This window comes from Hippocampus zosterae, chromosome 17, assembly GCF_025434085.1.
Source record: "Hippocampus zosterae strain Florida chromosome 17, ASM2543408v3, whole genome shotgun sequence".
NCBI lineage: Eukaryota > Metazoa > Chordata > Actinopteri > Syngnathiformes > Syngnathidae > Hippocampus > Hippocampus zosterae.
Genome location: NC_067467.1, coordinates 8,182,783 through 8,394,095, shown reverse-complemented (window position 1 = coordinate 8,394,095; position 211,313 = coordinate 8,182,783). Strand labels below are relative to the sequence as shown.

General features: G+C 42.6%; 12 protein-coding genes, 2 long non-coding RNA genes and 1 other non-coding gene across 35 annotated transcripts; 8 read left to right on the top strand and 7 right to left on the bottom strand.

Moving 5' to 3' along the window:
• Window positions 1–16,824: 16,824 nt before the first annotated feature.
• Window positions 16,825–19,026, top strand: LOC127589768 (uncharacterized). 2 transcript variants are annotated; one of them, XR_007959504.1, is made up of 3 exons: window positions 16,825–17,098; window positions 17,177–17,244; window positions 18,979–19,026. It is a non-coding gene; the product is annotated as an uncharacterized LOC127589768 (long non-coding RNA). The 2 variants fall into 2 exon arrangements; XR_007959503.1 differs by having other exon boundaries at window positions 16,825–17,244.
• Window positions 19,027–19,114: 88 nt separating this feature from the next.
• On the top strand, window positions 19,115–19,412 carry LOC127589767 (uncharacterized). The gene is made up of 2 exons (XR_007959502.1): window positions 19,115–19,245; window positions 19,326–19,412. It is a non-coding gene; the product is annotated as an uncharacterized LOC127589767 (long non-coding RNA).
• Window positions 19,413–21,472: 2,060 nt separating this feature from the next.
• On the top strand, window positions 21,473–32,918 carry kdm8 (lysine (K)-specific demethylase 8). 2 transcript variants are annotated; one of them, XM_052049010.1, is made up of 9 exons: window positions 21,473–21,658; window positions 27,256–27,741; window positions 27,844–28,016; window positions 29,002–29,134; window positions 29,219–29,287; window positions 29,371–29,520; window positions 29,656–29,748; window positions 29,955–30,148; window positions 32,219–32,918. In XM_052049010.1, the coding sequence occupies exons 2-8, from the start codon at window positions 27,268–27,270 to the stop codon at window positions 30,117–30,119; spliced, it is 1,257 nt and encodes a 418-aa protein (XP_051904970.1). In that variant the 5' UTR covers window positions 21,473–21,658; window positions 27,256–27,267; the 3' UTR covers window positions 30,120–30,148; window positions 32,219–32,918. The 2 variants fall into 2 exon arrangements, with proteins under 2 accessions (XP_051904970.1, XP_051904969.1); XM_052049009.1 differs by lacking the exon at window positions 21,473–21,658 and adding an exon at window positions 26,265–26,681.
• On the bottom strand, window positions 31,749–39,639 carry LOC127589737 (UNC93-like protein MFSD11). The gene is made up of 13 exons (XM_052049007.1): window positions 39,275–39,639; window positions 37,854–37,909; window positions 37,673–37,780; window positions 37,509–37,588; window positions 36,152–36,248; window positions 35,272–35,330; window positions 35,034–35,181; window positions 34,505–34,554; window positions 33,972–34,037; window positions 33,769–33,894; window positions 33,458–33,632; window positions 33,140–33,275; window positions 31,749–32,377 (listed from the first exon to the last, which is right to left on the bottom strand). The coding sequence occupies exons 1-13, from the start codon at window positions 39,362–39,364 to the stop codon at window positions 32,219–32,221; spliced, it is 1,350 nt and encodes a 449-aa protein (XP_051904967.1). The 5' UTR covers window positions 39,365–39,639; the 3' UTR covers window positions 31,749–32,218.
• Window positions 39,640–39,698: 59 nt separating this feature from the next.
• Window positions 39,699–45,414, top strand: ubfd1 (ubiquitin family domain containing 1). Of its 2 annotated transcripts, none has more exons than XM_052049019.1 (7): window positions 39,699–39,732; window positions 41,941–42,216; window positions 43,232–43,440; window positions 43,959–44,024; window positions 44,117–44,222; window positions 44,313–44,395; window positions 44,959–45,414. In XM_052049019.1, the coding sequence occupies exons 1-7, from the start codon at window positions 39,714–39,716 to the stop codon at window positions 45,067–45,069; spliced, it is 870 nt and encodes a 289-aa protein (XP_051904979.1). In that variant the 5' UTR covers window positions 39,699–39,713; the 3' UTR covers window positions 45,070–45,414. The 2 variants fall into 2 exon arrangements, with proteins under 2 accessions (XP_051904979.1, XP_051904980.1); XM_052049020.1 differs by lacking the exon at window positions 39,699–39,732 and adding an exon at window positions 40,866–41,000.
• A 144-nt stretch (window positions 45,415–45,558) lies between these two features.
• On the top strand, window positions 45,559–46,932 carry rmi2 (RecQ mediated genome instability 2). Its single transcript, XM_052049037.1, has 2 exons — window positions 45,559–46,052; window positions 46,551–46,932. Exons 1-2 carry the CDS (start codon window positions 45,758–45,760, stop codon window positions 46,730–46,732), a joined length of 477 nt encoding a protein of 158 aa, XP_051904997.1. The 5' UTR covers window positions 45,559–45,757; the 3' UTR covers window positions 46,733–46,932.
• Window positions 46,823–57,319, bottom strand: zc3h7a (zinc finger CCCH-type containing 7A). Of its 2 annotated transcripts, XM_052048985.1 has the most exons (23): window positions 57,146–57,319; window positions 56,114–56,222; window positions 55,583–55,622; window positions 55,299–55,502; window positions 54,226–54,384; window positions 54,069–54,149; window positions 53,888–53,941; window positions 53,332–53,371; window positions 52,940–53,241; window positions 52,588–52,837; window positions 51,077–51,105; window positions 50,848–50,986; window positions 50,611–50,769; window positions 50,282–50,487; window positions 50,021–50,121; window positions 49,753–49,934; window positions 49,482–49,555; window positions 49,277–49,407; window positions 49,098–49,203; window positions 48,894–49,002; window positions 48,681–48,814; window positions 47,974–48,137; window positions 46,823–47,372 (listed from the first exon to the last, which is right to left on the bottom strand). In XM_052048985.1, the coding sequence occupies exons 2-23, from the start codon at window positions 56,182–56,184 to the stop codon at window positions 47,183–47,185; spliced, it is 2,925 nt and encodes a 974-aa protein (XP_051904945.1). In that variant the 5' UTR covers window positions 56,185–56,222; window positions 57,146–57,319; the 3' UTR covers window positions 46,823–47,182. The 2 variants fall into 2 exon arrangements, with proteins under 2 accessions (XP_051904945.1, XP_051904946.1); XM_052048986.1 differs by lacking the exon at window positions 53,888–53,941.
• A 2,268-nt stretch (window positions 57,320–59,587) lies between these two features.
• On the top strand, window positions 59,588–62,831 carry pla2g10 (phospholipase A2 group X). Its single transcript, XM_052049035.1, has 4 exons — window positions 59,588–59,755; window positions 61,017–61,212; window positions 61,628–61,734; window positions 62,301–62,831. Exons 1-4 carry the CDS (start codon window positions 59,719–59,721, stop codon window positions 62,447–62,449), a joined length of 489 nt encoding a protein of 162 aa, XP_051904995.1. The 5' UTR covers window positions 59,588–59,718; the 3' UTR covers window positions 62,450–62,831.
• A 146-nt stretch (window positions 62,832–62,977) lies between these two features.
• Window positions 62,978–82,170, top strand: axin1 (axin 1). Of its 3 annotated transcripts, XM_052048992.1 has the most exons (12): window positions 62,978–65,692; window positions 67,264–67,422; window positions 72,089–73,036; window positions 75,408–75,548; window positions 75,670–75,766; window positions 76,278–76,403; window positions 77,841–78,199; window positions 78,273–78,422; window positions 78,728–78,925; window positions 79,170–79,277; window positions 79,707–79,856; window positions 79,993–82,170. In XM_052048992.1, the coding sequence occupies exons 3-12, from the start codon at window positions 72,180–72,182 to the stop codon at window positions 80,117–80,119; spliced, it is 2,313 nt and encodes a 770-aa protein (XP_051904952.1). In that variant the 5' UTR covers window positions 62,978–65,692; window positions 67,264–67,422; window positions 72,089–72,179; the 3' UTR covers window positions 80,120–82,170. The 3 variants fall into 3 exon arrangements, with proteins under 3 accessions (XP_051904952.1, XP_051904954.1, XP_051904953.1); XM_052048994.1 differs by lacking the exon at window positions 79,170–79,277; XM_052048993.1 differs by lacking the exons at window positions 62,978–65,692; window positions 67,264–67,422 and adding an exon at window positions 69,635–70,001.
• On the bottom strand, window positions 63,613–63,684 carry trnat-cgu (transfer RNA threonine (anticodon CGU)). The gene has a single exon. It is a non-coding gene; the product is annotated as a tRNA-Thr (tRNA).
• Window positions 82,171–84,665: 2,495 nt separating the features above from the next.
• galr2b (galanin receptor 2b) lies at window positions 84,666–102,116 on the bottom strand. 2 transcript variants are annotated; one of them, XM_052049013.1, is made up of 3 exons: window positions 101,801–102,116; window positions 88,506–88,888; window positions 84,666–86,260 (listed from the first exon to the last, which is right to left on the bottom strand). In XM_052049013.1, exons 2-3 carry the CDS (start codon window positions 88,877–88,879, stop codon window positions 85,498–85,500), a joined length of 1,137 nt encoding a protein of 378 aa, XP_051904973.1. In that variant the 5' UTR covers window positions 88,880–88,888; window positions 101,801–102,116; the 3' UTR covers window positions 84,666–85,497. The 2 variants fall into 2 exon arrangements, with proteins under 2 accessions (XP_051904973.1, XP_051904972.1); XM_052049012.1 differs by lacking the exon at window positions 101,801–102,116 and adding an exon at window positions 98,836–98,922.
• Window positions 102,117–102,254: 138 nt separating this feature from the next.
• zfand2a (zinc finger, AN1-type domain 2A) lies at window positions 102,255–107,474 on the bottom strand. Of its 3 annotated transcripts, XM_052049021.1 has the most exons (10): window positions 107,278–107,459; window positions 106,500–106,576; window positions 106,324–106,418; window positions 105,866–105,997; window positions 105,389–105,540; window positions 105,198–105,314; window positions 104,853–104,928; window positions 103,087–103,163; window positions 102,774–102,858; window positions 102,255–102,598 (listed from the first exon to the last, which is right to left on the bottom strand). In XM_052049021.1, exons 2-10 carry the CDS (start codon window positions 106,552–106,554, stop codon window positions 102,560–102,562), a joined length of 828 nt encoding a protein of 275 aa, XP_051904981.1. In that variant the 5' UTR covers window positions 106,555–106,576; window positions 107,278–107,459; the 3' UTR covers window positions 102,255–102,559. The 3 variants fall into 3 exon arrangements, with proteins under 3 accessions (XP_051904981.1, XP_051904982.1, XP_051904983.1); XM_052049022.1 differs by lacking the exons at window positions 106,324–106,418; window positions 107,278–107,459 and having other exon boundaries at window positions 106,500–106,582; XM_052049023.1 differs by lacking the exons at window positions 102,255–102,598; window positions 102,774–102,858; window positions 103,087–103,163; window positions 104,853–104,928; window positions 105,198–105,314 and having other exon boundaries at window positions 105,385–105,540; window positions 107,278–107,474.
• Window positions 107,475–112,460: 4,986 nt separating this feature from the next.
• Window positions 112,461–114,942, top strand: uncx (UNC homeobox). Its single transcript, XM_052049008.1, has 3 exons — window positions 112,461–112,940; window positions 113,200–113,375; window positions 114,082–114,942. The coding sequence occupies exons 1-3, from the start codon at window positions 112,667–112,669 to the stop codon at window positions 114,940–114,942; spliced, it is 1,311 nt and encodes a 436-aa protein (XP_051904968.1). The 5' UTR covers window positions 112,461–112,666.
• Window positions 114,943–115,046: 104 nt separating this feature from the next.
• micall2a (mical-like 2a) lies at window positions 115,047–204,481 on the bottom strand. Of its 12 annotated transcripts, XR_007959488.1 has the most exons (22): window positions 204,168–204,480; window positions 203,711–203,759; window positions 202,882–203,023; window positions 202,475–202,635; window positions 202,287–202,405; window positions 201,518–201,916; window positions 201,302–201,429; window positions 200,381–200,426; window positions 199,963–200,123; window positions 199,672–199,770; window positions 199,467–199,531; window positions 199,200–199,352; window positions 198,612–198,775; window positions 198,407–198,480; window positions 198,224–198,338; window positions 197,981–198,027; window positions 182,606–182,758; window positions 140,958–141,047; window positions 139,262–139,324; window positions 125,898–125,979; window positions 119,330–119,417; window positions 115,047–115,250 (listed from the first exon to the last, which is right to left on the bottom strand). XR_007959488.1 is itself a non-coding variant. In XM_052048995.1 (17 exons), exons 1-17 carry the CDS (start codon window positions 204,308–204,310, stop codon window positions 197,788–197,790), a joined length of 2,145 nt encoding a protein of 714 aa, XP_051904955.1. In that variant the 5' UTR covers window positions 204,311–204,480; the 3' UTR covers window positions 195,058–197,787. The 12 variants fall into 12 exon arrangements, 2 of the variants coding, with proteins under 2 accessions (XP_051904955.1, XP_051904956.1); XR_007959490.1 differs by lacking the exon at window positions 115,047–115,250 and having other exon boundaries at window positions 119,285–119,417; window positions 199,963–200,120; window positions 204,168–204,481; XR_007959491.1 differs by lacking the exon at window positions 115,047–115,250 and having other exon boundaries at window positions 119,294–119,417; window positions 198,612–198,714; window positions 199,200–199,323; window positions 204,168–204,479.
• A 768-nt stretch (window positions 204,482–205,249) lies between these two features.
• si:dkey-43p13.5 (paired mesoderm homeobox protein 2) lies at window positions 205,250–211,025 on the bottom strand. The gene is made up of 3 exons (XM_052049024.1): window positions 209,693–211,025; window positions 208,558–208,715; window positions 205,250–207,028 (listed from the first exon to the last, which is right to left on the bottom strand). The coding sequence occupies exons 1-3, from the start codon at window positions 209,913–209,915 to the stop codon at window positions 206,657–206,659; spliced, it is 753 nt and encodes a 250-aa protein (XP_051904984.1). The 5' UTR covers window positions 209,916–211,025; the 3' UTR covers window positions 205,250–206,656.
• Between the last annotated feature and the right edge of the window lie 288 nt (window positions 211,026–211,313).

Below are 211,313 nucleotides of genomic sequence, written 5' to 3'. Positions count from 1 at the left end.
GTTAAGCACACTGAAAATATTACTTACAATGTAGAATTCTGCCTCATTATGCCTGTTTGAACTATCAGCCCTTTGTCATCTTGCCGAAAGTGGAGGATGACTTCAGCATTTGTTCGGCTGTACTCGGCTGACTTCATCATCAATATCCATTACTGGTGATGAAATAGCAAATAAACTCTCCTCACTTCCTTCTCAATTCTATCTTTTTGGAGAGTCTATATATTATATATATATATATCCATCCATCCATTTTCCGAACCGCTAGAGCCTATCCCAGCCGTCTTCGGGCAGTATGCGGGGGACACCCTCAATCAGTTGCCAGCCAATCGCAGGGCACACAGAGACGAACAACCATCCATGCCCACCCTCACACCTAGGGACAATTTAGAGCGTCCAATCAGCCTGCCATGCATGTTTTTGGAATGTGGAAGGAAACCGGAGCACCCGGAGAAAACCCACGCAGGCCCGGGGAGAACATGCAAACTCCACACAGGGAGGCCGGAGCTGGAATCGAACCCGGTACCTCTGCACTGTGAAGCCGACGTGCTAACAACCGGACTACTACATATATATATATATATATATATATATATATATATATATATATATATATATATATATATATACCTATATATATATATATATATATATATACCTATATATATATATAGGCGGCCCGGTAGTCCGGTTGTTAGCATATATATATATATATATATATATATATATATATATATATAAATAACATTTTAACGTATTTTTTTTCCATTTAAATTAGTCAATTTGTGACTGAGATGTTGTGGATTGTTCGTTCGCCCTTGTGGAGGTTTGTGCTCTACTGCGCAGTTGTAAATTTGTTATGTGATCTGTTAAACACACACACACACACACGCACGCACATACACACACACACACACACACACACACTACACTTCACAAATTATAACAGAAATGGAAAAGTTTCTTGAAAGGATTCTCCAAATAAATTGTGACAAAGCTTATTGATTGGTGTACGCCTTCCATAGCAGATGTCTGCTCCCACCCCCACGCCCCCGGAACCATCAATATTCATTCCGAGTCCTGTTTTGACCACACTCCCATTGCATTTGAGCCATCCTATCCTCTCAAGCCATTTTCTGATGATATTCATCTCTTGTTTTGTGGCAGACAACAACAAAAAATCACTGTCTGGTTTATAGCAGTTTTTATGCGCGTGAGTGCAGTGAGTGAGCCAACACTTTAAAAATGGCAGGGTCTAAAAGCAAAAACAATAACATGAAAAGCATTAAAAACATTGGATAGAGCCTGAACTAATTCTCCATGGTTTCCTGAGCAGGTGGAACATCATCCACGTGACACGTAGTCATTTGATTGTTCACTTAATAATAAGAAAAAAAAAGAAAACACCTTGTGCAAATGAAACATTGCAAAGTCTACTGGGACAGGAAACGATGAAAACAAGTACTCCGATTTTCATATAAGCCAACAAAAGTGCAGAGTCGTATCTTTTTTAGGATTAAAATGCTTCTCTTTTGGGGGTGATGCCATCAAAAGATACTGCCATCTTGGAAATGAGACAGCTAGGACTCTGGAATCCTATCGTTAGTCTATTTGGGTACAGTCATGTGGATTTCACTGTTACATTTTAAACAGCACTCTTGGAAAAACACATTATTGCACAATCGTGAGTCTTGCCACTGGGGTGTTGTTCGTACCCGAGATTCTGCCTGCCATTTGGCTTACGACGTGGGAGCATGTGTGTACCTTTTCGGCTCAGGGAGTCTAATACCGCAACCGTGCTGATTGGGTACATTAATGTTGATTGATTATCACTGCAATGTGAGCTTGCAAGGTTCTGCTTTTGTACCCTCGACGTGTACAGCTTGGGCTCACACCTGCTCGTTCATTTCCATGACAGGAAACAGTAGAAACGGTTATTGTGGAGTCCATTAATTAGCCTACGAAAGCTTGGACACATACTGGTACATATGTGTCCCTGCACCGTGTGCAATCATTTTCGTTATAGTACAATAATTAGGCCTCCTCGGTATATGGTTATGAATTATGGCTGAAAGTACATATTCAGTTCTTACGAGTACATACTGGAAATATATACTGTATATATTAAAAATGACAGCCATTATGATACTTTACATACATGACATGCTGGCTTTAGACACATGATTTGTACAGCTCCTTTTTTGGTGCTGGAAATAATATAAACAGTTATCTTGGTGTCTAAAACTTGACTAGATTAGTTCACAAAGGACAGCTTAAGTTTGCGTAGATTTGGGATCAATTCCCAGAAAAAAAAGAAAGTGTTTCATCCTACCTTTTGGCTTTTGACTGGCGAGGGACCATCGAAGGTGTCTCCTTGATATTTGATTCTTAAAGCTTGGAAACATACCTGGAAAAAGTAACCAGAAATTAACTTGGGAGTCCAAAAAGTGTGAGTACTGGTTAGTTTGTTGGCCAGACGAGAAAGCACGTTACATAATTTGCATGTGTGATACTTAAAAAGTAGTGAGCGCCGAAGCAGAAAGCTCGCCTAAGAGAATAGTTAGTGTGCATCTCAGGCTTCCCACACAGGAGCAGAAGCCGAGAAACAATAGATGGCCGAGTCGAGACTTCCCGCGGTGCCATAAAAACCACATGAGCAGAAATGAACACTGACAATAAAGAAATAAAAATGGAATTGATGCGAGTGCGTTAACATTTCCTATCCCATTGACAGATTATTTCCACCAAAAAAAAAAAACAGGTCAACAAAGGGAAGCGCCCCTGCTTGGCTTTTGGACTGATTGGATTGAAAGTCAAGCCAGTTTAAGCGTTTTTCAGGAGCGGAATTAAACGGCTCGTGTCACTGTCCGACATCCTGCAGATGCCCGGAAAGAGACCGGCTCCACGTGCGGATTTCTATAATCTAAGTCATTATGAGACGTAAATGAAAAGAAAGTGCAACCACCTCAAACGAACAGTGATTTCACAGATCAGTGATGCCCTTTTCTGGAGATGGCAAATTAATGACAGTGGCATCATTTTAATATATATATATTTTTTTCCTCCCTCAAGTCCTAGTGAGCGCAATTGCACAGAGCATAAGGGCTTCGCCATCAACAAGGTGAAATCGTTTTCCTGCCTTTGGATGGGAAGTAAAGTGGATGGGGGAATTGATAATGGGATTCAGTTAATTGTAAATTAACAGAACCTTGTTAATAGGATTCTGTTAATTAATCAATAAGGAAATAAATCTTAAATTAACTCCCCTTTTCTCCACACCCCCACATCCGCCAACCCCTTTTGCAGCGCCTGTCGAACGATGTCGCGGGATAATTACCAGCCGGCATTAATTGCTAAGAATTTAATCTGTAGCTCATCATTAATCAAAATGACCATCATGGAGGCAGATTGGCTTCACGCTCACGTCTTCACCGGCAGATAGACTTACTAAAATAGAAGCAAATAAACAAAGGAGCCGAGATGAGAATGACAAAGCGACCATGCAATATAATAATGGTGTTTTCTATTTATCTAGTGCTGCCTTTTATTTCAAACATGGAAACATTTTGGAAAGTAATTACCGGTAAGTGAGGACAGGCGGGGGGAAATTAGCTTAATTCATGTCAATACATCTCCCATAGTCACCAAATTAAATGATTTTTTAAAATAATCAAGTGAAATAGTTAGCAAACGTATAAAACCTGCCCTTATAAGTGCAGCTCTGTTTTGTAACCTGAATCGCGGGCCATGATTACATATGTATTTTGTTGCTTTTGGAGTAAATACATATGTAATGCTATTTGTTCTCCCTCTACTGATTTAAATATAAATGAGAGCTGGTGCCTGAGGGACACAATTGAGTTGTGAGTCAAAATGGCTGTCGTCATACGAGGAAAAGTTCCCATTTATCTCTTCCCTGCTTTGCCATTCTTTGTCAGATTTCTTTTTTCACAGTAAATAATAAATTTTTAAAAAAGCTAGGCCCTAGGATATTATCGTAAGTGGATGCTAGCATATAATGAGTTTGGTTGCTAGCTAACTAGCTAACTATCAAATACAGATATACAGACGTAAAATATATATAAGCTACTTGAACGATAGATCAATGACCAAATATACAACAGGCTTAATACAATTAAAAACCTTTGTGTCTCGTTCAATATCTTTTGCGCCTCCTGAAGCACTGCACAAGACAAAAAGTAGTTAGACCCAAGCAAATTAGCATAGCCATATATACGTAGCCTATTAGACGCCTGCGTTGACTGAAGAATAATATTTAGTGAACTCTCGCTTGCTAACCCAGTACGCAAGGGTAATAGAAGAGCTATATCTCAACTACACATCTAAATTGATTCTGCACCCCCCAAAAAAGCTTTAAACCTGCTTGAGTATGAAAACATTTTTACTTGTCTGACCATCACCAAGGGTACTGCATGGTATGTCTTTAATGAGTCATTTTGTTGTTGTTGTTGTACTTCTCTTGAAGTCATTATGCGAGGAATACTGTGTATAATGTACTAGGCATCACCCCCCAGTTTCCAATCCAGTGGACCTTAAAAGTGGATTGTAAAAATGACTGCGAGCTTTGAGTGTCGTTTGGATTACTTTGCTCCGTCAATACACGAGAGCTAATTCCTGAAGACAAGCCTTTAGGATGTTATTGAAGAGGCAATCGGAATCCACATGAATTCCTGCAAGTGATGCACTATCCATTATTCCGCGGCTCGGGCTAACTCTGTGAATCTGCATCAATACAGTCGAACGTCGCTTTGCAACATTTGCAAGGCGTGAAATTTAAACAGCGTTCTCATCTCACCGCGACGGCCCGAGCCCTGGGTACTCTCGCTTCTGTTGCCAGGCTGCCAGTTTGAATGAGCCTTTTATTTTACACCAGCACAGACAATACGGAGGTGTGAGGAGTGGACGTTTGGCCCCTTGTGTCATATTAGCTGAAACTATAAAAGAATAAACGTGTCATCACAATATACAAAAATTCAATTTATATTGGAAGCTGTCAAACAGGTATTGATTTCAAGGGGACATATGATGTCAAATTGATTTTTTAATGGCTTTTGTACAAATACTTGGCTGCCTGAAGTGTCTACACGCCCATTAAAAGTGTGAAATTGAACAAAGACACACACAACTCTAATGAAGACAAGCACCATACTGTTAAAGTTGTGATGGATAAATTGAGGAGTGCATTTTCAGTATGCTTTTCATAGGCCCCAAACCTGTCCCACCACTGTAGAAAGTGTTTTGCCAGTCACCTATAGGGTTGACTGTGTGTGTGTGTGTGTGTGTGTGCGTGTGCGTGTGCGCGCGTGTGTGTGTTTTGCCCCAAAAGTTTTGTCTAACAAGAGTTCCGATGACAGCTGGGCCTCCTGCGGGAATTCCACTTGGAAGCCGCAGGCTTATTGAAAGTCCTCCCGGGAGAGGGAGACGAGGAGGGCACACACTGTCGCCCAATTCAATGTGGAAAAATTGGCTTTTTTTAATGTAATGTAAAGCAGTTTTCTGCTGAAATTTAATGGCTGTTTCCTCACCTTCGTGCATGCTGGGTTTGACTCTGGTGCATGATAAATTGATTTGTGAGCATTTTGTTTTGGTTACTTCATTCAGTTACAGTACCAGATATATAGTTCATTTAGTTAAGTTTTAATTACAGTAAAAAAAGATGGTGCTGTTCCAAGGCAGATCATATGTGTCATATACAGTATAATAATATCAATAATAATTTAAAAAGGGGGCCATGGCGGTGGACTGGTTAGCACACCGGCCTCGCAGTGCAGAGGTGCACGTTTTAAGAGAGGGGATGGACAGTTTTTCATTCACATTAATGTCTGTAATAAACAAGTTAGCATATTAAAAGGTGAGTGGTATCTTCTGATGTGAAAGTTAGTTAAATTAATGGTTTCAGTCTGAGTGTAAATGTACACATAAACATTCACTCAAAACGTCACTCACCTTCACGTTGGACTGTAAAGTCAATACGATTTGACATGTTAGATGCAATGAGATAATAATTGAGGTATCATAAGTCAGGCACCCGTAACCCAAAATGAATGTCTCTGTGAAGAATCCATGTAATTCTAATAAGAAACAGGTCAGCCCCTAGAAACATGTTTTTTATGTTTGCGCAAGCCGTAGCGTGATTAAAACTGTCAAAAATTTCAAGGCTAATATACAGTACTTGTTAGCACAGCTTGAATACTGCATGTACACAGATGTACATAACAGGTTTGTGGGTCAACACTGTACGCAAATGATAAAGAATAACGGCTTTTTCAAAAATATCCATAAAGTAGTAACTACAGTTCGTTAATTCATCAATAGGTTAATTAATTTGTTTAGAGTAATCGGTGGTCAGAAATAATTAACTAGTCAATTAGTGTTGGTTTTAGAAATGGTTGGCTTTGTTAATGGTACTTAGTAAGCAGTAGTAACCAGCCGCCTTCATTTTCAGTAGTAAATTAGCAATATGTTCATTGATACAAGTTAGTTCTTTTTTAGCAGGAATTTGTAGTACAGTAGTTAATAGTCACTGTAAGTTTGTTAGCTAGCATTGTTTATTCATTCGTAGCACTCATTGGTAGTTAGTTTGTAAGTTAGCCTAATTGGTAATAGTGTGGTTAATTTGGTATATACTAGCTTTGTCAATAGTAGTTAAAAAATTAGCTTTGTTAGTAGTGCGGGTAGATCAACAGTTACCTCTGTTAGTTTATAGTGGGCAGGTGTAGAACCAGTTAGATAGTTTCATTTGTAGTACTCTGTAAGATAGCTTTGTTAGTTTCATTTGTCGTACTGAACTGTACTTTAGAATATTCTGTGGTAATTAGCTTATGCTTAGCCAGCTACTGTAGCTATTTTCATAGTCAGTAATATCCACAGTTAGCTTTCTTAGTCAGAGGTAGTAGTCAGCAATAGTTTGTTAGAATGTATCAATGTACCAATCAATGTATGAAAACCACCTGCGAAGACAAACCGCCTTTGACACATCACCCATTCACTACCCATTTTGAAAGTCTGTCTCACGTTGACGACAACAGTCGGCTGGCAAAATCAGCACGCATGGGGTGTTTTTCACCGCAGCGTGAGATGGCAGACCTGCTGTATAATATACTTACTGGTTGTGAGCAAGAGAGAGCGAAGATGTTGTGATTGTACTCATATCAAAGGAGATGATACACACACGCTGCCTTCTTTGTGCTCATATCAGTATCAATATCAAGAAGCCCATTAAAAGTGTCAAGATTCGAGGCAGTTTCACACCTGCAGAAGCAATTATTAAATCCAGTGCTCCTCGTCTCTATTGTGTGTCATTGTTTGTGTCCCTCAATACATGATTGTCTTCAATATCACAGATTTTTACCTTTGTACCGGTCTTGGCTCTGGAATATATCTCCAGTGATAAACGTTTTCACTCCATGTAATTTGAATTCAATTTTTTAAACTCACTAGGTAGTTATCAAAAAACAAACAAAACGAACAAAAAAAAAACAGGTCCCGACACCCAACACGGATTTATCAACACAAATGTGGGTGAATCTGTCTTACTATATCAGGACGCGAGAAAATGTCTCAGTGACATATTCCCTGCAATTGAACAGGAAGTCAGCCATTTTCAGAAAATCCTAAGGCATATGTTTTATTGGACTTCAAGTAGAGAGTGAGTCCCAATCAGAAGCAGTTGTACTAGGCAGGGATTAATAATATTAATTCGACATGCTTTTTAAAAATGATCCGAGTCTAATGACATCCAGTGGCAGCGAGTGGAAGCAAGTTGAGGCCGTCAAACAGTTTCAGGCGTTGTGTCTCTGCGAATGAATACAGATTGAATTATTAAAAGAACACATTTAAATGTAGATATCAGCCTACCTTTTTATTGATATTGCAGCCTTAATAAGGCCAACAAAAAGCACGATGCCAAATTGTAATTACCATTTAATGAGTAGAGAAGCCAAGCAGAGAGGCAGACAATTATGGGAAATAGCCACCGGGCAAGAATCAAGCGTTCAACTTCTTGCTACACACCTTCGCTCTTTGTACAATCTACATGTGCCAAGACAAAGTGTTATGAGACAAGGCGAGGAGGCACTTCCCTCAAGCGTTTGTCCATAAAGTCGTCGCTCCCCACACAGTCAGAAGAAGAAGAATAAAATATCAACAACACCATCTCAGGCACATAAATAATGCATTGTTTGGCGCTCGAGAAACCGGCGTGACATCACAGAAACACTGCAGTTTGTTTCTTCTCTTGCACTACACCAAGACTGTTTTCGCACTTCTGTCAAGAGTTCACATGGAAAATGTACAAATATATATATATATAAGTACTACAAGGTGAGCTGTATACAGTATCTGCACAGTAAAAAAATTAAAATTAAAAACTCCAAATTTCAAGGCAATGAACTGAGAATACATTTCAAGTTGGGCAACTCAATTAAACGTTTTGATGTTGTGAAAAACTGGTTTTCCTGCATTTTACAACAAAGAATTAACGGTTACAGAACCCCAAATTTAAAGATAGATTTAATAACAACGTGCTTACTTTGTTGCTCTAACTCACTTTACGACAATAAATGTTTTTTCCAACTTAAAGGATAATAACCTAATAGTAGTTGTGTTTTTCACAGTGTAGATTAAAAAAATAAAAATGATTACTAATTGTATTATCAACAATTTCTCAGAGAAGCAACTTGCCCCTTTCAGAGGTGACCTCTCGAATATGTTTGGCACCGTTTTTGACAAGCGATGTTACCCACTGAGCCATCCAGCCGCTACCAACTTTGTGTCAGAATGTTAAATTCAAATGACTTCAATGTCACTGAAAAATGATAACCATCGTCAGCTCCTTAGTTTCTTCAACCCAAAATGCTGCGACAAAATAATGAACCGAACCTTGTAACGCAAATCCATAGCTACCCAGGAAGTAGCTTAGGAAAAAAAGCCGGTGTTTTTTTTTTTAAATGTCTAAGTGGAAGACCTTTGACCTCCTCTTGCCTGTTAAAATGGATAATTCTGTTTGACTATTGTAAACAAAAGCCTGTATGCCCTGTCAACCGTTGTGGAGAAAAAGTAGAGACCTGCATGCGTTTGTGAACCAAGCACTTTGTCTCAGGAGTTGCACAGGAGGATATAATGGATGCCGTTTCACCCGCATGCCATAAAGATGACATTCACTCACTTTGACTGCAGCCGGCGAGAAAGCAGGCAAGCGTTCTCCAGGGGTAGAGGGGACCATAACGTGGAAGCTCTCGCCTCTCGAGCTGCTTGGTGACCCTCTTCGTGACATTAATGTTCATTACCGGCTAATGTGAGCCAAAGTCGCCCAGATGGCGCCGCTTGTTATTTGTCACCGCAGGCTTCGCGACCTGTAAATAAGACCCCGTTGTCAAAAAGCTGTGTTGGCACCCGTTCTCTTTTGCGCATTTTTTTTTTTAAAGGCTGCTGAGAAATAAATGTAATGAGTTTTAAACGGGGTAAACACCACGACACCAGCGGGCCCAACAAGGCGGCGTGAAGTGGACCCTTAGAAGTGGCGCAATAAGCTCGATTAAGCCGGTAATGATGACACAATGGCTGCTTAAAATGACAGCAGAGGATCTGTTAGAATTAGACTTCTGGCGCCAGTAAAAGTTTGTGGCCCCATCATTTCTGATCACACTCACTTTGACACTTCACTGCAGGCAAAAAAGACACACACTCGGAGTTGACTCACCGAGGTCCATTAAAGGGCTCGGGTTCAAGCCGCAAGTGTGACATTCTCGAGATGTGACAAAAGCATTCAGAAATGAGGATTCATCATAAAAGCACGCTCGGCTATTTGTCGGATTGATTTATTCGTGCAAAGGGAAATGGTCCACTTCAACTGCCTCAATGAGCTACCGGCATATGAAGTAATGGCATAATATTCACTTGAACTATGAACATAAACTGAGGCGAAATAAATGCAACAAAGATTGTTTTTGAGTGCGTGTAGTAATACATTTATTTTATTCGTAACGCCACACTCTTTTCTCGTAAGACTTTTTTTTTTTATCCCAACAGCAACATTACTACAACAGTTCGCACCGTATTGACCACCCAGCCCCTTCTGACTTCAATTTTATGACTCTTGTCACTAAACCACAACTTCTGACTTGACTTCCCAGAACATGACAACTTATTTTCTTGTAATTCTTAGCCACAATATGCCTTCATTGGCGACATCCCAAGCATGCATTGTCTAGATCTGTTTTGTTTGTTTTGTTTGTTGTTTGTATCATTCCACTTCCACACTCACCTTAATATATAAATTCTGCACCGGCACAGGATGCTCCTGGTAGGAAAATCCTTGTGGAGACAGGTGGGCTTTTATTTACACGGTCCTAGTATTGCATAATGCGCCTTGACAGGGGAGGGCGAAACGACGACACACACACAACCCGCAGCCACGACAAGACAACCTGAAGAGATGGGAAAAGAAAGCACAAGGCACACAAGTCAGCCAGCAAACATCGAAACACGTGTGACAGGAAGGCGACACGACAGCAGTCGCGCATGATGAACCGCAGCGGGGAGCTGAAACATTTAGTTGAAAATACAAGTACAAAAAAAACAAATAAGAAACACTTGCTGTCTGTGTGCCAAACTCAGTCTTGTAATGAAATGGACTCAAGTATTTTGTTTCTATACTTTAATAGAATTCTTAGAGATCTGCACTTTCCTTCTTTATCCAGATTCGTAAAGGTTTAACGGTATAATACTCATCCTGACACAAACGAAGATGAGTTTCCCAACCAAGTGACTCGCAAACCCGTACTAATATTGGTCAAATTCCACAGACGATACAGAATATATACTAGTGAGGATTGTTAGTGAGGATTGTTATATTGTCTGTCTACATGTGTGTTGCACCGTTGGTGTTCAGTTTTTTTTTTATTTTCTTTTCTTTTATTTGTTATATATTTTTATTTTATTATTTCATTTTCGTAATTGCCTGGTATTGGACAGCCACCAGTGCAAAGATTGTTCTACAAGATCACATAATGATTACATTAAATTTCTTCTTTTATTACAGCACAATGTCTTTTTCATCATTTGAAAAGTTGTGATTGATATTCAAAGTCGTGGAATTACAAGAGAAAGAGCAGTGTATTTAGTATGAAATGAAACACTCTGCTTTTCTTTTCCCATAACTTTAAAACACTTTGGTGGTCTGTTCTGTCTCCGGCAAATGCAGTGTCCAGCTTTCACGACCATGCCAAACAAAAGGTGAAGTGGAGGGACGTTGTGACAAAGCTCGTCGGTCTTGCCATCTGTGTTGCAAATTTTCCAACATCTCTAGCGACTATTTTTCACACACAAAAAAAAGTGACCAGCAACAAATCAAGCAATGTTATGGTTGTTATTAGAGACTTCTAGAGACTTTGTGACTGTGATTGTTGCTGAAAAACATCCAGCAGAGCGTTGGCAATTGTGCTCTTTCTGCACCAGTTATCGTTTCTTCAAGAGTAAAAACTCGGTGACCTTTATGCTGTGCACCGCTTTGTTGTTGTTGTCAGTAAGAATAAAATCCAGTCGTTTTCACTTTGGTCTTCGCAGTAAGAAAGGAAAAGGGAAAATAACTACATGTGGCAATGTCTGGTAGCGGGGGTCGGGATGCTTTTTGGTGTCTCGGCCTTGGCGGAGGTTTGCAGTCTGATTAAATGTCACTCTGCTGGCACTTGAACGACGTTGTTGGGAGGATGAGACGTTTTCAGCGGGTGAAGTCTGGGCTTGAAGCTTTGAGATATTACAACAGCTTCAAAGCCATTTGAACGGCTTGTTAGGAAAGAAACTAGCATCTCTGACGTAACCGCAAACAGTCCGGCTGAAAAACTAAGACCTCTGACTATGTCCCAGAGTAGTTTGGGGATTTTAGAGTTAACTAAATTGCTGAAATAAGTGTTTCACCTTCTGTACCGATGTCCAGAAATACAGAAATAATAAATAGTACATTAAAAATGAACTCCAAAGGCTCTGCAATGACAACAGACATACTGTAGAGCAGGGGTGTCAAACTCATTTTTGTCGCGGGGCCACTTTGGAGTTACGTCTTCCCTCGGAGGGCCGAATTCATGTCTAATCATCACATAGTATTGTTATTTTAACCCAACGAATTGATGGATTACTAGTTTTGAAATAAGTCCACTATATGTTTGTTGTTTGTTCACTTATTGTTCAAGTCAGTGTAAACAGGATCAGAAAGTTATCGCAAAATCTCAATATTTATTACCCCTGACAATTTGACATTTCGGTACAAATTTTAAAAATGATCACGGAAGTTGACACACATGATCTGCTTTCGTGGGCCACATAAAATGATGTGGCGGGCCAGATCTGGCCCGCCACATCATCCGGGCCTTGAGTTTGAGACAGTTGGCATAGTTGAAAACAAAGGAAAATGTCGCTCTCTTTATGGCTAGTTTTCGATTTTTTATTTTGTAAATATAAATATTTGTACCACTTTGGTTGCAGGTACAAAGAAAACAACATTGAATCTTGAATTTATATCCGTCTGAGACGCTCACACGAGTGCACGCTAGGTAAACGACGAGCACAAAACAATCAACTCTGCATTAATTACGCTGCGACTACATTTCCTGTGACAACACCTTCACTGCTCTCGGGTCCTTTCTGGAAAACCACAGGAGGCCCACGATCACCCCCGCTGGCTGGCCACTTAAAGGTGAGCTCGCCCGTTAATCCAGACAGCGTCCTGCTGAGCCTCATGTCAACTCATGTGAGTGCGGGAACACGCCGGAGCTAATCCTGCTATCAGTTTCGCAGCACGACGGCAATAGCCAGGTACTTTGATGCAATTACCCAACTTAAATGGGTAAAGTTGAGTCATTCTGATAAAAGACCCCGGTTAATGCTAGGACAAACATCTTCGCAGGTTCTCTGCGGGAAGCCCTAGTCAGGGCAAGCGATGTGAAATGACACCCAAGCATTTGCGTTTCAGCGTGCCAATTGTTTCGAGACGGCCTTCCATCAAAGCATGACTAATCTGAAGAAAAGAGGCGAGAGAAAGGCTCCCAACGAGCCAGGAAATGTGATGCATCTGGCCGCTGCAGCGCTGCCAGTCTCTCCAGCACGGCCACGTATTGCGGCGGGGGTTGCGACTGTGCAGGAAGCGGCCGAGCGCTGTCGTGATCCTCCCCTCATGTTGCGAGGGGGCAGCCTAATGGAGGGTTTGTTTGCTTAATTCAATTAAAACCGGCTGCATCACTGCGAATAAACTAATTACCGAGCGCCCATTTGTCGACACGGGAACGGCATCTTGGCCTGTTTTCATATTAGTGCCATTTAGTCCCTTTTAATTGAACTTCAACTCCTTTTCACCCTTCGATTGGCCAAGTCTGAGTACGGTTGTCCAACTTGGGTGTGGGTGAAATGTAGAGGTGGGAAGTGACAATATAAAAAAAAAAAACCTCTGTGGTGTCCGTCCCTCATTCAGCTCGGGTCCTCTACCAGAGGCCAGGAAGCTTGAGGGTTCTGCGCAGTATCCTTGCTGTTCCCAGCACTGCACATTTCTGGACTGAGATGTCCGACGTTGTTCCAGGGATCTGTTGCAACCACTTATCTAGTTTGGGGGTCACTGCCCCGAGTGCTCCGACCACCACAGGCACGACTGTCACCTTTACCTTCCAGGCTCTCTCCAGCTCCTCTCTGAGCCCTTGGTATTTCTCGAGTTTCTCATGTTCCTTCTTCCTGATGTTTCCATCACTTGGGACCGCTACATCCACTACAACGGCTTTCCTCTGCCCTTTATCTATGATCACGATATCTGGTTGGTTCGCCATTACCATCTTGTCAGTCTGGATCTGGAAGTCCCACAGGATCTTCGCTCTGTCATTCTCCACCACCTTCGGAGGTGTTTCCCATTTTGACCTTGGGGTTTCCAGTCCATACTCCGCACAGATGTTTCGGTAGACTATGCCAGCCACCTGGTTATGGCGTTCCATGTAGGCTTTCCCTGCCAGCATCTTACACCCTGCAGTTATGTGTTGGATCGTCTCAGGTGCCTCTTTGCACAACCTACACCTTGGGTCTTGTCTGGTGTGGTATATCAAGGTGCTCTGGTTCCCCAGCACCTGACGCAGACCTTGTTTGGCCGGGCGACGTCTGAGCCGGCATGCCATTCGTTTTATTGTCTCTCATCATTGTATGAGGTAGGCATTAGCGTGAAGGATCTTGCCCAAGGACCCACACTGGATGGTGTTATGTGCTCATATTTGCCCCAAGCGGGATTCGAACCACCGTCTCCCGTATGCCAATCCGATGCCTTACCAACTGAGCTACCCAGCCGCTATATATATATATATATATAATTTTTTTTAATTTAGAATTCATTCATTCATTTTCCGATCCGCTTTCCCCTCACAAGGGTCGCGGGGTGGGTGCTGGACCCTATCACAGCCATCTTCAGGCAGTCGGCAGGGGACACCCTGAACTGGTTGCCAGCCGATCGCAGGGTACACAGAGACAAACAACCACTCGAGCTCATACTAACACCTAGGGACAATTTGGAGTGTTCCATTAACCTGCCATGCATGCTTTTGGAATGTGGGAGGAAAACGGAATACCCAGAGAAAACCCACACAGGCACAGGGGAGAACATGCAAACCACACAGGAAGGCCGGAGCTGGAATCAAACCCAGTACCTCTGCACTGTGAGGTCGACGCGCTAACCACTGGACCACCGGGCCGCTCTTAGAGAGAGATCGAGAGAGATTTTTTTAGCTTTTTTTTTTTTTAGTTCATTGCATTGAACTGTAACATTACGCTCACAAAATCCAAGTGGGATTTTTTTTTTCAATTCACTCCAAAGGCAAATTGTGAGCCGATCGAGAAAGAAACAAGAAAGCATCACGTTGGCTTGACCACTTGTGCCTCAAATTTATCAAGAAGTGCTCCGTGTTCATCTTAAGAGGACGCGCGCGGATTGTCTAAAATGCTCGGAGTTTAAAAGTCAATCCGCAGACACCTCGTTATTATTTCCCCTGTCAGTTAAGGTGCGATTGGCTTTGAAAGATTCATGAGTAAAGTTTGCATGTTTAATAATTCAGATACGAACCTTTGAGAACGCTGCACCTCGGGCTTAGTGCGCTCAGAAAAGACTGCCTTTCTGCCATGCGTCTTCCATATCCACATTTCATAATTCCATTTCTGCACGATCGCAAGTACGTCTTTTGACTTTTTTATTCATTGCATTTGGGCCTTCAGTGTACACGCAAATTGTATCGGGAATGTTATTCTCTTACTGACATCTCCTTCATTTGATTTACCCTTCTGGATGTTTTTAATAGTAAGGGTATTCCATCATTAATGCTCACGAGATCATGTATAATAAAAATAGTGTCTTAGTAATTGTTCCAACCACTCGGGACACATTGTACTTATTTTATTTATTTTTCATAATTGACAACCGTTTCCGGATGTCTTAATAACATGTCTGATTCAGGATCGTGACTCATGTAAAACATCCTATTTAACCTTATTTTTTTCATTTTTCGCTTAGCTCCTGAGGAGAAAAAAAAAGCACATTAATTGCAGCTCATCGCAAGATTTGGCCAAACATTGCAAGATTTGTTTTTATCTGCGTTTATTTCCTTTTGTTGCATCTCTGTTAGGTTTATTATCAAGTGTGATATTAAAGATTAACGAACTTTGATTCGTCTCCATGTTTTAGGCCAGCAACTGAACTAGATAATTACGGTTGATTGATTCAGTTGATTTTAGCCATAATTGCTCAATTTTTATTTTTTTAAACAAAACCAAACTCTATTTGCTGTTTAAAAAAATGTAAAAAATAAAAAACACTCAGCGAAAACCACCACCATTCCCCCTCGGGAAGCTTGGGTGGGCCGAGCAGGCGTCTGGCGGCTTGCAGCGGTGAAAAATGTCAGAGGTCGTCGCGGTGCGGCGGAGAACATTCGTGAGCTTTTCGAAGGGGAAACTGAGGACATCTAGGCAGCCTTCCAACGGCCTTTGCGGCCCCGGGGGCGAAGGGAACGGATTGCTCCAATTACAGCCAACCTAAAGCGCCGCAGTCGCCCAACTGACACTTACAACGCTCTATTGGAGAGGACTTCGGAGTCCGACAGACTTCTTTACTAGCACATTAGGTTCGGATCGGGCGTGCCCAAGCGCCACAATGGAGGTGAAATCATTTTCCGATCCGCTTGATCCTCACAAGAGTCGCAGGGGGTGCTGGAGCCTATCCCATCTGTCTTCGGGCCGTAGGCGGGGGACACCCTGAACCGGTTGCCAGCCAATCGCAGGGCACACAGAGACAAACAACCATCCACACCACACTCACAGGGACAGGGACACAGGGACAATTTGGAGTGTTCAATCAGCCTGCCATGCATGTTTTTGGAATGTGGGAGGAAACTGGAGTACCCGGAGAAAACCCACACAGGCCTGGGGAGACCATTGCAAACGCCACACAAGGAGGCCTGAGCTGGAATTGAACCTCTGCACTGTGAGGTCGACGGTCTAACCACTGGGCCACCGGACCGCCTTGATCATGGTCATTTTTCCTAAACCTAGACGATTCTGCCACGAGTGCAGTTGGTCCTGACTGTTGGTTCTTGACAGACATAGCGGCGGCAATTAAGGGGGTTTTAGTGGAAGGTCATCTGGTGACCAAATCGATCTCTAGCGGTTGTTTTTGAGGCGCTATCTTCAGGGTTGGCGCCCATGAATCACCAAGTAACATCACTCATCTGTCTCGGACGGACACCTGCTTCTGACTTGATGTTCAATTTCAAGACTTGTGATCTTGAGACCTTTTTTTTTTGTGTTTGTCCTGTTACCATAGACATGCTCACCCAGTTTTGTATTCATGATAAAACTGGTGTCCACCACTGATTTCTATCTCTGGAGTTATCCATCTTCCTTGTAGCGGTGCTGCTTTTGAATCTTTCCTTTAGCTTGTTTTGCATTGTTTCTTTGCGGACGGGTTTCCCCGAACCACCTCCCCCCACCCCCCAAACCTGGTTGATATATCTCCGTGGGACTGCAGCCAGAGTTGACCGTTGGCTCCGAAAGCTTGACGGACAGAGTGGAGGTAACTAAAAGGGTTTAGGGAAAGGTCATCCGCAACCAAAATCAATCTCAGCCAATTGTTTCTAACTCGTATTTTCAGCGCCTGCCTATGAATCTCCAGAGCGCCGAGAGTTATGCTTGGACTGGGGCCTAAATTGGCAAAGACAAGTATGGCGTACCGAGTCGGGAGCATCGGGAATCACCTTGTTAATTGAGAGGCGCACTTGAGAGATTGACTAATTGATCAAGGCCTTAGCTGAGGTGGATTATTCATGGCTGCAACAGCGCGGCGGGAGGAGCCTTGTCAGCGATGATTCATGTGTCTCCTCAAGAGTAGATCTCTGCGGTGTCTTTTGTTCAAAGATGGTGAGGGCCTGGGAGCGGCGGGGGGTGCGTATCATCAGCACCCCACACCCCTGTGCCTCTCTTTCTAAATCAGACTCCAAAAAATGTAAGGATGCTGTTGATAGCTTGCCACAAATGATGCAGGGTGCGGGTTTGGGTGACCCCCCCCCCTTCCTCTTGGAACGGCCACCCAGGTCCTCCGAGCATCATCGGGGCCCGGACGCCGGCGAGATGTATTGCAGTGCCGTAATGGAGGCAGGCAGGGACGATGAGTCGGAGCGGGAAATGTCTCCATCACACAGATCACGCCCCAGTGTGTCATTGTCTGGGAGAAACGAAATGTGTTGGTGTTGTGCCGAGGATTATAAATGAAGGCAAAGGCTGAAATATGTCGGTCGGGGAGGCAGGATGACGCGTTTGGGATGACTGAAGCGCTGGGTATAGATTGGGGAAGATGATGGAGGAGGAAAAGTAGTTGGACAGCAAACTAGTTGAGGCTCAATTAGTCGCACCAAATAGCATAGTCAGGCTCCGCTTTCATATCCTCCTAAATGTTCAGTAACGTTCTTCAAAGCCCAAATTAAACTCATAATGCATTCAATTGGTTGAAACAAGACTGCAGTTTCCAAGGTTACGATGAATGGCTTTTTTTTCTTTTTCATGATTTAAAAAAAAAAAAAAAGACAGTGTTACTCTAAATTGCCCCAAGACGTGAGTGTGGGCAAAAACGGTTGTATGTCTATGTGTGCCCTGCAATTGGCTGGCAATAGCTTCAGGGTGTCCCCCGCCTACTGCCCGAAGACCGCTGTGATGGGCTCCGGCATGCCCCGCGAACCTTGTGAGGATAAAGCAGATCCAAAAAATGGATGAATGGATGGACAAGCTACAGTCCACTAACTGACTCGGTTCTGTGAAATCCTATTGATATCTCATGCGGATTAGATGAACACGCTTCTCTCTCATCTTTATTTGGGGCCAAATTCATGAAACTACACCCCCCCGCCTCCCAAAAAAAAGGTTAATTTGTATGCTTAATACATCCAAATTGTAGATGTGAGAAGAAACATGAAAAATGAACAAAATCCAACTAAATTCCCATGAGACTTAAATGAGCGGAATTCACTTCAAAGCCACACAATGTGGGACATTTCTGAAAATTCAACAAACCCCCAAATGGTTTGTTTGTTGTTGTTGTTTTTTTTTGGTAACATACAAATATCAGTTACCTTATTATGATCTCAGGTTTTTGCAAAGCAACTGTAGTTGTTATATGTTGTAGCGGTTGCCACCGTGCGAATGTTGCTCACCATGGTCCAAGGAAGACGACGGGCGTTTGTGAATGTTCAGATGCATGGAAAATTAGAGGGAACCTTGCTCAAACTGTCCTTAAAGTACCTAGCTTTGTTTTGATTTGGTCTTTTTTTTTTCGGAGCGGCGAGGCGCGACACAGGGTGCTGACGGCGAGCAGAAGCAAAGATAAAAGTGCCGCGTGCATAAGTCCTTCCGCGTAGGAGGAAAAGGAAACCAAGGAATGTCTTTGTCCTGTCTGCGTTTAAGACTCCATTCCAGGTGACTAAGCATGTGCGCTTCTTGGGCTTTGAAGAATGATTGCGTCTGGTTGACGGAGATGACGGAGACTTCCTTCCTGCACGGAGCGTCAATGTGACACGTTGCAGGATGGAGTGGAGGAGCCAATGAGAAGGCAACTCATTACCGCACGTCAGCCAGGAGGGCGACATCATCACTCAGCTCCTCAGCTTTCCAGATCAATACCATGTCATTACCTGTTGGCGCGCCTCTGCATACCCGGAAAGACAGGGAAGGGTGCAGGGGAGGGGGGCGGGGGATCATAGGCCCCTCTCTCCTGCCTTATTTTTGGTCCATTTGTTTGTGTCGGGTCACAGGTGCTGCCAAAAATGAACCGGCTTTCAACCTCAATCGAATCTGCACCGTGCGTCCCGGGGGACGCATTTGACGCCCCCCCCCCCCCCCCCGGCCCCCCCCAAAGCGAGCGTTTTGAATTCAAGTTTACGCTCAAAGGAAGCCAATGCCGACCCACTTCGAAGTGTGCCAAGGTCAGACTCACAAACAACAAATAACAGCGCGGTGAAAACATTCCCCGGCTCAGTCACTAAGCAACTTCTTCTTGGCCACTTTACATCTGAATATTACTAAGCAACACGTTGAGAGACTGCAATGCATTCATCTTGATGAGATACAATTATCGGATCATTCGGATTTAGGGATGCAGTTAGGCTTGGCGTTAAGAGTTCGTGAAGCGACTCCCGAGCCTCCGGAGAAAGGGGGCTCGGGGAGGGGAGGTAGGGGGGGGGGGGGTCGCTGGGTCAAGGGATGGGGGTCTCATGCATATTCTGGACCCCCAAAATTCCTGGGTATGTGCTTCCAGTTTTTTTTACCTGCCGTCTTGGATTCCGAGGGTCGGATTTGGAATGTTGAAAGGAAACCCCAGAACAACCCTCCTAACGTTTGGAGTAGGATTATCGTTTGGGGTTAGGTAGGATTATATGTTAGGTTGTCGGTTTAGCTAAAGAGTATTTGCATGCGTTTCCTGACAATATCAATCAGTGTACAACTGTCACTGTTGTTTGCACCCTCATAGCCATTGTCATACCCAAACCGAAAGATTTGTAATACAAGTTAAATTCAACTCAACTGAGGAACTTAAGGCAAAACAGTATATAATCATGAAATGAACTTAGATTTTTGAAAAAAATATGTGTCAAATCAATATCGCAGGTCATTTTTGTGGGAGCAAAATGCCAATAATGCAGACGGCAGCACCGTCTGCAATAAATAAGGCCCTTATGTTTTACAGGCTGGCGCTGTACTCCCACAGACCCCCCCCCCCCACCCCCAACCACCTCACACGCACACACACACAATTTCATGACTGACAGTTGCAGTGCAAACCACAAGCGCAATAATCAACATATGGTTGATTTCAATACCTCTCGACAGTGTCAATCAAGCCTGTGGAAAGGCTGATTGTTTGATAGATACACTTCTCGGATTGACCGACAATCGACTTACCAGGGAGGAGCGCTTGGCTGCCACAACACTGCACTCTGCTGGTAAACAAACTTCTCCCGCCACACACAACACATTGACATGACATCAACGTGAAGTGAAATATTTGCATGCGGATCGGGTGGCGTCAATCACCTCCTTTCCCGCCCGCGTGTGCCTTTAGAAGAGAAGAGCACAGGGGAGAAGAATCAGAAAAATTGCTCCATCTTGCGTGACACCCCTGCGTGATGCTCAACTGTTTGGAGAATTGACAAAGCAAAGGGTGCTTATTAGATATTATCACACATTTTTGCAAACTATAGTACTTGAAAAATTTCTTAACAGGAGTGCAGTAATGACATTCACTTTAACTGCAGTTGATTTGAGAATTGATTTAGATTATCAGGTCATATGGAACATTTTCTTTAAAAAAAACATCTTTCTAAATTCTCTTGACAATTATACGACTGCGCTTCAGTTCAAAGCCAAATAAACTTGTGATTCATTTAACTTAAGCGCCGATCCCACTTGGGCGGCGACGTTTTGGCAAAGGCAGCAAAATGCGCATTCACGTCAGGGTTCTTGCCAACGGTTTTCATTGTTACTGCTTTTTTCTGAAGAAAAAAAAACCCTTCGATTCTTATGAGAACTGCATGAACGCGATTTACTTTGAAGCGAACCTAACTTTTAACGCCTTTAATCTAGGTTTGGTGAAAACATCGTAGCTGGATTCCCAGGACAACAAACATGCACACTTTATCAAAAATCAACTCTGCTATATTTGATATCGTTCATTCACAACAGCCACAACTGTAAAAAAAGAAAAATAATCATAACATGGCATAAAGTGGTTCCGCTAGAGCATATTAAATTATATTTGCATGCAGATCAAGAAATCTTTTGTTTCGCTTGCATGGGGGCAAAATTTTGAAAAATCTTCTGTCTGGTCCCGGAAGTCAGTTCACAGGGTGAAACTTACGCGCCATCCTCTACCTATTAGCAGCGGTGACGCACTGCGTTTCAGAACTTGGTGTAGATTCTCACGAACCAGTGAGCTCTTACCCCTTCAAGGAAGACGATCTCCCTGTGGAGCGAGCGCCTGCTTGAGATATACCCTGAATCGTGTTTTGAGATGGGTGCACCCTTTTTTTTTTTTACACAGGATCAAAGTTATCCTAAATCGCCTTGAGGCTCGCAGCTCAGCAAAGTGGTGACCTTTCATCTGCTCACCTTGTTTGGCCTTGTGCCTTCTTCTTCTTGCAGACGGAAAGTCAAAATGGAGGTGGACCGGGTGTGAGTCCAGTTACTCGCCAAATGTAGGGGGGCTTTCTTGTTTGTTTGTTTATTTTAACTGGCCAAGTATTGATGCATGCATTACCGCCAAGCCGTGTGCTCCAAATCAAACGTGACTGCTATCAAGTGGAGAGCGTGGCCCCGCCGACTCACCGGCAGCGGCATCCTGGTTGAAACAGCTGTTTCGGCACAAATTAAAGGGGAAGTAGCAGGTGTCACCTGGGTGCCCACCGTGGGGATGCGGGGGGGCACACCTGCTTGCGTTCATTTGATCCGAAATGCTTCGGACAGATTACGGCGCTGAAGTGAGCCAAGCTGGCGAGCACGCCATCACCACCGCCATCTCAAACATCTGAAAGTGAGCGGACCTGGAGTGTGTACGTGTTCCGGGAAGATAATTGTGTGCGGTGAAAGCCTCCTGAGGCCGTAAAGGCAGCTTGTTTCAAGATGGGATGATTTCACAGGACGTTTAACTTTACACCTCTCATTTGTTACCTCTTCGGGGTATTACCAAAATGTCTATTAAGGGGGATTCCGAGGAAATGTGGCAAACCCTTCACCTCCGCCTCGCTTTAACGGGAGTGTCAATTGGCCCCGGGGTAGAAATGGCAAGCGGATTATGGGGGTGCGAAGGTATTAACGTGGACGTTCTACGGTGCTGGTTAACTTCCAAGTTGTTCTAACGGAAAATATAATTTTCTCAAATGGAGGAAATGGAAAGAGAAAATATCGCCATCGTCAATCCTTTTTAAAGGGAAGTTTGCAATTTTCAAGAAAGCGTTTTTGTCCCTCCATCCATCCATTTTCTGATCCGCTTAATCCTCACAAGGCTCGCGGTGGGTACTGGAGCCTATCCCAGCTGTCTTCGGGCAGTAGGCGGGGGACACCCTGAACCGGTTGCCAGCCTATCGCAGGGCACACAGAGACGAAGAACCATTCACGCTCACACTCACACTTGGGGATAATTTAGAGTGTTCCATTAACCTGCCATGCCTGTTTTTGGAATGTGGGAGGAAACCGGAGTACCCGGAGAAAACCCACACAGGCACGGGGAGAACATGCAAACTCCACACAGGAAGGCTGGAGCTCGAATCGAACCCGGTACCTCTGCACTGTGAGGCCGATGCGCTAACCACTCGAGCACCGAGCTGCCAATGTTTTTGGTCATCTTTGTTAAATCTCTCAGTATGATCTGACCGTAGCATCGGAGTATTTTTTGTTGTTGAGGAAATTAAAACCATTACATGTAGTTTTTGCCATCACTATTATCAAACATTATGAAAAGGTTGCTATAAAACATAAACAAACAAAAATATTTCCCCTATGCCCCGTTTACAAATTGGAAGTGCACAAAAAACTAAAACAGACTTTCGTGATTCTTAGTGCTTCCCACCGCCTGGGCGAAATTACGCGGCTGCACCCCCGTTGCAATGTTGGCTTTGTGCGGCGACAATGCATTCATTTCATGAGTCAACAGGCAAAGGCCGGGCAGTTTGCGCGCAGCTAAACAGTGCTTAATTGGATTCTAATCCATGGCAACACCGCAGCAGGCTTGTTTCCATCTTTTATTTCAGCAGCACCTGGAGCGTAATGGTGCTGATTACATCCCACCCGCGGTTTGGCGCCCAACGTTCCCCGCCTCCCTCCCAGGGGGCACTGTCACGGTCCACGCTGCCCTGAACAGCTGCAGAGTGGTTTTTTCTTGTTGTTGTTGAGGGTCAAAGAGAAAAATGTTCTTATGAACCTAATTAATTGTTTACTGCACAAAGCAGTCCAAATAGGCTCCAGGAAAGATTCTCATTCGTTAAGCTGAACATTAACGATTAAAAGTAAATGAAAAACATAGAGAAGGGGGGGGGGGGGGGGCTATAGGGTGAACTTGGCCCAAAGGAATGAAAAAACACTGCATCTCATTTAAGGCTGGAAATAATGTGGAAACTTTTTTTTTCTTTTTTTTTTTAACTTTCCCTCATACAGTTTGTGGCATCAGTTTGTTTCAATATATAAATACACGCCTCTACTTTCCATATCCTCCAAGTGAGTTGTTTGCTCCAAAATCAATTTGCCGAGTTGTTTTGACTTGCAGCACAGGTGTCAAACTCAAGGCACAGAGGGCCAGACCTGGCCCGCCGCATCATTTTATGTGATCCACGAAAGCACATCATGGCGCATCAACTTCCATGATCCTTGCTAAAATGATGACCAAAAAGCGTCATGTGGATGTAACAAATAATGACTTTGAAATGTTGACATTTTTTGCTACCCATTTTAACAGTAACGTTGTCCATTTCAAGGTAGAAAAACTTCAAACAAGTGTTGAGGGTTGCCATTTGACGGCGACAACATGTAGAGCGCCTGAGGAGAGCGTGGGCCTCCTCCCATGTCAACATAGACAAAAGGTCGCAAGCAAACAGCGGCAGCCCCTCTGACCCCCACGGCATCTTACAAGCGCAAACGCGTGTGAACAGAACATCCACAAGCCATCCCACCCCTACAACCCCAACCCCCCGTGCATCCCCCGCTAGCACATACACGAGCAGGGCCACATAAACACAAAGCATCCGCATGGCTGCGAGTGAGGTTTATTTTCCCAGCATCACGTCGAGAAACAAATGGAGCGTGGTGGGCCAGCTGAGACCAGCTCACTGCAGTCTTATCTTGAAATACTGACTTCTGTTATCAAGTGGCTGCAAGTCCTTTTAGAGCCTGAGCTGCTGTTTTTATCGTGATTCTTACAACAAATTCTATTTGGGGGGGGCCTCAGCACGCCCGATAAATCTTCAATTTTTGGAAGCATGTGCATGCTTGGATAAAATGTATGTCCAGTGGTACATTGACTTACAATTGTTTTGTTTAGGAGAGGTTTTTTGGAGAGTAATTTTGTTTGGTTTTGTTTCGTGTTACAAGCAACGTTTTGAAGCTTCACCACATCCAATCACCATCAGTTCACATGATTACCTCGCAGTGAAAGTGTTGTGTGTGCGCATTTTCCAATTTTTTGGAGCAGGTCTTTTGCCAAATATATTTTTTCTAACTATGGGTCCTATGAAAGACAGCAGATGCTGTCCTTGAAGCTAAAGCGTGACAACATTTACACTCACCTCATTTTGCTCCTCCAAGTCCCCTTCAAAAGAGTGATGATGTCAAATCCAGAATATAAAATAGAAACTATAAAAAAAAAACAGATCTCATCATGAACATTTCATTTACTTTAAAGACACTGAAAAGTCAATTCAGATATTTCTTTTGAAATATGTGCCTTATGCATGTTTGAAAATGTTTAAATGTGCGAGACGGAGAAGTTGTAATTATATATATATATATATATATATATATTATATATATATATATATATATGTATATCTGCAGCCGCAATATTTGAATTTCATTGCGTTTGACATATGATAACGGCGGCGTGCGGCTTTCGATTCCGAAGGGTCCCTATCATGTTTGCTCAGACTTTTAACCCTGCTAGAAAATACAAAAAAAAAATCAATAGCATACAAAAGAAGAGCTCAACTAACATGGCGGTATCATGAAGACAAATCCAATTATTGTTTTAGCTTTGCATGAGAAGACACTGTACATATCAATCCACCTTCTGGGAATTCCCGCTATTTACATAAAAGCTTGTGCCAACACGGGGAAATAAGGAAAACTAAATGTCACTGTAACAACCATGAGTCCGTTACTTCTGAGCATGCGTGGGGAAATGAGGCGATGAAAGGAACCTGTGCATTTTTTTTTGTTTTATGTTTGATCCATTAGCCTTGTGCAGCTATAGAAATGACAAAGAATATCAATTATAATTTATTATCCACTACATTCAGATTTACAAGCCTGCGTCAATGTGGCCAAATTATATAGTGACCATTCACGCTCACACACACTCCTAGGGACAATTTAGAGTGTTCAATCAGCCTGACATGCACGATTTTGGAAAGTGGGAAGAAACCGGAGTACCCAGTGAAAACCCACGTAGGCCCGGGGAGAACATGCAAACCCTACACAGGGAGGCCGGAGCTGGAATTAAACTTCTGCACTGTGAGGTCGACGCGCTAACCACTGGCCTGCCAGGCCACATGATTAAATAATGAATGTAGTTATTTATCTTTAATTACATTAATGTATTTGTTAAATATGTTTCGTTTAATTACTTTTTTTGTTATTTTTTTCCACTATGTGGTGAATGTTTTAATTTTCGTGCAACACATTACTTTAATTATTTGTTCAACTTCTTTTATTTGACGATCAAAAACTGTCAATTTGGCCAAATCCTATCTAGACAGCAATGTACAGGGGCTAGAACAGTAGTAATTGTAAAAATTTTATTTAAAAGTTTGTGTTGAAATTATGTTAAACATGTCGCCCATTTTTAAAACTCGTCTTAAAATACGTTTTTATTCTATGGATTTTGACTCAGAATAAAATTGTGCATTGTTTTAGTGTTTCATGGCGTTTGTTTTGTTTTAATACGAAAGTGTCACGTTTTCGCATGATAAGTTTCTTGTTTTTTTCTCCTGATGTGGCAGCAATTCGCATCCGTAATTTAAAGAAATGACCTTGTTGTAAATAAATTATTTGCGGAACGTTTTTCATTTAATTCAATTTAACGTTAAGAGTTGTGTTTTAGTGTTTTCAATGTTGATTTTTAGTGTGCGCGCGTATTCTTGATCAAGTGTGGAAAACTGTGGTCTCGGGTCGTCGTTTCCTTCCGGTTTGTTTATGTCGACACACCGCATCGGCGTCGTTAATATGGAAGCCTCGCGTATATTTCTCCGATTTGTTCCAAATATTATCTGGCTGCCGTCATCTCACTGCTAATTTATGATTCCTCAAATGAACCTTTTGCATTTTATTTTATTTATTTATTTATTGCGTACACGCATAGTGTCGTAACTTGAGGACTTCGCCTGGCATTGCTGTACGGTTTTTGAAAGGTAAACATACATTTGTAATCACATTTTAGAGACAGCAGAGAGTCAGAAGTTTGGAGTCACAATACGTTTTAAGTTTAATGGTTAAATAACTGCTGGGCCGCCAAATCATCAATGTTGCAGCTGTAACGCAGTGCTTTACAGAACGTTTAACATAGAATAACAATACTACAACAGAACACACACACACTCTCTCTCTCTCTCTCGCTCTAAGGCAAACGCGTTTTTAAAAATAAGATCGTTTTAAAAAGTGTAATTACTCTATGTTGCGACAAGCCGGAAGTCGCAACAACAAAAGTAGTACCGTAGTTAAAGTCTGGTTGGCTCCAGCGTGGGTGGTTTGTCTGCGTGAAAGTTTCTGTGTGTAGGTTTTGACCTACTTTAATTACTTGTGTTTTCATTTTGTATTTTGGTGTTTGATCATTTGTCCCGTTCAATTAACAGCTGAAATTGCATCCGTGACTGTTGCTTTCCTTTTATTTTTCCACTTCACTTTAGCAGTGGCATATCCGAGTGTGTATGTCAGTAGTCATGATACTTTAACATGGACTTCTCACCTTGACATTCTGCTCCTCAGACCTCCTCGTCAATGACAATGTCTCTGTGGCCCAAGATCTCCGCTGTTCTTCCACCAGACGAAGACCACTTCCCACTGCACTTCAACGACAAGGTGGAGGCGAGCGTGATGGAAATGCTGAGAAGATCCAGACACCAGCTATACACCGGCGCCCCGGCCACAGGCCGCCTGCTGGACGCTCAGATCGTTCTGGACGTGTCGTGGGAGAAGCTCAACACGGGAACGTGGCGCCACGTGGACAAGGAGTGGCGCCGGGTCTACTCATACGGGTGCCTCTTCAAAGTATGCGCCCTGTGCGGAGCGGAACCTTCGGAGGATAATCTTCTGCAGGCCATGCGCACCTGTGACATGGGTTTGCTCATGGGCGCCGCCATCATGGACGATCGACTACAAGTTCTGGTTGGGATTCTGCAGAAAAAAATCAAGAAAGACAACAGAAATGAAGGCGGGAGAAAGCATACGGAGCGAGAGCATACACAGGCCAAGGTCAGTGTGCTCTGGTATGAAAGCTGGGACTTTTTTTTCTAACTATAACACCAAAATACTGGGTGGCATGGTGAACAAGTGGTTGTGATGTGATTTCAACAGAGGCTGAAGTTGGTACTGCCAGATGTTCCGCTGATCGGAGAAGATCAGGCAATTCCCAGAGTAAAATGCCCGTCTCTGGAGAGCTTCAAGAAGAACTACCTGCTCCCTTCCAAAGCGGTCCTCTTGGAGGGGACCATCGATCACTGGCCTGCCCTCAACCAGCACCCCTGGAGGTTTGGATTACTATTTAATCTGATGGGATTTAACAGATACATGGAGTTTTCCCATGTGAAATGAAAATGAACAATGGGAACAAATCCAGATTCAACCTGGTATGACGTTTCAGATTCAGGCATCGTTTTCTATCGCAAATGCCATTAAGATTTGATATATTCTGCCAGAGTTGCAATTTTTACTTTGTTTTAGCATGTTTTTAATTTTTATTATAATTATTACTTCATTTTGCTAGGACTTTTTTGCCAATTTTAGTTTTTTTTTATATACCTCAGATTTTATTATATATTTAATTATATTTACTCATTTACTAGTTACTATGTTTGCCATTAGTCATTTAGAATTTTAATATATGGTTATTTCATTAATTTCATATTCATGTTTATTTTTTTATATTTTTAGCTTAAATTTTTTTCTTTTAGCATTTTTTTCCTTTTATTTTGAAGTGTTGCTATCAATGTTCTATTCAATTTCTATAGTTTTTCTGATTCTTTTCTTTCAGTTTTTATTATAGTATTTACTTTTTTTTTTGTTTTTGCGAAGGATTATTTAAGGTCTTTTATTCTGTTCTTATTATTATGATTCTCTAGTTTCTAGCGCACGTGAAAAGACACTTCCAAATCTCTTATGCGTTAAAAGGGTAACATACAACCATCCCCCGATCCCCCAAAAATGCCCCAGTGATGAAAAGTGACCCTCCTTGATTGAAGTAAGCGCAACAAGTGCAAGCGCAGCCGTCTGCCTCTGCGTGCAACAGTTATTGGTCCTCCAGCGCTGTTAAACAGTCATGCAATCAGTCTGATTTTCACTTGTCAAGCAGCTAAGTGCACTTATCCAAGCGAGTGACGAGAAAAGCTGCAGAGTCTGGATGTGAAGGACATGGAACAGACAATTTCCATCCCGAGAGTTTTCCTTTTCGCTGTGCTCAAGTGTAAACTGGTCTGAGCAAATGTAATAACCCTTCTTGTCCACCCCGTTCCAAAGCTTAGAATATTTAAGGTCGGTGGCGGGGTGTCGCACCGTCCCCGTGGAGGTGGGCTCCAGGTACACGGACGAGGAGTGGTCCCAGACGCTGATGACGATCGACGAATTCATCGACCGCTATATTTTAAAACAGGTGAGTTCTTTACACCTCAGAAAGCTTAAACCGTATGCTTTGGAAGATTTACTGATTTTGGTATGTCGTGTGTATGTGTTATAGCGCGAGACCCGGCAGGAGGGGGCAACACCTATATGCGGCTATCTGGCTCAGCATCAGCTCTTCGAGCAGGTGGAGCAGCAAAATAAAATAATGAATGACAATGTACTGTATATTTTTTAGTTGGATGTGGAATAATTCAGCCGTTACCATAGATACCAGAGTTGAAGGACGACATCCGAATTCCTGATTACTGCTGCCTGTGTGACGGCGACGAGGACGACGTGACCGTCAATGCCTGGTTCGGGCCCGCCGGGACCGTGTCGCCCCTCCACCAGGACCCCCAGCACAACTTACTGGCGCAAGTAAGCGTGGAGATGGCACCTTAAATGTCGCCGCTTCTAGTTTGGAATGAGGCCACTTGTAAAGCAAACGAGTTCCTGGAATGAAGAAAATGATAATTTAATAAATGAACATTAAACTCCGTTTGTCTTTGTCAGGTAGTGGGAAGCAAATACGTCCGCTTGTACTCGCCCGAAGACTCGGACAAGCTCTACCCACACTCGTCTCAGCTCCTCCACAACACAAGCCAGGTGTGATTGGTATCATGCCCGCTTGTAAAAAAAGCCTTTTTTTTCTCAAATGAAAATTATTCTATATTTTTTAAAGTGTTTTATTTTTTTCAACCACACACTAACTAATGTTCATTCAACACTTTTCAATTTGTACAACTTGTAACAGTTCTCATAGCAAAAAATTGTGGTTTCAGTGATTGATTACCTTTCTTCCCCTGGCCTAGGTGGACGTGGAGAATCCGGACACAGAACGCTTCCCGGAGTTCTCCAAGGCTCCGTACCGGGAGTGCGTGCTGCAGCCCGGAGACGTGCTCTTCATCCCGGTGCAACACTGGCACTACGTGCGCTCGCTGGAGCAAAGCTTCTCCGTCAGCTTCTGGTGGTCCTGATTTGGGCAAACGACAGAAAATGAAATGAGGTGATTCATATGTACAGTACTTCTGGTTTCAACATTTTTTTTGTACAGCTTGTGCCGTTTAATCGCTCTCAACCTTTTAATCTGACAAATATCCTCAGGTGGTCGTATTTGCATAACGTATGCAAATGAGGTAGCGGCAGCTAAACATACTACTGGGTAAAGCATGTCACAGCTGAGGGTGAATAAATGAAGCATCCCCGCGGGGTGCACACAGGCGCACACATACGTGTGCTATTTTGCATCTTAGCATTTGATCAATTCTCATTAGAAATATAAAGTGAACACAACGCGAAATGTGAAATCAAGTTCTGAATTCTGATTGTAATTTCCCCATTGTGGGACAAATAAAGGATATCTTAAGTTGCCATCTTGCTATGATAGCATGTTAACATTTCAATTACACTTTACAGTGAAGGGGTCGGTCCTTGAAGCAAAACAGAAACTGATCTTCCGATTGTTTGAACGTAGAAATATTACCTACAAAATGAGCCAACTTTAAAAATAAAGGCCAACAGATTTAGCATAACTCTAATAAAACTTTATCGAGATAAACACGGAGTCCTCTTATCGATGGTAGACATGCAGCCACTCGGATAAGGCCTACGTTCCTGTGCCGTAGTTATCCTGTCTTTGTTTTATTTTGAATGTCTTCTAAACACTGCAAACTGGACCGCCTTATCGTCGCTCAGTAAAGTGGCAATATTGACTTCAGATCTCACAAATCTGCTTACTCTCATTCTGAAGTGATCAATACTCAATTATAAGTGAAGTAATGCAAGCTGCCCCATCCCTCCATCGTGCCTCCTTTTTTTTTTGTCAACTGCTTTTTGATTAACGACCTACATGCTTTTGGGCAACTCGCAGCCAAATCCATTAAATTGTTCCCGTTTGGTGATAATTGAGCTTTTTTTCCCCTTTCATTTGATGTGGAATAAAGTGAAAATTCAAACTGCAGTGATTTTAAAGCAGCATCAACTCACCTTTAGAAGTCCTCCAGTTGTCATTATCATAAGTATATTCGCAAGGTGTAATGAGATTTGTCTTGAGCCCGCGCCCCTTTTGAGGATAAGCTGATTTGAAAATGGATGGACTTGTCTTTCCAAAATATTATTCTGCTCAATTTACATGACATTATCAGCACGGTTGTTGTGATTGTACTTGATATGCACAGATGTAGCTAAATAGCATATTTTCACACAAGCGTTTAAAATACAGCTGAGAACTGCTTTACATCTGTGTTGCATGGATCCCACCAAATTCTGCCCCTCATGGACTGAGGATTGGGAGTGGGATTGAAGAATGTAGTCTGATATTCCAGGACTGCAGTAGCAGTTTGATTCCAAAACAGATGTGAAGCAGCGGTCAAACTACCAGAATAGTTCAGAGGTTCACTGAAAATATCACTCTTAAAACATAGGACAAAATATTACTTAAGTGATTCACAGAAGTGCAAAATCAATTATAGGGAGGAGAAAAAAAATTCAAGCATTTTTCTGTTTATAAACAATTGAGCTTCTGAAGAAATAAAGAACGATGTAAAGCAGTTCTTCATGTTTACTTTGCGTTACATAGTTAAATAAAGCTGACATTGGAAACGTCATCAAATTACACTCAGACTACAAGAGTGCTTTTATTAGTGTCAAAAATGAATAGGGAAATGCAGGCTAAACAAATTGCTTTATTTTGAAATGTCGGTTTGATTGCAGTGGCTTTAAACAAACAATCTACAGTCGAGTGCGTCTATTAAAAAGTTAAGACTTCACGGCGCTAGAAATGAATTGCGACCACAGAGAAGAGATTGCTGCACCTCAAAGTTAAAAAAAAGATGATCAATGAAAGCAATGAAGTAGCAGTTTTCCTAAAAGTGTTTCACCAGCATAGGAGGCCATGCGCAGCAAACAAAACGATTACGCTTATAAAGAGGATTGCACGAGTATTACCGAACGGTCGTCATCGCGGTGTAGTCTTAAGGCCTTGAGCACAATGATTTAAACCAAGAGAAGCTTCGGTGCCTTAAAGCTGCTTGCCTTTCATAGTGTCCTTTTATGTAGTTTTATTTTTTTCCTCTAGTTATTCCAATACCACCATGGAGGAGGCGTCCACGTCGTGCATGCGCTCGGCCACGAAGAAGCAGAGCGTGCCGCTGAAGCCCAGCACCACCATGAGGAGGAGCTGCCACATTAGCAGCGTGTTGCCGCTGTAGAAGAACGCCAATGCTGCGAAAACCGACTGAACAACACAAGAGCCAAGGAAAAAAAAAAACAGTTGATATAAAAAAAGTTTAAATAAAGAAACAATTGTTGATTCAATAAGAAAGAGAAATGAACGCTGTTCTTTCATATAGCGCTTGTAAAACCAAGTATTACTTCACAGCAACACAAAACCTTCAAGCATTTTTAGTTTATGCAGTAGAAAAAAAACCCAATCCAATAACAAATAGAATCTGAATTAAACTTTGTTTATCTTGACTTAATGCTGGTGGGAGAAGGACGAAGAACAGTAATTCTTCTGCTACTCTGACTCACTATGATTAATAATAGTCACTCTGTGGAGGATAAAGAATATATGCCAGTGAGGGTTAAGTTGTCTACAATCTGCTGCTGTTCAAATGTGTCTTGCTCAAAGGTTTCAACGCTAACCCTTATCATGTCAATAGCATTTGACATTAACATTAGGTTAGTGGGCTATTCTTAACGTTGTTTTAAACACACAACGTACATAAAATCCTCTTTGTGTGTTTGGCAGTAAATAAACAGCATGGCATTAAACAGCTTGAAGCCTCTGTTCAATCCTAGATTTAGAAAACTTGATTACTTTAGCGAGTCGAGGAAAGCAAAATCAAGAATTTTTCAGTTTGGAAAGAAAATGTTTGACTTCTTTCTGAGAAAAATGCAATACAGGTGTGAAGCAGATCTCCCAAATATGAAATGCTTCTCGTCTCGGAAAGCAAAATCTTCATATTTTTATACGCGTGCATGTGTGTTTAGTCACCTGTATACATTTGAAGATGGCAAATGCGGGTGTGCTTTGCTCGGCATAGACGCAGCCCAGGATGCTGTAGAGCTGCGTGTTAAAGCAGCTGTCTCCCAGGCCCAGCAGGAAGCTGCACAGCAGGGCGATGGACATGCTGCAAGGGCATGGCAAGCATTAGCATGACGAGCCTGCTGATGTGGACTTACTCCTCGCGCCGGTAGTGCACTGAGAAGCAAGAGCCCCCGCTTCCTGTTCTATGGTTAACAGCACGTTAATCTACTGTATGTATCATCCATCAAATTTAATCTGTGCATCTATTTCTAACCATCTACACACCTTGGAGTGAGAAAGGGGCTCTTGGTGGTGGCGGTGCTGAAGACCACCGGGGCGTCATCGGGAATGTTGAGGAAGATGAGATAGAAGGCCACGAAGTGTACCACCATTCCCAGGAAGACCACCGAGGTGCGTCTGAATCGATTGTTCTTGCACACCAAGCCGAACAAGCCTCCGCCTGGCAAGCACAAGGAAAGAATACACAAAGTCCATCTCCGTGACAGTTTGGGCCAAGCGTTGGCCATTCAGCGTCATTGCGAGTTGGATTCTTCAAAACATTGTTTTGTGTGAATGTATTTCATGGCCGAACCCACCTATGATTTCGCCCACGCCCAGCACCATGCCAGAGACCCCAATAAGGCCTTTAGCAGCCTGGCCGAACTGAGCCGTGGCTCCCAGGCACGTCCCATAAACGCCGCTGTAGAAGGACAGCTCCAGGCCTGCGCCAGGGGACGAAAGCTCAAAAAGAGCGCTGAGGGGGGGGGCGCCCGCTCAGCACACCGATGGGATCACTCACCGCTGTAGGCCATGCAGGGACTCAGGAGCAGGATGGTTCTGGTCTTGAGGAGTTGGAGCATAGTCTCTAGGGACGGAACACATTCCTATTAATGGACACTTTATTAGGTACACCCAACATCCATCATGCCATTTTTTTTGATTGACAGCGCCATTCAACAATATTTTGTCATCTATACAGTATATTCTCGCCTGGGGTTTTTCCAGATCGTCGAATTCGTCCATAGGTATGAATGTGAGTGTAAATGGTTGCCTATATGTTGCCCTGTGATTGCCTTGTGACTAATCCAGGGTGTACCCCACCACTTGCCCTAAATTAGCTGCAGCTAACCTCAGATTTGAACGATTTCTCTAATCGAGGAACAATTTTTGGAAGGTTATTCCCAGGAACCTGAAGCAAAGGTTTAATAAAACAACAGAAATATGACAATAGTAAGTCATCACTCAGTGACATAACCAAGTTCCTTTCGAAAGATGACTCTGGCAACATTACCGGTACATACAGGCAATGTTAATTTATCAGATGAGACTTACTGAAATCCGCCTTTACGTCCTGAACGGCCGTGTTGACGCTGTGCTTGTACCTAAAAACAACAAAGATGCAGTGTGTTCATTTCAGTTATTTATTTATTTGTTTTTGCAGCAAGTTTGTTAGTTTTAGTGTTGTATTTATTAGTTTTAGGATTGTTTTAGTTTTTTTTTTAAATGGAATATATTTCAAGTGCTAGATTTTTAAAAAATAAATAAAATTGTGAAGTTATACTCGACTTCTCAAACGACTGTCTGACTTTCCTTCTGTACGGGCGTACAGCAATAATGAAATACTTTCAAAATAAACCCCAAAAGTATGATATTTATTGACAAAGACTAACATGGATATTTTCACTATAATTATAGTTAGTCTAGGCATTTATAAACGTAAGATACAAGTTCAGTAGTTGTTTTTTTAAGAATTTTCATATTAATTTCATTTCCAAAAATGTTTTTCAATTTGAGTTTATTTAAATTGTATTTAGTACAATAAAAGCCTTGCATGGAAAGAAAAAAGAAACACTCCACTTACACCACGTGAGCCGAAAGCAGCGCTTGTCCTTCCTCCTCTGAGAGCATCTCCTCCTCTGGCAGGTGAGTCTTCCTCAGCACCAGGAAGCACAGCGTCCCCACGATGGAGACCACCAACAGCGAGAGGAAGATATTCTTCCTGCTGCTCTCTGACCACATAATAATGCAAGCCCAGAGACATTTAACAATCCATCGGGCTTGATTATCATGCTCCTTTATTCCAAGCATGATCGTACTACCTGGTATTTCTGCTCTTCCGTTCCAGTCCAGATAAATACACAGATTGCCGAACAACATGCTGCAAATAAAGGAAATGGTCTTTTATGGATGGAAAACGTCGATTTCGTCTTTGGCCTGTCAATATAGGACATACTTGAGCAAACAGAATGTAGTAAACCAATTACAATTAAGGGAAGATATATCTTCATATTTGGTGAAAAAAGGGGGAAAAAAAATCAAAAAGTTGATTATGCCATGCAATTTTTCATCAATGCTATTCCACATTGGACCACACGCTTCCAAACTAGATGTATGACAAAAATACTATTGCATATGCTATATGGACAAAATAATTGGCACATACAGTATTGTTTTTTTTCCTCCAGTGCAAAGGGCTTAGTTGCACATAAATTAGCATTTAAGGATAGCACAAAACTACAAAACCAAACAAACCAACACATGAAATGCTATAATTAATTTTGTACACTTTTAAAAATGAAAAAATAACTCACTCAAAACTTTTATTTTGTTGAGGTACTGTTTGTCCACAAAGAAAAATATTAAGCCTACTCATGTTGTAGTACAGTATATGACTATATACAGTATATGCACTGGTGTAAGTGCAACTGAGACATGCCTGCCATCTAGTGGTCATCTGTGATGTTACTACTTAAAACTCCAGTCTAACCCTGCATATTAGGCACCAGCGGATTTGCATATTCGGACTTGTTTACTGTATTCCCCCAATAGTTTTTCAGATTTTTGGATTGTTCCCAGTTTTTCCGGCATTTTATTTTATTTAATTATTTTTCGGAATGAGGGTTCAGAATGTGGTCGCACATTCCTGTACTTACTTTTTGTTTTAAACGAATAAACCTTTCTCGTGATGATTGTCGGTACCTGCACTGCAGCAGAGCCCAGAACAAGCCCGTATTCCTGTTGATAGTTGAAGCCTCCGAATTCTCCACCAGAAATTGCCCTTGAGCCGTCCACAGCACTGCAATGGGAAACAAGAAGTTAAAAAAATTTAAATAGGATGCCATGTGGGTCATGTGAGTGGAGAAATGACTGAAGGCGGGGGAAGGGGAGAGAGCAGTTAAATTGGCTGCATCAAGTGTGACATTATCTTTTATGTGCTGTTAAGTAACACATGTACTCTCAGCACACAGCCCGAGGGCATCGTCAACTATTTTTTCCCTCTCCTAAGATTCCTAGCAGTTTTGAGTTTGGTGCTCTGCAACAATTTTACCATCTTTTGGGGGGGGGGGGGGGGGGGGGGATTTCACATTTATTTAAATCCTTTGCTTCAAATTTTGACATGTGCAGAGGAGGTCTCGAATTAATCCATATCTTCCCGCACAAATGTTATTCATGACTGGATATGTCAAACCTTAGAATCTCACCTTGTTTTTTTCCCCTCTTAATGTCCCCTTCTTTTTTTTCCTTTTTACCTAATTCTGTCTGTTTTTTTCTGTTTGCTTAGATGCAACTTGCTGGTTGCAGCATTTGATGCAATAACCTGGATTTTTTTAAATAGACTACACAAATACAAACTGACATGCATTTAAAATTAGTTACTAAATAAATTGAATGTATAATCACAAAGGCGTGTGTAATTATTAAAATAAATTACAAATTAAAAAAACTATTTCATGGATGGACCTGGATTATTTTAACTACATTTTTAATTTAAAAAATTGAAGATATACTCAAGCGGATTTATTAAAATAATGGCAAACGTAATAAGATATTTTTACATAATGTATCAATTTAAAATATTTATAATACAGTGACAAAATTACCCGACCTGGTTATTTTTACAATGATTTCTCTCTCTCTCAAAATAACATGTACCTGGATTTATAATTAATTACAATTGAAAAAAAAACTTTACGATTTATTGGAACCACATATCTACAGATTAATAAACGATTTTTTTTGTATGACTAAAAAATAATTAAATAAAAATACAATTGAATAAAACACCTGATGTTTTATGCTTAAAAGGGAATTGGCCAGTTTATTTGTAGATAAATGAGAAAAAGAATTCAAAAATAGCGTACAGTGTATCATTAAAGAGACCTGTATTTTTATTTTCATATTCATAAGATTACAAAAACGTTTTTTTAATATATTACAAATGTAAAAAAAAATAACTGGGGAAAAATACACACCTAATTATTGATAAATTTTCCATGAGTGGCTCAACTGTACTTTTAAAGATATATTAAGTATGAATATGGTGGGAAGGGCTTACTGGCGGCCCCAATGCCGAGCAGCACGGACATCAAGTAGAAGGACCACGTGGACGGCTCGATGAAGACGCTGATGTAGCCACTAGATGCACAAGACGACACGGTGATGAGCCGTAGATCGATGTGGTCCCACTGTGTGTGAATTCCCGCCAGCGTGAGCTCTTACCTGTATATCAGCCCGCTCAAAAACATGGTCATCTTTGGTTCTAGCACGGCCACCACGGCGGGCGCCACCAAATTGGACAACGAGAAGACTCCATAGATGATTCCCAGACTGAAAAAAGGACAGACTGTGATCATTGCGGTAACCTTTGTTTAAAAAATGTGTATTTCAATATTTGCGCCACCTGTGGTATCCACTTCCTGTGAAGGTGTCATTCTGCAGACTTTTCACCACCGTTTGCTAAAAAGAAGAACAGAAGTAAGGATGCCCATTTTATTATGTCGTGAGATTCTTCATGGCAGAGCAGAACTCATTGGACTTGTGAGCAAAATTGGAAACACGAGATGCACATGACACTGATTTTTCACTGTCTTTTCTGCTTGATGGGTGAGTACCGATACCAGGTCACGGTATCAAGCTGGTACCATCCTTATTTCAAAGTACAGTGTTGGGTATTCTTGAAAGATGCCAGGACCAGCCACCGATACCGAAGGCATAAACAATCCGAAACCCTTATCAGTAGTTGGTGCTACACTAAGGCCGTTTGACAAATCAGTAAACCATAAAGTGAGGTACAAAGACAGAAAGTTCTTTATTCACAATTATCTTTTGTTGTATTAAGTGACATTTTAGGTATCAAGAGTACTACTGGGATCATTCCTACTGGTGCCTGTCAGAAAAAAAGGCTATCAAACATCCCTAAAATTAATAATACCATCTTTTGAGTGAGAGAAACAAACATAGAATGAAGCCTGTTGTATACCACATTTTTCCAGACAGATACTAAAAGAAGTGTTCACTCTGATACTGAGAACCACCAATACCACTTGTATTTATCTGACACATAAAATTTCATTTTACATAATGACCATAAAATTGTGTAGAAACATCTTACTGCATAAGTGTCAAACTCAGGTCCTGGAGGGCCGCTGTCCTACATGTTTTCCAAGTCTCCCCGTATGCAACACACCTGATTCAAATGAACAGGTTCAATGTCAGGCTTCCGCAGAGCTTGCTTGATCTGATCATTTCAATCAGGTGTGTTGGAACAGGGAGACTTGGAAAACATGCAGGTCAGCTGCCCTCCAGGACCTGAGTTTGACATCTATGTCTGTACTCCCCCGTCGTGATATATCTTACGACCACAAAATGCTAAGGATAAAAGTAAACAACACAAGCCTTGGAGAAAGTAGCCCAAAAATATTTTTTATAAATCTAATATGATTTTGAATGAGAGAAAGCCCCAAAAAAGAGTGAATTTTTATATTTCAAAATATAAATAAGAACATGCGGCTAAAAGTAAAGGCCTGCTTTGGACAAATTATATTTATATATATATATATATATATATATATATATATATATATATATAATATAAATTTAACGACATGAATAAACCCATGTTTACAGTGAGGGAAATTCCACACAAAACAACAATTACAACCTAGGATTTTTTAAAAAATTAAAACATTTTTTAAAATGTAAATAATTGGAATATCTTGTTTTGGAAATGGCAATTCCAGCTCAATTAAAATATAAAAATAAAATAATAATTAGAGAACGTCGAGGCAAATGTATGAAAAAAGGCAAACGTTGAAAACTTACTTCAACGTTACCACAGGTGGTGAAGGCGGAGAAGATAAACAAGAATCCCACGCCCAAAATCACCACATTAAAAGTCCTCCAGTCTGCCATGGTGCTTCTTTTTCTTGTTTCTTTTCCTCGTCGCCCTCGCTGCTACATTTCACGGACTTCGCCCCTCCAAACTCACCGGAACAAACTTTTGAAAACCTCCCAATTGTCAGGTACATTTAATAAAATGCCAATGTAGTAGGGGGCGGTAGTGGCAACATCGTGAGGTTCTTTTAAGGCTGCCACACAACGCGTGCATGACAACTTGTGACTTCGATTAACGGAGGGTTTTTTCTTTCCCTCCCCACTTCTGCTTTTTTTTTGGGGGGGGGGTGACTTTTTCACTCTACTGTAGCCGACAGCTGTTCTTCTTCTTTTAACTGGACAGTGGAGCATTCCTTGGGTCATCACGATGCGACTGTCACCTGGTGGTAAAAAGTGAAAGCTACACAACATTTTTTTAAACGTAAAATCTTATTTTCCGGTTTTCTGAATATATTTTTGATGAGCTTTTAAAATGTTTTTTATTTGTGTTCTTCAAATTCATATGTATTTGTTTTTTATTGAATTTTTTTCAGTTTTTCGGAATATTCTTGTTCTGTATTTCGGAATATTTTGTTTATGTTTTTCTTTTGGGGGTTTTTCCCCCGATTTTTCAGAGGAAATTTCACCTGAAATTGGAGAGCAAATAACAATACACACATGCATTCCTTTATTTAGAGCTCGTAAGCAAACATGACTGTCTTATTTAGTGTCATCAAGTTTTAGTTTACATACTTTTTTTCAGTTTATTTGAATAGGTTTTTTCTGTTTTTCTGAATTTTGGGGACTTTTTTGTTCTGCTTTTACTGAATATTTCTTTCAAGTTAAATTTTTTTTTCTGTTTTTCATATCTATTTTTATATTTTTTATATTAATTGAGCGAGCGAGAGCGAGAGATGCCGTAAAACTAAAAATAATAAAAAAATATTTTTAGAAACATGGATTATCCCAAAAGAAATACTCAGATAAACATGAGTTATTTTTCAAGTGAACGCAATGCGCTTTCATAGCAATTTTTTACATATTGCCAAAAAATAAAAACATAAATTAAAAGAATAATTCGAATTGAAAACTATGATGAGTTGTAGTCGACATTTCGCCCAAGAGCTGGCAATAAACGTCCTTGTAAGGCCTGAACGTGTTTAAATGTACACGAAGAAGAAACATTGATGAACCAATCGCAATCCAGGAAAGTGCCACCTCTTGGAGTGTACCTTCTCGGCCAAAACAACCAAGACGATCGACGCAACGAGAGCATTCCCCGCCATCCATCTCCGTCGTGGCGACATTCGCGAAAGGCAAATTCTGCGCGCACGTATTTGTGACAAAAAAAAAATGAATTAAATTTGAACTCCACTGTGATAATATTTTTTGTAATTTCTGCAGCTAAATGTCGCACAAACCAACTTCCTGAAACTAATTTCCATGTACGCAGCGAAATAAATATTTACACTTGCACTGAGAGCTAAAGCGTCAATCCTCGGAGTTAACATGAAATTATTAACTATTTACATCGTAACAAAACGAAAAGTAGCTCATTTGTACCTGTATCCGACATTAACATTGTAAATAAGGGGACGCTCTTGCTGTCTGTAAAATCTTTGGCTGGATGAAGATTTCCACTGATTGTACACAATCATCATGGCGACCCAGGATGGTGAGTATTGAGCAGAATATAGCAACATTTACTTCGTAACGCCACGGCAATTTTCGTGCTGGACAATGAATTTGTGCACACCGCTAATAGACACGTAGACGCCGGTCGCTGTTAAGGTTGTCTTTTTCAATATTCACGTCTTCTCGTTCGGGTTTATCTTGACATGTTTCACCAGTTTCGTAGCTTAGCTAACGTCAATGACTGCTAACTAGTGCAAAAGAAGCCGTGCAGAATTTGAGTTTCACTTTGCAAAACAGAGGGCCCAACTAAAGCCGACTCAAATGACAATCTCCAAGTGGTCACAGTCGATATGTTATCCCGTTTGACAAAGAGGCTGGCTCATGGAAAGTGCAAGATGCTGTGTCATATCAGCGCTTCGACTCTAAAAGCGTGTTTTTTGTTAGCCGCTCGTAAAAGTCAAATGTGTCACAACCATTAAAAGCAAGATACATCCAAAGCCAGAAGAAAACAATTTCTTAAAGCGACAATAATGACACCTTGTTAATTAAAATACATTGTGTGTGTTTAGTCTATTTACTGCAAGTGGCCAAAGTATGTTTTGAATGAATTCTGAAACTCAAATAATTACCTCGTGCTGCTGTTCTGTCCCAATTAGAAAATGTGCGCTGTTCAGGGATTTAGGGCCTGAATCTCGTGCGCCCCTCTCTGTGTGGCCTTTACAGGAATATAAACTCTAAGTGTGACTGTCGATGTTTGAATGTCAAATCAGATCCTCCGACTTTCTCATGTGTACCAAACTGGCATGTTAAGTTCATTGAAGACTCAAAGTCAGGTGTGTCCAGATACGGTCCTCGATTGCCATAATCTCGCATGTTTTTGATGTCACTGTAGAAAACAGATGGCTGAGTGGGTGGCTCTTTAAAACCAGACACCTAAAATGATCTCAATTTGAAAATGAGTTTTTCTCTATTTATGGCAGGAAATCAAGTTACAATGCAAACGGATGAAAAGCCAAAGGAAGGGGAGGAAGACGCACATCTGGGGGAAACTACGATGGGCGACTCGGAACCGGCCTCCGACGCAGGAAACGCCACCACTCAGGACTCTTCCAGCATCAGCAACGGGGATGACAATGCCGAGGACGGGGGCGAGATGGTGGACTTGAAGATAATCTGGAACAAGATCAAATATGACTTGAGGATCCCTCTGGGTAGTACCGGCGCTAAATTGAAGGAGAAGATCCATTCGCTCACTGGTGAGAGCAATATACAAATGGATTTTTCAACAACCACAAGGAATTAATTAATCTTTATTGCCCCCACCCAAAAAAAAAATCTCAGATAGATGCTACATTATAGGATACGAAGATAAAGGCAGGAAAGTTTATTATTTTTTTCTGCCTTTAGTATCATTTGGCTGTTTCCGACACCCTCAACGAGTACCTTTGATACAATACCTAGTATCATTACTCGCCCATCCCGAATATTCATTCATCTTCCGAGCCGCTTGATCCTCACGAGGGTCGCGGGGGGTGCTGGAGCCTATCCCAGCTGTCTTCGGGCAGTAGGCAAGGGACACCCTGAAAAGGTTGCCAGCCAATCGCAGGGCACACAGAAACGAACAACCATTCGCACTCACACTCACACCTAGGGACAATTTAGAGTGTTCAATCAGCCTGCCACGCATGTTTTTGGAATGTGGGAGGAAACCGGAGCACCCGGAGAAAACCCACGCAGGCCCGGGGAGAACATGCAAACTCCACACAGGGAGGCCGGAGCTGGAATCGAACCCTGTACCTCTGCACTGTGAAGCTGACGTGCTAACCACTGGTCTACCGGGCCGCCCCATCCCGAATATTTTGATTCATTTTGGGAAATATTTCATTGATTTTAAAAGCATTTAGATACCCTTTAAAGAGTATTTTGTACATTTAAGAGTATTTTGGTAAATCTTGGAGAGTATTTACTGTATATGGCTAGGACTACTTAGGGAACTTTAAGAGAGAATTTCATACATTTGACAGTATTTGGGTAACTTTTAGGCAGCAATTCAGTAGACTTGAGAGTATTTAAGTTACATTTTGAAAAGCATTTGAGTACACCCAGGAGTGTTTAGGTCACATTGGGACTATTATGCAACTCTTATTTTAATGTTGTGGATTTTAGTGGTACTTGGAGGACCAAGTATTTTTTGAGATGGTACTTGATGTGAAAAGTTCGAGATCCCTACTACACGGGTTCTCCCTCTATCTCTCTGTTTCCGTCCGTCAGGTCTTCCGCCGGCCATGCAAAAGGTGATGTACAAAGGCCTGGTGCCGGAGGACAAGACATTACGGGAAATGAAGATGATGAGCGGCGCCAAGGTCATGGTGGTGGGATCCACCATAAACGACGTGCTGGCAGTCAGCACGCCCAAAGAGGTTATGCAGCAGGAGGTCAAGGCTGAGGAGAACAAGAAGGAGCCACTATGCAGACAAAAGGTCCCGCACCTCAATTTCAACGTCAACTCAAGTGTAAAATGTTCTGGGAACTTTTAGTTCTTGTTACTTGTGAAAGTACCTGTTGCGCTGTATTTACACCTAAGTTTCTGTTGACTTTTAGTTCAGTTCCGGCAACTAGAGGTTTAAGAAATAGAAAGAACCCTTTATGCTTATGACTGCATTTCCAATTTAAGTGTTGGGAATTTGTATATCTTGGTTGTTGTGGTTCTGAAAACTAAAAGGGCCCAGAAATAGCCATTCTGTCTTTAGTCGGATTTCCACCTGGTGTGGAAACTTTTAGTTGGTTTTTCTGGTTCCGATAACTGAAAGTACCAATTGTGTCTTTAGTTGCATTAGCACCTAAAATTCTGAAAACATGTTGTTCTGGGAAATAAAAGGTTCCTGGAACCAAAAGTACACATTCGGCCCTTTTTTCCACGACAGAAACTAGGAAGGAATTGGATTGATTTCTTTTGTGAGAAAATATGTATTTACTTGCATGTATGCTCTTATTCCAGCAACACAGGAAAGTTTTGGACAAAGGTAAACCTGAGGATGTAATGCCAGCTATTAAAGGAACAAAAGTGAGCGTGAATGCGGTTTTTTTCTTCCATTTTTTGGGGAAGGGTGGTTGTCCGGGTGATGTTTTTAACGTCTTTGCCCTTCAAACCGGCAGGAGCGACTACCAACTGTGCCTTTATCCGGAATGTACAACAAATCCGGAGGAAAAGTAAGACTCACATTCAAACTGGAGCAGGATCAGCTGTGGATCGGGACTAAAGGTGAAACACAAATGTACAAAAAGCCAACTGTGATGCTTATTTTTCCTTGTTTTTTTTTTTTCTTTAATGTTTGTGTCTTTTTGTGTGCAGAGCGAACAGAGAAAGTCCCGATGGGCTCCATCAAAAATGTTGTTTCTGAGCCCATTGAAGAGCACGAGGACTATCACATGATGGTAAGTGCCGCTGCATATTTAGCTCTTCGCGAGCTGCGGATGAGACGAATTTCAAGTCATGTCAACGACTGGAAGAGGAGGCTACAGACACATTTGTTCTAAAACAATTTCAGGCATTTTGTATTGTTTGCTTAGCATGAGGTTTAACAAGCTTTTAATAAGGCAAAATTATGTGGTTTGTGGTAAAGGCAAACAGGGAATTAATTCTTTGTCTTATGTATAATGGAAAAGTAAACTCGACCTGGGTGTGGCAGTACATAGTTTACAGCCTCTGTCTCATATTTTTTTTTTAATCAAAAGAAAATGTGGCAGCGGGTAAATGTTGAGGTTCAATTAGGGAATTCCCCCAAAATTCTGATGAAACACAGCTATGAGAGTGTGCACACTTGTGCAACCCCGTTATTGTCAGTGTTCAATATCTTCCCCGATTAAGTTGTAGGTCACATTAATGGTTGAAAAGGTTTTGGCACAATTTATCTTGGCTTCTTTTTTATACTGCAAATATCTGGCATTTGATCAGGGGTGTGTAGACTTTTTCTACCCAGTATTCTTCGTGTATGCAGGCGTTCCAGCTGGGTCCAACAGAAGCGTCTCAGTATTGGGTCTACTGGGTGCCCACACAGTTCGTGGATGCAATTAAAGACACAGTGCTGGGGAAATGGCAGTATTTCTAATGTGCCTCTTATCAGTTTTGTTTTTTTGGCAATGATGAACTGGGACAGAAGATAAGGAGGAGGAGTTGAGAGAAGAGGAGGGAGGCTCGAGGAAACGTGCCGGCATCTTATCTGAAGGAACTTGACTGACGCCCGCGGACTAAAATCTTTTTTGTTTTTGTTTTTGTTTTTTTGTTTCAACGTGCGCTGCAAGTGGCAGCGTTCACATTTCTGAGCCCTCCCTCTTGTTGATCATTGATGGGCTTCAACAAATACAAGGGGAAGAAAATGAAACAATTGTACAGAAATTGCTAACACTTTTCTTCTGTTATTCTTAAAGAAATAAAAGTTATTTAATGAAATGAAGGCAGTGTTTTCTCCTTACTCGTTTGCACACTGCAAATACAGCCATTTTAGACTTTTTCATTTTTGGAAGGAAAAAAAAACTGTCAAATGTTTTTGTCTGACAAAGCATGGTTCTGCATTTAAATTTTTATGTACAATAAACAGTCTATTTTCAGGAGCATTCAAAACAGATATACTGTGTAGGAAAGCCATTTCTTGTTGCCATTTTCAACGCTTGTCACGCTTTTATTTTGAAATGCATACAGGTATTGACGTATACGGAAGTTGCTCCCCTAAGCGGGAAATAAAAAGTTCGAAAATTGTTTACAAATTAACAAACGACAGCAACATGTAGTACACAGTAATGGATAAACCAGGGAACGTAACCGGTGAGAGGAAGCGCGCCCCGCCGGTGAAGGTGTTTTCCAGCCAGCTGAGGACGGCGACTGCGTTACGGGGGAGTTCCGGCGACCCCGGCGCCGGCTGGGTAGTCAAGCTGGGCAGGGATCGCTTCCTGCAGGTCTCCCTGGTGTGGATGCAGGGCACCGTGCTCGAAGTGGAGCTAGCCCTCAACCGCATGCTACTCATCGATGAGACGGGCACCTTCACCGTACAGGGCATCAATGGCATCCCCAAAGGGAAACCGTGTTTGTCTTCGGGTAATGAAAGCGAGACGTCCTTTTGAGTTTCTGACAGCTTCGTGTTGTTTATTCGATAACTGGAACTTAGACACTAAAATATCTTGAAACGCACGATTGTTTTATAGTTTTACGAAGAACGGTCAATTGGCCATGAGGATACTGTAAGTCCACTTCATATACAGTATGATTGTACATACCAGGTATTTGTCATAGTTGAGTTTATACTCTGCTGCGCTGTGAACAACCCTGCGTGTAAATCATTTATAATTAACTGATGTTTTAAATACTGAATGTAGTATTACTCGGTTTACTGTGACAGGGCTGCAAATCAATGCTAATGGCAGTATAAGGTAATTGTGTTAGCCGCCATGCTGACTGGTAAAGAAACAAACTTGGTAATGTCATACAACTAATGTGTATTACTGTATTAATCTCATAAAATAATAAGACTCGAGTGATTAATGCGCCCCCCCAAAAGCACCTAAAAGTGACACTAGACGTCTAACGTGTCCCAAGGTAAATACGTGATGGTGATGGGCGTCATCCAGGCCGTCTCCCCGGAGCCGCTGGTCCGCGCCGTAAAGCTGGCCGACCTCTCCGAGCACGCTGCGCTACACAGACAGATGTGGAAGTTGGAGGTGGAGGAACTGCAGCAGGTGCTGGTTGCCCGAATGGATCCGGCCTCTGTCGACCCATGACAGCTGAAAATACAGAAGACCTCACCAGGCACCTTGACTATCAGCTGACTCGTTAGCTTGCTAACACAAATGTATGGATGTCCTTAACAGAAGAAAAAAAAACCCACAAAGGAGCTTTATTTGGTGTGCTGGCCGTTTATAGTGGGAGCATTAACAACTGTTTCTATGTATGTTGACTTGTTAAAACAAACTGCCAAATCTGTGTTTGTGTGTTGACTTGTCAAAAAGACAACGTGCTACACTTCCATCACCCTCCTTAGGTGAGCAATGCATAGCAAAGCTTCTTGGTTAATGCTTCCATTTGTTCGATTGGCAACGAAGCCGATGCCAATCGTCTTTGGACTGGTCCGGCGCCGCTTTAAAATAATGCCATCCTGGCTTACTTCCTGGACACCTCAGAGATCATCTCGAGTTGGGAGTACTGCTTCTCTTCACGTGATCTTCATGCCATTAGTTGATGTCTTTAAGAAGAAAACTGTATTTTCCAAAATCATTATCATTGGGTGCTATAAGGTGGTCTTTTCTGGCTTTGGCCAGTTTCATCAAAAGCACTTCCCGCCGCTCCATCCACTCCCGGAGCTCCTGCTCGCCGTGGGCCAGCTTGCACGAGTCGTCCTCTGTGCACGTCCCTATGTGGAACCTGTCCCAACACACCACCACAAGTCAATCGCTTGTATACACTTCATTTATTACAAAATATTCTCTAAAAAGGGGCCACCTTGTTGAACGTTTTGAAAGATCGTAATTAAAGGTATGGGAAAAGAGTAAAGATTTTAGTTCCTCAATTTAAAAGCATTTACACTCGGGGCTAACTTTACATCTGTTGTCAGGCACCTTATTTATTCCATTTGAGTGCAGCATACTAGCTAAATGCTGCTTCACCATGTTGGCTTTGACCTCTGGGCTCCAGTAATTGACCCCCCGAGCCCTCCTGCGTTGTATCCCATCAGCATTTCTTTAATGTAACTAGGACCTAAATTGTTCAGCAATTTATGGACCGGTTGCAGAACTTTAAAACCTATTCTACAGCTGACTGTAGTCAGTACCTCTGTATGCATTTTAGAATATTGCGGATACAATTAAAAGACGTTACGGAAATATTTCCCTGTGCTGCTAATATCATTCAAATCAGTTGGCACTGCCCTCTGAGGTCTGAAACTAAAAACCTCCCTCTTAGAAGTCGAGCCATCCCAAAGGGTTTAGTATTCCTATCGTGTGTTCTACAGTCCCACAAAGCTTACCTCTCACAGACTTTGAAAGTGCCAGTGGGAAATCGATACTGCCAACAATTGTGATCGTCCTCGGAGGTGAAGACTCGGTCTTTGTGTTTCTCCGAGGTGATGTGCTGCTGCCACTGCTTCTCGCTGTTGCAGTTCTTACCGCACAGCCAGCAGTGATTGCCGGCCTGCACCCAGCACACAAACAAACGTTCGCACTTAGTTGAAGTCATCATTGTCGTCATTGTGCTTCCAATGGCATCAACCCAAAAAGTCGCATTTCGGTTTTAGCACAAACGTACAGCCAGAATGGGAATAAACATCCACATCTCATGGTACGGAGGTAGGACGACAGCACAAGGTAGGGACATCATTTTACAACAATGGATGAATAATGGGATTTCCCCAATTCATTTTACTACCAGCAGAGGGTGCACTGCAGCTGAATTATTTTTCTGCGTAGAAAACAAATAGCCCAAAGTGGAAGAAAGCAAGCTTTGCTGCGTGACCATTAACCAAAATTATTTATCGAAAAAAAAAAAGTAACAGCGTCAGCTTCCTCCGTGGATATTGTTCCATTTCAAAATACAATGACACAGTATGCGCAACGCCACGACTCGGTGTTGATTAATTTAGGATTTTAACTGCTGAACAGGTTCAACATTTATAATTGTGGTTTTATAAATTGATCGGAGCCGGGGGTAAAAGTCTTTTTTTTTTTGCCAACTCACCACCTCTTCCATATAATCTGTTGGCATGTGAATGGGCTTGCCGTTCTCCCTCACAGACACGTTTGCGTTCTCCTCACTGAAGCCCGCCTTCTGAGACTGCAGCCACTTGTCGTAAAGCTGATCAGAATCTGCAACTGGGAAAGCACAAAACCCGATTGCAAGTGTCAGGTCAGGTCAGCCGTTTGAATTCTGCCGCGAAAAGAAAGGACTTACTGTTGTTTTCCTTCATGAACGTCCAAAGGTCTCGCTCCTCCGTGCTGTGAGCAAACGTGCAATTGCCGACATACTGACACTTCTTGCCGGCTGCCACATGCATACAAATCTGAGGGGGGGTTTAAATTATTTAAAAAAAAAAAAAAAAAAACATAATATGGACTTTTTTTTTCAATTCATATCTCATTATTTTTGGTTTTGTACCTCAAACTGAGCCGGGATTGGCTTTTTGGTAGGAAGGGCTCTAACCGTTGTCCACTTTTTCCTTTCAATAGAACTTACAAGCACCACACGCTTGTCTTTGGCCCACCTGTAAAAAGAAAACTAGCTGAGCACCAAAGCGCCGCCTCGTCTCGTCACTTCCGGCCCACACATCGACTTACGTGTGCCTTGCCTTTGCTGAGCAATATTTTTTATTCTTGTCCGCTTCACTTAGCTGCCCGTTTCTCCAACACTGGCTACAAACAAACATCATCTTCAAATTTTGAGGACCGAACCTTCTTTGGCCTAAAAGCTGATGGATGGGAAGGACAAGTTTAGTCTTTTTTTTTCCCAAGAAATATAACCAATATGATGACAGGATCTTACCTGGCCACCTTGTAATGCAATATTGGCATTCCAATACGTGGTGGCCTCTTGAACAATACTTTCATGACTGATACCTGTGTGATACCAACAGAAAGAAGTCAGCAAAAAAATCCATAGAATGTACATTGAACTTCCATAAAATGGTGACGGTACATTGCTCCTCAATAATATTTTCTTAAAACACCTCAGAGCTGTTTTTAGATTGTTGTGGGTGGGGGGGTGGGGTGTCAGAAAGACTGAATATGAATTCATAGAAGACGAAAACTCTTACGCCGCTCATGCTGCAGCATCCAGACCTTCAGCTCAGTGAGGCTGTGTGCGTAGAAGCACTCGTCCTCCCTCATGCAGCCGTAACGCACTTCATGTCGACACAGGTCGAGCTGGCACAGGGGATTCAACATTCGGATTTTGGAATACCGGACGGTGCTGTCCTTTAATATGTGCACCAGGCACCTGGCGGACAAACGGAGTCAATTAGAGAAAGTCGTTTCGCTCCAGACTGCTTCCCTGGATGAAGAAATAGCCACGACCATACGTACTTATGTTTCTCAAAGTCGTGCTTGGTTACCGGGTGAGAGCAAAGCGCCGGGTTATCTTTGTTGGTTTTGCTGATTATTCTTGGTTTGTGGTCAAAACACACCTGAAAACAAAACGTGCACTTTAATGTTTTTCATTGCAAGTCGACTTTCGGACCAACAACAATCGCAGCCGCTGACAAATGAGCACCATTGAGAGCTGCCGATTATCTCCCGATTATCATCCTGCACCGACGCAGTGACGGAGAGAAGTCGTATACTCACTCCGCACAGAAAGACAAATATTTCAGGGTGTTCCTGTAAGATCTTGGCCACATTCAGCCTCATGTTGGAGTTGGGCCCAAAAGGATCGAAGAGAAGTTCCCGAGATATAAGGCCTATCCGCTCCAACGTCCAAACGTCAATCTCTTCCTGACAGTACGCAAACGTGCAGTGACCTGGATAGAGACAATCTTTTCCCGCAGCCACCTCTGAGGGTGGTGGTGGTAGGGGGGGGGGTATAAAAGCATTTCAGTTAGACTAAAACTGTGTTTTTTCAGATATGAATTCAACTCAGGCTTGAAGTCACGCTTTTGGAAGAAGCAAGTGTATACCTTTGCAAATGTAATACGGGCCGACATATTGGGTTTTTGTTGGTCTTGGTCGAATGAGCCTCCATGTTTTATCAAGTAAATGTTTGAGTCTGCCCAGTAAAACATCCTTTTTGCATTTGTGCTCGTCAGTGTGGAGCGTGTAGTCCAACACGCCGGTTCCTGTCAACAGCGAGCACATTCCAGGTGACGCGGCTATCGTCCACTCCCCCCGCCCCAACTCAAGAATGGACTCCTCACCTGTTCTGATGTAGCAAAGTGAACACGCCTGTTTAAATTCGTGAGTTTCGGCTAAAGGGTTCTTGGTGACGCCGACTGAAGCACCCTTCACCTCGGGCATTCCCACAGCCATTCCCGTCGGCGTTTCCATTTTGCTCAGCTGCGTCCAACAGAACATTTGATGGTGAAGAGGTCAAAATGTCGCAAGTCACACGATTACGTCATCATGCGAGTCACGGCGAGCCATTACCTGTGGCGTGAATGTATTTGAAGAATAATCTGAAAATGTACAAGCATGGCATTTGTGAGAGTCACCTTAGTCTTGCTTTCGGTTATTGACAGAAGTCTTGTTGCCTACGGATGTACGATTTAAAATGGCGGATCTTTACTTCTAATTGAGTTGAGAATTCATCGTTACAGCAAATGGTTCATATCAACATCCGGGGCTTGAACATTAATTCATTCACTCCCAAAGACGTTTTTAAATGTCTTTTCAGACTTGGTCCAGAATTGACTGGTACTGAATGAGTCAATAACCGGGCGTAAAACTGAAGCACTCAAAATATCACCTGATGTTCAGAGCTCACAAATCGTGTCTCGCAACGATTTAACCCATCACAGATTTGAGCTTCACCAGTCTCAAATATTGCAATTCGCACAACGCAGCGCAAGTGTGGCTCAAAAGAGGCGCAGCACACCAAACCCTTCATGTGAAGTGCAACCTAACCTCATGCAAACATGCCTGAGAGTCAACAACAGAGCAAATTCTTGTTCATCAATAAACAGCCTGAAGATCGAGACGGCTACCGAGGTGGAGAGAATGAGATAAAATAGGTGACAGCCATGATGAGCGCAGGTTTGGCAGATATTGAAGCAGAAAGTAAAATATCTGATGTAGACTGTGTTTTTTGTAGGCGAAAATACTTTTTTCCAAGTAAAATTAAATGATAATGTAAAACTTTATTTTGCCTTTCAAATAAGCCATTTGGGAGTGCCATTGATCGGCAACAAGTCAGGTTAGTATTTATTTTTCCTACAATTTTAATAAGTGATAAGACTTATGCATACCTATTTGTCATGTCCTTGTTTACGATGGTACTAATACAGCGTGTTATACCGGAGACAAATTCCTTGTGTGTTCTACATACTTGGCCAATAAAGATGATTCTGACTTTCGTCGGGAACTGTATATAGACTTAATCGAAGTTAAGAAAAATTAGGTCCTTTTTTCTCAAGCGAGAGACTGGTGTCAACTCATGAAACAAAACAAGCCGCAAAAAGCCTAAATTTCCTAAAATTAACGATAATAATAATAATTAATTCATTGATTTTCATTGTCGGTCAATTTGGTCTGAAACATGGAAGATGAAGCTAATCTTCAACATTTTTAAAAGACATGTTTAAGGCCACTTTGGGCAAATCTAAGACTTAACATTTTCTAAATTTGCAGATGGTTTTGAATTATTTTTTCCAGAAATGTCAACATTTTATTTTTGACAGAATGTGTTAAGGGCACAGGCTGCAGACTAATTTCAACTTTTTGCAAATTTTGCAAAGAAAAGAACATTTTCATCTGCGGTATTTTGAAGACTTGAAGGTTAATTCATGCACTACCTTTGGAAAATCAAATACAATATTTTTTTTTTTTAAGATCTGCAGACACCCGCTATTTCCAAATCGTGCAGACCTACGGGTATTAGCAAATTGTGAGGATTGGCGTGTGTGCATAGATGGCAAAAGAATGATGGTGAGTAATCGTACCTGTTTGAGGATCTGATAAAGAGAGGCTATCCAGTGTGTCAAGAGGCTGGGACAGTGTCTCAAAAGTGTCCATCCCAAAATAGGCACTGGATCCTAATTGGTGATACAGCGGCGGAAGATTGACGGTGCACTGCTGGCTGCCGCGTAGGAAAGGGTTGATGTGAGACGGCAGAAGGAAGGGACTCGACATAGAGTTGACCGAGGGCATACTTGGTGGCAAAGGAAGAGGGCTCTTCATCGTGGATATGCCCTGAGGAAAGAAAGACAGCGAGACCGCCGCAATTGAGTCAATCAGCAGACTCTGTGGGAGGAGAGATTTTTTGTTTTTGTTTGTTTGTTTTAATACACGCACCATTGCCATTTCGGGGCCTGCTTGGTCCAGAAGGTCATCCAGGTCATTACCGATGATGTCGCTGTCTAAGTCCTGGCTGCTCTCAAGTAGCGAGTGCGGCTTATTAGTTCGGCAGCCATTCATAAAAGTGTTTACGGCGAGAGGGGCGGATGAGGGTGAAGACACGGGGAGGGGTAAAGACTCAAAGCCCGGTGGCTCTGACTGAGGCATTGATGGGATGCTGCCGGGGAGACGAAGCTCTTCTACCGCTGTGACCGGTGTGGGAACCGCAACGCTGCTGGCCGGGACCATTTCAGGCACTTCTGGAACACACAAGGAAAAAAAAAGTTTTATCAGAGATAAATTTGGCATATTTTCATTTTCAAAATTGTGACGGTGGTTTGAACACTGACCAATTTCTATTTCTTCAACTGACGAGGAGTTTTGGGATGCCTGAACAAGGGCAGATCAAATGTCCATAAGACGGCGCGTTTCTTCTCAAGAGGGACATTAAAAAGGTGGAGAACGCAACATGAGGTTTTAAAACACTCGTGTCAAAGTCAAGGCCCGGGGGCCAGATCCGGCCCCGCCACATCATTTTATGTGGCCCGCGGGAGTAAAAATCATGTGTGTCAACTAGCAGGATTCTTGCTGAAATCTGAACCGAAATGTCAAATTGTCATACATAGGTAATAAATAACGTTGAGATTTTGCACCGGCCCGCCAGGGGAAGCCATGGCTCCGAAGTGGCCCTCAACAAAATATGAGTTTGACATCGCTGTTTTCAAATAATAATTAAAATCCAACTATGAGGATGAGAGGGGGCCAAAGTGGAAAGATTTTTAACGACATCCGAACGTCCGATCATACAAACAGTTTCAACGTCTGGAGGAAAAAAAAAACAACATTTTTTTGTTTGATCCTGCAAACTCCACCTTTGATGGATAAAATGCATATTTGGCTTGTCACCTGGTCACAAGCAGCATCCTGATGACTCGATCCTCGCAAAACATTCAAAGCCGGCTGGCAAAAAGCAAAGAAAACAGAGTCGAACCCTTGCCCAGCAATTATTTGCGAAAATGCGAAAGTTTGTTGTCGGGCTTGGGGAAAGCAACACTGGCACCTTACTGGGAGGCCAGGCGACATTTACCTTCGTCCTTACGTAAGCTTTACGAATTTTCAACCCCAACATTTTGGCGAGGTCCTGAGTCAGCCGTACAACACTGGGATCCTGACAGAGAAAACACAATTCGGACCTGTCTGAGCGAGACGATGTACCACCTTCTCACCGGGGTGTTTTTACTTACCTGAGGCACAGCTAGAGAGCACTTGGCCACAGCGTCGTAGGCCTCTTGATGCCTCCCCATCTCTTTTAAGGACTTGGCTTTTCTGTACAGCGCTTTGTAGTTGCACTCATTGAACTGCAGGGCCTTTTCGCAGTCTTCCAGTGCTAGATCATACAGTCCCTGAGAAAGAGATATTGCGTTGACATGTTTGGGAACAACTACAAGGTCGATCATAAACAAACAGATAAGGGTGTGGTTGCCAACAGGTTGTTCTCCGAAATACCCACATCGGCTCCAAATAGCATCATTCCCCAAGATTTAACACGCAGGATTCAAAAGGAGGAGTCACTTCCTGAACATAAGACATGTCCGGTGACGCTTTCCTCACAGGATAGCGTGAAGAAAGAAAGGCTGAAGTGAATAATGCTCCCAAACTGGCAAGCTAAATGAGCACGATGGGTCTGCAAATGCATTAGCTGCACTAGCGGCATTTCTTCCTTTCCTCCGGTCTGCTCTCATCATGTGGTTGAACAAAACTACCATTGGCAATAGTAACGGTTTTGCCCGCTCTGGTCAGATGACCGTCATCGGGAAAAAAGTAGTCACATGACATGCATTTGGACAAGGCCTGATGCAGAAATTCATCCTCCATCCCGACTGTTTTCCGTGTGACAGTGCGCAAAAAGATGTGATGAAGAGTCCGTAAAAGTGATCTGATTTGTTTAGATATGCAATCACTGTGTTAGGATGAAGAATAACTCCACTTCTATTTCAACTCAAGACCTACTTATTTAGCAATGGCACTCCTCACATTCATGACAACAACCGTGCTCTCTCTCCCCACATCATCGAAGCAGCACTGCCCCGTGGAATTTGAATCACTTAAAATAAAACAACAATGGAGGCTTTTTGCAAGAAACAAACAACGGTGACGGTTTCATTTCGGTGATCCACAATAAGAAGTCACCTGTTGCATTTGCTACATCAGCAAGCCACAACATCTGCTGTTTACACAATTCCATCTAGTTCATTTTAGCCGTGTAGTAGTTTGGACACCTAGTGAGGAATGTACAGACCAACCAAAAGCAACTCACCGGGACGATGTTTAGACATGCGGCGGCTCGATTTGCGTAAAGCTTCTCTAATAAACCCGTTGCTACAGAGATGTCCTCCGAATTGGCATAATCGGCTAGACTCAAGGCTTCCGTGTACATCTCGATGGATTTTGTCCAGTCGCCCTCTTTAAACACGTCGTTGCCTTCTCCAAAAAGATTCCAAACGAGATCCTTAAGAAACACCTGAAAAGACAAACAAACAAACAACGTTAATTATTCGGGGTATACTCAGGTTTAATAATGTGGAGATGTTTATAGCTTACTTCATAATGATCTTGACTTCCAGGATATGGTAGCGTTGATCTACAAGCAAGCGAGTCGTGTTACAATAATTCGATTTCAAAACACATAATGGTTGACTAGCCTTGGTAAATTATACTGAAGGTAATCACAGCATTTATTATACATAAATGTGATGTGGTTTATTGTAATACAGATTGAATTATTGATTTTGTTTGCTTAAAAAAATACATGGGAAGAGATAACGAAGAGGAAAATGTTTGCACTTGGATTATTTGTTACGGTTATTACGGTTACAGATCTATCTTGAAGTAATCTCACTTTCTTTCAAAAAACTCCCAAACACTTTTATTACAGAGTGCTTTGGCTCCATGTGCCACAAACTCTACCTTGTGAGCAAGCATTTGGACAAAATCGCAAATTTTCAAAATAAAACGTGCATGTTTTCATGACTCAAGCTGTGAGCAATAATCAGTTTGAGCTTTTGCAACACAAACAGTCCATCTTCAGACAGTGTCGAGCACCAAATGGGACCGTTCACTGTTGACACTTACTGGATAAACTGTAGCCCTTTCTGGATCTGCTGCCAACGACTCTTTCTGTCCAGTGGGCCCAATCCAGACATGACTGTGCGCTCTTGTATCCACTGCTGGGTGTCAGTGCCTGGGAAATAACACAACACAACAGGCTTTTATTCACTTCTGATAAGACATTGACACAAGTAGATAGAGTCAAGCATACGCCCTCCATTATGATTTAGCACAAATGATTCCTGGTTGCAATTTTTTTTTTTGCAACTTTCATCCTGTGTGTATCGCACTTCCGTGTTGAGAGATGACGTCACGCGCATCGCGCCGGAACCATGACACATTCATGACATTTGAATTGACTGGCGACATATCAAAAGGTTATTGTAAACTCCACCAACGGTTGAATGGATGCTACACTAACTTTTAATTTAATTGGTGAAAGGGGCCTACCAAATTTTTGGACCATTTTACGCCTCATTTCAGAGTAAAATTCATACAAGTTCGGCTGGTGGATGTACAGTATAACACAGTAATCGGAAAAGGTTACGTCTGCCCCGTTAAAAGGTGCCACACCATACTTTGTTCGGGGCAGACGTTTCGTAGTAACAAGCCCTCAGCAGGATTGTTGTTCTTCACGACAGACTGACGTGTGCTCTGAGCGGCTGTTTGTTTCATTCGGTGTGATGGTGGAGGCACACGACGGCTCGTAAGCGGACGTGTCCGACGATAGACGCCTGACAATAACGCACGTGTGGTCCCCTGACCAGTGTATATTTGTGGTTAGCAATTGTGCTCTCGTTGCATATTATAAACGTCTAACTGAGAATTTTGATTGGGAAACGCATGCGTTCACTTCGGCGGGGGAAATGCGAACGTAACCTCCCAACACAATGCTACCAAGCGTAATTTCTAGGAAATTGATTGGATCCAAATAAGCCACAGACATATTCCAAGTTTAACTAGTTCTCTTACGCAGACAATAGCAACTTGTTCCATCATTTTTGCCTTGTTTTAAAGATCCCAGACTGTTTTACCCCGGCAGTAAAGTACACTTACGTATATGAGCATGTAAAAAAGACAAGCCCCAAATCCAGCAGCATCAGAGGAGGAAAACGCTATTTTTCGATTTAGCGTAAATAAAAATGTTTACAAAATAAGCTAAATGTGCAGTAGCGCCAAAGGCCGCCTTTCAGGTTGTTCTTCTTCTTGGCTAAATAAACTACAGTGATTGTAACAGAAGTGCTGCCCCCTGCAGCGAGGGGAGGGATGAGCAAGTTTTCAACTGGTACTCATATCCATGTCAAAGGTTTTAGAACGCACCAGTTTTCCCACTGTTTTTGAAGGTAAGTGTTGAACACACAATACAATATAACCTGATTTATATATTGCTTTCACAACAGCTGCAAAAGCAGTTAACAAAACAGTTAACATAAAGTAAAATAATAAACACAACACATAACATGAAACATGGACAGTCGTGCAATCTTAACCACTTTTCCTCATACGCTTTGTTGTTTGAAGTAGTTAGAGGAGAGAATCAAAGTGTCCTTTCACCAGTGGATCAGAGACGTCATGCTCAAAATGTGCACACGTTCCAGGTCAAGACGTTAAAACATCCATCCATCCATTTTCTGATCCGCTTTATACTCTCAACTTCTCAAAGGTCACAGGGCATGCTGGATCCTATCCCAGCCGTCCAGGTGGGGGACACCCTGAACCAGTTGCCAGCCAACCACAGGGCACACGAAGACAAACAACACCCAAGGACAATTTGGAGTGTTCAATTAGCCTGACATACATGTTTTTGGAATGTGGGAGGAAACCAGAGTACCCAGAGAATACCCACAAAGGCACGGTGAGAGCATGCAAACTCCACACAGGAAGGCCAGAGCTGGAATTGTTCCTCTGCACTGTGAGGTCGACGCACTAACCACTCGCCCACAGGGCCGCGACATTGAAACGGTACACTAATAATAACATAAAAACAGTCAACACTCTCTGCAGTCTCATGTTAAGTCAGTGTTTTAGATTCATTTTAAAATGCACAGTCTGCATCCTTTGGGATGAACTGGACAAAATAAATGTAAGTGCCACACATTTTAGGAACTTCTTCAACAGAGTTGGGGGAAAAAAAACTTTGTGAAGAGTAATTCTTTTCTATCATACAAAAGAAGGCCACGAGTGTGTTCAGCTGGCAACTTAATGAGTGAACCATTTCGAATACATTTTGTTTATAGATTGAGTCTATAATTTGGAACTTTATCCGTTTTATTTGTTCTATGGTTCCATTCTAGAGTACAATGAGAGAATGAACTGAACTGCATGATTTGCAGGTTTGTGAAAAAAATTAGAACATAATGTGTGTGCTAAAACGTATGTCTGGTATTGTATTTATCTCATTTAAGACTTCTCAGGATGGTTGGAGATCATGGTTGAGGCGGCATGGTGTTCTGAGGTTGGGAATTTGAATGCTGCCTGTGTGGAGTTCGTATGTTTTTATGTTCTACATCAATACATTATAGCAATGCGGATTCTCGAACAGATTATTCCACTTCGGCTGGCTTTCAAGTGGTGTAGCCGAACATTAACACAAAGAGTCTTGTTCTGTTCTTTCAGAGGTTCACAGGACAAAATGCACTCATCATTTGTATCCTTGAAGGGCAAGATACTTTGTAACAATAAGCCAAAACCACAATGACTGGGAGTGGTTCAGTGAACATGTGATGGGTATGAAACAGAGGTAAAAGGAAACTGCTTATCTCTCAGAATGAGGAACTGCTATGTATATATATCCATCCATCCATTTTCTGAACCGCTTAATCCTCACTAGGGTCGGGGGGTGGGGGGTGCTGGAGCCTATCCCAGCCGTCTTCGGGCAGTAGGCGGGGGACACCCTGGATCAGTTGCCAGCCAATCGTAGGGCACACAGAGACGAACAACCATCCACGCTCACACTCACACCTAGAGCATCCAATAAGCCTGCCATGCATGTTTTTGGAATGTGAAAGGAAACCGGAGCACCCGGAGAAAATCCACGCAGGCCCGGGGAGAACATGCAAACTCCACACAGGGAGGCCGGAGCTGGAATCGAACCCGGTACCTCTGCACTGTGAAGCCGACGTGCTAACCACTGGACTACCGGGCCGCCCCTGTATAAATATGTATATATATAAAATATATATAAATAAATAAATTAAGGAAATAACCCATTCCAGATATCAGAACATAACAAATGAAGATGGGCTTTTGTGTGACAGAGCTGACTCTTCAAAAAAATAATAAATCAATGACAAACCTAATTGTAATCAATGGAGTTGTTTTATTCACAGATTTACTCATGATGGTAAAAGATGAGTCTTCCTGTACCAATTTAGTTGACGTAGGCTGCCATTCATTTTCAACAATAACCCTTATTACATTTACAGTACATAAGGTGTGTAGTCCCCAAACTTAAAAAAAAAAAATGCCGGCGGGCCAGTTTGACAAACACCGGATTGGCTTAGCTGGCCAATGGGATGCTCGGGAGAATATTGAGACAACATTTAAAAAAAGATCCACAGCCCATGTTTTACATACACGCAGCGTGGGTGTGAGCAGTGTGCAGCTCAGTAGCTTGTGTGTCGCATGCCATGGCAGCCTTTCAGCACTCACTTTTACTCCTTGCAGGTAAGTTCATTGTTTAACTTTAGTGGGGGTGGGGGGACACAAGTCTTTTTGAAAAGACTTTCAAATTGTGCCTGTAAAAACTCAGGCTGTCAGTTTTTACAGGCACAATTGGAATTGTGATGAACTCCATTCAGATTGAAACTATTGTGACCAACGCCTCAAACAAATCCATAAAAATATTCCATACCTGCATTGCCCGCATTTTCTTTGTTGTTGTTTTTACTGAAAGTGGAGTGAGTTTCCTGATGCGGGTAGATTGGCTTTTCGCTTTGGAAGTGGCTTTTCAAAATGACCAAAATGTGCATGTGCCTTCTGGCTGAGGAAAAATGACCCAGCTGTGACTGTTTTGCCGTTTGCGGTGTGTCTGAAACTATTTATGAAACCTTGACTAAAGAAAGATGCACATGTTTATTTTTATTCAGCCTTTATCTTTATTCCTCTTTATTCTTCCTCCTTTATTCCCTATCTGCACATTCATCACCGACATACACACATACAGTACATTTCTGTCCGTCCATTTGCCTTATTTCAGGCATATATGAGCTGTTTCCAATGAGCAACTCTAAAGTCAACTGTGAGTTAAAGGGAATGTCTGTTTGTGCAACCACTCCTCTCCGAGCAAACATTTTATGAACATCTGCCATAAGAAGACAATTGATTTAAGGATGACCTAAAAGGAAGGGAAGAGGGGAAGAAATATGGATTCAGATGTACATAATTGTTTAAAAAAAGTTTTGCTAGAGTAAAATAAAAGTTTCTCAGTACTTGTGTCCATATCGTGTAAGTGTAAGAGGATTCTACGATAATAATTTTTTTTTTTCATGAAATAGGATTTTTAGCTTTAAAAATGAAAAAAACAATTAACCCAAAATATATTTAGGGTACATAATATATATTTTTATGTCATGTTTTGCTCATCAGGTAACATGTTATAATAGTGGTTACGACATCTGCCTCAGAGTTAAGGTTCGGGTTTTGAATTTGAACTGCGGCCTGCATGTGGAGTTTACATTTTCTTACTCGCTGTGCTCCGGGTTCCTCCAACATTTTATAGGTCTGAGTATGACATTTTTGATCTCTCTGTGCCCTGTGATTGGCTGGCTAGCTGGGAAAGGCTCCAGGTCATCCGTGACCCAAATCAGGCTATGAATGGGCTGTGTTTTCACATATTTTTATGGATAATTTGCACCAACTGTGCTTAGATATTGAAGTGGGTTAAAAATGTCAAACTGAGTTCTTCTTTTGTTGTCTCTTGATGCAGTGGCTGCGGCTTCTGCGTCCGTTGCGGCTTCTGTTTCCTCAGCGTCTTCCTTCTCATCACCGCGCTCGAAAAGAGGTCTGCTGGAGCTGGCGGGAATGATCAAATGCACCACGGAGAGATCGCCTCTGTCTTACGCTTTTTACGGATGCTATTGTGGACTGGGGGGCAGAGGCTGGCCACGGGATAGGACTGACTGGTGAGTGCAAAGTGCATATTTCACCACACGATGTCAAGGCGTCCTTTGTTGTTTGCTCCAAATAACGCCTCGAGTGTTTATAGTGCTAAAAAAAAAATCCTGATTGACACCCAGTACATGACCCACCTATACATTATGTGGTGCATAGGGTATGAATTAGCGCAGATGAAACTGCAGGTTCCCAATTGCTTTATGGGAAGCCTTAAATACCATCTCGAGTACAGTACCGGTACTTCCCAATTCCACACCCAAATCTTAATTGGTTCCATCTTTTCATGCTTTTGACCTCAAGGCTGCCAACAACAACAACCTTTAAAATAACGTGCGATTCCACCCAGCACTTTGCGACCCTCCTTACAGCCTAAATTCGGTTTAACGCTCGCAGACTCTTGCACTATCTTCATTCTGGCCGCAGGTGCTGCCACAAGCATGATTGCTGCTACGACAGTGCAGAGCGCCAGGGCTGCTCTACCAAAACAGATCGCTACGATTGGAGCTGTGATGACAGGACAGCTAACTGTGGTATTGTTTTTTTTTTTTTGTACAGTATGAAACAGCAAAACCTCAAAGTTCAAAAATATGCACAAAATAGGTATAATCTTTGTGTCAGGGCGGTAAATTTTGCAGGTGTTTTTTTTTTCTTTGCAACTGTTGCTTTGCTTAATTTACTAAATCATACCATTTATGGATGAAATGGGCTGCTTTTCTAAATTGCCCTGGAACAGATTACATTCATCCCAATGCAGAAAAAAAAATATTTTGAAAACCCAAACACATTGGAAATGCTTTGGATTCCAGATCTTCCTATGAGCGACGCATGCAAATAGGACACGTCTCGCGTACCTGCACAACAGGCCTCAGGGAAGTGAACAAGTACAACGTAGATGGCGCAATGTTTGAGCACCTTTCTAGAAACATGCCATTGAGTATTTAAAGGGGTGTCTAAAGAAAAGCAGACGATTGAAATCCGTGCAATGCTTTCAGTTACCCTTACTCTGCATGATTTGTATTTTTTTCACCAAATCTGTGCCATCCTGTCAATCCTGCTTATCCACTATTGACTAACACAAGTGTGTCATCCATTGCAGGTGATTTGACGGACACGTGTGAAAAGCTTCTGTGTAAGTGTGACCGGGACGCCGCCAAATGCCTGAGAAATTCACCCTTCCAAAGGAAATTCACCCTGTGGCCGAATTGGAGGTGTGGCTCCCCCCAGCCAATGTGTAGCATTTACTGACCCAAGCATAAATTTATAACGACGGAAGAAAATGACTTATGTAATCAATGGCCATACACCGTTGCAACAGTGTGCACTTTTTATTGACTTAATTACCGAGACACGAAATGCCTTGTAATAGTGAAATTGGTCTTTTGGCTATTTGAGAACAACGAGCTACTGGGGAAACAGGGAGTTTCTATATTCTTTTTTTTTTTATTTTTTTTGTCTTTGCTGTATTACATCATTGGGTGGTGTTTTCCACTGAGTCACTGAATAGGGTCAATGGAGAAAGAGCGTCAAGCCTTAACTTTATGTGAAGGTGACGTGGATGGTGAATGGAAAAGTGACTTCTTCAGTGTTAATGATGTCATTGCCTCATCTTTTTTTTTCTTTTGGATTTTTTTTTTTAATGACCAAAATCACGTCAAGTAGTTACCACAAAGTTCCAGCAGGAATGTAGTCCCTTATGCTCACGCTACAGTTAAGTAAATATAACAGAATTTGTATGAAACACACTCACATTTAAATACAGTATAAAACAAAACAAAAGAAAAAATCAAAGGTAACTTAGCGTCCCTTGTGTTGCTGCGTGATGACGTAACTTACGGCAATACGCAAATGAGTACAGTGCTTGTCAATAATAACCTCACAATGTCAGTTACCGGAAGCACTTGAAGATCTTATTAAAAAAACACTTGTTATAGGCTATGAATTTGATACAATCAAACGAAAAAAGTTCAGTCAAGCGCTAACAGTGTGCCGCCTTGTGTTCCGTTCGTAACCAAGAAATGTCGTAAACCGAGGACCCTTTTACTAGGTGTGTACAGTACAGTACTGTATGTGATTTGAGATGAGTGAACTACCCACAGATGCCAGGAGATAGCGCCAGACTTCTCACTACTGGAGACTTTACAGTGACGCCAATCAGTTTTATAATTACAGTTTGAACATTGAGTGGGACGTCGCCAAAAGCAGGGCACCGTGTTAGTTATTTTTATATGACACCACATAAAGATGGACACCCCACAGAAGGAGTCTTCGTGGCCGGAAGAACCTTCATTCACAGTGAGACGTCAAGACATGAGCCGAGTACTCAAGACGACGCAAATTCCTAACGGTTTACAATTGGTTGGTGATAATTCTAAGATTGACCCCTTATAGTCCGCAGCCTTATAAGTAAAAGGCACGGACGGGGTTCGAACCCGCGATCTTCGGTTTACGAGACCGACGCCTTACCACTTGGCCACCGCGCCTGCGCAAGGCGGTCACAGCTGGATTATGTAATAGAGCTCTTCCGTGTATTTCAAGTCGGTCAGTTTCTTTGTTTATAATAGTTTATATGCATAAACTTGTATCATACGTTACATACAGATATAATGTTGAAACTCTACATAATATTTCAGTGTCTTACAATAACATTAATTTTTTTTTATAGTAACTAGCTTTGTGTTTTTTTCATACTGACACCTCCTATGGTGACGTATTTTGATGTTAGGTATGAGGGGTTAACTAAATTTAGCAGCTTTTTCTTGGGTCGGACTTGATCTAGAGATTTTGCGAACCACGGAGCTATTAAGTGATCAATAAATAGATGACAGATTAGATTTGCTTTGCGTCATTCATAAAAACGAAGGTTTAAAGATTTTCCTGATTCAAAAGAGAAAGAGATTCACTGCACTGGTATGAATTTGCAGCTGCCATTTGTTTAAGCCTTGTTCGCATGTCGGATGTTTGCTGACAATTTCAACAAGTTCACCGGCTTGCAAACAAAGGCCTTATTTTTAATTGCACTACAAAAGCCGCACACAACCTCCGGTGGCAGCAAAAGGTCAACAGAATGAAATGTGATCCTAATCCGCAGCAGAAAGTCCCGACATTGAGCTTGCTTAGCCAATAGCGCGGAAAAGCACATGGCTGGGTGTGATTGTTTTTTTTTCTCCTCCTCCTTCCCGAGCCTGCAAAATGTATGAAGTTTGGATGCACCATTTCAAGCCAAGTTCAATTAACATGAATAACATGCAAAATATCAATGCATCTAATTTTACTTGGACGCTTTACTTGAAAACGAGATAGCACTGTGGGGTTTCTATTCTTGCAAGAGCTACCACATGCATGCAGCGTAAAGTATATTCATAGTTATGAATATATTTTGACACTCGGCGCTCCACTGTATGAACTGAGCTACAGCCTCCCAGTAGGACCAGCATGTAGGTCCGGGGGAGCTGGTGATAGCTTGTGACCAGCTGGAGTCTAGTTGGTGTCAACAGCTACCAGCGGCGCAACAATAGCATGTTAGTCTTGCTGGGTGGCTGTGGCGCAGTTGGTCGAGTAAGTTAACCTGAACCAAAGGTTTAGCTGTTTCAAATTTGGCTACTTTTGCTGGTTGTCTTGCTAGTGAAAGCAGCAAGACCAGCATTCTGCTGCTGTCCTGCAAGACCAGCACGAAAATACAACATGCCGGTCAATGCTGTTGTTGTTTTTTTTTGTTTTTTTGTTTTTGATTGATTGATTGATTTAGCAGCGAAGATGCAGAAAACTAAATTGGTCATTGTGAGAAGGATTGGCTTGATGTGACCCTGACCATAACCCGGCATGCTGGTGTGAAATCCAATTGAATAATCCATCTGATAATAAAACAACCCCCCACCACACGCTCCCTATCCGTCTCATTCTCTTTTAATTTATCATGAAGTCTCTTTGTCCAGTTGGGTTGTGCAAGTTGTAATACAAAGATGATCAACTTTCATTAAGGTAGGTTTATGTGGAAAAAAGCCATTGTGGGAAACCGTTCTGTAAGCCTCCTCACCCGATGTCATGCCAGACGTAAAAGTGCATTGGGGGACTATCACGTTGAACCTTTTGAGACTACAGGCTCATGGTAACCAACTATTTCTGGCTTCTGTTGGGTTATCCCTGTCATTCTGAGGACAACACGTGTGGCCAGTAGACGTGCAGCATGGAACAGGACAACAGCCAATGCAGCATATTCAAGATGCCCTCCTGCTGGGCGGCCCGCCAGCCTGTCAATACGGCATTTTGATGTCGGATGAAAATGAGAGCACCCCCCTCAAGCCCCCCGCAACAGAGAGAGAGGGGCTGGAACAGAGAAAGAGAGGACTCGAAAAGGGAAGAACCTTCGACAGATGGACTCGCTAGTGATTAAAGATGGCGGCGGTCTTTGCTACGGACCACGAAGGAGGATGCTGGATCCGTAGTCCGGCGGCGGAGAACCGGGTAGCCCACAGGAAGCGAGAGAGGCAGGTAGGACGTCTGGTTCCTTGGCGCGGTTCGTCGTCATCGGTCCATTGTCCGTCTTTAGTGTTGGTAACACGCTGGTGCTGCTGTATTTGGACTGTCATCAAAAGCAGAGCACATCATTTGATGTGACCAATGAATGTGCATTCGAAAGGCGGCTAGGGACCAACAACGTTTTGATTTCATTGTAGTCTTCCACCTAACCACTGTCCGATGATATACTAGCCTCTTATCTGATATCGTGCAATTATATCACCGAGCTTATTTCATTAATTTATCCGTGTGGAGCTTGAGTTCTATCGGTAGTTGAAATAAGTCCAGAATTTGCTCGATCCCGTTGTTTAATCCACTCTTGTTAATTATAACACATTCAGCCAGGACAAAGAACATCAGCTGGACTCCAGCATATATTTTCTGACAGGCTTTCCCCAGACGGCCAAATTTTTAATATTCAAAGGCAGACTTTGAATTACACACGCAGACACGCACAAACAATGGCTTTAGGTGTCCCTCTTGAATGGTTAGTTGAAGTTGTAGGCTTTAAGAACATCGCAGTACTGTATTGTTCCGCTTGTGAGTGCTTTTGAAGGAGAGACATCTTTGTGTGCTTTCAGAAAAGAAGCGTTCCTCCAAATATCTTAACGGGCTTTTGTTCATCCATAGCCGAGATAAACCCATTTCATCCAAGGCCTTAACAAATCCACATTGACGTGTGGAACAAAGGCCGATGAGAAGCCCCAATGGGAGGAAAATGTGGAAGCTGTCTGGGCCAAAGAATGCAACTCTTTATTGAAATAGTTTTAAGATTTTAAAGCATCTCTATGCGGATAAATAACAACAACAACAAAAAAACATCAGTTTCGCTCATTGCGGCTTTAAGTGCAGCTTTTACAAAGCTGAGGCAAAACTGAAACGGTTCAGTAGGGCAATCGCATTACTTTTAAGTGAAGGTCTTTGGCACGAAATTAAATACAAAACAGGGGGAGGATACTTTCAATCCGTCTGAATTGACTGACAACTACAGAGGCACGGTCATGGGCGAATATACGACAATTCCGCCAATTGTTTTACAATACAAGTTCAGAAGCCACTGGTAAGCAAGTATCAAATGAAAACTGTCCTGTGAATTGAAAAATGAATAAATATATCAGACCATTAAAATTGAACAAAGAGATACAATTTTTGGTCTTAAGTGACGTTATATACGCTCGAAATTTGAACATGATCCTTTGCCAGATGAATTTATTTCATCATTTTACTGACGTGAAAAGACATGAAAATGTGCTATCTTCAAATAATTGCTGTTTCTTGTGACATTACTGTAATGCTCTGAACCCAGACTTTTAGCCAATACCTATTGATATCTTCTAATTATATAATTGTTTTTTTTTGCCATGCATGCCGGAAAACATCCAATTTTATTTGCATGACTTCATAGTGAAAACAACATTCTAAGCCACTTTCACAACATCACCATCGGCAATAAAAGTCAATCTATGTGTCATCCTCGAGGCCTTCCACATAAATAACTTAAAGGCATCAGGGTCTGTTAAAAGGAGGACTTTCTTCTCTTTCAGATACAAATGGATGGAAAAGACCAAGTCGGGCGACCTTTCCTTTTCATGGAAGCCAGGCGCATTTTACATGAACCCAAAACATGTCATAACTTTGCTATGGAATCGTCAGTGATTGAACGTACGGCTGGAGGATGCAGCAGGGGGGTGTTCAACCATGAGGTAAAACAGCATTTGTTCAACTCAATACTGATTACAAAGTTCCAATTGTTGGAAGATCATTACCAGAGAAGGGATTTAACGCTGTTCAGCCGTCTTTCTAAACTTTCATGTTTCGTGGCATGAAACCGCTTAAAATGTTTCAGTGGGCACTAGTGGTGATACGATGGGGCAGTGTGTGATTCAAATTCCCGCACTTTGTTGCGCCTGAGTGTTTTGATCCATATACGCCATCAATTTGGTCGCACGTGTTATGCTTGTCCAGCGTTTATCCCGAGTGCAGTAGAACTGTGCGAGTGCTCAGTAGCTGCCAGGTATGAGAGCGGATCTGAGACTGACTCTTTGGCAATATTTGCCTCATTCTATCTTTCTTTTCTACTTTCAAGTCAAATGGTGACATAATTAAAAGTGCCTGGTGGGCTTTGCGCCGCACAACACAGGAAATCGCTGTGGCGTGTTAAAAGGAAAGCAAAGTGTGACTTCCTTTGTTGTGAAGTTAACTATGAGCTAATGCTAATACATCAACCGACTCTATAATCATCCTCAGACGCTCGCCATGGTTGACAATGAGAAATTGAACATGCTTTTAGTTAATGTTGCTTTTACTCCTCAAAAAAAAAAAGCCCTCCTCAAAACCTACTTGTATTCTTTGTCGTTCGACTCAGCATGATTTTACTGCTTGGTGCTTTCTACCGCCTTTATTACCATTTCGTCTTACTGTTTATTGTGTATGTTAAATCGCTCCATGTACAGCACTTTGTATGCAGCGATGGCTGTTTGAAAGTGCTCTATAAATACTGTTGACTTGACTTGACTTGACTCATGATATGAGCTCATGAGACGTTATGCTAAATTACAGCTTTTGTATCTGCTTGCTTGCTTATGCACTTATGAATAAATAAAGACAAACACACACAGAGTTGGCGTTTGTATTCAAACTGCGATATCGAACACGAGGCTGCGTTGGTGGAAGGTTTCCACTGGTGAAAGGAGACTGAGATTCTCTCTTTTTCCATCGATAACGACTTCAAACAATGCGTATGCCGGAATAGTTGTTCATTCATTCATCATTCATCTTCCGAGCCGCTTGATCCTCACTAGGGTCGCGGGGGGTGCTGGAGCCTATCCCAGCTGTCTCCGGGCAGTAGGCGGGTGACACCCTGAATCGGTTGCCAGCCAATCGCAGGGCACACATAGACGAACAACAATCCACGCTCACACTCACACCTAGGGACAATTTAGAGTGTTCAATCAGCCTGCCACGCATGTTTTTGGAATGTGGGAGGAAACCGGAGCACCCGGAGAAAACCCACGCGGGCCCGGGGAGATCATGCAAACTCCACACAGGGAGGCCGGAGCTGGAATCGAACCCGGTACCTCTGCACTGTGAAGCCGACGTGCTAACCACTGGGCTACCGGGCCGCCCGGAATAGTTGTTTCAGTTGTATTATTTTCAAGGCTTTATGTCATGTTGTATTGTTATTTTATGTGAAATTTTCTGGAAAGTGCTTTGTTACAGCTACAGCTGTTGTGAAAACGCTGTATAGTACAGTATAAGTAAAGATACATTGGATTTGCAGAGTGTCCCTGAAGGCAACACAGTCGAAAGATGGACGACATCCATGGAAAATTCTTGATGCAATTCATTAAACACCTCTACAATTAATTTGAGTTGAAACAATCAAGATGTGCTTTAGCTGCAGACACCTTCAGCTCTAATTTGAGCGTATTTACATCCAAACCAGGTGAACAGCTCATTCGGGTTCAATGAGGTTTGATTGACTTGACCGTTTGGACGTCCTAATTTTTATTGTGAAGTGCCATCAAGTGAGTTCTGAACTATTTGGGTGAAGCAGATAATGTACGAAATACCTCACAGTTGATTCTGCTTCTTTGCACACGGTAAGAATAATAGAAAAATAATTCTTCAGTCATCCACCAACGTTGTTGCCCATGATCTTCTGGATCTTTTACCGTTGCTGATATTTACCAGTGCGTTGTTTCATACCCAATCGTTTATTTAGCAAACCTTGTGGTTTTGTTATCACTCTGATGCGTTTTCAGTACAATGATAGCTTTCGTCACTGATAGTGACAGTTGTTTGGATCTCATATTGAGAGTTCGCAGAAATATACTGTATTCCAAATGCAAATGACACACTTGCAATGAAATCAAGTACCTGAAACCTCAAATTAAAGCTGCAAGTCTGCAGTTAAATCACATCTTTGTTGGTTCACTTCCAATCTATTGCAAAGGTGGCATTTAGAGGCAAAATGATTTGTAATACAATAAATCTTTATTTATATAGCGCTTTCACAGACAGAAAGACAGTAATATTTGTAGAACATACACAGTGCAGGTCAGCTGTAGTTGTGGGGAGCGGCAATGCGCCCATTGGCCGATAGGGGCGCCGCGCACCATCTTGCAGTAGACACAGAAGAGAAAAGAGACGGCCAGGCTGACAGCCGCCGACTGTCCTCTTTGTTACGCTTCAAAACTCTCGCCATCCTCAAGTATGACACCCTCCGAGGCGGCTGCCGGTTCCGGTCCAGATGCCCGCTGCGTTCCACCGGGCCGAGAAGGTGAAGTATTTATCACTTTTGTTAGGCGCTCGCGCTGACAGCGGAGGAGAGATTGCGGTAGTCAGTAGTGAGGGGCGAGGGAGGGAGATAAGAGATTAAATGCGTGCGCTGCCGTCGCTTTCCTGCTCGTTGGAAAATCCGCCCAGAAATGTGCATGGAAATGTCCCGAGTGTGCTTCTCGACGCCCGCGGAAGTGTCGGCGGTGGTCTCGCCTCTCGCGCGGACTACTTTATGTACGCGCGGACGGCGAAGGCAGCGCGGACATGTCAGCGGGTGAACAGTGGCACAAAGTTGTGCACTTGTCGGTGTGCTACCCGGAGGCCTGCTGGCTCGCCGTGTGTGTATAATGTGTGTACACCGAGTTAGTTTCAGGCGCCCCTCCCCCACTTTGGCCGCCGCTCTCATGTTCATTTTTGACATGAATGTGGCGAGGCTCCTTTAGGTCAAAGAGGAACGACTACTAACAATTCCATTTTGTTTACACGTCCCTGCCAGGACCTCCCCAAAAGACAACACCTGCGAAGGCAGGTCAGCAAATATCAATGCGCTAGCTTGCGATCGAAGAGCAACCAACGTAGAAAGTAATATGCCAATATAATTGAGCACATTCACAAAATAACAGTTGATTTTGGCCCAACATTCACAGTGGAGCAACCTTTTAAACATTAATGCTCACACGACAAGATAAATACAACGTAGAGCGCTCCACGTGGCTGTAAATGCCCAAATAATCACACAAATGATTCACAGACCATTAGATTTTTACAGTAATCATCCTCTTAATGCACTGCATAAGCATCTCAGACTAGTTCATTTTGATATTAATGCCCAAACTAAAAACTCAAATTCACCTTAGGACACCCATCCATTTTCTATAGATCTTATCCTCACTGGTGTCGTGGGTGAGCTAAACCTCATTCTTGCTGATTTATAGCGAGAGGCCTTGGAGATAGAGACAAAACAACCATTCACACACCCATGTCCGTTTTGGAACAGTCATTCAGGTTATAAAACTGAAAATAAGAGTGCAAATGTATCACAGAATATTCATGCCCAAACAAACAGGATCCATGCATCATAAAATAGCATGCCTGGATATCAAATACGGCACGAATGCCTCTGTTCTACTCTGGTAAAGTTCAGCACGTCAGCCAAACATGCTTCCAATTGTCAAAGTTGTTCACAATTCCCAGTAAACCGCTACTTTTGATCACAGTTAGTTTTTAACACAGTCTATGAAATTATGTTTGGTGTGCACACGTGAGCCAAGACAGGCAGTGGGTGTGCCCTGAAGCACTCCGCAATCACGGTGGATTTTTTTTTTTCGGGGGGAGGGGGGGGGGGGTATTATTTAACACAGCACAAGTTGTGGTGTGTCAAAAACTAACATCACAAACATGTCACACTTTCCCAGAGACTCTTGTCAATCCAAATGAAAACGACACCCTAAAACAATCTAGATATGTTTCTTAGCGTCTTTGCTTTACAATTATGCCAATGTCGCATATTGGTCCTTGAACGACCTTTCAAATTTTGACACATGCAATGCTTCAGCTGACCGTGCAATAAGGACACGTGAAACGCAAATGAAGTGTGATGTAATAATGAATCACGCGACATTTGAAATACGTGGAGCTAATAGCAGGCGATTTAATTAATGCCCCAAACCTCAAACAAGCCTTTCATCATGATACACCCACTATGCTGCCAAACTTATGCTGGTTTAAAAAAGAAGACACATTATTAACTCATGTTCATCCTATTTCCAGACAGAAAGTTGCATTGAGGTCAGGCGGAATCAAAAGTGTACCGGGACTATAGACCTCACACTTCTTTTTGTGCACATTCTCAGTAGATTTTATTGTAAATTAAACCCAAAATCAAGCCGGTTTATGATTTAAACATTCGGCACTTGATGCTTTCCTCTGGCTTAATGCTGAATTTGCTTTAATTTTAGCGTTCAGCTCGGAACTGGCCACTTGAGTCCTTTACGAAAAAGCTGACTGCGCAGAATAATAATAAAATTGGGATGCATGCTTATGCCAGAGTGTTGTGGGTCTTATGGATATATTTTTCCCCCTATACAGGAGTTACTTTCCTGTGGCGTAAGTAGACATCTGGATCTAGTCATCGTGTTTTTCGCCCTCAACGGGGACGTTCTACTTGGATGCCAGGACTATGAGCGTGAGCAACCACGGGGGCTTCCTGGTCGACCCGGGTAGCAGCTTCAATGAGGATGCACCCAGACCTCCAGTCCCTGGGGAAGAGGGCGAGCTGGTGCTCACCCAGTGCCACAGCTCCGGCATCCCGCTATCCAGAAGCCTCAAATGTGAAGCGTCCGTGGCCACGCCCAGGCGGCCGGACCAGGACTTGGGCTACGAGCCAGAGGGGAGCGCCTCTCCGACGCCGCCTTACCTGAGATGGGCGGAGTCGCTTCACTCGCTGCTGGACGACCAGGATGGCATCCATCTCTTCAGGACGTTCCTCAAGCAGGAGGCATGTGCTGACCTGTTGGACTTTTGGTTCGCGTGCAGCGGCTTCCGCAAACTTGAAGCAACCGAGGGCAACGATGAGAAGCGGCTAAAACTGGCGAAAGCCATCTATAAGAAATATGTCCTGGACAACAACGCTATTGTTTCCAGGCAGATCAAACCGGCGACTAAGTCTTTCATCAAAGACTGTGTGATGAAGCTACATATCGATCCGGCCATGTTCGACCAGGCTCAGACGGAAATCCAGACAACAATGGAGGAAAACACCTACCCTTTATTCCTTAAATCAGATATATATTTGAAACACGCTCAGGCAGGGGGAGAGAGTCCCAAACCGTATGCTGATCAAAGCCCACTTCCGGGTCACACAAAGAATCTGGCGGGCTATTTGCCAACATTAAATGAACATGAGGAGTGGAGATGTGACCAAGAGTCGGAAGAGCACCCAGAGTGTGACCTCACGCCCAGCAGCAGGCTCACTCAGAGGCTGCTCACGGAGACGCCATCACATCGCACCGCAGGAAGATTCCAGGAAGAGTACAGGTAACTCCTTAGAGCTTCATTATTTTCCCCCCAAGCTTTTCCTTTGCTAACTGCAGAATTGGAAGTAACCCCCCACCCACACACACACACCTCCCGCCGCCTCCAGAGCTGCCCGAAATGTGAGATGAAATGTGTGTAGTGGGAGGTAAGAGACAGATGGTGCGTGAAGAATTCCAAGTACTTAAATTGGGCTGATGAGGAGGCTGCAGGGGAACTTTCACTTTTTGTAAGTCAGAAGCCACTTCTTGTGCTGCCACTTTGTCTTACGTCTGCGACTGCTGACTAAATACAATATCCTGCCTATCTTCTGGATATGGTTTGATTTCTTTGTCTGCCTTCTTCCCAGTAATGTCACTGTCGGTTATCAAAGCTTTCTTCAGGGCACCATACATGGTTCAAGATCAGATTATTCAGATTAATCACAAAGATAATCAGTCTGCTACACAGAAGACTACAAGACTCACAGAGTATGGTAAAATCCCCCTCCATGTTTGGAGTTACGTTCCAGAACCCCCCTGCAATAAATGAAATTCACGATATAGAATGACACCATAGGTATGTTTTCGCATTTATGGCATTTAATTTTTTAAAGGTATTTGTAGGCATTTTAAAGTGATGTCAACCCATTAAAACAAGTATATTAAAGGTGAAGTAAACCCCCAAATTGTCTTTACAACAATACATTACATGTAGCCCTACTAGTCCAAACATGGCATTCTGATTAATATTCCGTTTGTGGAATATGAGTTAAGCAGTAAAATCCACTGGGTTTTGTTCATTTCAGGGGGCGGCCATTATGGTACTTACTGTCGACTGAAACTGACATCATAGTTGCACAGGCCTCTGGTTATGACTAATCATGGCTCAGCTTCAGAAAACAGGTGAGCCGTGATTGGTCATTAATTTGAAATAGCAGCATTTGGCTTCTTTCGGCCGCAATAAGAATTTCCAACACCAAATAATAACTATAACTAAACAACACATCTGAACAATGCTGAGAGTTTTCCTAACGGTACTGTATGTTCCCGAGCTGTGAGAGTCAAGGGTAAAAATCTTTTTTGTTGACTTTCAAAAAATGACCAATGTCTAAAATAAATAATGGATACTGTTTGTATTGTAAGAGACTCGCATAGGAAAGTTAAAAGCTAGCAAAGTGAGCACACCGACAGACATTGCCGTTGCGTGAAGAACACAACCAAAGGCGAGTGCTGCTGCTCAATATTGCTAGTGTTTGAAAGTGTGCAATAGGGAAAAAAATGTGCACATCTCACCGCGGCAGTGGTTTCAGTCATGTCCATCCCGACTTCTGTGATGTATAAATAATAATGGAGCCACAGGTATAGAGATGCGATCTCTAGTTCAAGAATCAATCATGCTGGCTTTGTACAAAAAGACTCTTCTTGCCTTTCTCTATTGACCTTTCTAAACCTCACTTTTTTTCCCTCTCACAATTCCCTGATGTCCCCTTATTTTGTACTCTGCTTGTTGCATACATTTCCATTATTAAGGGTTGTGGAAGCTGAAGGAATTAGCCGGTTACCAAGGGTTCTCATTGAGCCTTTTTTTTCCCGTGAGCGTGTGCATTCTAAACAGGAAGGGAGCTCGGTCGAATGCTTTAGGGACTTCCAATGTGAATAAGAAAGACAATGTCGAACATCTATAATTCATGCGCGGGAAGCGTTGTCAGAACTATTCTCGGCAACGTCAAGCACAGAATCTGAGGGATGTCAAATGAATGTCTCGATGTTCGATGTACAACATTTGGCTTGTTAAAATTTGGCGTACTCTGCAGTCATCACAGCAGCAGGATGATGGCGAGCAATGACTATTGAAAATTCAAGCACTTGACCCGACAAAGTTAGTTTTAAAATTCAGACATGTTCAACATGTGGAAAGGAGAGAATATTCTATAGGTTTTAAGTTGGCTACTTATTATTATTATTTGATGTATTTTACTGGTAAAAAGAACAAACAAACGGGGTTGGTATTGTACCGGGGGGAAACACACACTACAGTGTTTATCCAATAATTTATTATATGCAGATAAAAACATGTACCGGTACGCTACATCATGAAGTCCATGTAGCTGAAGATGGTTGAAACTTATAAAACTCATTAAATTACATTGGGATCGCCCTTTTTTAAAGAACAAACCGGTGTTCTAAGATTGACATTTTAGGGTTGCTCCACCCAAAATGTGTTGCTGACACACAGATGTGAAATTGAGAAAACCAGATGCGGGCCTAATCTGATTCTCCTGTGTGCTTAATACAGGAAATTGTGACTCTAAATTATTTGCGCTTTGCAATGAACATGGTCCCTAAGACAGAACCTTGAGGTCCACCGTTGTCAATTTTTGTTTTCACTCCAGACATACACCTGGTCGGGAGCCCGCCGACTGTTACTACGCCAACGCTGGTCATGCATTGGCTCCAGCCACCAGTGCCAACGACAGTGAGCAGCAGAGTATGTCCAGCGACGCCGACACGCTTTCCCTTACTGACAGCAGCGTGTAAGAATTTAGTTTTTTTTTTTCATTGTTGTTTTTTTCTTTTTTTTTCTTTTTTTATGTTGAACAACTTTAAGAGTTGTTTATTTATGGGAGTATTTCTGAAAATGTTTGTTTATTTCAGAGATGGCATCCCACCCTACAGATACCACAAACCTCATCGGCGGGAGATGCACGAGAGCGCTCGAGCAAACGGGCGCGTGCCGCTGCCGATCATCCCCGTGAGTTATTCATGGTTTACCTCCCTCCTCCATCTCATTTCCCTCTCGGTTTCTTTCAACTGTCTGTCTCTGCTGTATTTGTCTCTCTTCACGTGCACCCCCCGGAGATGGTGCATATTTACAGTGTGTGTGTGTGCTACGGGCCCTGTGAGGGAGTATAAGAATAGCGGCGAAGGGAAGGTTGTCTAAACGTAGCTCCTTGCTTTTCGGAAGCTGCTCCCAAGCAGACGAGAAGGCTCTCCCATGACAGGCGGATGCCTCCCCAGTGCAGCTGAGGCTGCCTCTCGCCAGCCCTAATTAGGCCGACCAATCGGGAGGCGGTGTGAATTGACTGCATTTAATAGCGCTAATCCTCCCTCATGTGTCCTAATGAAGTCACTGTGAATTAACCGATATGAGGAATGTTAAATCACTGTTAGATCGGTCTTCAAAATTCAAAGTCTTTTCTTTTGCACAATCTCGCAAAAGGTTCTGAACTAAAAATGTACTAAAGTCGCAATGCCCTTTCCAGCGCACCAACAGGATTCCGAAGGACATCCACGTGGCGCCGGAGCGCTTCGCCGCTGACTTGATCCTCCGCCTGGAAGGCGTCCTGAGAGAGAGGGAGACAGAGGAGCGACTCAGGAGGTTGCGACTGGTATGTCCGTTCCCTTCTTGCCCACAAAATAAGCTGCAAGTCCTCTGTTAAGTTCCAGTGCCTTAGCACACGAACACCATTCACACAATGTGAAGCCTTGTATGTTGCGCATTCAGTGAGAGAACTATCTCTCAAGACAGGCATTTAAACCGATAACATTTCATAGTTTGCCCTTCCGGCAAAGTTTGCCCGTCCGGCACCGGAGGCGCCAGTCAACATGCATTTCAAGTTTTCAAAGGAGACTTCAATGAAATTAATGAGGCCAGCTATTAAGAGCAGGCAAAATAAATAAATAAATAAATAAACAAACGGCGTGACATGAATCACTTGGCGAGTTCTGTCTTCGGCATCAGATGGAGCACCTGCGCTTGTAAGCCGGGAACAGTGTGGCAGCCGTTTAATGTCACTTGAGTGCCAGTGAAATGCTCCTCAGTACGCGGAGCCAAGTCTTTGGTTCGGTTTGGATCTGAATGAAAAGTGGAAGCGAATAACACACACGCTAACTGGTACCTTAGCCTTGGATTCTGCAATATTAGATTCCACCGTCTCCTCTTTGCCCTCAATCACCCCCCCTACCCCCCCCAATAAAATTCATGGATGCTCCATTATTTTGATGTTTGTTTTGAAAATATACACAATGCACATATGTATCGGTCTGGAATTTTTTTATTTTTGAGTTCTAATAGTTAATGTTGAAGGGGTAGGATCGAAATAATTTTGACTTCTTCCTCCTCTTTTTCGGAGGAGCAGTACATGTTTAAATTTGTATTGTAGATTTTTGTTTTGGTTTGGCAGTACTTTTTTTTTTTTTGACTAAACGTTCAAAATAATCTTCCATCAATTTTACTCCACAGTCTCCACCCCAATGATGCCACACTTTCTCCTCATAATGGAAAAAATGAAACACGATAATGTTAGCTTAGCAGTATTTTGCTCCACAGTCTTCAGTGTTCGTGCCTGCCTAAGCAAATCCAGTTATCAAAGATGGCAAATTGGGGCACATTTTCAAGAATCATAAAACCACTATGTATGGATTGACCCCCAAGTGCAGACCATTGACGGTGGTCATGTTTTTTTTTTTTTTTGTTTAAACTGGTGAAATGCTCCCATCTTGTGGCGAAAATGCATCTCACCCAATTGAGGCTTCTGTGACCATCCTGGTTTAAAAATAGAATAGATATCATTTTCCTGTCAATGTTTGGTGACGATACAATGTCACTGTAATATCAAGAATAAAATATAGAATAGAATAAAACTATACGATAACCTATACAAAATAAGACGCAGTTATTCTGTGCAAATAGTAGTTTGTACAAGTAGACTGCTACTTGTGTGAGAAATTCTATTTAATATAATTTAATATTTCAATATAAAACAAGTAGCAGGTTACTGGAGTGACTGTTGGCGATCATTTTAAATGTAAATTTCCCACCAAAGGAAGAGGAAGGCGACGAAGGCTTCCCCGCTGATGTTCACCCACAGAACTACGCCGACTACTATGGCCCCTTCCTGAGAGACGCCCACGAGGAGAACCCCGAGAGCATCCTAGACGAACACGTCCAACGTGTCATGAAAACTCCAGGTTGCCAATCACCCGGAACGGGCCGCCACTCTCCCAAGTCCCGCTCACCGGAGGCTTTCAAAGGGACACCGCCGCCGCCCTGGGCGGCTCCTGGTAAACATCCTTCCAGGCAAGCTGTCAAGGGAGAGTCGGGTCACCACTGCAAGCATCACACCCACCAGTCGGAGTTACCTTGGGGCGTGGCATCCACAAACATGGAGCATGGAGCTTATGGGTATGTTTATTCAGCTAACCCTGTGGTGTCTTCTTATTCCCCACCCCTCACGAAAGATTGTGCTTTTATGCAGGAGCAAAGGTGGTGCACAGTGTAGACGAGCATTCAAGCGTGGGGAGGAAGCAGCGGCCCCCGTGGAAGACCTGGAGAAGAAGCAGAAGATCCTCTTGTGGCTAATGGAGGGACAGAAGGAGATGATCCGACACAAGAGGAGCCCGTACGGGTCAGTCGCGATATTTGTTTTGTAACTTTCCAGAACCTTTTGGGAAGATCTCCTTGTGTTTTGCTACTCTACATTTCACATTGGTTGAGCAGTGAACATGGCCACCCGCAGCTCATAGCCGATTCTTGCAGTGATCATTTCTTATCTAAATTCCAAATGCCACCTTCATAAATTTTTGGATGATATTAGTCTTGCATCCCAGTTTCCGTGTATCTTCCCATGCAATGACAAGAAATCATTTTGAGTTCTTTCTGCCCAAAGACGCATTGATGAGCTAAAAACCAAGTCTCTATCTTGTGTTGTAGTAGCACCGCTTGCCCGAGGAAGGTCCCGGGCCAGCCCAGCTGCTCTTGGGACAACGTGCAGCCGTCACATCCTTTCATCCAGGACCCCACTATGCCCCCCAACCCTGCCCCGAGCCCTCTCATCCAGCTGGAAGAGGTCTGCCGGCGGCTGGTAGAGGAGAAGATGATCAAATCTGGAACGTTGCAGCCCAAGCAACGGTGAGCGGACGCAAACCTATTCGTTGTTTTACAGTCCCCCGCTTTATCAAAGTTGACCTAGTGTGGGCTCACTTTGTGGGAGAACATCCAAAAACCTGGAGTCGAGTGGATCTGGAAAATTTCCACCAAGATAAAAATAAACAGGGGTTCACTGTTCGCCACCCCCGACAGAATCCTTTTCAGTAACGGAGCGATGAAGGTGGAGCGCGTGTCTAACAAAGATGGCGGTTGTTGGCTCCTTCAGGTATGTGATGGAGGTGATCCAGCGGGGTCGCACCGCACTCAGGCCATCATTGTGCCCGCCGCTCAGCGTGGTGCCCGCCGTGTCAGACTGCGAGCTTTCCGAGCCCGAGTACGTCCGCTCGCGTCCTCAATTTATTGTCCTTTACCCCTTCCTGCTTTTTTTTTTCCATGACTTGAAATTTTATTTTTCATCAATTCAACCATTGCTGCTGTGATGCCTTTTTCCAGCAATGACTTGCTTTGTTAGTTTTTTGGAAAACGACTCCGTGGGACATTTCTTGCATTGGCATGCTTGTGAACACCCTGTGAACATCCTCAAGTGGCTCGTTATTAAAATGCTGTACTTCACTTGCCCATCAGTAGATGGCGCCCATTTACAAGCATCCCTCACCTTGTACTTTGGTTGTTGTTTTTTTTTTTCCCCATCATACACATACATACTTATGACGCTCCCATTTGTCAGATTTTTTTTTCTTCTAAGCTTGCACTTCTTTCCCATCTATAGCTAAATCCCTTGTGCTTTCATGTGTATCCTCAGGCACAAAGCGACTAAAAAGCAATCGTGCAACAGCATGACGGTGGCGTACTACTTCTGCGGAGAGCCCATCCCGTACAGGACCTCCGTCAAGGGCCGGCTGGTGACGCTCGGCCAGTTTAAAGAGCTGCTGACCAAGAAAGGAAATTACAGGTCAGATTTAAATGATTTTGCTGCGCAAAATACGAAGTCAACTTTGCAGAAGAGTGTATCTGTAAATTTGTAACATTTTGAGCTCCAACATTCACCATGTCCGAATGAAAAGCCTCCTTCTCCTCCTCATCGGCAGGTATTATTTCAAGAAGGTGAGCGACGAGTTTGACTGCGGTGTGGTGTTTGAGGAGGTGCGCGAGGACGACGCCACACTGCCTACCTTTGAGGAGAAGATTATCGGCAAAGTGGAAAAGATCGACTGAGACGCGGACGTGAGGAGGGGAAAACGCATGAGAGCGATCGATGAAGGTGAACAGGAAGTGGGTGGAAAGCAAAACGGGAAGTGCTTCATGGAGGCGCACGATGTAGCTTTGTAAAGTTTACTTACGAAAAGCCCTGCCGATGTTTTTTTACTGTGTAATCACTGGTCCTTTTTAAAGTAACCACACTTATTGTGATTCTTTTTTTTAAAAATGTAATTATGCCAGATGTGTACAGTTTGTGGTAACCAATAACATTTATATCTATTTAACTATTTAAAATTTGATACCCTATTGAAGCCCTGCCCCCCCAAATCCTCGATGAAGACGATCACAATCCTTTTTAAAAGGATTCTATTTATGACTTACTTCTAAATGCCACGTAAGTGTAATTTATTATTTTGCAACATTTTAGTCAGGCAGCACTTTGGGCGCCTCAGTTTTGAAGACATGATTTGGGGGCTACTTGTTGCAGGTCCACCTTTGGGATACATTATTCCCCAAAATTTGATAGACCACCCTGACGGTGTAAAATTGTTATTGTTTTATTAGACCATTCCATTCATTTCACCCAAGTGTTGGTAAAATGGCCTCTCATGAATATTGCGAGGGAGCTGTCCAAAAAAAATTGCAATCGTAGATTTGAACATCTATGCAAGCTGCTTTCAAGTTATTATTAGAATTGGCCTGTTTGGGGTTACGGTCATCTTTTCCATGACATATCATATCACAGCATTTTTGAATGAAGGCTTATTCCAGCAACAAAATAAGTGCCTCTCATTTTGGTGCCTGGAAGGAATGGTCTCCTTTAAAAGCCTTCTGAAAATGAACGCAGACTAGTTCAAAACTGTTTTGGGTCATCGTAACAGGTGAGAAGCCTCGTTGACGTTCATTGGTCAACATCCGTGACATTTGTTACGCTACAAAGATGCAAAGCTGAAAGGATGCACATGTTAAAAACATAAATAAATGTATCGCTTGAAATAATTTCGACCACTTATGGAGGTGATTGAGGGCAATACCTGAGATTGATTTTTTTTTTCCTTATGACAAGCCTGTGTTGCCTCAAAACGGGTTTTGAAGGCAATAAAAACAAATTATCATCATGGATGTGCTTACTATTTGCTCCATGGCACCCCCTATAGGAGTGGAAGCTAATTAACTTGACAAGGGTAAACATCCATACGTTTTTTTTTCTCCCTCCATACCAAGATGACTGATGAATGTACAAGTTAAAACACACACACATATATTTGTCCAAGCACACCCGCGCCAACCCTAGTGCTTGTACAACTTGAGGGATGTCCTGGATGGTCGATCTTATTAGACCACCAAAGTAGGAGTTCTGGGGTTGCCGTGGCAACAACCGTGCCCATTTTCTTTTGAGGACAAGCCAGTGTAGCATATCGTATCAACATGATTTTCGGAGCTGTTATTTTGAAGATCACTTAATTACATATCAGGTTTGCTTAACAACAACAACAAAAAAGCTCTTCATTTATAATCTTCATTCATTCATTGAAGCTTGTGGCGTAGGAGGTGAGAATGTGTCGAAGCTCACAGAACAGAAGTGTGTGAATGTCACAAAGTCTAAAGAAGGCTCAGAAATTGTTGTTGAAGGACACGGTGGGACGTCATTCACTTCTTGGCGTGAAGTCTAAGCCGCTGTTCATGTTGAAGTAGACCTTGAGGGTCTTATTATTCGTGTTGCTGCAGGGTAGGAAAAACCATGTGATGGAATGTCCACAAAGCTAATGATTTAGATACACGATATAGCTAATATATTTGTCATACTTTAAGGAAATAATTTAATTTATGGATGTCACTTTTCATGTTTTAGTCTTTTGTGAGAAGCCCTTTTATTTTCAAGCTCCCAAAATGTCATTCAAATGCATCAGTGACATCAGAGTGCCTTTTTATTGTCATTGTTATTATCATCATTATTGTTACTACTATTATTGTTGTTGTTTTATATGTAAATGTTCGCAACGTGACGTGTCATCAGCCAGCAGCCCAGTTAGAACATTCATAACTTCACAAGAGGGGAGGGGGGGTGGAGGTACCTGGACAATAAAACCATTCAATACACCAACGCTGGACTATGCAGTATAATTACTCAATCGTATTTGCTACCACTCCACTGATGTGTTTTGCTTTTTCTTGGGCTCTTTTATGACGCCATGACACAATAATTGAAATCAAGGTTAAACAGGATTTATACGCGACTAAAGATGCCGCAACATGGCGACAAAGGACGACTTTCGACTAAATGTAACTCTGCAACTTCAGCCATCGTTTACCATTACAATATTAACAGTTAAATATGTTAGCTCAAAAAAACCCCAGCCTCTCTCTCTCTCTCTCACACACACACACACACATGCTTACTCCACACAAACGCACATGCGTAACATTGCTATTAAAGCAATCACTTTTAATGGACTGCCCCTCCTCAGGGTGGAAAATTGCAACTAGAAATGACCCATTTAGTCATCCTTAAAAACCCTCTAAGGAAAATGGCCGTGTAGTTGCCGCGGGCGACGACACGGCCCGCTTCCCACCCAAGCCTTGTCACAGTTATAAGCTGGGATGTTTTTCGTAAGGGGCTGTGTCATCAACAAAGTCGTCAAGGACAAATGAAGACACCGGATTTTTAGTGGAAACAAATTTCAAAGTGAATTCACCGTTTTTGACACAAATACAAACAAATACAACCTTTTTTTATGTTCAGGCATATAATTAATTCAGCAATAGACATTTGCTACACTTATGATACGTTCCCATTATTTGGGTGTGTAAAAAATGATATTTTTAGAATTCATAAATCGCAATAATAGCTAAATTTTAGTGCGAAAAATTTCTATGTATTCAATTTCAATTGTCCCATTTGGAATATTTTCCATCTTATATTCCCTTTGAAATTTAGCAGAAACTTTCAGGAAACTACCTGTGAAAAGATATACCCCTTTGCAACGCCGCTCCACAAGATTCAATTTTCCATTATGCATTTATGCCACCTTAGAAGTACAATAAAGCGCCTACGCGGTCACAGCAAATGCATCAAAAATGTCCACTTTGATGTAAATGGAAAAAACAAAACAACACTCCTGTTCGGAACAGTCATCCTTTGAGAGGAAAATTGTTTGGAAATATACAAAAAAACTAAACAAAAAGACAAGGTTGAGGTAGGCCAAAGCACGCGTAATTATACTGACATGTCGACGGAACATTGGCAATATAGATTTTTGTTCAAGTGGCGATGACTTCAGTTTCTTTTCCAATATGCAGAAAATATAACATCTTTTCAAAATATACACACCGTGAACAAGTGCACTGGGGAACACATCCAAGTAAGTAAATCATAAATAACACCAAAGAGAAACATGCTCATCAAGGAAAAGCAATTACGTGTGCAGATTTTTTTGTAATCGTAATAATAATCCAGGTATCACCACAACGCTGGCATCACCTGATTGTTAAAATGTGTACGTAGAGTTTTATAAAACTGAGGTCGCAAAATAAAAGGATCACTATTTCCTTAATTTGCATGTGGAACACAAAACACAGTTCATTTCAATTATGCACAATGTGTGATAGCACATGTTGCAATATGTGAAGCCTGTATTTTGGTCAAAATGTCACCATTCAAAAGCCTACACATTTGTTCAAGAAAATATTAGATTTTTTTTTTGTAATACTCAAAGTTCTGTGTCGTCTTGGTGAGGCGATGCAGTTCGTATAAAGTGCAGATGATGGTTAAGGCCAAAAATGATGAAAGCACTCGAGTGTTAGGTTCACTAATGCAGCCAGTTGGGAACACGTAAAGTCATTTAAAGCCATCGTATGTTCAATTTGACTCTTTATAATTTGTATATATTTGGAAACGAGTTAACTTGTAATACAAGACTGTCTTTTAAAAGGTATCTCAGCTGACTCATTCACACCAAGACAATTTTAGCTATATTTGAGGACAACTATGTACTTTTAAAAAAATTAAATCGTAAACGTAATGCATTTATTAATACAATTGGTCAATAATAAATGGAATAATTTACAGGGTCGGCTCCACTTGCACATACGGGATGTAATGAGTGAGGATTTTTTTTTTAATGCAGTCTATGAAATACAATAAAATAAATAGACAAAATTATTTTCAATTATATACAATATTTCTAATTAATTAACAGTACAAAATCATTATTTAAAACAAATGTTACAATAAATAAATAAAACACATATCTTATAGAATATTTTTTGGTTTTCATGACATGATATATTTTGTGGTTGTTTGTGAGGATTGGTCATTTGACACTCTGTTCTGTGGTAATATATATTGTATGTTTTTTTTTTTTTAACGACGCCCCTGCTTTAGCTTGTTATGGAGGCTGCTGCGTTCCAGTTCAACTGGCTCCAAGATGAACACACACACACCCACACACACACACACAGATGTTGTCAGAGAAATCTTTACATGGATGTGCCTTGGATGTCGACATACACGCACATTCTCTCCTCTGATTGGAACCCCCCGCTCCCAACCCCCCTCCAAAAAAAACCTGTTCACTGTTAGTGTTTGCAGCATTTGCTATGCAGCATTGTGTTTCGGGTTGTGCCGTGTGTATTCTGCACACAGCAGCATATAAAATCTGTCATCCAGACAGAATAGACATGCACAGACTTCTTCGTTGATTTCTTATTTTTAAAAATGGATCTGCCTTGAGAGAGGTAACACCGCGAGTGTGCCTTGCATTTATCTGAGACAATACGTTTTGCTTTGTTTTTTCAGTGTGATGGTATGTGCGCTTCACAGTTCTGTCCTCTGACATATTTCTTGGGTTCATTGACGGCAAAATAGTCCAGTACTTGTTTGTCTATATGTGCTCTGTGGTTGACTGGCAACCAATCAAGGTTATACCCTGCTTCTCTCACAATTTTTGGGCAAGGGATGTTTCATCCCATTTTTTTCAGACCGATACCAGTACTGATACCGCTCGTACTTCAGATATATCAAATTTCAGTTAGCTTGATTTCTCTCTGACACACATGATTTGATTTTTTTTCTTTAATAAGTATCAGAGGCTATTATATGAAGGCTTCATGTTACCCAATATGTTGCAGTAAGACTGGTATCGGCCCGACACCTGGTATCTCCACTTGCCCACCAAATAGAAGCTGGACGGATGGATCTGGGAATGGTTCTTTCCTAACAAGTATCTGTGCTCTGCAATTTGGTGGTCTACCATTCTTGCCAAAACTCAGCTGCGATATGCTCAAGATCACTTATTGAGGACAAGTGCGGTTAAAAAACTAGTCACGAGACTGCACTATCCAGGCCTCGCAGCTCCAAATGACCGCAAAGCCTGTGGTTCTCCCCAGTATGCTCAGGTCGGGTGCTGAAAGGGCAAGTTGAGGGTGACGGTGGCCTCCCGGGGCTCGGCCGGCCGCCTGTTGGTCATCTCGCACTCGTTCTGCCTGGCATTCTCCTCGTTCATCTGCGACACCTCGGTGGAGGCCGCCTCGAAACCCGGCACGGTGTTGGCCACGTGCACCACGTGGACCTTGTTGCGTCCCTTGTTGCTGAGCAGGCAACTGAAGACTTTCTTGAAGCCTTTGCGGAAGTGCTTGGAGACCAGCGCGTACACGATGGGGTTGACGCAGGAGTTGGCGTAAGCCATGCAGTGCGACAGCAAGCGGAAAGCGTAGGTGACCTGGTTGAAGGGGAAGTCGCCGTACAGGTAGCACAGGATGACCACGTGGTAGGGCAGCCAGCAGATGCAGAACAGCACCGTGACGATGATGATCATCTTGGTCACTTTGCGCTTGGCCCGCTTGGACTCGGACATGCCATCCAGGGGGTCCACAGCGGTCCACAGGTACTTGATCGTGCGCGTGTACGACAGGCTGACGATCAGCACGGGGATGACGTAGCCGAACAGGAAGGTGCACGTGTCCAGGAGCTTGCGGTCATTCTCCTTCCAGCCCGGGATGCAAACGGTGCTGTTGGCGAAGTCGATCAGGTGGTAGTAGCTGAGGTAGGGCCCGGCAAACACCAAGGAGAGGCCCCAGATGGTTACCATGGCGATCCCTGCGTTGCACGGCGTCCTCAGCTCTCGGGAGCGCAGCGGGTAGCGGATAGCCAGGTACCTGTCGACAACCTTTTAACGTTAATTCAAAGAAGTTGAACTCGATCCTTGTCTTAGCGGCGACGCCGATAGCACCTTACCAAGTAATATTGGATATCATATACTTGTTATCCTTGCACCTTATGCAGTTCATAAAGTAACGTGGAATCTAATTTTATTTTCAAAATCGAGTACAGAAATAATATATATACAACTGTATGTAGGGCAGACTGGGGGTTGTCACGTTGCAATTATCTTCTCCACGAGAGGGCGGAACTAAAACGTTGAATCCCAGTTTTCTTCTTTGATACGGCCAAGCGTTTTATGCTCTCTAAGGAGAAAACAACACATCGTGTGTTGAGATGAGTGCGAATGAGCCATTTTGCGCAACCAAAGTAAAAAAAAATAAAAAAATACAGGATATTGGCATTTGTTTGGAGAAACCACTTTGAAACGAACAAGAACTGAAAGAGGCCGCAGAAAAGACCTGGAAAGGCATTTCAAATGAAGAAATCAACCGGTGAAGTCCCTGGAGGGGGGCAGCTTGCAGCCGTAGCTCAGACATAGCTACGAGGAAGTCCCATTGGAAAGTCGCATCTCATTTATTTATAATTTTATGACAATATTTCACTTTGTTTTTTTTTCTACTATGTGCTGTGTTTAATTAGTTCCCTAATTCGTTCTGAGCCCACATTGCTTTTTTATGGTTATTTAATTTACGTTTCTTTTCGGTTTTCCTGTATATAGTTGATCGTATCGTTTTTCATTTGGTGTGAGCCCGCAGTTCGTCGCGGCCGCCATTATTGTACGCTGCGCAGCCGTTTCTGCTGTGTCTGATGCGTTGAGTGACATCATGTAAATAACAGCGAAAGTGTTCTTTTTCTTCTTTTTCTGGACAGTTACGATATGATCACCCATGTTGTGTATTTTGTTTTGTCACGGACAATGTTTTGTGATTGGAGAGCTAAGAGGAAGTCGCATTGTTATGTCCGAGACCCAATGCAACTTCACCTATTCCTCCCGCCATACTGTGTTGCAGGTAATATTTGTTTCTTTTCGGTTTTACTGTATATAGTTGATCGTATCGTTTTTCATTTGGTCACTTGTGTCACTGGTGTGAGGCCGCAGTTCGTCGCGGCCGCCATTATTGTTCGTTGCGCAGCCGTTTCTGCTGCGTCTGATGCGTTGAGTGACATCATGTAAATAACAGTGAATATGTTCTTTTGCTTCTTTTTCTGGACAGTTACGATATATCACCCATGTTGTGTATTTTGTTTTGTCATGGACTATTTTTTGTGATTGGAGAGCTATTATGTCCGAGACCCAATGCGACTTCACCTATTCCTCCCGCCATACTGTGTTGTAGAGCGCCAATTAAAGAAAAGCCGCAATGCATCGAAGTGTCTAGTGTTATTTAGACGACAGCGATTTGGAACTATAGACCATCACATATGGCCCAGCTTCAGATCTCAAGGGCGAACCTCTCCTTGCTTCTGCAGCCTAATGGGCATGTCAAATTTGCAACACACATCGATCAGTGTGCTGCAAATTGAACTGAGCTTTATTGACTGAGCTGACAAGGCGGGTCGCTTTGCACCGCCCTGGGATGATATTCAATTACGAATCCGGCGTCTCAATGACCTCCGCTTAATCGTCTTCTGTCAACAAAACATCCCACTTCCTCCTTCAAATGAAAGTGACACAGCTGTAAGCATCTTTTGATGTTCGAGGGTTGTTTGTTGTGTGCTATTGGAATCTATAGTTTGAAATATGTCGAGCTAAGTTTGATGCTCTGTCATATCGTACGTCAAAAACTCACCATTCTCATCAATATTAATGGCTTGAGATGTGCAAGATGTCAGCCAAAACCCTCATGACGGGGGGCTGCAGACCCTTTTTTTAGTACTCGTGCATGACAGATTTAAATTAGCACATTTTTCGCCGGCCCGATTTGTGTGCGAATTTGGTGAGTTTTTGATCAATTGTGATGGAAAATTTGAGTTTAAACTGTGTGATGCAATCTGCGTCTGCAACAATGGCAACCTTTTTTTTTCTTCCTGTGTTTAGGCTAGTGGGGGCGCAGAGGTTTGATTCCAGCTTCGTCCTCCCTGTGTGGAGTTTGCATGTTCTCCCCCGGCCTGCGTGGGTTTTCTCCGGGTATTCCGGGTTCCTCCCACGTTCCAAAAACATGCATTGCAGGCTGATTGAAAACTCTAAATTGTCTCGAGGGTGTGAGTGGCAACCAGTTCTGGGTATGCCCCGCCTACCTGTCGACGGATACGGCAGCCAGCGTGAAGCTGCTAGCATACATGGTGAGGTTGATGAAGAAGTGCACTGCCTTGCACATGAAGGAACCGAACATCCATCCGTCCAGTGAGTAGATGGTGGCTTGGAAGGGCACGCAGAAAATGATGAAGAAGAAGTCGGCCACGCTCAGGTTGAGGATGAACAGGTTGGTGGTGTTGTAGCCCACCTGGCCGCTGCGCAGAAGCACGGCCAGCACCAAGCTGTTGCCTACCGTGCCCAGCAGGAATATGAGCGAGAAAACCACCGACACGATCACGCTGGCTGGGTTCAACGAGGAGCTCTCAGATGCGTTGGCCTGCAGGCTCGGCCCGCTCAAATCCTCCATGTCGGACATTTTGCAAGTCTACAACATAAAAACGGAAAATAGACTTCAGATGATGACGTGAACTACGTCACATTTAACTTTTCATCCACACGTAGTCGGTTCCGAATGACTGTCAGGCATGTTTGAAGTAGTTTGGGGAGAGGAGAACCTAATTAGAATAAAACTTTTGTCCACGTGCTATAAAGCTGATGAGCTTAAATGTATTCTACCCACCTACGCTATGTGTTTTTTCTTTTTTGAATTTGTATTTATTTATTTGTTTTTGTGTTTGTTTTGTCACTTTGTGTTTGTTGTTACGTCGTGTGGACCTGATGTGGACTTTTTTCAGCATTTTTTGGCCACGACATTCATCAAGGAGGAGACTCTGTGCTTGGTGGTTGCGCCTTCTCGGCAGCATGGGTATACCAGCACTGTTTTTGACTGGGAGGAATGTCGGCGCCATTTGACTGTCGTTGCTGGACAGTTCTGGGGCGCTTGTGTCTTGCGCCTGTAACGGGCAGCATTTTTTACAGCCCCGCTTTGTTCAGCGGAGAGATCGGTGCTGTTGAACGGTCTGCAGCTGGATGGATGTAAGTCTTGAGGAGCCGACGATGAGAAGAAAGGAGCGTTAGTGCGGAGCGCCGATGCGGATTTGGAACTGGGAGTCGCGGCTTGGAGTTTGAAGCGGATTACGTGGGATAAGAGAAGTGAATTAATCTCTTTTCGTCAATGGACGCTACAGCTTCGTGTTTGCTTTCATAACTTAGCTTGTAGCAGACGTGTGCACATTTTCAGCATGACGTCTCTGATCCACTGGTGAAAGGACACTTTGATCCTCTCCTCTTTCATCTAGAACTGCTTCAGACAACAAAGTGTATGCAGAAAAGTGGTGAAGATTGCACGACTGTCTGTGTCCTATGTGTTGTGTTGTGTCATTTTTGTTATTTTGAATTCAAAATGGCGCCGCTTTAGTGGCTGCCTTTCCAGCAACTCCTATATTTTGTTGTTCTACTTCTTCCTTTCATAACTTTGCTGCTGTGAATTGGGAATTTCTCCATTGAGAGATTACTCAAGGTTTTGTTATCTTATTTTTATCTTATAAAGAAACTAGCTGGTTCGCCGCCCTCCGAACGGCTCATCAGCTAGTTCCTGCGGAAGGCTGGTAAGGTAGGCCTTCGGCCCACAAAAGTGTTGTTGCTTGGTTCATCTTCATTGCTTATCGCGAAAATAAAGAGATGTTTAGCTCTACTGAATAACTAACAATTTTATTGCAATGCTTGTGGGTAGACAACATTTTTTCGCTAAGATGCCAGCGCGATCGTAGTGAGCCACTGCCTGAGCGGCGCAGTGGCGGCGCGCAGCTGCGCGGTGAAGTAGGTACGTTTTGAAAAGGGACAGACGGAAGGACAGACCGCGTGCGGGATGACGCGCAATATATATATAGATAGATGGTAATCAGTTTTTGTTATCCCTCTTATCAGATTTGCCCCCCGCAAAAAAATCTAGTACTTAGAAGCGAAAATGAAAAGCCGGCACAAGTGAGCCGACAACAAGACCTAACGTCTTCATCACAAATTCTCATTTCTTTTTGTGCCACTTGAAGAGTTGCAGTGGATTTGCGAAGGGCTCTCAAAGGGCCACTCCACCAAGCGAAGCTCATCTGAGCTACGCCTTGGAAGTTTCCCCACGGCAGGGCTTGTCTGTGGTGCTCTTGTTGCGTCTCCACAATGGAGGGAAAAAAAATAAAATCACTCCCAAAGCGTTTCGTATGTGCTGGCCCGCGTGAAATTGTTCAATTATGTTGAGTCTCATCAGGATGAATTCCACTGGCAATTCACGCTCACGACGAGTTGCTCAGTTTTCGGTAACAATGAGCCATGATGGGTTTTGGCAAATGGCGGAACAAATTGTACAACATATTGAGCCTCTCCAAAGAGAATTTGGAGCTCTTGTCTTGCTGGAATGCCAAAGAAATAAATGAAGGTCGACAAAGCTGCGTCAGACATCACAGCATGTCAGCAATTCCCTGAATTCATGAAAATATACTAAGCCCACCTCTATTGTGGGATTCCAGGTTCGAATTCCGCCTTTTTTTGCATTTTTCCTCCCCGTGCTGTTTATTTTGGCTGTAATTTCACCGTTTTTTTATGCCAGCAGAAAGTGATACAACCATGTATATATAGTAAGGCGACGTAAGGTTTTTTTTGCCGAAAAAAACAACCATGTAAAGAAAGGCGTTTTTAGCCGGAAAAAAAACAACCATGTATACAGTAAAGCATTTTGGGCCGAAAAAAGAGAACATGTATTGTAAGACATTTTTTCAAAAAAAAAAAAAAAACGACGTAAGGTGTTTTTTGCCGAAAAAAAACAACCATCTAAAGGAAGGCGTTTTTAGCCGAAAAAAAACCCCAACCATGTATACAGTAAGGCATTTTGGGCCGAAAAAAGAGAACATGTATAGTAAGACATTTTTTGCCAAACAAAACAACCATGTTTAGAAAGGCGTTTTGGGCCGAAAAAAACGACCATGTATATATAGGAAGGCCTTTTCAGCCCGACAAAAACAAAAATGTATAGTCAGGCGTTTTTTTGCAGAAAAAAACAACCATCTACAGTAAGGTGTTTTTGGCCAAAAAAAATGACCATGTTGAAAAAAGGCTTTTTTTTGCCGAAAAAACCCACCATGATTAGGAAGGTCTTTTGGGCCGAAAAAAACTGGCCATGTATAATAGAGCATTTTTGGCCGAATAAAACGACCATGTATAATAAGTTCTTTTGGGCCGAAGACGTTTTTTGCCGAAAAAACGACCATGTATAGTTAGGCGTTTTTAGCCAAAAAAAATGACCATGTATATAGTAAGGCGTTTTGTGCTGAAAATAAATGACCATGTATAGTAAGGCGTTTTGTTCGAAAAAAACAACCATGTATAGTTAGGCGTTTTTAGCCAAAAAAACGACCATGTATAGTAAGGCGTTTTGTGCTGAAAATAAATGACCATGTATAGTAAGGCGTTTTGGGCCGAAAAAAACGACCATGTAAATAAAGTAAGGCGTTTTGGGCCGAAAAAAACGACCATGTATAGTTAGGCGTTTTTAGCCAAAAAAATGACCATGTATAGTTAGGCGTTTTTAGCCAAAAAAACGACCATGTATAGTAAGGCGTTTTGTGCTGAAAATAAATGACCATGTATAGTAAGGCGTTTTGGGCCGAAAAAAACGACCATGTAAAGTAAGGCGTTTTGGGCCGAAAAAAACGACCATGTATAGTTAGGCGTTTTTAGCCAAAAAAATGACCATGTATAGTTAGGCGTTTTTAGCCAAAAAAAATGACCATGTATAGTTAGGCGTTTTTAGCCAAAAAAAACGACCATGTATAGTTAGGCGTCTTTAGCCAAAAAAATGACCATGTATAGTAAGGCGTTTCGTGCTGAAAAAAACAACAATGTGTAGTTAGGCATTTTTAGCCAGAAAAACGACCATGTATAGTTAGGCGTTTTTGGCCAAAAAAACTGACCATGTATAGTTAGGCGTTTTTAGCCAAAATAAATGACCATGTATAGTAAGGCGTTTTGTGCTGAAAATAAATGACCATGTATAGTTAGGCGTTTTTAGCCAAAAAAACGACCATGTATAGTTAGGCGTTTTTAGCCAAAAAAACGACCATGTATAGTAAGGCGTTTTGGGTCGAAAAAAACGACCATGTATACTTAGGCGTTTTTAGCCAAAAAAACGACTATGTATAGTTAGGCGTTTTTGGCCAAAAAAATGACCATGTATAGTTAGGCGTTTTTAGCCAAAAAAAACGACCATGTATAGTTAGGCGTCTTTAGCCAAAAAAATGACCATGTATAGTAAGGCGTTTCGTGCTGAAAAAAACAACAATGTGTAGTTAGGCATTTTTAGCCAGAAAAACGACCATGTATAGTTAGGCGTTTTTGGCCAAAAAAACTGACCATGTATAGTTAGGCGTTTTTAGCCAAAATAAATGACCATGTATATAGTAAGGCGTTTTGTGCTGAAAATAAATGACCATGTATAGTAAGGCGTTTTGTTCGAAAAAAACAACCATGTATAGTTAGGCGTTTTTAGCCAAAAAAACGACCATGTATAGTAAGGCGTTTTGTGCTGAAAATAAATGACCATGTATAGTAAGGCGTTTTGGGCCGAAAAAAACGACCATGTAAATAAAGTAAGGCGTTTTGGGCCGAAAAAAACGACCATGTATAGTTAGGCGTTTTTAGCCAAAAAAATGACCATGTATAGTTAGGCGTTTTTAGCCAAAAAAACGACCATGTATAGTAAGGCGTTTTGTGCTGAAAATAAATGACCATGTATAGTAAGGCGTTTTGGGCCGAAAAAAACGACCATGTAAAGTAAGGCGTTTTGGGCCGAAAAAAACGACCATGTATAGTTAGGCGTTTTTAGCCAAAAAAATGACCATGTATAGTTAGGCGTTTTTAGCCAAAAAAAATGACCATGTATAGTTAGGCGTTTTTAGCCAAAAAAAACGACCATGTATAGTTAGGCGTCTTTAGCCAAAAAAATGACCATGTATAGTAAGGCGTTTCGTGCTGAAAAAAACAACAATGTGTAGTTAGGCATTTTTAGCCAGAAAAACGACCATGTATAGTTAGGCGTTTTTGGCCAAAAAAACTGACCATGTATAGTTAGGCGTTTTTAGCCAAAATAAATGACCATGTATAGTAAGGCGTTTTGTGCTGAAAATAAATGACCATGTATAGTTAGGCGTTTTTAGCCAAAAAAACGACCATGTATAGTTAGGCGTTTTTAGCCAAAAAAACGACCATGTATAGTAAGGCGTTTTGGGTCGAAAAAAACGACCATGTATACTTAGGCGTTTTTAGCCAAAAAAACGACTATGTATAGTTAGGCGTTTTTGGCCAAAAAAACTGACCATGTATAGTAAGGCATATTGGGCCGAAAAAAACGACCACGTATAGTTAGGCGTTTTTAGCCAAAAAAACGACCATGTATAGTTAGGCGTTTTTAGCCAAAAAAACGACCATGTATAGTAAGGCGTTTTGTGCTGAAAATAAATGACCATGTATAGTAAAGCGTTTTGGGCCGAAAAAAACGACCATGTATAGTAAGGTGTTTTTAGCCGAAAAAAACGACCATGTATAATAAGTTGTTTTGGGCCGAAGACGTTTTTTGCCAAAAAAACGACCATGTATAGTAAGACGTTTGCGGCCAAAAAAACTGACCATGTATAGTTAGGCGTTTTTAACCAAAAAAAACGACCATGTATAGGAAGGCGTTTTGTGCTGAAAATAAATGACCATGTATAGTAAGGCGTTTTGGGCCGAAAAAAACGACCATGTATAGTTAGGCGTTTTTAGCCAAAACACGACCATGTATAGTAAGGCGTTTTGTGCTGAAAATAAACGACCATGTATAATAAGTTGTTTTCGGCCGAAGACGTTTTTTGCCGAAAAAACGACCATGTATAGTAAGACGGTTTTGGCCAAAAAAACTGACCATGTATAGTAAGGCATATTGGGCCGAAAAAAACGACCATGTATAGTTAGGCGTTTTTAGCCAAAAAAACGACCATGTATAGTAAGGCGTTTTGTGCTGAAAATAAATGACCATGTATAGTAAGGCGTTTTGGGCCGAAAAAAACGACCATGTATAGTTAGGCGTCTTTAGCCAAAAAACGACCATGTATAGTAAGGCGTTTTTGGCCGGAAAAAAAACGACCATGCATGGTAAGGCATTTTTAGCCGAAAAAAACGACCACGTAAAAGTAAGTCATTTTGGGCCGAAAAAAAAGCGACCATGTATAGTAAGGCATTTTGGGAAGACATAAACGACCATGTTTAGAAAGGCGTTTTTAACCGAAAAAAAAACAACCATGTAAAGGAAGGCGTTTTTGGCTCGAACAAAAAAACGACGTAAGGTGTTTTTTGCCGAAAAAAACGACCATGTAAAGGAAGGCGTTTTTGGCCGAAAAAACGACCATGTACAGTAAGGCGTTTTGGGCCGAAAAAAAACGACCATGTGTGGTAAGGCGTCTTTACCCGAACAACAACGACCACGTATAAAGTAAGGAATTTTGGGCCGAAAAAAGCGACCATGTGGAGTAAGACGTTTTTGGCCGAAAAAACGACCATGTACAATAAGGCGTTTTGGGCCGAAAAAAAAAAAACATGTATAGTAAGGTGTTTTGGGCTGGAAAAATGACCCATGGATAGTAAGGCGTTTTGGGCCGGAAAAACGACCATGTATATATATAGTAAGGCGTTCTGAGCTGAAAAAAACGACCATGTATAGTTAAGCGTTTTTAGCCAAAAAAACGAACATGTATAGTAAGGCGTTTTGGGCCGAAAAAACCTACCATATATAGTATGGCGTTTTTGGCCAAAAAAAACCGACCATGTATAGTAAGGCGTTTTGGGCCGAAAAAAACGACCGTGTATAGTTAGGCGTTTTTAGCCAAAAAAACGACCATGTATAGTTAGGCGTTTTTAGCCAAAAAAACGACCATGTATAGTAAGGCGTTTTGTGCTGAAAATAAATGACCATGTATAGTAAGGCGTTTTGGGCCGAAAAAAACGACCATGTATAGTTAGGCGTCTTTAGCCAAAAAACGACCATGTATAGTAAGGCGTTTTTGGCCGGAAAAAAAACGACCATGCATGGTAAGGCATTTTTAGCCGAAAAAAACGACCACGTAAAAGTAAGTCATTTTGGGCCAAAAAAAAAGCGACCATGTATAGTAAGGCATTTTGGGAAGACATAAACGACCATGTTTAGAAAGGCGTTTTTAACCGAAAAAAAAACAACCATGTAAAGGAAGGCGTTTTTGGCTCGAACAAAAAAACGACGTAAGGTGTTTTTTGCCGAAAAAAACGACCATGTAAAGGAAGGCGTTTTTGGCCGAAAAAACGACCATGTACAGTAAGGCGTTTTGGGCCGAAAAAAAACGACCATGTGTGGTAAGGCGTCTTTACCCGAACAACAACGACCACGTATAAAGTAAGGAATTTTGGGCCGAAAAAAGCGACCATGTGGAGTAAGACGTTTTTGGCCGAAAAAACGACCATGTACAATAAGGCGTTTTGGGCCGAAAAAAAAAAAACATGTATAGTAAGGTGTTTTGGGCTGGAAAAATGACCCATGGATAGTAAGGCGTTTTGGGCCGGAAAAACGACCATGTATATATAGTAAGGCGTTCTGAGCTGAAAAAAACGACCATGTATAGTTAAGCGTTTTTAGCCAAAAAAACGAACATGTATAGTAAGGCGTTTTGGGCCGAAAAAACCTACCATATATAGTATGGCGTTTTTGGCCAAAAAAAACCGACCATGTATAGTAAGGCGTTTTGGGTCGAAAAAAACGACCATGTATAGTTAGGCGTTTTTAGCCAAAAAAACGACTATGTATAGTTAGGCGTTTTTAGCCAAAAAAACGACCATGTATAGTAAGGCGTTTTGTGCTGAAAATAAACGACCATGTATAATAAGTTGTTTTAGGCCGAAGACGTTTTTTGCCGAAAAAAACGACTATGTATAGTTAGGCGTTTTTAGCCAAAAAAACGACCATGTATAGTTAGGCGTTTTTAGCCAAAAATACGACCATGTATAGTAAGGCGTTTTGTGCTGAAAATAAATGACCATGTATAGTAAAGCGTTTTGGGCCGAAAAAAACGACCATGTATAGTTAGTCGTTTTTAGTCAAAAAACGACCATGTATATATAGTAAGGCGTTTTGTGTTGAAAATAAATGACCATGTATAGTAAGGCGTTTTGGGTCGAAAAAAACGACCATGTATAGTTAGGCGTTTTTAGCCAAAAAAACGACCATGTATAGTAAGGCGTTTTGGGCCGAAAAAAACGACCATGTATTGTTAGGCGTTTTTAGCCAAAAAAACGACCATGTATAGTAAGGCGTTTTTGGCCGAAAAAAATGACCATGTATATAGTAAGGCGTTTTGTGCTGAAAATAAATGACCATGTATAGTAAGGCGTTTTGGTCGAAAAAAACAACCATGTATAGTTAGGCGTTTTTAGCCAAAAAAACGACCATGTATAGTAAGGCGTTTTGTGCTGAAAATAAATGACCATGTATAGTAAGGCGTTTTGGGCCGAAAAAAACGACCATGTAAAGTAAGGCGTTTTGGGCCGAAAAAAACGACCATGTATAGTTAGGCGTTTTTAGCCAAAAAAAACGACCATGTATAGTTAGGCGTTTTTAGCCAAAAAAAACGACCATGTATAGTTAGGCGTCTTTAGCCAAAAAAATGACCATGTATAGTAAGGCGTTTTGTGCTGAAAAAAACAACAATGTGTAGTTAGGCATTTTTAGCCAGAAAAACGACCATGTATAGTTAGGCGTTTTTGGACAAAATAAATGACCATGTATAGTAAGGCGTTTTGTGCTGAAAATAAATGACCATGTATAGTAAGGCGTTTTGGTCGAAAAAAACAACCATGTATAGTTAGGCGTTTTTAGCCAAAAAAACGACCATGTATAGTAAGGCGTTTTGTGCTGAAAATAAATGACCATGTATAGTAAGGCGTTTTGGGCCGAAAAAAACGACCATGTAAAGTAAGGCGTTTTGGGCCAAAAAAAACGACCATGTATAGTTAGGCGTTTTTAGCCAAAAAAATGACCATGTATAGTTAGGCGTTTTTAGCCAAAAAAACGACCATGTATAGTAAGGCGTTTTGTGCTGAAAATAAATGACCATGTATAGTAAGGCGTTTTGGGCCGAAAAAAACGACCATGTAAAGTAAGGCGTTTTGGGCCGAAAAAAACGACCATGTATAGTTAGGCGTCTTTAGCCAAAAAAATGACCATGTATAGTAAGGCGTTTTTAGCCGAAAAAACGACCATGTATAGTCAGGCATTTTGGGCCGAAAAAAACGACCATGTATAGTCAGCCGTTTTTGGCTGAAAAAAATGACAATGTATAGTAAGGCCAAAAACGCCTTACTATTCAAGGGATTTTTTTTCGTCCAAAAACGCCTTACATGGTCGTTTTTTCGGCCAAAAACGCCTTATTATACATGGTCGTTTTTTTCGGCCAAAAACGCCTTACTATACATGGTCGTTTTTTTCGGCCAAAAACACCTTACTATACATGGTCGCTTTTTTTCGGCTAAAAACGCCTTACTATACATGGTTTGGTTTTTTTTCGGTTAAAAACGCCTTACATGGTCGTTTTTTTTGGCCAAAAACGCCTTACTGCACATGGTTGCTTTTTTCGGCTAAAAACGCCTAACTATACATGGTTTGTTTTTTTTTCGGTTAAAAACGCCTTACTATACACGGTCGTTTTTTTTCCGGCTAAAAACGCCTTACTATACATGGTCGTTTTTTGGGGGTTAAAAACGCCTTAGTATATACAGTACATGGTTGTTTTTCGGCCAAAATTGCCTTCCTCCACATGGTCTTTTCTTTTCGGCCCAAAATGCCTTATACACCTCTAGATGGTCTTTTTTTCGGCCCAAATCACCTTTTCGGCAAAAAAAAGTATGTACAATTTACCATTTGTCGACTACCAGGCAGGGAATGAATGTTATATATTGTTCCTCGCCGTGAGTGTGAGTGTGCATAGTTGTGCAGGGAAGAGGATCACAAAATGGATATCCATCCATGTGTTTAAGAACAGCTACTCAGCCGGAATCGAACCCTGTACCTCTGCAGCGCAATGCCGACGTACTAACCATTCGACTAACAGTCAGGTGACTAATAAGCACTTTAAATTGTTCTTAGTGTAAACACGAAGAGTTTCGGAGAAGCTCAAAAAATGCACTGTTCACATTTTTGAGAACGCACAGGAATGCATTAGCCGGATTCGAAACCTGCATCTCTGCAGCGGAATGCCGACGCAGGAACCATTCAACTACCAGCAAAGTCATCAACACTATTACGAAGGCAAACAGCATGCATCGCTAAACTTTGCACAGCCTTAAAAAATCTCGCCGGAAATGCAACATTTGGATCCGCATGCAACGCACCTGATGAAGACGTAACGGTACCGACTCCCCGTACCGAGTCCTTTCGTTCCCTCTTGCTATCTGATTCTTGTTGCTATCTGCCATCTCCGCCCCTCCCAACCCCTCCCTCCCTCCCCCGCCATTCTCACACCCACCCACTCATGTCCTCTTCCTCACCATCGGTGGTAAGCCTCCACTTGAGCTTCCCCTGCAGAAAGGAGAGGAGGACGAGAGATGCTGCGCTGGCATGTCGTGGGTCTTGCAGTTGGGGGGTTCGAGTGTTGGGTTCAGTCGGGGAGGGATGGAGGGGAAACACAGGAAACAAATAGTGTCGGGATTTTAATTACAGCGGTAATGCCAGTTCTGCCTCAGGTTAGTCATTAAAACAGTGACACCCCACGAACAATAAATATGAGCCATGAATTTTAGACGGTGGAGGATGCTGATTATTTATTGTTGATGATTGAGGCTCGGCGCCTGCGTGTATTTGCTGCTCTTCACTGGAATGCGTGAATGTGTAAATAATTACACTTCGCATTTGGGGAAGCTCTTTTCTGTCTTTTGCTCAGTGGCGTCTATTAAAACGAATGGAAATGCCATGAATCCATTCCAGCCCTCCCCCCCCCCGCCCTCCTTCAAAAAAAAAACATTAAAACAAAAACCAACAATAGCATACATGGAGGTAGGCAAAACTCCTCAATAAGCCACAGTAATGCAGTGTTGGTCATTTTCTCAGAGGATAAAGAATACATTCTTGTGAAGCACTCCCACGTTCCAAAAACATGCACGGCAGGTTGATGGAACACTCAAAAGTGTCCCTCGTGTGATTTTGAGCGCGAATGGTTGTTTGTCTGTGTGTGCCCTTGCGACCAGTTGAGGGTGAACCCTGTCTCCTGCCCGAAGACAGCTGGGATATTCTCCAGCACGCCTGCGGCCCACATGAGAATAAACGGATTACAAAATGGATGGATGGACTTCATTACTCATCCCGAAGTATTTTTTATGTAACTACTTTTTACTCATATCATATTAACAATCAAAATCCAAAGTTATAGTACTCCTACTTGATGACAATTTCCGACTACTGCGCCCACCTTTGCTCCGGAGTCTCAACTTGATTTTCTTCTCGTTGTTGACACTGAAAGTGAGTCATCCGAGCTCCCAGGCAGCAAACACACACTCTCCAGTGAGCATGAGGACATATAGTCACACTCCAAGCCGATTATGACCTTCTAAAAGGTCCTAGAGCTGTTTTTTGGTGGTGGCGGGGGGGGGGGGTCCATCACAGTGTAACATGCAAACGAGCGGCTGAGTGAAGGCGATGCCATCAACGTGTCATTAACGTGTGTCATTCATCAGTGAAACAGTTTTTAAAGAGTTCGTTTTTCAAGCAATACAAGTTTCGTCAAGTCATATGAATTAGGACATGTTATTTTAATCAAATGTCTCATTTAAAAAGTCTCTTGAGTGCCCACGCATTAAGTTTCAAGTTAAACAACCAAGAAATCTTGTCTGAAAATGCGTCCATGTGATGAATTTTGTCGAAACTGCGACAGCCGCCGACGCTATCCTCTCAAAGCCAAAAGTGAAGCAGAGGTTAGCGTTAGCTTACAGTGTTAGCAACATGAAGCACTGATAAGCAGCGCAAATTGGAATGGCGGTAGTTGTGTTTGGTGACGGGTCTTCATTCACGCAATCGAAAAAACTGTACCCGTGATAATGAATGGCAAATGGCTGTATCATCAATAATGGCGAGAGAAATCTAAGAAATCGTGAGGAGGAAAAACGCAGGCCTAATTAAATTCAGGAACACCTCCCGGAGTTGTTTCTTAAGAGGGTCTCCATGGCAACCAGCTAGGGATTGCTGGAAAAAGGGCGGCACCAAGACAAAAGGATGGATTGCCAACTACGGCCTGACGCCTTTCGTGACGTTCAAGCGAGTCGCCAAACAAAGAGACTGGTGAATGTTTTAAAAACAAAACAAATTGTTCCCGTCTTGCTCTGGCCTGTGGCCTTGTCAAAGTTGAGCTAACGCCACTAGTTAACTTCCCCCTCAGAGCGAACATTAAAAAAAAAATTGATTTGTGTTAATGGGAGGGTTTTGCAGCGCTGACATTATGCAAAGTCGTCCTTGCGATTTCAGTTTGCCTGTCAAGTGTCGCTCATGCGCGTCTCAAAAACAAGTCCAATATAATAGCCGCTGTGACCGAACAACCGATGGTCTCATTATCCTCAACAATCACGTAATTATTCCCGGTGAATTAACTATGAAAAGAAGATTTTACTGTTTGGCCAAGAGCACGTTTAATATTGATTTATTTTCTGCACTGTAAAAATCAATTGCACATTCCAAGATTGTTCCTGCCCCCACCCCAGCATATTAATCAAAATCTCTGAGGAAATTAAGGATGCACATCAGGTGCTTGGTGCTTCAAAGCGTCATTAGCTGGACTAGCTTCACAACCTTTGTTGAGCCAAGGCGCATATTTGACTCCCACACAAAAGTAGCACCCTGGGCGAGGTTTTAGATGGCGCCCCCTCCCGCTCCAACGGCGAATTTCATACACGTTTTAATCAAATTTAGTTGAGTTGTTTTTCGCATTCACTTTCAATGTTAAGATATTGTGAAAAAAACAACAAACATTCAGGGGTAAGCATGCCGACGCTGAAGACCGCTGGTGGGCGTGCGATTAACAATTGAGCAGCGGTGGGCTGTCACCGGTGGGCCTCGGGGAAAAGCCGTATTGACTCGCAATTAGTCCGCAACCATGTCCGTGCCGTGGAACTGAGAAATGTAATAATGAAGCTCAACATTTTGTTAAGGACATTATTTGATTCCCAAGCACTCGTGGGACGTTTTGGACAAATAGTCATCACACTATGGCGGCAACCATCCAATATATATGTAGACGCATCCAATTCAGATTCTAGAGTAGCCACATTTCCACGGTGAGTGCTGTGAATCATTCCTGAATTTCTCTCTCACCTTCACTCAGACGAGTTTCATCAGATCATTCATCATCCCGGTGGAATGTGGACCAGTGGGGTGAGCAGGTACATCTTCTGCATCAACAAGTGCATCACATGCGTTCCGAATAACACGACAGAGGGTCGTCGGATTGGCCAATACTGTTCATTTGTTTACTGGGGCGGTTGGGGTAGCAGCAGAGCTTGAAAAAAAAACAATAAATAAAGCCAATTTAAAGATATGACACCATTGGAGGTCACTTTTAAATATATTACACACTGGATATAATTTTTAAATTATACGTATACATGTAGTTGGGCTCACAAGTTGTTCTTTTCAGAAAGTGCAGTCGTATGGAACTACTGTACACTTTTTTTTAAATTTAAAGTAGTCGACTTGAAGCTATACTGCCATCTGCTGTACATGTGTGGGAATAGCCGAAGCAGGGTAAGCACAAAAGGGAATCGGGGAGTTATGTTTGAAATAATTTATTAATTCTTCATAGACGGCAATATAACGGATTTATGCTCATCATATATGTATATAAAATATGTACATAGCAACCCATTGGTAAAAAAAAATGACAGAACCTGCTGGACTGAGCTGAGCCGTGTGCTTAGTTTTCAGTGTTACAAGGCGGCAAGTAAGCAAGTTTTGATAATTTCATTGAAAAATAATAAAAGACAATCGTCATTGCTGGATATTGAGGATCCAGCCTGTGAGGTCTATTGTGGAACATTAACACATCTTGGGGGGGGGGGGGGCAGCGGTCCAAGATTAAGAAAGACTGCAGTTGGACTGTTTGGACTCTCGGTCCTAAAAGAAAGAAAAAGGATTCTTACAATCAACTTATTTCATCACGCGTTTAATCAAACAACTCAAAATTCCCATTTCACCCAGTGGAATTTTTTTTTTTTTTTTAAAGGCCACCATGTTGGCCATGTACCTACATGCTAGAATGCTAGTGTCGGCTAACTGTCCCGGCCGGTACCTGTTGTCTCTGCTGCTGGCGTCTGTATTCTTCCTCGCTGGCGGCCAGTGCCTGAGCCAGCGCCAAATCCTCCTGCTCCTGCGGACTGAGGCACAACCACAAAATATACTGATTCCACTTGTTCACTTGAGTAAAAGAAAATTAATCAATACATATCTGAACAAAATAGTTTCTCCCGTTTAGTAGCAGCCAAAATGAAAAAAAATAATAAAATAAAAACCGGAGGCAATCATGCTGTTAGGCTAACAAAAGATGAAACAAAGTCCACCGTACATGCATAAGTGAGAAGCCTCGAATATAGTGACATGCTCACCTGAGGGTGGGCTGTGTGGGTGGTCTGGACTCAGCCAAAGACATCTCTAGAGCCCTTTGTAAGGCCTGCTCGTCAGACTGAAAGCAGAGGAGAGAAAAGGCTAAACCCGTCTTCCTCAACTGGCGGACCGCGATCCACGACCGGACCGCCGACCTCCTCTGTTCGGACGGCCGACCTCCTCTGTCCGGGCCCCGGCAAATTGTATAAAATAATAAATTATAAAGTGATTTTTACGTTATACATTTTCTATTTTTGGAGTATAATCTGTGCATTACCGCGATCGCTTGTTAAAATTATCCATTGTATTATTTGCGTGCACGAACAGATGTATTGCAGAGGACGCAGCAGCGCGACTGTGTGTGTATGTTTGACGAACTGGAGACGAGCAGGCTGAGCAGGGCGTGTTCGGCGATAACGATGCGCTGATTGGCTCCTCTGAACTTAAGGTGTGGCCATACATAAGCGTCACGCATTCAAAATGGATGATTGTGTCAGGAATCGCGGGAGCGATGCACATTCCTTTGCTCCCTTGTGTCAGACTGTCAGTATTTAAAATGGTTCTTAACTCCTCTTCTGGTATATTCAGTGATTTCAGAGGGGATGTGAAAAGGGGAATTGTACAAATGAAAATAATATTTTTGTTTTCATGTTTAGTATTTATTTTGGTAAAATGAGTATTTTGTTTTGCTTTTGTTAAATTAAGGGTAAAATAGACAACTGTTTAACAAAGTTAGAGGAAAAATGTCTTATTTGCCCAAAAGGGCTATTTTTATTATTAAACAGGCACAACTTAACAAAATAAAAGAGTTACCTCTCATTATTTGCTGTGTACTGGCAAAGTGAATAATTGTTATTTTAACGCACCCAATTATTGGTTGGTTGTGAGGAGTGTTGATTTGTATAAGCTTGGCTTGACCATACTAAATGGGCATATAGCCCTGCTCCCCTTGACCACCGTGCATGGGACCGGACATTGGTCTTATTAAAAAAAAAAAAAAACGTGGACCAACAGCATTTCTAGTTGAGGACCACTGATGTATATATATATATAGTAAGGCGTTTTTGGCCGAAAAAAACGACCATGTATAGTAAGGAGTTTTTATCTGAAAAAACGACCATGCATAGTTAGGCGTTTTTAGCCAAAAAAAAACGACCATGTATATATAGTAAGGCGTTTTTAGCCGAAAAAAACGACCATGTATAGTTAGGCGTCTTTAACCAAAAAAACGACCATGTATAGTAAGGCGTTTTTAGCCGAAAAAACGACCATGTATAGTTAGGCGTTTTTAGCCAAAAAAACCACCATGTATAGTAAGGCGTTTTTGGACAAAAAAAAACGACCATGTATAGTAAGGCGTTTTTAGCTGAAAAAAAAGACTATGTATAGTAAGGCGTTTTTGGATGAAAAAAAACGACCATGTATAGTAAGGCGTTTTTGGATGAAAAAAAACGACCATGTATAGTAAGGTGTTTTTAGCCGGAAAAACAATCATGTATAGTAAGGCGTTTTTGGCCGAAAAAAACGACCATGTATAGTAAGGCGTTTTTAGCCGAAAAAACGACCATGTATAGTAAGGCGTTTTTAGCCGAAAAAACGCCCATGTATAGTAAGGCGTGCTCCCCATGACCACCGTGCAAAGGACCGGACCTTGGTCTTATATAAAAAATTAAAAAAAGTGGACCGACAGCATTTCTAGTTGAGGACCACCGGGCTAAACGGTCATGTGGCTCATTCACATCATGGCCGCGCGACATGCTCTCCATACCATGCCCGCCTGGAAGGATGCAGACGACGGCACCACATTCTGTGCTGATACGGACGTCGCCATGGGTCGGCTAGTGCTGGAAAGGGAAGAGAAGGAATGTAAGTTGCAAAATAGAGCTGTGATTCCAAAAAATGTGGCTCCCTCTAGTGGCTTAAGCACAGCATTGATGTTGAAATTATGCATATGACAGTGGCTTATGACACTACTGTACTAGAATGTTGGTCATGATGGTACTTGGACAGCCAAGTCTGGTAGTTGGTGTAAAAGGTTTTGAGAGCCACTCAAATAAACAATCGCAAGGCACCTCACAGTCAGCCTCAAATTTTATGCGCTTTTTTTTCTTACTTGCTATTGTGGCCTCTGCTGGCCACGCTGCCGCCATTAGAAATTGATCTGGAGTGTCCCGAAGAGGACGAGGCAGAGAAGGAGGAAGAATCCTGAGCCCTCATTAAAGCAGCATGTCTAAGACAAAATATATGACCAATTAGACCACCAGCATTCTTACCGAAGTCGGATATTCTTGTGTAAGTACCTACCCGGACTGGGACAGAGGTTTGCCATCGGTCTTACAATCGTGGTCGAGTGGGTGTCGGTGTTTAAGACAGTAATTTAAATGACACTGGTCACATGTCACGCGCATCATTTCTTTCTGCTTACAGCCTCCTTTGGAACACTTGTTGGTGAATATCTGCAATCAAGAAGAGGAAGTTTTAGGACCAGAGATGGGTAAAACTAAAATAGTTACAATGATAAAATAAAAATAATAAAAACGTTACTCTTAGAAATCTTAGCCATCGGCAGGGTGGGCCAGAATTATTTCTCCCTCCCTCAATACTGCGATTTCATAGGCATTTTTTTCAACGTCATTGTGTTTTTCAACAAACAAAAAAAGTACGGTACAACCCTGGGCTGAATGAAGATGAATGAATGATAACCATTCAAAAAGGTTTCATTAAGGGGAAGTGGAAGTTCCACGTTATGGGGTAAAACTAAGTGCATGTTTTTGTTCGAACCTTTCTTTTCTGCTGTGCAGGGTCTGATTTGCAATCCCGATCAATGTGCTCGCCGACTTTAATATCAGGCATCTCTCCTCTCTTGACGGGAATGGGAATGTTGCACAATGGGCACACAGGGACCTGAATATCCTGTGGGTGGGAAAAAATGACAAGAATTACCCTATTTGGAATACTTTTACTATACACATACTTTTAGGGAATACCCTAAAAGTATGTGTCTTTAAAAATAAAACTGGAACCGTTCAATGTTTGCATTATTTCTGTATAATGATTTACTTCTATGTTGAAACTGGAAGTATTAGCAGTTATGGAGTTATTGATGTACAGTTTGGGTTGTGTCAGGTGGCCGATCAATGTAAGGCAACCGAACTATGCGTGACTTGAAACGTTCGTGGAGATAGACATTAAATCAGTATTGGGTGCAGTGAAAATGTGATACCATCACTCTGGCTTACTTTTTTGTAAGACGAGGTGCATTTGTGGTGCACATAAGTGACGTGGTCCTTGCAGAATATCTCTTGACAGGCATCACATTTCATGGGAAGGAAGTCTGGCGTGACAAGATGCCCTTTTAATTTTTCATGTTCATGAGGCATTTACGACCCATCCATATCTGGCTGTGGTCACTTACCTAAACGCTTGCAGGTCTTCTCTGAACAGTGCTCCCCCAAATCTGGAAACTCCATGGCATTCAAATAGAAGGCTCAACTATAGAAATAAAATGCAGTGACTTTTAATTGATGATTTGATGTGAGTAGAAACTGGGACAGTGATGATGTAAACACAGGAGCCCCTGCGGGTGTTTGCATCGCGGGCGAGTAGCATTAGCTGCCGTTATGTCAAGTCATCGTTACTTTGCAAACAAAAAAACACATCTGTACGTTCGCGATCGCATCAGGACGCGAAAGCCTGTGAACTGTACACTCGGTAACGCCAGGGTAACACATATTTGGATTTCCGCCATGAATCCAGAGGAAAACCAGGAATTACGAATAACCAACCTGAGAACATACAGCTTACTAGCCGGGCTATGCTAACTCAAAAGATTAGCGACGAACTGGGTTTAGTTACATAACTAATATAGACCATTATAGACTGACTCAGGACTAATTCGGGGTAATACGATGCCATTAAATCGGCCACCAGCGTTCCGATTTCTCACCAACACTTATGCGCTAGCAGCTAGCAAGTGGCTAACATCAATATTTATCATGCCATACTTCATACATAAAGAAACCAATCAATTAATAAAGGCGTGACGTTGTTGAATGCAACACATTCCAGTATTGTTGAGGTCACGTCCGATGAAAAATATATATTTTTATCATTTTTGTAGGGCGAACGCTCTGTAAAATGAGAGCGACAATTAGCTTTAGCTCGATAGTTGTAGAAGTGACGTTTTAACTCACCAGTTCCAATCTCGTTATGGTCTTTCAGCCGCAGTAAGAAGGCGAAAACGTAAAAATTAAATAAAATCGTCAATGTCAAGCTTTATTCGCGTTAGATCAACACCATGCAATGTTCGCGGATCTCGAGACGACAAACACACCAAAACATCTCAGGAAGCTCAACCGTGGATATTTGTGCTGTGTCAAAACATGCACCACCCACACAATGACGTCATCGTGACATCCCACGTCACGCGCACTTCCGTCATACTTAATGGCCGGGAACGGACTGGAAAGGTCTAGGTGCTATTAGTTATTTTTTTTACATATCGTAAACAAGGTTTTCGATCATACTTCATTTACTTCACTAAACTTTATGAACAATATTGTAATAAGTTGACAAACGTAATGTACAAGTTTTTATGAGTATCCATAGTTATACCTCTTCATTTCCAAATAAGACTTTCAATTAATAATACAGTATTATACACACATGCCATTCATCCATTTTCCGAGCCGCTTTATCCTCACAAGGGTCGCGTGGGGGTGCTGGAGCCTCTCCCAGCCCTCTTTGGGCAGTAGGTGGTGGACACCCTGAACCGGTTGCCTATCGCAGGGCACATACAAACGAACAACCGTATGCGATCACGCTCGCACCTAGGGAGAATTTTGATTGTTCAATCAGCCTGCCGTGCATGTTTTTGGAATGTGGGAGGAAACCTGAGTACCCGAAGAAAATCTACGCAGGGACGCGGAGAACATAACCCCACATAAAGCCGGAGTCGGAATCGAACACTGCACCTGTTCACTGTGAGGCGGACGTGCTCACCAGTTGCATATCGTGCCGTATTATACACATACCCGTAATTATTATTACTTCTTTAATTTGCATTTTAAAGTAAATCGACGACATATCAACATGAGTTTGTTATTTTTCTCGATTAGTTTGGATTTTGTCCTCATCGTTGCTCTTTGTACTTTGTATTCAAAACTTTTTCAAGTGTCACTTCATGAATTGAGCAGTGCTACCACTGTCGTCTAACAGCCGCTAGAGGGCGCAACAGCTCTGCTTATGGACACCGGAAGGTTCCCTTGAGGGATCGATGAGATGTGGCAGGTGATCGGGGTCAAGGAGGGTTAACAGCCAGATCAGGGATCAGTTTTACAGCAGCCGGATGACATTTAGAGAACACGAGTGTCACTTGGATAGTAACAAAACGTGTACAGTTATCTTAGATTGGAGACAAGAAACAAAAGGGGGAGAGGGGAAAAGTCCACTTTGTGTCCTCGTGTTATTTGGTGCAGATTTTAACCGTCATTATTCTCTCGGGTTTGGGATATTTTTGTGCAGCGGCAGATGGCCGAGCTACAGAACATAATGGACAACTTTCTCTGCAGTAATGTGAGAAGCAACAAGGGAGAGCCAACCGCGCCAAGTTTCCACCGTGCTAACGACATCTCTCAGGCCTTGCGTATGGAGTTTAAGCTTACCTTTTTTGCCAACTCTTCCAAGAGTGTCAAGATTCAATACGAGGCTCCGTTTGCAGGCCGAAGATGACTTCATGTGCAAATATTAAACAGCTGAAACTATGAAACAAGACTGTTGTGAGGTGGGGGAGCTGTCCCTGGTAGCTGAAATCATTTTTCAAATCCCTTCCAATCAGTTCGCTCATGTTGGACTCAGCCAACAGACACTTTTCCTAGAACATTTTGTTTGACTTTAAGGAAGTTCCACTGTAGCGACAAAGCGAATAATAATAATAATAATGAGGATGAATACAGTACTGCATGGAGTCCATTTTGACACAAATTGGCCTCCCCCAACTGCAATCATTGGGGATTATAATAAAGAGGTGGCTTCAAATTTGGCTCCACTTTATTTTTGATGTCTTAAAGTTGAATCACAATAATAATAAGGAGAGTGCACCCTTTATCCGGCGCTGTAATTAACAAGGGGAGAAATGCAGGCGAAGGAAGCAGGAGGAAAAAGAGGAGAGAAGAGGAGGGGAGGGGATGGGAAAAAAATGCAAATGATTCCACACAAAGGCTCCTCGCAAATTGGCGTCACCATTTCTCAAATTATATCATTACTATATTTTGAAAATGTTAATCTGTTGAGCGGATTTCCCCGGGGACTTTAGTAAATTAGTTCTATTTCCGAGGCTGCCTGCCTCTCCGCAAGAAAAGGAAAAAAAAAAGAGGAGGCACGTCGACGACAAGCACCTCTGATTTGCTGATTACAATTAGACTCCCCACTTTGGGCTCCTTCAAGCATTCATAATTTTCGGCATATTAAGCACGTTTTAGCAAAGGTGATAAGTCACTTTTAATTGAAATGAAATGATTATTCTAATGGAAGTTTGGTTATTATTATTATTATGAGGAGGCACGAGTCAGTGCAAGCTTCATTTTTTTTAAACACGAAGCAAAGAGAGAGAGAGAGAAAGATGAGTGCGGGGGGGGTGGATTTTGAAGGGCATTAGGATGTCAGGATTGAATGAGGTAATTTGAAGGGAATTACTTTCTCTTCAATCAGAAACGAACTGAATTAAAAAGTCCAAATCAATCGCTTTCACTTCTCCATTCTACTTTGACAGCGGCACAATTACAGATAATTAGATGGGAGGAAACTTTTAATTGTGGGATTAGAAGAAGGGTGGGGGGAGGGGGGGTGGGGCAGAGCATTTGCAAGGATCAGAGCGAGAGAGGGAGCAGGGAGAGGGGTGGAGTGGTGGTATTTCCAGGCACTTCCTTCCATTTTTTATTTATTTATTTATTTATTTTCTTTGCATTGCTTCGAAATCGAATCAAAGGATTTACGGTGGCTTAAAATGGCAACCAACATCTCCCCCTCTCTCTCTGTCTTTTTATACTGTTTAATTGGAACTGCATCTAGTTCATCCAAATCGTCCTGGAAAAAAAATAATAAATAAAATAAAACAATTTAGATTTAATTCTATAATTATCACCAAATCAAATAATGTGCAACCTAATTTAGATGGTTAAAAATTAACGTGCGTGAAGTTAATTGAGTAATTAAACCCCCCTAAACTGCCGCCTATTAATTTTCCTGCCTAATTAAAAATGAATTTGATGCCCGGTGCTGCTATAAGAAGGCATCTTTGTTGGCACTCATGGATGGGCATCGTGATAAGGCCTAACCACTACTTGTATACCTTTTTTTGTGTGTGTGTGTGTGTGTGTGTGTGCAGGTCGAACAGGTGCATTATTTTTCAACATTTACTTTCAACCAGGTTTTGGATTTGATTAAAAAAAAATAGTTTGAATTGTAACCCAAAAAAAGTGTCGCAAGAGTTTAAATCAGCAGAACAGAATATAGGTTACAGTGACATAAAACGCTCTAAAATGAGCAAAACTCCCATCGACATAAACGGAATCAAAGCAAGCTGTTTGCTCCAAAGCAATTTGCTGAATTGTTTTTGATTCTTTAACCCTTTTGTGCACCAATAATGAGAACCTGTAACCTGATAACATGGTACACTGCCTACAAATGGGGTAAGTTGAGGGACAATATAAGGGACAACTAGGGTTGTAATTTCTTTTTTCTTTGTAGTAAATAAGGGAAAGCCGGTTTTTCACATGAGCAAAATTTACAATATTTTTTTTTGCCCAACTTACAATTTTACCAAAGTTTGTTGCCTTTCAATTTTGAGTTTACAAAACATTTTATTGTTTTTGAAAGTATTAGGACAAACCAGCATTAATTTTTTTTGTGCTATGTGTTACTTCTGTGCTGCACAGTTTACTCAAAAGCCTTAAAAGACAAAAAGCAGGATGGCAAATGGTCACATATCCAATCTTTGACTACCACCGCATCCCTGCGCTGAAGAAATCCACTGGCCTTGAAATGTCAAATGGGAGGGAAAAAAGATCTTTAAAGTGATCTTAAAGTGAGCTGGCCCCTGTGGGGAAAAATCTGCACATAATCATACTCATTTGGTTCAATATGGAAAAAAAAATGTATGGATGTGAGTTGATGTGGCAGCACCAGGTAACCTCCAGACATTTTTTTGCACCTGCTTAAGAAGGGGCAGTTGCCACAATGGGGGGGAAGGTAACAAGTCAGGGCAGTGTTCGTCTTATTATCGGGTTAATTAAAGCAAAGACATGTATAAATGCAAACAAGACTGTGGCTGAGGAGACTCCGCCAAGAGCTTTCCCCCCCCCCACATATAAATTTACAGATTGAGCAAAAGCAATTATTCATTTTCTGGATTACAAAATAAAACTCTAACATTAATAACCCAAAAACGAGACATAAAGTCTCATCCGGGCACTTTAAAATGAAAGTTAAAAAAAAATCTTTCAAGACACGAGCTCAATTTCTCGCAGTAGATTCAAATGTATGTGGAGGCTTTTTTCTGCGAGCAGGAGAGGGTCAAGTGAGGAGCGGATTATATCCTTCCCTCATAATAATATTAATTAAACAATTTGCATGCTAATAGGGTAACAATCATCGTGGCATCTGTTGAGAGACTCGGGTTATTACAACATGCCACTCCAGGTGTCAAGGGTCACCGAGGAAGAGGAGTGGGTGGCTCGGGGTGGAGGGAGGATTCGGTTCCAAATTTCAACTCTGATTAAGCACCTTGTGACACGTCCGCACTTGGCAAGCTTAACGCATCGCTTGGGGAACTAATGGTGTGATCTGGATTGTTGCGGCAAGGTCCTTTTTTATCTGCTCTCATTTACATGGATGCATTGTAGCGAGACGTGCATTTCAAAATGACTTTTCGGCATCCATATTTCACCCATCAGCTTTTTTTTTTTTTTTATAAATACTGCATGCCTTTAAAATAGTACGATTCTACAAATAAATCAGTGAGTCGACGTCGCATTTGTATGCTCCCGGCATTATCTGGAACAAAATGAGCAAATCAAAGTAAAAAGGTGTCTGGAGCCTCTCCGTGCAGGAGCGGCGACTCCTGCTCCAAGCTATCCGCCTGCCTGCCTCCCTACGCCGGCATGCAGGCAGCCCTTCCTCCCGGTGGGTCCCCGGTGTAAGCCGCAATGTAGTTCTTATCAAAGCCCTCTTGTCTTGTTGTGACAGCTCTGATATTGTTTATTGAGGTGGATGTCAGCCTTAATTAGCAATCGATACGGAAGGGGGTGGAGTAGGGTATGGGGGGGGGGACGCGCCTGTGACGTCACCACCCATTTCCGCCTTCTCATTGGATCTCGGATTCCCCACAAGCTCGGGCTAATTATCCGGGAAGGTTCATGTGGATAAAGTGGAGCTCATCTGTGCCTTGTACACATCATGCCCCCGCCTCGTCGGCCAGACTCGCTTTTGCGTGCTTTATAAACCCCAACCCCCCCTCCCCTCCAAAAAAAGCATAACAATCCCACCCCTATACACATCACCGGCCCACCAGCAGACGCCCGCGGGATGATGGACAGCCGGATATTGGAGTCGCCTCACGCCCAGTTCGGAGGCACCCTCGGCGGCGGCGGCGGAGGCATGGTGGGCTTCCCGTACCACCTGAGCCACCATCACGTCTACGAGCTGGCCGCGGGCCACCAGCTCCAATCCGCCGCCGCCGTCCCCTTCTCCATAGACGGATTACTCAATGGGTCGTGCGCGGCGTCCGTGGGAGGTTCCGGCGGCTTGCTGGCGTCTGGATGCGGGATGAACGGAGACAATCAGCCGTACAAACTGACAGGTAGAAGAGCGCTTCGGTGCTGGCGCGGTTGTTTGAGAAATGAGCAATTGTCACGCATGACGAGCAGAAGCGGCATCATTTTCCTTCTAGTGCGTCCCCCTTGGCTGGAAAAAAAGACGCAAAAAATGACACTAAATGCAAACAAATGATTGCTCCTCTTGTAAACAAGGAGGCAGACTTGTGGCCGCGTGCTTCAAAACATCACATCCAGCCAGATGTTTCAGATCATAAATATGCATGCTTGTGCTCTGCTGGGTAGACTCGGGAGATCTGGACAAGGAGAGTCCCGGCTGCAAGAGACGAAGAACGCGCACAAATTTTACCGGCTGGCAGCTGGAGGAGCTGGAGAAGGCGTTTAACGAGAGCCATTACCCCGACGTGTTCATGAGGGAGGCTCTGGCCCTCAGATTGGACCTCATCGAGTCCAGGGTGCAGGTACAACTCCTTTCGGCACGTTTGGAAAACGGGTTTTAAGTGCTCTGAGTCAAGCTGCAAGTTTGTAGTTATGTTTATATAAAAAAAGGCTTGGGCTCCATTTTAGTAGTGTTTTACTTTTGTTTTTTTTAAGAATGTGCATTTTTTTGTGTTGAATACGGCCGGTTAAATTATATTTGTTTCAAATTATATACTTACAGAACACCAATGATACAGTTGATACAGTTTATAAAAAAATCTAGCAATGCTCAACTAATATATATATATATATATATATATATATATATATATATATATATATATATATATATATATATATATATATATATTATATGAAATCGAATATGTTCAAATTAATTCAAATGGTGGCCTATGGCCTTTTAGTAGACGATCCAGAAAATATGGCTTCGAAAATAGATGGTTTAAGTTTGCTGGCTCAATATTGCACAGGGTAAAATAATAATAATAATAATTTACACGTATATCTGACAGTTATTAATAACAACCCTTCAGTTATTGTCGCGTGTCTGTGTGCGCACAGATTGGCCAATTAAAAGTCCTATTCAGGGTCCTAGCATGTGACAAAACAGCAGGACCAGTTGGTTAATTAAAACATTGTTGCGTTTAATTGATTTGTTTCGAGAGGAAAAATGGAGAGAGAGAAAAAAAATACACACCTGCTTTGTCTCGCTCTACATGCATGCAGGTCTGGTTCCAGAACCGCCGAGCCAAGTGGAGGAAGAAAGAGAACACCAAGAAAGGTCCGGGCCGACCCGCTCACAACGCACACCCGACCACGTGCAGCGGCGAGCCCATGGACCCGGAGGAGATCGCCCGGCGAGAACTGGACCGCCTGGAGAAGAAAAAACGCAAGCAGGAGCGCCGCCTGCTCAAGGCTCAGAACAAGCACCTGCACGGGGATCTATTTCACACCCCGGGATCGGACAGCGACAGCGGCTTGTCTCACGTCACCGACAGCGATCACGGCGCCGGCCCGCGTTTGGACCTCACCAAACCGCTCTGCGAGCCGGCGCCTCAGTCGTTAAACACGCCGAGTCAGAACCAAAGACACTTGGACCAGGACGCTGGCGGCTCGGAGTTGGACTCGTCCGACGCCAGCCACCGCTCGAGCCTGTGCTCCGGCACCAACCGAACCTCCGGCTTGCAGAAACTCAACCCGTTCAGCGTGGAAAGTCTCCTGTCGGACTCCAGACCCAGGCGCAACTCCGCGGCCTTACCCGCCTCTCGGCCCCTCATTGGGAAGGGCCATTTTCTGCTCTACCCCATCACGCAGCCGCTCGGATTCATTGTCCCTCAGACGGCCTTAAAAAGCGCTGCGAATCCTGACAGCGGTTCCGAGGATCATCAGGCGCCCAGTGTCCACGAGTCCGCTGCCTCTGCGGGGTGCAGGAGGCTCTCCCCGGGGTCCGCGGACAGGGACCGGGCGGGGTCGAGGTCTAGCAGCCCTGGGACTTTGGGCCATGAACATGGCACACAATGCGGGAAGGAACATTTAGAGGAGAGCCCTGTAGAACCGCCGCCGAACAGTCACGAAAAAACGGAATGAACATGAAAAGCGAGAGGGTAACGAGAGCGAACATCTTAAAGTTAAGGCCAAAGCTCAACTTTGCCACGTTAGGTTCTCCTCTCCCTTTGAGTGTGAGTGTCTAGATATCCTTTTAAACGTGTCAGAAAACAGAACAAAACTTTCAAGAGCTGTGAACAAAAAAAGAAACGACTATACTATTTATTTACATATGTCAAGCTTTTTTCTTAAATAAATCTATTGTATACAATCACCTCTGACGCGTGTACGACCTTAAATGGCGAAAACAAGACTTCCGGGTCGGGCCAGCCAATCACATGAGAGCTTTTCTGAAAGGGGGTGAGAGTCGTAGATTTGATTTTTTTTCTGGTTTCAAACTTATTCAAATCGATATAAAAAGGAAGAAAAAAATCACGTTGTATTTCGCAGTGTACTTTTACTCTTAAATGGCGGCAATACAGGTAGGGTCAGCCAATAACGTATAAAGTTTGTTCTGGGAGGGTGTTGGAGCGTATATATGTTTTTTTAATATTAAATGGCGACATGACTTCAAAAAGGACAACAAATCACAGCTCTGCACTTTTCTTCTTCGTGGGCAAATGTCAGGTTGTATTTTGCGTTTTGGTTTCAAATAACGACATACTAAAAAAATATAAATATATATAAATATATATATACATATATAAATATAAATATAATATATATATACACATATAGCGCCACAAAAAATACTTCCGGGTAACACGAGCTCACCACATAGAGGCTTTTCTTTTTCTTTTCCTTTTGGAGGTGAGGGGTGGTGACGATGCTCTCGTGTTACATTTTTTATAAATTTGTATTAAAGGCGACAACAACACTTCTTGGTTTAGGGCCTGTCAATCACCTGATTTTTTTTCTTCTTCTGGGTAGAATTGCAAGTTGCATTTTGTACTTTGCAACAAATATATTCAGCTATAACACACACGCGCGCGCGCGCGCACACACACACACACACACACACACGCACACACACACACACACACACGCACACCCACACACTCCAAAAGATGAAATGAGGTTAGAAGCCTGAGGCAAAAGGGAGCCGCTGCAGTCCTGCAGAGTTTTGATATGAAAGTAATTATTTTCCCGGTGGCTACTTTGCGGGGGGAATACGGTTTATTTTAGCTCTACAAAAAAAAAAAAAAAAGTGGGGGCGGGGATGGTGTGTGAGGTGAGGGTGGAGAGGGTGGGGGGGTAATACATTACCGATTTGTGGCGATATGAAATCACATAAACTTCCAGGAATAATAGAATTAGCATGAAAAGGCCTGGGTGTCAAATTGAAATAGGAAAATAATAGCCTCGGCAGCTGCGTGCATGTGTGCATTATTGGATCGTGGGGAGGCATTTTCATGAGCTCACACTCTATATACGTGTGTGTGTGTGTGTGTGTGTGTGTGTGTGTGTGTGTGGTTGTCAGGAAGGGGGGCCCTGTGGACCAGAAGGGGGATTGCGCGGGGAAGGCGCACATGAAGATAGATGTTCAATGATATCCGCTCATTGTTGTGTCGCCTTCACGTCCATGTCGGGCTCTTATCAGCCTATTGATCACGACCGGGCTGTAATGGGGCGGCCCGGGCCGAACGTGGCTATTTACAATGGCAGAACACATTTGTTCTAATAGGGATGGCGCTCCCCGGGGAGGCCGAGCGGGATCTGGGACATCTGCTGCCTCCCCTCCTACCGCCTCCTGCACGATTCCTTTGCCAATATTGCACAATATCATGTCCAAGACATGTGGAAGCCATGTATTTATCTAATAATAATACGGCACTAAACAGCGAATCCAACCTTCTTTTTTTGTTGCATGAACTTGTGGTGTGTGTGTGTGTTTTACACAAATATAATAAAGTGCTGAGGCTTTAAGTCATCACAGGTATATAAACACATTTACATAAATTGACACCCTTGCAGCTGTTTGCACATGCTCTTATAAGAGTAAGAGGAGGGAGAACATCTGGGGGATTATATGCAGCTTGCTTTCTGCTTATTTTATTTTATTATCATCATTACAATTTTATAATGGTTTTATAATGGCAGGGGTGTTTGTCCTTGGTGGAGTTGCGAATTATTTTTGGTCATTTTTTCCCCCTAGACGCCTTTAATGATAATTTGTCGTTTGGATTGACGCCCTCAATAATGTCACTATTGTGTTCGTTTACAGGTGTGTCAAACTATGCCTATAAACAAAAATATGTAAGCAAATAATTTTGCTTTTTTTGCAACTAACAGAACACACGCTACTTGTGTCAATCAAAAGTGTTAATCTTTGAAAGGGTGTTTTTTTTTACTCATGTTGAGCAGGTGTCTTATAAGAGTCCACAACGACAAAGGGGGAAAAAGTGCATTTTTCTTTCTGTATTTTCCCTGGAGGCTCCAATTTGCACTAAAATTGAATGTGTATATTATTTATTTATTTTTCCATGCACGTTGCTCTCCGAGGCTATGTGGGACGTGTGCCCAGTTCATCTATAATTCATTAGCAGGCTGAATAGGAGTATCGCTGGCTGCACATTGGTGGCCTTAAGGTGAAATTAGCGATTTGCTTAAGTAGTTAAGCTTTTTCTTGCCCGGGAGCTGCACGCCTGCAATGCTTGAAGAGAACCATCAATCGATGGGGCTGTGCGTTGTGAAAAAAAGGAGCGGCGTGTCGCCCATGAATCACACTTTATGAATTCAATTTGGGCCCCGTATAGCCGCAGAAATTTTCAATTTGAACGGCGGGATCATTACCGGGGGGTGGGGGTGGAGAGGGGTGTGTAGGGGGAGGGGGGTAAATTGTTTTTGCTCTATTATGCATCGCGGACGCCGTCGTTTTTCTTTCTAATTATGTGAGGCGGTGTCAGGTCGGCCTGTCACGCAGACGCAAATTTTCAATTGAACTGATCATCGCGCATCCATTCGTACGTCGACATGGACGCATACTTGATAAATATGCGATGTCTCCGAGCAAGTCTGGAATGCCAAAAGGGCAGGTGTGAGGAGGGACTTGGAGGGTGGGGGGAGGGCAGACTGGGAAAATAATATGGGTGGTGCGTGAAGGGAGGCGAGGGGGGGTACATGCAGCAATAAGTGTAGATCACGCAGCTAATTTAGCACCCCATGCTTTTTTTTTTGGTACCATTTCCATTTCTCATTTCGAACTCTCAGAGGAGGAGAGGCAGCCCAGAGGCGGGAATGGCCGTGCACTATCATGTAGAGACAGGGGGGGGGGGGGGGGGTACAGACACACAGCAAAACCCCCGGCTTGTCTGTTGCCACACCAGCACGTTCCCTGCTTATAGGCTTAATTAAGGCTAACAGACTTTTGTCTGTGCGTGTGTTAGTTTTATTTAATGGGGACAAATTAATTAAGGCCATTAAGATGTGTCATTTGCGGAATTCCTGCAGAATCATCGAGGATTTGGGAGAAAATGACTACATTTGACTTAAGGGAACATCAATAATATAATATTGTACAAACAGGAAGGCTCATTTGGCTCCCTAGATAAGACACCCCCCCCTCAAAAAAAATCATTGATAAAAATCAAATGGTACTTGACATTTGGCTTCCTGTGCTGCAGGAACTTCAGTCATACCCCCCCTCCCCCATCCCCTTTTTAGGATTATTTCACACTCCTTCTCATTAATGCGCCGGTGGATTTAATCATGCTTATCTTTCACGCACATACCTAGGATAAGCCTCAAATTAACCATCTGCACTGATGATTTTTGAAAAAGTGTTTCAGCCAAGCAGGAAAAAGGTGGCGAAAGACAACATTTAGACGAACAGCAACTCATTAATCTAAAAGACAAACTGATTTTATTTTATTTTATTTCTTTTTATTGATAAAAAAGAACATGAACGTCAAGTTTGACTGACTGACAAAATCGGACCCGATAGCAAGATTTTTTTTTTTTACCATTAGGGTCCTTTTCTAGTTAATCACACAAGTTTCTAAAATTCGAGTAATTACGTTTAGCTTTAAATTTGTTGGATATGGAAAATGGGGTGTTGAAATTTTACATTAGGACAGAAGTGTCCCGCAATGCAATCATGTCAATTTCACAAACGCTAACAAGTGAAAATGATTTGCCTTGAATACCACCCGGAAAGAATTTTATTCTATCGCACAAGCGCAAATAATATTCTCGTGTAAATTATCCGTAGTGATTGAAAACAAATACCTTGGCTTTACATATAAATAGCTTTTTTTTCGGGGGTAGGGTGGGGTTGTTTAACATGCAGCAGCTGTTCTTAATGATGGGGTGAAGTCTGTCTGGGCTGGGGGTGGGGGTTGGAGGGTGGGGGGTTATACATGATATCATTTTCAATTTGAAATAAAAAATATATGAATATGACTGCAGAACATTTCCACGGGATACATACCTACGCATTCTTTATAACCTCCAAGGAAAATGCCACGTTTTACTTCTCCGGCCATTAAGACGTCGACGACGTCACGGGAGCGGTCTGCCTAATTTTCGAGACAGGAAGACAAAAGCAAAAGATTTCGCTTTTTGTTCATTTTGCAGGGAAAAGTTCGACTGCAAGTTGAGCGGGTGAGGACTGAAACGTGAGTGCCAAGTGTGCGTGTGCGGTGGAGGTGGTGAGGGGGGGGGCTTTAAGAGTTGACATTTTTTGCACACGAAACGACGAGTTACATTCCTGTTGTGATTTTCTATGCGTTTTATCCCCTTTGCTCGTCTTCCAGCTGGCAGCCTGACAGAGCTCGAGAGGCGAAGAGAGACACAAACACAAACAAACAAAAAAAAAGTAACGTACACACGCGAATCACAGCACATTAAAGCACGCCGGAAGGCTGGTTGCGGAAACACAATACACGCTTAAATCATGAAAATCATATTGCATGCATGAAGTTGATTTTTTTTCTTTAACTCGGCAACATGCCCTCCCCCTCCCGAAACCCCTACAATATCCACAATGCGGTTTAATTAGGAGCTACAGTGGTACCTCTGCTTACGAACGCCTCTTCAATCGAAAATTTTAAGTTACGAAACACCACAACAGGAAAATATTGCATCTTGTTACGAAAAAAAATTCAGGATACCAAAGGTAAAAATGCAGTATGGGCTGCAAGTCGCAGCTCCGAGTTTCCTGAACGCCACATAGTTTTAGCTGCTCTGCCATAGGCTATTACCGAGCATCTTCCTGCCGTCCCATTGGCTAAGAGTGTGTCTGTAGCTACAGTACATTTTTGTCTATGCAGCGTACTCGTGGCCAGTAGCCGTTCCGATAATTTTACATAAATGTGAATCCCTATAGAAAAAGTGTTCACCAATCGGGCGACTGTTTGCCTTGGACATTTTCGAAGGATTGTTAAAAGCCGACAAAAGCAAACGTCCTTGGATCAGTTCTTTACAAAACGCCAGACAAAAACCACTTCTGATAGACAACACGAACTACAGAGGGCAAAAAACGATGAGGAGGCGGTTCAAAGTTAAATGACCCTCATTTTTATTCTTTATTCTTTGTTTTTTACATGATGCAAAACTCTCATTTATTGTGCAATGATCTAATGCTAACATGCACTTGTAACATATTTTGATGCATTTTTTTGATTTATAAAACATTTATAAATGCTTTATAAAACAACATGTCTGAATTTTTTTTGGGTGGGGGGTCTTGGAACGCATTAGGGCATTTACATGGAAAACGCAACTCTACTTAAAACATTTTCGAGCTAAGACATTTCTTCCAGAACCAATTAATTTTGTAAGTAGAGGTACCACCGTATTTACATTTACATCCCACTAATCAGCTAAAGAAGTGAAGACAACAGCTCTTAAAAATGAATGAAAAACACAAAACATGTTACATGACCACCTCATGATCATTGTAAAGGATGAATGATTGATTTAGCTCTGGCATTGACTTATAATATACACTGTGCATGTTGTGAGGTGAGCATATAGAATTCGACATATGGATCAACTGCAATATATGTAATAGTTAGCACCTTTTCTAGCGACGCCATTCGAAAATCTACGCTTTGTAATTGCTTTCACTTTGGTTAAATAGCTTTATTGGCAGACTGTTTGCCATATAGGATGTTCACCGTAAGTGCAGTCAATTAAAAGGCGCTGTTCTTAGAAATCTAAGCGTCAAATATAAAAGGCGGTTCGCCAATCACTTTATGGAAAATGCATTTTTTTTGTTGCGTTATGCTGATGATGGCTGTGAATCAATTTTGCGGGGCTGTGCATTACATGAAAACCCCCCCACCTGCGCTACTTACCTGCGTTTTAATTTTTTTAAATAAGTTGTTGCTTATAAATGTGTGCTAAAGATGTGGCCATTTGTTTGTTGGTAGTTCTGTACTAGCACATCGACACAAATGTCCTCCATTGTCACGGTCAAACTTTGACGTCATGTATTGTTACTTTCACAAAACTTCCCCTTTAAAATGTGTTTGCAAATTCCACCAGTGGAGTGATGTGTCAGGACTGTAAACAACAGGGGTGGCAAATAAAGTGATCCAGAATCAGGAGAACTTGCAGTTTAAAAGTGGCAGATGGTGAAAAAGGATGCTTCACAAAACTCTGGTTTGGAGAAAGTCGAGAAGCTATGATTAGTCTCTCTCTTCCATGTCTTTTAAAACAAGGACAAATTAGTGCAACCAACCTGGAGGTCCCAGTTTGGCCCCTCCATTGATGTAAGCAATTCTTTTTTTTCTTGTCCGATCAATGTGAATCACCAAGTTTGCCAGAGTCACACACAAAGAACCCCGGAGAACATCCCGAGGTGCAGCCTTGAAAGCTTTTGCGAGAATCAAACTGTCATTTGTTCAATAGCCGAAAGGCTGCAAGAGGGGGGGAAAAAAAGGGAAAGCATCAACCGAGGCGAGCCGTTTGCTTGTGAATCGAGGGACGGTGACATCCATGCGGGCTTCAGACAGCCAGCAGGATGTCTCAAATATCAATAAGACTTGCCAGCGCTATCGCCGCGGGGTGAAGTCAATGGGAGAAGAACAATCCAAGTGGGGAAATTTGACTCACCACCGGTAAGCAACTTAACTTGCTTTTCAAGCTTGACTAACTATTTAGGTTCTAAGTTTGGGTGCATTTGAAAAATATGGTGAATTCAACTGAAGTGATACAGTTGGGAATGAAAACATGATTTTCATCAAACCTCGAAAGTAGTGGTATGAGTCGACGAGTCAACTAGACGACTTTGTGTTGACGTTTAAAGCTCGAAGTCGACTCATTGCAAATCATCTGATTTTGGCATCTTTTTATTCCAACTGCGCAATTTATAGAGGATTTTTGATGCTCTGTGGAACAGCAAGATGTCCGGCAAAAACATTGTGACATGGTCTCTATTTTTGCGCGGAAACAGAAAACAAGCTTAAAAAAAAAGACGCATGTATTATTGCTTTTTTAGTTTTACTTATGTTGGTCTCATTAAAGTTAATGGCAGACGGATTAATTGTTCATCCGATTTAATCAGCTGATATTGGCTCTTTTAAAATCTGCAAAAATTGGCAGGACAAAAGTCATTCAAGCATCCTGACCCCCCAAAATCAGAAATAAAGTTTCCTGTTTTTCTCGGTTTTGTAAAATTAAATAAGGTAGCACAAAGTATCGCTGCCCTTAATTCATATTTTATTTTGTGCATGCTCAGAGAGCCAAAAAAAAAAGATTATTTCATTCATTAGATATTTTGAAAATTAATCGGCTGATTAATCAGTTATCAGAATTTTAATCAACCAAACATCAGGCCGATATCAAACATTGGTATCGGCCTAAAAAAATCCATATCAATCCGGCCCTAGTTAAGATTTAAAGTTACAAATGCGACTTATATTGCCTGAACAAATGGTATCCGTGATTGAGTGAAAGCATATAAGCCCTTTTAGCGAAACACACCCTTACACCCAATCCTGGCAGCGTGCAAATGTTGTCATTGGGGGCTTTGCGCTCTGGTGATTTGTATGAAAGAGACGAGTCTTTTCCTTTTTACCGACTTACCGAGGAATCTTTGCCCCTGGAGGTTAATAAAGCGTGAAGTGTAAAAAACTTCCAGAGATGGGATGAGTTAAACACCGTCATCGAAGCTTCATACGGTACTTTCTACATTTATTTATGTACATGTGGCTACTTTAGCAGAAGACTTTAATCTGCGGGCCATCTGCTGCCATCTCGTAGGGGCCATCTCGTGTGTCCAAAATGAATTGAAAGTGTAACAAGAGCTGAGCAAGACCTCTCCATTCAATTTAATACATACAATTTAGTTCAGTTACAATCCACCACGTCAAGGTAGGAACTAAATTTACTCTACAAAAGTATGCTCATCACAATTCATACCGCTCCCTCTCGATGTTGTGGATTCCAGTAAAGAAGATGATCAACAGTGGTTAAAACGAGCCATTGGTTGATTTGATCTGATAGTTCGGATGCAGAGGGGCGAACATCTTCGTCAATAAAAGTCTCCAATCAGACAGCAAAAAGTACTCAAAATTGATGTTTGAAGGTTTAAAATGAACGTGAAATCAACGCTAGTTTCATAAACCCGTCTATGGCGTTATGCATTGCGTATTAGCATTGAGCCAGAAGGACTAAATGTTATTTTGATACACAAAGTGCGATTCGCTTTGTTTGATGTTTAGTTTGACAGTAAAATTCAAGTAGGAGTGGCAAAAAATGGCTGAAAGAAAGCACTTGATATTTCTTTGAATTGTTCACAATCTGCCAAACTTCTGCTTGTTGCAAAGTTTTTTTCTCCCTGCTCAACACAAAAAAAAGAAAAAATTGATTAAAAAAATCACTTACTGAATGAGCGAATTCAGTGCATGTTATAATTGGTTCAATGCATTGGAGAATATTATTTGACGCTCATCTTAATTTAAAAATAAGCCTTTTCAAACGAAAAGAATAAATCTTTGTTAACTATTGTTTCACATGGAATTCTACAAAGAGGCTAATAGAAAACTTCTTAACAGATTGACAGAATCTCTGCAGTGAGTCAGTGCCGTTCACACTTTGACCTTCATAATGGATACAGTGCACGCCTAAGGGAGACTTGACTAATAGACATTTTGGGCTGCAATTAAAAACACCCTGACAAGAGTTGCAAATGCGAGAGGGAATCCAAGACGTTCACAATTAAAGCGAGACTGCAAACCTTCTGAACATCATCAAGGCCAAGACCTCACATCTCACCATTACATGCACATTATTTAATCCCTCGGTGCACCCCGCTAACTACTGACATGTACACTTTCTGTCATGAAGCTCAGCGACAGGAGCAGACACTCCACTCTGGGTCCACTTTTTCATTTAATGGCCCGAGGGGAGTGAGTGTTCAACTAGGCCTGAAATGTTCCAAATAAATTTAAAATGCTCTATAGGGTGAAGCGCGTTACAGCATTGTGGCACTTGATCACTTTAGGAGCAATTGAGATTGACAGCCCAGCAACATTTCAATAAAGTAATGGAGGGTCTGACAGCTTTGGTCAGATGAGCCAAACTCTGGTGGTCCTGTCAGAACGGGTACTGCCCCACATTTTTTGTTTTTTTGTAATATAATTTGATAAATTCCTAGGATTTCATCTTATTTCATGGGGTTATTGAATTTCATGGCCATGACTTTGTACTAATCTCACTAAAATCAAGGCGTTATATTATCATATTATGTTCCAAAATTATTAAATGAACTTCATAGCACTTTTAGTCCAACACTGGATGTGTATATATTTTTTGTTTTATAAAGGTAGCAGGACCCAAACGTTTTTGTGTGAAGACATATTTTGAAGCGTTCCAAAATAAATAAATGAATAAATAAATAATGTTGAAAATTATCACTCACTTTAACTTCAGCGAGCCCAGCGATGAAGCTTCACTTTGCTGCCCTTGTTCCTTACCCCGAGTATAAATCTATTCAGGCTAGCGGTCATCTGGCTAGCTGAAGCTAGCAATATGAGGCTATCATGCTCCTTTATCAAGTCAAGCATATGTGCTGGTTGAATTTTTTTTTCATCTTTTGTGTCATCAGAACATCCCGTAGGGCAGTCATGTCCAAAGTCCGGCCCGCGGGCCAAATCCGGCCCGCGGTCGAATTTCATCCGGCCCTCGGCGCCTGTCATAAAATCAGTGCCGTCTGGCCCGCAGGTTGGGCGCAATGGAACACGTGTTGCATTGACTGAGGTCTCGTAGACTGGTGAGTGATGTTTCATAGAGTACTGCTTCCCTCTAGTGGCTAAATGAGAAATAGCATTCACTAAATGAGTAATAGCATTTAGACACTAGAGGGCATCACTCACGAGTTAACAAGACATCACTCCATGTTTATATTGACTGATATGTCATATTTCAAATGATCCTTGCAGTTGTGGATATGTGTATTGCTTGTTCATTTCCCTGTTGTTCGAGTCAAAGGTTTTGTGACTATTGAAAAGTCATGGTGATACATTTTATGTTTCAAATCAATCAATTTGCACTCAGGAGACTTCTGTTTAAGAAAAAGTCAAGTGAATAAGCAGTTGCATGTGATATACCTGTTTCAAATGAACCAAAAGAAATTCTTAAGATTGTTGAAATTAAAATAAAAATGGAAATGTGAAACAAACTAGCTTACTAAAATTTGTTGAACAATATTGTTGTTCAATGTAAAGAATGTCAGCCAAGGTCGGCCCCCCGACATTTTACCACATAAAATCTGGCCCCCTTGGCAAAAAGTTTGGACACCCCTGCCGTATGGTGTTTCAGTGATGAAAGAGTTTTGGTCCAAATCCGAAAATGCCCATTTGAGCCATTTTGGAGGCCAAAGAAGTTCAGTGACGTAGGAATTTGTCGGCCTTTGGGCTGCCTTTAATGTTGAACCCTGTTGATGTAAGCTGGAAAATAAAAAACACAAACCTCGAGTCAGTCTCAAACCTATTGTGCAGAGACAGCAAGCAAATGAAAGGCGATAACGGGACACAATCAATGGCGCTCACCTCTCGGAGGTGTGAGCACATCCATCAGCCAAGGCGAGGACGACCCGGGAGGCCCGAGCATTATTGACAGCGAGAGGGGAACCTGCGGAGGGAACATTTTAACACATGGAACACTTATTTAGCTGCTATTGACGGGGAACTGGAAACTTTCAAAGTAAATAATTATACCACCATGTATTTGGTTAAAACAGATATATATAGCTACTTTCGAGAAATCCATACATTCACTTTGCCTCTGTCTTCCTGAAGGATAATGTTGATATAAACCAGTAATGCAAGAAAGGCTCCAAAACATGTGTACTTGTTTGGGTCTACATGTAACATATAAAACAAAAAACACTGCTTAGCATTTAGTCTGCTAGCTTAATGCTAATGCCAGCACATCATAGGAAACTTAGAACATTTTCAACAGCTGATATTTGAACAGATTTCCACATTCACTATCACAGTACTCGGTCATATATTCTTTATCTGCGCATCAATGGGCAAAGATGATTTGCAATATGAGGGAAATAAGCTAGGCACATGGTACAGTAGATTGGACCTGTGGGATTGCTATGATACATCGCGATGCATGCATTTGGCACAGTGATTAAATCTTTCTATGCGGTCGACGTCAATCCATTTCATAATTGACTTTTATTAACATGTTCTTTTGGAAATACTTCCATTAACATGTTAATTAGCATAGTGGGTTTAGACACCAATTACGGGTTAGGACTTCATTCAGGAATTAGCATAAATTAGCGCAATGTCTGGAGTTGAATCATGTGGGGTGATCAATTGATCTCTCTCTTTTTTTTACCGTATTTTAGAGATGACATTTCCAATAAATAAACGTTTGTACGCCACATGCCTCAACGTGTGCTATTTCCAATTAGAGAGAATTCCGATTTCAATAAGAGACCACGCCGACAAAAGCCCGCTCGCTCCCGCATCTTTAAAGCGCCTCTGCAAATTAATGAACAGAACACGAGAGGAGGAAATGATTCCTCCTGAGTTCTCTTGGGCAGATAATGATTCTCATCTTTATCAGCGGTTCATCTTCTAAGGTCAAGTGAAAGTGAAAGGGATGCAGCCCGCCCCCAGTGTTTCCAATTAAGATGAGAGAAAGAGAAGAAAGAGAGTGGCGCACTAGCGCCGGGCTGCATTTTACACAGCCGCTTCCCGGCCCCTGAAGTATCCGCAGGCAATAGAAAACAAGACGATTAAATTATGACACCTATGAGTCATAATAGACTCACCAGCCAAAGTGAGATGAATGCCGTCGCACACATTAGCACCTTCAGAACTGTGCTCGTTGCTTTGTGTATAAAAGACTGAAACTGAATTGATAAAATAGAGAAGTTACGTGTGCGTTTTGCAGGTGTTCCGGTCATAACTGGGTAACTGTCCCTTTAAGAAATGCTCAGGATTTTTTTTCATGACATTGTGACCAACATTTTGTTCAATAGTTGCAGAAATAAATAGTTTTGTTTCATATCGATTTTTAAAAATCATATTATGTTTGTGGTTGGATGTTGTCGAACATAATATGTCCACCCTCTCATATTGAAATATCAGGTCAAGTCAAGTCAACAGTATTTATAGAGCACTTTTGAACAGCCATCGCTGCATACAAAGTGCTGTACATGGAGCGATTTAACATACACAATAAACAGTAAGACGAATCGGTAATAAAGACGGTGGAAAAGCACCAAACAGTAAAATCAAGGACAAATCATGCTGAGTCGAACGCCAAAGAATACAAGTGGGTTTTGAGGAGGGCTTTAAAGATGGGCAGCGAGGAGGCTTGCCGAATGTTCAGTGGGAGGTCATTCCAGAGAGAGGGACCAGCAACAGAAAAGGCTCGATCCCCTCTGAGCCTCAGTTTAGTTCTTGGTACTTCTAACAAAGACTGGTCCACAGACCTGAGGCGCCGGGCAGGTGTGTAGGGGCGGATGAGCTCAGAGAGGTAAAGTGGCGCGAGATTATTTAGAGATTTGAAAACAAAGAGGAGGATCTTGAAAATAACTCTAAAAGGAATGGGGAGCCAATGAAGGGATGCCAGAGTAGGAGTTACTGTATATGCTCCCTCTTACGAGTACCAGTCAAGAGGCGAGCAGCGGCATTCTGGACCAGCTGAAGGCGCTTAATGGAGGACTGGCTGACTCCAAAGTAATCGAGCCGGGATGTGACAAAGGCATGGATTACTGTCTCAAAGTGTTCATGTGAGAGGAAAGGTTTTATTTTGGCCAGCTGTCTAAGGTGAAAGAAGCTGGATTTAACAACGGCACCAATTTGCTGATCGAGTTTGAAATCACTGTCCAGTTTAAGGCCCAAGTTTGAGACCGTTGATTTCAAATACAGGTGACAGAAAAACATTTCAGAAATTCAACATGTATTCAATAAGCAGAGCACAGTCTTCTAGCTAGCTGAATCACGTTGCTAACTGAAAGTCGAGCACTAGCTTACAGCGCTAACAGTAACCAAAAAAAAAATGTCCTCCCTGTCGGCAAGCTCACAAATTTCGCGATTTGGATTTATGAGGTAAATTGTTCGTTTGCAGTTCATTGATATGAAAAAAAAGTGGATGCTTGTCCAATTTTTAACCGCATATCATCAATTTAACACAATGGCCTTCAATTGTGACTTTTTTTTTGGTTGATTTTTCTGTCTCCTCTCATCATGTGTACTGGGCAGCCAACCCTAATGAAGTGGCCTGTGATGACGGACACAGACTAGCCTATTCACTGATGAAAACTGCATCGAGCATTAATCTCGGGGCGTGTTGGGGTGGGGGGGGGGGTGCTATAGATGCAGTATGTTGCTATTGCGTCCCATGTTGATGGTGGTGGAAGATCTATAAACACGCTGCGTCCGGTAACGAATTGGGTGGCAGGCAAAGAGGCTTACAAGGTTTTACAAGCAGGAGTGTGACTTTGAATTTCTGCCTCCTGACAACATGTCAGACCGGACCAACTTCCCCTCAGTAGGCTTGTTGTCATAACACAGGAGAAGAGCACCTCAACGCCAGCCTCCACCTCGGGGGTCCCATGCTAAGAAGACTCACAAGAGCGTCAAATAAAAATACCGGTACTTTCTGCAGCACTGAAAAATAGAAGACACCCCCCCCGGCCCCCAACTGCAAAGTGTTTGAAAGAGCCCTCAATCAGCTGATAGAGGAGGGTGGCAGTGGTGCGAGCATGTGCTTCAACATATGATTCAGTTCGATGGCATGCTGGCTTTTCATTCGACGAATATCGTAGCCCAGCCCAAAAATAAGTGGGGAATAAATTGCAAATGAATACCTCTTGATGATGGGATGGGGGTGGGGTGGAATTGGACACTATGCATGCGTCACCTTCAATGGACACTTCATTAGGTACACCTAAAAATTGATATTTTTAGTTCGTCACGTGTATTATTGGATTGTTGTTTGCTTTGGTGGAAAATGTTATGAAAAGTCCAATTCCTCAAGACTCCCACTGTCATAATAATATGGTGGACCATTCTAACATACAGAGTCGGGTGGAATAATTTTGAATAATAAAGTACGAGCAATTTTTCTCCCCAATTTGGCCATTTAATACCAGATTATTTTTTTTCTAGAAATCCTCTTTGGATGTTTTTTTTTTAAACAATCAGAAGAAATACATTAATCTTTATGAACACGTTGGAAAATCGTATATTGGCAATATCGAGGAAAACAAACCGTGCGATTTCGCGGACAGAATCACTTGATCCATTATTGGCTTTAGCGCTCTAAAAAGCCACTGTTATTCCCTCCAAACCAAACGGGCGCACAAGGCAGGGCACAACAAGCTATACCTCTGCTGCGGCGACCCACAGATGGATGATTTCTCCCGAGTCGGGCAGAGCTGCATTGATTCGGCGACGTCGGGCGGATGTCACACATGCACTCGACAATGCTCGATGACTTTGCCATCCCATTCCCATTTAAATTGCCTGTGTGTTTCCTGCTCTGACACCTGTTTAAATCGATGCCTTCCTCTGCAGGTCATGGACGCGGCGTGACCAGGCGCACCTCCGCCGCCTCTCAAATCCACTAAAATCAACACAATAATTGAAATATTTTCAAACTGATTACACCCAAGCCCCGCCGCTCGGCCGCCGGATGGAAGCGCATTGCCTAGTTGCCAGGGGGGGGAGTAAATCATCTTGCGTTATTTGATTTGGCTTACTGATATGAAACCGCGAGTCCGTCCATTAAATGCCTCGCGGTGCAGCACCTTGGGGAGGGACCGGCAGAGAGAGAAAACACAAAATAGTCAGCGGCAACCTTTTAAAACGGCATCTCTAACGTCCCTTCTCAGAGGGGACCTCTGCACAAATCTATTTGTTCCTGACCAGATAAACAAAGCTCAGCTTCCACTTTCATCAAAGCAGAACAAAAAAGACAGCATAATATACCAGACTTCTCGCTTCTATAAAGCGGCCAAGAGGAATCGTTGGCTCTATTTGGCCAATATCGCATCCCAGGAGATAATAGTCAGTCAAACACAATACCTTTGACTGAGTAATAAACTGCCAGAAAAGGTGCATCAACTCAAGCGCTGCAATTTAGCGAGTGCCTTCAGACATCTCTGTCGGGGAAAACAGCAATGCCCCAAAAAAGTGGTCAACTATAACAATATCATCGCAGCAAAGCACCGCAAACGACAAGTCCAATGAGACATTTTTGCTTGAATGAACTACTTCTCTGGCAGTTGCCAATCAAAAGTCAACATCGACACCGATTACATGCTAATCATTCATCGATAAATGGGCCAAAGGCGAAAAGTTTTTCATCCTCTGCGATCAGTCAGCAATGGCACGGTTATTGGATGTGTCTAAAAAGATGAGCCTCAGTTATTAGGCTTTTTTTTTTTAGGGGACTTTTAGCAGGGCACATTTTGATTGGCTGCTTGCAGAGTTGAGTAAATGCCTCTTTCTGAAGTTAATTGTCTCCAGTTAACTTTTTTCCCCCTCCTTTCTCAACCGGCAAAGAGGTGAGAGCACTTACAAATGGAGGAGTAGAACTGTGCCAGCAAGACAAAACATGGATTCCTGCTCTGTTGATGAATTTGTATTGTCCTGAAGAAAAAGAAAATGGTGCCAATGGATGCCAGTTAGCCTCAAGTACAACATCAAGTCTGTTCTGGAATTCTGTGACCTACTCAAAAGAATTGAGACAAAAGAAGACCGTTAACATTTATTTTTTGATTCCATCTTATCATAGCACCCATTTTGTCTTGTGTTGGTATTTTCGCACACACACGCAGTTAGCAAGATGTGTTGCGCTGTTGTGGGTGTGAACACACCACTTGATTCCTGGCTAATGGAAGCGAACCCCCCCCCCAAACTTAATTTGACTACGACAATTAAATCATAGACTTGATAATGCTGTGTGACTTCTCCAGCCCCTTCTTCAAGCTTGCTGATTACACCGGGGCCGCCACAACCCCTCCCATTTAATATTAATACTGCATTGAGGAGGATTTTCTCCAAAGACGTGTCAGACACTGAGAGGCAGCTCCGGCCGGCCTTGTCAAATGAGATCAGTGCTCGCCATAATGGGGAGGTCAAGTGGAGGGGCAGCAGCCTCTCCTCCTCCGTAGCAGGCCGACAAGCCCGCTACTGTTTCATGGAGGCGTACATAAAAGCACGACAAACGCCAGATTCACTTAACGCATGTCCAAGGTGTGCCGTATCGTTCAAAGAATAATTCCAAAACGGAAAAAAAAAAAGGAATACCGGTAATCCTTCAACTGGGCTGCCAATTGAAATAATCTACTTAGGTAACATTAGATTCAATCTTTTCTCCTGCCGACGCCATTTAACAAACTGCCTTGACCTCAGTTAGGAGATGATTCTGTCACCGTGAACATGCCGGCTAGCAGAAGAGTGCAGACTGCTCACAAAAGAAATTGGTTGAAAATGAAAATGGGGTGCTAGGCTTCAGCCTTGAGGATGTAAATGGATCAAGGGATGGATGGTTTGTACCCAGTTCCCTTGAGGGATTAAAATAGTATAATAACATATTTACGACTGTCAGCCTCGAGGCCACATGTAAACTTTTAAATTTTAGGTTGCTGAAAGTAAGACTTTTTGACTCGGGGCGGGGGAAAAAAATCATAATTGTTTTGTTTGTGGGAATGGAAATGATTTTTCACTTGATTACTCAAGGAGCAGTCAGTGAAATTTGGAATTGATCGAAAACGTTTATCTGTTCAGTGAAATCTCCTGGTGGATAATTTTTTTTTTTATAATAGCTACAATTCTTTGGCTTTAGCCTTCGGGCCCCTTTCAAACTATGTAGGAGGGCCATGAATGTAAGGGCCGACACACACTGAGCAATGCGGTGGAACCCCCGCAAGAGTTCACGAATGGCCGAGTCTCGGCTACCGGCTTTGCGACAAAACTTTGCAGAATTTTTGTTGTTGTTGTTGTTAAATAATTGACGCACCTGAATGTCAACATACCAATATAGCCTGAAGGTGCAGGTCTATATTTTCATTATTTGGCCTGAAATCCGTGGCCAGATAAGGTTTATAGCGCCACCTGTTGCTTTGGGATCTACTGCGCTCTCGATATGGACGCCGATTGGGTGAACGGTTTGTTTACGTTTGGACATAATGTACGGTAAACGGCGCAAGTACAGTTTAAAGTCGCCTCATTAGCCGGCCGTCAGGCACCGCTCGGCCAGGGTCGATAGTGCGGCGGGGGAGGGGGGGGTGGCCCACCCCGCTCGCGTTTAATTACTGGGCGGCACGTTTTCTTGCTCGTCTTCAAACTGTTTAACTGCTTTATTGGGCTGGCGCGTGGGGGCCATCTGGCCCTGCGAGTCCCCTTGAAAAAAAAAGCCGCGGCCTGACAAGCAAGAGATATGTCAATTCAGTCGTCGACACAAAGCAACATCTGCCGCGCCTGCAGCCCCGCTATTGTGCGGCCGTTTAATCTGTCCCCCTCCGCCCCTTGACGCCGCACAACAGTTCGCCGGTATTATGTTTTGCCACTCAATTAGCATTATCGTCCCGCTGAAATCGAAGCCAATTTACCTTTAATGACGCAATTGTTACGTGAGTGACAGCAGTCGGCGCCGCCGCTATCGCTAGATAAACGCCAGGGCCGCCCTTGTTTTCCTTGGGTCGGCGGCAGGGGTGGGGAACGCGGGTAAGGCGGGTGTGGGTGTGGGTGCGGAGGGGTGGGTGCCGCGCGGCGTCTTCGCCAGCCAATGACGCCGGGCCCCGGGTTCACCCCTTCGCCACCGACATTGTTTCCTCCGCTTTGCCAGAATCAGTGTGCTGGAAAATTGAGTCCAGATTCATTAGGTTTCCAGTGTGGCGCTCGAGTCAGTTAAATTGATACATTTCCTAACAAAATTGAAGTGCTATTGTGGCACTCGCGGATGGCTGGTGACCCCGCTCGGCCCGCTGAGCCGCCCGAGCGAGCTGATGGATCCATTAGACCGCTTAGACTGCTTATTCCTCTGCCTCCATCTCTGACTGACACTGTAAATCTGAACCAATTTCAGACCCTAATCACCATTACAAACCGCTTCCACTGTCCATTTGTTACTCCGCTATTCCAATGCGCTTCCTAGATGGCTTCCGAAAGACCCGTTTAGAGGCGGGCAGGGGTGGGGGGTGGGGGGGCGGGGGGCCCTATGCTTTCGCCCTGGTTAAATGGCTCATGACTGGCCCTCTTTTCCCAGAGAAATGGGTACGAGGGGATGGGGGGGGGGGGGGGGGTGACAGTGGAAACAAAAGGGGCCCTTGAATAATCCCCCCCCCCAAAAAAATAGAGCTGGGTTGAGGAAAGTGATTGATAAATGAATAAATATTAGCTTTAAAGTGTGATATTCTGTGAGATGACAGACAGGTCCCATTGGCGGCGATAGCTGGAGGGGGGGGGGGGGGTCCCTTTGAATAACAATCAATGTTACACCTCCAAAACATTTCCTCCGACCCTCGCTCTTCCTTTTTCTCTCTTTTTTTAAAATATTTTTTTAGCCCCGGTTTTTATCTACTCAGTCGACCGTGCAGCACCAGCGTGGCAACTGGAGGATATTATTTCCCTGTTGGCCACCGTCATATAACTCTGCTTAATATGCGCTCCATAATTTTAGAAAGTTGAATTATAACCTCCCCCCCACCCCCGAATATACTTTGCTTTATCTGTCTAACCTTCAACTTTGTTCAACTCTGAATCGGCGACTCGGAACAGGTGAAAAAAATGCGAGAGTCAAACCTAACATGTATTATTCATGGCCTTAAATCATCGGCGTTCAATTGAGGAGCTTTACTGTACCGTCAGAGAAGTGGCGAGTCGAGCAGTCTCCACGTCCAATTATCTGCTACACCTCGTATCCTCCGAGCGCACCGGAAACTCATTTTAATTGATATTGAGATGTTTATGCCCCTCGGAAAGCAATTAGGAGTTTCAATTAATCCCGTCTAATTTCTGGACATCTTGCTTCTCCGTCCTTGAGCGTCCGATGAATTCCCTCGGACCTCCTACCCCGAATTAGTCGGCGTCCAATCGCAGATCCGCGGCTGACCCTGTCCGAGGCATTGCAAGTCCAATTAAAAAAAACAAAACAAACAAACTGCAAGTGCAAACTTTGTTCTTTGTTGGTTCTTGTGTAGGTGCCGCTGAATTGGGGGCTTTCCATAATGTCTCCACAGGGTGCTTAAAAAAAAGCTTTTAAGTTACCAACACATCTATAGCAATCAATTAAAAGAGTCTTTCCACCGAATTTGATGTCGCCCTCGGGATCAGAACGGCAATACGAGTAAAAACAGGCCCTTTCCACTGACCCGATCCCACTCGCCGACTGCTCTTTGCATCCTTGCTTGTTTAACACATTTGTAGTCGCGTGAATAGTCAAGTATTTGCACCACCCGGAAAAATGTTTGCACACTGTCAGTGTGTATGACGTTTATGTCGGGAACATGGCTGCCAATGAGGAATACAGAAAATGAAAAAAAGATGCCTAACGTTTGGGGTTGCTTTAAACTAAAAAGGGCCAAAAAAGAAAAAAAAAAAATAAAGTTTTGTGTCATTGTTGAAAAGCGGTGTTGGGGGAGCTTGAAAAGAAAATATCGTCAACCCAAATCTTAATCAAGAAGATAAAGATTCGGTCGTCACAGCCTTAAATGTCATCAAATAATATTCCAATGATAATATCACAACGGGGCATTTCAGAGATAATTCATGCGTTCATTTTCTTGTTCTTAAACCTAAAGTACCACAAAAAAAAAGAACTACACAAAAAGTATCACTACCAGGCCCATCATGACTGTAGTGTAGTGGGTCTAAATGTTCTTGAAAATAATATCACTGCTAGTCAGTGGAATAAAGTTTGAACATTCACACTGAGTTTCAATATCAAAAAACATATTGCTCGAGTACCGCTCGAGAAGCAACGGCACGCGTACCACACTTGGAAAAAAAAACTTGTTCGCCACAATAGAAGATTATTTGACGCTATGATCTTTTTTTTTTTTTTTGTCGTGCGAGGCAAAAATAGATATCCTAGCCGGCTTCGGATATATGACGAAATTTCAAGCTTTGGTGCCACACTCCTTCACAAAGTTTTGTGGAAATACATTTTCTCACCGCTCATAACCAGGCAGCTTTTGTACGAACCCCCACTAAACCGGCCGATCAAACATGATTCCTTCATGACGAAAACGAACGGCCCACCACTTTATTTTGCCACCGGTGGTTCTCCTGAAAGCTCCCGCGTGGACATACAATGCGCAAGCGTCCAAAGCTCCATTGTACAACCCAGAATAAATCCTCGTTTCTCATTGCTGCCCTTGCAGTGCTCTTTACTCGCACAAGCAGTCACCTGCACGCCGAGGCAACAAAAGGCCTGCTTGAGGATTAGGGTGACATCATCTTAGCGCTGGTCTGCGAGGGAGAAGGGGGGGGGGGTGGCATGGCGCTGAATGGGCTTGAACCTGCTATGCCGCACGGAGATAACATTTGTCACCGGTGGCCTATTCATAGATTAGTGGACTGTCGCCTTTTCATCATATGAAATGGCTTTGGCACCGCCGCATGTTTATTTTACCCCCCCCAAAAAAGGGTCGCCGCCAAGGACGAGGGGGAGCATCTTATTCTTTTCTTCGAGAGTGCCGGCGTGTGTCGCCTGGCCTCCTCTGATGTCTCCGAGTGCGTGTGGCGGCTGTCAACGCCGAGGATTACCGACACATCCGACGCTGCTTGGTGGCGCTGGCGCAAGGCGATCCCGCGGGGAAGAAGCACAATGACGGCAGCTGCGCGATGGGACCCGACCTTCTTTTGCACGACACAACGTGGCCTGTAACCAATCAACCGCAGGTTCAAGTGCCCCAACTGGCATCGTGAAATGAACGGAGACCGTGAGGAGCCCTCCTATTGGTGCACGCCCGAAGGAGACGAGCTTTAAGCCGTGCATTGTGGTGCACATGCCCCGACTCTCATGATATGGTCACATATACTGTATTGTCTGGGAGGACTGAGAGGTCTAAGGTTTGATTTCCCCTGGGCCTCAAATGTATCTGGGCACCTCTCACCTTGCATTGTGACAAGAGAACCCAAGGTTGGAGTCCCCCAGCCCCAGCCGACGGAGCGTCATGCCCCTCTCTATTGTGACCGAAAGACTCCATGTCTGAGTTCTGTAACTGGCAGAGAGACATTCAGATTCCTGATCGTGACCAAAAGAAGCGAGTCGGGTCGATAGGCAAGGGCGGCTCCACATTGACTTGGGTGGAACTGTGGCCAAAGGGCCCGATTTTGGAGTCGGTCATTTGGCAGAGAGATATGGACGGCCCAAATTGCAACCAAAAGACCTCCGGTTCGAGGCTTTTAGTCGCAGAGTGATGGAGCCCAGGTATGAGTTGCCCAAGTGGAAAGGGTAGATAAGGGATGTCCGAGTCCGATCCTCGAGAGTCCCTATCCAGTCAGTTTTAGATGTCAGGATCATTATCAAGCTTTTGGAAAGTTTGCTCCGGTAGATGATGTGCAAGGGCAGCCCGTAGCTTTACCCAGCCTTGTAGCCATAGGACCCAATTTTTGAATCCTTCATTTGTCACCGAGATAAGTCTGGATGACCTGAATTGTCAAAAGACAACCAGGTTGGAGTTCTCGAACTGGCATAGGAATGTAGACCTGAATGTGCTGGGAACGAAGGACCCCATCTTCAAGTCCCCTAAATGGGGATGGGAAACATTCCACCTTGTGTCCAAGAGACAGCAAGTTTATGCACTCTTGCACCGCCGTCTTGTATTTTGACCGCAAGGTCTAAGGATTGAGTCGCCCAACCAGCAAAGGGACGAACTTTGACGAACCCAACTGGTCTACAAATATGATCCAAAAGACAATTCTTAGGTTTGACTTTTCTGACTTCCAAAGGCAAAAAGACAAGACAAGGCTCAACTCTACATTGTGACTAAACCATCCCACAACCGAGTCCCCCAAGCAGCCTTCACTGGTAACATCGGATTTCAACCAGCACCCTTGACTGAAGTCGACAGCAACAAAGTGCCCGTTTTTAACACAATGCGATCGGTTTGGCTGTGATTCGGGGAAAGCTCGCTGAGGTTAATCGTCACGCAAAGCGTGACATTCCTGAAGCAGCAAAATGCTCCGTCCATGGCAGCAAAGGCTCCTAATTGACTTTCTATTAGCGCTGCTTTCTTGTCTGACACATGGGACAATCTGACCAGACTGCCAGTCGGCGCAGCGTAACGACGTGTTAAAAGGTCATGATCATTTCTCGTATTGGTGCGGGACGGCTTGATGAAAGGCGACGTGTGTGCAGCAACGTTAGCATAGAACCAGTACACCTTTGAGTCTTTGAGTATCTTTAAAATACTGAAAAAATATTTGTGAAATGTATGTAGAATATTCTTGAACACTTTTAGGGACAGTGTGTACTACAGTGGACAGTTTATCAGGTTACAGTTGTACATGAAAGAATTTAATCTCGTCTTTTAGCTTGAAGCTACTACGCGTAGCTCTATACCAGCTAGCGTGTTACCAAAATATAGATCCTTGTTCTAAATGGCGACATTAATACCTCTCCCCCCCGCAAAAAGCCACGAGTGAGCGGTTCTTTACCCATTTGAAATTTCATTCGGGACAGAAGACTCAAAGCGGTTTCAGCCCGGCTGCCTTAAACGCGAGCACGCTTCACGGCGTCTGTAACCGTAATCATGCCGAGCGGCCGCCACATTTCGCATTTATCGAAAAGGTTTGCATCCCCCCCCAAAAAAAGGGGGGGGCGCGGCGCCTAAATGAGATGTGACATTTGATTTGCGTGTGGCCAAGGAAGCGAATAATAAATAAACAATATGGGGCCGTCGTTCAATTGTCTGTTGCCTGTTTGACACGTTGCCACCTGACTGGTTAGCGCATGTACAAAAAAGGGACCCACACCTGCCAAAACACACGCGACAGGGACTTCTCGCCCGATAATTGATCCGCATTAAGGCTACGAGGGCGCGGCCTGCAGCGGCTGGGAGACGGCGACGCGTCATCAGGCGGCAGCGGCGGGACTATTTTCTTGCAGGGAAGATTACATCTTCAATTTTACCTTGGGTGTGTAGACCTCAGCGGGGCCCCGGCAGATATCTCGCTTATAAGTGGGGGCCTTACTTATTGCTCTTTCAAGTGCTGGATCTATCCATTCGCTCTAATTAAATTGCACTTTTTTTTTTATCTGATTCTTCTAATCCAGAGTGGAGTGTGTTGGGACTTGGATGATGTGATTTGAAAGGGAATACTCTTGATTCTGTGAAGCGGCATTATCTCTTTCAGCTCTCCACGATTGAAATAAATTTGAAAATGAGGTTTGTGTACTTAAGCACCTTGACCCAAGATCTTTGGTGTTCCGAGCAGAGTGCCGAGGTTGTCAGAGAAAGTCCCCAAATCCGTAATCGGTGTTTGAGATCTTTTTTTTTTTTTTTTAAACTGAAATGGAATTTTTAGAGAGGGAGACTTAACCTGTGTCCACAGCACATTTTATTGATTTTTTTTCCCGAGCAAACATTGCCTTATCTTGCTTCATGTGCACCAGATTAAAAAGAAGAAGAGAGGGAAAAAGATTTGTAATTCCAAGTTTTCACTGAGAGTCATCAGGGTAAATAAAACTTGATAAAGGCAAATAACAAATAAAATCAGTGAGCTTGCTATCTGAGAGTCCACTTGGCTATAAATTAAGACCCCTCGTATTGAACCCGTCACCATGCCAGCACCAGTCAAGCACAACACAAGCAGTTTGCTCTTAAAGCTCCAGTTTGGGACAGAGATGTGATAACGCTTGTCCCAGACAAGCATCTTGAGACGAGCTTCTTACCTATCTGAGTTATTACCATCACGATCACACCTACCACAGTCGAGCCCCTTTTTCAGCCCACATGGCTCCAACTCCCCCAAACTCGGGCTGAGTGATTCTGAAAAAGAATTGAATTGCAACTTTTACCATCAATATTTTGATTGTGATTTCATGTGTGATCATTGTTTTTTTTTTTCTGAGGTACACTGCATGTATTTTTAAAAATTCTACTATATTGCGAAATGGATTTGAATTCAATTAATTGTGAAGCTGCAGGGCGTCCGGGCCCTTAGAGATAAGGTGAGAAGCTCGGTCATCCGAGAGGGGCTCAGAGTCGAGCCGCTTCTCCTCCATGCCGAGAGGAGCCAGATGAGGTGGCTCGGGCATCTGATTAGGATGCCTCCCTGGTGAGGTGTTCCGGGCATGTCCCAGCGCCAGGACGACCCAGGACATGCTGGAGAGACTATACCTACCAGTTGGCCTGGGAACGCCTTTGGATTCCCCGGGAAGCGCTGGAAGAAGTGGCTCGGGAGAGGGAAGTCTGGGCTTCCCTGCAAAAGCTGCTGCCCCCGCGACCCGACTATGGATGAGCGGTAGAAAATGGATGGATGGACGGAAGGAAGACCAAAGATATTATTTTGGTGCTGTGACAACTGCCAACACACCCAAACCAACAAAGTCCTTTGACTAATGTGAACGGTGGAGAAAACGAAAAGCCATGGAAGGAATTGTGCCTCCGCCACGCCAGTGGGGGCGGGTGGGGGGGGGGGGGGGCTGAAACAATGAATATATTTTAGGCAATTACCTCCGAGAGCAGAGTTCCATAATTTAGGTCTGCCGAGATAAAAGTAATCCACAACAGAAACTAAAGAGCTGATCTCATAATGGATATTTTAATCAAGTCCCTGGAAAAAGAAAGGAGAGCCTATTAAATTCCAATTTTAATTTATGAATAAAGAAGTGATTTTGCAGCGGCGGCGGCGGCGACAATTACCGAAAGCCTTCTGTAAGATCATGTACCGGATTACACATTAAACTTAAATAACTTTGTACGTGTGCTGCTTATTCTTATCATTATTGTTATTATTATTATTTATTTATATTCTCTTATTGAAAAAAAAGAGAGAATATGTTGACCCTTTGGAAATGGACTAAAGGAAAGAACGTCACTCCCTCTCTTATCAATATTTCATCGAGACTTAAGGGACTCAATAAGCTTTAAGATGAAGTGTTGTCACTATGGTAACAACACACCCGGAATATTTACATCTGTCCCTCATGGGAGGGTTACCATCCCTGACAGGAATATCACAAAGAACCAATCGTCTGGTGCACCTTATTAGTGTCCCCCGATGTGGAATCTTCGCCGTTTGCAAAGTGTAACCGCGTTCAGACATGAAATGAACAATTTATTCCTTCATTTGCACGGCTGTGATTGAATCCGTTTGGTTGTATTACAGCCCAAACGGGCCATCTAAGTAAACAAACAAAGCGACAGGGCGAGAAGCGCATAGGAACCCCCCACCGCCCCTGTGGGTTGTCTCTCCATAGTGACAGGTTGTGATCACAGACGTCCCAGTGGTAAGCTCTCTGGCGGCGTTTGGACACCTTTATATTTCCAAGGGCAAACGCGAAAGACTTTCAAGGTGCATTTGCAAGCTTTTATTCTCGCACATTGCAACTGCTTGAAATGACATATTTCCAGACCGTATCGAAAAACAAATGTTGCAATATGCATGCCAGACACTTACTTCAGCAGTTTGGCTCATAGTGGACCATTCTTCAAAAAAGGAGGCTCCAAGCTGGCACTTTGTCACTCCCAGTTGGAGTTTCTTGTCACACTGAACATAAAACAAACAAACAAAAAAAAAGAATTACACAACGTGTATTTAAAACAACGCCTATGTCTTATGGAAAAAGCCCACTTAGCTTCATGCTAACAGACAATACAAAGCTCCATTGACATGCTAACGTTTAGCAGCGATAGTAAGGATTTCAGAAGTAATGGATATTTCAACACAAACGGTGGAGCAACACCTATAATCAGCGAATACAACAATCCTTACAGGCAGATATTCTTTCTCCGCTGAGAAAAATGAAAAATATTACAGCGAATTACGGTCATTGCCAGTGCTTAAAAGCTCCACTTTACAGTTAGAGTGAAGAATGGATGGAATTTTCACTCACGGAGGTAGCACTTCACTACCAACTACTGTCCACATCACATCACATTGTTAGTGCGGCAGATTTGTTCATGTGGTGCATGCAGCTGACAATTCCTATCTTGCTATGTCACTTTTATAAGAAATTTGATATATTACTCCATCAAACTGTACGAAATGGTATGGCGGCGTCGTCTGCTAAACTGATAACTCAAATCTTTTGTTTTGGAGTCAGGCAAGCCGTGAGGCAGCACTATTTACACAGTATATAAATAATGCGGATGGATGCTATTCTCGTATGTGGTGCCTGCAACGGACAGTTTCTACAAAATCCAAAAATTTCAAAGTATTTCTACATTTCTCCATTCAAGCAGGCATCAATTTCTGTTCAATGGCTTGTTGTCATCGCAGGCCCTTTAGTCACCAATCGAGCACGTTTGCTAGCACCTACGGGAACGCTGCTTTATGTTCTGTGCTACCTGCCGCAAAGCTGACAGATTTACGAGGTGGGAAAGGAAAAAGAATACGCGATGCTATTGACCTCCAACGCATGTATCCTAGGGAAACAAAAAAGCAGTAACAAAGGCTTTAGAAAGCTGTGGGTGGGAGCGGGGGGGGATGTTTGCGTGTCGATGCGAGGCCAAGAGGGACTCGAAGGATGACAGAACGGAAAGTATTGAGGTTACCCCGACGGCCAGCGAAATCTGGGCGATTTAAACGAGCTCATCTTTGGAAGGCGGTCGCGTATAGCCCCCCCCCATCCCCCTTTTTTTCCGGAGACAATAGCCACATTAACGTCCTGTTCTCTTGGCCGAGCCCGAGCCATATCCCGCCGTGATTGGGTCGGAAGAATCTCATTGCAGTCGCATCGCCATCCCATCACATCACATCGGCATATGCGGCTCACTGCGCGTCCACTTTTGGGCCAAATTGAAGAGGCTGCGCCCGAGTAAAATAAATAGACGCTTGAATAGCAATGGCCCCCGCCGCTGAACCTTCCATCAGTGGGAATCTAACAGCCGCGCCGCTTTGGAGAATTTCAGTTTAGCTTCCGATTACAGCATGTCTCGGCATTTTATTCCCTACATCTCTATGCTTCATAGCCTTCAAACACTTGCCGGTAACTGCCTATTATCCGACAGTTCCACTCCACTGACCCTGCCAATAAAACTTTTCATATCCTTATAAATGAACTCAATTGCCGCGTTCTAAACATTGACACCGCACTAACAGATCATCTCCACACCTCGGAATTGGCTAAATTCCTTTTTCCTTATGAATATATAGGAGGAGATTAGAGCCATGATAGCTTTTCAGATTGCCGCACAACGGCGGAATTAGTTTAGCGAGCGTTTACGGACCAAATTGGAGCCATTAAATAGCGGATTGAATTGATGGCACATTCATTGTCTCCCCAACAGTATCGCTGTAAAATCAATTAGCCGTCACTTTTTCTCCCCCCCCCAATTCTCAATAAGGTCTGATTGTCGGCTGCGGGTGAATAAAGAAGACCCTGACAGCCCCTCGGAGCAGAACATGGCGTGAAAACAAATCAGCCGGGCGGCTGCGAGGGGGGGAAAAAGTGAGCTGTAATTGTGCTTGGGGGGGGGGGGGGGGGTAGAGAAAAAAAAGAAAATTTAACTCATCAAAAGGGCATTGTGCATAGGATGGCCTATTAGTTCAAAACTGTAGCACATTGCAGAGATGTTGCGCGCATGCAAATCTTTTCATGAAATAATCTCTCATGGGCCGAATGAAAAGATGCTTATTGAATCTTTATTATTGTTGCAGAAATGTTCATTCGCGGCCGCCATTGTCCTCCTCCCTGTCCGCCTGTTCTATCGACTATTTGGTCGGATTTTCAGGCCAAATGCAAAAATACACCGAGTCAAAAGTGTGCGCGCCACTTCTAAGAAAGTTTGTGAAGTTTGGCATTGCTGGAGGAAAGTCTCGGGTTCGAATCCACATAACGCTGTCTTTTCATAGCCACGTTCTATGCAATGCTTGCGTAGGTGCTACGCTGCTCATTCTGCTTGTAAACACGCCACTCGCGAAACGTCTCGTAGCACTTTGTTTGGCTGAGTTTTCCGACATCATTCTCCTTTCGCGTCATAGCCGAATCCCGTTTGAGAAACACAAAGCGAGTACAGTATGTAACACAAGGCCCCCTCCATCGTGATTAAATACGTCGCCACGGAAGTGCACGAATGTTTTTTGTTTACAAAAGATCCTCTTTTACACGTCCGCTGCTCGCTCTCGCAAATAAAGCGCCATTATGTCAATTTGCCGGAGGCGCTGATAAGTGTCCTCTGAGATCAGGACTTTCTATCTAATATTTCCCCACTAATGAAATCAAACAGGGCCTGCTGCTACCCCCCCTTCCCCCTTCCCCTCCGCCACCAGCCCATCACAAAAGCTTTGGAGCAATATATGCCGCAATGCGACCTTGACATCTGAACTCCCTGCACCCTCCTCTGTCTGTCTCGTGTAACTTGAACATGCATATATACGCTAACATATATACAAGCTAGCGTAACCTTGACTTTAACCTTTGACTTACAGCAGAAGACTCAATCTCAGGAAGCCCCAAGTCCAAAGTCAGAGGTGCAACCTACTGAGCAACACAACATGATGTTTCTTCTTATTGTCAGAGTGGCACTTACGGGAGACATGTCATAGTGATATTTTAGTTTAAATTTAAAGTAAATGTCACAAAGTTAAATACACGATACTGTATACGTCTCCTGCTCTTAAAAGGCTTTGTTGTGACTAAATAAGTGTTGCAAAAAACTCCAAAGCCCCATATTTTGAAACAGTAATGCATGCTTTTGTCACATCCCGGCTGGATTACTGTAATGCACTTTACTTTGGAGTCAGCCAATCCTCCATGAAGTCTCTCCAGTAGGTCCATAATACTGCTGCTCGCCTCTTGACTGGTATTCGTAAGAGGGAGCACATAACTCCCACTCTGACATTCCTTCAGTGGCTCCCCCTCTACTAAGCTAGAGTTCTTTTTAAGATCCTATTATTTGTTTTCAAATCTTTAAAAGGCCTTGTTCCGCCTTACCACGCCGAGCTCCTCCGTCGCTACGCATCTAGCCGGTGGTTTTAGTTTTTCCTGTTTTTGTGCTTTCTACTGTCTTTCTTATTAATAGTTTTGTTGTTTGCTGTTGTATAATTTATTTTTGCTCCATGCACAGCACTTTATATAGAATGGCAGTTGTTTTAAAGTGCTCTATAAATACGGTGGAGTTGAGGGTTGCGACCTCAACTTCAGAGGTTCCATTATACATGGAACTCTATCATGTACTTTGTGTAAATATAAAATTTTTAAAAAAGGGCCTGCCACAGTATTTGACCTAGAATTGGATAATCACAGAAGAAAAATGCTACAACTCTTGCTTTTCATCCAAAATATGCATGAATGGATGTGTTAGAAGACCAAAGCCAATAAAAAAAATCCGTTCTCAATAATCTCCTGCCAAAGGGAAGTGATTATGTGCAGCTGAAATGCAAACCATGCCGAGTGTGTGATTCAAAAAAAAAAAAACAGCATTTACAGGTATTAAATTTACTGTCAAGGCCACACACGGCTGTAATTTCTATGAAAAATAATGATGATATTTCATCCCCTCCCTGCAACCTTTGTATTGGCAGCGGGCTGCTTCAATCTGCGCACAAAGTGAAAGCTTTCAGATGCTCGCGTGAAAGCGACGTTATTGCCGCGCGCCATCCACACTTCACCTTCCGATGCTCATATGCCGCCTAAATACTTTGGATTTCATGAATAGGTATGGTTGCGCACAATGGGCGAGGATCTAGTCTATAGCCATCTGATGCCATGCCTATTACAGACCCCCCAACCCCCGACTTAGAAAAAAATAAAAATAATGAAGATCCGAACCGGCAGCCGTCTGCTCGATGTTTGGTAAGATCAAAGAAAGAATCAACTGCTGTGTGGATGTGTGCGCGTGGCGCACCAATAGATGCTCATCTCCAATCATGATTGGATATTCAGCGGTCAAAAAAAGTTCATTTGATCATGACAGTAGCAGCCGAAAAGGTGTCATGATGATGACACGGCTAAAATAAAAATCTGTCTTAAAAGGTAAGGAATGCTATTTAAAAAAAATAATTTTAAGGACTTTGCTAAACTACACTATCGTGCCAAAGACAAAAGGTAGGCAGAGCTGCAATGAATCGAAGCGCTGTATTCACCAATCGAGCAGGATCTTAGGAGGCGTGTCAAGTCACTCATTTACACGAGAAAGGACAGCCCTCGCACAACGGCGCCATTTTAGCCATACAAAAAATAAAATGGGAGTTGGAGTATTTCAACAAAATATGGAAGTAGGGGATGTTCGATACATTTTATTCAGACTCTGTGACTACTCACTGATATTTTTTTTTTCCTGACGCAGATGATGATTCAGCGATATGTCCAACTGTCCCAGTATTGCACCAACTACTACTGAGGAAGACGTCCTCAATGCTCGATTTTTTTTTTGTTGAATTATTTTTGTTTTAGGTATTGGTGACTGGTATTGACAGCCACCAAGAGTACCCGATACTTTAACCCTTTCGTGCACCTTGTAACCTGTCCGCTGCAGTAACCTCTGTCCCTGAAAGGGTTGAAACGGGTATCGGACCCCTGGTGTCGTCTATCACCATATGGATGCCATTAAAACACCTGGGAACTGTTTAAATTATTTTTAAAAATGCATATTTGGTGTTTGAGCTGAACAATTTCGAACAATAATCCAATTGCGATGTCAATTTGAATGTGTTTAATTGCTCAGCCATACGAAGGTTCCATGATGGTAAAGTTTGTTTTTTTTGTCTGTGAGAAAACCTCGGAGGCCCCTCTCTCATTGACAAGGGCGGGGCCTCCTTGGCAAAGCAGACACATGATGTTTGTGGGGGGGGGGGGGGGGAGCAGGTGGGGCGGCGCTCCGCGTCGGGTCCACAGGTGCGGAACAGATGCCTCCGAGGCGGAGCGAGAGCGCCAGTCATCCCGGAACGCCGGGACACTCTCCGGCTTCAGACCCGCGCATCTGCTTGGCCCGGCGTGGTAATTAAACACGCTGTCTGACGGTCACGTGACGGGCGCCGGGGAAACAATCACTTGCTTTTCGCCATCCCTTTGAATGACGCCGAGTCACAAGGTCACGCGTAGAGGGCATCGAGTGAAATATAGAAGGATATGCCGGCCAATTGGTGTCATAACTGCCATTTGGAAGATTTGTAATTACGCTGCGGCTGTCGGATAAGAAGGAAGCCGGGGCAGCTAATGGAAATGTGTTTGGAGAGGAGCGGCTTCCTAATAAGTCATTTTGCCTAATAAACTAGAACCGATTTAATCTTCACCTTATCGGGCCAAGATTTCACCACTTTCCTTTTTAATTGGCTATTTTGTAATCCCGATTCCCAACAGAGGCGCCAGCCCGCTTGGCTCTCCCGAGAGCCGCCCGTGAAATCAGTTTGCGACAGCGTGTCAATCTCATTCCGGAGTGGCCATCTGGCCAGCGGAGCCCAGCGCGGGGTCTCGGCGAGGCAATCGGCCGCACCCTTGCACAATGCCTTCATGCAAATTTGACAGAGATACAACCGAGACAGAGATGGAATCTTTCAACTTGGGTCCAGTCGGGATTGGCGGCACGTCAGCCTCGCATTTATGACGTTTTTGGTTTTGAATCTCGGTCTACTTGGATTGGTTTCATTTTGTTTCCACGCGTTTGGGAGATTTTGACAGACTAGACTCGAGTTCACCTTCGAGACTAACGAGGCCCAGTACCAAAGAAAACGGATGCGTGGCTAATCCAGAATTGTGGCTTGAAACAACCTGCCCTTGCATTTAATGTTCTGTTCAGCCAAAATTTGTTGATTGATTGATTTATTTTAAGAAATCCGAGTTCATGGCAGGACAAACAAACACAGCCTATTGAGCACGACGAGTGCGCAGACGCATGTAGACTCGGCTCCGTTTAACCGACTTGAATTAATGAATTAATTAGATTTTAATTAAACACCACACTGGCTGGAATCAAGTCATTACGCTTTCATTTGTTTCCGCTGTTCCTTAATGAATCTTATTGGCTGTAATAATGAATCCATCCAAAGCCCAATCCAAACATATTTCCCAGGAACTTGGGCGAGAACCTTGTTGTCTAGATGTACAAATAAAGGAGTGTAAATTCCCTCTATTCATTAGACGGCGTCATCCGGGAACACGGATGGAATTCCGGGATCCTTGAAGGAATATTGCTCTGGGTCCTGCTTAATTAATTCATACACCCCACTAAGTTTTTTTACGCGCCTTTCCGGCTGCGAGCCCCTAATATCCTCCTAACTCTTAACGGCACTGTAGTGGCTTTGGATTATTAAAACACTTAAGCGGACATTAAATCAGCCTTTTTATTTATCTAATCACACAGAGGCCTCATCTGAATATTTGAAACGGAGAAGGACGGCTAATTGGGCTTACTTTTTTTTTTTGATCTGATGAGTTCGCTCATAAAATTGCAATCCAACATGGAGCCTAAATCTTGGGCCAAAGATTTATTGTAATTTAACTGTCCAAAAAAAAAAGTTTGTGTTCAAAACACCCTAAGTATGTAATAGCTGTGTACATGTTTACATATAGTGTTATATAGTAGTAGTTATATAGTAATGTAATCACGCATACATTATATCAATATATATACAGTATATTTTTAAAAAAATCATCCATCCTCGCTATCCTGTGAAAAGCACACATGCCCATTTTTGTCATTTAAAAAAAACATTACGCTAATGGTGTATGGCTATTGGATTGTTTTAATCCGAAATCTGTTTCCGAAAAATATGAAAATTAAAAAGCAGTAATTAATTGAACCCTTTCATGCACCAATACTGATAACCTGCATCCTGATGACATGAGTAGTAACCGCTTTTCCTGAAATGGTTAATAAAAATTTATTTTGAAAAAAAGGCCGATTTTTAGAAGAAAATACGACAAAAATCTCTGTTTTTGAAACAAAAGAAAAACAAACAAACAAACCAACAGGGATGATCATACAAATGATAGGCGGACATTTTTCGTACACCATGCCGTATTTTGTTTTTCCACCCCATAACATTCTCAACTTTGATTTGTTTTCTTTAGCTGCGGGTCATCTTAGGGATACAGTTTCTGTTTGTTAGCTACTTAAATTAAACTCGGATGACATTCTGGAATCCATTTGCGGCAATCAAAAATTAAAAAATTAAACTAAAACTAAAAGTTGTTCTAATTTTTTTATCTCAATGTGCAAACTGTTTTTTTAAATGGCCTCCAGTCGATATTGTCCATTTGCATTCATTAACATCCCCCAGTGGTTTGCTTAATGGTGACTGAGGATGAGTGCATGTGAACTCTCTGTGTGTGTGTGTGTGCGCGTGTGTGTGTGTGTGTATGCGCGTGTGTGTGCGTATTCACATACATTTCACAAAGCTGCTGTCTATTGTGTTGTCGGCCCCCTTTGTCATTTGCACAATGGCGGCGTGCTCATTGCTGACGCATTGGCAGCCACCAAAGGGGTGTGCATTGTTATGGAAATGAATATTAATGAACTTCCTTCATGAAGTCAGCGGCGATGCCGATAGGGAAGGCCACGCTCTTTTGTACCATCACGCTTTTTAAAGGCACTTAGTGCCCCCCCCACCCCCGCCCCGAAAGTCACTTTGACGGTGTTAACGAATAACTTAAAATTGAGGATGTTTCGGAATTCCGATTTCATTGATGGATCGTTCAGGAGCGTACAGCAAAAATTGTTTTGGTCATGCCAAATTGCCAAGTAATTAAAATGCACACTCGCTGTGTTTCACCCCAGTAAATGACAATGTCCTATCTGCACAAGACAGGGGACCTGCGTTTGCGTGAATGGGGGAGAAAAGGTAAATAATCATAGAACAAAAAACCTTTGATTTCATTTCAGCACCGAATGTTTTTTAACAAAGGAAAATGAGTATCCAAATGGAAATTTCCATCCCAATTGCGGTTTAATTGGATGGCCACTTGTGCTTAACTTATCTTTTCAGCTCCACTTGTTCACTTTGAGTGAGCATTTCTAATTAAGGAACACAACTTTCCTCTTCCAAAGTGTCTCTGACTTTTTGAAGATGTTTCAGGTCAAATTAGACAGCGGTGTTGTGTCTGCAAATGTTTTTATGTACAGACGAGAATGAAAATGCTGTGTTGGGCATAGCGGGCCACAGGTTGGCGATGTTGCTTTGTAAAGAAAACAAACCTCTTCCAACGAATTAGCTATCTTTATGCGCTGATTCAAAATGGATTCCGATCAATTTAACCATGCGACAACCTGAGTGACAAAAAAAAGAATCGTATCGAAAAGTTGATCCTGAAGTGATGAAATTAGCTTGTTACATTCATCACGAGCAAAACTTTAACATGCATCCAAACGTGCGACGGCTTGCCCCGCAAAATGTAGCGACAACATCCTTCCACATTCCTGACCTGGCTTTTGTGCTCTCCGACTCTTTTTCTTTGCCTATTCTGAGTTGATTTGTGCTTTCTACGTGTATTTCTCGCCTCAGCAGACAACAATACGATGGAAATCATGTCCAACAATTTTAGATCCGAACAATACCGCAAGTTCTAATTAAAACAAATGATTCGCTCACGTGTGGCATTGACTAATATGGAAGGTTCTGCATTATTGCCCGTTTGGTTCTTGTGTAGAGACTACCGAGCCATTAATCCCAACTCTCTCCGTATAATATTGAAGCAATAAAAACCACAAGCAGCATCAAATTTCTTGCTCCTCAAAATTATCGATCCACAGACAAACAGTGATTGTTTTTGTCATCTGGTGCTGCCTTTGTTGTTCAGGGGAGAGACGTTTGGCCGGCGGTAGAATAAAAGCTTAGTTTGCGGCCGGGCAAAATTTAATTAACAGAGCAAACTTAGGTCTGCCGGTATGTCTCCTCAGAGACGGCGGAGGATAAGAAATATTTTCATGAATGCAATGATAGCTCGAAACTGGACCAACAGTTCAAGATGTACGCCAATACTGTGAGAGTGTGGAGCTTTAAAATAAACGCTGACGGAAACCAAACATGTCTAAGAACAGTATAGAAAAAACAAATCTTATCATTTAATTATGTTCTGATATCAATTTTTGTCATCCTTCCATACCTACTTTGAACTTTCATTGTTAACTGCTTAAAGCATTAGCAAGCATTAGCTAGCCATTGGTCCCAGAACATACTAATCATATGCCATAGAAAGGTTAGATCGTATACTTGTTTCCGCTGTCCGCATGTTTCAAGCTCCTGGGATGCCAGCTGACAGAAATGAAACAAAAAAACAAAACAAAACAAAAAACCCAAGTCCACATTTAAATGTGTAATAAGGTGGAGTATCGTCAATAGTTTTGGTGCGAGTACTTTTTAATGTCGAAGTTTTTCTGTTCATGTTCAGTCTAGAGGTTCAACACGTTTTAGAGTAGTGGTTGTTTTCCCCTGCCAACAAATTTGAGTTAATACATAAATAGACAGCAAGTATTTCTTTGAAGCGTTTGATGCTACCATTACGCTAACGTTAACCTAGCGACCCAAAGTTATCACCCCTTCTCCCCTCAAACTCACAAGTGTTGCAAACAAAGAGTCCACATTCAACACATTGTTTAGATTTGAAAGAACTTTAATTCACTGCTATTTTAAATATCTAGATTTTTTTAGAGCTTTTCTGTTGGTTGTTGAAAAGTGTTAGCCGGCATTAGCTTAAGTTAGTTAGCTTTCTACAGTTCAGAATATGATTTTTTTAAAAAGACAAGCACACTGTTAAAAAAATATATATATTGCTCTATGCAATGTTTTCTTTAGTATTAGCTAAAATTATTTTTTAATTTTGTGCTTTAGTACAGAATATAATTTTTTTCTGTTACTGTAGACTTCAAAGAGGCTACATTCAGTCAGTTTTGGGGCAAAAGTGAAAATAAACATAAGCTCGATCCTTTACAATCATCTTCGTTTCCACGACGGTGACACCTTGTAGGTACATAGATTTATCTTGTATCCATAATAAGACAATAGCGCAATATTCATAATAATTTTTCTTGAGGGAGACAAAAAGGTTATGTTCTTTCTCTTCCTCCCTTGTTGTCATGGAAATACATACCACAAATGACTTGATGACAGGCTTAGCTGAGTTTAATTAGTCAAATACTACGTTCTGTCTCACAGATCTTACATTTTCTCAACATGGGCCTCGAGCGCATCAGTTAATTTACAAAGTGTGCCGTAATGGCGCTTGATTGAATAACATGTCATCTTTTCCCCATTGGCACTAAGCAATTCCTTGACCTTTCACTGCCTTTACAATGCGATAACGTCATGACAAAACATACCTTCACATGACAGAGTGCAATAAGGCACTCAAGTGGACTCCTGAACGTCTTTTTTTTCTTTTCTTTTTTTTTTTTTTTTGCCATGGGGAATTATGTGTTGTTATAAAAATTACCCTTGACCGTCATCAGCTCTAAACAAACCAAAACAGTAGCAAGCCTGGCCAAATGTCAGGTTACTCTTAACCTTTAATGTGAAAAGCCCAATTGTTTTTGTGCTATGAAGTGCCTGGTGGAAGCAGCATTCCCCCACAAAAAAACTCCAGTAAACATTTTTTAAGCCTAATTTGGTAGGAGACGTGACAGGCCCGGTGGCAGCGTGCAACTCCAATTACGATAAGGATTAAGCACATGCAATCAAGTGATGAAACAAGATAGCATGCAGCGATACAGTGGGCGAGCAAGCAATTAATTGGGAGAGGCGTGCTTCGGCACCGCCTGCAAAAAAAAAAAATTAGGCTTCAACATTTAAGTATTGTTGATAACAAGTAATGTGCGACGAGGCCACATAGTTATGTTTGGAAAGGATGAATCGAAGAAGGGAGGCAACATGATACTTGACCGCAATTGCGATATTTCAGAGCGAGCTGAATTCAATGCACAATGTGGCACTTATTTCGGAGTGCGCCACCTGGGGGAAGTACAAGATATGACTCCTCAACAGTAATATCAGTCGTGCCATAATAAAACCCTCGTACTTCCAGTTCGTATTCCTAAGTCAAGTTATTCCTATCTCAAGGCGCCACTGCATTCCCAATTCTGCATTGCTACCTTACATGCAGGCTTAGATGGCCGGCGCGAAAGCGGCTTGTCGCTTTCGACCACACAAACAAGCTGACAGAGTTCATCTATTAATTAACTCCAGTCCGACAGTTATTGCTGGTTAAATATCGTGAATGGTAAAACGCAAATATTGACCTTATTAAAATGAACACACAGAACACGAGCATGATTGAAGAGGGATATGTGCTGCCCACTTAAGATCATCCGAGCTAAACCTTTTGGCTCAGGTTGCAGGTTGCAAGAGAAACGGCTTCCTGCGGGTAGCGGTGATGACAACATATGTTCAATCTGTTTGGCTGCTGCCTGTCCGACTGTTCGCAGAGATGATGGCATTAATTAGGAAGGGGATGACTACTGGGGGAGAGATGAAGCCGTCATTACACCGGAGGTGGTTGAGTAATGATGGCTGTCAGGGCTTCATCCAAGGCCGGCCCGATCACTTAACTCTGACCCAATTAATATTGCAGGTAAACAAGCCCGGCGCTGCGGTCACCGGCGGCTCCCTCTTGGGGACGGGTAGTGAAATGAAGCCGTGCATTTTATCTGTGCATCGCAGCCCCGGAAAGTCAACTTGACAGCATGCGGGGTACTTGATAAACAGTCTATCTAGGGCACACACTGTATATAGCGGGTCTCAAGAGGTTCCAGACAAAACCCAAGACATTCGCGGGAAACCCAAAGCAAATTATCCTGACACGGATGAAACAATAGCAAATTGGACAAATGATATAATTTGAGTCCTACAGGACCCAACAGAGTCTGTTGCGACCCTCCTCTCCGAAACCAGAATAGAGTTTGATGGTAAAGGTCAGGAAACAAAGGTGGTTCTTTCCATCCCCGGGATACCACGGAGCGCGAAATGTAGTCCTTGTTTTGTTCCTGTTTAGCGTTCTTCCTCAAGGGAAGGATGCATTGCCTTCAATGTACTTGCTGAGGGAAGAAAAATAGGACGTATCTTTTCTGACAACAAACACTGCTAACCCAACACGCAGCTATACTGGAGGACCGACCATGGCGATCTTCCACTTTAGGAGCTCAATAAATAATACTGATGTAGTGTCTTCTCTTTAAGACTTGACTGAAAAAAAGTGATGGAAAATCAATTACATCCCTCTGGGATTTTAAATCATGGACTAGACTGAGCGTGCACTTTTTTTTTTAAAGTAAGAGGCATCCTTGGCGTCTTGTTCATCACCTGCCGCTGACACCGAAAACCTCCTCGCGAGGGCCAAATAACCTCCAAACAATGAGAGGCAGTAAGTGGCCGGAGACAGTGGGATACGGCAAGCTAGTTGATGTCCCTTCTCATAATGCAGAGATGGAAGCAGCCATTCCAGCCATAGCGGAACGGCAGCGGGGGAGTAACATTAGGCACTGGTAGATTTCTCAAAATGAAACAATCCTTATGTCAAGCGCGTCTGAGGTCATAAAACAAATATGACGGACCGTCTTTATTAAAGATGAGGGTGGTGAAGTATTTTTCGGATGATTTGTGTAAACGTGGATACCATTTAAAAGAAAGCAAACATATCAATATGTATTGGTAGACTGCAGTACTCACTATTTAGTAAGGACTATCTTCATTTTGACTTGTGTTTCTGTCCTCGGTTCCCTCACAGCCAAAAATTAAAAGGCCACTAATGTGAGCAAAAAGACTACATTTGTTCACTAAATTCAAATATTATCCTGAAGTATGTTTCATATGATTCGCTAAATATGAGGATTTAGAAGCCAGTTTGTATGCTAAATGAGCACCTAGCATGATAGCGTATTTAGCTAATGGCCAAAACAGCTAGCCTACTTCTTTCTGACTTCCTCGGATCCCACTTGGAATAACTTAAATGAACGACAGGTTTTTTTTTTTTAATCACCACGCTTGTTTAATTCAACGTTTAATCCCAGAAATGACAGTTTTTGAAAACACATCTATTTGTCCAATATTTCCAATGATGTTTGAGCCGCTCGCAAAGCGTGGCTGCTGCCGCGGCCGTGATGTATGTTTATCATGTCCCACGCCAGTTAAGTCTATATTAGCAGGCACAAACAGCTGTCAGCGGGAAACAAAAGGCGCCGAGTTTGTTCTGCCCGCTAAATGAGGTTGTCAGCATCATCAGCGCACCTCTCTGCTGAGAATAAACCAGAGGGGTGACAGTTTTGACAGAACGGGACACCCGCAACGTGCACCAGAGAAAATCTCATTTGATTACAAATCCTCAAGCGCACAGCCGCATGCACATTTGCAATTTGTTCATTTTCTCGCTGGAGGGGACACGCAAAATACATTAAAATACATTTTCGCATGTTTAAATGGACTAAACGCTCTTACGTGAGGAGTAATTAAAAAGGAAAACAAACACAAAGAGGGAGAGGCGACCTTCAAGCGAGGTGCCCGGACATTTGCATTTGCCGAAGGCTTTCCGAACTGATTGATTAACAGAGACAGGGCATGCCGAGATACATCAGGGCCCCCCGTGCAGGTTAAGTGGTGCTAAAATAGCTTGATATAGTCTGTGATTAGATGAAGGAGAGCTTGACGGCTCTGACTTCCCGTCCTTCCGACATCCTTCAATCAGACGCACTTTTGCAAGTTTGAGATTGTCGGCGAGCTCAAGGAAACTCTGTCAGGATGTTGACAATTTTCCTCATTATGATGCCACTGTTGAAATGTGTTACAGGGCATCGGACACCAACCTTTTCGAAACTAAGCTACATCTTGGGTACTGTTTCAAGCCCAGGCCTTCTAGTTTGATTCATATTTCCGAAAACAAAATGTGCTCAATTTACCAGCAAATACAAATCATCAATAATGAAATATTTGACTCAGGAATCTGATGAATATTAATATGCAACACTTGATTTGTAGGTGTCAAATGATCACTTATACAACATTCCCAGAGGATCACACTGCCCCCATCCTTGGTGAGCTATTTTTAGAACAGACGCTCAGGCTACTTGTGGGACGCTTAGCAGCTACCCGGCATAAGCGGGTACCGTGTAGGTGACCTCTGGTATCAAGGCAGTGTCAACAATCATATACTGGACAGTGAATGGAAGGATTCACTTTGTCCTATTAGACAAGGCTATGGTCTGGCAAAATGAAGTTCTACCGTTCACATCACCATTGTTCCTTAGCCCCGTGGAAGAAATATGTTATCAGACCTGCCATTTGGATCGTGAATTGGTGAGTTTTTCAGCAAATAATAAAGAATGCAAATTTCACGAATAGGCACAATCACGGACATTGATATGACGTATGGCTCGAGGCGATTTGTTGCACGTTGGATTTTGACTGTGAAGCACTGGCCCTTAAACTCAGAGGGTAAGAACGTTTTCAGGGAGCTACTTATTTATATGCGAGCGTGAGACAAAAATCAAGACATCAGCCGGCAAATATTTCAAAAAACATACCCGTCTTGGCACACAAACACTGTCGTCCCCTGAAAGGATTAAAAGGAACGCCAACAGTCCATTACGTGTATACTAGTTTTACATTCTACTTTTCATCACTTGACAAATCATGTTTTTGTAAAACTCATTTTGAAATTCTGCTCCTAGTCTATAAATCACTGAACAGTTCAGGGCCTGAATACAGGAAAGAAATAGTAATGGAATATGAAGGCAGTAGGGCTATGAGGTCTGCAGACAGCGGTCAACGAGTGGAACCCAGAGTCCAAAGCAAACACGATAAAGGAGCATTAAGCTGTTTTGAGGCGGTTCCTTGCCCTATGAAAGGCTTCTACTAAATGCCATCTCCATTAAGCAGAGTGAACGAGCGGCAGGGAAAGAGTCTGACAAATCCAAAATCCGCATTCTGATCCCAGTCCCATCACAGGCCTCTTTGCGGGGCTTCCTCGGCGTGAGACACAGTGAGAATATCAAGGGAAGCCCTCGCAGGAGCCCTCCACTTCAGCTCTTTTCTTTTTTTCTTTCCAAAGCGCAGGCTAAGTATTTTAATTAGTTGGCTAATTGTCTAAGTAATTGGAAGACAACTTCGCTCAAAGAGTAATCAATCTCTACAGCTCGGCGTTCTATCACATGAAAGGATCTGTAATTAACACGGGCAAAAGCACGGCCGGTCTTTGACTAAGCTCAATGGCGCGCCGGGGTGTACGATGGCGGATAAGAGGTTGAGGAGACGGATCAGAGATGTACTTTTCGCAGTGCATGCTGGGTGAACGAGAGCGGCAACTCAAATCTGGGGGAGAATAACAAAAACAAAAACATTCTTAGTGTCAATAATGTCAAAATAAATGCCTCGGCATGATTGCTCAACACATGCGTCCTCCACCTTAAATTTCCCCACAGAGTGTCTGTTATCTTGATTTGACAACAAAATTGGCAATTCATTAAAATTTTTTTTTTTGGGGGGGGGGCGCTCGTCAAAGTATCCATTTCACTTTGAAGCCGTGTGTTTAAAAAGGAGGAGGAGTATGGGAAAGAAAAGAAAAAAAAGGATGACGATACGTTTGGGAGGAAGGAGACTAATCACGTCTCACGTTCATCCGTTTGAGGCCCCTTAATTTCCCCATTGTAGAAAACAAGACGTATAATGAACAATTATGCATCAAGTCAATTTCGCTGTTGTGCGGGAAGACTTAATTAAAATTACTAATGAAAAAAAAAATAAAGGAAGACGGCGTACGGCGTGAAGGTTTTCAAGAACCGTCTCCATAGTGACGCAATGCATTTTCCTCACATGCCTTTGGATAAAAATAACCTTAAAATATTTACGTTATGCATTTGAGTTATCATTATTATTATTATTTTAAAGAAGCATTTGTAGCCATTTATTTCTATCCATTAACAACCAATAAGAGCGCTGTATCAAAAAGGGCATCCGGGTCATGGCACCAATTCAAAGGGTCTGGAGGAACTTTCACCCGGTCTGGGCACGCTCTGCCCAGCCCACGTGAGTGTGTGTGGGACTCCACAGTCTTAATTGCTGTGTGCAAGGCTACGAGGAGATAGGAAGAAAATAGTCACAGCGACACAACGTCCTAGCTCAGTGTGCCAAAATCGATGAAATGGATTATTTTAATGACATATTTTGTGTTCTTATAATGGTTGTTCTCCACTGATAGAATTACACTGAGAGCTGTTTCTGAAATATTGCCTTCAATTATTTAGTTTCATTCGAGGAGGGAAATATCAGGAGCAGCTCTCAGTCACATGATTCATACTTAACGTTCTTATCAGCTATAAATATACCACACTGGATTTACAGTAGTGTACCTTATGGAAAATACGTATCATTTTTCCATTTTGTTATCCCCTCTGTAGAAATCCGCCCAATTAAAATGCAAGAAATGAGTACCCGGCCCCCGTCGTGGGTCTCATTAGATGGTGGAGGTGTACCTAATGTTATGGCCGCCGCCTGCGCCGGAGCAGAAGTGATTGTCGTGCATGTGACAGCAGCCTAAACTGGATAATTAGGATGAAACAGCCAAGGGAGAGCAGTCGTCGGAAGACATGATATTCCCCCAAGTTATCTCCCGTCCCCTCCTTAGCTCCCTCACAACGCCTTCCCCCCCCCTTCCTTACCCCTCCTCCCCCCCGGCCCGCCGCCTGCCGCCGCGAGGCCCAATCGGCAGCGTGGCGCTGACAGATTGACAAATAAGGTTAATAAGTACTTTCCACCTCTCCTAAAGGCTAATCAAATATTAATCCTTGAGGTGTGGTCAGCAGAAAGAGGAAAGGGGGAGGGCTTGGGGGGGTTTGAGGGGACAACAAACAATTGGTGGGGGCGAATTGATTGAATTGATTCAAGGAGGAGAGGAGGCAGAGGAAGAAGAGGTGAGAGGAGGTGGCTGTTTCTTTTTTGTTCTGTTCAACTATCGGCATCCATCCCGCCTGCAAGCGCTTCGGACAACCATTTGTATATATTAATCCGTCTCCATAGTCAATCTTCTCTGCTTTGTGATGCTGAACTCTGACCTTGCGCCGCCCCACCATCCCCCACACACGCACAGTCGGCTCCATTGCAATCATCTAAAATGTCATTTTAACATGACTCATGAAGGTGATCTTGATAAATGCCACCTTTATCTACACGCACCTAAACATCAACACGATTGGTTACAAATTAAAATTGAACACATTTCTCCAACCAAATTCTCCTCACCTCTCCTCCTCTGCCCTCCCCTCACTAATCGGACGCCCCGGGACATGTCGGGGGGTCGGGGGGGGGTGGCGGAGCATGCGAGTGGTGTTGCCACACACTCGCTGGCTGACTGATAGGGTAAAATTGGATCCAGTGAAAAATGCAAAGACGCTTATCAAGCAACACTTGCAGGCGGCGCTCCCTGCTAGAGCATATGTCAACATCATTTATTAGATGTGGCCGGAGACTAAATTATGTATGATCACCAAAAGAGAGAGAAAGGGAGGTGGTAAGCGGTTGTTGGGATCATATGCAGCAGGTGGATAGAATAATATTTGAAGAGCATATGAAATGATTAATAAAATATTTGTCATCAATCATTAACTGGGGACGGAATGTTCTTTTACATTAAACGGCCACCGCAATCTAATGGGATGCGAGACATGAGCTGGAGCAAGAGAAAAATATGAATATGAGAAAAAAAAAGAAAAAAGCAACAGCAAAAAGACATTTTACAAACAATATGAGTAAAATGGATAAATAACAATTCTACTTTAATTGATACCTTCATTTTTACTCATGGATTCTCGAACATTCACTTCTCCACCAATTAAATTCATACATTAACGTGTTGAGCCAAAATTACATGACAAGTGTGAGTTCCTCGAACAAACTGATACGTTAACGCCGACGTCAATGTATACAAATACAAGACTGGCTAAAGCCAACACGTTGCGCCCCCCACCCCACAAAAAAGTATGCTGCTTTTTGCTCATTTCGGGTCCGGCCTACACTAAGTAGCTTTTAATATTGCCCGATGAGTAATCTCTCTCTCGCAAAAGACTCTTCAGAGATGCTATGTAATTGACTGCACATCTAACAGTATGGAACAAATCCCACTAGTGGAGGAAAGTTGACAAATTGTATTAAACACACACACACACGCGCACACACACACGCGCACACACTCAATTGGGTTGAGATTGGCGAGAAAGAAGCTCATGTTGCTGCTTATCCCATTAAACATGGAACACTTTAAGCTCTCAAACTTGCTGACACGTGTGAGGAAGCGCTTAGAAGTCGGCGTGCGGTGACAAAAATCAAAGTGGAAGAAGACGCCGGCCCATACGCGCAATTGTTTCGAACCGCAGGGACACTGTGGAGACATTTTAAAAGCGAAAAAACAAGCAAAAAAAATAAAAAAAAGCCGCTCGACCCCGAGTGTCAAATCGTCCAATCCAGTGGAACATGTTCTGCTTCTTTTCAGCACATGTAAACAGGTTTTGACATGGGTCTACTTAAATGTGAGGGGGGGGGGGTGAAAAAAAAAGCTGTCAACACTCAGTATACCTGCTTTAAATCTGTTCCTCATTCCAGGCAATCTGTGGGAACCAGGCCGGTGGCGTCTAATCCTGTTTTCATCCGCCACCCCCACCCCCAACACGTCCATATAGAAACCCACTCCCCCTCTTGCCCCTCCTTCCTCATCTGTATCACACTTTCAATTCCACTCGCCGGCGCCTTTGTGCGATTTTCATTTGATCTGCGCTTTTAAAATTCCAAATCTATTCAAGTTTTTTCGGCGCAGAGAAGCCTGATTTAGGCTCTGCATTTGGAAGTGTGCATCAAGAGTGTGTGATTTCAATGGGGTGTGGCGGGAGGGGGGGGGGGAGTGGAATGATTCTCCAGGTTTAAAATGTTAACAAGGGTCTTTAAGCAAGCTGATTTGTGCAGCCTGTTATTGGCTGTGTGTGTGTGTGTGTGTGTGTGCAGCTATTGCTCCTATACTACATTAGGTACGCTTGCACAATTGAGCTATATCCAAAATGTTGTTTTATAGCAGTGAAAGCAGATCAACAGAGGGCGCTAGGGTGCTACTTTGCCAGCTGTTTGTCACCATTCTACTTTTCTGGAAGAGAAAAAAAATAATATATATATTTTTTATATATATATATATATATATATATATATATATATATATATATATATATATATATATACATACATACTGTATATACATTCATTCATTCATTCATTCATCTTCTGAGCCGCTTGATCCTCACTAGGGTCGCGGGGGGTGCTGGAGCCTATCCCAGCTGTCTTCGGGCAGTAGGGACAACCTGAATCGGTTGCCAGCCAATCGCAGGGCACACAGAAACGAACAACCATTCGCACTCACACTCACACTTAGGGACAATTTAGAGTGTTCAATCAGCCTGCCACGCATGTTTTTGGAATTTGGGAGGAAACCGGAGCACCCGGAGAAAACCCACGCAGGCCCGGGGAGAACATGCAAACTCCACACAGGGAGGCCGCAGCTGGAATCGAACCCGGTACCTTTGCACTGTGAAGCCGACGTGCTAACCACTGGACTACCGGGCCGCCCTATATACTGTATATTCAGAGTTAAAAAAACAAAAACTATTTCAACAATTATAGAATAGTATTAATTTTGGGGTCTAAATGTGTTCCCTATAGTCTCTATACTTGTACATGCATGTTTTACATCTCATCGTATGTCTGAAGGTAAGTTTGCTAACATGCTGCTAGTTAACTCCCGTGACCAACTCAATCAAAATCTACATAGACAGTTTAAGACTCAATCGACATATATACAGTGCATTTATGTGTGTAATGTAAAGAATAAGCAAAATATATATCTTTAAACATACACATATACATACACACACGTGTGTTAGCACCCCGCTAATAGCTACATTTGCCGTGAGACTTTGCCAGCACGTGTCTCTGAAGGGCTGCCGTCGCGACGGCTATCTCCGTGTCGCTAAACCGCGGTTTTGTGTTGCAAAGTGGACAGCGGACGGCTGCCCTTGAGAAACTGGGCGACGTAAGCTAGCAAGTCTTGTTCTTGTTACAATTGACTTTTTCAAGATGCCATCCAACTCAATTGTGTTAAATATGAAAAGTGAGTGCGGATAGTTGTTCGTTTCTGTGTGCCCTGCGATTGGCTGGGAACCGATTCAGGGTGTCCCCCGCCTACTGCCCGAAGACAGCTGGGATAGGCTCCAGCACCCCCCGCGACCCTAGTGAGGATCAAGCGGCTCGGAAGATGAATGAATGAATGAATGAATGAATGAATGAATGAATGAATATAACATCTTTTTATACATTGTCATGCTTTAATAAGATGCCATTGTGTAACCCTGGTCTAATTATGGTGTTGGAATTCGGAAATAAAAACGGAAAAACAAATAAAGAAACAAAAAAGAAAATGTGTATGAAGTCATATTAAAATGACATTTCTACACATATTAATGATGAACCTTGCCCAAATGTGGCATAAGTCTTCATGTTCTCCCATGAGGTTGGTGTGTCAGAAAAAAAAATGGGCACCGTGAAAACAGAAACTTTTGCTGGCTGCCAAATGTCACAATATGATATTTGCACATGGCAAAACATCTAAGAATTGTTTGAGAAAGTCTGTGCGCTCCTTTCTTTCACCCTCCCGTCAGTTGCACCGATACTGAATATCAATACTACACCAAATTAATAACAAAAAGACCCGGGGAGGTGGACGTATCGCTCCATGAGAAATTGCTCGGAAAAAAATAACAAACAAACAAAAAAATAAAAAAAACAACTTTTGGCCCCCTTGAATATATTCCCAACAGCAATTTATGCAAAGACATTTAATATCAGCCACACACTCTCTCATCTCGTTGGCAAATTCCGGCGCTTCATATCGCATCAACGTCCAAATAAAAAGAAGCTACACTCGGCTGTTTTCCAAATGTCAAACAATAATAAACAAGTGGCTATTTTTTTTCTGCATAAATCCCACAGTCTGTATGCTGTAAGGCCAGGAGATTCACAGCCTAGGCGTAAAAACGACAACATTGTACGGGAAGGTGTGACTTAGCTTAGCCAAAAGGCCACGGCGTGAATAACCAACCAGTTGGATTTAGCCGATAGATCGCACTTCCGGTAATATCTGATGATGAGCCAGACCTTGTCAAGCCTTAGCGACATGAACATATCTTTAAAAAAGAAAAATAAAATCACATGCAAAAAAAATCTGCACAGAGTAGCAAAAAAAAAAAAAGAAGAAGAAGTTGGAAGGTGACATGTGTAATGGATGAAAGGATCAGTATGTCTCTGTTTATTGTGTTATCCCGACCAGACCGGCTTTTATTCGTCCTGCAGCCGCTACTTCGCGCTGAATAATAACACAGCGGGTTAATGGCAAATAATACCTCTCATGACTTTTTGCATGTCTGTCTGCTTTTTGACTCTAATGGACGAACCGGATGAGTGAATACGTAATTGGAGAAGTCAAATGTAGCTTTCATGAATATAAAGTGATATAAAAGTATCAGAATTAGTCGATAGAATCAATGAATAGAAATGGACATTCTCCTGGTTAAAAGGTTTTCTTTTAGATTTTTATAAACTAATTTGTTGAAAGTGATACAAACTTCGAGCGAGCGGATATTTTCACAGGTCAAATATTTATCGTAGTTACGTTTGGGCATGAGAAAAATGCTTGACAAAGTTGCAACCATTTTTCCAGATCAAATTATTGGTATGTGATTGAGAATTGAGCCTGCAGCGGACACACCCACAGCGTTTGAGAGCGGAGAGAAGGGCTTGATTTGTAACGCTATCAAAAACTCATTTTAGATACTGTACATGAGGATTTTTTTGAAAACTATTTAAATTTGGGAAGGCGGTTCATAATACTCATCTTAACGGTTAGTCAAATTCAGGAGACATTTATTTCCACTTTACAGAGGCTTTAAATGAGCTGCCCTTGGAAGGGAAACCAACTTCGGGTCAACAGCAAATACGAATCAGACATGGCTTTGTGCGTCTCTAAATGTATTTCTGATGCTGATTTCAAAATTGTTTTTCAACTTCGCAAAGCACATTTAGCTCTCCGAAACGTTTTGACGACCGAGTGAGTGGCGCATCACACCGGTTTGAAATAATTCACGATTGTTACAAAGTTAAGCCTTCTGCACATCTACTTGCAAAATATCTCTTCAATAAATACTGCCTATCCTGTGTCACCAAGTGTTTTTTATTATGCTAACAGTGATGGCGCGGGCATTTCCCATGACATTTGGAGGTTAATTTGCAGCAGTTTCATGGTCACTTATCGACGGAGAGTTCCAAAATTAACATTCACCGCGCTTCTTATTGACAGACGTGTTTAATAAGCCAATGGATGCGTCGGGTCTGTAAGTGGGAATCTATGCAGGGAAGGAGTAAAAAAAGCTTTCCAATTAAAAAAAAAAAAAAAAAAAAAAGGATGTCCCATACTAGGCTGAGTTTGCACACTGTCGACTTGCACTTTTCCCTTGTTAGCTTCGTCGTTAAGGCACCGCTTTGTCACTTTCTTTTGGGATTTACTTTTGCGCTTGGCTGATTTGTATTTTTTATTTTTTTATTTTATATATATATTTTTTGGATTATACAGCAGGTTCTAGAACAGTGAAGCTTGTTCCCAATGTCACCAGCACACCACAAGAAGCCAAAGCAAATGAGGAAATTAGGAGAAGGCGGTAAAACACATTGGCCATCAATTTTAGGGTGACCTCTTTTCGAATTCCCGACTTCTCGGCTCGCTCGCCTTATCTCCCCGCTCGCTGTTGTGGTGCACCGTGGATCATTTCCTTTGCGACACCCGCCGCCAACCTCCCAGTGAAATATGCTTATGTTCAAAGGAGTTCTAATGTGGAGTGATGGGCGGGTCTACGCCAGACTCGCAGCCGCTGACATGCAGCTGTCTTTGCTGAAAAGCTCACAAATCCACTCGGGAAGCCAACCCTGCCCCCCCCCAAAAAAAGTGAATTCTACTAAAGTGCTAAAATCACTGTTGTAATAGTCATTTTAGCGTTTTGTAATGAATTTTTAATTAATTATTGACAGGGGCTGAAAGATTCCGAAAAATAGCCTCATTTGATTTTTTTTCTTCATGGTCCTCTTCCCGTGTATTTATTTATTTTTTTTAACAAGCAAGCAAAATGAAATGAATCAATATCACAATTAAAAAAGATTCTGAAACGACATTAACCTTGTTCATTTTGAATGATATGTAATTGAACGCGTTTAAGGTTGCAAAAGTGTTTTAAACATGCTTCTCATGCTGACTTGAGCTACGATGTCAGCCCTGGATTATGTTTTCTATTTTGCTTTACCATTCTCTCCCGCACTTAATTTTAAGTGATACTGTCCCAAGACTGGGAATTCAGTTGAGATCAAGCCTATAAACCGGTATCAGCTCATTTTGAAATTTTTTTTAAAAAAATCATTAATTTTAAATGATCTCCACCCCAATATGGTGGAGCTCGCGACTTATTGACGCTCAACCAGTTAAAACGGGAAATTGATTGCCTGTTGAATTTGACAAGCATATCTGTGCCATAAGATTATGAACCTGAATTATTAACACTGATTTCTATAAACATCAAAATAATCAACGTTAGCTTAAAAAAACAATAACAAAAAAACAAAACAATATTCAGCTGCAAAATGAGCTGCAAAATGTCACCAGGTCAGCCAGGCTTAAGCAGTTGAGGCAACGAGAGCCAATCACGTTAAGGTCGGGCGAGCTTGGCTTACTGCTTCATCGATTGCTTTGGCCTGGCGTCTCCTTGTAAACCGTTTTTCTTTTCAGCACTCAAACGACCCATTTCTCAAGCAATCATCCTGTAATAGCTACCTGAATATTAATGCAAGGATCCTGTTGATTTTAATTAAGGTTGGGCGAGTATCGATACCAGGTATTCGTATCGATAAGAGGTATTCATATCGAAACCATGTATTTATATCGGGTCGATACAACACTTATTTCAAGGTATTTGGTACTTGTGAAGGATGCCGACACCAATGCGTGGAAAAAAAAAATCACCAAATAAAATTCCCTTGCCATTAGTTGGTGCGTCCGTTTGGTCGGTGTGCGTCAGAAAGACACAAAAGTCTTTGTTCACAATTATGTGCTTGAACTGAAATTTTATGATATCCTAACTAGTAGCGATATCGGTACTTGGTATTGGTCTTGGTGAGGACTCAAGAGTAAATACTTGTACTGTATTGGTCAGGCTTTGGCCACAATCCCACCTAGTGTAGTCAATCTGACAGTACAGTGAGGTAAAATCAGGCGCGATTGATGTTCTTTTTTTTTTTTTCACGCCGACTTAATGGACTCAACACAATGTCATCTTCCACAATTTTGTCGTTCAACAAAACAACGACAAATTCACGCACCGATAACATCCATAAGCAACACACACACACATCTGCACACAAACACCTCCCCTCCCACACACACACACAAAATCTTTCATATTTCCTGCGTAATGAATGTTCTATTATTTATACAATAAATTATGGATGAACTCCGACAAGCTCAGCTCGGGAAAAGCGACAGCTCGCAATCCATTCCTGTCTGGATGGTCTGACAACACATTCGGTTATTTGGCGGCACGCTAACTGGTGCCATTTGGGGTGGGGTGGGGGGGTGTCGACAAAGCGGTGACGATTAAAAGATGCCGAGTTCACTGATTCAGTGTCATTGAAAAGACACTTAACGCCTGCTAAAGCATTGAAGAGAATGCACATTAAAAGAGCTTTTGGATTAATGCACTTTGGAACTTCACAGGCGGCGGCGTTCACACTGAGCTGAGATAGCTGGGAAACATTATTCATGGTGTGTTTTTTTTTTTCTTCATCCTGACTCCACTTTATTAGCTTATTTGATTCGCCATTCTCCTCACAGTTGATTCAATACATTTCCCTATTTGCATAAAACTGTCCGGTAAGATTATCTTCACTTATTCCATCTATCCTAAGAGTCACCTTGTTCAGGATCTTATATGAATAATGAGATTTTAAATTGGAAGACACTCACACAGAGAATGAGGCATTTACAGTTAATTCATCTCATTGAGTTACATTGCTTAGAGGTATTGGAGGGTTTAGATTTTCATTCAAGCATCATATTTAACAGTGTCTGCCCCCCTTCCCTCCCGCCCCTCGCCGTCATTCCACTTTAGTGGCATTGAAATTTAAATGGGCCCAGCCTGGCAGATCCAATATTGCGACACACTGTTGCTGTTTTTCCTGCGAGCGGGTATATTGTCGCAATCTTTACCGCCACCGCCGTATGAGAGCTCATCACTTCTCTCGTGAGCGCCCTCCAAATATTTAAAGCATGCTTTTAAAAAAAAATAAATAAAAAGACAAGCAAAAAGAATACTGTGTGCCAAAAATATGTCGCGGTTTGACAGCGAGGAGGCGACACGCAGACTGAGAAGGACAGGGTGGTGGTGGGGGGGGGGGGTTAATTGGCTTTTTATGACTCCAATTAAATAACATTATGCACATAGTGGCTTAACGGCTTATACGTGGCCTCTATTAACAATGTCCCCTTGATTGGTTCTTTGGCTTAAGGTCTCCTGAAAATCGCCAAGCCTGTCATGGTGCGCTGAGAAGAAGGCGTGTGATGGGGAGTCGGCGCGTGGATAATGAGACGGTCCAACACCATGACACACACACACACACACACACACACACACACACACACACACACACACGCACAAATGAAACAGTTTCACCGAATGTCAAAGCGTCTGCATTTTTCAACAAATTCAACTCTTATCAATCAACAAAATGTCTAGTTCTGGTTGGATGGGCTACCGATTACTGTAAAAGGGCTACCAGGTTGATTCGGAACTCCCAAATTAGCTTTAATAATTTTCATTATTCACAATAATCAACTAGAACAGTGGTTCTCAAACTTTTTACACCAAGTGCCACTTAAAAAAAGCTCTCCAAGTTCCACCACAATGACCAATTTTTAAAATATGAAGCCCAGTCGGCCCATGTTCATCAAAAGCAGATTTCTTTATTTTAATACTTAAAAAGTATTTCACAGCACTGCAAGCCATTGTAACATGATGCACATTGAACATTAACAGTGTACTTCGCGCTTGAGGGAAAATGTTTTTTTTAATTATTTCATTGAAATGCACTTCCTACTGTTTTGCTTCAATGGAAAAGATAAAGTTAGCTTTTCTCGTGTTTACTGGACATCACTCAATCAAATCAATCTATAATAGGACAATACTGGTTGTTCTGAATGCTGAATGCTAATGCTGATAGGATTAGCCCTGAACACCTAGTTAGTGCCACCTACTTTTTGTGGGTAAAATATTGTGTTAGCTTTTCTGTTTACTTAATTAATAAATCAATACAGCTGTCTATAATGTATAAAAAGAAAGGGTTTATTCATATACCCGGTCATAGAAGACTTTATATCCTGCTTGCTTTTAACTTTCTCTTAGTGTTAGCCGGTATTAGCAAGCTAGCATCACCTCATATCTTTGTGGCTTCAATGTTCAAGATTGTTTGGGTTTTTGTTTACTGTTAAAATATGCGGTGCATTAATATATCTGTCTAACTGTATCATTTACCTTTTCATTTTTGGGGGCCTTTTTACATGAGAGAATTGCCATAAAGTGGTGATAAAAGAAACAGTTTTCAATCGATTTTTGGGACATTTCAGCATTCAGATGCGATCGCAGGTATAATTTAAAAAGGCAAAACTTTCAACATTAAAAGGATCAAGTATCATTCATTCCGTCTGGCGCTTGCAAGGCTTCAAAAAGAAGAAAGTAAAAAAAAAAAAGAAAAAGAAATAAGCGTAGCCATTAAGGCTGCTGTGATATGTTGAAAGGGAACAGGAGAAAGAGGAAAACAAGCATGTGCCTGTCCTGAAGCGCCACTCCTGAGGTGTTAACTAATCTCTGGTGGCCAGTCCACGCGCTGCCTCCTCTAATTGCTCCCCGTATTTCAGTCTGCCGCGAGAGCAGCCATTGTAGCGAGCGCCCAGTCAGCCCCCAGAGGTCTCGCACCTTCATTATCACTCTTTATTGCACAACCTTATACTGGCACTTGGCACCAAACAGCCTGCCCGTTAAAAATAGAGCCTCCTTTTCTCCTCTCATTTTGCTGGTTTCTGTTTTAATTACTAACACCCAGTCAAAGTCCTCAGCAGGCCCTGCGTGCTTCTTCTTCTTCCTCTTCGTCATCTTTTTTTCCCCTCCCTCTCTCCCTTTCACTAATTAAAGCCAGGATGGCGTTTATTGAAGGCACCCTGACTCTGTGCTCTCTCTCATCTATTATTAAGAGGCCAGGACAAATCATTTTTAAATTTATATGCTGAAAAACTGTCCAAGGACTGACACAAGGTGGTTAAGGCTGGGGGAAGGTGGCGTGAAATGATGCTGGAAGGTGTGTAGGTTGTGTAGGTTCTCTGTCAGCTTTTATAATAATAAGAACGAATATCAATTTCGCGTACGTTGAGTATTGTTGTTGCTGCGGGATGAAAGCACTGAAGCTGGTGGACTTTTATTATTTTTTTAATTTAATTTTGTTTATTTTTAATCATACAGCAAATAAGAGGACATATACGTTTGGCCAAAATGTAGTTTAAAAATACCTAAATGAGAGTACATTATTTGGATTTGTGTTGAAAAGATGATTAAAATTGAAAAATATGATTTTTTTAACTCACTTAAAAATGCATGCAGCATTAAAAAAAAAATCAGGATAGTTTTTGAAGGTTTGGTGGAAGAGTTTACCAGAGGTAAAGAGGAAATTCTGATTTTTAAAAAAATGTTTTACACCAATTTGATTAAAACAGCCAAAAATTAATTTAAAATTTAATATGGCTAAGATCCCCCAACTCTCTTAAAAAACCAACACAGAGTAATACAAAAACGATCAAATTTTGAAGACCTGAGAGAAATGGTTTACCACAGGTCAAATATCAAGTCTTTCACTTTTTACCTAAATCTGGTGAAAAAGAAACTATAACTAACTATCCATTTTCTATATATACATATGAGCTGGAACCTATTCCAGCTGACTTTGCTGGAATAGGTTTTCTGAATGTGAACTCACATTCAGACCCTAGAGCTGAGAACTAGGAGGCGCATGCGCTAACCACATATCAACCGTAGCGAGGCCTAAGCTCACCTTGCAACATTGCCGCATTTGCCGAATGCACGTGAACCTAACGAAGGCAACATGGAAGTTGTGACAGATCGACGCTACATGATCACAGTTTGATTTGAACCAGCCCCCCCCTACCCCCCACCTGTTTCCCCCTTCTCCTTGTTGTCTATTCTGTGTAAGCGGTGGGCTAAAATGGCATAAACAGCATGGTGGTAATGCGATAGCACAACATCCAGATTGGCATCCATTATGCCCCTCCCACATCCAGGTCGTACACTCTTAATTGTCTAAACAGTCGCCACCCCGACAGCTGCACAGGTAAGCTAGCAAAAAAAAAAAAAGATGCGTCTTTCAGCTGTGCGGCCAGCTGGCCAAGAAACATCAAGCAGAGGCACTCTGCAAACCAAGATGGCCACCTTGTATCACAATAAGACAGCAAAGTCAGCATACGATTTGCGTCAGAGTAACCAAAAAAGCATGAGTGGGGAATTTAATGTACTGCACTGCATAATAAATAGTTGAACGCCACCGTGGCGCAGATGGAAAATTAGCAAAGTCGAGACAAAAAAAGTCATCTTTTAACCTTTAATAGGAGGAGGATGAGAGAGTGCGTGTGTGTGTGTGAGTGAGTGTACACGGGCGAAATAATGAATTTAGTTGGGAGGAAGAGGAAGAAAGAAAGAGGAAGGCTCGTCGCTTGGCCTAACGAGCAGCTCACACACTCAGGGCAATTAGTCACTGTCATATGAGGGCAAATGTAGAAGCTTTTTGCAGGCTTGTTAAGTAAAAACTTACACGGGGGGTCAATGACACCAAAGAGAAACGCAGCAGCGTGGAACCTTGCCACTGGGAAAAAAAATAAAATAAAGCCTCTGTTCAAGTCTTGTATATGCTTGGAAAAACATCCCAATGCACCTGCACGAGCGCGCGAGAGAAAAGATAATGATAATTACGTGAATAAAACCCTCGAAAATTTAATTATTTTATCAGGCGCGACGTGTGCAAAGTTTAGTGAGTTTACACAGGGTTCCCATTGTCAAAAGGGGAACATTTTTCTCGGCAAAACAGCGCGTCGCCTCGGCAACAGCGTTGGGTGAAATAAAAAGCTCATCTTCAACGTCTTTTTTTTTTAAATAGTCATATTCCGTTTTGATTGATACTGTCAGAGAGATTTGTTTCATAAGATTCTTGTAAAATTATAACTTTTTTCAAAAAATTGCGAATTTATTCTTATAAAATGTCAACAATAAAGTTTCATCTAAAATGACAGTTTTTATTCAAATAAAGTAAAATGATGACTCTTTTCTTTCAATTTTTTTGATCCAGTATTCAAAACTTACTCTCATAAAATTACAACTTTTACTCCAATTTATTTTCGACTATTCCTAATGACAAATTTATTTATGTTTGGGAGTTTTTTTTAATGAAAAGGTTATGACATTTTCATTGCAAAAATAAATGCTGAGTAAAAAAACACTATTTTAAAATAATATTATTTGGCTGTTTTTCAAACAATATGTAATGATTTAAAAATTTTTTGAGAAGAAATTTAAAACAAAATTTTAATTGTAAATTGGTAACCATTTTCCCCGCCCACAGAGTGTCAATTCATTTCCTTAAAATTTCAATTCATTTATGAAATTACAATTCTTGTCTCGTCTCGCGTTGTGACTTTTTGGTATAACTGTCTGATTTAATTCCGCCATTGAATTTGGGCCCGCACAGGGCCGCTCTGCCGTGCAGCAGTCCGAAGAACAAAAGGTGAATTTCACGGCTGCTCAATGAATTTAATTCCCTCCATTTCGATGCATTATAAATGTACATTTCTTTCAGGGAGGATTTCTTCAATTTGTGCAGGGGCGAGGGTTGCTTCTGCTGATGGTGGCGGCGGCGGCGGCGGCCTATATGGGTCAGAGACCCCGGCGCCTTATCAGTAATTCGCCATTGCCTGGTTATTAAGGACAGCTTAGGTGGAGAGGGCTGGAGTAGCAGGAGGGGTTGAGGTGAATTGATTGCCTGTGGACATGTTAAACATGACCCTGCCGGGCCTCCACTCCACTGCTAAAACGCGCCAACCTGTGCGCCTCACTCCAAGTAATCAGCTGAGGCTTTAATAAAATTCAGAAAGCCCCGAGAAGACACACACACACACACACACACACACACACACATGCACCTCACCACCAGAAGGAGTGCGGAAAGTTGAAAATAATCGAAAGCTGCAAGGCAACTGGCATTTACGCCATGTTTAGCATAGCTAGCATCACAAAAATATTTCTAAAAATGTTTTGGGAGGCGTTACACACGTTGTTCTCAAACCTTTTTGCGCCACGAACCGGATTGTCATGGTAAGCGGATCGATCCAAATATCGGTTGCACTGTATTGATACGTTGGTATTGACAGCGGCTTACAATACAGTAAACAGCGTTCAATCGCGGGTTCTGAGTTAGATTTTTTACCAGATGGTTCCTAACTTATTTTGGGTGTAATTCCACTGTTGACCACTACGTGCCAGCATACTCTGTACTTTGACTGTAAATTTGATTAAAGCACAGTGAAAACAGGAAGTACAGTATTTCAACTCAGGCTAGTTTTTGCTGAAGATTATTGAACACACTGGGAAACCCAATTTTTAAGTTAGTTCCGACAGGTGCTTCTCAACAAATTTCTGAAATCCATAATTGATATTTTTTTTCCTTCACATCAAATTTTGAGCTCTAGGATCCCCATCTTCTTAAAACATATGAAATTAATGTGTGTGTATGTATGTAATCAAACTTGAAATGCTACCAAAACAACCCCTGTAATATTGGAATCAGAATGCCAATTTTAGTTTTAATCAGAATAAAAATGTAACAGAATTTTTTTCCCCAAAAAATTGTTCCCCAGTGATATCCCCCTTCAATCCTGATTTTTACGCCTACAGAAAGCAATGGCTGCAAGTAGATCTTTGGGTATGACAATTGAAAATGACTAGGCTTGTGACTTTTGGAAAAAAAGATGATTTTCTTTACTGTAAACACTCAGACGAATCGGCACACTGTATATATATAAATATTTTTGTTATTTTTTGCTCTCGCTCTCCCTCAAAAGATCAAATATATTTAAATCTGTATTATTTTAAAAGTCTCTTGAAATACTGTACCTTGAAAAAAAATGAAGTGCCATTAATGCTGTCAAAACACACTGAAGGTTTATTAGATTACTTTGGGCTACTTTAACGCTGACGACCAATTAAATATGTATTTGTGTGGGTCGGTTAACATTTTTTTTTTAAAAGTTCGACAGACCAGTACGAGCCCGCATCCCGGTGGTTCAGGACTGTTGGTTAAGCACATTGGAAAGTCATCAGTTTGCAGCAGCTGGGTAATTAGGGGCCTCAACCGCTCCCGCCCAGTGGGGGGAAGAAAAGAGGGTGTTTCCCTTGATTAAGTCCGACTGGCGGGGGTGAAGCCCCCTTGCGCAAACAGCAGATTGAAGCTCATGACGGAGGGCCTCAGCTGCCGCCGCCATGAATTGCGGTCGGCGTGGAGGTGTTGACAGCAGCAGCTGGACATCACCAAGTAATAAAAAGAAAGAGAGAGAGAGAGAGAGAGAGTGAGAGAGAGAGAGAGAGCACTCCATTGGGGAAGAGATCGGCGGGGAGGGGCGGGGGTGGTGATGAGTGGGGGGGAGAAGTGCGATATAAGTTAAAAGTGTTTTGCAAACAATCAGGGAGGTTTTTATTTTGCGATTCACAATAGTACAAATTCATTGGCATGAAATTGCAACTTCATCCTCCAAAAACATTTTTTCCCCTCACTATATTTCAAATGTATTTTGCATAATGTTCGGACTTTTTCCACATAATATTTCAACCCTTTTCTTGTAAAATGACTTATCGTGGCTATGTTTTAAAACATCGATTGTTGTAAAGAGTGCGCTAAAAACGGTTTAGTTTTGTGGTTGCAATTTACAGTGGCGCAAGACAAGGCAGCTTTATTCATTGAGCGATTTCATACACAAGGTATCTCAATGTGCTTCACGAAATTAATAGCGCAACATTGAAAGGCATTCTGTTTACCTTATAGCCTTACTGGCATGATCCTCAATTTGCATTTATTTTAAGTATTATCATTACTAGAAGTACTCTTTTTGTAAAACTCTATTTTTATGAATATTTCATTTTCATTGCTTATAAAAATTTGGCGCGCCCCTTTGTCTCAAGTCTCAATTGCTATTGCGTCTTTTCCAGAAGCTACTTCATGTTTCCAATTGGCTAAAATCATTTCTGCGGTTGTTTCCTTTCGACACCATCCGCTGTAGGCTCTTCCAAGGAGAGATGGGGGGGGGGGGGGGGGCACAAAACTGCTGTTCCACATAACAGCACACGTGCGGTCCGCTGAAGCGACATGACATTTATTGTCGCCATGTCATCATATTTCAGATGGGAGCGTGCAATTTATGGTGACCACTTCACTGCTGAGCACGTGGCTAAGCTTGTTTAGCATCCAAATGATGAGGAATGACATGGGACGGGCCTTTTACACTGCCTCTCTGACCCCCACCAACACACACACACACACACACAGCCCCCCCTGCCCCCAGCTGCACAATTGTGACCGATGTTATTGGAAATGAGAGCTGTGTGTGAGTGTATGTGTGTGTTTGATGAATAGAGATGGTGCCCTAAGGTGAGGACAGACTATATTGGTGTGATTCTACTATTCACTATTAATGAACTGCCTAAAGGTGCAAATTAGCTTTTAATGGGTGTTACTTTACTGGCAGTGCTTCTACCACACACAAAGACATTTCACTTTTTTTTTTTTTTTTTTTTTTAGTGGTGGAAGAGGAGGATGTGAAAGTGGGGTGGGCAAAGCAATTACAATTTGTATTGTCTGCAGTTACGGTGAAATAAAACACAAATATTAGCAATCAGATTATTCTAGGGGTGGGTGGGGGTGTGGGGGGGTATTGTCGGTTCCTGTGGACTGAGGTGAACTACTGGAGAGTGTGTTAGCCGCCCGCGTTTGTACTCAATGTAGAGTTCGACACTGTAAAATGTTTTTTCAAAAGGAATTAAAAGCAAAACAAACAAACAAAATACTCTATATAAAAGTATTTCAGGGTTTGTTTTTGCAACACAACCTCAACATAACAATTGAAGAGAACATTTTGCAAAGAGGTAATTTCTTACTAGTTGAATAAACCATACAGGGCCTCTTCAAGCCACAAACTAATGAGCTAACACCACATGTCAACTTTTTTTGTTTGTTTGTTTGTTTTCTGTGTGTTTGATAAAATCTTAAATCCAGCTAGCTAGCGCTAAACTAGCCTGGAAGGGCTCGTCTCTCCAGTCTAACTTTATGTTCGCATTAAGCTCGTAGACTTTCTTAGACAAATGGTTGGTTCGATATTCTCGTATTTAAATATACACTGGTCAATTGTCTTTTGATTATAGGCCAATAAATGTCGACTGAAAACATCTTGAAGCAACTTATTTTCAGTTCTCTAAGAGTGATGTTGCATCATAGGCTCCCATTTTGTGTTTGAGTACGTTTAAGCACGTTTTACTCGGTTCAAATGTATATAACTGCAAATTTAAATCTGTTTAAACAATTTCCAAATGTTTCTTTATGTGCTCTTTCTATATCACAGCTTTTTGGGTCTTATATGACAGGATAAATGGAGGCTCACTACATGGCATTATTCGCTGTCATTTATTTCTCATGTGCGAGGCTGGCTAGCGTCTGTTTTCCGTGCTTTACCAGCACAGCATCCGAGCGCACGGCTCAAAATCAATTGGATTATTGATTGCGACTAATTAGGCAAAGATAAATGGTTGAACTAAATAAACAGAGCCGACAGTAACGAGCCGATAGAGAGCACCACATCCTAATTGACTTCTAAATAGGGCCACCTTCCTATTGGAGGTCGCCTCGGGATCAGCCGACCCTCCGACAGCATTTTATTTTTTTAATTTCCCCAACGCATCTCACAGTGAGTGTTTAGGTGACGTGACTCTGACTGTGCGTGTGTGTGTGTGTGAGATCAAAAGTGTGCAGTTGACACAAATAGTGTGAGTTGATGCAGGGGCTGGCCCAGGGGTCAAAGGTCACGACAGGAGGTAGCTCATTAAAGTGGATCGCATCTGAATGGGGCACATTTTCTTTAATCATTTTGCTTATTTATTATTTTTTTTAATGTAAAATCTGATTAAGGAGCTTTTAGTTGACCTCTAGAGGTCCGACAGTGACGGGCCTCATCTGTCAAGTCATTTTTCTTCTGTGTGAGGCAAAAATTAAAATAAAATAAATGCATGTGGTCCGCTTGCATCGGGCCCAAGTGGTGGCCATGTTCAGTCAATAAAAATGGTGCGTTCAGGAAACTCGGAGAGCAAATAGCAGCCTATGTTGTATTTTTACCTATCTTGAAATTTCTTTCATAACAAGAGGCAATATTTTCCCTTTGAGGCGTTTCGTAAGTTGAAAATTTCGTATGAAGAGACATTCATAAATGGCGTCGCTGAGATCTACGGAGCGCCCTCTACAGGCCCGACAGTGACAAGTCTCATTCCTCATGCAACTTTTTTCACCCCTGGAAGGCTATAAAAGGAAAAAAAAAACAAAAGCAAAGAACTAAATAATATGCACTGCCGTCCCATTCGCCGTCCGTCACACTCGGTAGTTCATCGCCCGTACCGAGTGTGCCCTTGTTGACTCAATTGGATTAGCGCTAATATGTAAACACAGGAGGTAATCCTCTAATGAGAGCAACTAAATAAGTTGAAATAGCCTAAATGTCAGCAGGTGTCTGCCAGGTGATCGCTACGCACCCGAAAAGCCGCATTAGGACGGCGTCGATGTCGGGCAATGTTGTGACCTGCCAGGTGACAGTGTAATTACTCGCTTGTAACTTCGCGGGATAATAGCAAGAGCGCCTCCGGGGGATAAGACAAAGACTTGTTAATTATTAAAGCCTTGCATCGGGCTCACACCAGAGAGTTGCAATTATTAACGTTGCTGTTCTTGTTTGTGCTTAAACGCCAGCGCCGCCGTTAATATGCTCATTAGGCAAAATGAGTGATTTTATTACTCTTGATTTGGTTTGGGGGTTTGTCGAACATATCAGGGCTCAGCTGTCGTCACTCGGTGAGGGAGAACAACCGTGTTCACATCCTGAGAAGTCGACTACTTTGATGAGTCGGAAAAAAAATCTGAGAATATGGCGTAAATGTTTTGGTAGGAAATGCTGAGATATGAAGGAGGAATTGGGTGACAGGGGGGTAAAGAAGAAAAAAAGAATCGAGGTGTTACAAGATGAATATTCAAAGAGTCATCATTTAATGATATTTAAAAGTCGCACATCTTATGGAGATTTTTTTGTTTTGTTGAAAATCTGTCATCCAAAACTAAATTTTAGAATATGTTAAGTTGTGATTGTGATGAGTGAAGTTCAAGTGACAGAAACATGAAGTCAACCGTCTAAAATCAGTAAAATTCGTTTCTGGAAAGAATATTTGTACTTTAAAAAAATGTGTATGATTTTTTTCAACGAAAATCACCTGGGTTTTTTTTGTTAACTATCAAAGTACGACTGATGTCAAGTGGGGATTAAACCTTTTTTTGCTGGGAAAAAAAAACTTAATTTTCATGAAATAAATAAAAAATGGTCAAAAAAGAACTGTTTGTTTTAGAATTATACATTGAAAAAGATCCAACTTTAGTCCAATGAAAGAAATCATATTTGTAAACAATCGTCACTTTTTAAATTTCTGATTTCTTCAATACTTATCTCATCAAAATATGTCACGCATTCAAAAAATAGCAACAATTTTACATTTTCTGGTATGAGTACCGGTACAATTTTTGTCAAAATAAATTACAGCCGCAACATTTTTTTATTATCTTCATTTACTTAGCCTTGAAAATAAAACAAATGCAAGTTTGTTTTTTATTTTATATATTTATAAAAGCTGTTCCGAGGCTGACATCCAATTGAAAAAAAAAGATGATATCCTGCTCATCTACATTCAGAAAAAAAAAAAAACACTCTTGCACCTAAACTAGCACAAGTACATGTGAGTAAATCACAATCAAGATCTCAATTAAGTGTCAGTTTGAATGGCTGCATTTTCTCTTCACAATCAGGCACAATTTAAAGCCAATATGCAACAGAACCGCCACGGAGCACATGTGCTCTAATTGCGCGGTGTTGCTTTAAAGGTGCAAAGCGCTTTAATGAAACGCCGCTGAATCAATAGCAGACAATCTTACAGTCGACGATGGAATTGTTAGCAGCCACCAAAGTCATTCGGTGGCACAACAATTACGTCCTACTTGTATGCGTTTATTGGCTCAAACAGACTTTTAAACACATATTGCCGATTTAGACGTCGCCGGATGATCTCGTCGGACTCGTTTGCTTATCGGCAAGGACTCGAAAGGGAATTAAATATCGCGGGCGGGCGAGAGCGCAACTCAGGAGTTGTGATTAAAGTTTGATCTGGCGTTAAATCCCTCATTTCTCCTTATTTTCCTTTGCAAGCGCTGCTCGGAGGCTTTTACGTCCAATTTGGCGTTTGACGAACAAAAGCGGAACAACAAGCAGGCAATTAGATGGCTTCGACTGTGACGCCGCCGTACGCGGCTTTTGGAGAAGGCGTTTCCTTGGTCTTCCTCCTTTCCTAATGGGCCCCGCGGGGACGAAAGGGTTAATTGATGCAGATGTTGATGGCTTTTACACATGACGCAGGGAGCATCTCCCCAGTGGCTCCTATTAGAGGCACTTTTAATGAAGTGCTAAACACGAGGCTTTGCATGCACCGTGTGCCGTCCTCAGGAAAACTCAAGGCGCAGAAAAAAAAAAAAACAGCCACACGCACACACGGATACAGGGAGCCCCCCGCTTTCGGCGCGCACCCACCCTCCAATCAATGCGCCTTTCTCATCTCATGGAGAGACAGCGTGAGAGGAAGTCAATCAAAGAGGTGTGAATGTTGCCATAGTCCATAAATAGCGTTGCCATAGTGCAGGGAAAACAAAGAGATGAAGCATTGATTGAGCTAGATTGCTAGACAGATGGCTAGATGGCTAGCTAGCCATCTAGCTGGCTATAGCTAGCTAGGCTAGATAGATGAATTCACATTGATTGCATCACTTGAAATTATAGCAATAGCAATGAGGCGGTTCAATTTGCTCATCCCTATTACAACAATGAAGTTATTCAATAAAAAAAAGTGCAAATAAACCATTTGTTTACACTCTTAAATTCCCCAATTCGATATAATGGACCAGTTGAGAGAGTCTGCCATTTTGGTAAGACAGTAATTGTGCTACAAACTGTGCAAATATAGACAAAATTGGGGAAGAATACGTTGAGACTCAACCCCCCCCCCCCACACACACACACACAAATGTACACACAAATTTTACACAGTGGGATAAAAAAAAATCCCCAAAACAAATAAAATAGCGAGCGGCTAAAAGTAGTCATCGGTGTTGGGTCCCAGTGATGCTAATGCTAATGGCGCTTCTCACGCAGCGTTAGCAGCCCGCTCTCACTAAATTGTGCTCATTAAAATGACAAACCCAAACACACACACGCGCACACACACACACACACACACACACACACACACACACACACACACACACACACACACACACACACACACACACACACACACACACACACACACACACACACACACACACACACACACACACACACACACACACACACACACAGAGTCAGTGAGGCATGGTCTTCAGCTGCATATGGCATCTGGCCCTGACACTCCACCAAACCGCCCTCATCATCCAGCTCCCCCGAGGCTGCCACGCGAACGCACCAATGCGACTGCGCCTTATCACATTTGAAAACAATCAACATCCCTTTCATATCCAATTTAGCCACCTGCCACAGCAGCCCATTAGCGTCGGCCATGATGTACTATTAAAGCCTGATATACGTGTATCGATGGATATCAATATATAATGCAAAGCGCGGGAGTGTCTTCTTCCTGCTCCTCCTCCCGTCCTGATCCATCACGAGACGCCAATTTCAAAGCGACGTCTTAATGGCGGTGTCAGAGTATTAATTAGAAGTGTTAATGAGCTAAAAAAGCAACCCAAATTAAATTAATGCAGACGAGCGCGTGTGAGAGAGAGAGAGACTGTGAGAGCGAAATTAGCTCCAATTTCTGTAAATGACTTTGAAGTGTGCGCAATATATCAGGCGGCAGCGCGCGCCACCCCCCCTAGCTAATCAAGAGCTACATTGCAATTAGCTGCTTAATTAAGGCAACACTCGGGCCTCGCGCAATCAGCCACAATTAAGTAACGGCTGTTACAGCATGAAGGCGGGCCTGTATTTCCCCCCCCCCCCCCCCCTCTCGAGGAGAGCAACATATTCGAGCGTTTTAATGGCCTGCGGGGATTTGCGGGGTGGCCCCGAGATGATGCCAAGATGGAGAGCCTCCTATCTCATGCTTCGGTGCGGATCTTTTGCTCCAGCTGGAAGCCTCGCACGACAGCGACTGGAGAGGCCGAGACGTGGCAATTGGCACCAACCGTTGGCGGCGGCAAAGGCCCCATCACTGGTTTTGTCGCTGTGGCTCAAACGTTTCCAGTTGGAAGCGCCCCGAATGTGGACTCTGTTGTCCCGCAATGCCAGCTGGTGTGTTAACAGTGACAGAGTCAGAGCAAAGGTCAAGCCGACTCAAAACATCCGTCCGTTTTGGGGTCACAGGTCAACTGGATTAGGATCCCGGACAGGTTGCAGTTCTATTACACTGCCTCCAGGCTGCGGCAGAGAGAAACAATTGACAAGACTGAAATCAACGGCACATACTTCTCACACACGGTGAGCTCTCACGCACATATCGTGCAAGACTTTTAAAAGACAGGAGGACGCCTGATTCCTAAACGCCTAGTACTCATTAAAGGTGCCCGCCAAATTATTGCACATTACGTAAGAAAGCGAAACTCTGCAATCAACATCGCGAGGCATTGTTGGAGTCTCGCATTCCCGTCTGAGGGAAAGACGTATTATCATTTCAGGCGCTTTGCTGAATTACACGTCAATACCGTACCACTGGGGTGCCCAGTTCGGACGTCGAGATGTGTTGACTTCATGCAACATACCTGATTCAAATGATCAGGATCATTATACAATACAATGCTGATTTATATCAGGCTGATCATTTGAATCAGGTGTTTTGGAAAAGGTACACAACAGGCAAATCCACTATTCACACTTGTGCTGTCGACAGAGTGTTATCTAGCTTCAGTAAACCTTAAAAAAAAAAAGACATTATGATGAAGAGTCATCAATTAACCGAAGCTGCCAAGAGAGGCGTGCGGGGCACATTATATACACACTCACTGGCGAGATACTCTACATATGGTTGCTATGTATACACTTGCCGGCGAGGTGAGGAGAGCTGGTCCGTGAAGCGACCCTCAGGCCGAGACAACCAAACACGCATGCTTGTCACCAGTAGGAGAGAGGCTGGCGGAGTGGTTGCAAAGTGTAAACGGCAAAAGTGGGAAGAGCCTCGATGTGACTTCCTGCTCGGCTGCAAGCACTTGCAAATATGGGCAAGCTGCCACTGGGGCACTTGAGGTTCCAACCCAGTTGTCACGGTAATGGAAATAGGACTTGCAAGCAAGTAAATTTCATGCCACCCGCTGCACGGCAAACAAAAAGATTTACTTGCTTGGATAATTTTACGCCGCGTGTGTGATCTGGTTCTCTGGAGACCCAACTATTTGTGTACAACATATGAAAAGTCTATTTTCCACAAGATGTCCCCTTTAAAGGCCCGACTAAGTCCTTCTTCTCTGTGGCAGCTTTTTATGACACGGCGAAGGTGAATATTCAATATGCTTTGACGGGTTGGGAGTCTTACAAATCAATTTGCAATGTCACGACATCCACTGTGGGATATGCAAAGCGCAGATAAGTAGCAGCTTGTCACCCCAGCCAGCGTTGCTCCTCTCTCCAAAAAAAAATAAAACCGCCACCTGGCTGCCGCGTGAAACTCTCGCGTTGAAACACTCTCAAAGGTTAGCGCAGTTATCTGTCACTTAGCGCGCAACTGAACAATTCTTTCCTTCTTGTTTTGTGTTTGACGCCCTTTCGGATTTGCAGTGGCCGCCGGGCACGATTCTATAATTAGAAGGCAGTTGAGTTGGTTAGCAGGTAATTTATCCGCGGGCGGCACAAGTCTAATTATTGCTTTTGAAAAGCTCATTTAGCTTCAAACACTTCAGGTGTTTTGTCTCCTCTCTCGCCTCGTTGTCGGCGGCGGCAAAGGTAACGGTGTCCTGGAGCTCTGCGGATTCCCCATCCGTGTCACGTTGGCCTTCACAACATGCGCCGCGTGGACGGTATGACACGTTCAAACAAATACGATGAAATAAATTGTCCTCACTGTTTATCACGTGCTTCTCCTTCCGCCATTCCAAAGTCAACATATTCCCAAAAATTCACCCCCCGCTCATTCCGACAATTCCGTTTTCCAACAATTTCACTTTTTTTTGTATCCACAAATGTCCCATTCATTCCCAAAGAAAACAGCCAAACACAGATGCACGCAAATCCCATTCAATTCACTTTGGGAACCACACACAAAAAAATTCCGCATTTTCACCAACATGTGGCAAATTTGTCATCCAAATCATTCCACATCATTTCAAATGATTCCATGTATGTTTCATTCTGCATTCATAAACTATTGCTTCAGAAATTTCATTTCCCAGTTTTAGTTTTGCTTTCATGGTGCTAAAATATGTTCTACACTGTGGTTTAACAACAACAGGCATATAGCCTAAAACAGATTAGCGCCCCCCTGTGGCGACGCTTTGATATACTGCCCCCCTCTTTTTTTCTTTTTCTTTTTAAATGAACGGAGCCAATCTGTTGCCAGATGGTGGTTTGTGAGTGAAGGCAGACGGCATCGCGAGGCGGTCTCGGCGGAACAAGAGGGCTCACTTACCTGACGAAAGAATCTGATGGGGGCGGGGGAGATATAGGCCCCTCGACTCCGCCTCCGAGGGAGCTTGTCAATCACAGCTCGCCGTACTGCAGGGGTCGGCAAGCTTCGGCTCTCGAGTTGCATGTGCCTCTTTCATCCATCTGCTGTGGCTCTCTGTGACATTGGGAAGGGGGGGGGGGGGGGAATGAGCATTGAAATTGAAATCTCCTGTTTCATTTTCAAATGTAATTCTAAATTTGAAAACTGAGGTGTTGTTGTAACAAACATTTTTATGTCTCACAAATGCAGATGCACCACACATAATATGGAATAATTACGGTAAGTGCTGTAGTATCCGTGTCTTGGATGTGTGCTTTTTAAAGGGGTGTGGCCTAAGGAAAGATGTCATCGGCTCGAGTTGTAGCTTTGCAAGTGTTGTCAATTTATGTTTGGGCGTTTGCCTGATTGTCTTGTTCAATAAATGGCTGAAAGTGAATCAGGTACTGTGACTCTCCTGACCCGCATGCGAAGGCATCGCACAGGCATCATATTCATATTGACCAGCATTTGAAACATAAACGGGCGCACGGTTTGTTTTTGGCCCCGTGAGGAGATTTTCGTGCCAACTGACGCTTGGGCTGACGCGCACCTCCCGCCTGGGCTGTAATATAATATTTCATTTCAAAGCACCTGAGAGACAGTCATGTGATAATTTCTTAAGCCCCACTAATTGAGAATCCCAGCAAAATATGTAATTAAACACTTAAGCGTAATTACCCAGCGCAGTAGGAACCCAGTGAATTAATTAAGGGTAAAAAAAAAAATCATCAATTTATTTTAATTCATTTGTCCCCTTTTCCACTTGTAATAATTAACATTTTAATTGCCTTAATCTGTGCGAAACAAAGTCACATTTCATTTGACAGCAAAGCAAGAAATCCACACTCATTCGGATGTGTTGCAGGCTGGGACACACAACAGCCACTCGGTGTGTGTCTCCATTTTCCGTTTGTGTGTTTTGTTTTGCACATTTACACTGGGGCGAGTCATATCGCCATGGAAACATAATTGAGATTTACATTTTTTTTTCTAGCCGTTTAAAACAGAACAGGTTGGGCTCAGGCTAATCTCTGGGATGCAAAATAACACAATGTCGCCGCCTGATGTGAAACAAACACCATGCGCGTGCATGCATTTGGGTGTTATCAGCAGCCTGCCTGGGTTTGATGTCTACCTGGAGAGCAACTTCATATCCTCAGGCCACTACTGCGTGTCAGGACCATGAGAATGACACACGCACACACACGCGCGTGCGCGCCCGCACGGAAAACAGGAAATATCTCTGGCCCCGCTGGAGCCATTTACCTTTCTCTGAGTAGGTTCAAGATATTAATTAAGATAAATCTACCTCAATTCTCACATTCTACCATCTGCTTATTTATCAGAATTATGTTAATCGTTTCTGTAGGGGCCCCGAGAATTATTGCCCATTTTGAGTGCCTAATTCCTTTTAACGTCGGTGCGCCGTCTTGCTTTGCATACGGATGCCGTGACATCTTCTCGGCAAGCGAAATGTAGGCGTATACGGACCATGTGACCCACATCCCCAACCACCCAGCCTTCCTGGTCCTCCCACAAACAATAGGGCCTTGATTCTGAACTGTTCTAATAATTGGTACGGGGTTTGTGTTATGGGCATCGGACTATACGGTTTACGCCAATTTATGTTCGACAACGGGGGAATGGCAATTGAAATGATGAAAAGGGGCCACCATTTTTCACCAGTGCTACTGGGCGTGATCATGCAGGACCATGCACTTCCTCAACAAATGTATGATCAAAGACGCCATTTTAAAATCAGGATAAAATATGTGCTGGGACGCAACAAGCAAAAATACGCGTAGAATTGATGGCGTTTGAAAATGCATTGGGAAAAATGTCGGTGTTTAGGGATATATTTTGCAAGCCCTGAAAATTCTTTGAAAAATGCTGAGAAACCTCCAACGTGCATTTTCTATGAAAAACGACAGTGGCCTTGAAGTGCAAAACACAACATCAATTCACCAAACAGAACACCAAATCAAAAACATTAAAAAAATGGCAGTACATTAAAAAAGAAAAACAAATGATCACAACAGCAAATCAAAAAAGACAACATTATATAACTAATCATAATTGTTTTTGTATTTATTGATTTGCTGTTGTGTTCACATTTTATTTTTGTGCTTTTAATTTGCTGTTAAATTTTTTTTGGTCTTTTCCAATTTGCTGTTGTAATTTTTTTTCCTTTGGTTTTGCATTTTTTAATTTGCTGATGTCATGAGATTTTCGTTTTTGGATTTGCTGACATATTCACAGTCGACAAACTATGCGTATGTGGTATGCGAGGGGGGGGTATACTGGAGTAGAGGAATTATGTTTAAAATTTGCTCCCCACCCATTATTTATTTATTCATTTATTTTTCCGGAGGGGGTGGGGGGGGGGGTCAGAGTTTGCTGCCAGTGGCCCATCCCTGTTTTATAAGGTCAGGGACTACAGGGGTCAACGGAGGACATGATGCAGAGATGTGGCTTGTCGTACTCTAGAGTTGTGCGGTTAGGAGGTAAAAGTGGCTCGAGCGGGACAGGTCAGACTCCCGCTCAAGCCAGGGAAGACTAATGAGGGCGAGGACGGGGCAAGGCGATACGGCGTGATTAAATTTAGATCTGGAGGGAGATCTTGATCCTCGCTGACCCGCATCTAAGTGACATTTGCTCAAGAGAAACACACTGCAGCTGAGGCTTATTAACCTTTTATAGATCCCAGCACTGCCGCTCCACTTAATTGGCCGCCGGATTATTCAATAGACCAAAATCACTGCGATTTCATCCAACAAGGTGGAGGAGAAGTCCGGTCTGCGACAACGTACCAAGATTAAAATGAAATCGTTTTGGAAGGACTTTTGACCGGCATCGAGGGGACCATGCTTTTGAATTGTGGTTCAAAAGAATTATAACAACAAAAAATAAAGACATAAAAACGTCATGAAACAGGCATTTACAAAAATGATGGTTTCCCTAATTACTTCAATCAAACAACTTTTTGTAAATTTTGGTGAAACCTGTGCACCTCTCAGCAAGTGTTTTGGCCCACTCCTCATGAACAAACTGTCACCTTGTGCTAGATGGAGCAAAGCAGCCCCAGAACATGGCAGAGCCTTGTGGCATGCTCAATTTTTGCATCTGTGAACAGAGAACTGATGTGCATTTGAAAAATGGATGTTACGTTACGGCAACAAATCCTTTAATTGATATATCCATCCATCATCTGAGCCACTGATCTTTACAAGGGTCGAGGGGGGTGGGGGTGGGGGGTGCTGGAGCCTATCCCAGTCTTCTTTGGGCAGCTGAGGGTGAGGGGGGGGGGATACCCACTGAACGAGTGACCAGCCAAAATAACCTCCCATGCATGTTTTTCGAATGTGGGAAGAAACAGGAGTACCCGGAGAAAACTCACGCAGGCGCGGGGAGAACGCAAAAACTCCCAAATCGACATCATGGCATCAATATTTTGTCTAATATTACATTGCGACGTAAACCAACACTGATGTGTGGCGTCGTGTATATTTTCCTGCAGACTTCCAAAACACTGTTGATGCTTAACCGTAAAAATAAATAATTGCACTTGAGGGATGACGCAAACAATACAACGTGCGAGCCCCCTTGTGACAAGCAGAACGTTATGAGATGGGGGATTACTCAATCTCAACTTTCTAATGGTGATAAATGTCACACGCGGAGGGAAAAGGCTGAGCAAAGTAATCCTCAAGTGCAAGGGAAAGGCTTCCGACACAACTTGAAAAGCGAGATGAAATCTGAATGCGGAGATCATCATCATCATCATCATCGGGCTCCGCAAAGTGTGTCGATGCAAATATGACATCGGGGCCCCGCTTTGTGAACGGTCTTCGTCCCAGTCGGCGCAGATGACCGACAAGGAGCGGGAACATTGCTTGTCAAGTGTCTGGTGGCGAGCAAAAGGAGCGAGGAAAAAAAAAAAAAAAAAAGGGGAGAGGATCAACACATTCCAAATGAGCAGACATAATCCCAGCGAATGTGAAGTTAAGCCATTTCATAATTAGCTGATTTCCTAATGTATGCCAGGCTTTAATGACCTTTGCAAATGAGAACGCTTGTTTGAATTCCGGCCGTCGCTCACATGCTTTTTATCCCCGCCATATCGGGGCGAAGATATGCGTAAGCTTAATGAACACGTTGAATGGGAAGCGACGGGCTGGGGATGAGGGAGATTGCAAATGCCTTTCCACACCTTGCATATATCATCGGCGCGCCTGTAAAGTGCCCCCCCCCCCAGTCACCCGCTAGCAATGCTTTGCCTTCAATTAAGTGCACTTGGTCTGACTCGCAATCACGTGGGTTCAAGCACCATTAGCGTATGACAGCATACCCCCGTCACATTTGAACACGGGAAAGCGTTCGGTGGCGCGGTTGGCGATCGGACGGAAGCACATGATGGGATCCGTCGGCTAATTGCATCGACTGGCTTCCGCCCGCCTCGTATGCAATTGGAATGCCGCTTGAAAGTTCTGGTAGGGTGACTTTGGTCACGTTTGAGGTTTTTGTTGAGTTTTTAAATGCAAAAGATTGAATAGGTTGCAATTAAATACAGTGGAACCGCTATTTACGAACGTTTCTTCATACGAAAATTTCAAGTTCCGTAACGTCTCAACAGGAAAATATCGTCTCTTGTTACGAAAGAAATTTCAAGATACGAAAGGTAAAAATATAGTATGCCTTGGAACGAATTAGGGCATTTACATTGAAAACGCGTCTCTACTTACAAAATGTTCGAATTAAGACATTTCTTCCAGAACCAATTAATTTCGGAAGTAAAGCTACCATGCTACATACATAAATGAATGAATAAATACATCATAGGGCGGGTTCAAAAGCAAATCTGAACCAGTTCGTTTGTATTAAATTTGATAAATGTATTTGATATTTTATTAATTAAAAAAAAGAAATTTCGGAATTTTTTAATCTGAAAAATGATTTTGAGATGGTGGGTGGGCAGCATACAATTTGCAGGTTAGGTAATTATTCAAGCTATTAAAGCGATATCAAGAGCTAATACTTCTTATTGTCTTAGTAGTGGTCGTGGCTACAGCGCCACCTTCGACAAAAGTGAATTTGATTGTTGAATTCGAGCGTACTTGACAGAGTATCATACATCCGACACACAACACGTGTCAACAATAGAGCGAATCAACAGTCGCCAATCAGCAAAAGGAAACGACGGCAGGAATCGGGAAGGCAGGGGGGGCGTTTAGCGAAGCGGCGCTGACGGCGAGGAAAACACGGCGTCACTTAACGTGTGTCGGCTTTCACGCCCGCTCATAATCTGTCTGGGATTTCATGTGTGTTAACACAGCTCCCGACTCAGAGTGCAAAACACTTGAGCGGCGCTACATAAATGTCTCCATGTAGCAAGTTGACAATAAACAAGCTATTCACTGGCGGGGGGATTTGCATGGCAAATGGGCGCATTAGCCGCGCGGATGGGGAAAGATGGCTTCAGAAGAGACGCGGCGTATTGTCAGGGCGGCAGATGAAAACTGGCGTCAGATTAGCGACGGCCCTGACCACGGAGCCGGAATAAGCTAATTGCTTAATTAGCTGACCCAATTCCGTAAGCTTCTTTGGGCATATTAACAACAGCTAGGCCGCTTGACGGAGGCTTGTTTGTTTTTATGGAATTACAGTAATGAGGATCAAACAAGTCGGCGGTGACGATGAGGTGCGTATGTGTTGACTGTATTCATCCTCGTGAATGCCAATTTATACGGAAAAGGGAAGCTAATTTATTTCCGCGCCGCCGTCCCTCAATGTTTGTCTAAACAATTACGCCGCTCTGGGGAGTTTTCCCGCCCCTCATTTTAGGCATCATTTTTGAGCGATGAGGAAATAACGAGGGGGAAAGTGGAGATGTTAGAAGGCTTGATGACTGAAATTGATTAATGTACTTTTTTTGGGGGGTGGGGGGTGGGGGGGGAGTACACACACTTTACATGCGTGATTTCGGCTGAGCACATGGGAAAGCAAAAGAGTGCTATTTGTGTGAGAGGAACTCATCTATATGCTAATTCATCTGTTTCATTTTGTCCATACAGGACTGTTTACCTATTAGCTTGTGTGCATGTAACAGGAATTTGAACAAAAACAACAGCAACAAAAAAAGAAAAAAATGAATTGTTAGCTTTTGCGCCTGTTTTCCACCTCATCTAAAGTGGAAACAGGAAGCAACTTCCCAGTTTGTTTCCATTCACTCGTGAATGTGGAGGCAAGGTTATTATAATTAACGAAAATGAGTGAAATATATAAACACTGAAATTTAAATATCGCTTTTGTAAGGGAGCTAAAATTAATACAAGACCGTTTAAAAAAAAACTACTATTTGGAACTTTCCTGTCTGGAAGAAGTTGGGCCAAACAGATGATTGTAGTTTACTTTATTACACAATATTTAAAGATACATTTTTTAAATGATTTTTTAAAAATCTTGTAAAATACTAAAATTAATAAAAACAAAAGCACAGCATTTTTGAAAAAAATCAAATAACAAACCCGCTCTAAGGTGCAGGGTTCGATTCAGGCTCTGGCATTCCCATTTGGAGTTTGGATGCTCTCCCCATACCTGTGTGGGTTTTCTCCGGGTACTGCAGTTCCCGCCCACGTTCCAAAAACATGCATTGCGGGTTAATGGAAGACTCTAAATTCAAAACTTAAGTGTGATTGTGAGCAAGCGATTAGCTGGCAACCAGTTCAGGCTTTGCTGACCGTAACCGTCCACCACTGTAAAAAACTTCATGCAGCTTTCCACAAATCTTTACAAGGACTTCCACTGTGAGCTGCTTTACATCAGACAACCTTTTTAGGTCCTGGCATCATAATGTTCTTTGTTTTTTTTTTTGGTTTGGGTTGTTTTTTGTGCTTATTAGCCTCAGCGTGAACACAATTGGGAACATGTCAGACCACAAAAACGGGATTAAATGCGTCACGGAGACACTCAAACAGCCTTATGAGGACTCGCTTGACAGCTCAACTTACAATGCTAATGTCATTCCCCATGAGCCACGCTGAAAGAGATGCAATCAAGCCGTCTGTGTTGAGACGTCTGTTGTGTTTAAGAGGATGAAGACCCCCCCACAACTGCCCCCCACCCTTCCCAGCCAAGACCCCCTTTTGCCTTTCTTATTGTCTGTGGCGAACACAGCCCAATTGCCACTTACAGCTGCTAAGAGCCGGACGTTTCATCTCCAAGCTTCCTCTGGTCTTTTCGCTACTCATCCCATTTCTACTTCCTCCAAAAGTGCCACCACTTCATTAACCTCGCCGTCCGTGAGATAAAGAGGCAGCGCATCAAAGCGCGCCCGCGCACAGACACACACACGCACACATACACACACACATATGCAGGGAACAGCAGCGAAGGGAAAACAGAATTTCCAAGAAGCGGAAAGGAATAATTGTTTTGGGCTCCCCCTATAGGTATCGCGAAACCACAACGACAACCACAACGCATCAACAAATGCTTGCAACAAGGAGGAGAACGACAGTCTGTATTTGCTTCTCAACATGTGGCTGTTGGGCATGTCGCTGCAGCCAAGTGGAGACTCTGGAGTGCAACGCCGCAGCATTCAGGTCGAGCTAATGCGATCAAAGCTCCGGTAAACGGTCGAGGTCGCAAACATTTGCCAGATGCTCGTCAACAATTGAAGTCGGTTTTCTTGTCGCAGGTGTATTTTGAACATGCCCGAGAAAAATACAGGCGAACGCCCGGCGAAAGTTTGGCAAACATTTGTGACCTTCAACGAAAACTGACGGGAATACGCAATAGTTCGCCACTCGTGGATTTTTTTTTTCCGGGAAGCTGATTCTGATACCGAAATTTGGCCGAATAAAATTCAGAAAGCCGATTAATCTAAAAAATGTATACAATGAATAAAATGACTTCTTTTTTTGGGTGCTTAACTCTAATCGCTAAAGTAAAAAATAAATAAAATGCAGTTCTTGAAAGCGCTAATATCAGTCGTTCTGTAATGAGTATTTTATTTTAATCATGTTTTTAAAATTGGATCATTTACTGATCGAATGTTCGTCATCCTATGCATTGCTTTCCCAAATGTAAACCAAAATGTGAATTTAAAAGCCAAGTACTTTTTTTGACATACCGTCACGCCCTATTCAAAACACAATTGAATATAAACACTATTTGCGCTGCAGTTTCCCAACAGGAAAAGATTTTCAAGTGGAGGGCTGTTACTTGGCTACACTGATTCGTGGGAAAAGCTGACGGTTTGATACGCACTTCGGAAATAACACTTTTGCTCAAATCACATGTGCTATTATCATGTTATTACGACTGGTAGGTAAAAAAAAAAAAGAATTGGCTAACTCAACTCAGACAACAACAGAATATAGAATTTATCCTACTGCTAGCGACACGGCTGGTCCGCTAATACAACAATAAATCGCTAGCGTAGATACTGTAGACAACAGAAGAGCTATACTTATTAGAATCCAGCGTATCCTCCAAGTGATTCCGACGCTGTTATTTGGAGCTAAAATTACCACATATTGTCGCTTTAAGGAAGATTGATTGGGAGGTGATGCAAGTGATTGGTGCTGTCACGAGTGTGACCCGCACACTTCAGACTCACAGGCTCTAAAGCCAGCCTCAGCCCGATGAGTAATGACTCCCATTTACAAAAAAAAAAAACATGAAAGTGAACGAGAGCAAATGTATTAACTGAGTCACAACATTGTTTTACTTGCAACACATACAAATCTCTGGGCTGCATTTAATCCCTCTACCCACAGTTTCTGCGAAACGGAGGATATAAATTATTTTCCTTTGGTGGAAACGGCAAATCCCCCCGTCTGGATTCTGTTAAAAGGCTTAAAATGTCACTAAATGCCAAGGCTGAGACTCCCGCTCGTACGCTCGGGTCTTTAAGACAAGATGTTCAAGCGTTGAAAGTTACCTGAAACCGAGGAGGTTAATATTCTTATCGCCGGGCTTGTGTGAAAGTGGATATTGAAAAATAGCCAGGTAACGCCGCGCATTAGCAGCTATCACGCGGATTAGCCTCGTAAATACAAATTACACATTTAATTGTTTATTGTCGGAAGTATTTGGTTAACGGGATATGGCGCCTGCATCTGAATGAGTGGGATAAGGTTGTGACAATGGTGAAAAAAAAATGAAAATGGAAAAAAAAAATGCCACAGGAAACCCACCACTCCCAAATTTTTACGCCCTTATTTTTTTTTGGTAGAGCCTAAAAACATTCGGGTTTGACATTGTGGCTTAAGAGGCACAAATACTCTTCCCTCTTTCGCGAAAATAATAAAAGTCAACTTTTACTTTATAGAAATTCACTAAAGTGCCGTGGGCGGGGGCGAGGGGGGTAGTATCACCCACGAAAAGTGAGGGAAAACTGATTACATCAACAATCACGCTCAAAGATGTACATTATAAAAAGAAACAGACAGCTGGCTGTCTGTAGGCATAAAAACAGGATTAAAGAGGAATTTGAAATTCAATAATCTTGAGCAAACTGAGTTTGAAATACTTCCTGTTATAACTATTTCACATTGAAAGTATCAAACAAAATAGCCTGCGACCATCTGGTGGACTGACAACCAAACTGAGGTCGAAAAAAAAAAATGGAGTGACAACCCCCCCACCACCCCCACCCATGGTCCAAAAAAAATTAATAGAAAAAAATAGTGAAATTGTGCAACCATGAACCTGGTGATGACTTAACTTCTTTTCATAGGCTCAGAGCTTATATTGTCATGGAACAGAATATTTTGTGGGTCTCCACATAAGGCTCAAAATGCTCTCGAAAAGGCGAGCAGTATGGAAGAAGTCCGCTTGAGGTGTCAGTGAATTTGTTAACATAAGCTGTACAGTGGCCCTAAAGTGTTTAAAAAAAAGGCTTGAAGTCGGACTAGCAGAATAGATCCTAGCCTAGCCACACTAGGCCCACTGCTTAACGTCGCGGCCCAGTGAGCGCATTAGCGTAGCACATTAGCATAGACGGGCTACGAAATAGAGGACAAAGAGCCACGGGGTCGAAAAAGAGGTCTTCATACAACATCCCCGTGAACTGGCTGACAGTGTGAATCACGGTTTAGAAAGCGACCATTGAGGCTCGGCTATCTATTGGCGCCCGGGCTTCACACGCGCATATTGTGTTGCCGGGGAATTTCAATGATCCCGGCACGCAGCAGGAGAGGATAAAAAGTGAGTGGCTCAGACCACGAGTGAGGCTCGCCCGAATCTGCGGCGTCGAGTTGAAAGTTGCGGCGCCGTTCCGCCGGGTAAAAGAAAAAAAAAAGTGTCAGAATCCTGCGCGCCTGCTGATAACATGCTTGGATTAGGGATGTTTAAGGCAAGTGAAAATTATTCATTTGAGATGGATGAAAGCTGCACTTGTCAAGTCTACCAGTCATGCACTTTTAGGTATTTCATTTCCCACTCGCCCGCCATGCATAATTTCCCCTCAATCCAAATTTTAACGCGCCTCGCTTTCACCACGAGTGTAGCGTGGCACAGAAAATGGATCTTTGCCAGTCAATAGGTAACAAAACAATGCATTTTTTGGGGGGGGTTGCAGCAGGTGTGAGAATCTCATTTCAAATGAGAAAATGGAAACAAACAAGCCTTTAAAGCATAAAGCAGAGTGGAAAAAAATGTAAAGATCAAAGTGACAAGCGGAAGATCTGTCGGCTCTGAGCTCGCTCTTCAAATATTATGACAGCACTGATGAGAAGCCTCGTATGCGGCGGGGACCACGCCGATAAATTAGGGGCACCCTTCTCGTTCACTCATCAGAGCTAATGAGCCTGACCAAATTACCTGGAGGATTGTAATTACAGCCCAGTGGCAGCCATTCGCCGGGGGGGCGGAGCTAAAGATGATGCAACTTGGCTTGTGTGCGCCCTGGGTGACATTTGGTACAGTAAAATCTATGGCACGGTTGAGCAGAGGGTTTTTTTTTAAGTTTTATTTTTTTGAAACGAAAAGATGGGCCAAGTCATTCAAACGTGCATGTAAATATTTTACATACTTAATTTTAAAAACCAATTATCAACAGCTAAATTAGTTCAAGTGGACTAACAGAATATTTGTTGTTTAGCTGCAAACGACAAGAATGAGATAATGGAGTATGAAGTGGTGTCACAGACAGTTCAAACATCAATAACAAAAAATACAATCGCTACGATAAACAACAATCAGTCGATGCATATTTTTTTTTTCGTCACCATTTTCAAGCATCGCCAAAAATACAAGACATAATCTGATCGAGTGAAGAGCATCGACAAGAAATGCAATTGCAAAAATGAATGATTGTGGACAAATGTTAAAAAGCACACCCACACGCACTCACACACGCACTTCATGAAGTCTTTTGTCACAAAATCACATGAACACAAAATTTCAACGATTGGGGCAAAATTCACACGCCTGATTTGGGTATTTTAAAGCATTCTTAAAATTAATTTCTTAAAAAAAAAGGCTTTCTTGCACCGTTTGTATTTGTCGTCCGCTCTCGCTGATTTCTGTACTTTGCTTTGAAATGTCTTTAGTTTTCCTGTGCTATTAAATGTTGTACTTTTACGTTTTGTCGAGCACATTGCGTTATCTTGTGCAGGGAAATGCGCTATTTCCACAAAGTTGCTTTGCCTTACCTTGAACTGAAATTGTTGAACCGTTTTGGCCTTAACTATGTTCAATTTTGGGGAGAACATTCAGACAAGTGTCTACTCGCTGTGGCACAACTTCAACAAACCCAAATGAACCAAAATATTCCCCGAGTAATCCAGTAGCACTTGTACACAAACCACATTTAGTCACATAGTGTTAAATTCATTGGGGGAAAGAAAAATGGCCTTAAAATGCATGTGAAGGCTTTTGGATACAATTTATGTGGGTGTAGCTATCAGTGTATTCGGGTAAGTGCATTTCGATGGCAAAGTTCCCCCAGCAAGATTACAAATTCAGTTCAAAAGAGACTTTTCATACAAATTAAGCACTTGACGGCTAATGGCGTATTCTAATGAGCAGCCCTGGACACAAGGGCTCACCTTGCGAGGATTCCATTTCATCACGTGCGCGCACACAAATTGTTTTACTTATGAATATTAATGCGCTCTCTAATTTGAGGCTGTTGTTAATGCTTGTCGCTCGGCGCTAGCTGGGCGAATCGGTTCCCGTTCCTGTTTCCAACCATGTATCCCCCCCCCACAGCCCCAATCCCACCCCCGCCCTGACACTAAGCCCTTCGCCTTTGATTCTTAATTGCACCAGTGCAAGCATTTGCAGGAGACGGGGCGCAAAGCTTTAATTAACTCTAATATCGCACATTCAAGTCTCGACTGTCAGACGCATCACACGCGTGCCACTTCTTCCTCTTTTTTTTTTAACACACCAAACATCCTCTCAGAACTCAGTTCCGACTTTGTGATCACCGTTTCACGCATCTCGACGTGAGCCGTGTGTCATATCTGTTGCAGTTCATCTACATCTTACTTTTGCTTTCATGTAGAGTTGCTTGGCCCAAAATAAAATTTAAAAAATAAATAAAATTGAGGGGGAAAAAAGGCATTTTTAAAACAAAGATGTGCGTCAGCAAAAGAGGATTGGAAGTAAACTACAGAACGGAATTTTAGGAGAAATTGCGTGCGAATGCTGAAGAGCAATTAGGTAAACTGTGGAATGCTGGCTGAAAGTTGAAATGGTTTGGGTCAAGAAATGTGAAAGGAGGATGTCAAGATGTAAAATAATGGTTACATTTGTGAAATGAATAGTGGAAAGTGTGAATTGTGAGGAATATAAGGGATTAAAATGGAGTGTTGAAAAGAGCTCCCCGAGATGTGAATAATTTAAATTTGTAGTGCAAAATACTTGAATTGACTGTCTTGGATGAGATTTTGGTGTGTAAAACATGTGGAATTCTGCGGAAAAGCAGGAATTTTCAAGACATGAGGAAAGTCGTTCTTCACTTCCGGAATGGTTTGGAATCTATTCAAATTTGAAGGGTTTAAAATTGGCTGAGAAATGGGGAGGCGAGAAAAAGTGGGCGGAGTAAAATATTAAAAATGTTAAAAAAAGGGGGGGTGTACAATAACTTGCCTGTATGTGCCGCATATGTGTGAATACTCTTCAGCTTTCGCGCCATAATTCCGCCTCATGCACACGCGCACACAGAGGCTAATCTTCAAAGGCTTTTTTGGACACCAAAGTTTAAAGTTGCTACAGCGCGCCTTCCTTTCCAAGCTAAAAATGCGAAAAGCGAGGAGGCCGCACATTCAGGTGCGGCACAATCGCCGCGCAGATATTAGTACAGAGTAATGTTTAATTAAAGCACGTCAGAGGTGTGATAAGGCCGCACTATAGTTTATAAGCCTTGGCCGCCATAAGCTAGCGCCGCAGCTAATCCTCTTTCATATAGCGCTACTGCGTCGGCACGGCTCAAACTTGCGCTCTCTCTCCTTTTTTTTTTCTTTCTCCGCAGCATTTATAAAATTAGCAAAGAAATTAACTGTCTGCAAGTGTGGCAAATTGGATTTTGCAAGTGGTGGCTATGTGTGTGTGTGTGTGTGTGTGTGTGTGTGTGTGCCTGTCTAAGAAGAATGTGTGTGATAGAGCATAGCCAGGCTGCCACCTACAGTACAAAATGGAGCCTGCTCAACACGTGTGGCTTCCTTAATTAACAAGACCCCCCCCCCCCCCTTAGTCTTCCCACATCCCTCTCTGTCTTCTTCCCCTGCTAATGTCGTTACAGAAAATTTGTTAAAATCCATTATTGAAATTATTAATGAAATAATTTCAATTTGGCTGGGAGACTGTGGAAGGATTACACGTGTGTCTAATATGCACATAATGCACCAGGAATGATTTCGACAGCCCACGACCTACTTTTGACCTCGCGCCACCTGATTGGCTGCATTTTTTGGGGTAAAAGATTAATGATTCATTCAGGTAGCGCAGAGTGACAAGCTATTATCAAAAGCTAGACGTGAAAGAATAAATATAGGATGCCGGGTAGGTGTGTGTGTGTGTAATATGAGTAAGTGACAGCAAACTAATAATGTGTGAATAATCAAGACAACAATATGGCTTCCAAAATTGGATGTCTTTTACATTGCAGTCAAAAAAAGAATACAAACAAGAGCACCAAGGGAGTCCACACCTCAGCCGATGTAAAGGTTTTTACAAAATTGTTCATGCTGCATTGTCGCAGTAATCCTGCCAGAGCGGCGTGCACACATGCCGGTCATCGGGGCTAATTTTAGCTTTTTTTTTTTTTTTTACACTACCAATCAAAGTCAGAAAAGGCACAATTGTGGAATGTCCCGGAATAATTATCCTGAGCGATTATCTTGCCGTGTGGTGGGAGTGATTTTTCCTCCCCTACATGCTTGGAAATCAGTCAGAGGCAGCAAGTGCTAAAGTGGAACTCAACAGCAACATATTTTTTTTGCAAGAATATTGAACATGATGGCATCCGACACGTAACCATCAAGCCGTAGTTGCGGGAATAATTCGCTACGATAGTTAGCGTAACTGCGGGCATAACTAGCTTCAATAGCTAGCATAACTACAAACTACCTGATTGTCTGACATGAGAGCATATCATAACATCAGCCCATAGTTAGGCTACGAATACTAGCATAGCTGCTGGCAGAACGAGCAGTCATAGCTAGCATAACTAGCTGAACTATGAGTTGGTACATTATTTCTGACGTGACACCATCATGTCATCAATCCCAAAAATAGGTTGCGATACCTAGCATAACTGCTAGCATATCTCTACCTGTCATAACAAGCATAATTGTGGGTTGACGATTTGTTGGTTTCGTGCCAGAAACGATCACATTAACCTGTAGTTGTTATTGCAGCAAACACGGCTTGTTCACGACTATTTTCTGAGCCGTGGTCATGTGACGCTCGGTGGCCATCTGAGATTGAAAATTAATGAATTCATTTGTTAAATCTTACTCTACAACATATTATAAATCAATCAATTTTCACAAATCTTAAATTCAGCTACAATGAATTTGGTTAAAATGTTAAAATCAGTATCCCACTTTATGCACACGATGACATCAATGTTTCAAACATTTGGAATATTATTCCACCCGTCGCTTACTTCTTCGACCAAATAGTTTTGAAATGGAGGATTTCCTTTTAGGTTTGCCTTTCTTTACTCCTACGGAGAACAAAAAGAAAAACACACACACACAAACAAAAAATACAAACTAAAAATGGGCCATCAAACGCAAAAATAACATTTAAAGATTGTATCAAAAACTATACATGTACCTAAATTTTCCATCATTGCGTTCAGTTGCTCGTCCTCCACCAATTCCCTGAAAATAGGCAAAAAAATTTGCTTTAACGAAACAATAGTTTTTCTTCCTACTGAAAAATTAAATGTCCTCATTGGTGATTCGAAGCTCACAAAGTCGACTGCAAAAAGGAACCTATTTTATGAATTTAAAAACCCTGTTGGAAAATAGCATTTTTTGGGGGGTCCCTCATAACACAACACTAATCCCCCCCCACCTGAGGCGGTCGTCATCCAGGACCTTCACGATGGCGTTCCTGCCGTCCACGATCTCCATCAGATTGCGCAGCAGCATCTTCTCCCGCACTCGCTCCTCGGCCGATTTGACGCCATCTACGGCGCCCAAAAGGACAAAGTCGGCTCACAAAGCGCAAACGTTGGAGCGCCACATCAAGTCTTACCCGGCTTCTCCAGCAGCCTGCGGAGTTCCCGCTCGACGTTCAGCTGCTGCCGCTCCAGCTCCCGAGCCCTCGCTCTAAAACGTCACAAAACATCTCCGTCTGAAGCAACTGATCTGAAGCGCGTTGCTTCCTCTGCCTTCAATTTCGGCTCACAAAGCAAAGCAAAAAACAAACAAAACAAAAAAAAAACTTGACAGCTACTCACGTGTAGACAAGTTCCGACTCTTTCCTGATGAACATTTGTTTCTTTCGGATGAGTTTGAACCAGTCGACCATCAGTGGGTCCATCAGGAGCTCGCCATCGCCCTCTGGAAGCCACCAAAACCTATTGCTCCATGAATCTACATTCATACTTCGAAAGACTGCAGGCTGAATATCAGCCCCCGAAGAACACGGCGATCAGTTTTGCAGTGCTGTTAAAGCAACGTTAGACTTTGATCGATGTCCCGTGCGCATCCACCCAATTTCCCATCAATCTGCGAAACTGCTTTTTGTTTGCTTTTTAACTGGACAAGGGGTGCTACTGAGTGATTTTTTTCCCCCTCCGCTCTAGTCCAACAAACCTCCATGATCATTGAACGTGTTAAATATGGGCCTTCGACTATACTGAGAAGCTAGACAAGACGATGTCTAAGTAACAAAATCCTTCTCATGTTTCCCTTTAACTCTCACTCCCAAAGACGTTTTTAAACGTCTTTTCAGACTTGGTCCGGAATTGGTTTGTACTGAATGAGTTAAATGCCACTGTCTTTTTTTCCTCCATCCAAGCAGGGAGGAGGAGACGAGGGCACACCTTCCTCGCAACGGCGAAGCTTCCTCTCCAGCTCCACCCCTTCCTTCTCCAGCAGCGCCAGGTTCGTCTCGATGTCGTCCAGCTCGCTCTCAATCCGCTCCGCCGGGATGTGATAAGTCGTGCGCTGATATAAAAACAAAGCTCATTCAAGTCCTTTCATAGTTTGAGGAAAAAAAAAAAGAGACTGACTTGATAAGTTAAATGAAAAAAAAATTCACATTTTCACTGTTAATTAATCTCTTAAGAGACTTAATGGAGGGAACTTACGGAGGGTGACCTCATTTCAGCGCCGGAGGCGTTGGTGGGCGACAAATACGTTCCCTTTTTAGCGCCTAAGAGGTAGATGAAATAGGATTTAGACGGCAGCTTTTGTCACATCTGACTCTACCTGACGTGGTTTCTGCCAAAAGCCACATTTCATCAACGACGACGGCGGTTAAGGCACGCGCGTGTTCAAAGTGACGCGGCGTACCTGATGGGACGTCTCCCTTGGAGGTCGGCGAGCTAATGGACTCCGCAGTTGGCCATCTGGCGGACGATTTGACAGGCGAGCGCCTCCTGGCAGGATCGGCTAGGAAGAAGGAGGAAGGTCTTATTGGTGTGCACTCCTTTTAATTTTCACGGGATTTTCAGCACAAACAAAGGCCTGGAATGTGCCAGGGAAGATTCCAATGCGCTTTTTTATTTTATTTTTTTTAATGATCAACAAAGTGTCATTCTCAACGTATGTTAGGAACTACATCGATTTGAATGAGCAACTCACCAAGATGCACGTAGCCTGCTGGTGAAAAAAAAACAGGATGAGGAGGCGGTCGAGCCACTGGAGTCGCGGGGGGAGTCTTTGAGTTGCCGGTTGGGACGCCGGAGCACGCCGTGGACGTGAAATCATGCTGATGTTCTTTTCTGGCAGATTCTGCGGCTTTTCTGTGCAACGGAAGAAAACAGAGAGGCCTCGGCTTGTCATTTGAAAGTGCTGAGAAGCAACAGTGCAGATAAACGTCACACTGGAGTCATTAGCGGAGGATAGGGATGAGAAGACTTGCTGTTAAGAGGACGATAAGATGGGGGAGGACGTGGGGGGGTGGGGGGGTGGTAGTGCAGTTTAGAGATGCGAGTGAGATTAGACAAGATCAAAAGTGGCGGGTCTAATAAGACACTTAGTGATACTGATAGGCTTTTACCTTAGCGGCTCCGCTCGGGTTTCCACACATTTCGGCTTGGGAGGATCTGGCGGCAAAATGGGACATGCCGGTTGAGCGGAGGCCTTTCTTTGGGCAGTTGAAAATATCATTCCAAAGGATTAGGAAATATCAGGGAAAACGGTTACTACAGTGGACAGCTGATCAGGTTATCAGGTTAAAGGGTGCATGAAAGGCTAAAATATGGAGGAGGGATTCTAAAATTTTCTTGTTTGCTTCACACCCATTGTTGTTGGTTTAATACAGTACACTGGAGTGAATCTTTGATCCATGTATTGTGTAAAATTAAACGTAAAACACAAACATACCAAATTAACTCATTCACTCCCAAAGACGTTTTTAAACGTCTTTTCAGACTTGGTCTAGAATTGGCTGGTACTGAATGAGTTAAGCATCTATTTTACACTTATTTTGTCCACATCTAAAATGATGATGAATCTGATTAAGACGCGAGTGTGTGTGGTCCTATGTGGCTAGCCAGATGCACGAATGAAAAATTGTGCCCCCCCCCCCTCCGCAGCAATCCCTGATTTACATAATCTAATGTTTTAATTATCTGACCACAATTAAATATCTAATCCTAATAAACGACTTCAGCTTGACAGATGCTAAGCGCACTGCAATAATGGTGGTACATGACAGTCATAAAGAAGGTTTTTACTGGCCCCCTGTGGCATTCGGAGAAAGTAGCAAAGCGTTCATTTGTGCGGCATTTATTTAGCCAAGTGGACGTGTAGCCAGTGTCTCTGAGAGCGGAGGCCGCTACTTGACTGGTGAACGCGTCAAACAAAATCAACGTATGACAAATGTTGCCTTGTTTTGTATGAATGAGGGGCAGACGAGGGGTCAGGTTGGATGTCTGACTCCAAAAAAAAAAAAAAAAGGTTTGATGAATTTGCTCACCTATGGGAGCCGTCGACCTCGTGGTGCTACATTTGATCACCTCAGGGCGAAAATTTCTCGCTGGGATTTTACTGCAGTCGACTTTTGGCGGAGTGGAAATTTCACCTGGACTGGACTCTGCTCCAAAGCTGCAGAGTAAAATTCACAATTCAAAGTGCTCAGAAATCTTTTAAAAAGTTGAAATGGGGGCAAAAAATGTCAGAAATCAACGTGTACCGTTTCTCTGCCGAGCGAATCGTAAACAGACGTTTGTTGTTATTGTTGCAGTTTTGCTCGGCCATTTTCTTCCCCGCTTTGCCCGCATCCATGCGCGGCCATTGCGGGAGTGCCACAGGCGCCGGCGGGGGCGCCGCTTGGAGAAAGTTCTGCCGCGCCGCTTGAGTCTTCTGTGCCGAGGTGGTCCAGCATTGAATCGGGGGGACGAGACGGACGGGTTTGGAAGAAGGCGCCGGTTGCATGCTGATGACGCTTTCTAACAAGATGGACGGCGACTTGAGCCAAGCCTCGGTGGGAGGTTTGGAAGTCTTGTCGGGGTGTATGCGGCAAACAAATGTGTCGGGATTCTTTCCGGGTTTGTAGCCTCCCGCGTGCAGCGTACCCGAACACTCGCAACATCTGGAATGATAAAGGCAATATTTATTATTATTATTTATTTTTTATAATGCCGTGTTTAGACTAGTGGGCCCGCATTTAACATATTGTCAAGAATTTGTTTAATTTTTATTTATTTTTTTTACTTGACTTGCCCTTTAATCTTAATGGATCGTACATTTTAATTGAATTATTTAAATACTTTTATTCTATTGATTCCGGTTAATATTCAAATTGTGCAGAATGTTACAACAGCATTAATTTTGGAATATTACTGCCGTCTCTAATGGACATTTAAGACTACTATGCTCCTGTATGTTAAACGATGACCATGAAGGTGATTCTTGATGAGATTTTTTTTTTCTGGTGGTATTTAGTTTGAAAAGTTTCTTACATGAAACAGCTCCTGTGAAAGAGCTTGCCGTCCACAAAGTGTCGTTGGACCAGGTGAACGTGACTCTTGCAAGCCACGCATTTGCTGTTGAGGGATCCACTTTTGCTGGTGTCCAGCTTCTGGAAAGAAAATTTTATAATAACAACTGGAGGAGACGCTCAGGTGTACCCAATGAAGTAACCCCCCACCTGAGCGGCAGCTTTGGCCAATTTGGGAGATGTCCGGCCGGGAACAGGGGGAGGAGCCTGATTCTTGATGGCGGTTTTGGTTGGCGAGGCTTTGGGATGCAGTGGGAGATTTTTCTTCTCTGACGGGGACTCCTTGGAGCTCTGCGCCGAATGTTTCACTCCTACCGAAGCGGAAGAAAAAAAAAAGTTTGACGCAATATGGATTGTTTGGATGAATATTTGAATTAATAATAATTTTAGAAGTCAAAACATTTCAAAACAACAGAGGCATAAAAAACATTTGTAATTGCTTTTAAAAAATCCATTCTATCTTATTTTTGAGACCAATTTAAAAATAAAATGAACCAAATAGCTAAAATATTGCACCTGGGATTAAAAAGCCTGAATATGAAATGCAACATTCTCACTGTGTGGTTGTGCTTTGAAGTAGTTGTAATACTGCGAGATGTAGGTGAGAATGCTCAGTCTGTCGGGGATCCTTAAGGCCACCATGTCCTCTGCGTCTAACAGAGCTGGAATCCCCAACTTCTCCTCGGCCACCTGAAAAGCCTTCAGAAGGAAAACACTGACAGTCAGGAGACTCGCGTCACCAGTCCGACAATACAATCGGCTTTAAATAGACCTTGAACGGCTCACTTCCTCGGGGATACAACAGGAAGCAACATGGACATGATTTTTAAATGTGAAGTCTGATTGTGACAAGTGGTTGCTTTTGTCCAAATTGTTTCTTATCTAACAACAGTGCAGGAAAGGCGACCCGTCATGAAATATACAACGGCATCCGTTACCATACTCATGTTTCCTTTACCAGGAGGACTCGATGGGAGCTTGCAGCTTGGCAGCAGGAAGTCAACTTCCGCGAGGTTGTCAGTCATTGACAAGACGGCAAAATGGCTTTAGTCGTGTTCACTTTGGAGGATGGGTCCTAGAGACTTTTTTGTGCGTCCTCATACCATAGACATGTGCAACCAATTTCATGTTGATCAGTGAAACTGGTGACCTGTTTTTTTTTTTTTCTTCTTTCAACGGCATGACTGAGTGAGCTTTGAATGCATATATCTTAGGGTGTTGCCTTCTTGTTAAGTTTTCGGGCATGTCGCGGCCCCCAAATGCAATGAAAGGGGCCCCTGAAAGGAAAGAAGTTCCCTCCAGCTGCCTTTATCTAGCGGGTGCACATTGCTGGAGGCGTGACGTCACACGTCAAATTTTAAAGGGCCGAACAAGATGACGTCTCACCAGCTTGTTGTTGTAAAACACGTCCTCCACGCGGAGAGAGTCGTAATCTCTGTACAAAAACAAAACAAACCCACACAGAAGCATCATTTCACCCCATAATGCAACTTTTTATAACTGTGAGAAACACGGCCATATAAGTTGCGCCACAGAAAAGTGATCCGGAAATTGTTGATTTACTCCAAATATCGTATTTTTGTTCATCTGTCTATCCCGTCGACGTATAATGACAAGCGGAACAATGAAATAGCCTCCCACTAGATGGCAGAAATTACAGAATTAACCAGAGATACACCAATAGGATAGAATGTACAGTAGGTATCAGTCATGACGTAATACAACAAAAACAATACCACGTTGTGTGCGCTCTGCAGTCTGACAGACAACAAATTTGCATCGATGTTGCGACATAAACTTTTAAGTAACAAATCAAATCTGGTAATGAGTGTCCAGTACTTACATGAGGTCGGGTCTGTGTTTGTGGATGAGGGCGCAGAAGGCCAGTCCGCTCCGAAACGACGTCGTCATGTTAGTGATGTTCACGTCCCGGTAGCCGTCACACTGAGACCGGCACCACTGCTCCAGAGCCTGGATAGCAGACATGCTCCCAAAGAGCTCGCTAATGTTTGGAACCAGTGAGCAAAGTAGGAACGAGGTGTAAAAATATCAGGTAGAGGGGGAATGGACGCGGGGTAGGGAGGCGCAGCTGCGTCCTGTTGGTTGACGAGTGAGCCATTGGCTTGGGTTTCTGCGCTAAATGACGCGCAACCGCCGAAGTTGACAGCGCGAACGAATGGAAAAAAAGGTTCTCTCGCATTTGTTCGAAACTCAACCGTGGATATCGGCATACAAATATACAAAAAATGTGGGCCACTGTAAAAGTATGTAGACTGTTGAAATAACTTGAAACAATTGAGCAGCGGATTAGCGTTCTGCGCAAGTGATGCGCAACCGCTGTCTCGTCACAAGTCAATTGCGCAAAATTGTGAAGACTCACCTGTGGAATAGCTAAATAAAGACACAATGGACGTATCGAGTGAGTGGTGAAATATGTCTGGATAACATGCTAGATGTATTGTTGTTGTTTTTTTTTTTTAGTTTTGCTCACTTGCAAAATTTCAAGCAACAGATTTGTTTACTATAAGAAGCATTGTCATCAGCTTGATAGCACACTAGCTGACTAAATTAGATTTGGTCGCTTGGTTTCTGGACTCCGAATATGCTGTTATATTTGTCATTTAAATTAGCATGGTGACAGATTAAACAATACAGTCACGATCAATATAGTACATCCATACTTTCGTTTGACGGAAACGTTTATGTAATTTATTAATTTTTATCTGGGCAGAAAGAGTCAGCTATGTTAATTAGTGTGTTCATATCCTGTAAACACAAGATGGCCACTCTATCATTTTGTGCACATAAATTCTTAATCCTGTGTGCAAATGTTATTATCGCATATGTCCAAGATTTACACTGCAGATTAGGATTTTAAAAAAAGAAAATTGTGCACTTAGGATAACAATGTGTTCACACGATACGGTCTGCAAACATATAGAAGTTTATTTAACCCATATCTGCTGTGTAACATGAGGGGAGCACGTAATAAGTGCCAGTTGAACTTGAGCCTTCGAGAACTTCCCTAAATACTGTCACATGTAAAGTACGTCGTTTATTAATTTAGTTTAAAAAATAATAATACAAATAAGGCTTGCCGAAAATGCCCTCATAAGAGAAGACTCAAAGCCGTACTTGTTTTTCATTTGATCACTTGACGTTCGAGAAGTTTTTGACACCCATTTAGAATAAGTATGTTGCGTTTCATTTTTTTTTTAAACACACGTTCAAATTTGCCGCAGGAACAGAACTGCTCCCATGAACTGAGGACCACCTGTATTGTACTGTCTGCCAATGAGGTCGTCCAGTAGGGTGCAGTATTTTACAACACTAGTTCATGAAGATAACGGTACTGCCACCATCATTTGAACATTGAAAACAGGAATTACTCCCAAGGTATTAATTTAAACCACAGACAAGGTGTGTCAGAAAATTTCCACGACTTGTGTCACAAATTCTTCCCGAGCACTGAACAAAGCTTGTATACGTGCTGGATGACGATACACTCATGGTTGGCAATCTGAGTCGAAAATATATTTTTTGTGACACCAGTCTCCGCGAACATTTCTGACATACATTGTATTACGTTATGATAATGATTGGTTTATTTTTCAAATGATGATGACACACACATTCTCGCCTTGTTAAAGTGAGTTAGCAAGAGAGAATAATACTCTAAAAGAGTCATGTAGCTGCGTTCACATCTGGGCTCCTTAAAGGGCAAATGATTGATTTTGTTCCAACGAGTGGAGGTGCTTTCAACACGTTGTGAGGGATCGTTGCTTGATCACATGACACAACTCAACGTGGTTCTATTTACAGTCAACGTGCACTTGTTTTACTTGAGTATCAAACTCAAGGCCTGGGCCAGCTTCCAAAAGTATCCTTTATATTGAATGCCTACTGAAGACATTCGGGTTTCAGATCTTGGAATAACTGCGTTGAGAGGCCTGCGCCCCACTGACTTCACCAGACTGACGCATTCTTAATTCGAAATGCTTTTCCAGGCCTTCGCTGTGGTCTCTTTCAGTTCTTGTTTGTTTCTCTCTTCATTCTCCTCTTCATGCATGCGTTATTGGGTTATGGTCGGGTGATTTACTTGGCCAGTCTTAAGACTTTCCACTTTTTCCATCTGATGTACTCCTTTGTTTTGGGTCATAAACATGAGCATTTTCTTCCGAAAGGCAGAATTTTTGATACAGCTCTTGAGTGCAGGCCTATCTAATGAATTATTAATGTCCAAATTATGAGAAATGTTTCTCCAGCACTTTGACAGCGTGACGTTTATCTCAGTAATGGTGCTACGGTTAAAAACAGGAAGCAGGAAAATGATCAATCATCACGCACGGCATCCACCTCCGGTGTTTGGACTGACGTAACGCCCGGCGACATGCTGACTGCGCCTTTGAGCTCGGCCTCGTGCTCTCTGGCTTTGGCCCTCAGCTTGGCGATGCTGCTGGAGCGCAGCTGCTCCGAGCTCTGACCCGCCGCCGCAACACCGGCGGCTTTTGTCCACGGGTAGTTGTCGTCGTCTTCCTGAGCTCGCGGCCAGTGCTCACTGTCAGAAGAGTCCACGTGATGTTTTAAATGATGGATTGTTTTATCTGGGACGTCTCCGCATTCCGCTTTGGGATGGGGCCCGGCACGCTTGCCCTGAAGTTTCAGCTGACGCCTCATCTTAGCACGCCGGTTTTGGAACCAAACCTTGAGACACATTCAGAAAATAAAGATGCAGCTCAATAAATTATAATGTAGAGTCATTGAAATGCTGCCAAGTAAATAAAAATATATTACAGTATTTAAATTCCGGAAGTGAAACTCCTATTATACAAAAATATTTAAAAAAATGTTTTACAGATGGCTAATTTCTACTTCCAGTACTATTTTTTTAAATTAATTGTTTCTTGAGTAGCACTGCAATGCCCATATTTTGTTAGCTTCGACTTGTAGCTAATGATAAGAAAAAAAATAAACCCCCACAAGTTTTCTGAACCTATACGCGTTTTATAATTGACACGTAAATGTAAAAACGAAGACATGTATACAATTTACTGTAAAAAAAAAAGTCACAATTCACCCGATGCTTCATTTTCAGGAATAGATAAATATTCAGAAAGTGAAACAAAACTCCACAAAATGTCAACAAACTATTTTCATACTTACCATTAGTTTCCACTCAGCTCAACTTGATTTACGATTCCACAACAGCCGCGGCGGTAACAAAGCGTTTTGCAGAACTAACCCTTTTCACACCGAAATACTACTTTTCCTACCTCTTTTTCATAGTATTTCTTAACCTTAAAAAAAAAAAAAAACACGAGTGTCGTCAAGAGACACTGTAGCTATCAATCCAAGAACACAAAATAAACAAAAAGGGCTGCAGAACTTGAAATGAATCATGTTGCAGCTGCCTGAGCTCCATATTAGTCTTGGCTAGTGTGAGTTAGCAGGTGTGTAATCTTACGCATCAATCTTGATGTGAGCTTCACACTGACAGGATGTCACAACATTAAAAAAAAAAAAGCACATTTGTTGTTTCCCTGCAAGCCATGTTTTCCATAGGCCATTCTTAGTGTAATGGTGTAGTATGAAGAGAAAAATACACAAAGTTTTCATGTAACTTTTTAAGACATTGTGATGATCCTGGAATTTTCTTTGGTTCTAAATACTAAAAAAAAATTGTTCAACAAAAATAAATAGAAATACTGTAGAAACATATACTGATATTTTAACAATTTTAAGATTTGGAGTTTGTACTTTTTTTTGTTGGTTTTTTTGGATGCCAATATTTTCACTTTTACTGAAAATTTAAATCGGCTCTAGATATCGGTGATTGGCCTCTGAAAAAACAAAACGTGTCTATCTGTTGTCATGATAGCAGCTTTACCCCCCCCCCCCCAAAGATTTTTAAAAAATGGTACAATCCTGTTGTAGTTGGACCAGGACATTTTTTTTCCTGCTAAATTCATGAACAAGGAAGTTTTGTGACTCCATACGGATCAGCAAGCAAACAGTCCAGCCGTTTGGGTGAAAATACTGTTTGTTAAAAATAAATAATAAATTAAATACACTGAATGAAAGAGGACCTTGAAAAAGTAATCGCACATTCATTGGCAATAATGCGAAAAAACAACAAACAAAAAATATCATTATGAATTATTATTTTTCAAATCGTTCAGCCCTTAAAACTTAATGATGCCATGACATGTATTAGGAAGCTAACGCAGGCTTACCTGCACTCTGGCTTCAATGAGGTCCAGTCTGAGGGCCAAGGCCTCCCTCATGAACACGTCGGGGTAGTGGGTGCTCTCGAAGGCCTTCTCCAGCTGCTCTAGCTGCCAGCTGCTGTAGTTGGCGCGGGCTCGACGCTGCTTCACTGGCCTCTGTTCGTCTGGGGAGGGGGGGAAAAGGAAAAAAAAATGCACAGAAGCAAATGAATGCCAATGGGCAACAAGGAGCTAATGGCTCTAGACTGGCTAATTAGCATTGCCATCATTAGGTCTGCTTCGGCACGGCTTTATAATTGATTGTTCGTCACGAGCCATTAGCCGGTCTATTGTCAACATTTACACTCGAAGCTCACGTCTTATGACAATTGAGTACAATTTGACATTCACTAGAGCACTGGGACTCAAACTTTTTGGGTTCAGGGAGCACCATAGAGAAGTCCGCCACATGATTGTATTGTATGATGATATGTATTTCTTGATTACGATATTTGGCGGAATAAAATTCTGATAACCGATTAATAAGACGATTTTTCGCCCCTTAAAAAAAAAAGGGGTTAACAACTTTTTTTTTGGTCCCTTAATGCTCACTAAAGACATGAATTACAGACAGGATTTCACTGATGATTCAGTTGGGGAATGGAGGTGTGTGTGTGTGTGGGGGGGGGGGGGTGTTTGTCTGTGATTTGTATAAAAAAAAGTGAAAATCAAAAATTGGAAAGAAAATTGGTAATCTTTGCAGATTTTTAAAGAGCAAATACTGGCCAATTAAATGAATCTGTTATGCCCATTTAAAAGGTAGCACATTTTCCCATCAAAATAATCTTTGTTGCAAATTCATACTTTTAATTAATTTTATTGTAAATTCATGAATTTTTTAGAGGGGAAAAAAAGTAACATCAGAAGTTATTTGAAGTTATTTTCCCAACAAAAGAAATACAAGAATCCCCCCCCATTTTAAAAGAGCCCATTAAATTAATTCATGAACTGTCAAAGCCAATTAAAAGTTTGTATAGTTTGGCATGAAAAGTATTTCAACCCCCCCAGAGATATTAATTTAGAAGGCCCCCAAGCTACTCCGGGACCCCAGGTAGAAAACCATTGCTCCATGAAGCATATACATGGTGGCGGTTGGACTCACCCACGCCATCCACCATCGGACCCATGCCGATGGCCTGTGTGGCCAGCAACAGCGCCTCCTTGCATGGCTCCGGTTGCAGGTAACTCCTCAGCGACTCGTAGCTGATGTAGGGCCCCGCCGGGATGAGGATCTGCCGGGCCGGGAAGGTGGGGAAAAACGGGGCTGCGGGCGAATGGAAAACCGCAGGCAGGAGAGCAGAGACCAGTTGCCCGGGCCCAAACATAGCCGAGGGGATCCAGTTGCGGGCGTGAGTCCTACGCAGAACGCATCCCAGTGGAGGAAGGATCTCGCTGCTGGTTTACCAGCTGGTTCCTTTTGTGTTCAGGGCTCAAGGAAGAGGTAAGGTAAAAGGTAAAAGTGGTTTCAGGTGGTCCCGCCCTCTCGACTCCAATCCCCTTCCCAGTCACATGACCTCCTCTCTCATCAGATCGTCACTCGGCCGGGGCGGGAAGAGACGCTCTTCGTGATCCAACGTGTCGCAACATCTTTTGCCGTCTGAGGTTTCAATCAGTCCCATGGACAGAAATTCAATCGAGAGGCCGTCTGTTCAAACATGAAAAATACTCGCCGGTCTTCTCTCTACAGAGTCGTCAAACGAGATCCGAAAAGGATTCTTCCAGAATAAACAAGCGCCTGCTAACCGACAACTCGGGAGTGACGACACTTTACCAGGAGCAGCTTTGGTGTTGATGTGCAACGACTCATGTCATGTCTACTTTTTAGAAGTCTGAAGCAGGATGCACACTTAGCAGTAATTGGGCCGAATTTGGACATTTTGTTTTTTTACACGTTTGCAATCTAAGGCAGAGAAAGGGCCAATTGTCGGATTTTTCCAAAATATCAGGGATGGGTTGAGTACGGATATGAGTGATCGGTATTGGCTAATCCTGAGGCTGCCGATACCAGCCACCGATACTTAAGACAAAAAAAAAAATCTGACATTGACTGAGTGCTCCTGGGTAGAAGTTGACCCTGTACTACAGCAGTTGGACATATCGGAGAATCGTTATGATCAAAAGTGGTATTGGAACTTGGACCCTGTGGTTATACAAAGAGTGAATACTCATATTTGTGTCTGTCTGAAAAATAGCGGTATCGAACGTCCCAACAAAAGATGGTGCGAAACAAATATTCGGTGGCGTGGATTGGCTTCAAAGTGATTTTTCTTCCCTGATCTGCTCAACATGGCTAACAATCGTCAATGTGAAACAAGTTTCATACTTAAGGTTGCGAATACTTATGAGAGATCAAAACAATAGCCAATGACAGAGTGTGGTACTGATAATCGGGACAAATTGGAGCTTTTTTACCACCTTCGCGAAAAAGGTTATCGAAAAAAAATAATCGTGAGCGATTATTTTGTGCTATGTTGAGTGATTTTTATTTTCTCTTCCAGTTCTCCTTAGAAAACGTACAACAGTCATAAATGTGCTTCAATAGTTATTTCTTTTCCACGATCTGCTCCGATCATCGTACATGTTAAACCTGGTGAATATTTCCATTTATAAACCCTTCTGCTCGACAAGGTTTTGCCAACCGGTTTTATCAACAAAGACAGCAAGCTAGTAGTCAGTGTGAAAGGGGGCATGGATGCGATGTAACGATTCCATGAAAAACGCCT

Bases quoted from the DNA above. Each gene is read 5' to 3' on its own strand.
- kdm8 (XM_052049010.1), top strand. From the start codon at position 27,268: ATGACAATGTCTCTGTGGCCCAAGATCTCCGCTGTTCTTCCACCAGAC. The intron at 29,288-29,370 runs GTGGAGCAGCAA...CCGTTACCATAG, and splicing joins AGCATCAGCTCTTCGAGCAG to ATACCAGAGTTGAAGGACGA. The intron at 29,749-29,954 runs GTGTGATTGGTA...CCCCTGGCCTAG, and splicing joins TCCTCCACAACACAAGCCAG to GTGGACGTGGAGAATCCGGA.
- LOC127589737 (XM_052049007.1), bottom strand. From the start codon at position 39,364: ATGGCAGACTGGAGGACTTTTAATGTGGTGATTTTGGGCGTGGGATTC. The intron at 37,781-37,853 runs GTGGCGCAAATA...TCCTTTTTTCAG, and splicing joins ACAGGAAGTGGATACCACAG to TCTGGGAATCATCTATGGAG. The intron at 34,038-34,504 runs GTAAGTCTCATC...TTCCGTCCCTAG, and splicing joins GGACGTAAAGGCGGATTTCA to AGACTATGCTCCAACTCCTC.
- ubfd1 (XM_052049019.1), top strand. The intron at 44,223-44,312 runs GTGAAACACAAA...TTTTGTGTGCAG, and splicing joins GCTGTGGATCGGGACTAAAG to AGCGAACAGAGAAAGTCCCG. The intron at 44,396-44,958 runs GTAAGTGCCGCT...TCGTGTATGCAG, and splicing joins ACGAGGACTATCACATGATG to GCGTTCCAGCTGGGTCCAAC.
- rmi2 (XM_052049037.1), top strand. From the start codon at position 45,758: ATGGATAAACCAGGGAACGTAACCGGTGAGAGGAAGCGCGCCCCGCCG. The intron at 46,053-46,550 runs GTAATGAAAGCG...ACGTGTCCCAAG, and splicing joins GAAACCGTGTTTGTCTTCGG to GTAAATACGTGATGGTGATG.
- zc3h7a (XM_052048985.1), bottom strand. From the start codon at position 56,184: ATGTCTGGATTGGGCCCACTGGACAGAAAGAGTCGTTGGCAGCAGATC. The intron at 50,122-50,281 runs GTGAGTATACGA...TTTTGTTTTCAG, and splicing joins TATTTGTCTTTCTGTGCGGA to GTGTGTTTTGACCACAAACC. The intron at 49,204-49,276 runs GTAAGTCGATGT...TTCTTTTTACAG, and splicing joins TCAGCAAAGGCAAGGCACAC to GTGGGCCAAAGACAAGCGTG.
- pla2g10 (XM_052049035.1), top strand. From the start codon at position 59,719: ATGGCAGCCTTTCAGCACTCACTTTTACTCCTTGCAG. The intron at 61,213-61,627 runs GTGAGTGCAAAG...TTCTGGCCGCAG, and splicing joins CCACGGGATAGGACTGACTG to GTGCTGCCACAAGCATGATT. The intron at 61,735-62,300 runs GTATTGTTTTTT...CATCCATTGCAG, and splicing joins TGACAGGACAGCTAACTGTG to GTGATTTGACGGACACGTGT.
- axin1 (XM_052048992.1), top strand. From the start codon at position 72,180: ATGAGCGTGAGCAACCACGGGGGCTTCCTGGTCGACCCGGGTAGCAGC. The intron at 75,767-76,277 runs GTGAGTTATTCA...TGCCCTTTCCAG, and splicing joins TGCCGCTGCCGATCATCCCC to CGCACCAACAGGATTCCGAA. The intron at 79,857-79,992 runs GTCAGATTTAAA...CCTCATCGGCAG, and splicing joins ACCAAGAAAGGAAATTACAG to GTATTATTTCAAGAAGGTGA.
- galr2b (XM_052049012.1), bottom strand. From the start codon at position 98,919: ATGGCAGATAGCAACAAGAATCAGATAGCAAGAGGGAACGAAAGGACT. The intron at 88,889-98,835 runs GTGCGTTGCATG...TTTATGTTGTAG, and splicing joins TACCGTTACGTCTTCATCAG to ACTTGCAAAATGTCCGACAT. The intron at 86,261-88,505 runs GTAGGCGGGGCA...GGTTGTCGACAG, and splicing joins GCTGCCGTATCCGTCGACAG to GTACCTGGCTATCCGCTACC.
- zfand2a (XM_052049021.1), bottom strand. From the start codon at position 106,554: ATGGAGTTTCCAGATTTGGGGGAGCACTGTTCAGAGAAGACCTGCAAG. The intron at 106,419-106,499 runs GTAAGTGACCAC...TTGTCACGCCAG, and splicing joins GAAGACCTGCAAGCGTTTAG to ACTTCCTTCCCATGAAATGT. The intron at 102,859-103,086 runs GTGAGCATGTCA...GTTGTGCCTCAG, and splicing joins CCCACACAGCCCACCCTCAG to TCCGCAGGAGCAGGAGGATT.
- uncx (XM_052049008.1), top strand. From the start codon at position 112,667: ATGATGGACAGCCGGATATTGGAGTCGCCTCACGCCCAGTTCGGAGGC. The intron at 112,941-113,199 runs GTAGAAGAGCGC...TCTGCTGGGTAG, and splicing joins TCAGCCGTACAAACTGACAG to ACTCGGGAGATCTGGACAAG. The intron at 113,376-114,081 runs GTACAACTCCTT...ACATGCATGCAG, and splicing joins TCATCGAGTCCAGGGTGCAG to GTCTGGTTCCAGAACCGCCG.
- micall2a (XM_052048995.1), bottom strand. From the start codon at position 204,310: ATGTCTGCTATCCAGGCTCTGGAGCAGTGGTGCCGGTCTCAGTGTGAC. The intron at 202,636-202,881 runs GTGAGAATGTTG...CCGCTTCGGTAG, and splicing joins CTTCAAAGCACAACCACACA to GAGTGAAACATTCGGCGCAG. The intron at 202,406-202,474 runs GTGGGGGGTTAC...TTTTCTTTCCAG, and splicing joins TGGCCAAAGCTGCCGCTCAG to AAGCTGGACACCAGCAAAAG.
- si:dkey-43p13.5 (XM_052049024.1), bottom strand. From the start codon at position 209,915: ATGTTTGGGCCCGGGCAACTGGTCTCTGCTCTCCTGCCTGCGGTTTTC. The intron at 208,716-209,692 runs GTGAGTCCAACC...CCCCCTCCCCAG, and splicing joins TCCGATGGTGGATGGCGTGG to ACGAACAGAGGCCAGTGAAG. The intron at 207,029-208,557 runs GTAAGCCTGCGT...ATGTGTCTCAAG, and splicing joins TCATTGAAGCCAGAGTGCAG to GTTTGGTTCCAAAACCGGCG.